General features: G+C 42.1%; 27 protein-coding genes across 40 annotated transcripts; 15 read left to right on the top strand and 12 right to left on the bottom strand.

Annotated features, from left to right (window-relative positions):
* Positions 1-6,214: 6,214 nt before the first annotated feature.
* On the top strand, positions 6,215-8,997 carry psmg2 (proteasome (prosome, macropain) assembly chaperone 2). The gene is made up of 7 exons (XM_067255467.1): positions 6,215-6,400; positions 6,516-6,687; positions 6,791-6,849; positions 7,069-7,187; positions 7,699-7,869; positions 8,131-8,251; positions 8,451-8,997. Exons 1-7 carry the CDS (start codon positions 6,344-6,346, stop codon positions 8,529-8,531), a joined length of 780 nt encoding a protein of 259 aa, XP_067111568.1. The 5' UTR covers positions 6,215-6,343; the 3' UTR covers positions 8,532-8,997.
* Positions 8,998-9,134: 137 nt separating this feature from the next.
* ptpn2b (protein tyrosine phosphatase non-receptor type 2b) lies at positions 9,135-18,067 on the bottom strand. Of its 2 annotated transcripts, XR_010878880.1 has the most exons (11): positions 17,886-18,067; positions 17,049-17,139; positions 16,667-16,767; positions 15,171-15,269; positions 14,137-14,274; positions 13,779-13,988; positions 12,668-12,826; positions 12,318-12,520; positions 12,106-12,219; positions 11,243-11,383; positions 9,135-10,184 (listed from the first exon to the last, which is right to left on the bottom strand). XR_010878880.1 is itself a non-coding variant. In XM_067255466.1 (10 exons), the coding sequence occupies exons 1-10, from the start codon at positions 17,940-17,942 to the stop codon at positions 10,163-10,165; spliced, it is 1,194 nt and encodes a 397-aa protein (XP_067111567.1). In that variant the 5' UTR covers positions 17,943-18,067; the 3' UTR covers positions 9,135-10,162. The 2 variants fall into 2 exon arrangements, 1 of the variants encoding a protein (XP_067111567.1); XM_067255466.1 differs by lacking the exon at positions 11,243-11,383.
* A 665-nt stretch (positions 18,068-18,732) lies between these two features.
* On the top strand, positions 18,733-23,498 carry seh1l (SEH1-like (S. cerevisiae)). Of its 2 annotated transcripts, none has more exons than XM_067255623.1 (9): positions 18,733-18,957; positions 19,127-19,177; positions 19,334-19,480; positions 19,720-19,931; positions 20,302-20,400; positions 20,549-20,689; positions 21,212-21,366; positions 21,664-21,814; positions 23,204-23,498. In XM_067255623.1, exons 1-9 carry the CDS (start codon positions 18,847-18,849, stop codon positions 23,367-23,369), a joined length of 1,233 nt encoding a protein of 410 aa, XP_067111724.1. In that variant the 5' UTR covers positions 18,733-18,846; the 3' UTR covers positions 23,370-23,498. The 2 variants fall into 2 exon arrangements, with proteins under 2 accessions (XP_067111724.1, XP_067111725.1); XM_067255624.1 differs by lacking the exon at positions 23,204-23,498 and adding an exon at positions 22,164-22,498.
* A 469-nt stretch (positions 23,499-23,967) lies between these two features.
* ldlrad4a (low density lipoprotein receptor class A domain containing 4a) lies at positions 23,968-68,973 on the top strand. 2 transcript variants are annotated; one of them, XM_067255368.1, is made up of 6 exons: positions 23,968-24,102; positions 38,840-39,089; positions 43,666-43,761; positions 64,498-64,652; positions 65,423-65,476; positions 65,719-68,973. In XM_067255368.1, the coding sequence occupies exons 2-6, from the start codon at positions 39,050-39,052 to the stop codon at positions 66,265-66,267; spliced, it is 894 nt and encodes a 297-aa protein (XP_067111469.1). In that variant the 5' UTR covers positions 23,968-24,102; positions 38,840-39,049; the 3' UTR covers positions 66,268-68,973. The 2 variants fall into 2 exon arrangements, with proteins under 2 accessions (XP_067111469.1, XP_067111471.1); XM_067255370.1 differs by lacking the exons at positions 23,968-24,102; positions 38,840-39,089; positions 43,666-43,761 and adding an exon at positions 49,741-50,076.
* A 928-nt stretch (positions 68,974-69,901) lies between these two features.
* ilf2 (interleukin enhancer binding factor 2) lies at positions 69,902-76,908 on the bottom strand. Its single transcript, XM_067255367.1, has 15 exons — positions 76,826-76,908; positions 76,223-76,282; positions 76,024-76,066; positions 75,677-75,781; positions 75,475-75,552; positions 75,275-75,377; positions 75,079-75,144; positions 74,794-74,910; positions 74,217-74,295; positions 73,957-74,044; positions 73,650-73,711; positions 73,416-73,530; positions 73,155-73,245; positions 72,391-72,546; positions 69,902-71,380 (listed from the first exon to the last, which is right to left on the bottom strand). The coding sequence occupies exons 1-14, from the start codon at positions 76,828-76,830 to the stop codon at positions 72,395-72,397; spliced, it is 1,164 nt and encodes a 387-aa protein (XP_067111468.1). The 5' UTR covers positions 76,831-76,908; the 3' UTR covers positions 69,902-71,380; positions 72,391-72,394.
* A 730-nt stretch (positions 76,909-77,638) lies between these two features.
* chtopa (chromatin target of PRMT1a) lies at positions 77,639-82,946 on the bottom strand. Of its 5 annotated transcripts, none has more exons than XM_067256112.1 (6): positions 82,654-82,946; positions 81,247-81,330; positions 79,983-80,133; positions 79,598-79,784; positions 78,735-78,866; positions 77,639-78,572 (listed from the first exon to the last, which is right to left on the bottom strand). In XM_067256112.1, exons 2-6 carry the CDS (start codon positions 81,309-81,311, stop codon positions 78,373-78,375), a joined length of 735 nt encoding a protein of 244 aa, XP_067112213.1. In that variant the 5' UTR covers positions 81,312-81,330; positions 82,654-82,946; the 3' UTR covers positions 77,639-78,372. The 5 variants fall into 5 exon arrangements, with proteins under 5 accessions (XP_067112213.1, XP_067112215.1, XP_067112214.1 ...); XM_067256114.1 differs by having other exon boundaries at positions 79,598-79,781; XM_067256113.1 differs by having other exon boundaries at positions 82,658-82,781.
* An 82-nt stretch (positions 82,947-83,028) lies between these two features.
* On the top strand, positions 83,029-85,255 carry snapin (SNAP associated protein). The gene is made up of 4 exons (XM_067255876.1): positions 83,029-83,163; positions 84,008-84,054; positions 84,189-84,307; positions 84,721-85,255. Exons 1-4 carry the CDS (start codon positions 83,048-83,050, stop codon positions 84,826-84,828), a joined length of 390 nt encoding a protein of 129 aa, XP_067111977.1. The 5' UTR covers positions 83,029-83,047; the 3' UTR covers positions 84,829-85,255.
* Positions 85,256-86,544: 1,289 nt separating this feature from the next.
* Positions 86,545-99,070, top strand: LOC136961902 (mothers against decapentaplegic homolog 4-like). 4 transcript variants are annotated; one of them, XM_067255392.1, is made up of 13 exons: positions 86,545-86,739; positions 87,742-87,820; positions 90,840-91,080; positions 91,506-91,680; positions 91,861-91,884; positions 92,025-92,240; positions 92,887-93,111; positions 93,597-93,701; positions 94,043-94,096; positions 94,216-94,399; positions 94,657-94,825; positions 95,613-95,751; positions 95,883-99,070. In XM_067255392.1, exons 1-13 carry the CDS (start codon positions 86,736-86,738, stop codon positions 96,092-96,094), a joined length of 1,827 nt encoding a protein of 608 aa, XP_067111493.1. In that variant the 5' UTR covers positions 86,545-86,735; the 3' UTR covers positions 96,095-99,070. The 4 variants fall into 4 exon arrangements, with proteins under 4 accessions (XP_067111493.1, XP_067111492.1, XP_067111494.1 ...); XM_067255391.1 differs by having other exon boundaries at positions 94,216-94,411; XM_067255394.1 differs by having other exon boundaries at positions 86,591-86,618; positions 94,216-94,411.
* A 1,115-nt stretch (positions 99,071-100,185) lies between these two features.
* Positions 100,186-105,952, top strand: LOC136962044 (synaptotagmin-11-like). The gene is made up of 5 exons (XM_067255644.1): positions 100,186-100,458; positions 102,223-102,941; positions 103,275-103,502; positions 104,027-104,147; positions 104,602-105,952. The coding sequence occupies exons 1-5, from the start codon at positions 100,425-100,427 to the stop codon at positions 104,910-104,912; spliced, it is 1,413 nt and encodes a 470-aa protein (XP_067111745.1). The 5' UTR covers positions 100,186-100,424; the 3' UTR covers positions 104,913-105,952.
* A 2,320-nt stretch (positions 105,953-108,272) lies between these two features.
* Positions 108,273-113,897, top strand: rit1 (Ras-like without CAAX 1). The gene is made up of 6 exons (XM_067255305.1): positions 108,273-108,400; positions 109,922-110,008; positions 110,824-110,880; positions 111,863-111,936; positions 112,436-112,627; positions 112,822-113,897. Exons 2-6 carry the CDS (start codon positions 109,927-109,929, stop codon positions 113,050-113,052), a joined length of 636 nt encoding a protein of 211 aa, XP_067111406.1. The 5' UTR covers positions 108,273-108,400; positions 109,922-109,926; the 3' UTR covers positions 113,053-113,897.
* A 482-nt stretch (positions 113,898-114,379) lies between these two features.
* pex11b (peroxisomal biogenesis factor 11 beta) lies at positions 114,380-117,151 on the top strand. Its single transcript, XM_067255953.1, has 4 exons — positions 114,380-114,682; positions 115,069-115,184; positions 115,326-115,527; positions 115,628-117,151. Exons 1-4 carry the CDS (start codon positions 114,627-114,629, stop codon positions 116,070-116,072), a joined length of 819 nt encoding a protein of 272 aa, XP_067112054.1. The 5' UTR covers positions 114,380-114,626; the 3' UTR covers positions 116,073-117,151.
* A 1,637-nt stretch (positions 117,152-118,788) lies between these two features.
* Positions 118,789-120,166, top strand: LOC136962165 (type-4 ice-structuring protein LS-12-like). Its single transcript, XM_067255842.1, has 4 exons — positions 118,789-118,856; positions 119,209-119,281; positions 119,424-119,556; positions 119,776-120,166. The coding sequence occupies exons 2-4, from the start codon at positions 119,230-119,232 to the stop codon at positions 119,987-119,989; spliced, it is 399 nt and encodes a 132-aa protein (XP_067111943.1). The 5' UTR covers positions 118,789-118,856; positions 119,209-119,229; the 3' UTR covers positions 119,990-120,166.
* Positions 120,167-122,519: 2,353 nt separating this feature from the next.
* lix1l (limb and CNS expressed 1 like) lies at positions 122,520-126,736 on the top strand. Its single transcript, XM_067255712.1, has 6 exons — positions 122,520-123,013; positions 124,179-124,342; positions 124,550-124,690; positions 124,896-124,991; positions 125,445-125,522; positions 126,187-126,736. The coding sequence occupies exons 1-6, from the start codon at positions 122,695-122,697 to the stop codon at positions 126,430-126,432; spliced, it is 1,044 nt and encodes a 347-aa protein (XP_067111813.1). The 5' UTR covers positions 122,520-122,694; the 3' UTR covers positions 126,433-126,736.
* Positions 126,737-128,492: 1,756 nt separating this feature from the next.
* On the top strand, positions 128,493-133,412 carry sf3b4 (splicing factor 3b, subunit 4). The gene is made up of 6 exons (XM_067255652.1): positions 128,493-128,541; positions 129,367-129,495; positions 130,122-130,664; positions 131,822-131,995; positions 132,503-132,664; positions 133,098-133,412. The coding sequence occupies exons 1-6, from the start codon at positions 128,508-128,510 to the stop codon at positions 133,268-133,270; spliced, it is 1,215 nt and encodes a 404-aa protein (XP_067111753.1). The 5' UTR covers positions 128,493-128,507; the 3' UTR covers positions 133,271-133,412.
* A 160-nt stretch (positions 133,413-133,572) lies between these two features.
* Positions 133,573-135,941, bottom strand: LOC136962049 (brain and acute leukemia cytoplasmic protein-like). 2 transcript variants are annotated; one of them, XM_067255654.1, is made up of 3 exons: positions 135,654-135,941; positions 135,001-135,125; positions 133,573-134,712 (listed from the first exon to the last, which is right to left on the bottom strand). In XM_067255654.1, the coding sequence occupies exons 1-3, from the start codon at positions 135,844-135,846 to the stop codon at positions 134,584-134,586; spliced, it is 447 nt and encodes a 148-aa protein (XP_067111755.1). In that variant the 5' UTR covers positions 135,847-135,941; the 3' UTR covers positions 133,573-134,583. The 2 variants fall into 2 exon arrangements, with proteins under 2 accessions (XP_067111755.1, XP_067111756.1); XM_067255655.1 differs by having other exon boundaries at positions 135,720-135,941.
* Positions 135,942-136,244: 303 nt separating this feature from the next.
* On the bottom strand, positions 136,245-142,308 carry LOC136962042 (V-type proton ATPase subunit C 1-A-like). The gene is made up of 13 exons (XM_067255641.1): positions 142,153-142,308; positions 141,320-141,481; positions 141,153-141,220; positions 140,568-140,653; positions 139,926-140,020; positions 139,582-139,673; positions 139,297-139,395; positions 139,025-139,093; positions 138,393-138,485; positions 137,842-137,935; positions 137,611-137,708; positions 137,313-137,436; positions 136,245-136,978 (listed from the first exon to the last, which is right to left on the bottom strand). Exons 2-13 carry the CDS (start codon positions 141,449-141,451, stop codon positions 136,883-136,885), a joined length of 1,146 nt encoding a protein of 381 aa, XP_067111742.1. The 5' UTR covers positions 141,452-141,481; positions 142,153-142,308; the 3' UTR covers positions 136,245-136,882.
* A 2,643-nt stretch (positions 142,309-144,951) lies between these two features.
* On the top strand, positions 144,952-152,959 carry LOC136962123 (antizyme inhibitor 1-like). Its single transcript, XM_067255778.1, has 12 exons — positions 144,952-145,109; positions 146,088-146,231; positions 146,667-146,864; positions 147,131-147,304; positions 147,417-147,589; positions 147,821-147,949; positions 149,238-149,319; positions 149,557-149,631; positions 149,756-149,921; positions 150,077-150,192; positions 150,681-150,898; positions 151,060-152,959. The coding sequence occupies exons 3-12, from the start codon at positions 146,763-146,765 to the stop codon at positions 151,133-151,135; spliced, it is 1,311 nt and encodes a 436-aa protein (XP_067111879.1). The 5' UTR covers positions 144,952-145,109; positions 146,088-146,231; positions 146,667-146,762; the 3' UTR covers positions 151,136-152,959.
* A 520-nt stretch (positions 152,960-153,479) lies between these two features.
* adnp2b (ADNP homeobox 2b) lies at positions 153,480-158,164 on the top strand. The gene is made up of 4 exons (XM_067256397.1): positions 153,480-153,605; positions 154,085-154,206; positions 154,326-154,418; positions 154,599-158,164. Exons 2-4 carry the CDS (start codon positions 154,096-154,098, stop codon positions 157,674-157,676), a joined length of 3,282 nt encoding a protein of 1,093 aa, XP_067112498.1. The 5' UTR covers positions 153,480-153,605; positions 154,085-154,095; the 3' UTR covers positions 157,677-158,164.
* A 200-nt stretch (positions 158,165-158,364) lies between these two features.
* ggcta (gamma-glutamylcyclotransferase a) lies at positions 158,365-159,909 on the bottom strand. The gene is made up of 4 exons (XM_067256398.1): positions 159,686-159,909; positions 159,329-159,474; positions 159,085-159,217; positions 158,365-158,873 (listed from the first exon to the last, which is right to left on the bottom strand). Exons 1-4 carry the CDS (start codon positions 159,794-159,796, stop codon positions 158,748-158,750), a joined length of 516 nt encoding a protein of 171 aa, XP_067112499.1. The 5' UTR covers positions 159,797-159,909; the 3' UTR covers positions 158,365-158,747.
* A 591-nt stretch (positions 159,910-160,500) lies between these two features.
* On the bottom strand, positions 160,501-162,832 carry snrpd1 (small nuclear ribonucleoprotein D1 polypeptide). The gene is made up of 4 exons (XM_067256064.1): positions 162,726-162,832; positions 162,201-162,277; positions 161,780-161,971; positions 160,501-160,728 (listed from the first exon to the last, which is right to left on the bottom strand). The coding sequence occupies exons 1-4, from the start codon at positions 162,737-162,739 to the stop codon at positions 160,652-160,654; spliced, it is 360 nt and encodes a 119-aa protein (XP_067112165.1). The 5' UTR covers positions 162,740-162,832; the 3' UTR covers positions 160,501-160,651.
* A 2,272-nt stretch (positions 162,833-165,104) lies between these two features.
* On the bottom strand, positions 165,105-180,069 carry LOC136962224 (ankyrin repeat and IBR domain-containing protein 1-like). 2 transcript variants are annotated; one of them, XM_067255915.1, is made up of 21 exons: positions 179,943-180,069; positions 177,894-178,305; positions 176,458-176,629; positions 176,207-176,338; positions 175,813-175,998; positions 174,521-174,638; positions 173,689-173,900; positions 173,507-173,595; positions 173,261-173,405; positions 172,875-173,029; positions 172,678-172,766; positions 172,116-172,246; positions 171,535-171,669; positions 171,117-171,203; positions 170,935-171,001; positions 170,689-170,834; positions 170,287-170,465; positions 169,385-169,436; positions 169,053-169,109; positions 168,774-168,897; positions 165,105-168,627 (listed from the first exon to the last, which is right to left on the bottom strand). In XM_067255915.1, exons 2-21 carry the CDS (start codon positions 178,079-178,081, stop codon positions 167,213-167,215), a joined length of 3,879 nt encoding a protein of 1,292 aa, XP_067112016.1. In that variant the 5' UTR covers positions 178,082-178,305; positions 179,943-180,069; the 3' UTR covers positions 165,105-167,212. The 2 variants fall into 2 exon arrangements, with proteins under 2 accessions (XP_067112016.1, XP_067112017.1); XM_067255916.1 differs by having other exon boundaries at positions 165,105-168,624.
* A 6,783-nt stretch (positions 180,070-186,852) lies between these two features.
* On the top strand, positions 186,853-198,588 carry fam83hb (family with sequence similarity 83 member Hb). Of its 2 annotated transcripts, none has more exons than XM_067256116.1 (8): positions 186,853-187,085; positions 191,078-191,239; positions 191,405-191,737; positions 192,563-192,727; positions 193,015-193,139; positions 193,259-193,822; positions 194,101-196,429; positions 196,948-198,588. In XM_067256116.1, the coding sequence occupies exons 2-8, from the start codon at positions 191,114-191,116 to the stop codon at positions 196,966-196,968; spliced, it is 3,663 nt and encodes a 1,220-aa protein (XP_067112217.1). In that variant the 5' UTR covers positions 186,853-187,085; positions 191,078-191,113; the 3' UTR covers positions 196,969-198,588. The 2 variants fall into 2 exon arrangements, with proteins under 2 accessions (XP_067112217.1, XP_067112218.1); XM_067256117.1 differs by lacking the exon at positions 186,853-187,085 and adding an exon at positions 187,935-187,989.
* A 4,495-nt stretch (positions 198,589-203,083) lies between these two features.
* Positions 203,084-213,456, bottom strand: grinaa (glutamate receptor, ionotropic, N-methyl D-aspartate-associated protein 1a (glutamate binding)). The gene is made up of 7 exons (XM_067256118.1): positions 213,330-213,456; positions 206,807-207,198; positions 206,568-206,683; positions 206,247-206,447; positions 205,971-206,099; positions 205,669-205,812; positions 203,084-204,893 (listed from the first exon to the last, which is right to left on the bottom strand). Exons 2-7 carry the CDS (start codon positions 207,171-207,173, stop codon positions 204,744-204,746), a joined length of 1,107 nt encoding a protein of 368 aa, XP_067112219.1. The 5' UTR covers positions 207,174-207,198; positions 213,330-213,456; the 3' UTR covers positions 203,084-204,743.
* Positions 213,457-213,701: 245 nt separating this feature from the next.
* On the bottom strand, positions 213,702-221,299 carry mapk15 (mitogen-activated protein kinase 15). The gene is made up of 15 exons (XM_067256027.1): positions 221,174-221,299; positions 220,843-220,936; positions 219,923-220,021; positions 219,641-219,670; positions 218,655-218,745; positions 217,844-217,974; positions 217,477-217,640; positions 217,061-217,200; positions 216,913-216,970; positions 216,537-216,674; positions 216,183-216,288; positions 215,116-215,473; positions 214,865-214,995; positions 214,550-214,702; positions 213,702-214,322 (listed from the first exon to the last, which is right to left on the bottom strand). Exons 2-15 carry the CDS (start codon positions 220,909-220,911, stop codon positions 214,128-214,130), a joined length of 1,863 nt encoding a protein of 620 aa, XP_067112128.1. The 5' UTR covers positions 220,912-220,936; positions 221,174-221,299; the 3' UTR covers positions 213,702-214,127.
* Positions 221,300-221,668: 369 nt separating this feature from the next.
* On the bottom strand, positions 221,669-225,859 carry vps28 (VPS28 subunit of ESCRT-I). Its single transcript, XM_067255706.1, has 10 exons — positions 225,814-225,859; positions 225,181-225,248; positions 225,008-225,036; positions 224,739-224,776; positions 224,549-224,638; positions 224,362-224,467; positions 223,649-223,750; positions 223,116-223,169; positions 222,933-223,024; positions 221,669-222,693 (listed from the first exon to the last, which is right to left on the bottom strand). Exons 2-10 carry the CDS (start codon positions 225,218-225,220, stop codon positions 222,573-222,575), a joined length of 672 nt encoding a protein of 223 aa, XP_067111807.1. The 5' UTR covers positions 225,221-225,248; positions 225,814-225,859; the 3' UTR covers positions 221,669-222,572.
* A 648-nt stretch (positions 225,860-226,507) lies between these two features.
* Positions 226,508-228,233, top strand: LOC136962467 (uncharacterized). Its single transcript, XM_067256253.1, has 3 exons — positions 226,508-226,618; positions 226,748-226,904; positions 227,064-228,233. Exons 1-3 carry the CDS (start codon positions 226,532-226,534, stop codon positions 228,038-228,040), a joined length of 1,221 nt encoding a protein of 406 aa, XP_067112354.1. The 5' UTR covers positions 226,508-226,531; the 3' UTR covers positions 228,041-228,233.
* cap2 (cyclase associated actin cytoskeleton regulatory protein 2) lies at positions 228,231-240,796 on the bottom strand. The gene is made up of 13 exons (XM_067256095.1): positions 240,632-240,796; positions 237,356-237,483; positions 237,064-237,161; positions 236,390-236,467; positions 234,671-234,814; positions 234,077-234,162; positions 233,535-233,640; positions 231,820-232,006; positions 231,290-231,465; positions 230,904-231,027; positions 230,571-230,653; positions 230,219-230,362; positions 228,231-230,136 (listed from the first exon to the last, which is right to left on the bottom strand). Exons 2-13 carry the CDS (start codon positions 237,471-237,473, stop codon positions 230,053-230,055), a joined length of 1,428 nt encoding a protein of 475 aa, XP_067112196.1. The 5' UTR covers positions 237,474-237,483; positions 240,632-240,796; the 3' UTR covers positions 228,231-230,052.
* Positions 240,797-241,298: the final 502 nt, after the last annotated feature.

The following is a 241,298-nucleotide window of genomic DNA, read 5'->3' as shown; positions in this document are numbered from 1 at the left end:
CAATCTTTCAGCTACAGCCACCATTTAAACTTTTAAATGTTGACAAAATCCTAAACTATATAAAACATTTTTTTAAACATTCCAACGCATTTTCTGCAGGAAATGCACTTTCTAGTTTCATTTTCAGTTTCATGAATGTTCATGCTTTAAATCCATATAACATTACAGCCCTTACAATTATAAACTGAGGGCCAGCAGTTGAAGGAAAAAATCTGTAACAAATATGTCTGCCTTGAGCTACAAGAGCAGATGTGTGAGGGATTAGTATATGTGCTATGGGCTTATACAAGGACTACTCTCTTAATAGCCTTATCAAGACACTGACCACCGGCTGCTATCTCATGCTGAATCAGCTAATCTTGCAGACCTTCCGAGCCAAGTTATGAGGTATTCATAATACATCAACATGAATTTGAGGGCATTCATTCAGAACCTTTTGTATACTGAAATGTTATACACTAAACACATATCACCCTGGAATAAAACGTGTATCACCACAGACATTGCTGCTGGTGGTGGTAAATTGAACAAAGCCGTACTTTTTGCAGAGGTCATGTGCACACAGAATCCTCAATGGATACATTTCCATAATTTGCAAAGATTTTTTTTAGGGTTATACAAGATTTGCTTAAAGAGGAAATCGTGATATTGTGCATGCAATAGCCAATAGCCAAATCATAATGCTCAATCATTCTTGTTCAAGAGACTAGGGTTAGGCGTCACTCTACAGATATACGGGGTCTTCAGGGACTGTGAAGGAAAGCCCCATGCTACCGCCAGACAAGGTTGCTTCTCGGTCTGACTACTGCTGTTGCATTAAGATTCCGCTTCAGTGTGCCTCGGTCTGTGACAATGAACATAGCTGCTTCCCTCCTCAGTTATGAGCTGTAGAACTTCAGATCAGGAGCCGAGAGGCTTTTGAGCGCTGGTGTTTTAAATCAGCCCTTTCCATGGCTTGACACGGGCTCCTATCATTAGCCATCAACAGCTTTCGTGCTGGATAATTAAACTTCAGTATGGTGGGGGCACAAGACAACACAGTAGAACTGGCTAAGCTAATAGTCCTGTGTGATTATGTGTTACCTAACCAAGCCACCTTGGCTGGCTTGCAGCCATGCAGACCACAGGGCTATTTTCAGAGATAACAGAATATGAACATGTACCTGATGTACGGTCGTGTGAGGGGGGCACCAGAGTTGAACATGGCATTGAGGTTAAGTGAGGCCGGGCTGGGGGGGTCATTGAGATGATACTTTCAGCTAGTGCTGAGCTGACCCAAGGTTTCAGTGCGTCACTAGCAGCAGACCTGACAAGGAAGCTTACTGGATTAACCAACATGATCTTGGTGTACTTTGTGTACTTTGTGTGCATGTCTGTGACAGAAAGAGTGAGCGTGTACATGTGTAAAGACATATGGAACTATTTAGAACCAGAACATAAAGAAGGTTTGTTAGCTTCACCATAAGAAAAACGATATCATAAAAAGAGTAATTTTGGCCTTTTCATGTCCGGTCACAATTTGTATTTGTGTAATTAATATGTTAGGGTAACAATGGTATCAGGAAAACTATACAATTCATAGTAGGCGTACCTAACTGCATGAATCTTTTAGATACCTTCAATGGAGGCATTCTCACATATTCCACTGTAAGCTACTGGGGCCCTCAGTTTTTATAATGAGACAATAATTGATGAGAGGGAAGACATCAATTTCATGGTTATTTACTACATTTGGCCAATGAAATAGGAAAGATTTGTGCGTAACACATTCGTACCATATACCTGTTATTCAGTAGTTGACCAAGCATCAAAGCTGTTTAAAAATTCGGACCTGTTGGTTTCTATAGAAAGTTCAATGTTGTGTTGTCATACAGTGTGTAAGTACTCCTTGTGTTCTCTAATAAAATAAAATAAATGAAATACCTTTTTGGGGTTTTGATCCAGCTTGGTGTCCTCTCCTTGCGTTTGGGTCCACCTCCTACACTACCACACTTGACAGAAGGCTCGGACCAATCATGTACCCAACAGAAAGGCATTTTTACATGAAGGTGGATGACTTCAGCAAATCTTTGTGGCACATTTTAGTCTCACCCGTATCAGGGCCCCCTGATACTGTTTCCACGCCCATACCTGGAAACAGTCACCATCCAACTTTAGTGGTTTGAGGAGATGACTCATGTCATTCCCCAATTTTAATGTTGTCTGGGGTGAGCTCTGCCAAGTCCTGCAGTCCCATCCTCATCTCCGGCCCTCATGTCTGGCCCTCATGTCTGGCCCCAGCCTCGACTCCAGTCCCACCCGCTGCCCTGGTCCTGGCCTCAGGTTTGGTCCCAGCCTCGATCCTGTCCTCGGCCCCAGCCTTGGGCTTGTAGTGATGGAAACCAATAAACACACACACAAACACACACAAACACACACAATCCACACAAATAATAAAAAGACAGGCAAAGACAGGCAAGAGTGTATCCACATTGACATTCAGATGTCATCAAAGAAGACAAGGTGCTGTCCAAGGTTCAGATTTGTCCTCATGTTAAAATCTTACTTTCTGCACCCTTAAGGGGTACTTTGCACATCACCACTTCCAAATAATTTAGGATTTCATTATTGTGGTCCGTGGAAATTTAAAATGTATTAGTCTATTTTACCAAAAAAAAACTATATAATACCCAGATGCATGCATTACATCTATCTTGGAACTTTGAACACATACTTTACAGTAAGTAACTAAACAATATTAACTTTTACTGCGATCCCATAAATAGTCAGAAATCAAGAAACAGCATTTCTCATAACAGTCCAGAATAATTTCCCAGTGCAAAATGTTGTGCAGCCACCACTACAACTGTACAGCGACTGTCCTGCATGTGAGCCCCTAAAACATGCTTGGTCATAGATCACTGAATGAGGTGTAACCGGAGTTGGTAAGCCATGATTGGCTTATAAGGTCTGGAAGCTCAAATGTATCTAGCTACCAGAGAGAGCCTGCTTAGAGACTGGTAAGTACAGGATTTGATGTCAGACTATGATGGGGGAAGAGAGATGGGGGTTAAGGGATAGAAGTGTAGAAGAGACAGGGGTGGTGGGTGGGTAAAAGAACAGGGAGATGAAAATAAAGGTGGAAGAAATGAAGACAAATTCAGATGGAGAGGTAAAGCAGGTTGGGGAGAAGTTGAGCGGAACAGAAGAGGGGATATGGAGAGGAGGTAGGGTCTGGGTAGAGCAATGAGTAAGACAGAGGGGTGATACTGGAGAGAGAGAGAGATGAAAGAGGGGGAAGGTGGAGGAGTGGAGGTGCAGTGCATAGCTTAAGCTCTGGGGCGCAGAGTGGTGTGCTCAGCGATTAAAAAAACACTGAGAAAGTCTCCAGCAGCTTTAGCTGTTGATCCCATGTCCATACACACATACACCTGTCACAAGAACCTGTATGACAGACCTGATTCCATACCACTTATTAGTTGACTCTGCTTGTGTTTCCACTTAATAACTCAACATTTCTTTTGAGAAATCCTCAACACACGATTGACTCAGGAATAATAAGGAAGTCACAATCAGTGGATAGCTGCAGAGCAGATGGAGGAGGAAATAGAGGTGATCATTTACAGGTCTCTCTACATCTGACCTTTCTCCAAATGTCATCCAAACCTTCAGTGCCCCCCACTTTACACATACACACATACAAAAATGCAGTACAAACACAAACGACACAAATGCATGCACACACACAACATATTTTAGAAAGTTATTCATTGCAGTGACATTTCTGAAAATCATTATGAACTATTGGTATTTTCAAAAGGTTGGAGCACATTTACAAAGAAAAGTTAGTTTTAGTTGGTTTTTTAATTTTCTTTATCAGCGAAATAGGTAGTCATATCACACATATTTCAACATCCCTCATAGATGTTAAACATTTAGTGCATGTATTATAAACTGCATACTGTACATAAAAGAGCGATACCACAGTTTTGTCACTCATACTTTCATAAGTATTCATAAGTACACACCTTGTTATTCTTTCATTCAATTTGATCATTCTTGGTCATTCAAATGAATCACACAGACGCTGGACAGTACTTATCGGAAGTGTATTTAATTGTGCCAAAACACTAGATTAAAACATGTCTAACCACATTTTTGTCAAATTCATTTGACAAAATGCATTAATTTCACTCATTCATTATTCATTGACTGTACCTTTCATCAGTTTATTTGAGTTGTGCTGCATGTGCAGCGCAGGTGTCGCGTGTTGGCAGGCCCGGCCTGCACCTGCTCTGATGTCACAATGCAGGCTGAGGCTGCCTGGCTGCTGATGGGACTGAGGCTGCCTGGTTGCTGAGGGGACTGAGGCTGCCTGGTTGCTGAGGGGAATGAGGCTGCCTGGCTGCTGATGGGACTGAGGCTGCCTGGCTGCTGAGGGGACTGAGGCTGCCTGGCTGCTGAGGGGACTGAGGCTGCCTGGCTGCTGATGGGACTGAGGCTGCCTGGTTGCTGAGGGGACTGAGGCTGCCTGGTTGCTGAGGGGACTGAGGCTGCCTGGCTGCTGAGGGGACTGAGGCTGCCTGGCTGCTGATGGGACTGAGGCTGCCTGGTTGCTGAGGGGACTGAGGCTGCCTGGTTGCTGATGGGACTGAGGCTGCCTGGCTGCTGATGGGACTGAGGCTGCCTGGCTGCTGAGGGGACTGAGGCTGCCTGGCTGCTGATGGGACTGAGGCTGCCTGGCTGCTGAGGGGACTGAGGCTGCCTGGCTGCTGATGGGACTGAGGCTGCCTGGCTGCTGATGGGACTGCACACTAGCTTTCATTAGCATCCCTTAGGACTGATTAACAGCCCATATTATAGACGCTTACTGGCACCAGCTCACCTGTTGGTTTCTGTCCTGCTGTCTGTATCAGTCATGCTGCATAGAGGTGAGATTAGTGACATTACTGCCACACAGTGGCTTATTTGGTAACAGGCTCTGGAAAGTCTGGACACAGAATATGGAGGTTGATGAGATGTGGTGATTAGAGATGGACTGGTCGTGTCAGATGAGCTGCAGGCACTGACAGAAAGCATCCAATTCCAGTATTGCAGGCTTCTAGTATTTCCCTCACACAATATAAAGTGTTAAAGCTGCAGTTTGAATTCAAACTCATAAACTCCGTTTATAGGGATTATTTTACAGTCTAACGGTAAGCATACAAATATATAAATACAAAACCAACTTGTCACACAGATGGCAATATGTGCATACTTTGACCAACAAATAGATTTCAGCCAGTGCTTGAGCTATTTCCACTTTGTTTTGTGTGTTTGTTAGCCATGCAGTTCTGAAGTGTTGGTGAATGAATACGTTACTGGGAACTTCAAGTACAAAAAGTCACAACATATTGGGGGTTCAAAGTTAATGTTTTCATTCTTCTGCATAGAATCATATATGGTAGATTCGATGTTCTTTCTTTTTTAAGAACAGATTTTCCAGTAGAGGAAGCTGATTTAATGATAGGCTATGTCAACTGGCTCTGACCCCTCAACTACCAATCCTATGGCAGGCACCTTCAGATAATGGGGGGGAAGCTGTGTCCTACTGTTTCATGCTTGTCTATGTTTCAGATCTGTCTGAAAATTTATAATTGAAAAATGGGATCAAGGAGGCGTAAAATGCTTTACCCCAGGTTCTTCATTTTTTCAGCAACAGGGTCCAAGTTTAAGGTGCAATCTTGTGACTAAGTTGTATATTGTGTGCTTACTACATGCATCAGTGCAGACATGGATTTTTATTGATAATATTATTACTATTTACAGTCATCTAATACTATATGGTTATGCTTGATGTATGCATATTATTTGTTCATACTTTCTCGTTTTGATTTTTTTCTCAATAATAATAAAAAATGCACTAGTACATTTCTAGGGTAACTGCAGTACGTACTAGAAAATATAAAGTATGCAGAGACGCAGGGGTGGAGGCCTTGGTTTAACAAGTAGGAGACTGGCGTAGTCCCTGGCTGTAATTAGAAAACCCCTTTCACGTAAAGGTTTTACCGTCTTTTCCGTGTACTTTTGAATATTAAATATTTATTTTGTGAAACATTATCTGGTTGTTTGTGTAAATAATGTTTTGGGTTATTTTAAGTAAGACTATGTTAGATAATTTCGTTCAGGCATCTAAAAGGAGGGCTATAAGTGACATACGCATTCAAAGAGACCGATAAGCTACCAAAAAAGCCCCACTGAACAGAGAGAAAACGAAAGTATAATACAGAATTTACAGACTACATTGAAAGTTAGCTGGCTTTAACTGACGTCCAAACACGTTAATATATTTGAACGTAACGTTATTGAAAATTAATCATTCAACATGTTCGTCGAAACAGAAGGCACACCGGCCTCATTCAAGGACTTTACACTAATTATGGTGAGTAGCTCAACTGTGACTAGAAGTGCAATTCATGATGTAGCAAAATGTGTTTGCAGTCTGTGAACTATGGTGTACCCTGATTATTTGATGACGGCATTTTCTACCCTAACAGCCAGCAATATCAGTTGGTAATGTGGGGCAACTTGCAGTGGACCTCATAATCTCCACGCTCAACATGTGCAGAGTGGGATACATTCACACCGACTGTCTCATTCCGATGGCTGGCAACAATCCGTATTCGACTTCTGCAGAAGACGCAAACGAACTGCGCACCAATGCAGAAGGTAGGATGTTTCTATATATCACATGAGGATGTTTCATTCAAAACTGAGTCAGTCCTTGAATTCCAGACAATTATCATTAACTGCACTGATTTATCTCCTAAAGTGTATGCGGTGCCCGAGTTGAAATTGGCGGTTCTACAGATCAGGACTCCAGTTATACAGGTGAATGTCAAAGGAGGGTCCAATTCAAGGTGTATTATACTTTGTGTTACACGGTTGAGACGAGCTGTCAGCGGGGAGCAGGGAGTTGGTGCTTTCCCACTGCCTTTTCGCCTCTTTTGGTTTTGGAGCTGGTTGGAGCTGTTTAATTAAATTGTTAAATTGGTCACTGAATGTTCTTCTCACATCCTTCTAAATGAACCCAACTTTTCCCTTTTTCAGACCAAGTCCAAGAATTTCCGTAAACTGATTGTGTGTTGGATAAAAGCAAGTGGCTTCAGTAAAACAGTGGTTCTGTCCAGCAGTCATGCCTATCAGAGGGACGACCAACAACTTCTTGGGTATTCAGTTCTACTCATGTACTTGGACCATGTGATGTTGGCCTTAAGAATTCATATCACAGATATGCGACGCCTGATACTTGATGGATTACCTGTTAGATAATCTTAGAGGCAGGATTGGTACGTTTTGCGGACCTAGCAATTTTGGCTTGAGTTAGAAAGGATTCAAACCAAAATATCCCATCCCCTCCTTGCAAAGCCATTCCCCCAAAACACATGAACTCACTGCCTGACCACTGCTGGGAGGTAGACAAGTAGCCTGTCCAATCATTGCATTCGGTTAAATGCCTTTTCATCATTAAGTTCAGTCCTTAATTTCAGCAAATGTGACAAAAGATGTGTCTCAACAACATTATTGACCCTGCCTTTAAATGAGGTTTTCCAGACTAATTAAACCTAATCCTTGGGCCAAACAATCTTGTCTGAGGCTAGTACTACTCTTGTCAGTGTAAATAAATAACCAATATAATGACCTATATCCAATCTAACATTCTCGTGTCCCCTATCAAAGCACCCCACTGAGGTACCTGGCCACACCTGCCCTGCAGGAAGTGATGAAGAGTGTGAAAGAGCTAGAATGGAGGGAGATGGAGAGAGTGTCTGCATTAATGGGTGTCCCTGACTCAGAGCAGATCCTCTACATTCCCGGAGGTGGCCCCACTAAAGGACTTTTCACCGACAGGTAGGCTGCAAGAAATGTTGACTGTATAAATAGACAAAAGTGTGGGTGTTTGTGATGCAGTTTACAAATCTGGTTGATTGATTAATCTTGGGGCTTCTTTAATTGACTTAAATATGAAAATGTTGGTTTGCCTTGGAGATTATTAAACCGGTGTACCCTTACACAGCTACAGTCAATCCATTCCAAATGCATTAATATCAAATCAAAGGAAAGATGGAAGTATTCGGGCAGTTCCATTAACCGTTGTTCCTACCCATCTAGTTGTGCAGAGGACATCCCTTTGGCGGTGTTGTTGATCTTCTGCTCTGAGGGAGACAACATCCCAGATGCCTTCAGCCTCCTCAACTATCTGAACGACTGGCTGCACCTGGTGGACAAGCCTGTAAGTGCCACTACTCACACAGCAGCCCTGAAACTTGAAGTAGCATCACTTTGCATTGACAATAAATACAATTTAAGAAAGCTGTAAGTCTCTGTTTAGCTTTTGGGAAAGTTAACTATGATTTCCATACAAGATCATTTTGTGCTATATGGCTACATGTCAAGTAATGTATTTTGTTTATGTGATTTCATTTGATTAGAATCAGTCTTCCCCGAAATGGATAATTCCCCCTTCCTGGAGACTTCTCTTTGGAAGTGGCATTCCCCCAGCACTCTTCTGATTCATCATTTAAAACGAACACGTTCTCCTACTCAGGCATGGAAATAGCCTCCTGCTGGAACTTAAGCTTCTGATGAACATTCCTTGTCTGATTTATGTGGATCCTACTTTGTAATTTATGAACTGAAAAATCCCCCAAAGACCTTTTGTAATTAAAAATAGTTAACTGTATTTTGGATTTGGTTTATTGCTTTCCAGTGGATATGTTGTTCAACGAAAGTATGACAAGTATAGGCCAAAGAAAATATGCATGTTGGTATGTACCTGAAAAATCTTTGTTAGTGTTTTAACAAACTGGTGTCAAGTGTGAATAAACACAGTGCCTTATTTTATGATTCCTTATGAAACCTATGATGCAGTAGAGGGGCTGACCTTTCAGCTACTCACACCTAACACCGTTTGACATGCAAACACAGTTTGGCCAGTTGCCACGCTTGATTCCGGACAGCAATTCTTTAACATCGTTAGCTAATACTATCATACTTCTTGTAACAAGTTCAAATTGAATTGTGGATGATCTGTGTGTGTAGCAAGAGTCATGAATCATTAGTACATGTAATCTCCATCTGCAAAAAGAATCCAGTGCAGCAAACTGGTCTAGCTTCTTGGAAAAGGAAAAAGTCAAGACCTCTTTTAATATTCAAATACAGCTCTATATCAAGACTAAAACAAAAGCTTAAGTGAAATGTTTTATTTATTGTCCAGATTTTAAATAGTCAAATTGTCTCTCAGAAGAGAATAATTTATCCTTTTGCCTTATCACTTCCTGAACAGTTCAGTCATAGTTTAAGCCATTTTTATTCTTAGATTACACTCTAGAGAACAGGAAATGTAAGACTTGACAATTAAATTCAAAGGAAACCCAGTATTGAAAGCAGGTCTTCTTTTTCTAACAAATGCAATGTATGATTTTATCAATCCAAAATATTTCATAAATCCAAAATATTTTTTCACGCATCATTAAAAAAAACATTATGTACATGAAAACACATGCCACTTAAGTCCTTGCACATGGTGCGAGCACTTTACTTTCATCCTCTCTCACAATAGGAAATTTCAAGTAATTTCTTATAAAAAATATAACATTTCATATTTTTTGGCCTCTGTTCTCTAAAAATACCTCCTACAAACATTACAAAATGGCAATGCATAGCCCCCATTTCAGATAAGTTGTTCAGCCTTCGTCAGTAAATTCAAAGCAAAATAGGGTGGCCCACAAAACAAGGTAAAAACAGAAGCATAGACATTCCTATCCCTGTCGATGGGTTATTGTGACCCGCTCCACTTGGCAGCGGCAGGTAATAGGCTGGTGTTCATTGTTCAAATGTTCTTCCTCCAAAGAATGTCGAAGCGTGTTCTGTAAACTGTACAGAAGGATGTGGGGTGGGACAAGATGGTGATGTGTGGGTTAGGTGGGGTTGTAGAGCAAGGTTGTTTTTTTTTGGTATGAGAGGCATAAGGCTCAAAGATGGTTGGGTGAATGTTGAAAATGGAGAGAAAGGTGAAAGATGGGTGAGGAAGGAAGGGAGAGAGGTGGGAAAAGCATGAGACAAAGAAAGGGTAGGGCGGAAAATCCCTGCTGAAGTCGTCTTTGCTGTCAGCACTCTGGTCTGTGGCTACTGGTGGAGTGAGTTAGGTATCACTGGTTCTTGACCTGTCATAAGAAGCAAAACACAAACTGAAAATGTAAACCCAGATACAAAAATACTATTGGATGAAAACAAACAACCAGCAGCATTGCCACAGCTGATTTAAAGTGACCAAAGGAACCATGCAACCAAATACGTTTTAACTTGGCAACTACAAATTGCCATACTCATGCCTAATATTTGAGGGTATGGTAAATCAACCATCATGGGTTTCCTTGGATCACTGTCATCAACTATTTTGGCGTAAGTTAAACACAGCATTAATAAACTGCTTGCCCATTACCCCTGCAATTTTTTACACGCAAGTGTGAGATCAGGAAATTAACCAAGAAATCTGCCCCTTTGGTCAGCAAAAGTTATCATTTGAGTTTGTAAAATTCACAGTTCTTGCATGTAGATACCAACTCCCCTGGAGATTGCCAGGTAGAGGACAAACAGCTTATTTAGAATAAGTAGCAGTTATGTTTCATTTAAGGTGTTAGTCAGATTGAGTCAATGTATCCTTTGGTTAAGACATGGTGAGATTATAACTTTTTTTTTCTTGTTTTAGTTTTTTACTGTAAATGAAGAATATTGGTCTACATTCAATAGATTAAAAAAACTAAAATCTTAGATTGCTAGTGCCGTTTCAGAACCGCAAAACATCTTGGAACTTAATTTTGATTCATAGAGAACTTGAAGGACAATCTGATTGTATTATGCCAAACTTATGTTTTTAAAACAATAAACTTGGCTGCATTGAGTTCTCATGTTTGAAATACATTAGGGTTACCTCATTTTATCAACTAGCACACTGGCATAAATATAGACCGGGACGGTCTCACCACTAGGGCTGCTGGGAAGCAAAAACAAGACTTTCATTCCATATTTTCAAGGAAGGGTTGCCACCTTAACAGGGCCTTAGACATGTAGACTGAACACAAACACTCCATGCTACACAGCAGCCCATTCCAACTTCGACCTTAACCATAGCCAACCCACACAAACCAGCAAAAAAACAAGAGAATCCATCAGCGCATGAACAACACACACACACACACACAGTTCTACGTGACCAACGTACACATCGGGCTCCTTTTTTAAAGCTGCGAATAAATGTTGCAGTTTGCTATTAATTCTTCTTTGTGTCGCTGTCCCAGAGGAGGACAAAGCTACAGCGACCCCACTGGCCAGCACTCGTCATGTACAGCAAATGCAGGCCAAACTGTTCAGGAGAACAATGACAACAGGTTCACAAAAAGAATAACCTCCACCAAGTTCTGTTACTGGAACACACATCACACAGACAAAACAAGAATACGCTTCTTGGAATTTCTCTTAAGAGCTGCTCTTCAAGGTGCAGTCATCAAAAGTGACAGATGTGAGTCTAGCGAACCACACAGTGAGTTGTTCATGATCCTGTATTATATACCCACTCAGTATATTACTCCTAGCCATGTCACTGCCCATCCCTCTTTGTCATTTGGGAGAACCGAGTCTGAACTTGACAATGTTAATGAGTAATTGTTTGTAAAAATTGATTTGTGGCATGCGCTATTGAGGCAAAGATCCAGCTTATTGTATTTTAGTCACATGACTACCATGTGGTAACAGTGGGTTCCCACACCATATGACATTTTCATGACTTCTGAAAATGAGCAGAAAATATTGCATTAACATACAGCTGCCTCCAAATAGGGCTGTACTGTAATAAGATAAACCCATGCTAAAATTAGGTATTGTTGCACAAATGGTCATGACTTTTTAAGATGTTAATATATTTGTTTTATTTCCATGACTATAAAAAAAATTGAAATTATTTTTAACTATTTGGAAATTAAACATCTAACATTATGATAACCATTCCAAAACTTCACAGAAAAAGTGAAGTGTATCAACATTTGGTATTTAGCATACTTTTTGGTTTGAAAAAATCATAACAGTCACCTTTTCCTCTTCTTTTCTGAATCTGTTATCCTGGACTTTGTTTGTGGGTTGGCTTGTTGGGGTGTCTTGGGTGTGGAGTTGAACATCCTCTCGTCTCTGTGTCTCTTGCGCGCACTGGGAAACAAAAGAACGGTGATATCATTTATTATCCTTCAGAATTCTTTTACAAATCAGTCTAACATTATTGGAGAAAAACATCTCGAGCAACTGACTTGGCTATGATCCCATCCACATCTTGTTCCTTGCAGGTGACCTCGGCGGTGGCCTTGTGGTCCACTTCAGAGTCCCCACCTTCTTCTTGGTGGGGCCCTTTGCTGCCGTTGTACCTGTCCGGACACACGGTCTGGGGGCTGGCAGGTGGCGGGGAGTCAGACAAAGGTTCCTGGTCCTCATTCGACAGCTCACGCCACCGTTTCTGAATGCGCCAACAGAAAAGGGAGCAAGAGGCAGATAATGGTTTCATTATCTGCCCGATTTCATTTTCTGTTGTCTTTTCTGTCTTGGTCTTACCTTCCGTAACTGGTCTCGACTATCCATATATTCTTGGTACAGAACGGCGTACCTGTGCAGAGGAGTCTCCCATAATGTACTTGGCTCCCTCGAGGACGGCCATGTAGGAGAAGCGCAGCTGGTCCGGGGTCTGGATGAGACCCATCCGATACTTCCTCATGTCCAGCAGGATGTTCTTGATGTCCACAGATGGGTCTTTCCTCTTCTCCATCTGAAGAGAAACTGCAGGTCAACGGTTCGGGAGTACAGGAAGTGAATCTTGCATACATTTCCCTTATTAAAATATCAACCAACACAAAAATCTGATACATCTCTGATACGTCTCTTAACCTCATTTACATGTCTTATTTACTTTAGGGCGTGGGTACTCATTAGGCAGACTGCAGTTCGGATCAGGACCCAGACGCAGTACAATTTGGACCAAAGCCAAAATCAACATTCTAATTTAGTCAAGATCTAAGCAGGTTTTCATTGGTACCTATATTTTGTTCCTACTAGATGTACTTTCTATCTTCAGTGTTCAATCCAAAGGTCCAATCAGGAGCTTTAATAACTGTAATCACCATGACAACTCACTCACTCAACGTTGGCCGCAACCTCTGTGGTTCACGCAGGTTGTGTGTGTCATTCGCTACAACGCAGGCTAATCGATTTGCTAACGGTACCCGTTTCTTCCTTAGCGAAAATCATAGCAGACTCTAAACCCGACAAAAAGCGAAAAGTTGATTCCGAAAATTGCAATGTGTTTAATCTGCAATGAGACGGTTGCCCTTGTCAAAAGTGGTAATGTGAAACGTCAGTATGAAACAAAGCATGGACACTTTGAACAAAATTACTCCCATAACTCTGAGGTAAGGGCCAGAAAAATAAACCATCATTGTTCCGGACCCTGGACTGAATGGAAATTTTGTTAGTGGACCTTTTGGGTTGAGTACCACTGCTTTAGGCTATTAAGTGAAAGTATCATGGGGATAAGACTACATTAGAAAGCTTGTTTGTTTTGTTTAAAGCTTCTGACACCAATCAATGGCACATTTTTACTGGCAAAGTGCGTTATGCCCCAGTCTTAACTTTGTGCTTCCGCAGAAAGAAATGATCACAAACTAAAAGTCTGGGTGAACCTTCACTGAAGTGGAACTCTGGTCCATAAGGGCAGGGCTTACCAGGACAAGACAAGTGTCCACCAGAGAGAAGGTTCCCGACCGGCCAATCCCAGCGCTGCAGTGTACGATAGCCGGCCCGTGGTCTTCCCCCAGGGAGCCCGACTCTCGCACCTTGAACAGGAAGTTGAGGAACGATGCTGGGGATTCCGGAACACCGAAATCGGGCCAGGTGGTATAATGAAAGTGATACAACTCCCTCTTCTCCCCCGTCTGAGAGAAATATTTTGTGGGGGGGGTTGCTGTGGGTTAGTACAAATTGGCACAAGAGTTCTAAAAGTCACTAACATCTAAATGGGGACAGGACTACCGCCAAATTTACCTTCAAAATACCCTTTTGTTCAATGATGGAAAGACTTACATCAGCATGCTCTAGCTCCAGCACTCTGGTGGTGTAGTAGGACTTGATGTCCTCAGAAACTAGCGTCACTAGGAAGCGCGTGTCTCTGTAAGACATTTTCCGCTCGTCCTGTGTCGGCCAGTACTGGGCACACTTTTCCTGGCAGTCATGAGAGATGAGAGTTTAAGTCGTTGGTTTTGTTCAGTCATTTTTTTTTTTTTTAAGACTTAGCAAGGTAACCAAATAACTTTTGATTCATATCTAGATATCAAAATGACAAAGCATTTGGTAGGATGGTTGAATTATAATCTCCCATGCCTACTCTAGGGCTTTTTGTACACCATAACCTTAGATAAAACAAGGTTGCGTCAATAATGACTGGAACAATAATGTATGACCAATGTATGACCATATGTAGGCAATATAACCCACTTGTGGACCAAAATACCAGCATGTCATATGTAAATGTAGGCAAGTCTTACTGTTTTTCTGTTGAAAAACATGAACACATGCCTACATATAGCAAGATGATCACAAAGTCCCTAAACAGGACAGATACATTTAAGAGTCTATTAGATTTCCATTGTCGACTGTCTTACCAGCAGCAATACATTTGGTAAAGGCAGTTCCTATATTAATAATTAGTGTAATATTTAATAACAAGCATCCACCACAGTAGAATCCTGAAAGTAAACAAAAACCCTGTGTATATTTACGGATGGTAACGATCTGTAAATAGCCAACCAAACCAAAAGATGCTAATCAATCTGAACCCTGATCACGCCCCCAAAACACAACTAGAAAACCAACCTTCTTTGCTGACAAATTAAGAGTATTCAGTTGTTAAGAGTGAGTCTTTCAAAACTCAAGCTTTTGTAATGTGAAAAAAGAAATGTGGTAAAAGAAAATTATACAAAATTGTGCGATTAAAAGATTGCTGACATGCGGACCTTTCTACCAGCATGTGTCACAGTACAGTATGTAGCAGCAAAAAGAAGGGCCCTTCCTTCCTGTGGTCACTGAGGTGACCTGAGGCAAAAGCTAGCTTAACTCACTGCTCCTTTTTCTATCACTCTGTTGAGCATGATGATGGCCTTGGTCCTCTGCTCCCAGATCATCAACCAGAAGTGTCCACAGGTGTTCCTTAGAGGCCCCTGGGGTAGACACACATGTAGACACACTTCATTTAACATTGTTTCCAAACAGAACTTTACAACATACACATCCAACTGCAACACACATAGATCATACGTAAAGCGATGTCATATACAGGATTACCACACTGTGTTTCCCATCAAATGACCTTCAATAAGAAGGTGGAAGTGTGCCTCTGGTAGGTCAGCATTATTTGCATACATTTGAGGGCAACACCCGTTTTTGGAGATGTGTAATATCAAGATCATATTGTTATTCCGTGCAGTCAGACATCAATTTGTACGTTACATCACTGGTGAGGAGTGAGCATAATCATGGCATCTTCAATCAACATTTTATTCTCTATTGTTCAAAATATTCCATACTGCCTGCTGCTAATCTAAACGTCCTCTGTCCTTGATGAGCTGCTGATGAGCGAGTCGCATTAACATGAACTGACCGAGAGCCAAGGGAGGGGAGAGTCCAGGTTGTTAATGGGATACTGCTGGTAGCTCGCTGATTTGGATGCAGCCGTCCACCAGACCTACTTTCGCAACAGCTAGCATAACGCTCTGTTTTGCAAGTGCAAATTATATTTCTAAAACTACAGTGACTGCCAGTTGAAGTTATTTTAAAACCTAAACATTTGGGGCTGAAGCACCAGAAGCCCCCCTCCCTCCTCCCTCCGCCCACGCCATAAACAAACATTGATTATGTATTATGCAGATTAGAGTAATAGGTGTAGACTCTTCTTGCTGGGTTTATCAGCCTCCTAATATCAACTAACCCCAAGTATTCACATGTGCCTTTCACTGTCAGGACATATTCTATGGCTGTTATTTGAAAAGCACACAAAACAACATCCAATGAGGTTGGAAGTCCCGCCAAGGATAGTAGAGTAAACATGTAATTTGAGGAGTTTACTCCCAAGATTCATAAAAATGCCAGGATGATCCTCATTAGGTGCTTAAATATTGGCCAATATAAGCATTTCTCCCTGTATCTCTACAAGAGTAAGAACCATCTGTCCCATCCACTGACTCAAGTGCTTATTATTTTGAAATTCTGCGCAAATTCCGGCACAAATCATGTCTTCATCTTAAAAACGGCTGTTCATGACACCAAATAGTTACTGTTTTAACCCAAGACATTCACAACAACAGTAGCATTCCATAGAAGAACACCAAGAAGGAAACTGGCTTCTCACATCTTGTAACAATAACACTAGGTTTCACACACCTGTGACGATGCATGTTAAAAGATTTGGCGCAAGAGGAACATACATTTTCCAGATGCAGTCATTAATTGCTGATTCAGAAGATGATTCACTGGTATAGTCAGAAAGGGAACAAATAAGGGTAGAACTAAATTGAGGCATCCATTGAAAATTGTAATAGTAAGACAAAAACAAATGTACCTGAGTTAAAATGTAACTTCTTTGGGCTTCTTCCATGAAAACTAAACTTGCATTGATGTAGTCATTGTCCGAGTTCTTCAGCTTGACACGACTGTGATCAACTAAGAGGAAAAGACAACAAAATCATAACTACCTGCCTTTTCCTTCATTCATAATGCATTTGGAGTACGAATCAGAATGGGTTTTTATTCGCCATGAAAGTTTGCACAGACAAGGAATTTACTTTGGCAGGAGAGCCTACCTAGGCAGCCATTTTCGGCGCCAACTAGAAAGTTACAGCATAACAATCATGCTGGCTGCTGATAAATGGTTTATCAGCAAAATGTATTCATCAGTCAAGTGTAAAGATGCTTGATGGGAATTGTAATTCCAAGTAACTTACACGGGCTGACATCTCTATATCTGTTTCTGTTCCGATTTTCTGGATATTTTGCAACTTTAAATGGACATTCGTGGGACTGATTCCGAATTTCCTGTGGACAAAAAGGGTGTTTGTTATAGGAGTACTTTGGATAAAAGCGTCTGCTAAATGCATCAATGTAAATGTACTTTACATTTAGCAAAAAAAACGACTATAGTCGTAATAAAAATACAAAATTGGATCTTGACAGTGATTTGATTTGAGTTGCTAAATAGCATCTAAACTGCATGCTCCACACGTTTTAGTGACTTCAAAACTAACTGTAGCCATGTACTTAACACTTCATATTTTAAATAGAATGCAGAAAATGGATAGGTTGAAATCATAATAAATGTTGGATACAGTGCCAAAAAAGATGAAAAAGGCTACACTGTTCATTGCGTCTTGTTTGCTGCTGATGTAAGATAACAAGAATAATGTTGATTATGTTGAAGGTGACCAACTAGTTATCCAACAAAGAAAATTAAGTGGCAATGAAGTGATGTCACTTCATCGTCGCATGCGCACGTTGTTTTACTAACTAGTTAAGCCTCGCGTTAGTAGCTCCAGTAGCCTAATAGGCTAGCTAAACAACTTATATACGCAACAGAAGTCATGTGTTTCACTAACTTCCAGGGAGATATAAAGCATACACACATCTAAAAGTAGCTATCTAGATAGCTAATGATTAGTGTTCGTGCTAAATAGCTAGCTGTCAGCTGCTGAGCAGGTAGTAACATAAAGTAGCTAGCTACTTGGACAGCTAACTTGCAAGCTATCTGGAGCTAGCTAGTTGGCTAGCCTACAGTAAACACTTACTATGTATAGATTCTGCCACCGGCCGTCTGAATCCATGTCTTCAAATTCCTGTTCCATGTTTAAGTAACAGTCCTAGTCAATTAATTAAAATTAAAATACAATTTCAGGTACTTATCTAACTCATCACTTTCTATAATAAGCCATTTGGAAAGTAGCCCGCTTACTGAACGTTTGCCTGTGTATTTGACGTCTCATATCAAACCAATGTGCGCTTGCGCTAAAGAAGGGTCCTTCGCTACCTGTGATATCAAATATTCCTACGTAAAACGAAAGTTAATTGAGTGTTGCTTTGTGAAATATTCTGGACAGATGTAAAACAATGTCTTGGTGAAAAAATGAATAGGCCATATTATTCATCTGTTCATCACTAAATGCAAATCTTTCATTCACCTTCTGGGGTTGTAATAAAGAGCCTCTATGATTCCTCTTGGACACTAATTTATAATGTAATCCCTCTCGGATGTCTCTGACATTCGTTCTGCATTATTTTTGTCTGTAATAAAGCGCTTTCTTTCTTTCACGAACAAAAATAAAATCCAGTGACACACTGTTTATTAAAATAAATCTGTGATTGTAAATGAACTTCTCTTATAATTGTTATAATTTAAATGAGTTTGCTTCTTGATTAAATTGATAATAACAACAATATTAACCAACTATATCAAATAATTATTTAGAAAGATTTATAAAATCCCTTAGGTAGTAGTGAAAGACTAGAGGGGATGGATACTAGGTTGAGTTAAGGTTTAAATGAAGAAAGAACTTCACCTAAAGCTGTAAAGCGGAACTGATGTTCCGGATTATGTTTCAACTAACGTTATTTGATGTGGGAACCATTTTAGAAAAATGGCGCCGATCATGGAGTGCTGAAGATTTTACTGAAACGTAAATTTACACATACTTTTGTACATCTGGTGACAAAAATTGTTCACTACCCTTTTAAAACATTTTCTATGCAACTATGTTTGTTGCGCGAAGTATTGCGGCGGACCATAAAGACCTTATCCACGATGTGTCTTATGATTTCCACGGCCGGAGAATGGCGACTTGTTCCAGTGACCAAAGTGTCAAGGTAGCATTGCAAGATAGCTAGCCAGAAATTACAGTTCGTTAACCAACTATCTTATTTTAACTAGATCATTTTACCTGTGTTTAGTCAAGAAACCTTGCTGGTCATTGGCAAATTGACAATAGCATGACAACATGTGTAACCCGTTTGAAAATCACATCCTTCATTTCAGGTTTGGGACAAAAGTGACAATGGTGAGTGGAACTGCACAGCCAGTTGGAAGGTAAGTTAAAGCAGGCGTCTTATAATCACACGTCTATATACTTTATTACCTTTGCATCACCTATACGTATGTTATCAGCTAAAACATGAAATGGGTAAATAATATATTATTAAAGTAAATGCATGTTAAATATTTGATAAATGTGTGTACGTTAAGACCCACAGCGGATCGGTTTGGCGCGTGACCTGGGCACACCCCGAGTTTGGACAAGTCTTGGCGTCCTGCTCATTTGATCGGACTGCGGCGGTATGGGAGGAGATAGTTGGCGAGTCGAACGATAAACAGCGCGGACTCAGCCATTGGGTAAGGATGGGTGGAGGCCACAAGTCACACACTTGACCTACCTTATTAGTGTAATCTAAAGGAAAACCAGAAACCATTTTCTGAAGAAATCTTCCATATATGAATGCAGTAATCTTCAGTGTAAAACGTTTTTACAACGTAAAAAGGTGTAGGCTAATGAACAATTTTAGCTGGATGCATTTTCAGTTGGGGAACATTAACACTGCCTGTTTCATCCTCCACATTTGGCCTGGTCCCAGATCAAGAGGACCACATTGGTGGACAGCCGAACATCAGTTACTGACGTGAAGTTTGCTCCGAAACACATGGGCCTCATGCTGACCACCTGCTCCGCGGACGGTGTCGTTAGAATATACGAGGCTCCTGATGTGATGAACTTGAGCCAGTGGTCCCTGCAGCATGAGATCTCATGCAAGCTCAGCTGCTCCTGTATTTCTTGGAACCCCTCCAGGTCTGGAACACCTCTCACGTCTATGTGGCCTCCTCACAGAATTATTCAAATGTATTATTAAAGTCAATACTGAATCCATATAATGATTGATTAAAAAGTAAATATATTGAAGGGTTCTTCACAAAGGAACTTACTTGATTTGGATCAAATGTATATTAGAAGATTGTAGATTTTAATACTCTCCGAATACACCAGTAGATGGCACAGTGCTCAACACAAAAGGTCTACTTTTTCCTATCCCTGTTTACAATTGACATGGGGAGTTCAAATACAAAAAGGACCAAACTGTAATTTTGAGTAGGGACATGAACAGCTTGTACTTTATGAATTTCTATGATTCATGTCACTGTTATTTTGTCTTTGCTTGCAGCTCTCGTGCTCATTCTCCCATGATAGCCGTGGGCAGTGATGATAGCAACACTGCCTACAGTGGTAAAGTTCAGATCTACGAATATGTAGAAAACACAAGGTGGGTGCTACAGTTTTTGTTTCTCGGATTGTAGGCTTGACACTGTGTTTCAATGACTGTCAAAGTAACATGCCGGTTATTAAAGAAAGCAAAAAAAATAATTGGAAACACGTATTCTGATTGGCTGCCATCCCACTCACTGTTTTAGGAAGTACGCCAAGGTGGAGACTCTGATGACAGTCACAGACCCCGTACATGACATCGCCTTTGCACCAAACCTGGGACGTTCTTTCCATGTGCTGGCCATAGCAACCAAAGATGTGCGCATCTTCAAGCTTATACCCATGCGGTATGTTTACGCTCATGCTGTAACATTAAGCTCTGCTCTGTTACAGTAATAGACAGTGTATTGGCCTGTAACAGATAGTATATTGGCCCCTTCTTGGATAGTGTTATCAATAGCAAAGATGGTATTTATCCTATGAGACGTGGGATTGAAGGGGAATGTCACATTTACATTTAGTAATTTAGCAGACGCTCTTATCCAGAGCGACTTACAGGGACATTCCCCCGAGGCAAGTAGGGTGAAGTGCCTTGCCCAAGGACACAACGTCATTTTGCACGGCCGGGAATCGAACCGGCAACTGGTTAATAGCCCGATTCCCTAACCGCTCAGCCATCTGACCCCATCAGATGTCACAATGGTTAGACCTTCTTTCTCAAGTACTGGAGAAGGTATAAGGTCTCTTCGGTGTTTACTAAATGATAGTCTCCTACAATACCTACAACAATCTAGACAAGTTGTAGATTCACAAGATTCAGGAAGAGAACTTAGTACAGCACTAAGGTTCTGTCTCTGGGTTCTCTACAGTAAGGAGTCTTCCTCTTCGGGCCCCACCAAGCTGGAGGTGCAGCTTCAGGCCCAGTTTGACGGCCACAACTCCCAGGTGTGGAGGGTGAGCTGGAACATCACCAGCACCCTGTTGGCCTCCTCAGGGGATGACGGATGTGTACGCCTTTGGAAAGGTATGAGTGCTGAATGGGAACCTAAAGACAACCCTCACCCATGGCCTACTCTTGAAAGTGCAATAAACTCTTAAACAGTATCAAGAATTTCCCTTCAACCTTTTCTTTCAAAAACAATTGGGGTCGAACTCGCATTAGCTAGATGCTTTTGTGCTTAAACAATATACTTCCTTTTAAGAATTGCTAACACGTCTAGATTGGTTGCAGAAATTCACTTTAGAACAAATTCGAAGCATTACCGTACAGCAAACAAAGTTGGACTTTGGAAGTATTGAGGTGCGTCTGTGTCCTTTCTAGCCAACTACATGGACAACTGGAAGTGCACCGGCATCCTGAGGGGGGACGGGAGTCCGGTCAATGGAGCCGCTGGTCAGGCAGGCACCCCTGGTGCAGCCGGCACACCTGGAGGTCCTGCTACCCAGAATGCCCTGCAAGCTGTTGCTGGGAGGTAGGTGTGACCGAGACTGGTACTGTGTGCTATTTGAAAACAGTTGAGAGAATATTAATGGATACAATCTTATTTGTGGTCATGAAGCTGGACTGGAATGTATTATTTGTTAAAACATAACCTCACCCACATCATTACTAATACTAGTTTCTGCAATTATCCGTGAAAAATATTCTGTTTAGCTTCTTTTTTGTGGATTAATACACCCCTCCCTGACATGTAGATGCAGTGTGTAATATGTAATGAAGAATAGTACTGCAAATGGTTTGTTGCAAGTATTTGCCTTTTGCTTGTCATTGTTGTTTTCTCACTAAACCTTGTGCTCTGCTTGTGTTGTCTCCTGTAACAGAAAGAAAGCCCAACTGATGCCTGGCTAGTGGAATGACATGCCCACTGTATTTTCTGCTTGTTGCATGGACACACACGCATACACACACACACACATACACAGAGGATTGAATGGAGGACATCTCTGATCAACCCCCTTAAAGACATTCAAGCACTTTGTAGTACTCATCAAGGAAGAGTGGATTTCCAGACCAGACAAATTATAGTCAGTACATTAGGTTTGATAGTAGGGACAGATCTGAAGAAGTGTCTCGAAGTAATGGGGGCGGGAGCTGATTTATACATCAGGACAGCCGTTTACACACCACAATGTTGTGAAAATACACTTATTTAGGGAAGAAAAAAAAAAAAAAAAGAGCCTGGTATGGACCTGTTTAGTCCTCAGACATTCATTTCTGAGGAGATAGAAAACTAATGATTTAAGACATCACAGTAAAAGGAAAAAGAAACAGTCAACTGTACAAAAAGTTGTTTGTTTCATTCAAAGCATCTTGAACTGCTCTTTAATAAATACGGATTTCGTTAGAAGTGGAGAATGAATGTGATTGTGAAAGTGTGTTCTGTTTAAATATACATTTGTAAACACAGAAAACAGTAATAGGAACATTCCACACTTGTGAAGAAAGTTATTTAGATCTTGGCCATGTTAAGGCAAGACAACTAAAAAAGTCTTAAGGTATTTGGATATTCTTGAAATATTCTGCCGAAGTCTTGGATTATATTTCTGTTTTTGTGAAAAATGTGTGGACCACAATTTAGAGAACAACAGCAAACATCTAAATGGGAAGAGAAATACACTGATAGCAGTGGTCTGTTTGTGTGTTTGTCGGCATTCCTCTTGATATGCATTGATGTTTGTGAATTCATGACTAACAATCTAATCAATTGACAGTTGAACTTAAGTACATTGAAATAGTAAAATAAATTTGCTTGATTGACAAAATGCTTGCCACAATTGATTTGTTGCATAGTTGTGCGTTTCGTCTGAATCCTGATTCACATTCACTTATACAACCATTTTTGGTTATTTTATTTTATCAGAGTTAACTTGGACTCATCCAGGACTGGATCAAAGCAGAGCTACCTCCCGCTGCCTTCATCTCTCATAGAGACAGCATGTGACTCTGACTCTACTAACATACAGATGCCTCACTTGCGAGTCAAGTATACAACAAACCCTGTTAACCAACAGCCAGAATACGACTAGGATCAGTACTAGCTAATAAAGACACAACAGTGTATGTACACATGACAGATAGGCCTTAGTTATTCAAATGTACCCTACCCCTCGCATTAAAACAATTGTTCACATTTGTGGGAAATCAGCAGTATGTTGCCCCAAATATACAACTGGCATGTGACCGCTATAAAGAACTAACTTCTACTTTAAATTACGGAAATACCCCGAGTGAGTGTGTCCCACCGACCCATCACTTCTCCTTTAAAGTCTTATAAAGTTGTGGGATAAAACAATCAGGGAAAATCATCTCCAGGAATTTTTTTTCCAGGCATCTCACACTGAAATCTGGACCTAGTGTGAACAATCAGGCTATATAAAGACCATAACGGACATGTGATGTAGGTATTTTTCGTGTTTGGAATATTTTATTGTTAAATAAATGTATATAATTGTGTAATTTTGTTTATCATTATTTTAATGATCACGAATATTTTTCCACACGTGTTACCTTAAAACTGCCGAGATGTGCTCTGATACTCCTACTCTGCAGATGTCGCTACAGCGTTTTCCAAATTATTCATATTGAGCTGAGGCAAACTAGACTACAGAGTTTATGCAGTGTCGAGTTCAGCTGAGCGATGAGTGAGGTGTCGTCTAGACGCACTTGACACCCTCTTCGCGGTCTGGAACGCAGTCTGGCTGCGACAATTTTTCACCGTGGGACCTGAGAAGGAGCGCTCCAAGAGAATTCTTCAAAAATGTAAGCGTTTTATCATCCGCGTAACTTGTTTTTATGTCTGTTATAATATGGTGGTCGACTGGAGATGAGGGGGTGCTGCAGTACTGCTGAAGACAACGAAAGTTGTTCCAGACTGAGACTCAGTGCAGTAAAAATGAAAACAGGCTCAAGTTCTTAAAGGGAACGTTTTCGAATAGCTTGACATCCTTTGTAAAATACGATCTTGTACTAATAACTTCAACTACAAAATTTTGCAAACAATTTCATTTGAATGTATTTCTTTCTTAATTGTTTTCGGTATAAGAAGTTAGCACTGGTAAATGCAGTTTACATACTTGCATGCATAACTTTTTCCAACTTCAGGTAGGCCATACTCCGCACGATGCGATGCGAAACGTTATTGCGTAGTTTAAACCAACATAACAAACAGCCCTTATTAAAAAACAAAAACAAACAAAAAACTGATATTTTGCATGTTTATCACACGATGCCTTATTTTTTTTACATAATGTTAATTGCATACAGTTACTTATCTGCGGTAGGTGTGCTGTCAATTGCAGGCAAAGCACACTTGGTAGGCTATTACAAACTGACATGGATGTCCACTTATGGATAATGGAGAATACATTGGTATCAGGATTGGGTGTGGCTACCCTATCATTTGTACTTATCATAACAACTGCTAAAAGCTAATAGCAAAACGAATTCCACTATAATAAAATCAAGCTTAGCTTTTAACGAAGTAGGCTATGACATGCCATAGACATCTTCAGTTGCTAATTATATGGAATAAACTCCGTACACTGGTTGCTAATTAATTAGCAGAGCAGTATTTCAAACATGAAACATTTTAAGGACCTAATGTTGCCTGTCTCCTAGAGATAATTCACAATGGTGTCAAGGGACTCGTAGAGTGGAGAGAAGATGATAGGGAGTGGAAGGTGGAAAAAGAAAGAATCAGACTCAAACTGGATTTACAAGGAAACAGGGAAAGGTGAACCAGAGTTGGGTGTCTGTCCTCAAACAACCCACTGTCTCAAGTCAACCAGACTGCAGTACATATGACATTATCAAAACCCTGAACTGTCTCTCTGATCCCTGAGGATGTCTGATGTGACAGCTGTAAACCGATGAGACGTTCCACAGAACAGTCCGTCCCCACCCCTCTGTTCACAACCCACCTCTCCAGTGACGTCCCTCCAGCATCACACATTGAACGAGTGTGCCCCCAAGTCCATCCATCAGCAGCAGTGTAGTTTCGGCCATACAGAGTACACACATTATTTATTGACTCACAATATACTGTCTTCTTATCCACCACTAATGTAATTTTATGTAATTTGGAGTATGCCCATGACTGACTGGACTTATAGTGCAGTCTCTCTTTAAATGAAGGCACTTATGGCAAGCCACAGACACAGGGCTGAGATGCAGACAAAACAGGAAACTGGTGACAAAGGACAGGGAACAAGCACTCCCGTGTGTTTTAGTTTACAAAAGAGACACATTTCAACCAAAACAAAAGAATCTTCCAGGGAGCTTTGCTCCACCCGGGTCGGCCGCTCAGGTCTATACCCGAGGGACCAAACTGAAACTTAACATCAACGACCTCTCTCTTTCTCTCTCAAGCCGTTCTTCTCGGGCTCGAGTCTCTATCCTCCTCTGAGCCCTGTCTACTCCGCTTTTGTGCAGTCGGCGGCCACTGATTCGCTAACGTGTCGCAGCCAGGCGCCATGCCTCCGCTCTTGCTGACCAGGTCACTCTCGCCAACAGTGTCACCGCATGTCCGTGGCATCTCTCTTGCTGTCTGTGACGCTGCTGTAAGTGACTGAGTCGCCACTATCCAAGTCGCTCCTCTGGCCAGCTGTTTCCCCGCTCTCGCCAACCTCGTCGTCGCTAACCGTGTCACTGCTCTTGCCCCCTCCCTCAGTTTTCCCCTCTAGGGCCGAATCCTCCGCTCAAGGGGTGTTGGTTAGGACCAGGGCCAACATGGCCTTCAGCCTGGAGGTAATTTCCTCCCATAACTGCTGCTGCCTTTTCAGTGCGACCCTTGTGGGCCTGTCGGTCCTTGTCTCAGATGTGGGTTGTTCCTGGGGTCTTCCTTTAGGTGGGCTCTTCCTGCAGGGCGATCATGCTTTGGGCCTGTCAAGATCATAGCTTCCTCCATAGTTTTTTTTCCCCTCCTGAATTGCATACGTCAGACAGTGGTCTCAGTTCCCCGCATTCTCCACCATATGTGGCAAAGCCACAGAGAAACACAGGGCTGAGACACTTGCAATTCAGGAGACTGGAGACAAAGGCCATTCCCCTCTGGCTTGAGTCTCTGGTTTACCGAACCGGCGGCTGGTTCGCCAAGTGGGAAGTGGAAAACTTAAAGGAGCCGCACACAACCTGGCCATGAGTCGGCTGGGGCCGCTGTCCCTGGTGCTGGGAGGGCCTCTGAGGCTGTCACACACTCTGCAGAGCAAATATTTAGTCAGTGAAAAGTGTCCTATGGGATTAAAATGAGAACCACAACAACAACATAGACTGGAGCTCCTACTGGGACTCACTTGATTCTGTCGTACATTTTACGTCAAAAGAATTCCCTCTTTCCAGGTTATTTTTTAGACCTGGGTAAATCAGAATCAGAATAAGGATCCTCTATCTATATTATAAGTGTAGTCTACCTCGCATAGACATGGGGATTGGACGTCAGAAGAGCCAGTGAGCCGGGCTGCAGTTGGGTTGACTCAGATGAAAGCCTCAGTGAGACTGCAGTCTGCCAGCCTGACAACCAGGGCCCATGCAGGCAGACAGAGAGAAGCAGGATTATTTCCAGACAGTTTTATTTTTAGCCACACCAGGCAGCCTTCCCAGTCTTCACAAAGAGCCTGTGAATGCTCCCAACAAAACCAGATCGGTCTAGAGAAGCTGCCTTTTGTATTAGAAAATCCTAAATCGACTTCCTTGGCTGGAAGGAAGACTGCACATTTTGTGTAGGCCTGAGACTGTTGGATAGGTTTTGGATAGTGTTGGATATGGGACTGTTTAAGGGTTTATTCACATCACTCATTTTATACCAGACACTTAACATGACATAACATGTCAGGTCACCTTGTTTTTCGATGTTAGTCTCCTGAATGTAGGACTTTCATATAAATGTTCATCGTCATCTGTACTTTAAGGGGCGTCGATGGTAGAATGATGCCTTTTTTCATATAACCTTCGGTAGGCAAGTATAATGCAGAAACGATGTTAAGGCCCACCTGTCTTTGCACCCATAGATGCAGGCAGGGTTCAATAGCCATGTGATTTGTGTGAAACCTCTTCAGACATTTTTCCTTTTTGACAAATGTAGTTCATGGAAATGATACATCAGGGGTGTAATTATTGATGGTCATGAACCTTGACACTCCTGCATTTGGTATTTTTATAGAAATATTGGAGTGTTACCTGTGTCTAACAGAAAATATTTCGTTAATTCATGCCAAGTTAGTAATCTAAATTATGTTTTATACCCATCTATATTTTTGCAATGTGATGCTTCATCTTGAAGTTAACATTTTTACATTTATTTGATGATTAGCTGCCATCAACACATTGACCTTCCTGCCATTTTGTGTCTGGGAGACAAACCCATTGGAATAATTAATTTCCATTAAGTTTGTCTGAAAAGGTACACACAAATCCTGCACACTAGTGCACGTGGTATGAGGTTCGACACCATTTCCATGGACCTTTTTTATTCTGTGAGCACCAGATGCAGAACTACAGCTTAGAATGATTACGTGTGTAGAGAAGCTTCAATACAGTATTTAGCTCGTATGCAGGCTCATTCCTTGAATTCACATGCAAACCAGATATTTGTGAGTGAAATTTAGACTCTGACCACACACAGACATTTTCGCACCGTACCTTCCATTTGCAAACAATTTGTATGGCATATGGTTAAAAAAAGACCATTGGTTAGTCTTCCCGTGTTCAATAAGTATGAGCTAATCCATTGCCATGTCAGTGGTGTTGTACCACTTAACTTTAACCATTGGTTAAAATCTCACATCAATACGGTTGTATCGTTTAGCTGCACCATCCAATCACCAACCAGCACATTTTAAAAAGTGGTGTCCAGAATCATAGCACCTGCTCTGTTAGCTATTGAATTACACAGCGCTGAGATACAGGAACTCCCCCACCAAGACTTAAGAGCTGCCATTACATACACATTAAAGTGCGATATGTCTGGTAACCAAACCAAGCCAGACAGATACAGTAACTGTATATTGTGAAATCTTTGGTGGGTTTGTCTGTCAATGTGTCTGTGAGAGCGAACTGATACATTATACAAATTCATAAGTTCCAGGCAATGCTGTAGACTTGGTTTTGAAATGAATGTGCAACTCCACCCTTAGATAGGTCTCGCAACTCACACACTGCATCGTTAGTGCTCTTCCTAACTGCATGACGATGGGTCCATATGAGGAAACTGCCCAAGTGAGAGTGGTAGAAAGAGAGACAATGTCAGTCAGTGGAACTTTGGTATTTAACAAGAGCAAACCAGGGAGCGGAGGGCACTTGTCGGCATTCCTCGGACATAGCAGGGAAGCCTTTTGACGCAGAGGAGAGAATGTCTGACGTGCATTGGCTGGCAGACAGCTCTGGCCATGCTGGTCAGCTGCTCTCAGGCATAGCACCCAGACACATGCCCCAGTTCAGTTATGGGTCTCACAAGTGAAAGGTTGTTGTTAGGCACTCCAGTCATCGCTGTAGTATTTCTAAATGGTAACTAAATATGAGATGTGAAGGTCCAAGGGCTGCTTTCCAAAATGTAGTAATGTCCGATCAACTGTGTAAAAAATCGTATTACAATTTTCGATTTAAAAAAAAACAACGCAAAAACTCTGCAAAGCACATATCTGGATGTAAATGGACATATTCTAGGGTACATGCGTTCATATAAATTGGCCAAAATGTGTTAACAATTTGATTTATAAGAAAATACATCTATAGGCCTACCTATTATTCACAACCATTTAGCATCACTATAATCAAAATCTGTTGCCCTGAGAGTTCCGTGTGTGTTTTTCAGATGTCTGCATTCCGTGATTCTGTCTGTATTTTTGGCATTGCAGAAATCAAAGGGCCCTAAGGAACCATTTGGTCTGGAGTACTCTGATTGTAATTCGGATTCTAAACTGTACATAACCCTGACTGAAATAAAAAAGCAGAAATAAATTGATAAAGAACACCCATTATGTAGAAAACACTTCTTTGTGTTCATTATTTCTTTCTTACAATTGGAATTTCTATAAAGACATTGGTGAACTATGCTGGAAGCCAATTACCAAATGAGGCTTAGTGTTAAGGTTAGCATATGTATCGTATTAGAATGTCAGACTGGACATTAGTTTGCTGTAGTATGTTGTGTAATGGTGCTGTTGATTGTAAGTAGTTGGTTGTTGAATGCTTGAACATATGGCTTGGACATGGGCTGCATGACGTTTCTCCACAGGAGAGCCCTGAGAGGACAGACAGATGGAACTGCTCAGGGCACAGGACAGAGAGAGAGAGACTCTTCTAGCCTATAGTCGTGTGGTTATACATGTTGTGTGTGTGTGTGTGTGTGTGTCAGCATTTCGGTCTGTGTCTTATCTATCCGTTTTGTCTTTCTATTTGTGGCTGTCTGTGGGTGCAGCTGGAAGCATGTGCGTGTATGTACAGACCTTTTTAGCTTGTCTGAAGTTCAGTGCCAAACAACAGCGCATGTCGAGACATCTGTGGACAAATTGCTTTAAATAGCAACGTTTAACTTCACACCACCTAAACGCAATACACACACTGAATGTGACCAACGCACACAGAACCTACTTTCCCTGTCGTGGTGCAACGACGACCATACATGTCCTCAAGCATTGTAGCAGACTCTGTTGGCATGCCTAGCATTGCCTTACAAGCCCTCATTCTTCAAACCGTACACTGTGTACAACTTTGGCTCGGTCTGGCCTGCCTGCCTGCCTGCCTGCCTGCCTGCCTGCCTGTCTGTCTGCCTGCCTTATTTCTTTGTGTATCTCCATCTGCTGTGGTCTGTGTCTTTATTTGTCAATAGATAGGGGTGGAGCATGCTCAGACAACCACTGTCTGTAACTCTGTAAATGCTTTCAGACACAATCATAAGACCTTAAGGGAATGATATTGATCATCTATAACCACTCTGGAATGATTAGTCTGGAATATACCAGTGGAGGGAGACATATATGGGATGTGGATGGTGCTTGCATTTGTCTTTGTCAACATTTTGACACTGATGTCACCGTGTGACACAAACGGATCCAATAAAGTACTATTATAACACATTGTGCAAAGTGTACAGTTTACAGGAGACACACCTACACACTGACAGCAATATAGCAACATGTTCACCAGGTTAACCTGTCTCTAGCTTATTGAGGCTTTTGCATCGTGTAGTATTAACAGCTAAATCCACTTCTGAGTATCAGCCCTCCCACCCAACCTATTCTGAGTCAGTATCGTGTGCACTGTGTGTGACCTCTTCACCACGCGATGTGCTGCAGTGCCGCAGTCAATGACCCGCTGTCTAGACGGTGTGAGTGCGAATGCCACCGGGAGAGGCTGCCCATTGATTGGCTGGGAAGCTGACACTTCAGTATCGCCCCGGGACACAAGGGGGAAGGATAGAGGAGGGGAGGTGAGCTTGTGATGGCGGAAAAAAAAAGAGTGGGGCAGGCATATGGAAAATCCTACGCATGTCAGTGCCTGGCTCTCATTGCAAACGCCTGTTCACCCACATCACCCTAAACACACAATTCATTTGTAAAGCTACGACGGATGGCCAGGGTGCACTATTTCAAAGCCTGTCTGTGTCTGTGCTACATTGTATGCTTATCCGAGTTCGGTGTATTTCTCTTTTCATCGTGAAAGAAAACCCAGCAAGAGGCGAAAAAGACTTCACGATCCACAATTAAAGCTCCACCCACACCCTTAGTTGAAAGGATTCAAATTAACATTAGTAATAATGGTAACAGATGTGTGTTTATTATTAACATATGAGGCATTCGGTTTCATATCTGACACTAAGAAGTGTCTTCTCAAGAGCAATTGTATGTTTGTAAAGGGTCTTCAGAGGTTTTAGATGCACCGTTGCCTGCAGTATGTACTTTATATCTTGTCATATCTCAATTATAATACTTCATTGAAATGTGTCTGGAAGAGTATAAGAAGATATGCCTCAAGATATTTTCATCCACAGCCTTGTTCTGTAAGTCACTGAATTTAAATTGAAGTTGAACCAAAATCAGGCACAAACATTGCACTCTATCTCAATGACACAGTGGGCATCTGGTGATCCTTTGGTTACCACCCCTGCTACCAATACCTTCACAATTTAGTGTACCTTTTATAATCTGCTTTCCTAAAGCATTCCCTGCTCTGGACTACTCCACCTTTCAAAACGCAGCAGGACTCTGTCCTGGGTGTGTGATGTGTAACAACATGGGTTACTATGTACATGGGTTACTGTGTCACTGGCCAGACGAGGCCTTGAGGAATGACGTTTGCTCCCCCAGTTTGACCCTAGTGTTCACTCACGAAAGGCCTGTTGTCCAAGGCATATTTTATGGCTACATGCTGTTTTGTGTTAGAAATTCCCTTTCCTATGCTATTCCAGTCACAGGTACTTCAACAAGGTACCTACATTTACCATTTGAATTATGCTTCTCTCTAGCAATTTGCCTTAATTACCAGAATTTTGGACAAATGTCTAAACTGGTTGTTACCCCAAACCTTTCTTGACATTGAATGTGTATGGGTCAGCCCTTGGGTCACAACATGATAGATTAATTAAAGTATTTTTGGACCTACCCTCTTAAAGGCCGGTTCATACAAGTTATTTTGGTTGTAGAAACGCTCAAGAAGCCTCCCTTTCAAACAATTTAACCAACTAGAAAATTATACCAACATTTTTTCTTGAATTTATTCTAGCAATTTCATCAGTGAAGCATGTAATTAAGTTTTACACTCTCGCCATTAATACTGTGTTTGAGATGGAAGGCCAAATCTTACCCTACCTGTGTCACCTCACGTCAGTCATGTTGATCCATCAGCCCCAGACAATTGTGGTGAGAATTTCCTTTGGGCACTGTGCATTAAACATTATGTTCAAGTGTCAATGCTAAGCTTTGATGGGTGAACCATTTGGCATGATCAAAGCAGAGGTAATCTATCAAATGATCCATCCATCCATTGATCCATCCATCTACCCACCCATCACCACTGCATTATGGAGGTCATTAGAAAAGAGGCAGTCTTGCCCAGATGGTGTATAATGCCACTCAAATCAGAAGTTTGGCCACAGCATGGGCAACACTCAAAAGGACTATTCTGCTCAGAGAAAGATTGGTAGCAGTGACATTTTAATCTATTTTATAAATGAAAAAAAATCGGTTAGATATATATAATGTAAGAAAGCAGTTTTTTCAGTTTAAAATTACTACGCTAATAGAACACCTAACCTTTAACAAATACACTCACCGGCCACTTTATTAGGTATGCCTGTTCAATTGCTTGTTAACACAAATAGCTAATCAGCCAATCACATGGCAGCAACTCAATACTTCTAGGCATGTAGACATGGTCAACACAACATGCTGAAGTTCAAACTGAGCATCAGAATGGGGAAGAAAGGGGATTTAAGTGACTTTGAATGTGGCATGGTTGTTGGTGCCAGACGGGCTGGTTTGAATATTTCAGAAACTGCTGATCTACTGGGATTTTCACGCTCAACCATCTCTTGGGTTTACAGAGAATGGTCCGAAAGAGAGAAAATATCCAGTGAGCGGCAGTTGTGTGGACGAAAATTCCTTGATGATGTCAGAGGTGAATAGGCAGACTGGTCCGAGATGATAGAAAGGCAACAGTAACTCAAATAACCACTTATTACAACCAAGGTATGCAGAATACCATCTCTGAATGCACAACACGTCGAACCTTGTCGCAGATGGGCTACAGCAGCAGAAGACCACACCGGGTGCCACTCCTGCCAGCTAAGAACAGGAAACTGAGGCTACAATTCGCACAGGCTCACCAAAATTGGACAATAGAAGATTGGAAAAACGTTGCCTGGTCTGATGAGTCTCGATTTCAGCTGCGACATTCAGATGGTAGGGTCAGAATTTGGCTTAAACAAAATGAAAGCATGGATCCATCCTGCCTTGTATCAATGGTTCGTGGTGGTGGTGTAATGGTGTGGGGGATATTGTCTTGGCACACTTGGCAACAGCCTACCTGAGAATTGTTGTTGACCATGTCCATTCCTTTATGACCACAGTGTACCCATCTTCTAGTGGCTCCTTCCAGAAGGATAATGCAACATGTCACAAAGCTCAAATCATCTCAAACTGTTTTCTTGAACATGACAATGAGTTCACTGTACTACAATTACCTCCACAGTCACCAGATCTCAATCCAATAGAGCACCTTTGGGATGTGGTGGAACGGGATATTCGCATCATGGATGTGCAGCCGACAAATCTGCAGCAACAGTGTGATGCTATCATGTCAATATGGAGCAACATCTCTGAGAAATGTTTCCAACACCTTGTTGAAAGTATGCCACGAAGAATTAAGGCAGTTCTGAAAGCAAAAGGGGGTCCAACCCGGTACTAACGAGGTGTACCTAATAAAGTGGCCAGTGAGTGTGTATCCTCAATGTTATTATGATGGAATGGTGCATAAAATTGAAAGAAACGACTGTTTTTGGCAAATAGTATGTGGACATCAATCAGTATATGGACAGCTGCGTGTTGAACCTCTCACTCCAAATGATGGGCATTCATATGGAGTTGGTTTCAAATGTGTTTCTATAACAGCATTCACTTTTCTTGGAAGGCTTTCTGATAGACGTTGAAACATTGATGAAGGATTTGATTCCATTCAGACACAAGCATTAGAGAAGTTGGGCACTGATGTTGGGTGATTAGACCTGGCTTACAGATGGCATTAGAATTGATCCCAAATGTGTTTGATGGTGTTAAGGTCAGGGATCTGTGCAGGCCAGTCAAGTTTTTCCACACCAAACTCAACAAAACGTTTCTGTATGGCCTTACCAAAATTGTTGACACAAAGTTTAAAGCACATAATTGTCTAGAATGACATTTTATGCTTGGGCATGAATATATCCACCAGTAGAACAAAGGCCTCTAGCCCAATAAAATGCAAAACAGGCCCCATTGTTAATTGGCTTGATGATGCCCCCAGGTTAGTAGGTTGAATCCTTGTGACCTTTTGCATGAGCCATCGATACTTTCAACCATGCCAATGGTCAAACTTGAATTCCTTCCCATCTCCTTTTCTATGGTATTTTGTCTCTTCATCTGCACCTCGCTCAGCCTGCCAACCCCTTATTTTCTGGTTCTCTTTTTAGGTTTTTGTTATTTCCAGTCTGGCACCCACATTAGCCAATCAGACTCCAACACTGGTGCAGTGGCTTTGACCCTTGCGCCTTCTGCTCTCACCCCTCCCCCGGGGATGAGTCCTCTACAGCCTTAGCCTGGCACATGCACTCAGTACACACACACAAATACTCACAAAACGTTCAGTCAGTTCAATTCATTATTTGATGTAGTCATAGATGAGTGAATAAATTAATAATGTTCTTGTTCGTGAACAAACTACAAAGAGTCAAACAAGATTTTACGAGATTGTAACGAATATGAGCTTTGTTTTCGGGTGAATATGGTAAGCACTATCTATAATGGTGAGAAATTAAATTCTTCAAATAAATTTAGATTAGAACTAATAATTCATTAACTTTTGCATTAAAATGGAAAGAAAGTTTTTTTTTTTTTTTTTTTTTTTTTTTTTTACACTGAAAATCAGTGATTGTAACATGACATTGGTTTTGTCTCAGGGATAATTGTCCTGAAAGGTACATTTCGACCCAATTTTTTTGCAGACTGACACTTTGTTGCTACACCCTCCTTTACAGGCCAGTGCTATGCAAAGCTCTTTATATGGTTGACTGGTTCACCATCATGCCGCTCCCAGCCTCTGAACTCTGTAGCTCTCTGTGGCTTCTCACACAAGTCTTCTTGTTTGAGTTTTAAGGGACAGCCTTTTTGTGACAGTCCCTGAGAGGTGTAATGCAGTTTCCACTTCTTGATTTTTGATCCAGTTGTGCTCACTGGGGAATCCCAAAATGGGATATTGTTTGTACCCAAACCCTTTACCTAATATATCCATTTGTATTGCCTCATCTCTAATTTATGTAGAATATTCAATTTTCTTTCAGATTCACAGCCTGATCAATTATTTTGTACGCCACTGTATGTATACATAATACATATAAAATAAAGCATGGTAGTAACACTATAACAATACATAAAAATACTGGCAACCACAGCTAACAGTATTGTACTGTAAACTTCACATTCTACAGTAGTGTATTGTAATGCATTTACAATCATTAACTGTTGAAATAATGTAGTGAAACTGTAAAACGTTACAGGACAATTCTTTACTGTAAAACAGGTTGGAAATGTGATTCCCCAAAGAGACACTCTGCTTGATATTCTGCCTGTTGGTTTTTGTCCAGTGTGAAATGGTGCCCAAGGTCTGTATGAGCAAAAGGGTTTCAGTCTATTATCAGAGCACCAGAAGAGAAACAACTATATATTTTTTATATTTCTATTAAACCCCTGTTTAGACTTGCGTCTTCCGCTCTGCCAGTCTGCCTGTCTTATCAGCCCATCTGTCTGTGTGCCCATCAATGATGTCAGCTTATCTGACATTCACTCTGCATGTCTGTCAGAGTACAGGATGTCTGAATGCCTTGGTTGTTCCTCTATGTCTGCAATGTTCCTCTGCGGTACATGATTTATCTTCCCGTGCCTAGCCAGCAATGTCCTAATAGAAAACTAACAGGGTGGGGCATAAGAAGAACTGGAAGTGGTGTGGTAAAGGAGAAGGAGAGGTAGGGAAAAGATAAGGAGAAAATTGGGTGAATGAAGGGAGTAAAAAATGTTTTGCATAATGGCATTATTTTGTGGGAGGAAGGGCGCATTTGAGTTTCTTTATTGTTGATTGATGTCTTACACAGGGATAGTTATCTGTCTCTGTGGGTTCCTTTATTTACATATTTATGTAAATGAAATAACAGAGAAGACCATTATTTGTGCCATGCTTTGCTGAGCCCATGAGATCTAATGACGTACCTCTGTCCCCCCCAGCCTTCACCTTTAAACACCTGTGTTTGTGTGTGTGTAAACGAGAGGGATTGATTGTCTGGGTGTGGGGTTGGAACAAAGCTCTGTGTGTGTGTGTGTGTGTGTTTGTGAGTGTGTGGAAATTAGATTCCTGCTGGGGCAAGTTTGAGGAGGATGACTGGATGGGGAGGGGGACAGGGTGGGATTTGTCTGCTCCCTAAAGCTTGTTAAATAATCCCTAAACCTGAAGGTGGGGCATAGCTATGTGTGTGTTTGAGCTATGTGTGTGTTTTGTATGTGTGTTTGTGTGTTCCACTGGCTTCTGGACACTTTGTGTGTCAGTATTCAGCCAGTAACTTGTCTAATGGTTGAGTAGGCCTCTGGCCAGCAGTGAGACAGGGCTGCCTTAGGACATAAAGTGTATATGTGTGAACATGCTTGTGTGTAAATCCATTTAAATGCAATGGTGTTGTTGGGTGGATATGGAGTTATATATCGTATACCCTCCTTTTCCTTCATGTTATCAGCACATACCAACTTCTTAAAGTCAGTCTCGTCAGCATTATCATAGACAAGAAATCGGATACAGCATGGTTAGCTCAGACGTCCTGGTTTGTCTCACAAAAGTTTACGTCTGGAATAGATTTCTAGTGACGACACAATACATCATCATACTTTAGAAAATGCTTTGCTGTGTTTGAGTCCTGTGTATGACAGAGAAACCGAGTGTGCAGTCGGTTGCATAACAAGTATCATTACATAAACTGTTTCAACCGGCAGTAAGCAAGCACTTTGGCAGGAGACAGATTTGGGTTAGCATTCAGGCTAGGAATTCCCAATCTTTGCTTGTTCCATGTTCTGTATTTGCTTAGAAGTCTCTTGTTCGGTGGAACACATCAAGAGAAACAGAAAAAAGCACATCCCCCTGCAAATGAACTGGGTATTTAGATAAACCTGAACCCAAATACATAGTCTCGATCTCTGCCTAGCGACAGTGCAGGGAATCCATAGCAACAGCAGATAACCTGTACAGTGTGTGTGTGTGTGTGTGTGGGGGGGGGGGGGGGGGTTGTATCTGCTGCAGTAGTTCTGTTTAAATCTGATAATGGTGCACTTATTTTAATGATCACGTGCTGCTGTTTTCATATTCTGAACACAGTGATGTCTTTAGCAGATGCACTTTGTGCATGTAGCTCTAGGGGGAAGTTGTAAGATCATTAATAATTATCAGTGTTACAGTGCCCTCCAGGTTTTTCAATGGGGACACACCTCTCACTATTTCTATATGGTGCTAGACCAAAATAATTTGTCTAAAGTGGGATTATTTTGTTTTGGAACAAAATATTGGCATATCCATGTGGATGCACACAGACACACACACAGACACACACTCACACACACACACACACACACACAGATGAACCTTTGGATGAGCTATGATGATAATGTTACACTTGTAGACAGCTTTGGTTTTGTGAGTGACCTTTAAGATGAGTATACAAAAGACTTTCAGGAAGCCAGTCATCAGTCGTAATGATAATGCTGATGGTAACAGTTCAAAGATGGTCTCCAGTCAGTGGCGTGCACACACATGCCTATTTGTCATTCTGTTAGGATGGCGAATCATCTTGGCTAATCTGCAATGTTCACTTCCTCTCTGCAACCATATTGGCTGATCTCCAGACAGATAGAGCAGACAGAATGCTGACTCAAGGAGGAAGTGACCCGTGGATGATGTCATTGAACATCCTGGGCACACTGTACTGTACAGTCTGTATTGAGTGCCGTAAAAAGATATATAAATAAAGGTATAATACTGTCAAAAAAGTCACACTAAAATATAAGTATAGATTGAAATGGAATGTTCAAATTGATAGCATAAATATTATACTTTGTGTGTAGCATAAATATTATACTGTATGTATGTGTGTGTATAATATGAATGGAAATGTATTGTATAAATGTAATATAAATGTATATGAATATAAAGGTTATGGCAATACTGTGTCATAAGAGCATTATGAATATTCTAAACAGATACAATTCTTAGAACTGTAAAGCAAATAGAGCTTTACAGTCAAAGCCATACTCTAAACAAAATGCCTTAAAAAAAACCCACTGTTGTTTCAAATCTTCAAAAAGTGCTAGAAAAAAAACTAAAATAATAATCTTTGATTCCGGGATGATTATCTAATCATCTAAGAAAAGTACCTTTGCAGTATTCTATTGGCATCGCAGTATTTTTGAGTACTGCCATAGATTCATTTGCTTGTATTTTGTGGAAGCCTCAAATCCAGGCTGTGTTTGAAGTATGTGTCGGTACCATGTTCTGAAGATGTCCAGTTGCATTTATTGTTAGACTTCAACGCGTTATCTTATAACGTGTCTTCACATTTTGATTAAACAACAAAAACAAAACAGTATTTTGAGTTTGTCTTGTAGAAAAGGCCCAGTTATCCCCTCTTTGGTATTCAGACTAGCTGAAATGTTACCTTTGGTCATATTATGATTATACATCATATCGAATTCATTTAGCATCTCTTATTCTATTCCATTTGCAGCTCCAAGTATAGATACATTGGAAGTATTAGTCCTGCTCCTTTCAACAAGTCCCTGTCAGGAGAAGCTCTACACCTGCACAACCCAAATCTTTAACAAAGTGGGTGGAGTTAAGATGGAATTGAGACAGCCGTCTCCCTGGAGACCATCCTCGTCCTCCCTCTGCTGGATTGGTTGAAGCTGCGACCATCAGGCATTGCTGCAGGAGCAGTATGCAGGCAGCTGACCATCCAGCCACCAACACTTTTACAGGTAAGGAGCCATCAGTCTTTATTTGTGCTTGATTGATTTTGTATCAATCATTTGTATTTGGAGTCAGGTGGCTTAGCGGTGAGGGAATCGGATTAGTAATCCGAAGGTTGCCAGTTCGATTCCCGGTCATGCAAACTGACGTTGTGTCCTTGGGCAAGGCACTTCACCCCACTTGCCTCGGGGGAATGTCCCTGTACTTACTGTAAGTCGCTCTGGATAAGAGCGTCTGCTAAATGACAAAAATGTAAATGTATGTTGCTGTGAAACCAATGACAATGATATATAGTAATATTTAGGACATATTACACTTGTAAAAGTTGTAGAATAATAAGACTAAGATCCAACACACATTCAGGTTATTTGTATTCTGTAGAACACAATGAAATAATCTATTTAGGATATCTTTGATTACAGAATTCCTAACTTCCTGTCTTCCAGAGCAAAATTTTCAATGTGTGGCTGATACAGTGATTATCTATTAAAGATCTGGCTAATCATGCCACACTGTACATAGCCCCGACTTCTCAAAGACAATATGCAACCAGTCAGATCAGTCAGGGAGTCAGATGGCTGAGCGGTGAGGGAGTCGGGCTAGTAATCTGAAGGTTGCCAGTTCGATTCCCAGCCGTGCAAAATGATGTTGTGTCCTTGGGCAAGGCACTTCACCCTACTTTCTTCGGGGGGAATATCCCTGTACTTACTGTAAGTCGCTCTGGATAAGAGCGTCTGCTAAATGACTAAATGTAACCAATCAATGCTAATTCAATCAATGCTATCAACATCTTGATTTGGATGCATGAAAATGCTTTTCTGATGTTTGGATTGGTCGGGGAGGAGAGCAGTACACACACAGTGGTTCCTTTGTGGAATGTTGTGTTCTGTACAATAATGTAATGCATAATGGATACTTCTTGGACTTGGAAGGCGGCACTGCAGGGCTGTAGGCTACATGATGTAGAGCTAAATGAGCCAAATGACCAGAGCATTGCACCCACAGCATGGGCAAATGGGGAACATTTCACAGTAAGGAATGCCCATAGATTCCCTTACCAGAAAAGCACATAGACAAGTAACATTTGTTAACATAAAAATACAATATTAAAACTAATGGATGTCCCAGAGGACATTGCCATGCCAAGGGCTGGAGGCCTGCCTGTGGTCATGGATACAGTGCCCCTCTGTCTGTGTCAAACTGGAGGATCCATCTCCTCTCCTCTGGAGGAGCCGGTGCAGCTTGGTGTGGTGACAGTCTCTCCCCTGACAGTCTCTCTCCTCCTTCAGATGAATCTGCAGGAGGTGGATGAGTGACACGCTTGGCTGCTCCAACCGAGAGCGTAGCGCTTATGGGACCCGCCTACGGGGCATGCAAGGATTAATTAACCAATACTTTTACTTTACTTTATTTTATTTGAAGTGTATTCATTATTCAGACTGATAAATGACACAAAGCAGTTGACGACTTTATACACACAATTATTGGCACTTTTGCATATCATTCAACTAGAACTTCTATAATATATATAATATAGGAAATGTATTGTAAATACAGTACATACATGAGGTAATAAACATTCTTGTTCACGTACCTCTATCTCTCCAATCCCCACCTTTTGTTTTGAGGGTAAAGGTAGCCACCTCCTCCATTGGTGCTCACACTGTGTCTGCCAACTTTCTCTTGCTCCTCTGTCTGAGGTCAGTGAACCTGGCATTGCACTGCTTAGGTGTTCTTTAGACACTAGTTGACCCCAGACAATGCACTGACTGACATTTTGTAATCCTTCGACGTGGTTCTAGCCGTAGGAATACAAACAGAATGTCTCGATAAATTTATATATTTTTTTATCCTGACTTCGCCAAACTCTTATCTTAGCCTCAGTGAACAATCCCTGTTTGTACCATTGGGCACCTGATTGGCTATAAGGACCATCCAAATTACTAAATTATTAAAGTATTTCACTTATGGTGGAGTTGGACCTACAACTTCCGGGTAAATTGCATGAGCAAGATACAAAATGTTCTTAATTCTGACTTTAACGTTTGTCATGTGACTGTAGTGTTTAGATGGAACTCTGGAGCCATTTGTTGGTTCCAACATCTCTGCCATGATATAGAAGACAAAATGCATTATATTAATTTTACATATGAATCCCGACTTAAAAGCAAACAGCCCCCTTTCCATAAAATGTGATTTTGGAACTATAGCTCTGCCAAATACAGACTGAGCATAGACTACACCCCAGTATGCAATTTTAATATCTGATGTTGAACTGAAACTTGGGAGAGTGGAAATTAGGACTCAGCCTTCCAAGCCCATTCCTGAGAGAGCTATGAGGTAGAAAAGATTGTTTAAACAACTGGTCAGACTTTCGAGCCAAGTTGAGCCAAGCTAAGCATGGCTGAGAATGTTCTAGAGTCTGATTCATTATGAAGGGAAATGAAACAGTGGAACATTCTCTTCCCATTTCCCAGGCATGTGATTTGGATAGCAGCTGGTCAGAGTGCATGATGGGAAATCTGTACCGGTCCAATGAAGTGGCTCTGCAGCACAGCCCTCACTCAGGATGTCCACCCTGTCAATCATACAGCTAGTGTGATAAAGGGGTCACGTCTTTTAGAGAAAACCCCAGATGATATAATCATCTTTAAAGGTCTGTAAGGTGACGAAAGGCACATTGTCACATTGCAAGGCTATAGACTTCTGTCATTAAGCAAATTCCTTGTCTGTGCAAACTTTCATGGCGAATAAATCCCTTTCTGATTCTGATTCTGATTCTGATTATTATTTTTGTTCGTAATTTGATTTGAGGTTTCATTGCGGTTTCCTTTCCTTGAAAAAGTTTGTTTTGTCTGTTTATTTTGGCATTTGTATTTGGAAAACTGCTAATCTTTGGAACATTTAGTCAGGTTCTATAAGTAAGTTATGGTAAGGGTTTGAGTTTTTAAAAGACTGAATGGTTGTACTGATAACAGTCAAGTGGCTTGTGAAGGTTAGAATATGCACCTAGCTGTTATGTCTGCTGTTACTGTGCACACTCATTGACCGCCACCTTAGATCAACCAAGATTGTATCCCGAATCTTGTCTCCTCTGTGCTGTTATCCTTCTGCATATCTGTGCAGATCTTCTGCAGATCCGCATCAACATGGAAATAATACACAACCCACTCTCTCTCTCTGAAAAAACATTGGAAATACCAAAAGATCCACTGCCCACTTTCCTTTCTGAAAGAAACAACAGTGCAAAAGAAACAGTGAAAGCAGTAGGATGGAGGCAGAAAATTATCAATACCTGCAAGGTTAACTAGCGGTTAACTTGAGCTGTCTGAGGTGGGTGAGGGGACAAGGAGCAGAGAGAGGAAAATGAGCACCGGTCTGGTTAGGCATTCTGCTGCACTTGTCATCCTCCCTCAGTTCAAATGAGTCAGGCGATCTGCCTAGGTGTCCATGGCCTGCACTTACAGTATTACCTCATTAGTGATGGAACGGTCTCTGTGTGTGCTTGTTTGTCTGTAGGAGTTGGTTGAAAGCATCAAGGTTTTTGTGGGGTGCATAAAATGTGTGAAATCAGGTACCCTTGTATGTCTAGCACATACTGTAGATTTATATGTGGAACATAAAAGACAGGGTTTGTCAATATTTTATCTCTTTGTCTTGGTCATTGGGTCCAAGACGAGAATTAACAGGCATGGTTTGTTATTTCCAGTGTTACTCACAGTGGAGGGAAGACGATGTTGTGGTATGTCAGTTTGTTTTATTCCCTTTCCTGTCCATTACTTATGTCTGAGAAGGGAATGGTATTATGGTTTTGGATGTCCTCACTCGCTGCTACTCACAAGCACCAATTATTGGGGGGAGCAACAGACAGAAGTGGGATGGGGTGTGGTAAGGAGGATGAGAGGGAATGAGAGATAAGACAGGAGTTATTAAGAGTAGTAGGCATGTAGATTCACATTTGTAGACACCGAACATTTCGAATACCTAGTCAGTGAGCATACAGTATAAAGAAATCTGGCAATTCCAACAGTCTGAGTCAGGGAAAGGGTTTAAAGATGTTGAGAGAAAGGGAGATGTGGAGGAGCAGATAGATAAAGAAAGAGGGTTGAGGGTGTGTCGAGACACAAGATGAAGAGAGTGGCAATGAAGATAGAAAGAAAAAAGACAGAAGGAGAGATGGAACAGGCTGTTCTGCTCATGAAACCCTCCCTTCTAACGTGTAAGGAGGCGTTCCTCACTGAGAAGACCGAAATCTCATCACCAAACACTGGCCAGCAGAGGTCAGAGACAGACGAGTGTTGCTCAGCTTGTAGCTAAACGCCCCGGTCTGGCGTAGCTGTAACAACGATGGCTGATGTTGGGGTTATTGTGTGAAAAATGTATATCCATACTGTGTGTGTTTTGCTTGTGTGGCTTTTCTTTGTTGGCAACAACAAATGGCAGAGATGACAGAGGAAGTTGAATCACTTTTCCCTTTCTTTGTATCTGTTCCCCACATTTTCCTATCTTTTTTCTCCCTATCTCAACTACCTCCCTCACACTCTCTTTCATTCTTCACCCTACCATCCCTGCCTGATTATGTAGAGTGCCAGTTCCACTGTACCAGCAGTGACTGTCTGCATAACGAGGAGAACTGCCCCCCTGTAACCACCCTGGGACCCCCACTGGACCCCTTGCAGAGTGAGTACATACATCCACCCGCTGTATTTGACATTTTTGCGTACGCATAGGAACATAACGGCTGCCGAGGTTAACGTGGAGAGCTGTTAAACCTGTGAGAAGTGTTCAACCAACTGAAGCACACACACTTTTTCCCTGTTGGCTTTTTGTTCCCCCCTTTCCTCTCTGTTTGAGACATGCTAGCAGAGTGATGTAATCAAGCATTTATCCATCGCTTTCCCCCTGCTTTCCCCCTGTGTTTATCTCTGTTGCTGAGGTGAGTGAGGCAAGAGGAAGAGGGTGAGACAGGGTCATGGCAGGTCAAAATGTACCATCTCTGTGAGAGCCCTGAGGACTGTGTGGATGTGCCCACCAGACGGGTGCTCTCTAGATTAGTGAAACAAGGCAAAAACCTCTTTCCTCAGGGGCCTTTCAGCCCCCTGATTAATATGCATGAGAAATTCTGTACATTGTCAGTGAATGCCGTTGACTATGTTCAACATGCATGATATTTGATGTTTGCTTAGACAGTAAAATTGTAATTATTATTTGAATTTGTTTATTTTGGATGTATCACATGGCTGTTTCACAACTGTTTTGCACAATAATACATTTTATATCCATCTTAAACAGCCTTTGGCCTGGTTAAACAAGTAATTATGACTTTTTGTTTGTATTGTGTTGGATAATTTTGAGAGGTACATTGAATATAAGGTAGACTTTCCATTAAGGGTTTGTACAGTTAATGGGCTACCAAATTTTGGTAGCAGTCGGAAAGGCAGACATCTAGGCAAAGCAAGATTCATCAGCCTCTGCAGTTTTTGTTGTGCCCAAGTTGGAAGAATCCTAAAGTGAACAGTTTTCTATTACCCTGTTTTATTGCTTGTATTTGCAAGCAGAGCGCTCGACCTCCCCCACCTGCAGTTCTCCTCTTTCTCTGTAGCTCTCATTTTGTCGTTGTTTCACCCACTCTTTCATTATCTCCCTGTGTTTTATATCTCTCTTTCCCTCTCTCGCTCTCTCTTTCTTTCCTTCCATCTCTCGTGCTCACTCCTTCATTGTTTTCCCATAACTGTGTTAATGTTGGACTGGAATCATTGGGTTTTTTTGGGGGTTGGGGGAGGGGGATACTACACCCTCTGTTCCTGTTCTTTGCTCTCAACAAGGGCCACTCTTCTGGAACTCACCAACCAGAGGCATTTCAAAAATTTAGCTGTCTAACTGCCACGATAATGATGTGAGTCAGATTCCTTTTTTCTGGAATAGTGATTTGCCTGATTTGCTACTGATTCGCGAGGGATATGGGAGGGTGTGGGGTTTGCAGAGAAATCTAATCTCATTTCCTCCTCGCCACCCAGACGGATCATGAATAGCGTCTAGACAAGATGCGTCTGAGAGCGTTGAGGGTCTCCCAGGACTGCCTCGGAGTCAGGGGGGGGCTTGCTCTCACACACGCGCACTCACTCACTCTCTCTCTCTTTCTCTCAAATCAAATGGCAAACAGAGTTGTGTGGAGGCTGCTGCAGTGCCTTCTTCCTCCCCCAATGCAGACAGACAAATGAGATCCAGACAGATGCCCTCTGTCTCAGCCTCTAGTTTCCGTCAGAGAGCGAGACCCAGACAACAACACAGAGGGGGTAGTTTGGGATGTAATGATTTCCTTGCAGTATCATGTTATTGACCTCTAGTGTTTGTAGTCCTAAGAAATCTCATAAACATCCATCTATGCTGTGTTAAATTCATAGTATACAGCATAAACTACTGCATTCAGTCCCATTTACTGGAGAAACAAAAAAGAAAGAAAATGTGACTTTACAGTTGCTTGTCAAAGACAATTGGCTTGCTAGCTAACCACCGGAATGCCAATAAGGTTAGGAAGAGGGTAAACACGAAATGCATTACAATTTCGGTTCTCGGCTAACTGTTTACCGCTAATGTTCATTGTTCATTGTAGACCGAATGGATGGTTAGGGATGGGTTTTGTGAGCTAAAGGTGCATTAGTCAAATGGCTCAATCCACTTTTTGTCCTAGTCCTGAAAACATTGTAAGACCAAAACTTGCGTCAACTATTTAATGTCATTAGTAAAAGGCCTATGAATGTCAAGGATTTCTTATTATAAATGGCAGAAACATCACCTTTTTACATTTCTTTTCATCAAGAGACAGTTGCAGACACTTGCTTTTAGCGACTCAATTTGGAGAGACTTTTCCATCTCCTGTGACAACGACCTTGTGACCTCTGAATCCTTTCTGTCTTTGACACAGTTCGGGCTGAGCTGTCAGGTTTTAACGTGGGGTTGTCTGTTAGTGGCTGTTCCAATGTCCGTTCAATAAAATCAGTATTTTTGTGTAGTTTTCAATGCTCGTCCTGCCGCCCCCACATGACTCTCGACCCTGTGCTGAACCTCATGCAGACACACAGTTGCACAGAGACAAACACCCACGTGTATGGCTTGCTGACTGTTCCAGACAGAACAGTCCATTGCGAGATCATTATTTTGCAGAATCTAACCCACCAAGCAATAAAATGCCACCTAAGGAGAGGTGCTCATGTCATGTGACAAAGGGTTTAAACGATGTTAATCTGTGCGTGTACAGTATGACAGAAAAACTTTAGTGTCTGTGTTTTCGTGTGTGTATATGCCTTCTATGCGGCCTTGGGTGTGTTTGTCAATATTAGACATCACTTAAAATTGCTCATCCTCATCTCATTCTACCTTGCAAAGTAATTTTCTGTGTGTGTGTGTGGGCCCGTGTGTGTGGTACAAATGAGGCTGTGGGGGCGAGTTCGGCAGGACAGAAGCATCTATCCCTCCCTCCCCTCCTCCCCTGTTCTGTCTCTCAGAAACAGATACAACAAATGAGAGAGCGAGAACACAGGCTGATGAAGGCACTTTTCTGAGACGCCGGTTGCACAGTTGCTTGTGCAACTGCTCTTTACAGTTTTACACTGTAAAGGAATCATCACACTCCACTGCTGTAAGAAATAAGCTTGTTGAATACGTTAATGGTCTGCTGAGTGTCTGTCTGCAGATCTTTTGTAATGTAATCTAATGTCATCTTTCACGAAGCGTAGTGTTTATGAGGATAGATGGAAGTAGAAAAGGTTGGGTTTTTTTATCCATACAAACGCTCAGATGCTCATGCACTCAACTTGGGCCATTATGTGTATAGGGTCGATAGTTGAATTCTCACCTTTGAAACAGCCATACTAGATGGGAAAGATATGTTTTATTTATAACTAAATAGACGTTCAGCTCCAAAGCCCATTGATTAAGAACCAATGCCTCTGTCAGTGTCTTAAGTTCTGCCATTTGCAGCATGGCCATCTAGTACCTGTCGGTCTAGAGATGGCTAATGGTTGCCAGGAGCAATGGTGCACCTAGCGACAAAGTCTGTGAGCAACTGAAAAAAACAGAACAAGACTGTGGGGATGTGTGTGTGGTGTGTGTGTGTCCTCCCCCGCACGGTTCATCACAGCTTTTTATAGGGCAGTTGGTATGTTTGTGAGTGCGTCTCCCTTCCCCCTGCCTATTCACCACAGCATTTTTCAGGGCAGTTCTGCTTACTGCATCCTGAGAGCAGGAAACTGCAGAGACGGCAGTGTCTGAGTGTACTTCAGCTGACCTGTCTGATGTTGTGCCCATGCGGCTCTCCTCACTCTCTACTCCTCTCTCTCCCCCCCCCCCCCATTTCCACACAATGAATGACTACAGTTACTATGCAGTGCATGCCCTACTGCATTAGAACTGCAGCTATATGCTTTGTTAGGCTGATACAGAGACGTCAAGGTCAAGGGTTCAATTCCCTTTGGGATGTCATACTCTGCCTTGATATATGCACACACTTTTTTAGACAGTTTTAGATGGCCTAGCTCATCTGTCTGCCAGGTTGCATAAACTGCGAAACTTTGTCATGTTTTGCACTCGCTTGGCATGGCAAGGACTCTTATTAACTACTTTTTATGTGCACTAATGCATGTTGTAACTTTTAGTTTGATCTTATTATTTTTAAATGTTGTATTTGCGTGTGTGTGTATGGTAACAGTCCAAGTTTAGCCCAGGGACCAATGAAGTACTTTGCATCACTTCTCTAATCTAAAGAGAATAGCCTACTTCACTTCTTCTATTATCTCCGGTAGCAACTATGTAGCTACATTGTCCCCCTCTGCAATGCAGCCATTTTCCTGTAAAAAAAGAAAAGAAAAAAAAGAACAACATTAATGTTTGGCTGTGGGGTTGTTCATTAACCCAAGATACTGACTAACTATTGACTGCTTCGCCTTACTGTCTGGTCTCTCCCACGCCCCTCCCTCCATCCCCTTACTGTCTGGTCTCTCCCACGCCCCTCCCTCCATCCCCTTACTGTCTGGTCTAGACATAGTGCTAGTGTGTGCATGATTGTGTGTGTGTCTTGGATGTGTGCTTACATGAGTGTAGCCGTTGCGTATGTTTCTGAAGTCGGCCTCCATAGTGATAAATCCTTTTCTTTACTAATCAGCTTGGCATCTAGTCTTTAGGAGGGGAAGCAAAGAGATTCTAGGTACAGCAGGTCGAGCTGGTTAAATCACAGTTCTTGTCCTCCTGTTTGACTACAAGTCCATATATATATATATACAGTGGAGGGAACAGAGCTGTGTAAAGATGACTGTCTGGTCGATTGTATCTCTCATGGTCACAACGTTAGTCCGCTTGTGCATGTTTGAGGAAGAAGCATGCTGTTTGTTATGAAAATGAGCTGTCTGGTCATAACAGACTCAACCCTCTGACTGAGAAACTTAGAGGGAGTATCTTGTCTCACTCAAATAACTGAATATCATATTGTAATTGAACACATGATAATTGTTTAAAAGGGTGACAATGGGGGGTGAAAACTTTGTGTTCCCCATGCCTGTGTCTGCATTAGCGCTCGTCATAATAGTGTTGCGTAACACCATCTAAGCACTAGGTGGCGACTGTTCAAAGTTTGACACTGGTCTTGGGTCAGTTTGGTGTTTCTCACATTTGTGGCACTGTCTATGATATAGGGAGCCAAGCTGGTTGTAGATCTGTGTACAATTCCTTTGAATAGTGACCTATATAAGGGTCAAATACATTGTTCATCATTATCCATTTAGAAAACAACTGATGGGCATTATTTGAATATGTTTATTTACCTAAATATTACACATTTACAAATATTATATATAAAAGCAACAAACTTGGATGTTTTAAAGCAGTTTTCTTGACATGTCTCTGTATATGGGACATACAGGTAAGGTGTATTTGGTATTCATTGGGGAATGTTGTCTGCCTGTAGTCTTGACCTACAGTCTGGGATTCCTTTCCTGTGTGTGCTAAATCATTTGACTGGAGTGGTGTGGGGGAGCTTGGGGGGGGATGCACAATCTGCATGTGTAAGTGAAGTTGAACAGAACATTGCATTTGGTAAACATCTCTAAAGGTTTTTAAGAAAAAAGATACAGTTTTTTGCTTTCCAGGGAAAGACGTGCTCTTTAAAATATATTTTAAAACAGCATTTGACTTTTGGGACCCATGTGTATTAAAAAACAACAACAAAAAACATTTACTTTTGTATAGCAAATGTGTCTTTATTTCCATTATTATTTGGACTCTCTTTTCTGTGGTTTCTTTCAAACTGCTTGTGTTCTTTGAGTATTTGTACAGGGTAAACAGTTTAGTTGTGAGATGGTTCACCACATCTGCTGGATATCCGCTAAACAGCGGGGTCAGCCCAAGGTTAGCTTCTTCAAATGCATGCCTTGATTGGTCGTGGCTGCCTTTAATGAGTGTGTGTAATTCTAAACGCCTGCGCTCACAGTGGCCAGACCAGCCCCTCTTTCACCGCCATTGTCACCACCAGTCTCTCCCTCACTACGAGTCTACTAGATTCCCTCTCCCCCACCCCCATGTCTAACTGCAACCGCTCCCCGTTTAGAAGTGATCGAGGAGGGGAGGGGGAGTAAAGCCTGCCCATATCGACTACACGTAACAGTGAACCATTCTTTTGAATGAATTCGAGGGGAGCACTGGAAAATCGTTAAGACGTCAAGATGCGGAGTATCTTCTTGCCATAGGTAACAACTGTAGCGGCAATATCGGCAAGGAACTAGAATGCCGTGAAAATGTGGAACGATAGAGGCCTGCTCTGACAGCGGGCTGCTGTACAAGTTGTCCTCCCGTAATAGGGCCGCTGCCGGCGGCTGTTCACCGGCGTCCCTTTACTCCTAAGCCCCATGCAAAACATAACGGTCCCGGGCAGCTCCATCAACTCAAACTCCAATGTCATTTGCTCCTGCAACTGCACCGGATCCCAGCCACAGGGGATGGATATATGTAAGTAATCGTAACCTTGTTTGGACAGTAAAATATTAGAACTGTCACAAATGTATCCCATTTGCGTATTTATTTCAACACCATTTAAGAGCCATGTAGCCTATTGCTTTGCGACATTGTAGCGTATTTTATAGCCTAGCTTAAACCTCATGTGAAGATTTATTTCTATAGACGTATTGCGATTTTTTTACATTTCATATCCTGTAATTTTGGTCAAGCATAGCAATGGTGCTTTGACTAAAACATAGGCGGCAGTGCTTTTGAGCTTATCGGTGCTAGAATAATTGGCGACACCAATTGTAATATAGTTTTCACTATTACTGTGTTGGTAAAATATATTTTGTTTTGTGTAGGGTGCAAACTTATAGCTTTCTTTCTGCTATGTTTCATGGTTAAAATCCTTCATAGGTTTTCCGTATAAAATTGCGGCTCTGCTGTGAAACGATTACGCAGACAATCGCCAAACTCCTGCAGTCTTAAGTTGGCATACTCCCATAATTAAAAAAAATACTTAAACGATTTATTAGAAGTATGCTACTGTACACAGCAGTATTGACATAAGAATATAGAGCATATATCTCCTGCTAGCAAGTCGTCTAAACGACGGAAATAGGTTACCAGTCTGGAACTGCCAGACTAATTCACCGTCAGTTCACCCTTCCCCCACATCGTCAGACCGTCTTGCCTAAGCAAGCGTCCAGACGGGGATATGGGCTGTCTGAATCACTAGCAGGACAAAGGGCCAGCAATAATGAGCATGGGAACTAATGGGTCTCTCACCGGGACTGTGTGTTTGTGCGTGTGTATAAAAGTGCGTGTGTTACTGTGCGCGTCAGGGACAAATGGCCAAATATGTTATCTTTTTAAATGGAGTCTAGGCTACGAGACACACTTTTGTTCGTCTATGGAATGAATGTGAAAGACGTGGTGCATAATGGATTTGAACTAGATTGACATATTTAACTTATTTAACAACGTTTTAACTTATTTAAATAATTCGAAGTATTAGTCTTTTCTTTTCAAAAGAATACTCCCCAGGAATACCCCCTTCAAACGTCTGATACAGTATTTGAAAAAGTTAGCCTGGAAAAAAAATTCTAGGCAAATATGTAGGCTAATTAGTCATAGGCTGGAACACAGAGGTAGAAATGTAACCCTGGTTAGTAAACATGTAAATATATTCCACAGCAGTGTGCATATGTAAGTAGCCAACATATGCTATGTTGCCTGAATTACAGAAATATATTACATTATATACATATTTTTTTATTCAAAGGTATCTTTATGCAGCATATGATGGCCAGACAGACATTTGCTTCATCTGAAAGGGACTCAAGCTGAGTCCTCAACTCACTGCAGTGAGGCCTGCGCATGGCCTAGCAGTGAGACACATTTAGTATGGCAATCATTGACACAGCATGAAAACCAGTCTAAGGGCAGCCCTGCCCTGCTCCTCAGTAAAATACATTGGTATGGGACACAGATTACAGTTTTCACTGATAGACTATTGGGCTACGCTACTTTCCTTCTCTATCTTGATTGTGCACTTCACAGCTGCAGTGAGCAAAAAGCAATAGTAACTGGCATGCTATATTTTCATGCCACCGGCATGTGTATTGGTTTCCTTTCTATAGGGAACTAGTGGGAATAACCAATAATTCCCAACTAAATGTACTTACATTTTATGTTTAACAATTATTTTGCCCAATGTTATGCTTTTTGCTTTAATTGTACTATAAATAACCGAAAACTGATTTCTCTGAAGTTCTTACATTTTTACGCATAAACAAATTTGTGTCAGTGTCAGTTAGTTGTTCCCATGACTTTATTTTGAGACAATGTTATATTAACGTGTATTCAATGCACATTCTGTTAGTTGGGAATTTTAAAATTTCCATTGGTGAGAAGGCGCTATATACTATAGGTCCTGTTTTTGCAGATGTGTCAGCCATTTGTATTTATCAGTTAATAAGCACAGTCATTACATAGCAGAAACATACATTAACAAATAAAACACTTCCAACTGGCATTATAGGTTGTAGCTTACAGTGTAATATCCTTGGCAAGAGGTGTTTAGGCTAGACTGTTGTAATTTCACATGGAGTCATAACGTGTTATGTGTCTTTATAATGGTAAAACTGAGAAAGACATTCATAATAAAGAGGCAGTGCTATCAGGAAGGATTAGTCCAATCAAAGAACAGAATTAGGGCCTCCCCCACAAATAACCCAGGTGCCAAGAAAAATATAGTTTGAAGTGTTTTAAAGTTTTACATTTTCTATTGAAGACAAAAGGAGTTTGAGGAGTATGAATTATTGCCTGCATGACATATTAAATATGTCACTGAAAACAAGTGAAATTTGAGGGTTAGGGTTATGTTGTTGTAGAATGCCAGGCAGTAACTTGGTTATAGTAAATTGCACAAGCGAAATACCATTTAACTTTTCCAGTAGTATTGGACACGTGACAAAATGTGTTTTGGCAGTTGCAGGTTGCATTTGCATTCAAGATCTTCTAGTCTACTAATCCATGAGTAACATTGCATACTCCTACATCTCCAGGACTCAGGATTTAGAAATGCTGATTCTAATCTGGCAGCACAAGTATGGTGTAGGATGTTGGTTGGGAAGCACACTAAAAAGCAGTACACAGTACGCAGGCCCAATACTTGTTTATTTTAGTAAGACGTGCTTATCTTATCTGCCAAAAGTCTTGTAGCTCGCAGCCATTTTCAGAGAAAACAGGAACATGCTATTAATAGCATTCTGCGGTAAGTGAAGGAGATATCTTAATATGGGGACGGTTCTCTACCGTTCAGGGGTTTGAGAATAGTTTTTACGTGCTTTTCCACGCAGACACACGCACACACTTTCTTACACACACTCACACATACACAGACACACACACACTCTCTTACACACACTCACACATAAAGCGCAAGTGAACGTAGATGCACACTCCACTCCCATACTGAGACTTGTTTGTGTGAGCCATCCATCTCCGCTGGGGTTGCAGCTAATTCCAACTGCAGAATGAGGAAACAGGATATGAGTCTGTTTTTTGGCTTGCCCCTGCAGCTTGGTTGTAACCAATACGTTTGGGGACAAAAACACACTAGTCTCCTCAATATCTGATCCCAGCATCAACTTGGCACTGTCTACCTATTCTCCACTGGCAGGCTTTGCGTTGCCACTTGGGTGTAGATTGAAGGAACATTACTATATGTATCCTTTCTAAACAACCGTGTTAACCAGAACTGACCACTTTCTGCACAATAATGTAAATACTAGACCAGGTTTTCTATACTATATGCTGCTAACTGCTAGTTATATTTCATAATCTAAATAATCAGGGAAAGAACAAACCATTGAAGAAGTTGTTCCTATAGAGTTATGTACTTTCTCTTTAAAGCAAGAGTGTATTTAGCTGTTTTCTCTATGTAGTATCTGCAGCAACGCCTCAACAACAAAGCTAAGGACTCCCACTGTCATAAACACATTTATTTATAAATCCATCTGTCACTTATTGCACATTGCTTATTTATATCTTATTTTCAATTGTATAGTATCGTAAAAAAAAAAAGTGGACTATTGTACATTATTTAAGATTCGTATATGTTTATCGTATGCACCTTCCTGCCACAGTAAATTCCTTGTTTGTGTGAACTTACATGGCAAATAAAGCTAGTTCTCTGATTCTAGTACAAATAGAACTAGAATATTAAAACATTCATAACCAAATTAAACTTCCTTATTGATTTCTTGAAATGGGCAGTGTATAGACTTGTGATTGTGTCTAAATAGACTATGGATTAACTCAATCTCAATAAGTAGTGTTTGCTTTTGTGAATTATGTGTGTTTTGACCATTCTAGCAAAGACAAATACTAGAACGGTAATATCTCACTTTTGCTCACTTGATAAGAGTTTGGTGCTAGAATAGAGACAAATATTTTAGTTAAATAGTGCTGTACTGTACTGTTGTTTATTCCACACGCAAATGCTTTCAAGTGCCCTCCTGTAAAAAAAATATATATATATCCAGTACCAGTCAAAAGTTTGGACACATTTTCCCATTATGTGTCCGAACTTTTGACTGGTACTGTATATGTCTGACAGAATTATCAGATAAATTACCAATTAAGGATCTTCTCCGGCTGTAATTTTTTACTCTTTATCTATAAATGGCTAAACCTCAATCTTTGGATTAATATGGCACTTTGTCCAAGGAAAATTCCAGTCACTGGTCCTTTCAGGAAAAGCACATTAGCCATACAAACTTTTAATAAATATACGAAAGTTTAAGCCTTCTAAAGTTGGAATGTACATTATTAGCATTATTTATGCATTAGCTAGCCAGCTTGTGTGAAAATTCGGCAAACGGTACATTTGAAACACGATGGCATATGCCTTTGTACCTGTCAAAATATACCATTTGGCTTTCCATTGCATCTCAGTGGGTTGAAACGCTGAAGAACATTATGCATGGCGTTTTGGTTCCTCTCAACTCCTACAGTATAATTGTCCAAGAACTGTATAATACTTATTAAGTGTAAGTATGGAAGGGTGTGAAATTTCACTGAAAAATAAATTGTTTTCACGGTCAAGTTATTCCCTTATCATGCTTCAGTATCCACCTAAGTTCTTTCCCCTCTCTCTTTCAAACCAGTTCTCCTCCCTACATCATCTCTCTACGCTCTCCCATCTTCAAACCAGTTCTCCCTACATCATCTCTCTACGCTCTCCCATCTTCAAACCAGTTCTCCTCCCTACATCATCTCTCCACGCTCTCCCATCTTCCATTGCCCCTCTCTATCTGTGATTGATTCTCCAGGTCTGGAGAACCCAGACAGGGGAAGGCCATCAAAGCTGAGGTTTTAACGGTCCCAGAACAGCCGTAATGTAGATCTTTTTAATACCCTAATGCATAGAGGGGCTGGCAGAGAGGAGGAGGAGGAGGAAGGGGGAGGTGTATGAGCTGACAACTAAGGTCAGCTGTCAAGCCTGTCTCTGGTATTGTATCCCTCTTTGGTGTTAGTGGTTTTACTCAATAGAAAGGACAGACAAATTCAAGAGAGGAGTGAAAACATGAGGAGGTGGGGAAAATAGGGTGAAGGCAGACAGATGATGGGTGACTGGGTCGAGGTTTTCACATACAGAGAGAATTTCATTTAGGGAAAGCAGGTGAAACCTAGTAACAGAAGTGGGTTTGATGTCTGGGTTTAGTAAATGTTCCAATCATCGCTCAGTATTACACTGAACACCCTTTACTGGCAGTATGATGTCAGTCAGGGATGTAAGATTTCCTACTTCATCCCCTAGTGTAGAATTGCCTACCCTACTGTGTCTACCCTAGTGTTTTCCAATGTCCCTTCCATTTAGAAATATGCTTGGGGGTCAAAGGACATGGAGCTGACAGAGATTGACCCCGGCATGATTGTGTGCGATTCCCCCCCCCCCCTGAAACAAGCAGCTGCGTCCCTTATATCTCTGCAGTCACCCAGCCTTGACATTGGCCATGGTCCTCTCTGTTTCCCCAACCCCCTTTTGTGGTGGGACCCTCATTCCTCTAGGGACCTGCTGTTTAGGGGTGGGTTATTATATTCAGTGTGTCTGCATTTCTCTTGAATGAATGGTGTCTGAGGTCTGGATGCCTTCTCAAATTTTGATTCCTCCTCCGTCTATCTTAAAGTCTATTTGTCTGAATGCTGCATTGTCTGACCTGTTGCTCGGCTAGACCTTGCAATACCAGACACAGTTTACTTCTGTATTGGGCGGTGGCATTTCTCTGTCTGGTTATCATGGCAGGCTCAACTCCACACTGAGAGGTAGATCAACTACTATTGCAGTTTTTCAGTTACTCCCTAGCAACTATTATAGCACCTTGAAGTCTTCAGAGTGATACATTACCATCACCATAACGTTTTCCTGCACAAATTAGCTACCAGAAAAATATAACTTTATGGTATCATGGATTGTTACCGCCTTGTTACCAGGTATGGATAATGACATGGTCTAAGTGGTTGTGCTAAAAGTTTTTACCATATTTTTTGGAAAATAAGACGCATTTTCTGTAAACCGCACCCCACCAGAATGGGAGCTTTGTGTTTGTAAATTTGAGTATAAACCGCACTGGACTATATGCCGCACTTTATACGGGAACAATGATACCAAGCAATGCACGAGTATAGCGGTGTTTTCTATTGCCCAGGAATGAAGTAATATTTACCTTTAGACGCGTGAATTCTAAATATTTTCGACGGTCCCCAAAGCGTAAGTTATTTTTCCGAAACGGTAGCTAGCTAGCTTTAGTTAGCTTCTGGGCTAAGTTAGCTGGCATAATACTCGTAGCAATGCTGCTACCATGCTAGTGTTACTTGTTAGCCTTCTCATTAGTACATTTTTAAGCCATACTAAAGCGTAGTTTTTGTCCATCGGAAAATATTCAGTTGGAATGTTCGAAATCGCATACATGCAACGTTACGCTGTGAGACCCGCATTCGAACAATCACATGTGATCGTTAAGGAGTAGAGTCGCACATATGCAAAAAGTGCCAATAGTTTGTAATGTGCAGCTGATCATACGCAAAACCTTTATTTCTTAAACCTAATTTTGATTGTTGGCTAAGGACTTTATAGAGTCGTGGCCTCCATCTTTCACTATGTTTCAGAGGTCAGAGTTCAAACAGCATTTTAGAGGTCAGAAAGAGTATTCTTAAATGTTGATGTTTTCAAGCCCATATGTAAAATGTGTGGAATTCTAGATGCCTCCAGATCTCTGCTCAGAATCTTGGAATGCTCAAACAAAACTCCTTGAACCCGCTGCTCTGCATTTAGATTCTTATTTCTCTGAGGGCTGGGTGGGGCTAGGAATAGGGCAATAAGGCTTCGATGCAGACGAGACTGTCGCACAGACGCCAGACACAACAACTCAGCGCGACCAGCCCCCTGGTCTCAGTAGCTGGGTAAACCTATCGCCAGGGGAGTGTCGTCAGACACACACCCACACGTACCGGCTACAATTATTGGGTTAGACTCATCACACATGCAGCACACTGCTCATTACCGTGGGCAGCTTGTCTCCCCCCCAGCCTTAACCCAAGTCAGGGGTCAAGGCCTTGTTCCTGCACCCCTGTTAGTCGCAGCTGAGGCTTTGTCTTCTCTCTGTGTCCATGCTCACCCCCCCCCCCCCCCCCCCCTCTCTTCCTTGTTCTCGTTTTACACCATAGTATTCCTTTGCAAATACACCCTATTTTGTTGCTAGCTTTTTGATGGGACAAGTGTAGCGAAGAGGATGGCTGACTGTCCATTTTGGATCACAGTGTTATAGAATTTCACACATTTCATGCTTTTTGACTCGGATGAGCACCATTCAGGTCAAGTCAATGCGTCCTGTGATATGCAGCAATAATGCTTTATACCATGCAATATCAAAGACCATATCACAGAGTATATTACAGTCATGTTTTGTAGACTGTAGGCACTGGCTCCTCCCCTGTCTACTATCCACCGCACAATGTGGGGGCTTTGGTGCTGACCCCCATTTATAACCCAGTCAGAGATCTGATTGTGTCCCCTTCCTAGCTCTCATAGCCCCCCCTCCGTCTACACCTTCACCCTCGACCCCCCCCCCCCCCCCCCCCCCCCCCAATCCTGTCTAGTACACACTCCCCCATCTTTCCTTTTCCCAGCTGCCCCCCAATCAGCATAGAGATGGTTCTATTGTCTAGAGATGAGGGCCACAGTGTCTGGTCTGGCTGGTCCATTCTATTCCTTTCCTTTTTTTCGTATCCTCTCCTCTCTCCTTTTCTCAGAGCAGTGCAGGAAGAAAATGTCATACAGATAAAAGATACAGCATATAGAGAGAGGAGTGTAGAGGGAGAGGTAGAGGTAGAGGTAAAGAGCAAATGATAGACAGAGCGCCAGACATGCAGGCAGAGAGAGACAAAGACAGATGGAGAGAGAGAGAGAGAAAGTGGAAATAGTTGTGGAAAGTACAAAACACCTATACTAAACACACACACACACACTCACAAACAGACTTTTGCTGTGAAAACTAGAGTGAGGGGCCATGTTTTTGGAAATGCATGTTTCTGAATTTTGCATTGTCCTGATGACGGAATATACAACATGTAGGAGGAGAGGAGAGTTAACCATAGCTGCATTAAGACCCTGCGGTTGAACTCGGTCAATGTAGGTCAGTGTTACAGGTTGGGTTCAACGTTCTCGCTATATCAACTGTCTAATAGATGTCTTTCAAAATTCTCTTTCTCCCTGTTAACGCATAAATAGCATAGTTTAAACATATAAACACTGACATCCGAAAGGTATGTGGAACATCTTTAACCCCGGTAGAGCAATCTCTCCAATTAGTCATATAACGATCTGTAAGAACCAATGCTAAATGTGTTATATTTTGTGACAATTCTAGTTCAAACCATTTCTTCACGAATAAAGACATCTTACATTGGTTTTATATTCAGTTTAGGGTTGAACACTTCTGTTTGTGTGCCAATAAGGGGGGCAGCGTCACTGCGTTCCATATGTTTAAAATCTGTTAATGATGCATCCCTTGCAGCATGAGTCAGTGATGAGTTGATCAGACTGACGCCCACAAAAATAGATGCAACTAGGATGGGTAAAATAACTTAAGACTTGTAGAGGAATATAATATAAATAATATAATATAATAAATATTTTTGAAATGTCATCCGGTAGGTCCATGAGGGGAAATAACAAATCATGCACAAATTGTATGTGTGCATTGTGTCACTTTGTCACACTAACCCAAATACTTGATATTGGCTAATCCTGAAGATGACACTACCACATACTGCCTTATCAGGTTTTTTTTGTTTAAATTGCAAATGATGGTCAAACTTATTAGCTAAGGCTAATTTAATACTTCTTCCTAATTAATCTTCCTCTCGTACATCCGGTTCTGTCACCAGTCAACACAACAACTCTGAAATATTTATATTTTAAAGTGATAAATGTGTTTTTATGTTATATAATGGCCAAACCATGACATCACATAGTCCTGACGCAAATAGAAGTTCTTACTTTGAAGTTTTATAACTACTGGTTGATTTGCTTCAATAATTCCACGCGGTGTTCAACTGCTGTCTAGATTATACCAACACATCTGATATTCATCCGGAACCTTTCTTTGTTAGTATATAATACATTTCTCTGAAATGGATATCTGCTGCTCGGTTTTGCAATCTGCTATGCCCAAACTCCAGCTCACAGCAAATAAGTGATGGCAAGTGAAGGTAAGGAGGAAGGGGAGATAGGACATCATCATGTCAAATTATTGGCTGGAGGAAAAGAAGGGCGACAAACAGTTAAAGGGAAAGGAAGGGGGATCATATTTGTGGCCAGGTAATAAAAGTGCTTGTATGTGCATGTGTACAGTATACGTGTGAATGTTTGTGTGTACGTGCAGGATTTGGCCTCAGCAGGTGGTGTCTAGTCTCAGTCTCAGTCTCAGCCTGGGAAACCTGACAGGCTGGCTGGCTGGATGATCCTCCTCAGCCCCTCCAACCATCCGGGCTCAGCGGTGGGCCTAGCCTTTAGCTGCCACAGCAAGCCAGCAGGAGCAGGCTAAATAATTTAAGAGAAGTGGGGTGTTATGGCACAGCAAACAGCGACGTCTAGACGTTTGTCTGGCGCCCCCGTATTGTGCCCAGCGACTCTGTAATACCTCCCCCTCTCCCCTTATCTGAGATTACAGAAGGGGGTCAGTAGCAAAGGGGGGAGAAGGGGGTTTAGTGAGTTTGGGACAGCACTGATGCCGAACATCGATTAACGCCGTGGCTCTGCCAACCCTGGTTGCGTTTCCAGTCTTTGGCTCCATGTGTCATCAGAAACTATGATCCTAGCTCTACCTGGATTGGCAAGTAGCCAATCACATCACACTTTGCTGCTGACCCAACCCTTACTGCACTGCTGTTTTTCAAGTATGATCCCAACAGTTATCATGACTGTGAGATCAGGCTAGGACAATGTTGCTCTGTTTGGTTGGGTTCGTTTCAAGCTCTCCACCACAGGCTCCCCATCTCCTTCATATTTTCTGTCGGAAATATGGAAGTTATGCTTTGATAGATTTTTTGTTACCTCTCGTCTCTTTTCTAAATGTGGGCGGTACATATAAGCACAAGCGCACACACACACACTGTGACTCATGCCATGTTGCTGGGGAGGGGGGAACTGTTCTAGAAAACAGGCAGATTAGTGTTTGCCAGTCGGTAGGTGGTCCTCTCCCTTGTCTGGCACAAGCCATGGTTGAGAAGAGCTCTGGCGTCTCAGTTGTCTACTGTGCCGTACCCACGTGGGCGGCCCGATTGTGCCCGCTCTCCTTTGTTCTGCCAGCCTGGTGAGGCGGCACTGATAACGCCGGGGGTTGGTGAGCTCCTCTCTCAGTACCCACAATGCCTTTGTCTTCCAATCAGAACGCCACCGTAGGAAGTCACTGTCGCTGTGCCACGTCGGTTAACCGGATTACGGCCTGTAATTTGTTGCCGCTCGCCGCTCGGCCCAGACTCTTTTGGTGTGAGGTGGACGCGGTTATTGTTATGTAAACCCACAGGGATGTGGGTGGCATTATGAGTTTGTGGGCCATGTCTGTGAAGATTTGTGGTATGTCTGTGTCTGAGGGGGATGAGCTATTTGGCTGTTTCTGTATAAGTGTTCATTTTCAAAAACATATCTGCCTAGCTACAATATTATTTACTGAGGAGAAAGAGGTATCACACAGTTATGTCTCACATCCTTTTAGACTTTTCAAATGTGATCCCAGATCGGCAGCTCCCATTGGTCTCTCACCACGACCACGATGCTTTGCGCTCATCAACCTGGAATCTGCTTTTGCCGAGAGAGCCGCCACTGTGTCATTGGGTTGTGTAGCCTTAAGGCAGGCTCTACAGACTGATGCTGGGGTTCAGTGTGTGTGCGTGTGTGTGTGTTGTTGTGTGGCCTAAAGGGGAGAGGAGGAAAGGCTAGGATGTTCTTTTTGGGACAGTGGAAGAAAGTAGGTTAGCCTCAAAAAGCAGCCAGTGCAGACATGATGAGTACCTCTGTATTAATGGGTGCTCAACAACTCCCTAAACACTCACTGTCTGAAAAATGTTATGTATGCTTCATCATAGTATAATCCCTGTAACGTTTTACGTGACATTGTTTTGCTCCACATATACCTTATTCAACACAGACTGCCACGGTTTGCCCTAGATATTTAGACATATTATTTAAATATTTAAACTAGATATTTAAAAATGTGTTTTTGTTTGTGCATAGTACAGTGTGTATTCATAGCAATCTATACTGTATTTAAGGAGGATTTGGGCTCTTTCTCTCTCCCACTCATGCGCGCACACACACACACACAAACAGATGGCTGCTGATTGGTCGTGTCTCCATTGCTGTACTTCCTGTCTCTCTCCTCAGATCGTGAGAGCACAGCTGTTTTTCTCTGTTATAAAACCATGCCACGCTGCAAAGCACGACAGGAAACAGGAAATGGCTTCATGAAATATGGATTTGGAGCTGAGCAAAGCCCAGCCTCACTTTTCTGTGCTCACATAAAAAAAGTTGGGGAGGCTTATGTAATTCCTCCCTCATTCTCTAAAGCACCTCAGTCCCACACACACTACAGTAAACCAAGTCCTAACTGTAACATGGAGGTGTATATTAAAGATGTAGATGGTGTATTTTAGGATTAACATCCTTGGGTCCATTTGCCATGGAAAAGATGGTGAGTATTGTGGTTCTCATCAATAATCTAAACCGGCAACGCTTTCCCTAAAGGCACGTCTCAAATCAGTCCCTTTCTAATCCAAGTTCTAAACTTTCGGAGAGGGATTCCTTAACATTTTTGCAGATAATGTATTAGGTGCTTAGTAATTTACAGGTTTTAAAACTGTTCTTGTCAGTTTGAATGAGGGAGCATATGTAACTAAGAGGATTGGCTTGTCTAATCGCTGACTGTCAACTTGTGGGGCTCACGGCATTAACTGCCTCTAGGTGCTGGACTTGTTAGTTCATTAGCAAAGTCCACTTAGCCAGACAACCACGACAGTTTTGTCATCCCCACATTCCTTACAAACAGGTGGAAGTGTTTTTACAATAAGTTACAGTTACCGTTAACGACAAGGCCTTAGAGAACAAGTCATAGGGTTGAGCAAAAACTGTACACACTTGCATATTGTACTAGCTTCTTTTGAGGTTTTGTGCATGTAAGAATGTAAGTTTCAAGTCTTCTTTCACAATGTAGCCTGGTTTTATTGTTCACGGGGAAACGTTACGTCGCTACCTCGCATAGTCTCCTCCTCCTCCACCTTTGATCTGCTGCCAGTGGATCTTCTGCTCTCCACTTCAAGTAGGGTGGAGCCTGGAATGCTATATTATTTCTGTCCTCCACCCCTTAGAAACCATGAACGGTTACAGCACATTATGAGTATGGAGCGTGTGTGTGTGTGTGTGTGTGTGCGCGCACTGTGGCTGGAGAGGGTTGGGGCCACCTGAGGTTTTCAGCTTGCCCCTGGCTTGGATTAGATCGTCATTGTGGCTTTGGTTGAGGTGTGTGCGAGTGTGTCAGTGTGCTCCAGACAGAGTCTGTTACAACATGTTCCCTCTCCCTCCCTCCCCCTCTCCCCCTGTCTGCTGGGTCTGCTCCAGTCTTTAATCCGGTTAGAGGAGGCAGATTGTTTGATTGGGAGGGTATGTAGTACCTTGTCGTGCAGTGAGATTGGTTACCTCCTTGTATGTGTCTGGTCTTGTCAAGTGTACGTGTGTGTTACAGGAAATGTTACAGGTTTTATTGGTGTGTATTTGTACGTCTGCCAGTCGGTGTAATATTGTGCATGTCTTTGTACAGTGTTGTGTGTCTGTATGTGTGTGTGTGTGTGTGTGTGTTTATGTGCTTAGCCTGGAACAGATGGGGTCCTTCCCTCCCCCTGTTCTCACCAGACGAAGCCTGGCAGTGTGCCATGGCTCACCATGCTGACTTAACCTCTTCTCAATACCACTGTGAGGTGGCACTCATCCACTGAGCACAGTTCTGGCACGATCAGTGCCACAGTGATGGCTCTGTCTGCTTATCAGGGCCAGGTGTCAGGTGAAAATGCTACTGGTTAGCCTTAACCCAGATCTTCCTGATAGCTCATCTGTCTTGACCTAAATTCCGAGGAACATTCAAGTCGTGCGTAATTGCAAACGGGGGTTCAGTGTTAAGCAGTGATCCTTTGACGTGAGGTTGATTGACCCTAGTGTCCAAAGGAGTCGCTCTCGGGGCTGTGATAAATGTCACACATGTAACAAACATTTAACACCTATTTCTACACCTGCTGTAGTCTGCCATGTTGGTTCAGTTCAAGTAAACTAGTTTAAAACAAAGTATTCAAGTTCAGTGGGTGAAGTCTTGAGTCGTGTCAAGGTTTCCCTCTTCGACAGACTATTTTCTTTGTTTGGTCCAACTGTTGCTCTCCTGATTAGCGAACGTATTTGATGGATTTATTTGTGATGGAAGCTAACAGTGGTGAACACGGGGTGTGTCACAAGCACATTCAGTGCAATAAAGCTTTAGGTCAGTGGACTAATGCAGTGTTAACACCGAGCGGTACTGTCTGGGTCAGCACTGCAGTGTATATGAGACCAGTCTGTGTCCAGACATGTCAGAAATGCTTTGTCCTGTCCATGGCCCCTCCATGACATACAAAGGACCTTTCTATTTGTGTGAGTGTGTGAGAGAATGTGTCTCCGCCAGTCTATGCATAAAACCCAGAAAGTCATAAGCATACCATGACCCTGGCACGGCCCAAGTGCCAAGTGTCTCCGGGGGCCAATAAAAAGCCAGCTTTGACACTGACCATCTGGTGCCACTGCCCCTAATGTGGCACAGTGCCCTGTCTGCTTTTCTGGCATGCTGGCAGTGGGCGTCACTGACAGACAAACAAAAAAAACCTTTATCCAGACAAGAAAAGTGAAATAGCTGATGAGCAACTATTCTAATGTGTATGGTGAACTTCAGGCTACCCTGCCATTTTGTCAGCTGGAATATGAGAATATATCTAGCCTGACCACTGAAGGAAATGAGATCCTCACCAAAACATGTTGGCTCCTCTGAGTAGACAAGGCCCCATTACGTAATTGCTACTGCATCCCTAGCTGGGCTATCTTTGACTGAATGATGGCTGACTCAGATTAAAGCCCCTCTCTGCTGCACCCTGGAGGTGAAGACAGTGTCATGGCCTGAACTGACGAAGCAAACCGATTTTCACTTTGTAGCTCAAAATGAATATTTACCCCTTCAAAAATGGAAGATGAAAGAAAGAAAAAAAAGTTTGAATTAACGTTTTGCGTTGATGAAAATGCTGAACGTTTTCACCTCAATCTCTCATTCTCTTCCTTTTTCTCTTTTACAGCTGAACTGGAGTTTGTTCAGATAATAATCATAATTGTGGTGATGACGGTGATGGTAGTCGTGATCATCTGCTTGCTGAATCACTACAGACTGTCTGCCCTGGCCTTCCTTACCAGACACAGCCAGGCACGCAGACGAGACCAGGCCACACAATTGGTGAGTCACACAAAATAGCTACTTTTGTTATATGACATACTATTTTTGTTTTATGGGTGTGACAGAACCTTTTAACCCCTTCCACCTTTCACCCTGTCTTAAAAAGCAGAGAGAGGGAGACATGGAGAGGGAGAGGAGAAAAGACTGACTCTAGCTTGCTTAAAAACTCATCTTTATTAATAAGCCCAGGGCCCAGTCATGCAACAGCAGGCACAGAGGAGTGGGGGAGGGAGAGTGACAGAGAAACAGAAAGAGGATGGGGGTGGAGTGGCGGCTGAGGCGAGAGAAAATTGACACCGGAAAAGCAGAGGATCTTTGTGTGTATTTTGGCACAGTTAGTTATGTCATACTTATAAAAATCTGCATGCATGAAACTATTGGGAATTATAGTATTTTGTAATCATTGGCCAGGAGTCCAAGAGTTTGACGTGCTATCATCTGCTATAAAAGCTAGTTGCTCCTATGCCCAGGCTTGTGCTTATGTCTGTCAGCCAATACGACGGAGGGAAGAGAAGGCTGCAGTGTAGTTTGAGACAGTGGGGGTAGAGCTTCCCCCAGCTGGGTGCTTTATGTCTGTCCTAGTCTGGCCTTGAGACACACACAAACACTCAGCTACACACAGATACTGCAGCAGTGTACTACACACACACACACGGCAGGGGCTCTCCTGTTAGTCAGCACTTTTAGCCAGACGTGGCCAAATGGAATTTTAACACTGTTTCTCTCCCACCGCCTCCTCTGTATTTTCCTCTATTCTTTCACTCCATCAGGACGGGTGTGTGTGGCCAACAGACAGCTTGGTGACACAGCAAGGAACAACGGAGGTGAGTGGGACATTGAACCACAGGATTATACATTCGGACTTAGAAAGTAGAATCCTTACAATCACCTTGTGCTGTGTGACCTTGACAGGCATGGCAATTCATCCATTTTCCACGTCGATCGCTCCAGTACAGAACTGAGAACAGATCAAGTTGTGAAAGTGTCCTCTGGAATGCACGCGACGCGCTGACTCGCACGTGGAGTATATTAACCGGACATGTCTGTCTCTCTGTTGTGTATGTAGGTCATGTATGGGCCACGGGGTCATCAGGAGAGGTTCAACCCGCCCTCCTTTATGCAGCGGGACCGTTTCTGCCGCTTCCAGCCCACTTATCCCTACCTGCAGCAGGACATCGATCTGCCCCCCACCATCTGCCTGTCGGATGGCGAGGAGCTGCCCCCCTATAAGGGACCCTGCACTCTGCAGCTGAGAGACCCAGAGCAGCAGCTGGAGCTGAGCCGCGCTTCAGTCAGAGCCCCGCCCAACCGGACCATCTTCGACAGCGACCTGATAGATGTTTATGTACACGGCGGTGGGCCCAGGCCCCCCAGCTGTAACTCGGGCGTCAGCGCCGCCAATTCCAGAATGGAGGGGCCCCCACCCACTTACAGTGAGGTGATGGGACAGTACCCAGGATCCTCTGCGTTTCAGAGCCAGTACAGCAATAATGGGCAGCAGCTGGGTGGAAACGGTGGGAGCACTACCCCCAGGACGGTGCACCAGAGCCGCATTGAAAGCACAACTTTGGGCTTCAGCAAGAGTAAAGACAGTCGGCAGGACAAACCAGTGTGAGAGGGAGGAGGGGTTGTTGGACCTTACCTACCTAAAGGGGGGAGAGGCCTGCTTCTCTGCGCTCTCCATTGTGCACAATTTGAACAAACTCAAATCTCGAGGAGCCGAGCTTACAACTGATCTTTTGTATTTGTATTTTTGCTATAGCTGTGAGCTTTGCTTGGACACTATGGCTTGATGACTTGTTTTATATGCTTTCTTTTTGTGTAAAATATGATTGTTGACATACAGTTTTGTTTACCACAGTCATAGGATAAAAGTTATGGCTTTTTTCACTCGTTCTTTTTGTTCTTTTCTGGATTTGAGATTGATTCTGTAGTCAGTCCAATCCAAATAATAGTAGTGCCATGATTCATGAAACCATTAATCCAGGGGATAAATAACAAGTTATTTAAAATCTGTTGCACTAACTTATCTCTGCAAAACAAACAATGCTTCTCGTAGTTTGTTTTGTCTGAAAAACTCCTAAGTTATCACTTAGTGTGACTGGGTATATTTGTTTGTTTTTGTCAAAATCAGTAGAGACCAAACTCTGATCCATATTTAAATATTCAGTCAAATAGGTTAATTGAATTTAAAGGTATAGCACCCCGAAATAAGATTAGGATCTGATATTCTGATTTTGGTCAACTGCCCCACTAATATACATACATTATATCCTCTTAAGCCCCTCATTGTCTCCGAGAGTGATAATCGAAATGGCGCCTTTAACTCATTGTATTACCATCCCCATAGTCCTATTGAGTAGCACTTTAAACTTCTGTCAGTTCACTGTTGTTATTGGGATCCAAGTGAAGGAGCAGTGATGGGAAGGGAAGTTCCACAGAGCCCTTTAGTTGAATGCACTTCCATAAACTTTCAATTAAAGAGCCGATATCTTGTAGTGACTTCAATGAAAATTGAAAGGACTTCCTCCTTCTGTCGAGAACCGCCTCATCCTTGACCCTTAATTTGTGACAATAGAATCATCAACTTACTATTGTATATACTATTGTACTGACCCTGAACTGTACAGCGATGTAATGTCTTTTTATGTTGCTCCAGCACATTTACAGTGTGCGGCAGATAAAAAGACTAGGCCAGCCCTACAGCTTGGCTAAAAGTGTGATGAAGTTATCTGGTCTTCATGATCATGGTCGTTTTGCTTGTGAGACTCGCTCATATGTTGAGGAAAATTACCTGATTGAGGGATTGAGTGTTAATTTAAATGACAGACATTCATATTCAAAACAAATTAAATTAGCCTAGACATTTCACTACAACATAAAATTCAAAGTTGAATCCTGATAGTAAGTTTTTTTTATTATTTGTTTTGAATGCTTTTGAGACCTGGTGATTGTTTTGGAGCCAAACTTGTAAGAACCACTAATTTGTGGGCTCCCTATAGATAGTCCTACTTAAAAACTTTATCAAAAAGGAGAGTATTTATTCTTATTTATTTGATGTTACACAATTTGAGGGGATTTTTTGGTTGGTTTCCATGTAAGGCAAAGCCACTTATTCAGTGCTAGCTGCAAACATTTGTCAAGAATTCCCAAGGCCAGATTCTGGATGCTAAAATATCCCCTCAACCCTTCCACAGTCAATGAAAATGGTAGTCGCTCAAATTATTCCATAGGACAGAACCCTGGTCTTAAGACATCTTTCATTGGTTGTGCTCTCTCGTCACTGAGCACAAGGTTTGTGTTGCTCTGTTATTCAGTATTGCTGCTGCTATGCGCTGCTTCTTCTTCTGCTGCTGCTGTCAATGTTAATACGTCAGCTTTTCCACTGGTATTCGTTCAAAAAAAAACCTTATTTAGAAACTAGAAGTTAGATGTTTGTGTTCTTTTGTATGTTTCTTTATTGCTTGGTTGCTTTTTTGCTCTTGTAGTTAACAGGAAACCTTTCTTTTTTATGTTTTTCAAGTCAGAGGGTTTGCATGTTACAATTATGTGAGCAAATGCGGTGCCTGATGGTGATGTATGAGCAGCCATAGGACCAGGACAGCTTTCACAGCCACTTGCACTCAAAGTCCCCACCTTCGTTGTGCCTCACTTCCAATGGTGCTTTTTTCAGTGGTCTGACTCTGTTTATTTGTACGGTGCTGTATATAACTTTAATATATTATGCACATATCCTACCCAATGGGTAGAAACCACAAAAGAACATTGTTAATACTGTAATATAATGTATAGATGATATTAAAAAGGAAATTTAACACGGTGGCAACCTTTTTTTGTGAATGCCTCCAAATTGTTGCATTGTCTTTTTGTAAAAACAGGAAATGCGAATTTGCAAAAATGCTACAGTTACAGTCGTTATATTTTTCCTATAAATGCAAATCTGTTGTGTTGAATTGAATATTAATATTATGGGCAGTCTCTACACAGGATACTTAGCTGCTGCTGTTACTCCCAGAAAATAAATATACCTGTAAATGCCAGCACTGTTTAACCTGTATTAACCACGCTTGACCAATTGCATAAAATAAGCCAAGAACTGTACCATGGTTTTGAAAACAAAATGAACACTTACAGGCAAATATAGCCTATCAACAAGAGAAGCCTATTGTTACCTACCTACTGCAGACTTTGATAAGACAAAAATTCTCTACTCTTCGGTGAACCAGATTTATTTAAAGTGAAACCATACAAAAGGGATTTACATTTCAAGAATTTAAGAGTGATATTTATCATTTTACATAACAATACGAACCTCTGTCAAACCCCATTGCCGTTGCTACACTAGAGGTGATTTCAAAAGCACCTATACTTTTTTTATTTCTCATCACTGTGGCTGATTCCTTAGAAGATAAAAAGAAAATTGTTCAGTTTTCTTTTATTCATCCATCGGTGAGGTTGTCCATTCCATCTGCTATCTTAACTACAAAATCTAGTTGGTTTTTTGTCCTGTGTGCTCCATGTTCCAATGAGAGGCTTGAGGATCTTGAGTGTCTCCAAACAAGAGTTTTCCAAACAGTGTCATGTTCTGCCTTTTTCATGATCCATATCCACAGGACTGCTTCCAACATGGACGACAATATTAAGCTTTATTTCACCAGAATATTCAAGTGGGTGTCACTGCTGTATACTTACTTTTGCCTTTTTATTGTTATCAAAGCAAATGTGATGTCATACGTTTTCAGCCTGAGGTCTTTTACTGCAATACTTTTACAAAAGTGAAAAACATTATTCAACAATAAAACTATGTTGCTGCAAGTGCTGTGGTAGTCTTTCATGAAAAGAACACGTGCATTTATATTGACTGTGGTCAAAATACATGAGTGCCGATTAAAATTTCAGAAAATAAATTGTTTGTTGGATTTGGTTTTCATTAAAGGCATTTTAACATCTTCCAGCATAAAATAAGCATTGCGCCAAGTCAAGGTCACTGGTATGAGCCTGTAGTCATTGTCACATTTAATTTATGCCTTTGAACGCTTGTTTTTGGAAATTCTTAGCATTTCCACACTTCTAAGTAATATGATTATGTAAACTATCTTTGGATGAGCGGACCATAATATTTTTTTCAATAAATCCATGTTTGATCAAAATAATTGTAATTTCAACACACTGGTAATGGTGATCATTATGAACACATTTCCATTATTCACACTATTATAGCACAATCAAGAGTTTACACTTAGGTTATAATCACAAATTAACGAGATATCGTTTATTTTAATTTCCGACAATCATATAATTTGTCTTGGGTTGCTGTCGGTTGCTCGCCACCATCACTTTGATTCATGTAAATGTTTCATGGTCATGCATTGTTTAAGTCTTAACTCATGTAAGACAGCGCACCTTTGTGGGAGCACAATTAAAATAATTAGTCCTAAAATTCAGCTTCCACCTTCTTAAGAAAACTGCTAGTTCTAAAATCAATCGTCTGGTAACGTGTAGGCAATATAAAGTTTTATCTACCGAATATTTTCAGATCCAAGATCAGCTCAAGAAAGGAGACAGTGACTGGTCTGCCACATCCTTTACTCTGGTGCACCCTACAGGCCTGTATTGGTTGACAGGTTATTACAAATAACCTGTCAACCTGAACCTGAATTCGAACCGTTTTCTGGTTGGGAACTATTTCATCATTCTCCATGATGAGCATCTGTAAGGCATAAAGAGATGCCTGTGGAATGGAATTTATTTGAGAACAGTTTATAAAGGTAAACTAAAATTTGAGCTGTTTTAAGCCATAACAGCATCTCTCTACAGGGAGTGTAACCATATCTACCACAACTAATTCTAAAGTACTTCATTCAGATTTGTGGAGCAAAGTGAAGAAATGACAATCAGATTTTTATTTCAGACTTGTACTATATTAAACCCAAACTTATTCAAGTCAACCTAAAATACTCAAGACAATTAAACAAGGCTTAAAGATGGGGAGGGGGGGGGGGGGGGTATTTTGTACTGAAACTCAAAAGATAAAAAGGGGAGTTGCTCAATGATATCCTGAACAACTGGCTAGGAGGGATATTCACCTTGAAGACTCAAAATGAAGAGCAGATCCATGGAATGAATGACAGATTAGAATTCATCAAAAATAAACTTGTGATGCTTTTGAATCTGTATCATATTGTAGCGAGTGTGGCTAGCATTTCCACTTGCAGAGTTGAAGGTCACGTTTGTGTCACTGGTAACGGCCAATGGGGAGTCTCCTCAGAACACACCACAGAGGAGGGTTTTGTAAAGCTCAAAGCAAACAGTGTGGACAGCTCAGGGTACAGACAATTTTCAAAAGCAACTTTTACGTTTTCTTATTGTACTGGGTTCAAATGTCTCAATCCCATTTGCAGTATTGTGTATGAAAATATAAAAAACAATCAACTCACTAAATAACAATAAAAATTGTTTCGGCATCTCAGTTGTTACAGGGTGAAATCCAAAACAAATAAAACACCATAAAGTGAGATATTGATACCCACCCCACCAGATGTGTTTTTAAATGTGTCCTTTGGATGTCCATTGACTAGTTATGGTCCTTGTCTGAACCTTTATCCCGGTAAGGACAGGTTGGTCTGCTTTGATGCCGACAACAAATGTTTAGTGGGTACAAATAGTCAGTTAAGATGTTTCCAAAAGACGTTTGAGGTCAACTATGGCCAGACATAGCACAGGACCATCTAAAAATAGAAAGGAGGGAAAAACAATCTGTTAGTTATTTCACAGTGTGAAATGGATTAAAGTGGATACCATGTCCTTCTCATTCAAACAGCACATCAAATACATAGTCAGCTGCCTTATGGTCATTGTAATATGCAAAATTCTGAGCAGTGGGACAGTTATCTAAGAGTTCACAACCCCTTCTACCTGAGTGTAATGCCGTTTACCAATGCCTGCAGGTGATAATCAGCAGCAGGAGAGTCTGGAAATACTTACCAATTGATCGAGGTCAACAATTTGGACAATTATATTTGATGAATCAGTGTTAAAACAAAAGGTTGGTCTGTATTAATCTCACTATAATGCCAGAAATGTCTGTTAAAAGTTTTTGGGGCACAATTATCTCAAGAGCCAAGAACTATATGAAGTTGAAAATTAGCCGGTGTACTGTTCAAGGACAATACTCCAAGTTGAAATGCTGTAGGTGTATTGCTCAGATGAATAGTTAGCAAAATTGTATAGGCCTATAAAGTGCACAGCTTTATATGACAAACTCAATAAAGACACCCAAACTCAAAGATTGCTTCAAGCGAAAAGTACAACAGGCACCACAACCCAGGCAAATTTGCAAAAGTGAGCAGGCCTAATTCTGGAATGTTTTTACAATTCAACTCACTACGGTTTAGGTCAAAATAGACTAAAGGGATTTGATTTCCATTGCTTTAATAGGCATCATAAAATGATGATTTACTTGGTGGACAACATTTCAACCAGCAACTTTTTTTGGACATACTGTCACAGAAGCCAATTTTCTTATCACTACTGCAGAGCCGATATGGCCAGTGCTGACATAACACTCTCACAGTTTTACACACAACTGCGTCAATTTAATATCTTATTAAATTGAGTGCATTATGAGTTTGCCCTGTCACGGACCATGACATAACTAAATAGTCTAGTCCAGTCCACGTACAGAAGGCACAAGCACAACCACCTGGAGGCTCCCTGGTGGGGCACAATCATGGGCTACCTCTTCACTCCTGGGTCTCCATGCTCTCATCCTCTGCATCTCCTCCCTCCTCCAGCGCCTCATCGTCCTCCTCCTTCCTCTCGGGGGGCTTCTCGTAGGCCTTCTCTGATGGCGTCACAATCACGCCATCCCAGGTGGACATCTCAGAGGCTAGATCTGGGAAGAAAGGAAGTGATGCTATTTAAGACTAGGGCATCTACCGGGGACATTGAGCCAGCAAAACAGCAACGTCTGCCAATTTTGGTCGTAGTGCTAAGTCACATGGCAAGTGTTTCACGGTTTGTCCAGGAATACTTTCACAAACTAATGTGCTTACTGCAGTGGCCTGCCCAATGCCCAGACCTCAAATCGACTGAGCATCAGTGGGTTGAGAATTAATCAATTCAGTGAAGAGATCCATTAGCAACTAACTTAATAACTGTGGAAAGCATTGGAGTCAACATGGGCCAGAGCCCTGTGGAAGGCTTTAGAGTCCATGCCCAGACAAACTGAGCAAAATTTACTCCAACTCAACATTAGGAAGATGTTTTTTTTTTTTTTAACACCTCCTTCCAAAACTGCCCTAACCTGCTTCACCTACTGGGTGGAAACAATTGCACAGGCTATTCAAAAAGCACCATGCAGAAAAAACGTTTTCATGAGGTCACATGAAAAAACTTGAATACCCAACGTGATAGCTTACTGCTCACTGTATGATGCATCTTTCAATTTCATTCATATGTTTTCCTACAGTGACGTGACGGTGTGTATGTAAATGAACTTACAACTTGCATCTCCCTCCAAGCCAAGGATTTTCCTGTAGCCTCCATGAGAAAGCACCCTCACCAATGTCTGAGCTGTAAAACACACCATATCCTGCAAAAACATCACACTTAAATTAGGTACACCTCTCTGAAAATAACTCAATCCAAGTATTGCTCTTTGGCAAAAATCACTAAATTACAGTCTCTCCCACAAGATTTGCATCATTGACGGGAAGTATATGGCATGAAAACATCCTTTCCACTGGCTTGGCGGCGTTATACCTGCTGTTCAAGGGTCATGACAGTGTGCACCCGGAAGTTTCCACTCTCACAGGGATCCGTTATACCAACGGAGCCTGGCAGGAACAGTCCAGCAGCAAGCATCTGTAGGCACCGTCTGCAAAACACGAATCGGTCCCATGGTGAGATCTCAAAAGACCATTTACCATAAAGAAGACACTATGGAGTCACAGTCCCGGGTTGAATCCAAGACTATTAAGGATTAAGGAGACCCACCTGTAAGCCACATTGAGCGATAGAGGTTGCCTGGATGGGTTGTTCATTACTGCTGAGTGACCCTGAGAGAAAAGAAAGGCAATCGCTTTCCTAAACTGGTTCATCTGACATTCTGCTTACAAAAACATTTGCACAAGCAGGCAATTGCCTATTGTCATACAAAGCAGAATATGTAGACCACTAAGGTTCCATTTAAAGTTTCCAGGAAGATTTGGTTTAAAGTGGCTTAGATTTAGTCAAGATAGAAATCATTCGGTTCAACAATATATTGAATATCGACCACATTAGTTTCTCTAATCAGACATACCAGTAGGTCCAAAATCCAAGGGGTGAGGGGTTCAAATCCAGGAAAACGCACCCGGAGATCCTTCAGCAAGCGAATCAGCACTTTTACACTATGGGAACACAGTGAAATATCCAGTAGTATTTAGACAAAAGGTTATAAATATATACATTTTGTGTTCAGCTCACTAAACCACTTTTTATAAATTACTTGGCAATCGCATCATAAATGTTTGACTCAACAAAAATCCATCAATGAAAAGGATAAAGTATCCAATATCTTACGTTGATTGGGAGGCATTCTCCTCAAACCAGCGGGCATGGCGGATGGCAGCCAAAGCACTCTGCAAGACCTTAATATCCACTGGGTAAAAAAAGACGACGCAAATACTTTTATCATCGTTGAGTATAAGTATCGTTGAACCATAAGTATGTAAAAATACATACTTATGGTTGCATGGGCACATTATTATTCTTTTTTAAATCAGTTCACATTCTACTCAAAACTAATTTATATATATTTTTTTGTATTCAAGCACTGGACCTCTATCACTCTTATTTAAAAAATAGACAAATTTACGAAAAACATTAATGTCATACTTTAATGCAGCAAAAATCCTTTATATCCTGTTGAGACACTACAATCCCATAGCCGGAATGAGAATTCTGCAGAACCTCAGCCATATTGGTTGAAATTGTTGTCATAACATTAGAGACTAGTGAAATTAAAAACATTTGAATGCCAACTCCAAAAAAAAATTTTCAGCAAAGACAAATGAAGGTTAAATATAAAGTCTAGAGAAGAAGACATGTAGTAATAGATGATACGATTGCGTTTGGTTGGCTGTGTGAGAATACATACAATGCAGTTCAGGGTCCAATTTGCGCAGATTGGGGGGAACAGTTGTGATGAGGATCTTCACTGTAGCATCAGCGGAGCTGATCTCAAAGCCTGTCTCATTGGTCAGCATGGAGAGGACTGAAATATATAAAGAAACAACAATAAAGAAACATTGTCAGCTTCCAATAAATCAACCATTTACTGATTTGTTAGCTTGTTTTTTTTTGTATTACTTTGGTATTTCAAGTACTTGGTACTTGAAACTTTTCTGTCAAAAGTGTAATATATGAATCCCGTCACTGTCACCTTCAGCGGGGTCCTGTGTGCGAAGGGTTTCCACCACTTTGTTCCCTAAGGCAGCAACTGCCTCCACTGCAGGAGAGAGCAAGGAAGTGAGAGGAGATTTGATTGTAAAATGGATCGTCTATGTTGAGATGAACTCAACATGCAAAATAAAAAGACACAATCCTTTTGTTTTGCACAGAATGAAAAAGTAACTCACATGTGGGAAGGATCTTAAGAATGACTACCAGATCAGCCACATTGTGCCCCGTCGTCATGGTACCTTTCTTATACGACCCAACTTGACGCACCTCTTCTATTTGCTGGGATGAGTGTCAGATGGAAATGAGAGGGTAAGAGGGTGAGAGATTCCATCTAGATGTAGTACTGTTTTCTAAGATAAGATATATATAAACTGACCACTTCAAAGTTGCCAGGGGCGACGATGAGATTGTCAATCACGTTGTTGATCTTGGTGACCAGGGATAGGATGGAAGACTGTCAGAAAAAAAAAAAAGAGTAACAGTGAAAAGAAATGACTTTCATCAAGAAAATATACACAATCATTATTTTAGATCAGAACAGAGCAAGCAATTCTATGTCATTCAAATGGGTGTGTTACCTGTTCTGCTGGTGTGGGGCTAAGGTCCTGGTTTCTCTTCAGTAGACATTCGCTGAAGGCAGTCTCATCAACTGCAGGCTTCACTCTGGGGAAAGCCATCTCACACTGAAAACAACAAGACAACCATTATGACACTACACATACAGTACATGGCTACTAGGAGTTCAGACCACAAAGAGGTGTCAATATATCATGGTCTCAATGCGAGAGCAGACAGACAGACACACACACACCCCCACACCAGTGACCTCCTGACAACCCAAATGAGACACAGCATGATGGAATCCTGATTTATGATAACAGAACAGACGCAAAAAGGGTAGACAATGAAATGAACGTAAACTTACCACATAGAAGTCAAAGGGGATGTGCGGGACAAAGGGTCGATACCTAAACCCAAGAGTAGATCAACATGACATTAACTCATAAAATAACACTTTCATATGCACCATCTTAAAAATGTCCAACACATCCACATTGTTAGGTTTGAATGTTTTATACTGTATTGCTTAGTCAGGGCATTGGGGTGGGGGTGGGGCTGCTTACCCTTGCACGAGTCCCCCGCGAGAGCCAAATCGGCCACCACGGCCCCTGCCCCGGTCGCCTCTGAAAATATAAATTTCACAATATTCACACCAGAATGCATCTTGGGAAATCTTCTTTTTTTTTTTACCGCTACCATAATAGAGCCAACGTATTACTGTAATGTTATTTCCTGTAGTAACGTCTGTGTAAGCTGTTACACTCCATTTGCTCGGTGGCATGCCCCGGTTCTAGCTAGACGGTGGCAGACTGCAGTGTGAGTTCATTCATTCCCTTTCTTCCAAGTAATAGGATAGCTAGCAACTGTAGAAGTACTGTAGCTAGCCGACCAGTTAGCTCGCTAGATGGTACAATAAACCGTGGAACTATTTTGTGGAAATAAACAATACATTTAAAATATTTTAAGTGGACACCGTCAAATTAGAATGGAAACTGTCTGCAACGCATGTCTAGCTAATTATACTGATGCTAGAGCGCAACCTGCAGGTAAGGTTTACTAGCCATTTTAGAGTTTAGCGAACCGGCCAGAAAATACAATAGCATAGGTTAATGCAGAATCCAGAATTCCCATATACATATGCACACACAAACAATGGCAACAATTACCTCATTGCGTAAGACGTTTTGATGTTTGAAGGTAGGAAATTGAAGAAGAAATCATCAGCGTCCAACGCCGGTCCGCCTGCTAAACTGGGCCTTTAGAAAATGATTAACACTTCCTGTTTCTTCTTTAGGTTTTGTTGGCGAATAGCATCCAACGTAAAGGTGCGTACACCGCCACCTACCGTGCAGGAGTGTGGCCATTCATACTCCACCTACATGAAATCCTCCTTCACAAAACTCCCCCAAACCCGCCCGTCCCGTCCAGAATCTCAGACACTTTCAATCAAGCAATGAAAGATAAATTATATATCCATTTAAATGTACTACTAAATACATTTTCTGTCCTCTCCAAAAACCGAGGGCTGCCACATGATCTAAACTGTGTTCAAACCTGTTTAACCTATTGGGTATATGTCAATGAAAAATTAATAGAGATCCCTTTTCATGGTTAATTTGATGCCTATTTAAGGATAAAATTATATTGCACCAATAACCACCTCAACAAAAAGGCAAGACTGTAGCAGGCAGGACAACTATCTAGCTATCCATCAACAGTAGGCTAATACAGTACCCATTAAATATGAATATTTTTTTAAATTAGCACTCAATTAGCAAATTTAAGAGAAATGACAATATAAAGTTTATTCTATTTTCTGTCACTATGGGAGCTTGAGGACAGGACATAACTAGTGATATGTACATCTAGCTTTAAACAGAAGTTGTCGTCATTCAATTACATGTACAAACATGTTTTACATTTTAAAAATTCAATTTCAAACTCAATTGGACAACAGTAAAAAGCATTCTCACCCCAATGTTATTTTTCCATTTAACCCTTTGTTGTGTAGCAATTACTATTAGAGACAAGTCGTATATCCATAAAAAGACGTAGTTGGGACAGTTCCAGAGACGTTAACAATCTCCACAAAACCATTGAAGAACAATCGACACAATGACAAGATACATGGTTTCGCTAGATTTGGCATTTGTGTAACTTTACAGGAGTTGCTCCCCAAACCGACTCAACAATAATCAAAAAGCACTTAAAAACCAATACAAATTTCAGTTAGACAGGTGAAAAATCAATTCGAACAAAACAGAGAACGTCAAAATAAATAAATACAGGGGAAGACAAAATATCCCCATTAAAAGCAAAGCTTCTTTAACCACTTTTGACATGGCATCACAAGATTCTCTATTCTGGTCCATTAACAAGCCTTTCTAGAGCAGGGAGTCCCTGTCAAATCGAGTCATTTTCACTTTGCACATAAAAAAAAGGGGACTGATGAACACTGTGCAGGTGAGTGCACCTTGCACGGACATTCATGGCATGATGTTGTTCACCTTCCGGGAAACAGCAGATTTCTTAGCTCTTAGGACGTGTGTGTGTCCATCTGAATAGTACAAAGGCTATTTCAAAATGCATGGGTGTCTGTACACTTTTCATTGCTGAGTAATTACGTGTCACCCTATTTTTACGTCTATTCTTTCCGTCTCATCATTGATCACTGAGTTTGTGTCTCTTCAGTGTAGGCCGGCAGAAGTCTCCATCACTCCATTCCTTCAGGATCAGCCTGGGCCATGTAGGCGTCTAGCTCGGCGTCGAGGTGGCCCTTCGTCTTGGACATGTAGGCGTCCAGCTGGTTGTCCAGCTGCTCGCGGGTCACGACTCCACGGCCGACTCCTCCCCTGCCCCTGCTGCGTCCACCTCTCCCGGGAAAGGCCCCACGCCCACGCAGCCCACCTCGACCTGATATGACAAGATGACATCTTGTGATCTACATATAATCAATTTCGTTTAATCTAGAGATGCAATACGAAGACTTGCGCAATACATGCAGACTGTTCACAACTTCCAAGATCCATTATCTCTGGATATTCTGTTAAAATTCACAACTTTAAGATCAACTACCTCTGGCTCCCACCCCTCTTCCAGCTCCGCGGCCCACGATGGCACCCCGGCCGGGGGCCCCTCCTCGCTGACGCATCCCCCTGCGGAGAGCCACCCGCCCAGGACCCCCACGGCCACGCATCTGAGCCATGCCTGTGGACCAGAAACATCATTATACATGGTTGGGATATGTCTGACACTTTTTGAAAACAGAAAATCTGTCCCCTACACAATTTCTTTTTTTGATTTAACGGTATATCGACAGTGTTAAAATAAAAGTAGTTGAACTACATAATTGCAAGTTAGAAATGTGCCCATCAAGTAAAGAGTCACATTTCTGTACACCCAATGTTGTGTGTACCAAATCTGTCCTGTGGCACTGAGCGTTAAAGCTGATGGCTGTTCCAACAAACTCGGTAGCCTAACAGGTGTTAATGCACTGTAGGTCAACACAGAGGTTCATGAAGGGTGGAACCAGTATTGTGAGCAGTTTTAAGCCTGAGTGGAGTGCTGGAATGACTGACGGCTCCACCTGGAATAACGGCTGAAACGAGAGCAAGCTCACAATAACAGCACCGTGTTCGGGTCGTAAAAGGTTGACGGTTTTGAGAGTTATTTTTCTCCCATTTCAACAGAGAACTTGTGTACTTTCCAAATAAATGTAATGGGAGTGTTTATAGCATACTGGAAACAGCAGTATCTGACAGTATCATAGTGAATAATCATGATAGTACATTTGATTTTTCTGGATGTACAGTGAACCCACGTTATTGCCCACATGACTGTTCTTAACATATCTCCCACCACTGAACACGTTTGCTAGTTATGCATCCCCCCCCTCCCCTTCCTATCAATACGAAGGGTTTAGAGACATCAACGCTCACCTCTGAGGGGAAATGCGCCCCTTCCAAGTACTCCTCTTCCACGGCCTCGTAGACCTCCTCTGGTCATCCCTCGTATCCCTCCGGCAGCAAACCCTCGTCCTCCAGCCGCCCCCCGCAGAAGAGCCCCAATGGGCCGGCCAAGCCTAGCCTGGATATTGCTCTTTCCCAGTCGCTGCTTCAAACTCTGCTTAAGTGTGTAAGTGGGTAAAATCAAGCGGTAGGTAACAAGGAGGTCGAAGTTTAGTGATTTTTTTTCCCCACTAACCACATTTTTCAGTAACGTTCATGACTTGGCCCGGCAATTATCGAGTTCACTCTCTGGGGAGTTTCCGTTTCACTGCGGCCTAAAAAAAAAAAAAAAATGCCAGCTTGCTCCCTTTCTCACCTGTTTGTGATGCAGAGCAGCCTGTACAGAAGGCCTGTTCTCCATCTGCTGGGCGAGGCGGCGGTTACGGGCGCTGGCCATGTGCTGTTGCTGCATTGTAGCTCGGACGTTGACTGCCGTCGGCTGCTTGTTCTTCAGCATGTTAGTGAAGCTTTTAAGGGGGGGATGGGGAAAGGGAACAGACACAGGGCAAGAGAGAGGGAAAGGCGGAAGAGAGATACGGGGGGTCCAAATCAAGTCAGTTCTCATTGCAAAGACGAAGCCACAGGAGGCATTGGCGTTTGTCATGTAGGCCCTGTCTCACTTTTTTTTTTATTTGACACTTTGCTCTTTGCACTCATTGTCAGATATGCCAATTTTGCCTGCCCAAGTGGTAGCCATTATAGACATTTTAAAGGAAAGTTGAAGTGCAGAATTGAACGTATGGAAAGAACAAGACAAGACATTAAGGAGGCAAGGAAGAGAACTGGAGAAAAAGTTGAAGGGAAAGAGGATGAGAAAGTGACTGCCACTTACAGGCCTCCTGCCGCCTTCATGTTGCCGGCAGCTTCCAACAGGGGAGGAGGCCATGGACTGGAGGGGTAGTTTGGCCACCCAGCCACTTACAGCCCAGACCGTGCCTTGTGGTATTACCACTTTACAAAAGGAAGTAGGGCGGGGTGAGAGGGGGTGGTCACGTCCAGGCTAGGACTGGGTACCCGTCTCACAGAGACGCTTCAGAGTAGTGAAGGGAAAAGGAAGCAAGCAAGACAGAAGGAGAGAAAGTAGACAAATGGCTGACCAGACAATCATTTCTGAGAGCAGTGTGAGACAGGGCAGAAGAGAAGGGGCACTTGAGTGCTGTGCCCGCCCACCGCTGTTAGGAATCTCTTCTCTGTAGCGCACAGCTAGCGCAATATGCACATGCAATGGGAGTGCTGAGGCATGTGTGGCCTGCGTCCCAGTTTGGGACAGTCGCCTTACATAGCATCATAGTTACCCACTCTCCTCGACTCAAAATGTGCGCTGCTCACACAAGAAGTCTATGGTTGACAAGCCTTCCATATTTTGACTACATTGGAAACATTGGTTCATCGACTTGGGTTGTTGTGTCGGTAAATGCAGCAGACATGTTGAGGGAGCAGCACACAGATTGGCTTCGGGGCAGTATCCATGTCTGTTCTAGTCCACAGTGGCCTCCTGTAGAGCACACTACAGCCGTCAAAACCACGGTTGTGCCCTCGCCTCTGGTCTGGTTACTTCTGTCAGATGCATGGCTCCTCACCGCTCATTCAGGGACACCTTGGTGGTGCTTTTCAGCACAACTTTTTGGGAAGAGGGCGCACTCATTTTGACTTCGCTGATAGACCTTTTGGAAAGAGAAATAAACCAGTAGTTGGTCAGAAGGGTGGTGTATTGGAGGCGGAGTTGCCATACAATAAAAACAATTAACATTAGTGATTTTAAAGATCAACAGCCAATGTTCTGAGGGTGAGGCTTCTGTATCCACCCACACTCGCGTTGCGCTATTAGCCTACACCTGTCATTACAATTCATTCCAAAAGGTTAAGGCGTGTTTTGGTGTAAAGTTCTGTCACACTTAACTATACAATACATTTCTGTATGGACCACAATGTACACTGGGGCATTAATTAAGGCAATTAGCAATGTGGGTGGTTTTTCATGATCCAGGCTAGGCCTCTTAAGTTCTACTGAAGGAAATATTAATACTAAAGTATACAATAACATGCAAAATGAATACAATTCAATGGTTCAAACTTTGAGGACCAGCTTGAGGATAGCCCTTTCCTGTTTCCACTTAGTAATATTACCATCTTGCACAAATGTTCTTTAGAATTTGGAGTTAAAACTTGACTAAACGGCACAAATCCGGGGTTGAAACTTAAGACTTCCCAATTAAATTTATTTAGAATAGTTAATAGAACATGTGGGGTTTTATGTTGCAAGAGCAATTCCAGACTCTATATGCAACAGAATTGTACCATGGCTCTGCGACGACTATTTAGTCTGGGAATCGATTTGGCTGCCAAAATGGAGGGCATACATCTATGCACGTACCACTTCCCGCATGAATGCTTCAGCAATTTAAGATGGTTTGCATTAGGATTTGCATCTGGAAGAAAATCTTCCAGGCTATCACTCTTTTCAACTAGCTAGCATTGTAAGTATAATCGGACATGCCAGTGTCCCAGAGCATTTTGCCTAACCCACACAGTAAATGTTTATTAATTAGAAAATCCCCCCTTCCCACAACTTTTCACCAGAAGGCTTTTTTTGTTTCAAATATAAAATGGGGAGGTAGCTGAGTTTAGTTACTTAAATGATAAGGTATGCGTACAGTAGCAATGACAGTATGCTAGGAAGTGAACGTGACGGAGGGTCGCTAGTCGTGCACTGTGCCGAAATTCTCATTGACTAGGAAACTGTTCTATTTCTGGTCGTCTTCACCTGCTTCTTGACGCCATGTATCGCATACTGCCAAAATCAGAGTCACGTGACTCATTGAAAATGTCGCTTAATTTGTGCAAGTGTGGATATTACAAAGCGTTTGCCTTAGTTAAATCAATGGCTCAAAACCGCCAATGTGATGGCAAGTAGAGTCAGCTTAGTCTAAAATAAAATAAATGCATCAATTCGACACAAAATTCGAACAAGAAAGCTCGATACTTACTTACTGATCGCTGCTTCTGTCGAAAACGGAGATAACGTTAGTGCGATTGCTAGCCAGACTTGTCCTAGCTTTTTACGTTTGATAGCTAGGCTAGTGATGGTAGCTACAGAAGCTAAGGTTGGTTTATTGTGATCCGAGCTTGTTTCTAATCTGAGTTCTCTTCGTTGCTTATGTGTTTCTTTCCGATATTAGTAATAAAATCGAATTCAAACTTTTAAGGAAATTTGTTTTTGCAAGCCTGCTCTCCCTCTCACTGTTCAGTACAAAATGGTGCTGGATAGCATGCTACTGGGGGATAAAGGAAAATGGAAGAAGGTACTTTATAGCTCAAGCACAACGTCATCCAGTTCACAGCACGTGACATTTTTTGTTACGCCTTTACTATGCGCCAAAGATGGCTGCACTAGCAGTGGTGGAGACTCCGTCCGGGAGGGATGCGATTGCAGAGGGACTACTCGACCTTTTGAAACCAGCTGTCCAGCAGCTTGACCTGCATGTACACTCTGTGAGGTGGGTAGACTATCAAGCTTATTTCCTTGAGTATGTCACTGACAATATACAACGCTTCTTTCTTACAACCAAATGACGAGGCTTCCGTGCAGCAGCCCCATAACAATAATAGCTTGTCTCGTGATGCCAAGCCTCCTGTCTTTGAAGCGGAAGAGACAGATCTGTTTATTTTGAAATGCTTCGACGAGTCTTTTTTTAACAGCTGGCTGATGTTTTATGTTGATTTACCTACCTATCTACCTTGTCGGATTTTCCTACCGTAGCGCAAAACTACATGGCTGTTTTTCCGTGCACACAGTGATCTGTCGCTCGTGAACGATTCGTTCATTTTGAACACATCTTGGGAGTAACTAGTAGTCTGACTGTAATTTGGTCATTTTCTCGTGGCCGCGCATTATGAAAGTTGCAGCATAGAATCAGCAGAAGAAACAGAAATTATCGTTCACCCTACGCCTGGGTCTGCGGGTGTGACATTTTTCACGTGACTTGCATAGGCTCAGTTCAGGAAAACAGAAATGATTCGTTCACCACTCGACTGTCCCTGCGGGTGTGAGTCTAGTATTAGTATAATTAAAATTGACAGATAATAGTCGAAGACCATTTGATTGGTTAGGGTTACTAGCCAATCCGCACAGTACAAAAGTACCAACAATTACCAGTAGGGTGCAGCATACACAATATAGTATCGGGTAAAATACATATTTGCCCTTCCTAATATAACTGAACACTGATTGAGACGATTTATGTTCGTTATGCAGGCTTTCTGTCTTACCTAGTAGCCTAATATCTAGGTAAACAAAGCTTGTTAATATATAACCTAAACTATGCTGCTTTTTTGTTTTAGGGAGAGCCAAGTGGAATTGCGAGAACACATTGACAATTTAGCCACAGGTAAGACATTTCTTTTTTTATGGTTTCCCATTTGAACAGAACAGTGCGCCTACATGACTTATATTAAGATGCAGTATTTAATATGATACAAATCATTGTTTATAAAGAAATGTGTTTCTGTTATTCCTTTTCAGAGCTATGCAGAATAAATGAACACCAGAAGGTGGCACTAGATCTTGACCCGTATGTCAAAAAGCTTTTAAATGCAAGACGTCGGGTGGTGTTGGTCAACAACATTCTTCAAAATGCTCAGGTTTTTTGTTTTGTTTTTTGTCACTTTTCAGTAATGTCCAATTTGATCCTGACACTTTCTTTAATAAAAATTGTTTGTGGTCACAGCAGTAAATACGTAGGGGTGCACATGGTCCATTAGAGTTTTCATTCTTTGTAACTCTGTCCAAACTAGGTGTGTACTCTTATCAAGATTCAGTTGATACAATTGGCATAGGACTTGCCCAACCCAATAAATCTAGTGGTGTTTTCTTTTGGTGTGTGTGGATATTGCTCTGTTCAACCTCTTACAGAGCTCTTACTAAGCTAAATACAAATCTAAATATATCCAAAATATTTACTGATGGTAGTCCCATGCAATGTTTCAGGCCTCCAAATCTGACACTTGTATGCTTGATTTCTTTCTCTCTTTTTCTCAATGGATTTGAACTGTAGGAGCGTCTACGAAGGCTTAATCACAATGTAGCAAAAGAAACAGCCCGCAGGAAGACCATGCTGGAGACTTCTGGAGTGTTTACGCCTCGTTCACCCAACAAACCATAACTAACTCTTGTTAACCTGAAATAAAGGTTAGGACACTGGCAGTTTTCCATGTCTGTTCACTTGCTGAAATGCATGTTATAATACAAACATATGGGGTAATTCGCTGGTTGTCACAGCTAGAAATCCGGCGAGCATTGCTACATAAAAAGTTGATGGAATTAAACATCAGACTGCGCTAGATAAATGCATTTAATATGATGCAATTAAGGTAAACGTAATCACGTTTTTGCTTCTCTTTTTGGATGTGTATGTCTTAGTTCAACTCGAGACTGCAGTTTCTATAGGCAAGAAAATCTAGTTGCAATGTTACTGATGACTAAGTTGTCCATCATCATTTGTAAGAAATAAATCCCTTTGTCATGTTTCTATCCAACTTTGTAAAACCCTTTCTGCATAGCCAAGTTTGTAAAGATCTGACAAATCTGTATTTACGTTTCCAATTATTAATATGTGTTTTTTCATATTTATCATTTAATTGTAGATTTTTGTACAAGCTTTTGCTTGCTTGAAACAATAAACAGCTGTTACTTTAAATTAATACAATGCGTATATGTACGGCATCAATTCAGGCTTAAAAAAGTGGCATAGTAAATAAGTTCTGGTAATTTATTCTGATGTGATGGACAGTTTGAACTGTTTCATGATCAAATGAGCTTCACTTTTATGATAAAATTGGTTTGTCGCAAAACTGTGAAGTTAGTACTAGATCTCTGATTGCCTCACATAAAAATGGCAGTTTTCCACCTTTAAACCTGAATTTTAAATGTATTTAATTGTTATATTTAATCATTCAATTAAAATCTCATTTTCTCACCAGGCTACACACAATACCCTGCATAGAAAAGAAAATGTAGAAGTGTTTGGAAATGTATGTAAATCAGAGCAGAGACTGGTCCACAGCAGAATTATCATACTATTCAACTTGGAACAGATTTGAAATGCTTATATTTAGATGTTTGGACAGTTGGACTGTCAGTTGGTCAGTACTGATGGGTCACAAACTTGTGTGCATGAATGTGCAAATGAATGCATGTAGCAATGTCCAGCCATTTGCGAAAACATGACAACTTAATTGTAGATGTGTTGAGCTATAAAATAAGTTGTAACTGCTTGTTATATTCATCCTCTGTGCAAATTGTCCTTCACCTGAGTATGATGTGCCTAATTGGATCAGTGGTAAAATGCAAGGTATGTCTGCCCCCAATGTCAATAATGAATGTTTTGTAATGAGAGAAGGAGATTGGGGAGTTGAAGGTGACCCTTTGGGTTTTAGCGGGAGGGGGAATGCAGAAAGGTATTTTAGAGGCCATGGGTCAAGAGAAGAGGAAGATGACTGATTAGACCAGTATAGTTTTGTATGAGAGTAAGTTACATCTTTCGGTGTATAAGAGTGTATACCTCCAAAGACGTACATGTTGAATAGTACCTTCTGGGGTCAAAGTGGGACTGACAGTAGTGCGTGCCTGTGGGGTGGTGGGGGGGAGGGGCGGTGGGTAGCCAGGCAGGCAGAAGGGCGGGGTGATCTCGGCGGCGCCACTTTAAAAAAACAGTCGCGCCGATATGTCAATCTAGACGCGACCCAGACAGACCTCAGCCCGGGGGCCCAGCCGTGAGAGCCTTGTCACGATTGGCTGAGAGCCTCCAGCCCTTTGAGACTGGAGGCCCTATTGGCTGGAGCTTGGCTAGACATTCACGCGCACGATGTCTACCCTCTTTTGTTATTGTACCGAGCGCAAGGAGAAGCTTCGGGGAGCAAGCAGGATGCACGAGCGGAGACACCAAGGCTGAGAGTAAGATAACGACAAGGATAGAAACAGATAGGCGTGAGGGGAGGAGGATTCGGAATCCAACCTACTTTAGTGTACCATTTTCACTCCTTCTCTTCTATCCCCCCAATACTCCGGCTAATGTGTAAGTATAGGCAGTTTATCAAATTCTACTGCTTTTCTCGTCACGCGAGCATTAGAGGCAAGCCAGATAAGTAAGGGGGAGGAGGATGTTTTCAAAATCCACAAACGTGAAAATATTTTGATTATTAGCTCGGCTATCGACATACAAATGTCGGAGGAGTCTGCCTTCTGTTGGCCTTATGTGTGCTTACTCTCATGTTGTATCGTTTTGTCCAGCAGTGACTTCACTGGCTCACTGTCTAGTCTGCTGTCGATGTTTTTCGTAAACGTAGTTAATTTAACACATTTCCCACCATATCGCATACTTCTACATGTAGATGCATGTCATTGGGGTGTTACACTGTAATGATGTATTTTCAAATAAGGCTATTATGTTATGTGTATTAGCCTATTTAATTCCTATCGGGATTTCTTAAACGTTCAGACGACAGTCTCAATGACGCGCTTTGGCCAAATATGGTATGGCAATGTTTGAGTCGTCCACGTCTCTTGCAAACTGAATACATGGCTTGCAAATGGTCCATATTCTGTCTTAATTATGCATGAAAATTATTTGGTAGAGAAAGCTTATAGTATTGCACTGTTAAGGGATTACAACGCAATTCCCTTGGTCCTTCGACTGCTCGTTAAGTTCAGCTGCATTGAGACGGGCGTTTTTGGGGGGCCTATATTGCTGTGCACTAAATTGTCAGCACTATATGAGCATGAAAATGTTAAATGAAGAATAAAGAATATTTAAAATCCTCAAATCAGAAAGATTTTGCAATTATAGAGCGTAATTAGTGGTAGTTACCCTACCCTAGACTACATAGTAGCCTATACTGTATAAAGCGTTTAGCCTATGTCTACTACATCAACCTTTTTTAAATTGTTTGATTCTGATGAACAGTTCCAAAACGTTACGATGACCTTAATATCTTTTTTACAGAATAATCATAGGTTGAAACTGAAAAGTTCTGTTATTTAGCAGAATTATTCATATTTATTCTTAATTTCTTATCAGGGACGGATTCAGACCTGGGGCACCATGCAGCTGAAATTTCTGGCCTATCACTGACATTGACTGATCAACTGACCACAAGGTATATTATCTCCACCCTTCAGTGAGGCCAATGCCCCTTCTGCCTGAAACACATAACTTGGGAGCCACTAGTCAAAAGTATTTCTTCTAAAGCTTGAGGTCATGCTCTGTGCTGTAAAATCTTTCTTCCAAGGTAGGCTATATATATTAAGATCAGGCACTGTGTTTGTCTAATTTTTTTGTGTTTACGCTACAAAAATGGGCCAAAAAGATCCTGGGCCTGGTGGCCATGATTCTGTCCTGGGAATGGGTAAAACAATTGGCTTGTTTTGAGTTATGGGTGGAGTAAATCTCTGGGTCAGTGGGTTCCATTCTCCACTGAGCAAAATGCCAGTCACCATATAATATACTGTAGTTATATGTTGTATATACCATATTTGTAGTATCCTTTGAGATAGTTGGATTGAATGTTGAAAAGAATCTTCTGAACGTTTAATATAGTTATCTCTGCTGCTTTGTAGCATTTATAATTTGTCCACTTTAGACAATAAGCGTTTGTATTTGTATGAATTTATTATTATTAGCTTTTACACTTACGTATTTATTCAGAATAATCACACCGAGACCTGCAACTCTTATGCAGGTGAGAAATTATTTATGAGACAATACATTTAAAATATACATAACAGATACAATAACTGATGGTATACTTAAAGCAAGTAGTAAAAGGTTTAATAAGTCAAAGAAATTAGTAAAGTAAATGTAAGAAACTTAAAATAGTTTAAAACACAAGCACATCTGTAAAAAAGGCCCCTTTAAAATTATTAGGAGGCACTAGAGCATCTAAACTTATAGAATCCTGGTCGTTATTCCAGTGGAATGAGAATGGAAACTGAATACCGATTCATTTAATGTTAAATATTTAAATAGTAGTATAAATTCATGCTTTTTAAATTTTATCTTTCTAATTATTGCAAGAATGGGTTTTTCCTGCATTAAAACCAGCACTTATGCTAACCTCACATCTAGATGCCTTCAGCGTCTGTTAGCAGAGTCTGAGCACAGCTTTTAAGTATTACACAAACATTTAATTAGATGGAGCTCTGGGCGTTTGTTGTAAGAAAATATGGAGCCGGGCCAGATGGAAGGCTTAAATTCATTTATTGATAGTGTGTGTTATCAGAATTGTAACCAGACCAGTTCACACACATATTGTACACCACTACCAGTACACAGACAATCAAACAGACTTTTAATTGCATCAATCTAGCATTACTTAACTAGTATTAATTATAATGTCAAAGTGTGTGAGTTATATTTAATACTGTTGCATTATTTAGAATGTAGAGCAAAAGCTTTGCATTTTCATATCTTGCCTTTCTTCTCTTGGTTTTAAGTGTATTAAAATCACTATGTGTGCTCCCCTTATCCATAGAGTCTGATGAAAGGCAGATTTACAAACATTAGACAGTTAACGTGATTTTAGCTTAGCCGTTAGAAAAAAAGCAGGGGAGTGTGGCCAGCTGAAAGGCTCAAGTTAATTTCTTGACAGTGTTGACAATGTATAATATAGCATCTTCATATACTCTGTACAATCTTTATGTACTCTATATAGTCCACACCAACTTAACATGGTAACTGCCTCATTTAGCATGTTGTGGTGGTCAAGCTTCCTGGTTGGAGCCAATGGTTGGAACTATTTTTGAACTAGGAGTAGTTAACAGGTCAACTGGACCAGTGGTTGATTTGAAGTACATTTCTGTAGTTGATCCTACATTTTCACTGTACAGAAAAAAAATCCATTAGCTTGGACTTCATCAAATGACAGATTCTAGGTCAAACAGGGTAGAAATGGTATACTGTGGAATTGGGCTGCATACTCTGATGCACCCTGTGGTCGGATCACAGTCTCTTTGTGTCCTGGACGTGCTCTGCTGAGTCTGCACTTTCAGTGTACACATTTTTTTCACAAGGTTATGAAGTTGAAGTTGTATGAAAGTAATAACAATAAAATCCCTAATAAGAAAAGCTACAATTTGCAGAAGCTTTCTGATAATCTTTGATAATAATAATAATAGCTAAATCAATAAGGTTCTTCCTACTGGAGGACTACAAATTAAGATAACAATCAACAATAAGCGAAGACAACCTTAAATATTGAACTTCACCTTTGTTGACTGAAAGTCAGTATGGATATAGAACAAACATATCTACATCTATGGCACTTAAAGAGTTAAGAGAATACATGATTTATTGTATAGAAAAGAAGTATGCAGTAGGAGTATTTATAGATCCAAAACCAAACATTTGATCATGATATACAGTATTATGCAATAAAATGGAAAGGTACAATATTTCATTAAAATGGAAAGATACAATATGCAATGCTGAATTAATTTTAAAACCCAGTAGGAGGAAGCAATATTTTGTAAAGGTCTGTAGGTATAAATCAATAGGTATGGATATAAACACAGGGCAGGGGGTCAGTATTAAGCCCCAAATAGTTTAACTACCCACTTCCTGAAGAACCTAAACATAACAGTAATCTCAGGATCATTAGATTTCACTATTTTCACCATGAGAAAACATAAGAGCGAAAAGAATGACACACCTGAATCAGGCCTAAAGGCTTCGGACTGGCCCGACTTGGAAACTGATGACACAAGTGAGGATGAACCCTCCAATGGCGCTCGCGGCCATCGCTACCTTAAGTACGGAGATAACTCTGACATCCACTGTAGACTGTATAACAAATGGGATTCACTAGGTTGGCTAACTTTTACTATTATCCCCTAAACTCCATCACTGAATGAAACATTAATGCCATCCACATACCATCTTGAAATATAAGGAGCAGACACAGTCTAAGCAGACAAATGCCACATTGGAACAGTGAACTGTTTTTTTCTTTTTTGTGTGGCACTATGGGTTTATTTATCTGCCAGGAGAGAGTTCCGCTTCTGAATGACTTGATCGACGAAACAGACGTTGGAAGCGGAACCAAATTTGTGAACTGATCCAGTATGTTGTTCATTAGCCTACTGATTTGAGTAATCAAACTGCCTTGGTTTTATCTGTAGCATCATGTCAGTGAACCCCCCCAGCAGCAACGACGCCTGCCTGAGCATCGTGCACAGCCTCATGTGCCACCGGCAGGGTGGGGAGAACGAGGGCTTCGCCAAGCGTGCCATCGAGAGCCTGGTCAAGAAGCTGAAAGAGAAGAAGGATGAGTTGGACTCGCTCATCACCGCCATCACCACCAACGGAGTGCACCCCAGCAAGTGTGTCACCATTCAGAGGACCCTGGATGGACGTCTACAGGTATGGAATGGGATGATTACACTCGGTCACAACAAGCGCGTTGCATGTTCTGTTGCAGGTATTTGTTTATTACAAAGTGGAAATGTTGAGTGTGGTGCAAGGAAAACCCTCTATAGATGAGCTGAATTGAAAAATCACTTTCAAGAATTACTCTAGAAGTGGCACTGCACAAGTTTATCAAGAAATGAATCGTGGACATTTTGTCTCTTTGTTATTTAATACAAAAATATTCTAGTGAATCTGTAGTGTTGCCTACGTACTCAAATAAATAAAAAATGTAATCGAACAAAATATGAAAAAATCCTCTTTATTAACAGTTCACAACTCACATGCAATACACACATACAAATCCTGTCTCTTTGCCAAGCTCTCTTCCAGCAATCTCCCTCACTCTTTCCTTCTCTTACTGTTTGTGTCTTTCTCAGGTCGCAGGGAGGAAAGGTTTCCCCCATGTTATTTATGCCCGACTATGGCGTTGGCCAGACCTCCACAAGAATGAGCTCAAGCATGTTAAGTTCTGTCAGTACGCCTTTGATCTCAAATATGATAATGTTTGTGTGAACCCCTACCACTATGAGCGAGTGGTTTCTCCCGGCATCGGTAAGTCAATGTATGAATAATTGCTGACTGATATATTTTTTGTAGTTGTGATCGTTTTTGTCGTAGTATCTTGCATGAACTTAGCTTGACTTCTAGTAACACAATTTATACACCAAAGGAGTTTCTCGAGGAATAAGTTACTGACATATTCTTGACCTTTTCTTCTTTTGTCCTATAAAGTTGGTCTGAGTCTCCAGAATACAGGTGAGTTTCCAACTAAACATTATTATGTTTCTCCATCACATACCAATTGTATTTAACAACTTTTTAACTAAAGCTTAGACTGAAATTATACTCTTTCTTTGATATTTTTCAAAAAAAGTATACTGTTCTCTCCCTTTCAGCACCTCCAGGCAGGCTGATTAAAGAGGAGTACATCCATGACTGTATTCAGATGGACCTCCCTCCAGGCATGTCCCCATCAGACCATCCAGGGCCACTGAAGCTGCCCCCTCCAGAGCACTATGGTCAGCCTCTACCACCACTGCAGCTGCCTCCTGAACCGTCGTGTGGCCCCCCATCTGTCACTCTATACCCTAACATGTCCCTCTCGCCAACAGGTAAGAGGCATGTCTGTCTGTCTGTCTCTCTCTCAAACGTGTGTGTGTGTGTGTGTATTTCATACTCACTGCCTGACAGGCTTGAGACGTCCATCTTGGGCAAGTGTTTGGCCTTGAGAACAACCACATTCAGCCTGTGAGTGACAGGCTGGTAGGACAATGACACCAACAGCTCGCCACGGCTCAGGCACTGCGGGAATCAAAATCAAAATAAATATTTTGGGGCTGATAATCGATAAAATATATAAAACAATCCTTGAATAATAGATTTTTTATTTTCTTCTTCCGTATTGCACTTTTCTGTCTCTTGAACCCTAATATAATATATATATGATCATAAATCTCAATAATATGTCTTCACTCTTTGCCTCCTTCCCTCTCTCTCTCTCTCTCTCTCTCTCTCTTCAATCCATCTATCTTCTGTACCTATCTATCTGGGGCGTTGGTTTGATTTCAAATGTATGTGGGAGAGCTTTTCATAATAACTTAGGTTTCGGCCATTAAATATGATTTACTTAATAAAACGTAGGGGGGGGATTGCCGTATCCAACAAGTGTATAATGAAAGCCTACGCCCCTGCTATCTAACCATCTATCCACCTACCTAACTACCTCACAACCTCTCCAACCATATATCCTCTTGGCAGTGTCTGGCTCGGGTTCCATGCTGTCCCTACAGGGAGGTCATGGGGAGGGTTTGTTGCAGATTGCCTCACCACAGCGGCAGGTCGTGACACCAATGACCTCTATGACTCCAACGCCGTCACCATCCACTCCTACACAAGGGGCAACTCAGCCACCTCTGCAACCTCCGCCCCAGCCGGGACAGAACGGCTACAATAGCTCCAAACACACACAGACTGCCTTCCACAGTAAGCACACACAACACCCACTGAAACACCCACAACACACATTGAAACATATAGCCCGCACAAATTATACTGGACCTGTTGAATGGACAGTTAGCTCTGATCCAGCTGTCCTGTTAGCTATGCACTCATTCAAATAAATCCATGAAGAGCAGGGTGCCATTTTGGAATTGTACTTGCATGTATTTACTTAATTACTTGAAAAAAAAAGTGAAACAAATACAAAGGACACATTTCAGTTTCAATACTGTGGAGCAGAGACATTCTAAATCACAAATTAAGCTTGAGTTGAACAATTCTACACAAAATTCTCACGACACAAAAACTTCCCCAAACAAAGCTACACAAGCCTGACTGCTGATCACAGGTCGCCTCTATGGGTTGCTTAAGCAACCGATCCAGAACACAAATATAATCCCAGGTTGTCTAAAATCCTTATGCTTATACACTTGTTTGTGCTTATCAACCTTTTTGCTTCTGAAATTCAGCAACTTGGACAGGCAACAGCACAGCCTCCTACACGCCGGTGGGGCCCCCGACACAAAATGGGCGTGGTCACCAACAACCTCCACTCCACCATCCAAATCACTTCTGTAAGTAACTGTAAATGTATAAAACATATTTACATACATTGTCTATAGAAATGTCTGTGAGTGTCTACAGTTTTTTAAAGATAGAGAACCTTATGAACAAACTCACCGGGGATCAGCCCAAATATTTATTTCAGTTTTGTTTACAGTAATATATACATTTTCATACAATCAAAGTCTGACTTTACAATATATGAAAACCTTTAAGGTTCTTTCGGCGTTTTTTCAGATAGTATAATCTTATAATATTTATAGCAATCACATCTGTGATACATGACTGCATGTTTGCACATTTCTTGCTAAGTCGGGCCTGCTCCTGTAACATTTCCTCACTGACGTTTCAGGGTCTCAGCATCATGGCTCTGCCTCGTTTCCTCCTCTGGTATCTAATCACCCAGGTAGGCGAAACATCACTGTGAGCACTTCACACACGCACGCACTGTATATACAGTGCATATGTACAGTGCATACGGACATACCTTACATAATGTATAGCACACCTTGTTCCACTTCTTAGGGCCGGAGTTTTGGTGCTCCATCTCCTACTTTGAGATGGACGTCCAGGTGGGAGAAATGTTCAAAGTCCCAGCCAGCTGTCCCGTGGTGACCGTCGATGGCTATGTGGACCCATCGGGAGGCGATCGGTTCTGTCTGGGCCAGCTGAGCAACGTTCACCGCACGGACGCCAGCGAGAGGGCCAGGTCTGAGCGAATGTGAATAAGAGATGCTCTTCAATTACATATGTAGATAGGCAATGTTTTATTGCCAGTAATGTTTCTACGCTTGTTCACATCATTTATTTGTGGGTCATTTTGATGTTAATACATTTCCCAATTTGATTTCATCTCCCCCCGGGGACATTAAATAATGGTAATCCCTTCCCAAAAACGACACTGTATTTACCTCATGAGAAATCGTTCTCTTTCCCTTTTCTTGATTTGTTGTCTCTCATTTTCAGGTTGCACATAGGTAAAGGAGTTCAGCTGGAATGTCGTGGAGAGGGAGACGTGTGGATGCGCTGTATGAGCGACCATGCTGTGTTCGTACAGAGTTACTACCTGGACAGAGAAGCAGGACGGGCACCGGGGGATGCGGTTCACAAGATCTACCCAGGAGCCTACATAAAGGTAGGGTGCAGCTTGGGTTGTTGTGTTGTTAAAAAGGGCACAGGCAAAACTTGCTGACAAGGAGCTAGACAAGAGAGAACACCTCAAAAGAAGTGACAAGAGCTGCGTGCGTGCATTCAGTGCATGACAGCACATGAATACAGATAGAATTTAAAAAGCAAAGAGACTACATAATTCCTTGAACAATTACAGCTCTCAGGCACCTGCACGAGTACCAAAGAACTGTGCCACCTTTTTAAAGCACTGTGCCCAGTGCCTACAGGCTACTATAGGTACCAGAATTTTTTTTTGAATACATAAACTTTTCAGCAAAATGGATGCAAACAATGTTATTATTATAATAATATTAAGGTCACCTTGACCTGACCTATTAGAACTCGTCCTCCACTCTACATACACACTTCTAAATTCAACCTAGTGCTTAATCTAGGGGAACAACCTCACCAATGCTACAGCGGTGAAATCCAAATTGAAATGGTGGATTGTGGGGCCAAAGTACTATTTAAATTGAAGCTTCAGCAAAATTACCAAATTTACTTCAAAATTACTTTCTTGTGAGTGTGTAACTTATGTTTTAAACAGTGTGATGAAATATCTCGGCTGTTTCCTCTTCACCTTCACTCACCTTGGCCTCCTGCCTGAATCCCTGCATACAACATCAAACCAACTGTCACCTCATTGCTGTAATCAAAATCAATTATCTGGACCTGTCAGAGGTCTTGTTACAGCTCTAGATGATTATTCTTTTTCTCCAGGATTATTCCATTCATGTCTTCTCCTCTTGTAGGTGTTTGACCTCAGGCAGTGTCACAGGCAGATGCAGCAGCAGGCAGCCACAGCCCAGGCAGCTGCAGCTGCTCAGGCTGCAGCCGTAGCTGGCAACATCCCTGGGCCAGGCAGCGTCGGGGGAATTGCGCCTGCAGTCAGTAAGTAAAGTAGAGAACAATGAATCAAATGTATAAATATGGCATTGAATCATGCTTTCACACCATATAAATATAGATACCTTGGGGAAGCTCTGTTTAGTTGTTAATGATTATGTCTCTCTCTTTCACAGGTCTTTCTGCGGCAGCAGGAATCGGTGTCGACGATCTCAGGAGGTTGTGTATCCTGCGGTTGAGCTTCGTCAAGGGCTGGGGGCCAGACTACCCGCGGCAAAGCATCAAGCACACTCCCTGCTGGGTGGAAGTCCACTTGCACCGTGCTCTGCAACTTCTGGATGAGGTGTTGCACACCATGCCTTTGGCTGACCCAGGGCCTGCCAACTGACTGCAAAAGAAAGATGAGGACTAGTCCTTAATGGGTTGGTTATATTACATGATAAACACACAACTATACGTATACACTCTCCCCATATCACTGAGACCTATAGGCAGTGAACTAGACCGATTACACTATTGCTTTTACAATCAAATAGATGCTACTGACTACTCACAAACTCTCTGACATGTCTGTGAAACCACTAACACACTAAATAACACGCCTGTTGGCATGCACATACAAAGGTTCTATTATTTGCAGACTTTCTATGACCTTTAAAGGAATTGTTTCACTCATACACAAAACACGACACTACAACGAGAACTGGATCAGTAAGTTCTACCCATGGAAAATCTGAATTTATATATTACCATAACTTATAATATATGTAATGAGTAAATGTCAGTTTGTCTTTCAAATATTTGAATGCACTGTAGACATCCAGGGATGTGTTACAGAAACCAAGTGTACCCTGTTAACACTTACAGATACACACAGGTACTGTCCAAACATCACAGGGACCCTCTGGAGCCTTTAGATATCCACTGCTCACACACACTTGCACCCTAGCATCTCAAGAACACAACGAGCCGGTCACGCCCAAACACAAAGACTCACACACATACAAAATTCGAAGTCAGAATGTCAAGGTAGATTCAATGTATGCTGTCTATCTAGACCAACGAAAAAGACATGGCAACTAAGGGTACAGAACCATCCTGATTCAGAATGTCTGAAAACACAATTCTGGTGGAAGCAGCACCTGATTGGACCTTGACAGCCAATGTTTTGGCATCTCTGTGTTTGTATTGTTGTTTTTCTGTGTGTGGATGTAAACGCAACTAGTCAGTCATTGTTAGCATTGTTAATCAGAGCGCCCAAATAACACCAGGCACTATTCTCAAGTTCATTTATTTTCTTACCAAAAGTCCAAATAATCTAAGCTTTAAAATAGTGATGTCTGTGTTTGTGATGAAGCAGTAATTGTATGTAACTGAACAGTTTGCCATATGGTGAAACTCACCAAAGCCAGATTACCTCATGATGACAGTGCAAACCCTCAGTTTAATGTATTTCAGCCAAAACCTCAAATCCTTAGCACTCTCTCCCCCGCTCCACACAGCCTCACATCAAGCTTTTGTTACGCCACCAAAAAATATATGAGTCTGGAAATGGATTCACTTGAAGAACTCCAAGGCTGGATCCAAACTGTAATACTGTGGTTATTCAGCTTTATCGGTTGAAAAATTAGAAATGAAGCAGCATTTGATTTTTGGTGTTTCATTAAAGCAACTTGCATTTCCAATCGTTTTTATCACAAGGAAAAGGTAGATGGCTCAAATGACATCTGTTGTTTGGCAGTTTTGACTGTCTTTACTTTGCCCCATAGGAAGGTTTTTAACTTAGTCAACTGGTGGTAAGCCAGAAATACTTTTGAACAAAGCCGACTCCACAGACTGAAACATGAGTGCTTGCTTATATTGACAGGTGAAGCATTCCATCTGGTACTCTTTTTCTACTTGTGCCTTTCTGTTCTTCAAATCCGGCTTGTTAGCATAGCTCCTCTCGCAGACTAGGGGGATTCTGTCCTTGTGCATGATAATTCTAAAGTTATGATTACATAATTATTCCTTGATTGCTATTCCAAGCTACATTGAATGTCTCTTCTCTCAAGGTCAAAAGGTCATCTCTCCTCATGTTTAGAAATCTTAGCTGTGTTACCATTTTTGTGGGTCCCAATATGTCATTTTTTTGACAATGTTAATGTATATCTAGTATTAAAGGTTGTTGACAGAAGAGAGGCAGAGTTGCAAGGTTTACAAAGTTGGCTCAGGTTTGAGATAAAGTAGTACATGGTAAATGAAGTAAGCCTTCATAGTAATTGTTGGCATTTAATTCAACAGCTTTAGTCATCAAACCGGCACCATATTTAGACTATCAGGAATGTGTGCCTTTAGTTTTAGTAAACATCAAATTAGGTCAGGGGTCTCCAACCCTATTCCTGAAAGCTATCTTCCTGTATGTTTTCACTACATCAAAAATCTAGCACACCTGATTTTGACAATTAGCTGGTTGATGTGTAGAATCTGGTTAGTTATAACTGTGGTTTGTGCAAAAACCTACAAGCATGAAGCTCTACAGGAACAGGGATGGAGACCACTGAACTAGACGATACACCTCACAATGGACTGTAAAGCTAACTACACTTTGTCTTCCTTTGTCTATAGATATACAGTCACTTCTTGATTGATCATACGGGTGACATTTACATTTGTTGTTCGGTTGTGAATGAGAGTGTGTTTGCTTAAAGAAAACTGGAAGTTGTCACAGAGCACCAAGTATATACATGCTGTTTAGTCTTTCCCCAGATTTATTTTTGAAGACTGACACCTAGTGGTGCTCTTGGGTACTGCTTATAGTCCTATTGATGGTGTTATTTAACACTCAATACTCGACAGTAATGACCACATCCCAAACATTAATGCTATTAATACCTGTGTGGTCTTATTGGCCTTACTAAGATGTTGTGATGGTGTCAAATATTAATTTAAAAACGTTATGCCCTTAGTCTTAAACTTAATCTGTGCATGCACTACACAAATATTAGATTTACCTCATTTCTTGTGAGCTTTATTCAGGGATGAAACATGGAATTATGTCTGCTGGGGATTTGAAAAAGCATCATTATGCATGGTGATCCCACTATGCCCACCTACATCTTCAAAATATTGTTCCCATGTTTCAGTTATTTTCTATGTTGTTATGTCATCAAATGAGTCCTGTCTCAAAAGGAATTGGACTTTCAGCATTGAATTTTTGGCAGAAAATATATACAAAATATGTTATTAAGTGTGAATCAATTTGGCTATTTTATGGCTATAGTTATTTCTATTATTGTTGTAATTATGGTTATTTTATTGTCGACGTGCTGCTCTTGTAACGTTGACTGTACACCAAAGTGGAATAAAAAATACAGCATTGTCATTTTTATAAAATCTTGTCCACATGTGTCCAGTATGTTTGTATTTGAAACTGATTATTTTTGATTGAGGTTGCCTGGGTAGGCTACAGTAACAGCATGTTTCTTAAATAATTGGATGACTGTCCACTGAATACAGATTCTCAAAGCAGATACATTTTTACCCATTTTTAAATGCTATAGGGTGCACAATAATTTAAACTAGTACTTTGATTTATTAGAACTCCTTAGGCAGCGACTGAATTGTAACTTGAACAAACCTGGAATCAGATTGAAATCAAATCTATGTTTACATTAATTGAGAAATAAAAGTACTTCTGAGGTCAATAAAGCAGTGAGTTATATATTCTGCAGGGATCAGTCTGCATTCTAGAGAAAAATAAATTAAAAAAACATATAAATTAAAATCATGAGTGACATAAAAAATTGTTAAGTTGTGAATGAATGTGTTTGCTTAAAGAACTGAAACGAAGAACTCCTTCAGCCAAATTCACTGTAGCTCTGAGATATCACAATGTGAGACAGTTTTACTCAAAATGTTTACTCTATATATAATATATATGATGTTCATAGGAATATATATATATATATAATACATTAACGAAGAAAGAAACCAATGTATATCAGTTAGGCCTATGCGATTCCTTAACTCTCATACTGACATAAACTAATATCTAATTTACATTAGAAATTGGGAAATGTAGGCTATGAGAGAACACACATCCTGTCCAACTATAACTAGCAGCCAAAACAGTCATAGTGTAGGCCTAGTGGCTAATTTGTGTAGGGTTTTTCTACTGTTTAGAGTATAAGGTTGGCCTATATGTGTCTGCGATTGAGAAAAACAAATTCCGTGTAAGCACTATGTCAATGATGCGTAGCTTAATAAACTGTACAAAATAAAGTAAAGCTCCTATAAGCACCGTATCTCGAGTTTACAAACTGGGGTGTTTTGTGGACATATGACAGCACTAGAGACAGCCGCGAGGGGCATTGTACCAGTGCTACCAAATTTGTCAAACATGGTGGCGCTATGCGCCTAAAGCGGTCTCCAGGGCCAATAGTAGTCAGCAGCAGCCGCATTCTGTGTCTAACGCTACAGAAGTGAACAGGGTACAGAATCATTCACTTGAGCTACAGACAGCAGTCGGAGGTGAGGAAAACGCACCCTTCAGAAACTGCTTAATCATTAGGCCCAGCATCATTTTGGACTGGTAAAGGGAGGTTATCGCCCAGTTGACTTGTGACCAGGAGAAGTGGAGAGACGAATATCATTCATGGAAATAAAATAGAACCCTCTGTTTCTTGGCACCCTTTTTTCAGTTTGACAGACGTCTGCGAGATTTTTGAAGCCTCAACATGGCTGAGGTAACCAATTTGAAACCAACATATGGTAAGTGCAGTAACATCTTACAATATGGATTTAGAAAAATCCGTCTCAAATTAATATAGCTTAATAGTCTACCAGGTTGGCTATTCCTCCTATTGGCCTATAGTACACCGCGGTCTATGGATCCGGATTCTGGAAAATGTTAATCTGCGACAGCCTTCGCCATATATTTAATTTATTATATCATATTCTATGTGTCATAAACATGTCATAGGCCTAATTATTGGTAGGCTATAAAGTATTTTACCAGGCGAGAGTAAAGTGTAGCTGCGATTGTGCATCTCTACTGTGATGCTTTAGCCTTTTCCCCATAATAGTTGGTTTATTATGGGAGATTTTACTCCGACAGCTTTGAACGAACATTGTCGTGATGTCTAAAAGCTATATTTGGAGTCAGATGTTTAACAATATCCAAAGACAATTTGTTAGACCGAGTCCCATCCCTTCAATAAACGCTGCGCGTGTGGGTTAGGAGTGGATGACGTTATGTCTTTTCCGAGGGCTTGGCATAAACTGCCCTGTATATTTTTGAAGAACATGAATGGTTTATAAGCACATTTGGGTGGGGACGTTTCTGTGTAATCGAGATTCATAAAAAATCACTCGAGTTGTTGGTCGCACACAGCCGCACACACAGTTATGGCAGAAATTAAGGCACTGAGTGCATTTGAGTTAAAGGGAGTGATGCTTGAAATGCAGTAACCCAATACGGGGATGTGGGTTTGTTGTACCGAAGGGAAAAACAGAAAAGTAACAGTGGGAAAGAAAAATAAACTGCTCTACTCTCATGACCATACAATTGAATTGATACCCACATGGGTGTGTACAGATGCAGTTTATCGCATCGTTTAACCACCAGGTCTTACAGGTTCTTTCTTCCAAGCCATATAAAGTACTCATATACTGTATACTGTACTCATGTATCTCAAGTCAGATGTCAGAATCAGATCCTTATAGGTGGACATGAAGTGACATAGGCTACTGTAATTGAGTGACGCTGTCCCCTAACCAAGGATAGTATCAGCTTACTTCTTCTAGTTGCTTAACATTTGAAGTACATCATGTTTGACTGATCTTAGATCCATGTCAGAGCAGCTGAAGCCATATCTATGAGATGTAGGCTGACGGTCTGTGACGTTTAACACTTGTAGTATTTCGATCCACCATTGACCATTTTGGATGCAAACCCATGGCGTGGGTAGCAGTACTGCCTTGGAGAAAGATTTTGTGATGGCACAGTAAATAACCAACTGGAAGGCATCGCATCAACTGTTCCTTAAATAAGGAAGTGACTGAATCAAACTGAATTGTAGTTGAAAATGACTTACTGTTTTGCAAAACAAGAGCACTGTCGTACTTGTTGGGTTATGATGGATCCCAGTTTCATTAAGGATATATTACTCGAAAATTGAGACACAATCTAATTACATTAAGTCGTGAAGATGTTGTCTACAGCAGATCTGAGAGAATAGGTTTTCTTGACGAGATACTGGAGGAACAATCCCAAAACCCGCTGTTAGTTATTAGGCAGAGAAAGACAGTTTCACAAGGTAAATAGCTTTGGGCTGTGAAATATCTTTCCTTGCTTTTACAGTTTTAGATTAAATTGAGTTGGCATTCAGAGGCTGAAAGGCTACTGCTATAAAAGGCTTCAAATGCATCAAAATGGACGGCCAGGTTCTTTTACTCATTGTAAGAGGATTTGACATGACAAATGCATCAACCGCCTTATTGACGATACCTAACCATACCTCTCCCTCTTTACAGAGGTGTCCCCAGTGCTGGCAGGCTTCCTTGGAGCAGGGGTGTTGGTGGTCTCCGTCACCGTGGCTGTATTCCTCTGGACCTGCTGTCAGCGGCGCTACCGTCGGATGACGGGCACCCACAAGTCAGGACACTGCGACCCACTCCTTGATCCACCCTACAAATTCATCCACATGCTTAAAGGCATCAGCATCTACCCTGAGACACTGAACAACAAGAAGATCGTCCGTGTGAGTCGGCGTGCAGGAACTTCGCTGAGCGAGGTGTCCAGAGGAGAGTTGAGTCACGGCAGAGAGCGAGGGAAAGGGAGAGGAGGGAGGGTTTTGCTGGTAGATGCTGACCCCAAGACAGGGCTTCTCAGAGGGTCCTCTCACCTGCAGATGAGCGACCTGACGAAGAGAGCTGGTCAGCCCAGGTCAGAGCGGGCTCTGCCCATCCGTGCTGATTACTGCTGTCTGGAGAGCAACTCTGGGGGGAACAGCAGCAGCAGTAGCTGTGATGCCAGTAAAACAGTCTCTCCCTACACGCCATACCTGGGTGAGATATCGCCACCCGCCTTACTGGGCACCCTGTGCCTAGCAGTAGATTATAACTTCCCTAAGAAGGCTCTGGTGGTGACTATCGTGGGTGCCAAGGGGCTACCTGCTGTGGATGAGCAGGCAGGCAGCTCTGATCCTTATGTGAAGATGACAATCCTGCCAGAGAAGAAGAACAGAGTCAAAGTAAGAGTCCTCCCAAGCATACTTTCACAATAAAAGCTTACACCTAACTGTTTAGTACATACATTTTGTCCATCCAAACATTACAAACAAACATCAACTTCCCTTTTGAAGTTCAAATAGAAAACTTAACATCAAACATGTCAGACCACAAAAACAAGAAATATGACAAGAGATAATGCATTTCGTTTTATGCGGAGGAAATATCTGTCCCACACAGATAAACGATCTTTCTGATTATGACATGGTTTTATGACACATAGTTGTATTTCAAACAGTAATCGAGGAAGACCATAATCTAAACATCCTATTGACGTGCTAAATCCTCCCTCACAGACACGTGTGTTGAGGAGGACCCTGGATCCGGTGTTTGATGAGACGTTTACCTTCTATGGAATATCCTACAGCTCCCTGCCCGAGCTCACTCTCCATTTCTTGGTGCTCAGCTTTGACCGGTTTGCCCGTGATGACGTCATTGGGGAGACGGCCGTGTCCCTCGCTGGGCTGGACCCCAGTACAGGACGCGTCCACATCACCCAGCCCATCAGGAAGCAGCATGTCCAGGTAAGGAGAAAGAGAGAGAGAGAGAGAGAGAGAGAGAGAGAGAGAGAGAGAGAGAGAGAGAAAGGGACTGTTGATTATTTTTTCTACAGGTAAACTCTTGCACTCTTGTGGGGGAGTTTCATGTTGTTCAATTGTAACTTGTTTAACTGCATGCTCTTATGGTTCTTCCCTGTTGCACTTATTTGGTTTTCCACAATGTATGCTTCATGTTTTGGCTGCTCGCAATGTTTGGGGCTATCTCGTTGTTATGATCAGTGACCTATGCTCTTTTGTAAAGCTCTCTCTTGGAAGTCGCTTTGGATAAAAGCGTCTGCTAAATGCATAAATGTAAATGTAAGGAAGGAGGCAAAGAGTGAAGGAATATTATTGAGATTTATGATCATATATGTATTATATTAGGGTTCAAGAGACAGAGAAGTGCAATACGGAAGAAGAAAATAAAACATCTATTATTCAAGGATTGTTTTATATATTCGATTGATTATCCGCCCCCAAATATTTATTTTGTATTATTATTCCTGCAGTGCCTGAGCCGTGGCGAGCTGTTGGTGTCATTGTCCTACCAGCCTGTCACTCACAGGCTGAATGTGGTCGTTCTTAAGGCCAAACACTTGCCCAAGATGGACGTCTCAGGCCTGTCAGGCAGTGAGTATGAAACATGACACATACACAGACTTCTGCTTGTAATTATGGATAGAAGTTGTCCGACATGTCCGACAAGAAGACCACGGTCACATGAATACTGCAGAACAGGGATCGATGTCAATATAGATATAATATAGTAAATATACTGACTATATTATGGGAGTCAGGTGGCTGAGCGGTTAGGGAATCGGGCTAGGAATCTGAAGGTTGCCAGTTCGATTCCTGGCCGTGCGACGTTGTGTCCTTGGGCAAGGCACTTCACCCTACTTGCCTCGGGGGGATGTCCCTGTATCTACTGTAAGTCGCTCTGGATAAGAGCGTCTGCTAAATGACTAAATGTAAATGTAAATGTAATATAGGAATATGAAGACAACAATATAACAATATGAACTTAACAATGGATAATTACATAAAGGTAATACGATGTCATAATAATATAATTCCGTCTCCTCAGATCCCTACGTGAAGGTGAACGTGTATTATGGCCGCAAGCGCATTGCCAAGAAAAAGACACAGGTAAAGAAGTGCACGCTCAATCCGGTCTTCAACGAGTCCTTCATGTACGACATGCCAGCTGAGCTACTGGGTGATGTCTCTGTGGAGTTCCTGGTGGTCGACTTTGACCGCACCACCAAGAACGAAGTGGTGGGCTGCCTGGTGTTGGGGGGCCAGAGCCCCATGCCCCCGGGTGTCATTCACTGGAGGGAGGTTTGTGACAATCCTCAGCGACAGATCGCCAAGTGGCACAACCTGGGCGAGTTTTAGAACTGCTCCATGTGTAACAATGTTTCATATCTCAGTTGCTGAAAGTCATGTGGTTTCTGTTCACTGTCAATCTCAAACCATTCTCCCCCCTCCTTGGGAAGAGGTGTCAATGGTGTGTTGAGGCGAGGCATTTGCAGTTCACACCAGAACAGTGCATCGTTGAAACCCTCCCATTTCCACATCTTGCCCCACACATCTCTATATTGGTGGATACAGTTCAATATATTACTTGCATGCCTGAACAGTATAACACTGTACCTTGGGGAAATGTGGTCACAGATTGAAATTCAGTTATGTCATTTGGTTTATTTGTCTTTTGATTAATTGGAGGGGAACAGTACCTTGAAACTACACAGAACTGATCTTATGAAGTCTGGGCTATGTTGCTTTGTATTGATATATGGCTGTTTAACAAGTGGAGGAACAACTTTCTTTTGCGAGACCGTTATAACTGTAAGAGGCTGCTTTTAATTGGTGTTATTATGTAAAGAGAACTTCCTTTTTAACTGGTTTGATATATTGCATACATCAACTGCAGGTCAGGCTATTTTCAAGTTTTATGTAGATCTGTCTATCCTCAATATTTTATGGCAGCACTGATATTAAAAAGCTAATGTAAGAGCTTTTCATGTGTTCAAAAATTATGATTGGCTTGACAAACTTTCCTCCCATTTAACAAAATGGAGACACTGTAAGCATTGCTCGGTATTAATCAAATTGTTTTTGTTCCAAAACATTTAATATCCTTTGCTAAGAGTACAATCTAAGGTGCCTCAGTAGCACTCCATCTCCTTGTTGTCTCCTGGCATACCCCTGCTTAGCAATCAAATCGGCTGAGATGAGATTGTACTTAAACTCACTCACTTTAGTACTGCTATTGTCATGACCACATAAGGTATTGGTCATTGTAACTTAAACAGTCCCAGTGTGAATGGACTATTCTGCTGTAGACCACTGGACATGCAACGCTGTAATGTGTTCTCTGCATGTCAGTACTCAATCACCCAGAAAGCCTAGCTGTGAGATATTGCAATGCCACTGATTATAACAAGTAATCATAAGTTTGGTTTTGAACTTCATTTTACATTTCACAAACTGTAATACATACGACAATACTTATATTTATTTTAACCATCATAGATGCCTTGATACAGTCTAAACTTGTGTCAGTGTCAGTTCCTGTTGTAGTGTCCTCTCTTGTCCTTGCACAAGTCCTCTGTCACATTTCGTTCTCTACATGGAGGTCCTTATTCTGTCAAGGGCTTTTTGAAGCTTATCTGAATAATAGAGATCAAAGAACCACTAGCTGTCATGGTTTACTTTCTCGTTGTTGTATGTATACAGAGTTTCCTACTATATGCTAGCTGCTCAGCACAAGTGCATGCAACTGCTCTTTAAGCTCAAAGCACTTGATTAAATGGTCTTGATAAAGCCATGCTAAAACTATGTCCCTACAAAGAGATACAATATACTAGTGAAGTGAATTTTTTTTAACATGTTTTTCAAATTGTGCTTGGTATTCAAAAGCTTGTTTGGTAAATGTTAATAACCACAGATGTATTCATGTACAGTAGCCTACCTGACTTAACAATGCAGGTTCAGTGGGAGTGTTGGGTATTGGGTATAGCAAGGGTTCGACCAAGGAGAGAATAATGTGTACTGTGCACTGATTCTTAAAGCTTTGCTAAGTGGTCATTTTATATTAGCTCTCTGAAAGGCCTGATGCTATACTGTTTGTTATTTGCTTTGGCTAATTTGATGAATGTGTTTATATTTGAGCTAAGCCTTGGATCATCTCATAATACTTTTTTCTTCTTTCATTTGGAAATATTGTATTGTATATAGGTTATAATTGTGCTTTTTATATCAAGTTGACATATTTATACAACATACTTATACTTATCATTTTACTGAGGTTAAACTGAAGTTTACCAAAGTTTCTCCCTTCATTCATATTTGTTTATTTTATTTTATTTATCTCTAATGAAGCCATCAGAAAGAAATGAACCTATGTTCTTGGTTTGCCTTCCTACATGAACTCATAAAATGTACAGAAACAGTTTCAATGTAATCTATAATATCTAACTTGTTCTCTCCCGGAGAGAACAAGTCTAGCCATACTAGCCTCAATTGAGTTTAGTAATGGCACAGATAAGTGGTGGGTGGTGGCTTACGTATGTGTGGTGTTTTCAGCATATGTCACTCTGAATTTAGTGATCACGTATCCTAATTTTGAGTGTGATCTCATAGTCTCACTATTTTAATTATTTGGAATAAAGCCTAGAGATTATTAAACGTTTTAGCTTTGTGAATTTAAACAACCACACACACAAACACTTATTTTTACCGCAGTTAAAATTGAAAGTTATGTTTTTGCTGAAATAATAAATATGAATTATTACACTTTAAACAAAACATACACAGATACTCTTTGTTGTGAAATCTCCTATATTCCACGTTAAAGTTAACGTGTCAGTCACTTTAGTCTTGGTTACCCAGGACCAATATAAAACCATATCCTGTTCCTGTTCCTTGTTTCTCTTAGTAAATAAAATGAACACTACAAATAATTGGAATGATGTGCCCACAATCACTGAATACCTTAAAAATGGTCAGAATCTATCTTTTATGTGTTATAAAGCCATTTTTCTTTTGGGGATTTTGATTTTAGAAATGTTTAATATAACATTGTGTAAACATTACAGTGTGTTCCCAAGTTCTAAAAGGCAGACACAGTACCTGTCCCTTTATGTAATAGTTGTTCCATTGAATGACATACTGTTGGGCTTCCGTAAATGTATTACATTTTTGGGGTGCATCTTATTTTTGCCATGGTATAGTTTTGTGTTACATCATCACTAATTTTCATATCCTCTCTTTTGCGGTTAGGTAACAAACCAAGGGGCTTTTTTTTTGTAAATGTCCAATATTAGTTATAATTGATCATTTGCCTTGGTTATAATTAAAGGATTGCAGGTTTTAGTGGATAAATGCAACCCAAGACAAGTAGCCTACTCTGACCAATCTGCATCATTCTATAAAATCTATGCTAAAAATATAACACTGATGTTAACTTGTATGTTCAATTTGTAAAAACATTGAAAGTACAAATAAAAAGCTCCTGGACTAATTTACTTCTCTTGTTATTTTTTACTATCTCAGAGCTTGGCTAAAGTTGTCATGATTTTTTTTGTCAATAATAAGCAAAGCTAATGATCATCATAAATCCTATTTTCAAATCCTATTTTACAAACCATAAAACAGATCGTTTCATTGCTGATCACAAATTGATTCTAAACTTAGTTAGGCCTGACATCTAAAGAAACGGGCAGAGGGACCCTGGGAAAAAATAGTCTGCAAGCCGAACATGGTATGCTGTTTACAGTTCTTAAGAATTTTATTATAAAAGAATAATCCTCAAAAACCTAACGCTTGCTGACCACGGTGTTGACTTGGACAATTATGAACAAAGTCGCTTTGTGATATAGGTAAGTCATTATTGCTTTTGAAACAGACATACATATGTTTATTTAGATTTGATTTTGGCCCCCCCTCCCCACCTCCGTAAATAACTTCGCTAAATTGTAATTTTCTGAAAATATGAGTATAAGTAACAAATGTCAATTGCGTGTTTCACCGCTATTCGTGTAGCGTGTTGGTCAAGTTAAACCAAAACAAAAGTGCACTAAAACTTGGATAAAAGTTGCTTTGTTGTGCTAAAGCATTTGGCTACTGACGTCGACCATGGCATATCCCATTGAAACTATGGAAATAGGCCTGCTAAACTGTGATCATATTTGTTAAAGCGGTTCGCAACTAATCGTGAGCAATGCCATGAAAATGTCATGGTGAGTTTTCGAAGTTTTAGTAACTTCAAGTTATGTTAATCTCGTTTGTTGTTTGACAAAAATGGCAACGCCTGAACATCGCTAAAAAGCACCAATAATAGGCTACCATGAGTTTTAACTGTAATGCTCAAAACAGTTCAACTCTGCTGACAACAGTGAAATAAAATTTCAGGACAGCAAAGGCTTAAAAGCTACAACAAAGTGGCTTGATTTTAAACATCAAGTAGCTGCAAATCCGAGGCCTGACCAATAGAGCCCGGACTCTATTATGTACAAAGACCGTAAAGAAGTGATGTTACTGGGAGAAGGAAAAGGAATTGCGGTGCAGCAACCTTGGGAATGTCCTGTTCAATTACAAGTATTACCGTATTTCTACAATATGCTATTGCTATTTATTTAACGACACAAAAATAGGCATACATTTAAATTATGGACAATGAAGACAAACACAAGTAGCTAGGTATTGTAATGGGCAACGTAAGGCGGATATGGAGATATATTTCAAATCTACCGTTAATACATATTTTACTTGTAAGCCAACCCCTCCCCCCAAATAAGAGCGTCTGCAAAAAAAAAAAAAAAAAAGACTAAATATAAATAATAATCAACAGGTGATATCGATGTTAAATATTTGAAACGCACTCTATAAACTACACAGTAAATGTATGCATTTGCATGCAAACTCTCAAGTTGACAATGCCCTATTATTAATGTCACAACATCAAGAAGTCACATGACATTGAGCGTCAACTCTATATGACTCAGTTCCTCTTTGTTTGTGAATGCTAACATAGATTACTCTTATAACTTAGAAGTCATATGACCGTCTGAGACATGCTCAAACAGAGTTTTTATTTAGAGACTGAGTAGACTGTAGCTCCAGTTCTGTCCTTGGATTCCAGTCCTCTCCCTGTCCTACTCAGTAAATGCTTAGCATAATTCCTAAACTACAGTATGATTACCAGGCATATCCAAGTCACTGAAAGCCCTCAGCCCTCTTGCTCTCGATAATCTACAATATTCATGTCACCTGTGCACAGAATGTGCCATGTTGAATGTTCTGTGTAAGAGGGTGTGCATAATGGATGTGTGTTTGTGTCTAGTCTAGTTTTGTTATGGTTTGTGTCCTCACGTGTACTTGCTTGTGTTTGTTCACATCAGTGTGAATGGAGTCGTCGAGAGGCTCCGGGGGCCTCTCCCGTGAGTACAAGCTGGTGATGCTGGGAGAGGGAGGAGTGGGCAAGAGCGGTAAGTAACATAATACTTTTATTCTAATCTTGAACCTCCACATTCCACTTGGTATATTCCTCTTCGCCCCTCTAGTCTTCCTGAGGTAAAGTGATTATGTGTAGGAATACTGGCAGAAGTTATGTTAAGTGCCTACTGGCAGACGAGCCATACATTGAAAATGGATGAAGTACAAGCTTGTAGGCATAACCGCTCTCAAGTTTATTGTGCCTTTTTCACACAGTTAGTCAGAAACACTCAGGCCCTGCCTTTATTTAACTCAAATGTGCAGTCTGAGTGGCTGTCGCCAGGAAGATTAACCAGCACCAAGCACCCTTACCTCTTGTTATGTTTGTTGCCATGGAGACTGGCCATTTCACTGGTAAACACATCATACTAAGATGATAGTCGACGGTGTTGTGTGTTTTATACTGTAGGCTATCATGCCTGCTGTTTTAATCAAATGTACCCTACAGAGATGTGTCTGTGTGTAAGACAGTTACAGTAAAAAGAGAGATTTATAGATAGAAAGAAAGAACTGTTAACAGGGTGAGTGTTGTATTAGTGTGTCTGTGTGTGTGTGTGATACATATAATCCTGCCTCTAATCCTGCCATTACTGCTGATTTAGGTGAATCCACATTCTCTGTTGTGTAATGTATGGTAAAGCAGTGAAGATATACAGTATATGGAACTACAAACCTATACAAAAAGACTCTCTCTCTCTCTCTCACTCTCACACACACACACACACACACACACACACACACACACACACACACACACACACACACACACACACACAAACTCATACATTGTCTCTGTCTCTCCCCTCAGCCATCATTATGCAGTTCATCAGCCATAGGTTCCCTGAGGATCATGATCCAACCATAGGTGAGACAGTCATTGAATTTTAAATGTCAAGTAGTGACCAAAATGTTATTACTGATATTTCACAGAAAACTGTGGAAATGTGCTGTATTTCTGTGTTGTATTGTGGTGGAACCGAAAAAAAGAAGATCAAATGTAGCTTATATATCCAAATGAAAAGTGTCACATTCTGTACTGCAGAGAGCATGGAAAAAAGAAAGAGAACTGAATAACTGTCTGAGGTAGTCAAGCTGGACTATCTCAAGGCAAGTCCATGACTTCTCCATAGGCCTTGATCTTCCTGGTTGGTATGTTATACACTGTTGACAACGCCCCTGGACGTGGCTGCAATAGAACCTTGATCCACTGCCCAGCTCACACTATGCGTCACCAACTTGATGCAACCTGATAGGAGATCCAGGTAGATCCTAACGTGAGAAGCCTCACTGTAGGAAGATAAAACACAACACAAGTGTTGTGTCGAGTCCAAAGGCTTCAGACCCAATTGAAACTTCACTGTTTACAGCCTTTACATAGAAGAACACCTGTCCTACAATAAAACATGGTAAAGGTTTTATTGTATAGAATAATATAGGTTTTGCTACATAGAAAGGAGTCCACCACCATCTCCTTGGTCTTGAATGTGTTCAGTTGGAGGTGGTTCCTCTTGCACCAAATGCCCAAAGTCCACAATTATGTGCCGGTACACCAAATAACAACAATGTATTCATTTAGCAGACATACAATTGGGGATTAGAACCAATTGTATGTCTGAATTGTGACCTCCTGATCTGCCGTCTGATGCTATACCACTGATCTATAACCATGTGCCCTTGTCTATACCACTGATCTATAACCATGTGCCCTTGTCCACCCTTGACCCAGTGATAATCATTCCAAATCATTAGGGTTGGTTGAAAAATTCTGAATATGAATTTCCCTGGTTGTGTTTCACTTTAGTAAAGAAACGCTCAATGAAACGCTAATGCTACCGTCCCTTTTTCAGAGGATGCCTACAAGACGCAGATCCGCATCGATGATGAGCCAGCTAACCTGGACATCCTGGACACTGCGGGACAGGTGATGCAGCTGTCCATCCATACGTCTCTCTCTCTCTTTTTCCCTCCCATGTATTTACCTCTACTTTATTGGCATTACTTCAGTCTAGAAGCTATTGCTGACTAGTTTCGGGTCAACTAAAAATGTCAATGGTTTCAAGTGACCATTTGAAGGTACGTATGACTCATGCGTACGCTCATAGGGTATATAGTTGAGCAGAAATCAGCAACTCCTTACAGAGAGGTGTCTGAAATAGCAATTACCCACTGATTTGGTGGATTTTCGCTTTTGTTCAGCGGGTTCCACATGCCAATCACCATGACCTATAACTGTGTTCAACCACAAGGAAAACAAAGGTCATGGATTTTCGCAAATACTTAGACAATGACATTTACATCCGTATACTCACAGGGTGTGCTTGTGTGTGAGTATAACATTAGCACTCTGGATAGTATCATGCTCTTATACACTACACCCTTTCTCTCCTATGTACACCTCCCCCCCCCCCCTCTCTCTCTAGGCGGAGTTTACGGCCATGCGGGATCAGTACATGCGGGCAGGCGAGGGATTCATCATCTCCTATTCCATTACCGACAGACGGAGCTTCCAGGAGGCCCGCCACTTCAAGCAGCTTATTGATCGTGTGCGCCGTACAGCAGAAACCCCTGTGGTGCTGGTGGGCAACAAGTCGGACCTGGCACACCTCCGACAGGTAAGGAAGTATAGAGAGGCCCCTCATTGCTTGGGCAATGCTTGGTATTAAAAGTGGTTTGAAAACTATCGAGAAGAGGGTGCCCCTTTTCTGCACGTGTCCTTTTTCGAGTCACACTTTTACAGAAATAAGGGGTGCAGTGCATTGAAAGGTAGTAGCAGTTATGGGAAACGTGTCATACTTTCACCCACTAGGTGTCAGTAGAGGAGGGCCGCGAGCTGGCCAGGGAGTTCCAGTGCCCCTTCTTTGAGACTTCGGCCGCGTATCGCTACTACATCGACGAGGTTTTTGCCGCGCTTGTCCGCCAGATACGGCAGCGTGAAGCGGAGTCTGTTCGAGGAAGTGAGAGGAAAACGAGGAGGAGCCATTCCTTCTGGAGCCGCATGCGCTCTACTTTCCACAAGAAGCAACACTCAGAGCACTAAGGGGGGTCACTATGGGATACGCAGCCATCCATTAGGCTGGTATCTTAAAGTTAATACTGTACCTCTTGTGAGGGGACCATTGACTCTTATATGAGTTAAAATTTGCAATGAGGAATTAACAGTAATAGTAAAGTGTAGATAATAGCATTCTGTAAACCCTATTGAAGCAAAAACATAGCAAATATATGTTCATTGTTTTAAAAATCGGTCTAGCTTTTATTGACAGTCTGTTACCATTTAGTAATGAATGAAACAGATTAACTTTCTTTTTTCTCACAACGCTGGAGAGGGCATCCTGAAATGAATTATTTGTATTTTTTTGCTGTTGATGAAAATATGTCAGAAAGTCTCCCATATGGTGAGGTTGAGGTCCCATGAGGTCAGGTTTGTGGAAACGTATTCAAAATTCTATAGGTTTGAGATGACCAGATGACTTATGTGAACTGATTTGCAGATGGCAAATGACAGTATATACTGTGTGTGCAACAATTACTAATAGCTGATTTATACCGACCGCAAGTACTCAAGGACGTACTTACGTCCTTCATCACGGCACGTTGATGTTCTGTGGAGGTCCTGTTTTGGGAATCTATCTCCTGCTTGATACTGAAAAGCCTACTAGCATTTATTTTTTTGAGGTGGTGGACTACTGCCCCGCATGGGAAAGGCATTCAATAGCATTGATGAGTATTATTATAAATTACATTCCATAACATGATACACTCATCAACTAGACACAACAATACAATCATCAACCACTGATCCACTGATTTCAATGTCATAATTGAATTTTTGAATTTTTATTTAGTTTGTGTAATAAATTATTTAGTTGTGCCATAACTCCATATATGATCTCTGTTATTTCACAACCTATGAAACTTTTGTTCAGATCCAAAGTAAAGTAAAGCTCTTATCTGTTGATCCAGAGTTAGACTAGCAACTGGCGGTGGACTGGCTGATATTTTAATAATAAATAAATGCAATTTAACAAGTTAGTATTTTGATAGACAACAACAGTGTTCATAGATTATTCTAGGGAGAAGCACGTTTTTTGTTCAAGGGCAAAAATGTGGGAGGCCGTGTCTGGAAACTATTGTGCCTCATATAAATTATTTTCGTAGAAGATATACATGCAATGCGGGCTATGCGCCAGAACTAATAATAATACTTCCAAGGACGAATCAGGTGGGGGGGGGGTTATTCTGGCGTCTGGGGTAGGTTGTTGGCCGTGACTGCACACACACTCCTGCACAGTAGGTGGCGGTGTACGGATGTGTAACTTGGATGCAATCCGCCAACAAAATCTAAAGAAGAAGACTAAGAAGTCTCGCTTTACCCTGCTAAGTAAGCTAGCCTACATTCCCCAGGTATAGCTAATAGTTAACATTAAGTGTCAGTCAAAGTTAACCTAATGGTTTCCGTGGTATCGAACATTTTAGCTGTCTCTCACATTTTTTACTGCACCGATATAACTGCACTATTTCTGGAATTCCAACTTGGTTAGCCTCATAAGGCAACGGCCTTTCTGGTACAGTAATCACGGTTGCAAGCGAAAGTTGCCGTTTTCTTGGAGGATGGATTCTTGGGTTCGGTTTAATGCTCAGAGCCAAGCAAAGGAGAGAGTTTTCAGGTAGTGTACATTTTAGAAGTCAAGTTTTAAAGTTGTGTAATTTGTTAGGAAGCTATTAGCTATAGCTATCTTGTTTCAGCCATAAGCAAATATTTGATATAATAGTAGCTATTGCAACAAGAAATGTACCAATACTGATAGCTATTGCGAACAAGAAATGTACCAATACTGTGCTGCTAGAAGGTCCTTATTTCCTTATCTCCAGCTGTTACTGGAATAAGTGTTCAAACGTTGTCAAAATACCTTTTTATATAGCTTGTAATCTAAATACTATCACCAACACAAATCAATGCATGTTGACATTTAAGGAAAACAGTGGGCTAACTTTAAATTAATTGTGGAATTTTATAGTTTGGCAATGATCTGACATGCATTTTGTCATACAGGGCTGCACAGTATGCTTGCACGTTGTTGGGCTATACCCTTCAGAAGGGTGGGAAAGGTTTGGAATTCCTGAACACCGTTAAACAGCTAGAAACCCAAATGAGTCTCATGAGAAAATGTAAGTGAAACATTAGAGTTGTCTCAGCGGAGTCTCCTTTTGCATCATGTCTAACTGACGTGTTTTGTATTGTGCTTCCCAATCTCTGTGACTTGTATCTAATTTCTGTCTTTGTCTTCATAAAAACACATGTTAACACAGTGATGCGTTTGGGGAACTCTGCAGAGGCCCTGGAAGCAGCAAAGCGAGCGGTACACCTCTCTGACAGTGTGTTGCGATTGTGCCTGACCGTAGCCCACCTTAACAGGGCAATGTACTTTGCCTGTGACAATGTCCTTTGGGCCGGTAAGACAGGCCTCTTGCCAGAACTGGACCAGAACAAGTGGAGCCAGAGGTCCTTTAGGTGATGTGAGCTTGATAAGCATGTTGCAGTCCTCACGTTTTGGTTTGTTTAATTTTCCTAAGTGTGCTCTCTCTCTTGTTCCCCTTTTCTTACTCTACAGGTACTACCTCTTTGCCCTCATCCTCAACCTTACCCGCGATGCCTATGAGATAAGCCTTCTCATGGAGCGTGAGGTGCGCTCTAACAGCACTTCAAAGTCCTGCACTTCCTCCTTTACCCCGTGTCCCCTCATGCCGGAAAACAGCGACATCCCCTCCCCCTCCGCCTCCCCTATTTCCCCAGCTTCTTTCTCTCGCCTCCCTTCTGCATTGATCCCGTTCCTCTCCAGACGCCTGCACCGACAATTCCACTTGCTTGTAACAGTGCTGCGCAGCAACCCGCCTCTGCTGCTGGACCTGTTGAAGAATGCCTGTGACATTTTTATCCCCCTGGACAGGCTGGGAATTTACCCTACTGGGCCAGGCTTTGTTGGGGCCTGTGGCCTTGCCTCTTCGATCATCTCCATACTCACTATTATCCACCCCTGGCTGAAGCTCAAGCCCTGAGGAAGGGGGATCTCAAGAGTACCAAATGCAGGTGGAGTTAGGTGGGGTCAAATGTGGCATTGTAGGAGAGGTTCTTGAGATGATAGCAGTTTACGGGTAGTTCTATCAAGCTTAGGACCTGAATCTTCCAATAATTAAGCTGCCCTCAAACTCTTGATTTGAACGGTAAGAAAGGTCTGTCATATAAAATATAGTTGTATTAAACTATTTACACATAGAAGGCTAGACTTGCAAACATCTTGATATCTGGACCTACAGTACCAGAGTTATCAAATTGGCGATATCTTAATTAATTGGAAAGGTTACATTTTACAAGGCCACAGTTTTATGTTGTGTTTTTGTGATGGCAATGTGTGATGTCAGGAATGTCGAGGGGACGATTTCAAATAGTTATAGAACATATAGCTGTGTTAACCACACATAGCATTTTGCCATGCTTTGATACCAACATTTAATAACTTTTTTTATTTTCTGATAATTGTGCGGGTAGAGCAGCCAACACAAGCCGTAACACCTAATGTTTGTGTTAAAAAGCTATGAGTTGGTCCCATGATACTCATTGTCTGCAACTGTTGTTTCCTAAGCTGCACTGATTTTACATTTAATTGGAATTGTGTTAGACTTGTACTACAAACTAAGTAATCCATGTTTGGAATGTCCACGTGATTCAGCCAGTTTGGAAAAGATCAGCGCGAAACAGCATTAGATGACATTGCAACAATTTTATCTAAATGGTAAGCGCAATCAGGTATGCAGAGGTATTTTCAGAAACAGAAAGCTTTCTTGTACAGGTCTAAAATTGTAAATATGTTACTGTATATGAATAGGCTAATGACAAATTAAAATGCATATATAACATTTTCTTTTCCTTTAATTTAACATTGGTGTGTTCTAGGGGAAAGTATTACATGCACACACAGAAGGAAAAAAATCCAGTTCTGAGAAAAGAGACAACCAATGATGTACTACTATTTTCAGTAGTAAATGATTATGACTGACTGACTTTGTCACATATCCCTTACAGGGAGGGGAGGGGGGTATTCATCCATGAAAGTGAAAATAAATCTGCTGTAACATTCTGTGCCTGTGCTGTTTACCTCACTTCGGAACACAATATGGCTGCATAGTCAAATACAACTTGGGTTACCCAATCACTATTGACTTTCATGTTGTGAAATGTTCCTCTAATAGGAATGTTGTCAGTTGGTAGTAGTGTAGACTGTCCAAGACCCACTTGACAGCCAGGTACTCCTCCACCGTCACTTCCTGCACTGTCCAGTGGATGTAGACTCCTTACAGTGATAACAGACATGTAGGCTCCTTACAGTGATAACAGACAAGTAGACTCCTTACAGTGAAAGCAGACATGTCAGGAGCCTCATCACCCCTGACACTTCTGTTTCCACTGTAAAGGGCAAGCTGGAGTCTGGCTGCTGTAACAGAGTCCATTCACAGACAGTTCTTCAGGTCTTGGATATGATTACCATCATGGGTAATCTCTGATCCTTGTAGCTAAGGACACATTTCAATAAATGCAAGAATGTAAAGTAAGTGTTTCAGTAATTCCAAAAAACAGGTACAGCCTTTTTAATGGGGAATACATAAAACAAAAAGGATGAATTTGATTAGATAAAACAGAAATTAATCCATGCTGTTTGCAACACAAGTTAAGACTTGAAAAAAAATCTTTCAACACGTAAAACTTGACCTAGCAACTAGATTGAGGAGCAATTTATACATATCTTAATCATATCTGACAATAAAAGACTTGAACTTGAACAATCAGTCTCTTAAAAAAACTAATGGTGTTTGCTTCCAATTATGACCTTTGAACTGTTCTATATCAGTGGTATGTGTGATTGATTAATTCAGCATTTTTTTTAAGATAAAGGGCACTATGTATCTATTTTCTATTGTTTCAGAGTGGGAATTCCATTTTCGCTACTTTTTGTATTTATCACTAACATAGTAGTGATTGTACTGTGAGTAGTGATTGTTCATGTCGCATACCTCATATTCTAGAGCCTTTTGCTTAATTTTGAATACAATATTGACTCTTCTTTGAGTTCTAAAAACAAGCAGCTCTATCCATCGAATGATCTAAACAGCTGTCATTCAAATATGATATTGTCAGGTGTTGCAGTTTAGATTATGATAATGTCAGCACAATAAGATCCTGATATAAAACAAATGCAACAATTCTATAAATAACTATAATATAAAAGTAAAATATACAAATAAAATACACACTTCGAGCATCAGGAGGGTATTACATTTTCGGTTTACTTGCAAATTAAGTTGTTTTATCAATATTCATTATTGGTTTACTTACCCATACTGTTGGTTATTGGTTTACCACTATGTCAGCTAAGTATACTACATTATCATGTAATTGATAGAAGAATTTATTGTAGTCACCTCTTCCTGTCCTTGTTAATGGCCTGTCTAAACTCATATTTAGTTGAAACAGGGAGGTTTTTACAGGATTGAATGTTCTGTGTTCTTTGTTTAATCAGAAACTTTGATAAGACACCCCTGATGGGTAATGAGTAATACCACGTAGGATAGGGATCCTTGGACTTTAGAGTGGATTGCCTTAGTGGCAGATTGAGCGACAAGGGTCAATCTAATGTGATACACTAGGATAAACAGCCAATGAGAAGGCAGTATGAGGCCAACTTAGCCAATAAGGCTAAATCTTTAATGTTCTTAGTATCTTCTGAGCAGCTATAAGAGCCACAGAAATTAAAAGTATACACGGGTCATAACATTCCTGCGAAACAGGTGAGTCTCTCTTTGTCTATCTCGTCTGTCTACCAAACTCAGGATCAATTTCATCTGTGCATTATCTGTAACTTAACTGAGAAATAATAGAATTGCTAGCTATTCCAAACTGCATTGTTAACTACAAAGATTAACTTCATAAGTTAGTAGTACAACAAATATACAAATATAATATTTACAAATTTAATGAATGATTTGACAATGTATTAACCCATTACAACATATAGTAAAATAGATTGGAACAGGACATTTTAAATCTGTTGCAATTGTGTCTTTAGATTACACTTTGTGACATACAAGAAAGCATATCCCTTTCCAATGCATATAATACATGTTACTTTTTTATTTAAAGGTTCACCATTCAAAATCAACCATGAAGTTCTCCCTTATTGCAGCCGTTCTTGTCGTACTTGCTTTTGCAAATGGTATGAGCATATTCTTGAAGTTGTTTTTCTATACTCTAAAATGCATTTATTTAATTGTCAAAGTTTTATTAACACCTCAAATATTGTTTATTGAGTGTTTGTATTGACTGATTTTAAACACAGATTTATTGATTCTCTTTAGGAAGTCAATCTGCTGAAGCCCCTGAACTGGACAAACTGAAGCAGTACTTTGAAGACATTACGAGCCAACTGGTCTCTGCTACCAAGGACTTGTCAGATAAGATCAATGCACAGGAAATGGCCGGCCAGGCACAGTAAGTAATACCTATCATTACATTAATGTATTACCTTTTGTATAGGTGTATGTATAGGTGGCCTTTTGTGACACAGGCTGAGAAGTAGTTGACCACAGCGAGCCACCATATGAAACAGCAGCCAATGTGATTGGAGCCATCCAGTTCGGGTTGTGTTCTGCCTGAACCAAGTCCTATGCATGACCAGTAAGCATGTACTGCTGTTTTTGTCTCTGAAAGGACCTTCCTACAAGAGGGGAGGACCCAGCTGGAACCTCTGGCAGCCCAGATCCAGGAGCAACTCAAGCCCCTCTCTGCCAACATCGAGGAACATCTGAAGCCCCTTGGTGAAAACCTGAAGGCCCAACTGAAGCCTATGGTCGACAACTTCCAGACTCAGATGGAAGACATGCTGCGTAAACTGATGGACCAGGCCAAGGCAATTGGAAACTAAACTAGGCTCCAGTAATTCCCTATTGTGGGTCAAATGTAGTCACCATCAACACTTTCAGTCTTGACCATCCACATGACGCCAAACATCAGACATTCACAGGCTGACCTATGTGTCCCATAACATCAGTTGTCGAAAGATTTTACTCAAAATTACCATTAAAATTGGGAAGTTGTTCCATATGGTCTATTTTTGTATTGTTTATATGACATATTACATACACGTTATACATTATATATATATACATGTAATTATTAGTACACATCTGTGTATATTGTTACAGTGTTTTGCAAGCATCAGTCTACATTTTAACACAGTTTTCAAAACGGTCTAACCCCAACCCTATGGAACTTTAGCAAAACATGATAATTGTTTACAAATTATTACAACCAGGGGGCTACGAGACAATGCTACAATATTTGAACTAGACAGGCCTTGTTGTATTTAACATTAATGAGGAAAAATATCCCCCCAAAAAATAGTCAACCAAGTTTTTTATAAGATGTCACATGTATAAAGGGTAGGAAAATATATATCTAGTCTATGACATTTGTGAGATTTAGGAGTCTGAGAAAACAATCATACACAGGAGTCTGCTTGGTGAAAACTGAATTGATACCCTATAATATAAATCACTTTTTCAGTAGCGTCACACCAATGTCTGGAATCTGGAATGTACCCAGAGACATTGAGGTCAGACATTCACTGATGATGTTGCCAAAACAAAACAACTTTGCCAGTGGTAGATCAGCTGTCACTATAGTTGATTCAGCTTTCAACAAAATAATATCCAGACAAAATAATACTAAATAAATGAGCTGTGTTGAGGCTGCTACAGTAGGTTATTGATTTGGTTGGTATACATTTGGGCAGCCGTATAAAGGGAGTGATCGATAATGTATGGTGGTATTGCATTTCCGTTTGGCACCTGTCTTGTTACAATTTATTCTGAATCTCCAGTCAAAATATCCAAAACTATCTTCTCCAATAATTGTTTTCTGTTCTCGAACCTGGGTCATAATAATAGCTTTTTCATAGAAGAATTTTTGCTGAAGGCCGAATAGTAAATACAATTTTAAAAACTCAAATGAGGAGCTTAGCATCCCATTTGTTTGCCTACATCAGAGACGGAATAGTTAGGCTTACCATTAAGCCAGGAGCACAGTGAGTCTCTCTCCTGCGCAAGCAGTAGAGAGAGACGAGCCAGAAATTCAACATGACGCTGACCATACCTCGGTTTTGTGAGCTTCAATGTGCCACTGAGCACTGAGCCTACCATAGAAACTATACGCCATCTTAATCAACAAATTTGATGCTTGGTGTACTTGAAAAAATATATAATGAGTTCTTCATGTCAGAGCCTAGGGAATGCCGTTTTTTTCAGCAGAAATAATATAAAATATATATTTAAAATCCCCTAAGGCGGAAATTCATGTAATTCTATTTATTAAAAAAATAGATTTTCATTCCATGTAGTAGTAGCCCATTGTTAAAAATAAAGATGGTCTATGTTTTTTTTGGCATTCACACGTTTGGTAAATTTGGGCCTATAGGCCTTCGTGCTAGTGGGGGTCTGACGTTACACTCAGGGGCGGATCTAGAGATTTTCATTCGGGTGGCAATGGGTGGCAGAAGGAAGCGGTTTGGTGGCCTCCTGGAGGCGAATCAAAATCCAAAGTAGGGGGGTACAGTACTCCCTATGGTAAATGATTAGGCTATAACATTGTGTAAATTAAACAGTAACATTAATATTATTTATTGAAATGTTCTGTAATGTACAAATAATATTTTCCATGGGAAGATTGAGGTTCATGTTGTTTAATTAATTGTAACTTGTTTCACTACATGTTCTTATGGTTCTTCCCTTTGGACTTTTTTTTCACAATGTATGCTTCATGTTTTGGCTACCCGCAATGTTTGGGGCTCTCTTGGAAGTCGCTTTGGATAAAAGCGTCTGCTAAATGCCTAAAAATAATAATAATAAGAAATAAGAAAAATTGGGGTGGCAGTATTTTTTATTGGGGTGGCAGCTGCCACCCCTTGCCACCCCTTAGATCAGTCACTGGTTACACTAAGGGTGCCACTGCACTTATTATTATTATTATTTACAAAGCATTACCTTTGTTAAATGCATAAAAGCATTACCATTATTAAATGAATAAATGTAAATTACCCCAAACACCAAATATTCAAAGGCTCTGATGGGATCAACTTTGTTTTCGTTACTGTGTTACACAATAACCAAGGCACTAAAAGCTGTTCCCTGCAAAGCTGTGGGATAGGTTACTTAATAGCAAGTAGCTTACTTAAATTAAAGGTAGAGCTATAATGAAAGGCGTTCAAATATTTCTTAATTAGGCTACCTTAAATTAGGCTGTTGTGAGACCTATAATTTTTTTATGTTGCTGCAATTGCTGAATTTTTTTTAACCTAATTTTTGAAAGCCCCGCAATGAAGTGCGCCCTCTAGCGTTTATATTGTGTACCAATCCCTTCTCAGATTTCTACGCCATAACGGGGTATGTGGAGGCCTCGTCACAAGCTATCATCCTATTGTTACTTCTTTTAAACCAGCATCTAAAAGCTATTCTGTACATTGGACCATGGTCTAACAAATCGAGCTTTGCTTATTTTGTTTAGAACTCCTTTTTATCATAGCCGACCGATTGGTTTCTAACGTTTTTTGGATTGATTATTTAGAGGGGAACAATGGAATCTATCCGTCCTCAGCGACTTCAACCAGGGATAGGATTTGGGGTTGGATCAACAGGGACTATGCGCTCTTCTCTCCGACCAGGGGTAACAATTCAACCCGTACCTCTACTGCCGTCTCCAGCCTCAATGTATGCTTCCTCCGGCCCGCCACCACCTCTTCAACTACACAGCTTCCATGGAACTATTGGTGCGGGACTTGGAGCCGGAGTGTCTGGTTTCGGGCTATGCAATCCAGGGAACCCTACAGTGTTGAAGGAGGCAGTGGAGGCTGTGGTTCGAAGTTTTGCGAAGCATACACAGGGCTATGGCAGAGGTAACCCTGACAAAATAAGTGACGTTTTGTTTGGTTTAGTTTTCTTGTTATTGTTGCTGTTATTGCACTGCAACTGGCAAAAAGACAGACAACCCCTTGGCAATAACCACCTTATAACTGTTCAAACTGACTTCAGCCAATTATCTTCTGTAGTGTAGTCTACTTTATTGGATTTGTGCACGCTGTGGATAAAGACGTCTGATAGGCCTAGATCAATAAAATGTAGGACAGTAGGCTATTGGAATAAAAATGTAATGTGTGATGGAGTAGGCTATAGTCGCATGTTGTAGGCTAGAAATGCATTGACATAAAGCACATAGCCTACTTTAGCCACAATCTCTCACATTTCTAGGCTAAATGATGAGCCCTTATCTCTCTATAAACCTATATTTATGTTTGCCATCTTTCGACAGAAAATTAGCCTACAGGTTGCCTATTAATGGTGGATTCACGTTTACATGGAGCCTACACGAATATTCAACTATTATTCCGAATATGACAACATTCACAATGTTAAGGAGTCACGTAGCCCAAACAGCAAAAATAGGAAATTCTGAAATAGGCCATAATCCGACATTTTTCGATGAAGACGTGGATATGCTGAAATTATTCGGGTTTTAGGAGCATTATTAGCCTACAGCGTATTCGTCATCTGCATCTCAATTGGGGGGTTTCCCGGAGTTTGCCAGACAAGCTTGTCTGTTATGGTCAGCTCTGTGCATTAGGTTACAAACCAACTAGGCTATTTAGGCTTAATTGGAGTAAGCATGGCTGGGATTATTAGTGGAAAATTCATTTTCGTAACACATGTAAACAGATGAGTAGGGCGTAGGTTTCATTATAGGCCCAGTCTACATGGGTGGGATATGTCCCACCCACTTTTTAAATAGGCTAGGGCTCATCTCCCCCCCCCCCCTTTTTGTTTATGAAGAAAATAATATTAAACAAAAGCTGTCCCACCCACATTTGAAAACAAACCTACGCGCCTGAGGAATACAGTTGTCTTTTTCGGAATAAGGGCAAAACCCGGAATATGTTGTGCAGTATAGGCTAACCTAGGCATAGCCTACCAAAGAACAGGGTTTTCAGTTTTCAGTACATGAGATAAATGTAAAGAAAGGTAAAAATCGAAAAATGTGCATCTAATAAAATGTCTCCCTTTCAGTTAACGTGGTGGAAGCCCTGCAAGAATTTTGGCAAATGAAACAGTCGAGAGGCGCTGACCTCAGGAATGGAGCGCTGGTAGTCTACGAGATGACGCCGTCGAACAACCCCCCCTATGTCTGTTATGTTAGTCTACCCGGAGGAAGTTGCTTTGGAAGCTTCCAGGTGAGATTGCTGTGAACAGGCTTTGTAATGTTGGCTGCGTTCGGGGAGTAGCTTAATCTGCGCTGCTACAATGTCCACACAACACCATAGCGTTGTACACAAGCTGCTCTAATGAAAATCTCCATAGTCTCATAGGTGCAAATGTAGGCTACATAGGTACTGTTTCATATGTGTTGACAAGTAACTAAATGTTTTAATTATTAACAGTTATGTCCAACCAAGGCCGAGGCAAGACGCAGCGCTGCCAAGATTGCTCTGATGAACTCTGTTTTCAATGAGCATCCCTCTCGACGGATAACAGACGAGTTCATTGAAAAAAGTGTTTGTGAGGCACTGGCTTCTTTCAATGTGAGTCATTTCTGAAATACAATTGAGTAATATCATAAGCGTCCTTAACTAGCTGGTATTACAGAATGAAATAATGAATTTCTCCCAATTTGTCTGATGCAGTTGCAAAGTGCAAAGTGCATTCGACGGTGGGGATTTTAAATGTCACTTCTTAAGGAAGTGATTATTCAGTTAATAGGTTCATATACCATATACATGTTACCAGGGAAACAGAGAAGAGGCAGACAACCCCAACACAGGAATTGGGGCATTTCGCTTCATGCTTGAGTCCAACAAAGGAAAGTCCATGCTCGAGTTTCAGGTAAATACGATTTAAATATTTTAAAATCCTCCTCAGTCTTGAACAAATTAGATACATCAAGCAAACAGTAAGTTTCTGAGCAGAAGGGATTTGGTGGTAAACAATAATTCATGTTTAAAGTACAAGTCTAAACAGACGTTTTACTTTACTATAATAAATATGTATATTCCCCAATGATAAATTATCACCACCTTTGCTCTAGAAAACCTTAAAATAAGTAAAACACAACAGTTTTGCAGACAAAATATTTGAATGGAAATAGCTGCTAGAGCTTCACTCAAATGCAGTGTGATTTTCTATCCTGGATGTCTTCACAGTTATGTAAACCACCAATTGTTTCCTTCACTTATTTCAATAAAATTTCAATTATAAGGCTGTTATAATTCATTTCTACTCATCAAACAGTTTGTTAAAAATGTTGCTGCAGTATGCTGTGCTGTATCTTTGTTCCAGGAACTGATGACAGTTTTCCAGTTGCTTCATTGGAATGGAAGCCTGAAGGCAATGAGAGAGAGACAATGTTCCCGTCAGGTAAGACCTAGCTTGACAAAGAACTCTTTCAGTTGACAGGCTTTGTGGGATTTTGTTAAATGGATTTACTGTTTATACACAATATATATTAGTTATAAAGTAGAAGTGCAAGGCGAGGTGTAGAAAGGGTTACCGTAACCCTAACCCTGCAAAAAATGGGGACTACAACAACTTCTGTTTAATTTACTGGCATTGCAATTTTACTGTATTTCCAGTAATAAACTGTTTCCCTTAAAATTCTCCTTCTACTGTAGATACAAACTAACCTAATAACCTTTTTGGTGTAAAAATCTAGTCACAAATCTACAAACCGCTCATTTTTCTCAATTACACCATTAAACACAAATAACACATGAGGATGCAGTATCATATTTCTAAGTAATATGGCCACACTATAAAATAAATGATTGGAAAAAATGTCCCTACCAATGTTCAAACCAAACTGAAGGCCTTGAACAAAACCAAAGGTAATTGTAAGGTCCCACAAAGCATTTGTAAAAATGCTTGTAATATGTCTTTAGTCTTTGGGTTCTGTAGACCATCAATATTCAAGATAGAATATTGAATAGATTGCTATTTCTTAAACCTCAAATTGATTTGTGTTTTATCCATCTATACAAACTGTCTTTACAAATCAAATAATTATTTTTATTTCTGTTCACAGGAAGTGCTGGCTCACTATTCCCACCGGGCACTAGATGATGACATGCGCACCCAAATGGCTGCGGATTGGGTGAATCGGGAGCAGGGAGTGGCTGGCACCATTGCCCAGGAGCTAGCTTCTACAGAACAAGAACTAGAAGAGGCCAGACTGGCAGGCCGAGAATTGCGTTTCCATAAGGAAAAGAAAGACATCCTTATGCTAGCAGTGGGTCAACTTGGCACTGCCACACTACCCTTAAACTGCTAAGTTAAAGCCAGATCCTAAAGCAGTTATTTACATAATTCAATCAATTCAATCATTACTTAGGCAAGATTACCATTGCTTCCATCATTATACCACCCAAGACAAAACAAGTACACCCAAACAGAAACAATTGGGAAGAATGGAGGGGGGGGGTTAAGATTTGTTGATACGTGGTGTCTATTCCCATATTTTGCCTTTACTGATGAATGTATTAGAAATATCAGTGTGCTGCCAAACACATGTTGTTAATGTGTCTGCATAGCAGCTTAATCCATTATTTTTTTAATTAAAAATCAATCCACATTTATCCGTACTGCCATTCTGAATGTATTTTATGCATAGCTGGACAATGCAGTCTTTCAGTGATTTGGCTAGATTTGATCAAAACATGCTATGAAATTGGCCAGGAGAGTTGCTTGACCTTTCAAATGTATGGACCAATGGTAATTTTGTTGGGAATCTTCCCTTCTTTTTGATCTCTCATCTTGTGCAAGAATTTTCCCTATGAATACATCAGAGACCAATTCTATGGTGTCTGGAAGGTCGAATCAAGTTAGTCAAATGTATTTAATCAAAGCTGTTTGAAACATTATTTGATCATTAACAAAGTTGAGCATTAATTGAAGCCATCACCAAAGGGATATATCACGTTTTTGAAGCCCTCTATCAAATTACAGAATACAGTATGTTCACAGTACAGATTTGGATCAATATAGTTATACAGTATATATATATAGTTAGTTATATAGCATTACAAATGTACCTGAACCTTTATATGTCTAAGTATTGCTTCAATGCCCTGACAGACTGATGCTGTTGTAATGTAATGGTGAGAAAAGTGAACAATTTAAGGTGTTTTGGATGCAATGTTTTCATTAACCATACTTTCCACTTGCAAGGGGGCAAATACTTACTGAAACTAATCAGATTTATTTTGTAAGCTTACTGTCAGAAAAATGCATCCATCTATACTTCTATGCACAAAAGTGCAAAACATTGCTCAATAATTACATTCTTGGAGACACCATATAATTGGTTTGGAACTACCAAAGTGATACATGAAAATGTTTCCATTTAAATATATTTTTACGAAGGAATACTTGTATGCTTATTTTACAGACAATAGCCACAACTCAATACATTTTATTGAAGCCATATAATTGTCTTTCCTTCCATTAAGTGTTTGCTATTTTCTGTCAGTGTGATAACCATGATAAGTATACAGGCTATTTTGAGTTTATTGTTAGTTCCAATATAATACAGTCTGTTTATATAGTTTTCCAGTCCAAAGTAGCATCATTTATCATCTTTTGTAAGTAGATTGTTTTATAAACTTGGAGGACATATCCAAGTTTCTGTGCTTAAAAAAAGCCTTCATTTAATCTTGTAAACAAACAAAAAAAAACACATCTGTATGACTTTTAACTTTTTAACTGAGCATGAATTTGAAATAGTTTATCTACTTATTTTATACAGAGTGGCATTTTTTATTACCGTTTTCAACTATTTGTACCTGAATTTATATACAGTTAATAAAAATGTTCTGAAACAACTTTCAATTTGATTTTAATGATTGCTTCTCAGAATCAGAATCAACTTAATTTGCCAAGTAAGTTTGCACAAACAAAGAATTTACTACGGCAGGAAGGTGCATATGGTAAACATACAAGAGTTTTAATTATAAAATGTAGAAAATAGAAAATGTAGAAAATGTACAACAGTATCTAAATAATTTTAACCACTACTATACGATGTAAAAAAAAAAGTAATATAGGCCTACAATACCAATAAAATAAGAAATAAAGAAGAGTGCAATGTGATTTATTCGAGATCAAGTGGTGTGTTTTGTAGGTTTAAGTCAGATGGATACACACAAGCATAGAAATAGCCTACACTCAGTGGTTTATCATAGGTAGTACCAATCTCATTCACAAACGAGGGGTCTGTTTCCCTGTCTCTGGCTTACTCACCAGCGCAGTAGGTGGCGGTAATGAACCAATAACGGTACTTGCCAGTCCTCAATAAACACCATAGAAGAAGGAAAAGAAAGCGGAAAAGCCTAACACGCGACGTTAAACATGGCGGCGGGGCCAATTTCGGAGCGGAATCAAGGTAGTCTATAATTAATAATAATTTGACATGTAACTCCGGTTAAATGTGTAGTTGATCAATGCATGTTGATATTAAATTGCAGCTGTAACACATCTAAGTTAGTGGTCTATTTTCGTGAAACTGACCTTACGTCTCCAATTCGTCGGACAAAGCAGCACACAGCTAGGCTAAGCTAACTGTTGGTTGCTAGCTGTTTTTAACGTTTAGCTAGCACTATGTTACGTTTGTGATGGCCACCGGTAGACCGCTGCTATCGTAGTAGTTAGGGTAGCTAGCTTATAACTTTATGAATGGGTTCCCCGAGAAAATATAATGTCAGTCTTAATTGTAAATCGATAGTAGGACTCCCGTTTTCGGGATTTCTTAGCGGGTTTAACAGTAATTCTTGCGTAAGTTATGGAATAGCATAGCTCTAACAGTAGGGTCGACAATCGAACGCAAACATTTTGTTGGGGGGGGGGGGGGGGGAATCAAAGCATATCGGCTGAATAAAAGATAGTGTATCCCTATACTATACCTTGTTACATTTGTATGTTAATTTATGCTCCTAATAAACCAATACCTTGACATGAGGTACTGTAGCTCTTGCTATAGTTCATAGTAGCCTAATTATAACCTGTTAAGTGACGTAGGCTATAGTAGTGACAGTATAAGTAAGGTCATGTCTGAGAAATGAGTAGCTGACCAAGGACATCATTCCACTAATGTGGGGATCATGGTGGAGAAGCGTCAAAGGGGGATAAGATTAAATTATGAATGTTGAATTCAATGTCACTAAAGCAGTCATATCGTTGTACAAATGTTATTAACCTGTTCTGTTTACAGATGCCACCGTGTATGTGGGTGGTCTGGATGAGAAAGTGTCCGAGCCACTTCTCTGGGAGCTCTTCCTTCAGGCCGGGCCAGTCGTAAACACACACATGCCTAAAGACAGAGTCACTGGACAACACCAGGGTGAGTTAGAAAAGGCACATGTTTGCTAATGTGTCTGTTAGTTGGATTATTCCGTCCCCAAAGCCAACTATTCGGCTATTCCAGGTAGAAAACAGATTATTGATGTCCCAAACAGTCCTATCCGATACCTAAAGCTTGCTTGTGCAACGGAAATGAAAGAACAGGGAGGAAGTTTTGAGGCTCCAAAATGATTCAGACCTGCTTCTGTTTCATAGAGCTAGGGCCTCATGAAGCAGTGTCTTGTGTAGTAGCAAGATAACTCTTAGTTAAGTAAGAGTTGGGAAAGCTAAAAGTTGATTGGTTTGGGAAGATATAAATAAAGTGCTATCGGAGCCAGTAACCAAAGTTTGCTTTCCAGTGAGAACAAAATGTTTCGTTGACATTTTTTGTGAATTAATTAGTAGTTAGCCTTTATGCCTAATGGATGCATTACATCCATGAACAAATAGGAAACATTTATATACCTAACTTACTGTATGCACCATACAACCAAGTTCCCAACTTGGTTTTTCCAGTTACAACCTAAGTGGTGAGCTTTAGAGCAGGCGCATCCAAGGCTGTATTTACATATATTCAATATTAAACTCAGTAATTGGAATTCAGCATGTTATTCTGTCACTCCCCAGGTTATGGGTTTGTGGAGTTCCTCAGTGAAGAAGATGCAGACTATGCCATCAAGATTATGAACATGATAAAGCTCTACGGCAAGCCCATCCGGGTAAACAAGGCTTCTGCACACAATAAAAACCTGGATGTGGGTGCAAACATCTTCATTGGCAACCTTGATCCTGAAATCGATGAGAAGCTCCTTTACGACACATTCAGCGCCTTTGGAGTTATCCTTCAGACGCCCAAGATCATGCGTGACCCAGACACGGGAAACTCAAAGGGTTACGCCTTCATCAACTTTGCCAGCTTTGATGCCTCTGATGCCGCTATTGAGGCCATGAATGGCCAGTATCTATGCAACAGGCCTATTACAGTTTCCTACGCTTTCAAGAAGGACTCTAAGGGAGAGCGTCACGGATCCGCTGCCGAGCGCCTGCTTGCTGCCCAGAACCCGCTCTCTCAGGCTGATCGGCCACATCAGCTGTTTGCGGACGCACCCCCGCCGCCTTCTGCCCCGACACCTGTCCTCACCACCCTGGGTACAGGGATGTCCATGCCTGGTAGGAATCTATTCAAATCACCACATGGTAACAAAGAAAGGCCGAAAGAGATGCAATTCATGTTGATGGGTTTAAGTATTCATGTATTACATGCATCATATTATATTGTTGTTGAACCTAAATTCACTTTCATGCAAGCTATACACGTTTTGTCCAACTATCATCTTGACATTTCAGGTTGGAATGATTATATATACATTTACATTTAGTCATTTAGCAGATGCTCTTATCCAGAGCGACTTACAGTAAGTACAGGGACATTCCCCCGAGGCAAGTAGGGTGAAGTGCCTTGCCCAAGGACACATCGTCAATTTGCACGTCCGGGAATCGAACTGGCAACCTTCAGATTACAAGCCCGATTCCCTAACCGCTCAGCCACCTGACTCCCTTTATATATTACACATAATGATGACAAGTGCACGGCTTGGGCAGGCGAAGACATGGGATTTTGTCTATGCCTGCCCAAGGCCTGCGCTTGTCATCATTAAGTGTAAAAATAATTCTAACCCGAATGTCTAGATCAGTGGTTCCCAACCCTGGTTGCCAGGCCACCGTGTCCTGCATGTTTGAGATGTTCCCCTGCTCCAACACACCTGATTCAAATGAATGGTCATAAGCAGGCTTCTGCAGAGCTGGATAACGACCCAATCATTTGAATCAGGTGTGTTGGAGCAGGGAAACATGCAGGACAGGGTGCCCCGAGGACCAGGGTTGGCCACCCCTGGACTAGTTAGAAATAGACCAAAGACTATTCAAGCCCTCTTAACTCCCATACATCCTGTGCTGACCTCCAGCAGAGTTTTGTTTTGCACTGCTGTCTTCTGGTTTACATTTTCTTAAATTGTCACCTGCCTGTGTATGAAACTAAAGTGTCTTGATACGGTGTTGGTCCCCCACTAGCCAGCAGAGTCCTACCATAGATTTCACAGCATGATGGAATCAATTGTATTATACAGTACACATGTACGAAAGCATCATTATTTTCTACTCATTTATTCAGGTTGTTTAGTTTGTCACTGATCTGTACATTTTATGGCAAATACACGTATTTAAAGTATGCATGTTTTTCTATGTGTACATACAAGATGATTATATTTACTTTGATCGTGAAGTGTTTGTCAGTTTGAAATATGATTACATTTGATGTCCCATTACAGGCATGCCTCCCCCAGGTGCCTTCCCTCCTGTACCCCCTCCTGGATCCATCCCCCCTGGGATGCCCCCTGGCATGCCCATGCCTCCTGCTCCAGGGACCCCTGGACCACAAGGGGGCAGTGGCGGTCCCCCACCAGGGCCACCTCCATTCCCACCAGCAGGCATGCATCCTCCAGGTAAAACTGCTATTACTGTAGTTGTTACTCACACTGGAACATCCCAAATAGATACCTGAGATACTTTGTTCCCTCGGCTGTTGCGTTTTTTTAACTGTAAGCTTAGATACTATTGCATACATACTTTAACAAAGCACTGATGGACTAGTGTCTTCTAACGCAGTGTTTCTCAACCTGGTCCTCAGGGAACCCTTGTCCTGCATGTTTTAGATGTTTCCCTGCTCCAACACACTTGATTCAAATAAATGGCTCGTTATCTAGCTCTTTAGAAGCCTGGTAACGAACATGCATTTGAATCAGGTGTGTTGGAGCCAAGTTGGAGCTAAAACATGCAGGACAGGGGTCCCTGAGGACCAGGGTTGAGAACCACTGCAGTTTGAGTGACTAAGTAATTAGTTAGCTATTTGTATTTTATAAAGGTAGACTATAAAAAATCTATATATAAAAAAATGAATTGATACTGATGCTTTCCATCACACTTAAATTGTATATTTCTATCTTCCTCAGGAATGCCCCAGATGTCAATGCACCCCCATGGACCCCCAGGTATGGTGCCGCCACCTCCTGGACCCCCGGGATCCAATCAGCACAGGGCACCACCACCCCCTGGCATGCCCCCACACCCACACATGGGCATGCCACCAAGAGGCCCCTTTGGTCATCCGATGGGTAAGTGTCCAATTTAAATTATTAAACCCAGTAGTGACTTCCCATATCCGCAAGTCTCTTGACTAGTTGGTCTGAAGGCAGTTGTTCATGAGTTTGAAGTCTAAGTTATGCAGGACGCTAACAAACTAAAGTACATTTGATGACATGAATAACAGCATTTGGTTATGGCTGACTGTGACCTGGAACAATTAGTAGTGTGTGTGTCCTTAATTTAATTGTAACAAGACACTTAAAATTATGGCCCCTGCAATATAGGAGAGAAAACAGTCACATGCTTATTTACAAAAATGGCTTGGATACACTGTCAGATCAAACTTACTTGACTGACCTGGCTATTTCCAGATGGCAATGGCCATCCAAGAGCTTGTTTGCCACCCTTATGGGGCCCAAATAAATCTATTTACAGTATTTAATCCCCCCGTCCACCTTCCAGGTCACCCCATGCATCCGGGTATGAGAGGACCCCCTCCTCCAATGCCTCCACCAGGTTACGGTGGTGGACCCCCACGTCCACCTCCCTTCAGCTACCAGAGAGGGCCTCCGATGCCGCCAAGGCCCCCAGGGGCTTTACCTCGGGGCCCAATGAGAGGGCCCATGCCTCCATAGACTGCAGAGGTTTCAAAAGAGAGGAGATTCGCTTTTTGTGTTTCTACAGATTACAATAGGTGAACAAAATGTTTTTTTTTTTTATATTTTGTCTTTGTACATATCTCCACCCAGTGAGAAATAAACATTTTAATACATATAACCTGCTGACTTCATACTTCTTTGGTTTAAATATCTGTGTGTATTTTTTTTTTTCCTTCAAAGTACAATAGCTACATAACTTCATACATTTAATAAAATCCTTAAATCACTTTCAACCATGTCAGAATGGGTTGACTTTAATTTCATTTATTTCTGATTGTTACTTTCATTACCATAAAACTATTTCAATATAACAAGATGGGGAATTAATACAAAGGACTGATGACATTTAATTTATCCAAGTTTAATTAAAAAACGAACATTTCACAAATACTGATCATGTCTTCGTGAATTGGAACTCAGTTAATTCAACTACAACATTAACTACAGTTTTTCTTGGAAATTCATGTATTTAATGAGACTTCCTTTCCATGTATCAAGAACATGGCCAAGCAGTTCATTCAATTAATGGCTTTCTTTAGTGCAGTAAGAAATTGACGATCAATAGGTACTTTCTAAAGTCTTTCCGTAAAGAATACTACCCTGGTTTAGATTGGTGTGTACTTGACAAAAGTCTGCCTTATGCATCCATCATACTTTAAAATTAGAAATTATACATACCGGATTAAAAATGTATATTTTTTAGATAATCTTCAACAAATGAAGCAGATGGTTACAACATATACATGCAACAATGTAAACACAAGTAACTAATGGAGAATGACAACTTATTTTCTCAAAATCTAAAATACATTGTTTTTATTTGAGCTTGATAACAAAAACCTATAGATCAAAGCCCAACAACCAACTAGTGTCTAACCAACACTGTATAGGCACATGCGGGTTCATAACTTGTCCTTGCAAAGCCCCTTGAAAAAATGGTCTTAGTCCTCAAATGTGAAACTTCAAGACACTCATATCTGGCACAGCACTTCAGGTTGAGCTTATGTATTTTTATACAAAAATGAATTCAGAGTAAAAGTTTACCATAGGTTTCTTCCATAGTTTGTCCATGCATTAACACACAGTGCACCAAACAGCATCCATGAGCTGCTTGAATAGAGACAATTGACATTTGGCATATCTGATATTTATCTCTGTAAGGCAGAGTGCAGTAATGAAGTGGATGTGGAGTCATAAGCACACACTCAGGAGCAGCTTGTTGACCCATCCTTTTTCAAACCATTCGTCATGGCATTGGTCATCCTTTTCTCCAAAGGGCCTAGTTGTTTTCACCTTCCATCACAGCTCTGGGCTGCTGTGATATTTTCCCTGCTACCGTCGTTCACAGGCTGGACATCCTTTGGGGGTGCACCACTTGTTTCGTTAGATGCTCTCATTCTCGAGTCCGTGCTCATTTGCTTTTTTTTTAAAGACACAGAAACGTAAAATTAGGACATTCATTAGGCAATACCAGTCACCCGAACAGTAGTAACAAAAGATTACAATGAGATATCACTGATGAGATATACTGAGATGTGATATTGATGATTAAATGAATACTGAGAAAACAATTGTAGGTGTTTTAAAGGAGACCTTTGCACCAACAATCCTGTATAAGTTGCTGTGAAGATTGCACATACAACTGATGAACAAATATCAAAAATCTAGTCAATATCATTGATCTTGTTTGCAGTGACAGGGCCTACTTCATGGCAGGGGCGGCGTGATCTCCTCTGGTGGATGGAACCAGTGCTGTTGAGGGGTAGTTTTCCACATTGGGTAGCTGTATTTACCATCCTCTTTTCCTTGTGACTGCCCTCCGTCCCCTTACCTGTGGGACAAGAAAAGGCACATAGAGAAGCACTGCTGACTGGATTTTAGGAATTGAAGCACACTGTCCGTTATTGTATCTGGAACAGTAAATCTGTAAGGAGCTGTCCATTCAGTGCCAACTTAATTACAACAAAACTGTAAAACAATCAAAAAAATGTTTAACATAATGCACTAACACCCCCATGACATGAAAGGCAGGGACATAAAGACACCATTGCTTAAGTGGCAAATTTTAATTCATTGTCATACCTCAACTGTATAGCCTCATATCGATTTTTCTTATTTCGAAGTGGTAAGTAATTTTTTATGTTGCAGTTCGCCCAATATGCATCCATTCACACACTTAATTACTGTAATTGATTAGAATAAATGCGTAATATCCGTAATAATAAGTGGATAAATATGTAGCTTATCAAATAGGCTACCTATGAAACTTAACCTACTCATTGTAAGCTACTGTCACAGTACAATGAGTAAGTAAAGACTGTTCTACCAAAAAAAAATGTATAGACTACAGCCAACCAACCTGCGTATTTTGCATTCTCTACTACCATTCGACTAGACATTTCTTCAGCGCTACAACAATTCTTACTGTTGACTCCGGGGACAGGGGTTTCTATGTCGGTGTTGGTAAGCCACGTAGATTCCGTTTCTCGGGTCCAGCTTTCATGATATCTCGGTTCGATTATAGTGTCCGCCCGACTTCCACCACAACCCATCAGAAAAGCATCCACAGCACAGTTTGCGGGTGTCAATTAAACTGACACAAGGTGCCTAATCCAATTCAACGCAGCATCTAGAGTCGCTTCCTTCTACCCAGCCTGGTGATGTGCTCTGGTCAATGCACGTACCACAGCGTCTGTCAACATGATTTATGTAACGTACTTGCGTCATCAAACGCCGGTAATATTCAAAATTGAACAAATGTGCTTTCGAATTGTCGACAAGTAGGTCTGTCTTGCTGTCCTGTCGAATAACCATCATTTGTGGGGATTTATATGTGGTATTTCCTGCTACTCCTGTACCAGTCTAAATTTAAAACAAACAAAAAACGAATACTATTCGTTGCAGCAGGTAGAACCATCAGAACCCTAGGCTGTATACACAGATATATTTTGAGTATATATTTGTTTTATTATAGGGACAATATTTTTGCATATTTTTCAGAAACTTAATAGACAATCATGACATAACATGGAACACAGTTCACCAAACAAATTGCTTCTGGAGAAAATGATCCAGTTTCAGTTTCACTAGCTGAGCCAAGTACTCTGCTTGCAAGTTAGGAAACATAAAGGTTTGTCACATCAGCTGTGTCTAAAAAAGAATATTCCACAAATGGAGCTAGAACCACAGATGCATTAAAAACCAAACCATAATTTTTACCAAACAAGTCATAAATAAATACTGTATATTTGCACTAATTTAGTTTCCCCGAGACATGCGTCTTAGAAATAAAAGTACATTCCATTGCACATTCCATGCAAGTTGTTTCATAAAGGAATGTTGCCACAGAGTGTATAAAACAGGAATACAATACTTACAAAAAAAAGTACAACTTAAAACAACTTTTGTTTATGATTAAAACTAAATGGGAAAATACGGTAAAAGTGACAGAGGGGAGGAATAAAAAAAAGCAAATAAGCAGAGCAGGTGTATAGATAAAGCTTTTGGATGGATGCTGGATCAAGTCACATTACAATAAAATACTGCAGTAAACTGAGGGTAGGATTAGGGGTGAACGTGTCAAGGTCCCTATTTGAAGTCGAACAGGTTGCAGTCAACCTTGTAGTAAACATAAGGATAATACTCCTGCTGGCTCAGGTTCAAGCCAGGGATGTCCATTGCGGCCTGAAAAAAAAAGAGCAGTCAACAGGCATATACAATATAAAAACATATACAACAACAACGAGGTTTATGAATTGTGTGTGATGGGAATGTAAAGAAATATTACAAAAAATCTACATAGACCACATGAATTCTCCAGGCTTTATGAAAGCTATGCCATTGCTGCAAAGCCTTTGATATCCTGCTACACGTTTAACAAATATTAACGTCCTATATCACATACACAGCAGCTAAATTGGAAAAGAAATGCTGTTTTTCTAGAATTTTAGTGCATCCCAGTTCTGCATTCATCTCTGTAATATGTGATGAGAAGGAGCGGGGTCTGATGTTGCATTACGTCTATGATGGCAGCGCTGCTGTCCAGATGTTTGTAGAGGTCAAACAGCACCTCCCTCAGTTTCTTCATATTCTTCTTGTTGGGCTGCAGCAGCATGGCCTGGAAGTTCACAGGCAGACCATACCTACAGAGGGCGGAGAAGAGACGGGCCCCAGGTCACTGATCCTGTTAGCGCATGCAAGATACTGTGTGTGTTGGACATTTGTACAACATATTAAAACTTTACATGGCAATAAGAGTAGGTGGGTGGATCAATCAATGACTTTATGGATGGATCGAAAACTCAAGGAGTGTTTACCTCAAGACAGACTCCACAAACACTCGCAGGGCTTTGATATGTATCCAGGCAATGAATGCTTCGCTGAAGTTTACTTTCAACCATCGCACCAGCGGCCCCTGAAAAAACAAAGATTACAAAAAAAAAATATTCTGTTGATCCATTTTGGGGTGGACAAAGACCATAGTCTTACTGTCTACGCTACAGCAGAATCCGCAAAATAATTACGAACACATTATATTAAGGACATACAAATTGCTTCTTCTTGTCAGTTGAAAGGCGGGTCATCTCCTCTTTGTCTGCCTTCATTTCCTGATCATTATACTGGAAGTCACGCACCGTAAACCTGCACACGACATTGGACAAAGAGGACTCATTAATTTGTCCAAACACACCAATGTTTCTATTCAGCACATAAACAAATAATAGATTTAAGTGGTTTTCAAGTGCTAACCAGAGCTAGTCAACAGCTCACTCATTGTAGATATTTAAAAAAATTGATGTAGGCTGTATCAATTTCTTTCTTTCCATGACATCCTGTCATTTGATCACAGGTCGATCATTCTTGTTTTGATTATCTGTTAAACCTAATGGAGACACCAAATGTCTCTTTGCAATATTTCTAAACATTTTATGTTCTCTTTCTATGCTGAATTCATAAAAAGTGCATAACTCTTTAACCCAAATGCAGAAGTAGCTGCCAACCACCTTCACCACCAGAGGTGGAACTTGTTTCTGGACTAAAGAGTCCAGTCCCTAGAAAACCATAATTAGCCCTAGACAGGAGCAGAAAAATGTCATACTTCATTTCCCTAGCCTTGTGTCTGAAGTCGTCAATGGCTTTCCTGAAGAGGGTGACACTGAAGAGACCACCGTCTTGATCCTCAAACAGCAGACTGTGAAGGCGACAGATTATGAGAACCGTCACAATATAGGTCACTTTCAGAAAACATTTTATGGTGAGTATACAGTATAAGTACATAGTATATAGTACAGAAAATGTCACACGTCAAAGACATAGGTCTATGAGGGTAGGAAGGTAATGGGAGGTTATAAAAATTTTGAAGCTCCAAGCCATACACAAAGTTGTTGTCCCTCCCCCCCATTGAGAGCATTTTATTTTATTCTATCAATACAGGTTGCTGAGTAACGATAACATTTAGAATGTTTTTCCATCCTGGGGCTTTGTTGCAATGTCTGGGACATGTGCCAGAGATTGAGAGAAGGTCAACCATTTAATTTTTATTTTCTATAGTGTTTTTATAATATGTTGTTTTAAAGAGTTCCAGAGTGTACTAAATGAAAGAGCACCAGCACAGTAGAACCGTCAGTGTGTAATTATATGGGAAGCTGTGAAGCAATGTTTGAGTTGCAAAGCAGTTTCAAAGAAAAGAACAATAATAATATTCAACATGAAAACCTACTCAGGACTTACTTAGTGGAGCGTGGCACCACCATTTCAGCAAGGCTCTCATATGTTTTATGCCAATCAGGATAGCTTGCCCTTGGGAGTAAAGTAAAATATTAAATGGAAGCATCAGCTCATCCACATTATGTTTTACAACTTTTTGCTTCTTATCGATACTTGGAAGAATGGAATTAGAAAAGATGTATTCAAAGATATACTAAACAACTTCATACTTTCTATTTAAAATGTACAATAGAGATAGTGACCAAGGAATAAAGTTGTAATTCTGATGCACGCACTTAGGGACAACCACCAGCATGGTAATCAGGTATTCTGAGTCAAGTACGAAATCCTCTTTCTTCACTATGTCTGCCAGACTTCTTGTTAACAGGCTCCCCCTTGTGAACAAAATATATTTAAAAGATCATCATTCATAATTTCACATCCACATTGCCATTTCTGCTACTTGCCCATCATGGTGATGGAAACATGTGAAGGGAAAAACAAAGAGGGTGTATTAAAAAATTGGGGAAAATTGTTAGAGAAACAAATGTAATGGAGAAAAAGGAAAAAGGATTACGTACGCATTTTTCCTTTCAAGGTTCTGTAAGTTGCCCTTCAAGTTGTTGTAGGCAGATGCCCTAGCCTTCAGGTCATTGTCAATTTGAGTGACTTGCTACAAAAAGTATGGGGTCACATAGTACAGGTGGTAGACTCTGTCAATATTATTAATCGTAATTATTTTCACCAAACACTGTGCACACTTGCTTATTTTCTTTTTTTACACATTAAATTCATGTTTTGAAGGGGGCTTATTAAACATTAATGACAATTTTTCACTGAATTACAATGTTTCCCCTGAATCTGATCACCCATTCAGTCAAGGCCCTTTAACAAGAAAGCAGACAGCTTTACCACCAAACTGTACCTTGGAGATGATCTCTGAGATGTTTTTCAGAGACTGCTTAATGGGATACTTGGCCATGTCCCATTGGAACCTGGTGACATAGGTCACCAAATCAACTGGTAAAGGAAATACATTATAAAACCATGAACACAAAAAAAGACATACATCTGTATGTAAAAGAAGTTGTCTTGCTGAAGTTTCATTAAATTAATAAGCTTAAGTGGGAACAAGCACTGCAAGCACCTTTTTACAGTCCATAGGTATTCAAATACAATTTCAGATGGTCCAGTCATACACATTGAAGTAGGAAAGGTCCGGACCAAAGATAGTTATTTGTCGGTGCTCTTGAACCTAAACCTGTAACCACCTACTATTGTTCATATTATGATTCGGGATCCATGGTTTTACATCACATACTTAACATTGGTCTTGTTTTGAATTTGTTTTCTGGGGGAATTAATGCATACTTGTCTATTCACTCATAGTAGGATAAGAGGATGTGCTGCATTTGGGAAACAGCGCAGGTGCAGTTGTTCATTATTGTTAAGTTTGGGGTCTTTTTTCCATATTGACAGAACAGTCATGATCAAACATATTGCTGCAGGGTACAGATTCCCTTCTGGGTCTGAAGTGCTAAGTGTGGTGTCGGTTAGTTGTTCTGACCTCCATTAGCCAGCAGGTTCTCCAAGACCTTGTCCCTGCTGTCCTCCAGCACGTCTGACATGTACTGGGCAACCTTTTTTACCACACTGAGGAACAAAACAATCAGGACCAGGAACAGTGAAGGAGTGGAGATATGCATACACACGACACAAATATGACTGTGTGTGTTTCTAAGAAAGGGGTAGTAGCATTGCTAAAGGATTGTGAACAAACTCCTTGTTCATAAAGGAGAGAGACAGACCTACATAAAGGAGAGAGACAGACCTACAAAAGTTGTACCATTTTGGATGGGAACACAGACAAGAGTTAGCAAAACCATCTCACACACACAAAAGCTGACTATTCAAGCTCGGATGTTTATTCAAATGGTTCGCTTTTTGTTTGGTTTCCTATGATTTACTATGGCTGCTACTTTGATTTATTCTATGTCATATTCTACGTACTATGGACACTACTTTCGGTTATACTACATCATAGTTGCATTTTGAAGGGGACCTGCTACACACAAGACCCAAATCAACTCTTTCACCCCGTGACCAGAAAAAATATGTAATTCACACAGAAACAATTTCTCTTTAAATGTACCTTTCGACAAAAGAATCCAACTTTGCCATCTCATCAGACAGGCCCACTAAAACATCTAGCGTTCCAACCTGTTTAGAAGGAGAACAAATATGTTTAAAAAGAGCTCCCATCACGCTAAAAACATATAATCATTCAAAATCCTTTAAGTGTCTTGTCAGCAGTTTCACCTTGAGATCGGGGATGCTGAACTTGCTGTTGGTGGACAGGTTGTTGGTGTGTGTGGTGGCCATCATTATCTTATCCCAGGTCTGCTGGCAAGTCTTCTCCCCAGGGGCGGAGATCAACCAAAACTCAGCCATGGCTATGGAAAAGATGGCAGTCCACGAGGCCTAAGAGAAAAACACGGATAAGTATAGAAGAGAAACAGAACTCCATAACTTCATAAACAATGGAGTATAGAATATATACTGTATTTGTATAGACTAACTGACAATTGTGAGGGCTCATTTACAGCCCACCTATAAATTGTGTAAAAAAAAAAAGGCTCATATAAACAGGAAAATAGGTTGTTACAGGTCTAGACTGTCTGGTCTTGAATTGATGTACCATCTCTATTGACCTATAATCTGTTTCCATGTTAAAAAATGATTCCGGGTTCTCGGCAAGCAGTTCAAATAACCAACCCTTCTTTAGAAATACTACGCTTCACTTCCCCAATGTTCGTGGTCACGAGCTGTAGGGTTTTGCCTATTAGTAATGCATTGGTCTTAATAAAGACGCTTTCTCATCAGAATGTCAACTGATTATATAGCCAAAAGCCAATAGATCACAGCCAAAAGCATCAACTAAAATACAGTCATCATCGAATACAAACATTAGATGTGTAATCGATCCATTCATTTATCACTTGCCCCATTAATGGCTAATGTTAAACACTGTCATAGACTTCAGGGTTATCTAGCTTGCTAGGCTAGCAATCAGATGCAAGTAAAAGCTAAACTAACAAAATGTGTATAGGTTGTCACGACGTTAAAATCATATAGTGCATTTACACACTTACCAATACGTTCAGATCAATAAGTATTGATCTACGTAATGTAATTATGTAAACGTTGTCAAAATATCTTCATCTATACATTGCGAGAACAATATCAGGGTTTTAATTCAGAGCTCCTTCTTGACAGCATCCCTTTCACAGTCAGCTGATTGCAAGACTACTGCGTCTTCCTTATTTTTCTTGTTTAGTTGCGGGTGGGGTGGCAACCATCGTAAGGTGCATTACTGCCACCTATGTTGGAGTGTGGACCAGAGTTTTCTAACCCCACAACTAAACAGAAAAAAATACATACCAATTACTAATATATCGAAAAGAAATGTCCAAAATAATTTACGTTTCTATAAAGCAAGTGCCTGAAGATTTGATCTTTGTTCCTGTAAACAAAATGTCAGCCTTCTGGAAACTGGCCATTCATTTCATGTTATACTCAGCCAAGAAAAGTCAGCTCTGTTGACAGTGATATTCATTTGAAATGTTATCTTAACAAAATGTCAGCCTTCTGGACACTGGCCATTCATTTGATACTATATCTGGACAACATGTCAGCCTTCTGGACACTGGCCATTAATTTGATATTATATCTGGGAAAAATGTTAGCCTTCTGGACACTGTCCATTCATTTGATGTTATACCTGGAGAAGGAAATTCAGTTCTTGATAGTTGATATTCATTTGAAAGTATATCTTAAAAAAAGGGGGGGGGGGGTTAACCCTAATATATTCATTTTACAATATTGTGCAATTTTGAGGAGGAATCCGCCATTGCTGTTATCAGCTATATTTTTATTGATTGGATTTGTTGTATTTTATTTTAGGGGGGTGCCATAGGGGCACACTTCCTTCAGACAATAAGGGTAATGGCATGCAACTGGCTGGGAGTTTTTTTCCATCAGGGCAAGAGAAAGCTAGAGCAGGTAGAGTCACATGGATTTAACTACAGTTCGTTTTTTGTTTGTTGGATCATTGGATTACAGTAAACCCACCAAAAAAAGCTGAATCCATTTGGACATTGAACTTTTGTTTGTCTGCGTAGACTTACAAATGTCTTTGATTCTGCATCAGTGGCCTTCATCGAAGTGGAAATTGACGAGTAGTACCCACACCTAAAGGTTTTCCAAGAAACTGTTTGCTTCTAGGAAACTAAAAAACAACAATAGACAAGTTCCAAAGAAACTAATGTGCAGATTTGAGGATATTTTAACATGGACAATAATTCCCAGGTGGGCTCAGTTCTTTCACTGGCATTCGGCTATAGCAATATCTGTCCCCAACTTGTAAATTATACATGAAGAGATGCATAGGCTATCAAATTCATCACACACAATTATCGAAGCCCATATATAACTATATTCAAATGATAATGAATTTCTGAAATTGCATTATCATTTGAATATAGTCCCCTATTGGCTTCCGTACTCAAAATCTGTTTATATCATTGATCATTAATGTTTTATCAAGTGGTTATAAAGAGGAACTTTGCTATTGTTGAAGCTGGCCCTGAAAAAACTAGGCTACTTTTCATTCTTAGTTCTAGAAATTATAATGAACACAAGCAATCGTAGGCCTACTACTCTTTATTATCCATCCCTTTTCACATAGGCCTGTAGGCCTACATTCAGGGCAACTTTTAAAAAGACACTTGAAAAAAGGTAAGCTATGCCTACTTATGAATACTGCTGTTCAACTTACTGTAGCCTGGTACTGTTCTTTTGCTTGTATTTATATAATAATACTATTTTTGTATCTCCCATTGATCACCGACTGTAGGCATATGCTTGGAATGTTTACATTTTACTCAAATTATCAACACACAACAGGTCAAAAGTAAACGTTTAAATAAACAACTGGGACATATGCTGCTGATCGAGGCAATTATGTTATCAAGTACAAAGTTTCTACACATAATTACAGCCAACAACAGCTAAAGCTTATACACCCCAGCTATTGTTTCTGTCTTTTGATAGTGGGGCGGTTGGGGAACCTGCTTGATGTTTGTCAGTGAAGAAATCATCTTAATGGTTTCATTCATTTTGAATGGTAAGCATGGTTCGTCTTGAGGAGTCAAAGGTTGTGCCGATGTTTCGTAATTTCCGTAGTAGACTATTTATGCATTAACCCTGGAGCTCGGGGTCAGTTGATCCACGGGAAGTACCTCTGGTTCTCGCTCCCCGGCCTGCTAACGAGGACCACAGCTGCACTTCGCCAGCTAATCAGGGTGAGCCGCGGAAGATTACCTTGGTGGTTCCCCTCTTTGAACAGGAATAGATAGCCCCAGTGAGATGGGGCCTGGCAGTGGAGCTTTCCCTCCACCGGGAAGTTTTTTTGCACTTTGGTTTTGTTTAATAAACACCCTACCTGGGTTAAACTGTCCCTGGTTGTGCTATTTTCTTCTGTCGTTATGAGCTCGAATTAATTAGGATAGGCAAACTCTTTAAATTGACTGAAATTGAATCCAACTTCAGCATTTGTGGAAAACAAACTAAAAGTTAATGGCATATCAAGCCATTTTAATTCCACGTTCAACTACTTCAGCTAGATTTTTAAACAGCTTGCTATAGTTTCCCCTTTAATGGCAATTAACGGGTTAACGGGTAGGCTGTTGTAACAAAACGAGCTAACTCAACAAATGTCGCCAGTGTAGACTAGCTCAAACCATTTTATTCGGAAATACATATTTGGTAGCCTATGTGATCGAACAACACCATTGGTTCAAGAGAAAAAGAGCACGCCCACGGGTCGTTGATTTGCGTATCTTGTTCATATCCCCATTTCCAGTAGCTCTCCTCCCACTTCGCCAGCACAAGAGAGAAAGAACAGCAGTCTATAACCAGTCCTCCCGTCATCTAAACATATGGCTAAAGCTGGTCTATTTCTTTCTTATATTGTTGTGCCCACTACTCTTTAAAAATTCCGCCGAAAAAGAGAAGACGATTTTCCAAAACATTCTGGCCGTTATCTCACGTAAGTACAAATCCTTCGATTGAATGTTCAATTCGTACAAGCTAGAGCTAGGTAGGTTAGCTGGTGTTCATAACGGCAACGCAACATGGCGGGCTCGGTTCTTTCACTGGCTTGCCTAACGTGTGACAGGCCGGTTACAGTGCGCCCATTTCTGTTCAGAAATGCCTGTATTTAGTGTGTTGTTAATTGTAAACGCGTCATGTCCATTACTACAAATACAATAATCAAGTTCTGTCATGAGAATTCAGACGAAATGTTTGCCGAGCTAACTAGCCTTGTACTTATGCTAGCAAATGTCAACAGCGCCACTGTTGTCAATGAATGATAAGAGTAAAGCAGCTTGTTCTTTGCTCCAATAACTAACTGGCTGTAACTACTAGTTTTTATATTTGAGAATGTGTTTTTTTGTTTTTTGGGGGGAATGTATGGTTATTGTTTTGGTTGTTATTGCCAAGCTGTCTATGGACACAGATGGCATTCTAAACTAAAGTTACTAGTAGAAGAAGGGAATTTGACAGGAAGAAGCCGTCGTCGTTTTCTCTAGCTATCTGTTTAACATCACAGCTGCGTAAGGTAGTTACAAGGTGAAATCGTTTCAGTTTTGCTATTAGCTAGGCATGAAACATAGCTGGTGTGTCTAACTACATTGTTTTGAAAGTGGAGTTACATGCTATGTTAATGTAAACTCTCAAAAATTAGCACTGCATGACGTCTTTTTAAGCTATTGTTAACCTTGCTTGAACACCAGCCACTTAGCTGTGAGTTTGAACTTTTTCTACCATTTAGTAGTACTGTATACCATGAAATTTGATTTGACCTGTCAGCCACCTAATCCTGTCTACACACAACCTGAACAGCTGCTACATGCACACCTTTTTGTATTAATTTCATTGTAATCACAGACTTCCTACATTATCACACTTCTCAATGTGTAGATGGTTATTTAAACTCTCCATCTAATGCGTTTCTTTCCCTCAGGGCTCCCCTGTCTCTGCACAGGAGTACAAACGCTATCCTGAAGGCCTAGGGGCGGCTCTCTACCGAGAGCACTTCGACTTCAACGCTGAGCCTCCTTGGGATCCTAGCTGATAGTGGGACAAGTCCATCTCCTGACTTGTCCATGTAAGTGCACAGGGTCATAAATGCTGTGGAAGTCGCTTTTGATCTGGCTCCCAGGAATCTCCTTGAAACCTGTCAGAATCGACAATGCCCTATATTTGATATAAGTGTTCTGTTTATAGTGAGGTCCGATGTCGATGTGTATGATTTTGTATGCATGTGGTTATTTCTCTGTTTCAGGGCCATTGGTTGAAGAAACTATAAATACAACCCTCAGGAGTATAGTAACAAAAAGGCCTAATGGTGACCAGTCAGCATACAATGTCGATAGTATAGTTGTGTGTATAGTTGAAACAAAAGTTGTTTGTAAACAATACCCTGAAGATGATGTGAAGTGTTTATACTTGTACAGAGATGGTATTATTTCCAATATATGTAAAATGCATAAATGTAAATGCAATATGGATTTTTTACTGACGTGTTTTTGTTACTTTCCAGTTTGTTGCATACCTTCAGGACCCCATAGGCTCAGTCGTGACCTAGATTTGGATTGACTCTTCTTTATGATCGTCGGATTTGCGGAATACGGATGAGATGAAAGGACTTGCAGACGAACCAACCTACATAATTGAACTCCTGGAGGAAGGAGTAACCCTTGACAATGTTATTGACGGACACATCTATGAGCAAGCACTGGTGAGCGGTACTCGTCTGTTAGTATTTCCTACGAATCGTTGTGTGTGTCCTAATCACTGTTTCACCTTACAGCTGAGATTGTAGAAGTATTCTATCTATAGATCTATCTCTGTTTCTCAATTGTTTCTAATTGATTTCCTGTTTGAGTGTCCTACCCTGCTAGAAAGTAGGCATGGATTCATTGGGATCAAAGTAACACTTCTGAAGAAAAGCTTCTTCCCTTTGAGAATCGCTGTCACTCAGACCCCTGCGTCTTGTCACCGCAGGAGGACAAGAGTGCGTTTGTGGTGGGTGACCTCGGTGTGCTAATGAAGCAGCACGTTCTCTGGCAGAGCAGCGTACCTCAGCTGAGGCCCTACTACCCTGTCAAGTGCAACAGCAGCCCCGCTGTCATAGAGATCCTGGCCTCTCTGGGCCTGGGCTTTGTTTGCACCAACAAGGTAAGATCACCCAACCCACATGTTTGTGTGAGTTAAAAACGTGTATTGGGGGGAGGAGGAGATTTTGTACTTACTTTGATTTATTTTTGTCCTTGTGTCCGGGTTCTCAAAGACGGAAGTCTCACTGGTGCTTGACCATGGCGTTCCACCCGAGAACATCATCATGTCTGGAGTTTGCAAACAGCTGACACACATCAAGCATGCTGCCAAGAATGGTATTAACCACCTGATGTGCGACAGTGAGACTGAACTCTGCAAGATAGCACGATCTCACCCCAGTGCCAAGTAGGTGTCCATCACAACACTTTTGATGGAAGTCTCCTTTAAATGCCCTAATTGAGCTTAAGAAATCGCAGAGATCTAACTCCTATGTCACCGTAGCCACCTCATAAAGCTTTGTGGATTCCTTCGTTAATATTCTCAGACTCCTGAGACAAGTGTGGAAACGGTTAGCGAGTAGATAAGACATCTTTGTTATTCGGAGGTCGTGTTTGATGGCTGTTTTCTGTGTCCCAGACTGCTGCTGCAGGTGACCACTGCTCCCCACGCCGCCGAGCACAGCATGGCGTTCGGCTGCTCCCTGAAGAGCTGTAAGCATCTGCTGGAGGCGGCCAAGGACCTGGGGGTCGAGGTCGTAGGAGTAACGTGAGTAACCTGGAGGCACAAAGTATACTGTGGTCAACTTGTGTAACGGTACCAAATCATTCTTAAAATGGGGTGCTTCAGTCAGACCTTGATTCAGATGAGGAATCTGTCGTACACCAAAATTGGCAACTAGCGGATGTATACGAATGGCAGGGTGTGTAGTTATTATATTGTATTAGTATATGCTGTTGATTAGCTTGTAACTGGCAAAGGCTGACACAGTGTTGGTGGTTGTGAAACATACAACATCTTAACAGAACTGAGCGTTGCCGATATGCAATTCCTCAGGTCTGTAGGCATTTGAGCCTGATGTCTGCAGCGTGGTGGATTTTTGGGTAGGTTGTGGAAGGAAGTTCCAGGGTCCGGTTTACATCCAAAACCTGCACACTACTATGTCTGCTGTCAAACCTTTCAATACTGTGCCAATACAAACGATCTGAACTGACAAGTCTGCTCTGCGCTGGAGCTATCAGGTTTGTTGCTGGCATTTGCATCGTAGACAGCAATTGGCTTTTGAATTTGTGACGTACCAAATCTATCTTGCCTGGGAAACCATTTTAATCTTGGGTTTGGAAAAGTGCTTAAGTAGAGACATGTGAGAACACTTCTCTAGTGACAAGCTTTGCACAGATGCAAGTCAGTATAATCAAGGTCAGACTTTTTAGGGGACTTAAACATAAGAACAACTTTTTAACAACTATTTTAAGTAGAGGGGCATGGTTAACCCTTGTGTTATCTTCGGGTCATTGTGACCCACCGTCGTATTGCGACAAATTTACCTCATACAAAAACAAAGTGAAGCATTTTCTTTTAACTGTCTGGCTGTCTCAGACCCCCCACATTGGAATGGTTAAAAGAAAATTATTTTTATTTGTTTTTGTATTGGGTAAAATTGGGTAAACACAACGATGGTTCGTTATGAACCTTTGGGTCATGTGACCCGAAGGCAGCACGAGGGTTAAGATAGTTATCCAGCAGTGTACATGACTATCAGTCAGTACAGTGGGAAGTGCATCAGAGTAGCTAGCATATGAAAGAAGACACCACGGTGTGAACACAGATGACCAGAGGATCAGGCATCTTGCACAAACATTTGACATCGGAAATTCAACAGCAGAGTCAATTTAGAAGAGAGAAATGACTAATCGTATCACTGTACATTTTTGGGGGGGTCAGATCGGACAACTTCATTTGATGTCGGATTTCTGTTGTCCCACACGAGCCTGGTTGAACCTTGAGTCTCTATTGACGTGATTTTGTTGAAGGCTTGACGTGTTTATCTCTTTAGGTTCCACATCCCCTCCTCCTGCAAAGACCTCCAGGCCTACGCCCACGCGCTGTCAGATGCCCGCTGTGTGTTCGACATGGGGGTAAGAAGTTTTACAAGGTTCCCATCAAGGCTTGATAAAGACGGAAAAAAATATTGTGGGAAACTTTCTGACACTTTCTGATGTGTTTAAAGGAGTGTAACCATAGGTCATTTCAGTCTAAAACTGACTGAAACTAAGATTACAGCTGTATAAATGGGCTTTATTGTCTTATTGTGTTCGAAGCTGCTTCCTCTGCACTTGGAGGTTTTAATGCAATGTGTGTGTTTTTCTGTTAAGACTGACTTGGGTTTCAACATGAAAATCCTGGATATTGGAGGTGGATTCACTGGCTCAGAGGCCCAGCTGAGACAGGTAACGTAATTACACTTCTATCATTGTTTACATCCAATTATTTGATTATCCATAGCCCTCTTTTATCAATTCAGCTGCTTCTCAGTTGTTGCCCACAGTGAGTGATGAAACTTGTCTGGTGTAGGTCAACAGTGCCATCAGGCCTCTGTTGGACGCCTACTTCCCTCCTCTGTCTGGGGTGGAAGTCCTAGCAGAAGCTGGCAGCTTTTACGTATCATCTGCCTTCACCCTTGCTGTCAGTGTGATTGGCAAGAAGGTTAAGGCCCAGGACTGGAACAGCCTTCCCATAGGTAAGGGTCAAGATTACCCAACTCTCTCTCCTCCCAGTCTGTAGATGTGTTCGTTTGAGGCAGGTTGCACTGAACATACAGGTTAACCAGTTGACTCCCAATGATGAGTTCAGTATGATGTCACCTTTTTCAATGCAACCTTTTGCTATTTCTAGTTGGACTGAGTCCCAACAGCAAGCCAGAGTTCCTGTACTACATGAACGAAGGCGTGTACGGGTCATTTGGCCACAAGCTACTGGGAAACATTGTCCCTGTACCATCTGTGCACAAGGTCAGTATGCCGCCAGGATGCAACCACTAGCTACTGTAATTTAATCCTCGCAGAACCAGCTCCCAGTCTGCATAGGATCTTCCTACATCTCCTGAACTCTGGGCTTCTAATGTCATACTAAAATGCCAGGAATCTGTGTAAAGTTGAAGTATGGATGTGTATGGCTCAGGACCCATTTAAATACTATTGAACGCATTTTTTGCATGTATTCACACATGGGTGAAATGAAAACTTATCATTTTCAGGCCTGCTGGGTTTTTTTGTGTGGAATGTGGTTTAGTTGGGAATCAAAACATATGGATGTGTTGGATTTCCTTGAAGCGCTTTCAGTCATGATGCAATATGCCCTTAACAAGCCCCCTCACCAACACATGGGCAGTACTGTTTTACTGCCCTCTCTGTTGGCCAGGCATGGACTCTTCATTGTGTGAACTGTATAGTGTACAGAACCAGCTCCTGATGACCTCATTAACACTCCTCTTACACAGAAGCCGCTGACTGCAGAGGAGCCGGTATTTCCAAGCAGCCTTTGGGGTCCGTCATGTGACCCTCTGGAGCAGGTGGTGGAGCGCTGTTTGCTGCCGGAGCTGGCTGTGGGGGAGTGGCTGGTCTTCAACAACATGGGTGCCAATAGCCTGGAGGACTTCAACACCTTCAACAGTGAAATCAGACCGCCTATCTACTACACCATCTCCATGGGGGACTGGTAAGGGAGGGTGTGGTGTCAAGTTGTGGGAGACTAGTGCAGCCCTCACCCTACTGTTTGTTCGTTTGTGGCAGCAAATATTCATAATTGCCAGTGTTGCTTGTGCTGTGGACTTAATTGATTCCGATATGCAGCAACGTTGCTTTTTGTTTTCCCTCCAGGTACGAGATGCAGGAGGCAGGATTGTCTCTGGACAGTGCTATGAAGAATTTCTCCCTTGTCCAGTACGGCATGTAACCCCCTCTTCATGTCTCACTCGCTCTCCTCGGGTTGAGACCCGCCTTTGCTCCCACTCTTTCTCACACAAGAGATCCCCTGACCACAGGGGGCCAGGGGCAAAATGTGGTCAACATTCCAACTGCCTTGGGGGAAAATGCAGTGTTCAACTTGTCAGGAAAATTAAAAAGACTTAAGATTTCCTGGAGACAGGAAGCAATTGGTGTTTTAATACCTCAATTAAATGTGTCTTGGTAAAAATTATATATTTTCCCTGCTCTCCCCCTTCCCAAGCGCCTCCCTCCTACTGAAAATACCTTTCAGCTATAAGACCAGCCCTATTTAAACGAGTACATTATGCAACAAAACGGATGACCGGAGATGGGACCCACACCTCTTTGGGTTTCCTAATCAAATACAGTTTACATAAATGTAAAAAATTATTTTAATTCTATTATGTATTGATTTACTGTTGACAGTCTTGTAAATCAATTATCTGTTCAACATGCTACATTTGTCAATGTAAGATGATTTTCAAGAAATTTGCTATTTAAAATCAGTATATGGTTAGGTTCTTTGACCCACCTCTCTGGCATAGTAACCGTAAGTAAAATTTATGTTGATTGTGACATGAAGACATTAACCCATTCTTTCTTGCGATTCACTAGTTTGGGTTTATTTATTGGATTTGTAGAACACTGTGGAGCATGTTTCTGCTCCAACCCCAGAAGTGTTTCCTTGGTACAGGCTGTAACTCAATTAGCAGTATTCCTTGATAAGATATCGATGTGTTTTAATGCTACTTAGATATGTGTGCTGTGATTGCCATTGTGACCTCCTGCTCTCACTTTTGAAAAGGCATGCAAAGGAATTGTTGAGGGTTTGTTTCAGTAAGCCATAGTCTCTTGTCTGAACTCCAAGTTGACCTAGGCATGGTGCCAGTGATCAGTGCAAGGAGGGAGGTCCAACTCATTAAGCCATGCTGGTGTAACTGGTGTGTTGCATCGCTCGTCAGGAGAGCTTCCTCCCTACCTGCCCATAATGAGGTGTGAACTTGGGTCCTCTGACTTGACGCAACAACCACCTCTATAAACACCGCTTTAACCAACTACGCCACTGAAAAGCTCTTTGATGGCGCAGGTGGGGAGTATACATCCTGAGTAGTGTGTTTAACCAATTTGAGTCAGTTACACTGGAACAAGCAAACCTAAACTCAGCTTAAGGACTCAATGTTTTGAGTGCCTAGGGTATACGGTCCAAAACTACAGCCTTCTACATACTTGTCACCCTGTTGCATAAACATGTGACTGCTGATTATATCAATAATTTGTCATGGTTTTGTTTGTTCTTCTAAAGTATAATAACAGAACAAGCATATATAATGGAACTGGGCCTTCTCCGATCCTGTTCCTCAGAGTTCTTCAAGTGGCTTGGTCTGCTGGTACATTAGCTTACACAGTATAAGCAGCTTCCTGCAGTGTTAGCGTCTGGCTCTAACAACAGGGAGTGGTGTTCATTTGCTAAGACTTAAACGGCAAATGTTTCATCTCACTGAAACACCCGGATTGTCTGTTTTATACTTTAGCAATTCCTCCCCATGTCTGTCTAAATTGTGAGTTGTGTGTGGGCAATAACATGGAGTCTTGTACATCTAAATGTCAAACTAAGATTATGGTGACCTGACTGTACTCCAGTTAAAAAAGAATCCTGCCCCCTGTTGAAAAAGTATGTATTGTAAATTACTTTCTGTCTAAGGCACTAATGGACCATTGCCTGTTTTTGACTGTAAATTGTACTTGTTAAGGTAATGAAAGTGAATAATTTAATACATCTCTTTGATTGAAACATTTCTGCCCTGTGTATTTAATTTTCATATATATATATGAACTAACCATTATTATGCAACTATCTTATCGCCATTGAAGAGGCAACATAGCTATGAGTGCATAATGTATTGTTATTCCCGCGTTACTGATTACATTCGCCAGGCTGATGCCAAATCTGCTGCTGACACAATTTTTGTAAGTGACACAGAATTTCCAATCCCTTTCCTGATGCTCCTTAAATTACATTAGATTTAGCAGGTCGAGAAACGATTTGAGTCATACAGCCCTAGGTGGCAGTACGGCAAATACGTGGATGCCGACTCCTGCCGTAAAACATCAGAGAAGAAGACAACCTCTCAACAGAGCCAATGGTACTGGTCTATGCAAATTTAACTGGCGTCACTTCCCAGGCAGCCATTTTTGTGTTGCAGGAGAGGAAAGAAAGATCGACACAGCATCATATTGTAGTAGTATGCATGATTATTGCTGTTAGCTGCTTGTATTGTAGCGGGTGCGTCCTCTGTAACGGTACTGGATTTGTGAGTACTAAGCATTGTCCACGTGGCTTGAAATCAGTCGCGTGATAGGTTATTGTCATTTGCGGAGTGGAAGCTGGTTAGAAGCAGCAAGCTATCCTGTCAAGCATCTTCCATTTGACATCGAAGGTAAGGATGCAAGTTTGTCAGTCATGGCCCATGGTAGTAATACAGAAACACCGCCACTATAGCATATCACAAAGGTTGAGAGACGAGTATTACACCGTTAATGAAAGCTATATATTAAGCCATTGTTTTATAAGAGGCGTCTTTGATAGGAGAGGCAAAGTTGGCTACGGTACAGCTTAATTAACCAGACTAGATTTCTAGTTAGCCTACTTGGAGCAGAAAGGAAACTATCTAGCTTTTTAATACTAGACGTCAAATGGCGCGTTTTAAGATGGAAAATGCAGTACCAGGAATACATTTTTCACCACAGGATGCAGGATATATATATATTGTATAGAACGAGTATGGGCCCAGATGCTTAACAAAATAAATAATATTAATTACAATTATAATTAAAATAATGATATTGTATGAATGACCAATGTGTTCCCTGGTTCATCATACCATTTAAATGGCTCTTTTGACGTCCTTTTCTTTAGATTGCTTTACAATGTACCAGATTCCTGTTGGAAGTTTGGATGTAATCCGAAAAACCAGGAGAAAGGTGAAGCACGTTCTGAGTGACATTGGACTGGAGGATTGTCAAAATCTTCTGGATACGGTAGGCTTATATTTAGTTGACAGTTTGAGTGGGGACAATATGTATGTTGTTTTTTTTTTTACAATATTCTATTGACAAAGTATTGTGAGCTTACTGCTTTGGTGTAATATCTGATACAGGAGCTGCAGAATTCTGACCCAGGTGATGATGTTTTTCTTGAGACGGAATGGACTGATTTAACGGAGGGCTTCAATGGCAGAGGGAGGAAAAAGGTAAACATCAAGTAGGAGTTAACCCTAAACCTACTGTTGGAAACTTGAAACCAAAAAAGTAGGATAGACATCCCACAAAACTACTCTTCAAACATGCATACACACAACTGACCAACAGTTCCCGCGTTTGTATACAGTTTCATCTAATTCACTTTCGCTTGTGCTCCTTCTCCTCTTCAGTGGGTGTATCGCACGGATACAATGTGCTGCAGCCTGTGCACATATCATACACGGAACTGGCGAAGCTTTAAATATCACGTACAACGTGAACATGACTACGAGAGGAAAATCTGTGCCCTGTCACCCTGTCCCTTATGCCCATTTGTAGGACACCCTAAAGTTGTCCGAAAGCATGGCCGGCTCTTCCATTCTATCTCACCAGCACCAAGTACAGAAATCAGTGCAGCCGCGGTACGGCTGATATCACAAAAGAAAGGAGAAAGGTACCGATGCCAGAAGTGTGCCTTTCGGAGCTCTGTCTTATACGCCATCAAGAAGCATGTCCTCCTTACACACCTCGGGAGTATATTGCGTCAATTCAGCAGTAAAACAGTGGACCCAGAACAACCACTCTCAAAAAGATACTACTGCAAGGACTGTCAGACATCTCTTGCAAACCTCGATCAAATGCTCCACCATGTCCTTGTCTCAACAGCCCATCAGTTGATAAACGTACACGTGAAACCCTTCATCATTGAAAACAGAAACTATAACACTGCCACATACCGCCCCCCAACAAAAAGCCAAGTCCTTGCTAAAACGGAACCGCTCCAGTTAATTAACAGTCTCCTGGTTGCGTCCTCGAACAACCAGCTTGTGTCCTCACCTGCGACAGGAGCTCCTAACAGTGTCTCTTTCATGTGTGTTCCTGGGACCAACCTTCCTCCACAGGCTTCAGCCCTAGTTCAGCTGGCCAGTGCCGAGGCTAAGGGCTTGATCAAGCGTGGGACTCCCATAACCTTCCAAAGTGCTTTACCCACAAGGACGGGACCAGCCACAATGCCTTTAGGTGGCATAGGCCCACCTACTGCCAGGCTTGCCATATCATCCAGCGGTGCTTCTAGGCAGGCACCACCCATGGGTGTCCCTGGGCGGCATCCACAGCAGCCATGGACACAAGTCCTCCAGCAGCCGCTCATGGTGACACAAAAACTCCCGCTCAACCAAACCACCCCACAAGGCACAATGCTGACTTCTCAGTCCCTTTTAAGTCACCTGATTCCCACCGGCAACAAAATAAATGGCATGCCGACATACACCTTAGCTCCATTAAAGATGGCGCAGTCTGGTTGCATGGAAACCCCTCAGAATACAGGCAGTCCTCTCCAACCAATAAAGCCAACAAGTAATTCCGTACCTCAAGCCAAGCGCTGGGTCGCGTGTCCCATCTGCAATGAACTCTTTCCATCCGATGTCTATGAAGTACATACAGAGGTTGTCCACAAGGCCACATCCAGAAATGAAAGCATGGCAGCAAAGGCACCATTCCTCCGGAAAATGCCGGACAAAACGGTCAAGTGTTTGATGTGCAAGGTCTTGGTGTCTGAAAAGGGGCTCCTTGAACACCTGCTGCACGGGCTGGACTGCATGTTCTGCTCTCAGAAGTTTAACTCGATCAAATCTTTCGTCGACCACTCCAAAGAGCACAATCCCTCGCAAAAAGCCTATTGTGAATACATAAGGCGTGAGTACAGACTCTACACGAACAGCTCAGGGAAACTTCTCTTTCCTTACTTTGATATAAACACTACTGCACCCAAGGAGATACTGGGAGACACAGAGCTCAACCTCGCCCTGGTGACCAAATCTCTCGACCTCATCTTCTTAAAGATGCTGCCTATCAGTAGTCATCCGGTGTGTTCCACGCCGATGAAAACGGTTCGCACACGCTGTTTGTTTTGTGACGAGAACTGCCAAACTCCAGACAAATACCAGGAACACTTGCGTCACAAGCACTTTGTAGATACTACTGTCCATGCCATTTTGAAGACTGCAGCATTCAAGTGCATTTACTGCAATGGGGTATACACAGGAAGAGTCACACAGAGGGCAATCGTTTTTCACTTGCGGCGTTGCCAGTGTGCACCCAAGGAACCGAAAAACACTGAAGAAAGTATGCCCCCCACCAGTGGACAACCAGTACTGCTGCCTACTGCTAACAAGCTGACAGTGGTGAAACCTTCCCCAAAGCTCCAAAACAATCAGGCGTCTGTGTTTTACTTTGCCCAGTTCCAACAAGGACCAGTCCTACAAGCACCGCTCCTTCAAGCAAATCTCCAACAAGCCCCGCTCCAACAAGCCCCGCTCCAACAAGCCCCGCTCCAACAAGCCCCACTCCAACAAGCCCCGCTCCAACAAGCCCCGCTCCAACAAGCGCCGCTCCAACAAGCCCCGCTCCAACAAGCCCCGCTCCAACAAGCGCCGCTCCAACAAGCGCCGCTCCAACAAGCGCCGCTCCAACAAGCGCCGCTCCAACAAGCGCCGCTCCAACAAGCGCCGCTCCAACAAGCGCCGCTCCAACAAGCGCCCCTCCAACAAGCGCCCCTCCAACAAGCGCCCCTCCAACAAGACCCTCTCCTGCAAACACTTCTCCCAAGTCCAATCCCTATGTCCAGCTGTGAGCCTGAACAATCTGAAGCAGAGAAGCTAAGCAAGCTAAGGCTGGAGATGGCATGGAAGGAAGCCATGGAGGCCAACAAGCGAGAGAGACAACAGAGGGCTGAGATACGCAAAAGACAGGAGCTAGAAAGGGAAATGGCACAAGCCACAGTACAGCCTGAGATTGAGATCGACCCCACGGTTCAGCTGGCACTTGATCCCAGCGGGCTGGAGCGTCAGGCCCCTGAAGAACGGAAAGACTTCCTTACCAGATACTTCCACAAAAGTCCATACTTGACCAAGAAGGAGTCTGATGAGCTGAGTAAAAGACTGCTGCTCACCAAGTCTGAGATATCCCTGCTCTTCGGCAACAAGCGGACCAAGTGCATAAGGACCATACACAAACACACTGCTGCTGTCTTCCTTGGCTTCAACATGGCAGAGTTGAACAAAGTCAGGCATAATCTTCTCATCCCAGAAGTGGTCTCAGCAGACCTGGATGACACTGAAGAACCAGAGAAATCAGAAGAAAAAGAGGAAACCGCCAATTCAAGTAAACAGTCTGAATCTGAGGAGATCGCAAATGAAGAAGAACCTGTGGAATCAGAGAGAACACAACTTTCAGAGGCTACAAATGAAATGGCTGAACCAGATAAATGAGGAAAGGATGTGTTTGCATGTACAGTACCAGTCAAAAGTTTGGACACACCTTCCCATTCAGTTGAATGGGATACCACGTGTCCACACTTTTGACTGGTACTGTATACTTTGTGTTCCTCAGCACCTTCGTCAACCTTCGTGTTTCTTCCTAGATCTGTGGCCATGGTGCACTAGGTTGTTGACAAGGTTCATAAACTCCATTTGATTTGGGACAGTTTGGGAATGTTTTTTTATAGTTGATTTGGGACTTCTGCTCAAAGGGTATCTAACTTGGCCAGTTTCCATTGTCAGTCATCCTACTGACATTTCAAATACCATGTTTGTACATGCTATAAAGGGTCTTTTTGTTGCGATGTTAACTATTTGCACAAAAAAAACTTTGTTTTGAGATCTAGATTGCCAATAAATGGTATCCATTGGGTCTTTGTTCCTTATATTGCTGTTTCAACACCCAGCTAACAATATAAACCTAGTCTATTCAAGTGTGATTTACTGTCTTCATTAATGCTTACAAGATGAACTTCTCGAGCAACTGTCGTGAAAACAGACTTTCCTTATAAAGGTAGTACTTCTCAGCATCAGGTGTTTGATTTATCACAGGTTGAAATTATATTCAAGTAAACAGTTGATTGACAGCAGATGGCTTTTAATTCTTTAATTTTGGCACAAATATTCCTCCATAGTTGACCAGGTGTTATGTGGGTGGGGAAAAGAAAATATGAACAATGGTAATCTGTAATTCCCGGCATTGTGTTTATTGTTTGCTCATGTTTTGCCACCAATATTAACTATTTAAAAAATGTAAAAACGATAGTACTGGTTTTTTATTTTATTTTTATTTTTACATAGTCTTTATAGAACATTGAAGATAAATACAAATTAATTTCACTATTAAAAGTTTTTAAAAAGTAAAGTATAAGTTAATTCTTTTTACCAACACACCTTTTAGATGGTCACAAAACAGTGCTGTGTTGCCCATCAAATTTGACCAATCCAGTCAGTACAAATAGTCAAAGCTTTCAGTCCATATAGCCTAGCTAATCCTGTGTTCCAGCTGCTTCTGAGCATCCTCTACTTCATGACTGTAGCGATCTGGTCCAGGATGGAGGGTCCGCTGTAGTTGTTGGTCTGCACAGCCTGCAGACGCTTCTGATAGTCGGAAGGAAGATTGTTTTGCTGGGCACCTAAACACACCACCTATACAACAAAGCGCAGCACAAATCTGTCAAGAGGTGTAAATGAAGATAGCTAATAAAAGTTTCAAAGCAATGGCTTTCTACAAAGAGTGTCTCAGAGAGATAGCACATTTTCCTTCAACTGATCATAATAGGTCCAGGAGTGCATGTACACTATCACGTTGGAGACTTGACTGCTCCCATATGACAGGAGTGATGTGTCTGTGTGCTACCTGTTTGTACTGTGGGGAAGGAGGGCAGGCATGGAAGTGGTTCATCTGATAGGTCCGACAGAACACCGGGCCACCATCCGTCTCCACAGTCACCTGAAGGGGGTAGTACATTCCCATGTCCACTCCCTCCTGCCTACGGGCGCACACACAGCGAGGCGTCATTATCTTTATTCTGGCCACGATCATTCTTAATCGACAATGTGAGTGTGTCTGAAAGGAGGTTGTTGTAATACATGTAACTCACTTGTCCAGGCTACCAAGGTGTTGGTTTTCCATTTTCCAAACCACCCCCCATACCTCCAGACCAGGGCTGGCCTCGATGGTAGCCACTCCACCATGCCACCGGTTGTCCACATGCTCCCCCCACAGCCCAAAGTTCAACACATGGTCCTACAGAAAGGAAACACTGTTCAATCTACTAGGCAAACTCAGAATCTTTGTTACTTATTTACAAATACAATAGCTGCTATGGTGCAAAAATGATTATCACTGAAAGGTTACACAACTGCCGGTTATACAGTTTTTTTTTAAAAGCTGGTTAAAAGGGAATGAGTGTTCAGTATGTTAATGAATTTGTTGACATAATCATTAAGCTACAAACCTTTAACCGACCCGTGTACTGAAATATCGCAGACGGGTTTGCCAATTGTAGTCTTTCTTTCAATAAATTGCTCCCAAACGCAAAATACATGAAGTGACCATTGTCAGACATGTTTTATGGAAAACACTACCATTAAAAGATCAAGGGTTTTGCCAACTAAATAAAGTAAATCACTTATCAACCCGTTTTCACTATTCCTGTCCAGTTAACCATCTTCTTTAGTTAATGTTATGGCAGATTGCAACAAACGTTTATGAGGTGCATCATCGCCACCTACTGTTCAGGAGTGTGACCGACTTCATCCTTCTAGCAATGTGGGTTGATATGCTTTTTTATAGACCTTTACTAGGGAAAGGGGGTGTAACGCTACACAGCTCACTATACGTATTACGATACTGGGTGTACGGTACAATACGTATCACTATAATTTTAACATTTTAAATGAAACCGAAATTCAATTAACAGATTTCCAAAACATTAAACATTTTCTATAATTTTCTTTGTTGTACATACGATTTAGTTAACTCAGTTCAAGCGATGTCTGAGACTGCAATGAATGCACACATGACGCAGGTGCAGAGTAGGTCGCATGCTGGTAGCTCAACCAATAGGATCAAACGGACATCATATTGTAAAAACATTGGCATAACTCTACGATACATATTGTAAAATGTTTGTATTGCGATATATTTTATCACTTTATGGAACAGGTTTATGGTCAGGTCCTCAATTCAGGAGTCTTCTGGAACAATGTCTCAGGTTCACGCTGCTTGCTTAGGCCCTTTCTCACAATTTTATGATTAGATTGCAATGAAGAGGCTTACTTTTTTATTTTATCCAAAGGAACATTTTAATGTACAAAATCAAAAAGACAAGAGTATGAATTCAAAGATTTCCTTTGACAAAACAAGAAAAAAAAAAAGTCCTGTACAATCAGTGGGAGATGATTGAGGCTGCATCGACAGATTATCTCCTGGGACCACCCCGGCCTCTGCCCCTTCCCCTGCCACGGCCCCGGCCCCGACCTCGCCCACGTCCAGCCACTACAGAGGAAAGACAAAACGAGAGTGGTCAGTGATTGCTTCAGCCAAGTTGCATACTGAAAACCTAACAAAAGCACTGTTCTTACAATGTTGCTGGGCCTGTCTACAGTCAAGCGTTACCATATCATGACCAACATTGAACTCCATCATTTCTCTCTGTGGGTAGCAGAACTGAAACTTTCTAAATTGCTCGAGCAGCTGTGTGATCATACTGGACTGCACAGACCCATGGAAGAATTACCTTTCATGGGAAATATCCCATGTAAACATCTCCAGTTTCAGCTCTTACCTGAAGCCACAGACCCCTGGCTACTAATGAAGATTTGCCTAGTTTACCTTGAAGGTGATTATGATCTTACAGCTGGATTTTGTACTTCGGACTGATGAAATAGCAGGTTACAGTGACTAGGTTGTTCAGACTTAAATTGACATTGCTCAGTAAATGTCCTCACTGGGCCAGATAAGATGTAAAGAAAACACCAATTAGATCAGACTGAATTCCTCAGGCTCATGGTCAGGAATCTCATTTAAAAATGAGATTTCCATCACCGATTAAAGAGGTAGATCGTCCAAATGCTGTATAATACATCAATGATAAAGACTGAGCACGTCCGAAGACAGATTGAATCAGACTAATTTGAGTCTTGATCATTTTCCACAAAATATCTTCCATGATAATGATACCTTTGAGATGTACTGTCGATGGTTATTTTTGAATGAGTTTTCCTCTAACTACAAAAACACTACATGGACAGCTAATTGTTTTGCAGATAAACGCATTGGTACATATTTCTACACAAAGACTTTAATATTTCATAAACCGTGCAACAGAACCTTACCAATACAATAGAAACCGCAATGGCGAACGAGAAGCACATTTTGACACCTTTCGTGTCTACGTACGCTGCTGCAAAACCTGAGGAGTAAGACAAACTAAAACTGCCTTCTGAACCAACCCTACCTAATACACCAAGCAGCTTCTGTTAAACGACTGCAACCTTTCATGGCTCTTTTTCTCTTCCCATCTGCCATTTCTCTGTGTTTAGCTCACCTGCTTCTCTCTTCTTGGACTTGACTTTGGGCTCTATGTCCACCAGCAGGGTGTCCAGCGGCAGGCTGTCTGGCAGGATAAAGTAGCGGATGTTGTTGCCGCGGATGCTGAGGGACTCCAGCTGGGTGGGCTCCCTGTTCTTCAGGGTCATCTTCACCGCCTTCAGGTGAGTGTTCATGCTCACATCCACACCTGAGGACAAACACACACCGTATAAAGACTGCTTCATAAATTATGTCCTTTTCATCACATTCAAGAGAGACAACAGACCATTGATAAGTTCCTTTCAAATTCACACACACACACACAAGTTATATCTATTTACAATGTTGCTTCCATCTCTCTGCACAATAGGTTCAGCTACAATGGAGACGAAACCAGAAGTCAGCATAGGCTAAGCTAACAAGGCAAGATTCCTTACCTGTAATAGTGCCATGGACTTGGGTGCCATTTTTGAGTTCGATGGTCACAGTCTCGTGACTGAGTTTCATCAAAAACCTGTGGTAGGCAAAGATTCGATTTGAACATGACTTAAGCTACAGACCCTTGAACAACAGCTAGCCAACAAATTCCAGATTGCTTACACGATGTTCGTAATAGTCGCTAGGTGGCTACTGCTGTTCCGGGTATCTTGCAACAAAGTGAACTGCAAGCCAGCTACTATAGCCTACTACACTGAGATAGATTCCTGCATATCAGGCATGTGTGGTACTGAAAACACACATTTATTGAATGCATGGAACATCGAAACGCAAGCAGGAAAATTCTTAAGTATGAAAAACTAGCTAGTTTCTTCTTCTATGGCTAACTTGTTTGCCGCTTCCCGCCTCGTACTCAAAACAATCAAGACAATATCTAAAATCTAAACCCATCTAGTGCCATCGTACATTTTTCCTCAGCATTCATCATAACATACGATAGAACGTTATTTCATGGTAACACTTACCGGACTAGTTTCATGTTAGTGATGGACTGTAGAGACAAATCCTCCACAAAATTCAGAAAAATTGCAGCGTACAAGTGAGAACACAGGCCGCTGTTGAATGAATTACGTTTAGGACGCAGAATTATGTCGTCATTGACAGCGACTTTACAACCTACTTCTTGTTCTCTGGGTTTTTACGTCAGTTGGCATCTATCATGTTGCAATACTGCCATCTGCTGGTTTATTTATATCCAGCACGATCCAGATTCTCCTTATTTACAATTATCCTTCCAGAAATTCAGATATCTCCGGCCTTGTCCGGCTATATACCATATTTCAGAGTACGTTTGATCCCCACTCCTGACAGTCCAGTTTTCTTCATTTTAATTAGCATGTCTTGCCTTTCCGTTTCATATTGCTTAGGCTACAATGAATTAATAGCGTACATGTTCTACAGTTTCCGATAATAAAATTGAACTCAAACCATTTGAATGCACTCCCATCATATGGAGTATACTGTTTAACTTGATGTGTCCTATTCTTAATCTAGACATCATTACTTGCTCTTTCTTATTAAGATACCCTCCTCAGCACCCACCCTATTTTGAATCACATGCAAATGTCGTCCCTTTACCAGTTAATCCCCATTGTTGACCAATATTCTTCCAATCAATGCTTTTCCCCTCTGATTTTGACAACTTAATGTTGACTTCCACTAGACCTTTTGTATCAGCCTGTATACCCTCTCCTTTCCTGCAATGCCTTTTTGACCTGGAGCCAGAGGCGTTGTTGGGGCACAGGCTCTACTGGGGCACAGGCCCCTATTCATATCCCTTTTTTCTTTCAAGCTTGCTGCGCACAATGCACTACTAGGCTATAGAAACTCCCCTTGCTTAACCCACTATACAAAAGTTCAGGGAGGCAAGTTTGATATCATCTTTGGCAGGGACATCATGCGTGCACGCACATTTTTTTCGCTATCATTTGAGCACAAATACAGTTTTTTGAGCTTCATGTAATATTGTTTTTATGTTTTAGTCAAAATACGATGAACGGTAGGCCTGTCATTTAGAAACGTTCTTTAGTTTTGTAATGTTGTCTTAGCCAACCTCAATTCTGACTTGTGTGCAGAGTCTGACACCTGGACTTCTGTGTGCGTGCTGCAGTGGCTATTTGGCGAGATCAGAAGAGCGCGCTAACATGGAATTCTGCAGGTATGGTTTTGTGTTTTCGGTTTAAATTATTTGATTTTACAAGCGTTGATTGGGATACAGCATTTATTTTTTCCAGGATTATCAATCTAAATTAATGCAACGACTAATTAAGTAAATTGTTAAAACTCAAACTTTAGATTTTACTGGGGCACAGCAGATTTATACTGGGGCACGTGCCCCAGTAAAAAGGGTCTAACGACGCCCCTGCCTGGAGCCCACATGAATGGGCTTTTTATGTTTTAAGTAATGTAGGCTACAAGACGATGTAGTCGGCTGTGTCCCTGCAATGTTTGCATGCTGTTCGCAGCAATAGGCCTACGCCCATGTACGCCTACTTACTTTTTTTAATGTGAGTAGAAAGCCAGCGCTTTGGATTGGTTAATACGGCAGAAATATACGCAATAAGTTGTCTTTGACTGTCAATGGACATCGACCAAACCATAAAGACGTCGTATTCAGTAGGCTAATTAAAATATTCTGACGAGCTAGCCAAACTCTCCCTAGTAAGAATATTGCGTGTTGCTAGACAACTGTTGTGTTTATCTGACTTGTAGGCTATGTACAAATGTTGTTTAAAGAAGACTGCAATAATACATGTTCTTTTTTTATTGAGAGTAAACTTTGCACTGATACTTTCACTTACAGTAGGCCTATGGTTCACACATCAAACATTGCCTCATTTTATTATGGACTGATCAGGAATGTATCAAGTATAGAGAAGAAGCGCAAGCAGGCCTAACATTAACATCTGTAGTTGTTTAAGGAACACACAAATTAACTGGAGTAGAAAATATGACAGTGTTGACACATGAAAAACAAATTGGAAAAAAACTAAACATGTAGCTGGCTACAGGATTCAACTGCTAAACTAATTATCCAGATTTAGACAGCGACCCAACTTCTGTTTCGCATATGAACGCGCATCCTAATGCGCCACATGTAGAGCTTCAAACACACACCCTGCTACTCTCCATTTGTGTTGATAACAGCACTGATGGCACTCTCTATCATCGGTTTGGCGGAATGTTCATCTCAATGCATCAACTCAATTCTTTTAGAACCATGTGCATTGCTCTATTGGACCACGCTACCCCTTTACCACCAAACATGGAACGGGTTTGGTACCAGTTCGCGCACATATGAACTGTTCGAAGGATCTCGACCAAAAATGAATGCATTTTTCATAACCCGAGAAATAAGATACTTTCCCTGACCTGAAGTTAGAACTGTCACATCAGTGGGCGTGTCATATTCTACATGTTGGAAAGAGGATGGAGAGGCAGTGGAGAAGACAGGTGAGAAATAATGGGGGTAAAGAGCGTGCAGTAATCTGCCGACGAAACCCAATGCTTGACGTTCGTCGTCTCCTGAGTTTCAGGAACAGCTAGAAGGTAGCATGAGAAGAAGGAAGCTTTATGTAGAACAAGTCGAAGAGTAGGATAAGGCTGGGTTCACTCAGACTTAAGGACAAATAATTAGCCCCTCAAAAATAAGAATTCGCCCATCGTTGATGACACATCATTGATTACAATGAATCCGCTCCAAACAGGTGAAAACGCGGGCTGGTTCGCTACATAGCACCAAGGTTCCAAGAATCCTGAACGGTGAAAAAGGGGGTCTCAAATGACAACCGTATCTGAAAGTGTAGCCCTGTACCCAAAAGTAGCATGGGAGTAAGGCCTGGTTTATTTTTTGCATAATAAAACCTGCTCCAGGTACACTTTCACAAAAGTAGAAAAATCATTAAATAAGAGGGCCAATTAAGACTAGTACCGTATATGTATATTGCAATGCATAGTGCAACATCTTCATTGACAGTTGATGCATTAAGGGGAGATTCAAAACCGTCCCATATGGCAGATGCTTACACTTCCATATCAACACAAAGCAGAGAATATCACACTCTTGTACTCACAGATCAGACATCAAATAGTATCACTCCAGAAACATCTGGGGCTTTTGATGATCAATGTTTTGACTGTGGTGAGAGAGCCACATTTGCCAAGAGCAGTAACTAACCCACTGAGAACCATGAGGACCGAATCACCAAAAAAGGTCAACAAGTCAGCACAATATTCAGATTCTGCAATGGACATGTTGGAACCAAACAAACAGAAAGCCTGGATGGAGTGTTGAAATGGTTGATTCCTCAATTAAGTCCTGGTCGGTCTTTGATTATGTTTCTTTAGTTTAGGAGCATCCGTTTTGCCAGATACGTTATTAAATATGTTATGCCAACCCCGGCTGTTGTGCTACAGGGTGTAAACGAGAGACGTTTGAATACAGTTAAGTATCAGTAGTACTTGGTTTGTACCTTCAATGTTGAACCTCTTAACATGGCAATAGACACTTAACATATGTGCAGTCATTGATCATTTCAACATTTGAGTGCCATTTGATAAATGTGGAGAAACATAAATATAAATAAATCAAAACTGTTCATAAATAATGATTCAAATAAAAGGCACTGACTAATAGCGCCGGCCTTTCTGGAAAATGAGATTTAATCTCCACAAAGTGAACCTGTAATATAGATGGAGTGGAATAAAAAAAAAACATAAAACATAAAATAGAAAAGGGCCCCTTATCTACCCCCAATTCCCGGATCACCACCACCAAGGTGACAACATACTATTGAGACAAATACTGTCTGTTTATCAGTAGTATCAATCAATCAATCAATCAATCAATCAATCCATATGAAGTCCAAATCAAGTAACCATTTCAAAACACCCTATCCCACTTAAAAATGCCCATGTCTCATGACCCGACAGCAGGACTGGCCCTTGGTGGTAATCCTTTCATTCATAATACCACTAACCACTCATAACAAACCCCCTTCAATTGGAGATATGTGGTTAGGCTACTACAGGGATCAAAGTGCACATTTCAGTTTAGCCTTTTTCTCTGCTGCAGGTCAGAATGCCTCAAAGTCAATAATGTCAATGTTTTTTAATTTTATTTTCATTAACAAGGAGCCTATACGGGAGACAGGAAGTCAAACATAAGAGGCGGCCAGAACAGAACAAACCAAAGTTGTTTTTGAAGCAGCTGGAAAGGCTCTTCCGTCGCACGGATCATGACATCATCAAAAGTGGACGCCCTCCATCGTCACTCTCCCTCTCTCTCTCTCTCCCCGTCTATATGCCCCTCTCACTTCCTCCGTCCGGTCTCTGCTAATCTTTACTGCTTTGTCTCTCGAAACAAATCGGTCTTTTGTGTGCTGTCACACCAGGCGCACTCACTCCACCTGCACCTCAGGTGGCGGCATCTGAGAGAGGGCTGCGGGCTGTTTCAGTGGAGCTCATGGTCCGCCTCCGCGGGAGCGTCGCCTGCGCAGAGAGAATGCGTGTCTGCTACATCTAGCAACAGGTCCACACACTCTTCCCCCTCCTCCGGCCTCTCCACACACCTCTCGCATTCCAGCTCCAGCGTGCTGGGTCTCAAAGCTTCAGGGCTCCCTGGACAGGGGGAGCTAGCCTGGCCTCTGCCTCCCTCTGGCTCACTGTCCTGGGGCTGCTGGACCTGCGGCGGGACCTCCATGCCATGGGTGGAGGAGGTCTGTGTGTCTGGCAGGTCCTCTGCCTGGTCTTGCGGGGAGAGTTCAGGGGAGTCTGTCTCCGTGGTGGGCGGGGTGTCAGAGGGGAGCAGATTCATGTCCTGGGGGCAGTTCTGGGGGTGGTACCAGGCCATGATGGTGTCCAGTAGCTGGGTGCTAGCCGTGGGGTCCAGAGGCTCCAGGCAATCGGGGTCGCTAGGGGTGAAGGCGCCCCCCGGGGGAACCACTGGAGACAGCAGGAGGTCTGGGAATGAGAGGCACAGCTGGACAGGGGGTTGGGAGAGGGGGGTCGGGTTCTGGTCTAGGCTGTAGGGCGCAGTGTGATCAGGGTTGGGGTTGCTTTCTGGTGCATATGGGGTTGTAAAGTCGGGGTTAGGGTTGTGTGTGAGTGCACAAGGTTTAGGATAGTCGGGGTTAGGATTGGGTTTGGCGTCGAGTGTGTACGGTGTGGTCCGTTCCAGATCAGGAGCGTACAGGCTGGAATGGCAGTGACTCTGGTTGTGGTTGCGGTCATAACTGTGGTCCGGGGTTCGAGCAGTCCCGGCGTTTCGGTCCTGCGTGTATGCCGTGATTAAGGTGCTAGGGTCCACGTGGTCGCGGTTGCGGTCGTAGCTGCGGTCGGCGGGGATGGGAAGGCGGTTGTAGAGGTGGTCGTGGGGCGAGTAGGGTTTGGCGTGCGTGTAGCCGTGTTCTAGGTGGTACGGCGTCGTGATGTTCCCCAACTTCATAAGGCTGTCTCCCAGCTCCAGCAGCTCACCGCATAGGGTGGGGGGAGGTGGGGGGACGGGGGGGAGGTGGTTGTGGGAAGGGGGGAGGGGAGGCGTGCTGTCTGTCCTAGAGGGGGGGCGGGGGGGCTCTGGGAGAGAGGAGAGGTGGGAACCCGACGCCCCCTCCGTCACAGCTGACCCCTCCCCCACCCTGGCACCGCCCACTCCTCTCTCCGGCATCCATTTCTCAGTCACCCTTCTCTCCGGCTCCAGCACAGAGTCCGGCTCCAGTCTGGCTCCTCGGTCCTCCCGTCCTCCCTCTGTCCCCCTGTCTCTCCGGGACTCCTGAAGGGAGAGCTGGATAGCCAGGAGGATGTTGGGGTCGTCTTCGTCCATCGAGCCCAGTGCTCGCCTCCTCCCTTCTGCAATCCTCTCCTGGCCTTCTGTCACAACACACACACGCACGCACGCACACATCGTTTATGTTATATGGGATGGGATCACACGTGTTTGAGATGAGAAACAACTGTATGAATCCTGAAGCACATTCTCGTCTACGTGTGTGTGACTCCTTGGCAGTGTGCTGTACCTATGCTGTCGCTCCTCCTGTTGGACTCTGGGGTGTTGCTGTTGCTTCGGAGGCTGTGCAGACTGAGCATGTCTCCCCTGCGTCTCTGCCGGTGTCTACGACGGTACTGGATGTCTGCATACTCCTGTACAGCAACGCAGACGTCACTGACCTGAACACCAACCCCAACCACCATATCCGCTCCGGAACAACTTATTGAGATTATTCACTCAGGCGATTGGATGTGAAAGATGCCTGGTGTGGGTGTTTGTGTGTGTGTGTGTGTGTGTGGGGGGGTACCTGTGTCTGTCTGTCTCTCTGTTCTTCTCCTCCAAGCACAGAGTGACTCCTTAGCATCTTAATATACACACACACACACACACACACACAGTAGATATCAGCTGCAGACATTGTAGGTGTAGGGCTAGACATGCTAGGCTTAACGCTTGCATACACTCAAACATCTTACCGCCACCAAGCTAATATGTATCCAGTATATTACTGAGGTTGTAATGTGTACTTGATGACTAAATGAGCATTACAACTGCAAGTGGGTAGCACATGTGTACCAGTGTGTTAGTGAGTTTATTAGAGCTAGAGCAATGATTTATACAATGTTTGTCTAATCTTACCTCAGGGGATGCAAATCCAAGGTACTCCCAATCCCAGGAACCAGCAGGGAAACTGTAACACACAAATTACTTACAGACACACTATGCATAGTGTACAATTTTCTCTAATAAATAAACTTAACCTGTAATAATAATTCCTGACCCATATGAACTAGTACTTTACAATGCTATTTATGTAACAGAAATACATATTTGAGAAATTGAATAATACTGAATCATTCACAACTGAGAATAACCTAAGCTAAGAATAACCTTTATTCTTACATGTACATATTGTACAAAGTGACTTGTGCTGGCAGTTGGGTCAGATGGAGTTTGATGGAGTGCAGTGTCCGGATGCAGCTGGTTATACAATCAATATTTTGTCAGGGTCTAGTATCGAGTCTCCTTACTTCCTGGTCAGGGTCTAGTATCGAGTCTCCTTACTTCCTGGTCAGGGTCTAGTATTGAGTCTCCTTACTTCCTGGTCAGGGTCTAGTATTGAGTCTCCTTACTTCCTGGTCAGGGTCTAGTATCGAGTCTCTTTACTTCCTGGTCAGGGTCTAGTATTGAGTCTCCTTACTTCCTGGTCAGGGTCTAGTGTTGAGTCTCCTTACTTCCTGGTCAGGGTCTAGTATCAAGTCTCCTTACTTCCTGGTCAGGGTCTAGTATTGAGTCTCCTTACTTCCTGGTCAGGGTCTAGTATTGAGTCTCTTTACTTCCTGGTCAGGGTCTAGTATCAAGTCTCCTTACTTCCTGGTCAGGGTCTAGTGTTGAGTCTCCTTACTTCCTGGTCAGGGTCTAGTATCAAGTCTCCTTACTTCCTGGTCAGGGTCTAGTATTGAGTCTCCTTACTTCCTGGTCAGGGTCTAGTATTGAGTCTCTTTACTTCCTGGTCAGGGTCTAGTATTGAGTCTCCTTACTTCCTGCGGGGCGCCTCAGGGGAGTCGTTGGGTGCCACACCCCTGGCAACAGACGCCAGGAACTCTGCCCTCTTCTGCTGCACTAGCTGCGCGGCACTGACGATCTTGTGGCAGGGCGTCCTCAAGTACGGCCTATTAACCTTCTGTGCCAAGTCCTCCACCACCATCTCCAGATCCGTCTGCACACATGGCACACACACACGACATGGAACACACTCCTGCATGGATACTTAAACTACTGCCGAGAGCAAGGAGAAATCTCTCACTTGAATGTCTGTTTACAAGAGAACATAAAGCATGGCCATCTTATGACCGCGTCTGATGGATTTGAGAGCTGACAATTATTGAGCCCATCCACAAGGCCGTAAACGCTTCAGGGTGTTTGTCCGCTTCGACACTCACCTGCATGAGCTCAAAAATCTCTTTCTGCGTGCAGCGCGGCTGGAGGAAGAAGCCGTAGGGGTAAGAGCACTTTAACACGCGCCGCGTTTTCAACAGCTCACACACGCCGTCCTCAATGAACCTGGTGTCTGGAGCAGCGCCCTCACCTGGATACACACACACACACACACACACACACACACACACACCTTAGGACATCTCATGTACCGTAAATGCATCGCAGAGAACAAATGTAATATCGCTCACGTCCGATGAAGGCCCGGCTGAGTTGCTCCATTTTCTCTTTGGCAGTTTTCAGTAGTTTCTGCTCCAGCTGAAACCGAGAGAAACCAAAACCATCAGCATGAACATGTGTGTCGCTACACTGCGCGCAGCGCGGATACGAGGCGGCTCGGGAAGCTGACGTTCGGAGCGCGTGTGTGCGTTACCCTGTAGCTGTGTTCGTGGTTCTTGTAGCGTGTGTAGTAGTGCATGAAGCGGTCCAACTCCTGAAAACTCTTGTGCTTCTTTTCAGCCTGGAACAAAAGAACACTCGATGCACAGTCTGCTTGGTGCCGGTGTACGAAACAAAAGAACACTCGATGCACAGTCTGCTTGGTGCCGGTGTACGAAACAAAAGAACACTCGATGCACAGTCTGCTCGGTGCCGGTGTAGGAAAGCGAGTGCGTGTGTTTGTCGGAATACATTTCAGATATCCTGTGAGGGTGTGTTGTGACAGGGGGGGAGGGTCAGAAACCCGTCAGCACCACACCGGCGCTTCAGAGCCAGGCCGTGCATGACTGGTCAGGACCATGGACAGGACCCTCCTATGGAGGAGAGTCTCCTCTGGTTGTGTGTGCGTGTACCTCCACGGTCATCTCCTTGGACTGCTCCTCCAGCTGCTGGATGACCTCGTAGCGCGTGCAGCGGTAGTAACCTCCGGTGGACGAGCTGTGCTTCTTCCACTCCTCCAGACAGATCCAGCAGAAGTCGTACTTACACTGGGGACAGAAGACCACGGCAAGCTAGTTACACTGGGGACAGAAGACCACGGCAAGCTAGTTACACTGGGGACAGAAGACCACGGCAAGCTAGTTACACTGGGGACAGAAGACCACGGCAAGCTAGTTACACTGGGGACAGAAGACCACGGCAAGCTAGTTACACTGGGGACAGAAGACCACGGCAAGCTAGTTACACTGGGGACAGAAGACCACGGCAAGCTAGTTACGGAGCCCTGGCTGAACTGAGGTCAAACGGAAACATTGAGTTAACAAGTAAACCAGTTAAATTCCCAGCACAGTCCCTTAAGGGGTTAGAATTCTCGAAACGGCAGCATGTATTATGTATTGTACACCGTTAAATATTCAGTATATACATCTCGACAGCTATTCAGACATTGTATCATTCTGTTAGAAGGTGCGTGTGAGCGTGTGTATCAGCACACCTTGGCACACTGCATGTGGTTGCAGCCCTCGTTCTTCTGAATGGGGGACTTGCAGTTGGCACAGGGTTTACAGTTTGTCAGCAGCCATAGGCAGTTGGCGGCATCCTCGTAGGCATCACTGACACCAGCTACTGTAAGGACACACACACACAAACACACACACAAACACACAGACATCAGTGTCTCCAAGGGCCCCACGTACGGAAAACCCCACGTGTAAACTGTCCCTGCGCTCCGCAGTGTGAGGTGCATGCAGCCTGCGCTCCGCAGCGTGAGGTGCATGCAGCCTGCGCTCCGCAGCGTGAGGTGCATGCAGCCTGCGCTCCGCAGCGTGAGGTGCATGCAGCCTGCGCTCCGCAGCGTGAGGTGCATGCAGCCTGCGCTCCGCAGCGTGAGGTGCATGCAGCCTGCGCTCCACAGCGTGAGGTGCATGCAGCCTGCGCTCCGCAGCGTGAGGTGCATGCAGCCTGCGCTCCGCAGCGTGAGGTGCATGCAGCCTGCGCTCCGCAGCGTGAGGTGCATGCAGCCTGCGCTCCGCAGTGTGAGGTGCATGCACACGTACGCTCCTCCGGCTTCATCTCCGACACCTTCTGGAGCCACATCCTCCACGTGTCACAGTCACACGGCTCGTGGGCCTCCCCAAGGCACTCCCTTTGCGGACGGAGGCGGTAGACGAGAGAGGGAAGGGTTAGAGAGAGCTGCAGGTAAACCAAACATACCTCTGAGTGTGTGTGTTTGTGTGTGTTTGTTTGTGTGTACCAGCAGAAGAGGTGTCCCTTGCCACAGTCGACGGCGGGGGAGGGCAGGAGGGGGAAGGCGTCGGAGGTGCCCGGCCCAGGCCTGGTCAACCGGACGGCGCGCTCACAGCGCACCGCCGGGCACCAGCGGATGGCAGGGTTGTTCTCCACAAACGCCTGGAGTAGCGGGGGAGGACAGGAGGAGAGAGAGAACACGAGAGAGACAGAAAGAGTTGAGGTGTTTATGGGTAGGGTGTGGGGCAGGGGTGGAGAGGGAGAGGGAAAGCAGATAGGTTATGGATGACGGTCGAACGGCATGAACATTGGTGATTAGTGGTTAGAATGCAAGTGTATCTTGAAGTAAGTATACATTCTGTGTGTCCTGGACATATGTGTGCGTGCTTGTACCTTGATGTCGAACTGCAAGTAGCGCTGGTCCATCTCTCGAGACACCACACTCTCAATGACCTGGACAGGCACAAGCTGGTAGCAGTCATACGCTGGACAGAAGATGTTGTGAGCTTCTCCCTCCTGGATCTTCACATTCAGGAAACTGACACACACACACGAAACTTAGTCCCTCATTAGCCTTTTTCACATTTGACATCTTCCCAGTGACCCTAGGACACACACCTGCGTTATACAGGCACTTACCCTTCCCAGCATGCTCGGCAGAACTCGTGGCCACAGGACATGTCCACAGGGTCCTCGAACACAGAGATGGCGCACAGGCAGATGCCACACTGCAGACACACACACACACATTAACTCTCACAAACAGGCTTCCAGGAGAAACCGTATGGATTCAAAAGGCTCCGTCATCACGATAGACCCACCTGCGCCAGCCCCTCGTCTCCTGGCGTGAGGCAGCTGTCAGTAGGGGAGGTGAGGGTGAGGGTGAGGGGGGAGCGCGGGGTGCGCGGGGAAGGTAGCGTGTCCCAGGCGTTGCAGCCGCTGGGCGGCGGGGCCGGCATGGACACCCCAGAGCGCTGACAGCAGTCCTCCGCATCTGACATCCAGGCTTCCAGAAGCTTCTCCCTGTCCCAGTCTGGAGACAGGAAGTGTGGTTAGGCCTCATCCCACGAGAGGGAGGGCTGCTATGCTGGATATCAGCGAAGTGCTCGTCTTCAGCACTCTACGGCCAAATCACAGCCGTGTTGATATACTGAATAACAGTTATTATGAAAGATGGAGTAACATTCAGAAGGAATGAGTAAGATAGGAGGATGTGAGTGATGGAATGAGTGAGTGACTGTTTACCATTTTGTTCTAAGACATTTGCCTCATTATTTCCCTTTGAATCAAATATTTTCTTTTTCGTATTACTCCAAAACGGCAATATCATTTAGTCGTGCAAATTCAATTCAAATGATCACGACAACGAGGGTGGCATGAAGATACAGATTCCAGCCTCCAACGTTTAGGTATGTAGTCATGCATTCTGCCACCAGGATGTTATCAGCTCTGTCTGATCTGATAACATGGTCCTTTGTGTCACCATCACATTCTCAGCGTTCCACCCCCCGGTAGCAAACATTTCAAATGCACCCCATGACGCAACATCTCACATCCTGCCAACCCTCACGTCAAACGAGGAACATTGGTACACCCAGATTGTATCTGACGGACATACTTTCCTGTTGTTAACACACACACACACACACACACCGTGAGCTCGAAGCAGGGCCTCAGCGGTGAAGAGGGGGGCCTGGAGCATGTCTGCCGTCTCCACTATCAACATGTCCTTTAGCTTCCTGAGGTCCTGCAGCTTCAGCCCCTCGTAGGGCTGCGGGGTCAGACAGACATACAGGCACTGAGTGAAGGAGGGGGTCAGTAGGGGGTTTGTCCCAGGAGGTGTTAGTCAGCTGTGTAGTAATAACCCTCTAGGTGAATGTGACTTGTATAAGGGCTAGTCCTAACCCTCTAGGTGAATGTGACTTGTATAAGGGCTAGTCCTAACCCTCTAGGTGAATGTGACTTGTATAAGGGCTAGTCCTAACCCTCTAGGTGAATGTGAGTTGTATAAGGGCTAGTCCTAACCCTCTAAGTGAATGTGAGTTGTATAAGGGCTAGTCCTAACCCTCTAGGTGAATGTGAGTTGTATAAGGGCTAGTCCTAACCCTCTAGGTGAATGTGAGTTGTATAAGGGCTAGTCCTAACCCTCTAGGTGAATGTGAGTTGTATAAGGGCTAGTCCTAACCCTCTAGGTGAATGTGAGTTGTATAAGGGCTAGTCCTAACCCTCTAGGTGAATGTGAGTTGTATAAGGGCTAGTCCTAACCCTCTAGGTGAATGTGACTTGTATAAGGGCTAGTCCTAACCCTCTAGGTGAATGTGAGTTGTATAAGGGCTAGTCCTAACCCTCTAGGTGAATGTGAGTTGTATAAGGGCTAGTCCTAACCCTCTAGGTGAATGTGAGTTGTATAAGGGCTAGTCCTAACCCTCTAGGTGAATGTGAGTTGTATAAGGGCTAGTCCTAACCCTCTAGGTGAATGTGAGTTGTATAAGGGCTAGTCCTAACCCTCTAGGTGAATGTGAGTTGTATAAGGGCTAGTCCTAACCCTCTAGGTGAATGTGACTTGTATAAGGGCTAGTCCTAACCCTCTAGGTGAATGTGAGTTGTATAAGGGCTAGTCCTAACCCTCTAGGTGAATGTGAGTTGTATAAGGGCTAGTCCTAACCCTCTAGGTGAATGTGAGTTGTATAAGGGCTAGTCCTAACCCTCTAGGTGAATGTGAGTTGTATAAGGGCTAGTCCTAACCCTCTAGGTGAATGTGAGTTGTATAAGGGCTAGTCCTAACCCTCTAGGTGAATGTGAGTTGTATAAGGGCTAGTCCTAACCCTCTAGGTGAATGTGAGTTGTATAAGGGCTAGTCTTAACCCTCTAGGGGAATGTGAGTTATGTTACAGTTGGCTCGAAGAATTTAGGTGAAAGTTGAACTTGTCAACTTGTGTGTTTACCTCCTTGCAGCGCAGTGTGTTGCAGTTGGAGCGCGTGCTGTTGCGGGTGAGCGTGTGCTGGGAGAACACCATCTGGGACTCCAGGCTGAGGGCCAGGTCTGTGTGGTGGCACCGCTCCGCATGGTCGCACGGGGTCAGCTTATCCTCGTCCTCCACAAACAGGCTGGCCTCCCCCTGCACCAGCAACTAGGAAGGGGGGGGGGGGGGGGAGAAAGAAGGCGGTGGGGGTGACGGATGTGGAGAGGGTGGGGGTGAGGATGTAGGGGGATAAAAGACAGGGAAGAAGGAGGGGATAGGAGGATGGGTACATGTATGGCAGGAGTGAACATGGTGGTGTTTCAGGTCAAGCCCAGGTCACACGGACTCTCGCCCTATCAAACACACACACACGCACCTCCACACAGCTCTTCATCCCTGCGGCGGCGGCGTAGTGCAGACAGGTGCTGCGGTGGTTGTCGGTGGCGTTCACATTGGCCTTCTCATACTGGCCTCTGTCCAGACGTGCTCCGGTCCAGCTCAAGATCATCTGAAGAGGCGCACACACACACACACACACACACAGAACAAATGACCCTTCTGAAAACCACTCGTTTTTCTCCACCCCGGGGGACCCAGATTGTTCCGTTCGTGCGTCTGTGTGAGCACCTGGAGGCAGTCGGCCCTGCGCTGCTCGTCTCTCTGCGGGCGGGCCAGCCTGGGGGACAGTGCCCCCTCTGGCAGCAGCAGGATCTGGGGGCCCTGGCACAGCACGTGGAGACACGTCTCATTGTGGACATTCCTCTTGTTGGGGTTCCCTTCTTTACTGAACAGGAATGACCTGAGGAGGGAGGGAGAGACACACAGACAGACAGAGAGACAGACAGGAGTGGAGAGAGCAATAAAAGAGATTATTAAAAACTCTAAACAACACTGTCAAACAAAGGGGCCATTATAAAGTTCATGTTTTAAAGTGCTGCAGCTGCACTCTTCAAAGAGAAAGAGGGAGGGAGAGAAAGAAAGAATGAGGGCATCAGAGAAAGAGAGCGCAGTGGAGGGGGAGAGAGAGAGGTCGTTCACTACCCTCTGCTCTAAGTCTAAAAGATAATGGATGGACACACGCCCTCACACCAAAAAAAATAAGCTTACACACACACAAATAAATCTAGCCCCTTCACAAACAGACTGCCACTGCAGTCCTGCATAAGTCATTAAACAGCTCCCATTTGTCTATCAAGGGCTCCATTTCCTAATTACATCCTACCACACATTTCCATCCCTCTCTTCATCCCTCCTGTTCACATCCTCCTCCATTCCCCTCGATTCTCTCGACCCTCCTCCTCATCCGGCATTATAATGCTCAATCCAGTAATTATAGCGTGCCGCACAGGGCAGCTTGAAAGTATGAAACCTCCATTTCATAGAGCATGTGTATGAGTGCATGAGTGCATGCGTGTGTGCTAAACAGTAGCAATTGTGTGACGCCATCCTTAAAAAGGGATTTGTGGTCTCTGGCAAGCTGAAAAAACGCACATCTGATGACCCTTTTCGTCCGTCTACCATAGGCTGCATCTGATCTGCATCTCCGTCCAATCTTGTTTCATCTCCCAAAACACCACAGAGAGGCCCCACCCCTTCCTCTGACAGTATGGCCTGGCAGGAAAGGCCTGAAATAGACCTATAATTAGCCGTCCTTTAATCTGCGCACGCACGCATACACACACACACACAATATGTTATTAATACTTTCCATACTTTTCTAAATACATCCTTCCAAGATAAAGGAGGAGTGGAGAGCTTGGGAGTCACATGACCAGCTGTATTTCCATGGACAGCCAAGGATTTCTCTCACGGCAAAGACAAGTATACAAAAATCGTCTTCTTACTTCAAGATTCCGTTATTTTCCTCTTTTCCTTCAATTCTCTTTTCCTTTCCTCCAGTTCTTCTCCCTCTCCGCTATATTTAATGCACTGTATCTTTCCTCATTCCTTGACGAATCCGAGGGTAAGACATTGACAGCGTGTGTCACAAGCTACTTGAGCAAAAATTCCACACAGTATGCAGGTGTGCGTGTCTGTTTGTGTGTGTGTGTGTGAGTGGGTACCTTAGCAGGCGGGTCATGGCATGTCTGCAAGCGTAATGCAGGGCTGTGTTGTGCTGGTAGGGTTCTCCGTAGGAGGCGTTGGGGTCCAGGCCATCCCTGAACTGCGGGTTCCCTTCGTACAGCTGCCAGGCCAAGGCCTCGTCACCGTTCACCAGCGCCTTGCGGAACTTGGTGGCCGTGTTCCCCATGGCAACCGCCAGAGGATGGCACTTGGTCCAACGCTGCAACTTCTACTGCTGCTGCAGCACCTCTCCTCCTACTCCTCCTCCTGGTCCTCCTCCTCCTCCTGCTGCTGCTCTTCCTTCTCCGCCTCCGGTTCCTCTTCCTTCTGCTTCTCCTCCTCCTCCTCCTCTCCCCTGCCTGATCCCACCTCTCAGAGTGACATGACCACTGCTATGGCAACACTTCTGCCCTGCAGGACAGATGGAGCAGGAGATGGAGACACAAAGGAAAGTGGTTAAAGAGTGACACAGTAAGAGAGCAGGGGGGAAACGAACGGGAGGGCAGGAAAAAATGGTCAAAGAAGAGGGTGAGAAATAGGAAGAAAAACAGGGCAGATAAAGAAGGAGATAGGGCGGGAGGGCGAGAGAGGGAGAGAAGGAGATAAGGGAAGCATTAATCAATCAAGTTATCTATCAATCAACCCAGTGCTGCAATGTTATCTTGGAGAAGGTAATCCATAGTTTACAAACCAGTCAATAGCCTTCCACATGACAGCAAGTTTTCTCCCATCATAACACTGTGTGTATGTACAACAGGATGTGTACATGCTGTATATGTAACCATGGAGGGCTAATCCTCTGAAACTAAACCAGTTTGCTTGCTTTTCCAAAAAGAGAAGCACGAGAATCACAGGAATGGCCACTGGCTCTTCTGGCTTCAGGGTAAAACCAATTTGGTTCCACATGTCTCAGTCACACAAAGACACATACAGTCTGTTCAAATGGCTGCTGGTGTCCGACAGAGTATAATTACAGTCTCCATTCTCAGGCCATCTGTGCATCTCAACAATGACCCTCTATGGTTCTGCTGTTGGCTATTTGTTGTATTGTAAAACCCCCTCGTCTATCCGTCTCTCGTCAGCTTGGATTTCACACACACACGGGTGCAGACGCCTAAATTCCACTGTTGATGGCCATCGTGGGTGTTTTTTTTACGTTTCATTTTATGCTCCAGTAAAGCCTATTCTAGACAGTGTGGCCACACGTGTAAGAGCTTGAGTGTGTGTATTTGTGGGGGTACTATAGTTTGTAGGTCACGCTGTCTGCTCTGCTCCCAGTTCCACGCTGGCTGGTTTACTTCCAGCTCACTTCACCCCCTTCTCTGTATCGGACTGTCTCAGAGGAGTTACGGAGAGACCGACAAGATTCAACCATTGACCCATCTCCCACGGTGTGTCAATGGTCACATGTATAGATTAGAGAATTAGTTAATGATTTAAATAGTTCATGTTACTAAGTACATAAAAACAATTGGCAAATTAAGGAACTGTTTAAGTCAACACCTTACTTCTATAAGCATTGGGAGGGAACCGCAAACATTAGCCTAGCTGTTATCCTCCTTGTAACTAGCAAGCTGCAAGTAGGATACAGCACACTGAGTACTTCTATTGCAAAAAATACTTCCAGGTGAGCTTTATGTGAAATGCTCAGCATTTATGGAGAGCACAAACAACGTATTGATTTCAGAATAGCTGGTCTGTGCCCCTGCCCCGTACACTTCGAGGTCCTTTGTTCGACGCTGTCAGTGTCATAGGAATGACAGGCGAACGTAGGCTACAATTCAGATATGATGCATTTGATTTAGAGAATTCAGAGAAGACTGACCAGTCACGCCGACCTAACCCCTTCTACTTTATACATCGACGGAATTGTGTACGGATTCATACTAGATACCTAGTTTGCTTTTTGGCTAGCACGCAGGAGCAAGCTCGCAACTGTGTCTCTCCCGTTTGCGACGCAAGCTAGCAACAGTAGCTAGCTAGTGGCATGCCAACAACACACAGTCAGTGACAGCGTCAACCAACCACAATATTTTGTATTTACTTACACGATCTATTCTCTTAGTCGCCAGTTGCACATCCAAAAGAAATACGAGAGAGGAGCGCCATTATCTGGTAATCTAACGAGCGGCCTCCCAGTTCCCCCACCATCATCCTCCTGGTTTACTTAGCCACAGACTGAACCCCAATGATGCTGAGCCTGGGGACTAGACTGATGCTTGTGTTTTTGTTGCTGCCAGCCCACAACGGCGTAGTGCGCATGTGCATGACCAAATGTCATTGGCCCGTTTGCGTCTGATTGGTCCATTTAAACGTACGTATTTAATTATGGGTGCGTCTCATTATCCATTATACTACTATCCTAAATGATGCCACAAAAAGATTTAGCATGTCCCATTGGATATAACAGAGACTATAAGAGATCATATCCATGAAGAGTCCTCTGTAATGTCTGCATTATGTGCATATCCATGATACAGAGCACTGTTGTATTGGCAGGTTGCGAACACATCCAGACAGCAATTAAATTAAGTGCAGCTCCAGAATCGGGCCATAGGTGTCAGCAACTTTTCGTTTGGTTTAATGTCGTGATGGGCATTCCGGCTCTTTGACTCAGCTCACTGAAAAGAGACTGCTCTTTTGGCTCCCAAACGGCTCTTTAAAAAATAAATGTTTTAAATATGACTTTGACTATGATAGGTGTGAAAACAGTTCGAATTAAATTATTAAATGAAATCGTACTCTACCTTAACCACAATGTCTTCAAAAATTCATTGATTTGTTATGGCTCTCCTCCGAGTTTTGACTACTCAGGTAGTCAGGTGGCTGAGCGAATAGGGAATCGGGCTAGTAATCAGAAGGTTCCTGTCAGTGTGGTCCCTTGGCCTTGTTGAAGAGGCCAACAGCGGAAGGGAAGAAACTGTTTTTGTGGCGTGAGGTATTGGTCCTGATAGACCGCAGCCTTCTGCCGGAGGGGAGTGACTGAAACAGGGAGTGTCCAGGGTGGGAGGAGTCGGCCACAATCTTCCTCGCTCGCCTCAGGGTCCTCGAGGTGTGCAGGTCCTCGAGGGTAGGCAGATTGCAGCCAATCACCTTCTCAGCAGTACGGATGATACGCTGCAGTCTGCTCTTGTCCTTGGCAGTGGCAGCAGCGTACCAGACAGTGATGGAGGAGGTGAGGATGGACTCAATGATGGCTGAGTAGAAGTGCACCATCATTGTTTTTGGCAGGTTGAACTTCTTCAGCTGCCGAAGGAAGTACATCCTCTGTTGTGCTTTCTTGATGAGGGATCTGATGTTCAGTTCCCACTTGAGGTCCTGGGAGAGGATAGCGCCCAGGAAGCGGAAGGACTCCACAGTGTTGACTGGGGAGTCACACAGGGTGATGGGGGTGAGTGGGGCTGTGTTCCTCCTGAAGTCCACAACCATCTCCACTGTCTTAAGAGCATTGAGCTCTAAGTTGTTCTGGCTGCACCAGGTCACCAGGTTGGCCGCTTCCCACCTATAATCAGACTCATCTCCACCAGAGATGAGCCCAATAAGGGTGGTGTCGTCCACAAACTTCAGGAGTTTGACGGACGGATGACTGGAGGTGCAACTGTTGGTGTACAGGGAGAAGAGCAGAGGAAAAAGGACGCAGCCCTGAGGTGATCCGGTGCTGATGGACCGGGAGTCAGAGACTTGTGTTCCCAGCTTAACGCACTGCTTCCTGTCAGACAGGAAGTCTGTGATCCACCTGCAGGTGGAATCAGGCACGTTCAGCTGGGAGAGCTTGTCCTGAAGCAGGGCGGGGATGATGGTGTTGAAGGCAGAGCTGAAGTCCACAAACAGGATCCTGGCCTAGGATGCTGGGGAGTCCAGGTGCTGTAGGGTGAAGTGGAGGGCCATGTTAACTGCATCGTCCACAGACCTGTTGGCTCTGTAGGCAAACTGCAGGGGGTCCAGTAGAGGGTCAGTGATGGATTTAAGGTGTGCCAGCACCAGGCGCTCGAAAGACTTCATTACCACAGAGGTCAGGGCGACGGGTCGCATAGCAATGACTGCATGTTTGCAAAGAGACCAGTTAGATGCAACCACTTAAGAACAGAGATAGTTCAGGTGTAATCGGTCAGTAAAAATGCATTTATAGCTGCAGTCTCTGAGTGCACTGACATGTTTCTTTGTATCCACTGTGGAGTCCTTCCGCTTCCTGGGCACCATCCTCTCCCAGGACCTCAAGTGGGAACTGAACATCAGCTCCCTCACCAAAAAAGCACAACAGAGGATGTACTTCCTACGGCAGCTGAAGAAATTCAACCTGCCAAAGACAATGATGGTGCACTTCTACACAGCCATCATTGAGTCCATCCTCACCTCTTCCATCACCATCTGGTACGCTGCTGCCACTGCCAAGGACAAGAGCAGACTGCAGCATTTCATCCGCACTGCTGAGAAGGTGATCGGCTGCAATCTGCCTACCCTCGAGGACCTGCACACCTCGAGGACCCTGAGGCGTGCAAGGAAGATTGTGGCCGACCCCTCCCACCCTGGTCACTCCCTGTTCCAGCTACTCCCCTCTGGCAGAAGGCTGCGGTCCATCAGGACCAAAACCTCACGCCATAAGAACAGTTTCTTTCCATCTGCTACTGGCCTCTTCAACAAGGCCAAGGACTCCCATTGACATTCATTCACTTATTTAACTATTATAAGTCCATCTAATGGAAATTCAGTATGCATAAGCCACTTTATCTCAGTAACCGATTGCACTGTGTTGAACATTCACACTGCTCATTCTATCCTTATTTTTATATATATTTTATTTTATATTTAAATTGTTGTATTCTTAGATTGTTTAGTTATTAGAAATAGTTAAACTTTTGTACTTTTACTTAATTTAAGATCTGTATATGTTTAGTGTTTTGCACCTCCCTGCCACAGTAAATTCCGTGTTTGTATAACATACATGGCGAATAAACCGAATTCTGATTCTGATTCTGATGCAGTGTGTGGGTTTTAAAATAGTAGTTTTTGACAATCAAGTGCCACCCCAAATAAAAGACTGGCCAGAGCTGGCCCCCCCAGAAATAATGTCCTGGCTACGCCCCTGACCCCATCACTAGTTTAATGCAAATTGTATCCACACTGAGCTGAGCGTTATGTTGACAAAACAGAGGTTTTTGGGGGTCTGCCAGCAACAGCCACATGATACCTAGGCATGAAGAGGAGTCTTTAGCAAGAGGAACCATGCCAAAAACACACCACTTGGAACCATTTGGGTTATCCACATCAGTATGGTCTCTGTCTTTTAGCCTACTGTAAATAGATGTAATTGATTTTAGTGTAGGTGTAGTGGCGTTCTGTTAACTTAAATCACAATTTTAAAGTCCATGAAAGGCCACTGATGCAGCATCAGCACACCTGTGTTGTGTACGCAGACAAAAGAAAGTTCATTTCAAGTTCATAAACATATTGAAACAGCTGAGTAGGCTTATCTATAATTACATGCGTGGCCCCCACATAACAAACAGCGCACATACACACTGTTTTATGTTATTGGTGAATGATCATCAGATAAATTCACCTAAAGAACAATGGCCAGAGCAGGGGCTTGATTTTAGATCATTGCTTTAATACTAGCGCTAAACACATCTGAGATCACCCTTCTGCCCACACCAGTCCACTGCTGTAAACCTTTTAGAAAAAAGCATAGCAATGACTGCATGTTTGCAAAGAGACCAGTTAGATGCAACCACTTAAGAACAGAGATAGTTCAGGTGTAATCGGTCAGTAAAAATGCATTTATAGCTGCAGTCTCTGAGTGCACTGACATGTTTCTTTGTACCTGCACAGCAGTGTGAAGCTGACCCCACATCCACGGGCCAGCATGTAACCTTATACTCAGGTGTGAAATTACAATGTGAGAAAGGCATTCTGGGAAAGCTCACAAGGGAATACTGTTATGCTGGAAGACTACGGAGCGAGATACAAATACTGGTCAAAGGTTTTGGAACACCCCAATTTTTTCAGTTTATATTTTAATTTTAGCAGTTCAAGTCTAAAATGGTACAAAAGTTAGCTGTACACTACCAAAGGTAAAACATAAGTAAATAAATATGTTTCAGTTACCAAAAACAGAGAAGTCATGTATATTTCAGTTAAACAACAAACATATTTTTCAATAATAAATGGGTTCACAATTTACAGCTGTTTTGAAGTAAATTAAGTAATTAAGTAAATTAAGCCTTGAAAGTCGATGGTAACAAGTGTGCCAACTTTTGTTGACTACTTATAAACCCTCTGTTGGTATGAAAACAGTGTTGAAGTGTTGGAGTAGTGTTGGAGTAGGTTGTGTTACTACACATCTTAAACAGTATTTGAACAGTAAGTAACATGTTGCTATCATAATGGCAAGAAAAAGAAAATTAACCAAGGAAGACAGATAGACCATTCTTACCCTAAAGAAAAGTCGCCTTTTGTTTATAGAAATGAACTTTGATAGTAAGAGTTCTGGCAGACCCCAAGCCACAACATAATCACAAGAAAAGTTTCCTGAGAGATTCTTGCATCAACTACATTTGTTTTGCAACAGGACAACAGCTTCAAACAGAGGTCGACAGATAGACCATTCTGTTATAGCTGTGAAGGCTTCGGGCTGCAGTGGCAGTAAATAAACAATCCCAAGCAAAGATGTATAAATAAGAAAAAGAGGCTTGCCTGGGTAATGATGCACTGCCATTGGACAACTGAAAACTGGAACAATTTCACCGACAGATGAATCCAAATTAAAGTCTTTGGTTCATCACGCAGGGTTTTTGTAGGCCATCAAGTAGGAGAAAGGACAGTTCTTCAGTGTGTGACCAACTTTCAAACATGGAATGATGGTCTGAAGCTCTTTTGCTGGATCCGGAGTTGGCAACTTGCACAGAGTAAGTTGCACCCTGACGAAATGGCCAGCACAGCATTTGGCAGCATCATACAAAACCCATTAAATTAGGTAATTTCAATCAAAATTGCTGTCATAACACTTTTAGACTGCTAGAGTACTCAAAGTTGCATTAAGGATCATCTCAATGATGAGGTTTCTTTGTTAGAATAATTCAACAACACTGACATATTTTCCTATTCATATTGTTGAACGACCCGAAAGATGCAAGATATCAAGGACAGACTAGTGATGTTCAGCAAAGGACTACTGGCCGAGCGAGGGATGACTGGCAATGATCTAAGATGGATGATTCTAATCTCAGCTTCACTCCTCACTTTCCACTCACTGATTGTTGGCGGACCACCAGCCAGGTTTACCCAGTGTTGATGTGTCCAGACTAGAGTGTAGCAGCTGCCCATCCTCAGGCCTGTGTGTTCTGTTGCTGGCAGGTGAGTCAGGGACCAATGGCGTGGCAGAGGAGGGGGAGCGAAATGAGCCAAGGGAAGAAGCGTTGGGTGTGGTTCGAAGCCTTGAGCACATTCCTCGGAGAGGCTGCACCCTCCTTGCAGTCTTATACATGTGTACACACACACACACACACACACACACAGCCTACAGCATGAGCACTGGCACACATGAACAATATATAGCAGGCCTAGAGTGTATGGAAATACTTTGAAAGAGCGTACTGCAGCACATTTATTAAACATGAATGTATGTCAGAAAGTGTGTTAGTGTGTGCGTTTGTGTGTGTGTGTGATAGGTTAGCCATGTAGGGTAATGAGCTACCTTGTTGGATATCCAAACCGCGAAACAAACCCTGAGTCCGTGGTGAACACACACATGCTTCCACGTAAGCAAATGTGTGTGTGTTAGCGTTTTCGATATCAGGCAGTGGAGAGGGGTGGGGCTGGTGTGTTAGACACGCCTCAGGACAAAGGACACTACATCAAACACACACACCCTAATACGGACTGTTCCACCTTTAGTCTTAGGGGCACACAAGAGGTCCATCATGAACAACATTATGTGGGCAATGCCTTGATTCCCCACTTTGATACAATATGTTATGCTTGAGTGACTAACGTACATGTGCACACATGTGCATGCTAATTAGGGTTGCAACCCGTCCTGGTTTTCCCGGGATTGTTCTATTTTTTGGCGACTGACCCGGAACATTTCTATTTAGTAGGTGAAGTTGTGACCCCACCTGTGTCTGTGAGAAATGTAGTAAAGGTGTGTAATTCCCATCCCTACGTGCACTGTACATTTACATTTAGTCATTTAGCAGACGCTCTTATCCAGAGCGACTTACAGTAAGTACAGGGACATTCCCCCCGAGGCAAGTATGGTGAAGTGCCTTGCCCAAGGACACACGCACTGTAAGTGGACTGTAAGCACTGCGGTGGACACATGGTTATTTACTATAAGCATAATCACACAATAAAGTGGTTTACATGCTTCTTTCTGAACTTGGGTGACCAATGAACCAATCCCATTGTCCACTTGATTGGGGAGTGAGCCACGGGTAGCAAGTCAAGTCTATACCACTGAATCAGTATGGAGCTTTAGTCATTTGGATCAATGAATACAAACTCTATTTAATTCAGACCTTTCCTATTCACTGTAGCTGAGGGGCACATGATAAGGTAATCGGCTGCAGTTTTTGTTTTTCCCTTCTGGGGTGAAACCTTGAGTCATTCACTCCCCGGCCGGGGGACATGAAGAGTGACCTTACTGTTTGGGCCCACAATAGTTTCAAATAACATTTAATTGTGACTTTTGGTTGGCTGGACAACCAAATGTCCTATGGCTATGGTTCTTATTCATATATGGTTTGAAATATTCACTAATTCCCTATTCATTATACATTTCTACATCATGCATTTCCTATGCTTAGTTCATGGGAGCACATCACATTCAAGCAAGTTTCAATAGATGTTCTCTGTCTTAGTTTTCAACAAATAGGGGAGGAGTTTAGAATGAGCCAAGGGACAGCCTGGCAAAGGGAGTTACTCAGCTCCTTCCTTGTTACTTCTCCAGGAGAGCGGGGACAAGAAATAAAGCCGCCAGAGCGAACGGCAGGTTAGGCTTGAAAGCCACTTTTCTTAGTTGCGGGACTGTGGAAAGGTTTAGGGTGGAGTCCCGCACGATGCAAGGAATGTGACACACCACGGAGTGTGGAATAGAAAACGCGGGTCAACAGTGGAGAAAGTATCGGGGAGGTATACGGCGGAAGACAACGGCACGAAAGAGAGACAAGACACTAATCCGCAAGTTGTTGAGGGTGAGAGAATGGAAAATTACACTCAAAGTAAAATCAACTCATAAACTTGGCAACGGAATACAAATATTAACTTCGTTGGTTGTTGTTGTAAGCTATAGAAATATTGTTATGTATAAGTGTTTGTGTTTTTTATATTAGAATATCATAGCTGTCCACTCTATTAAGACGCATGCTTCCCTTATAATTTACAGCAATTACTCTTCGTCGTCTGGTTTCATTTATGCCTGCCAGCCAATAGGATAGGATAGTTGGATAGGCCTTATTTTTTTTCGCAGTCCTCAATCTTTACGAAACTGACTAAATAGACCACAGAAAAAGTTGGAACCCAATAACACGAACGTTAAGAAGAACACCAATTAAGAATTTATTCTTCGTCTTTATCATAATTAGCAACGAATTCACAGTCTGTGGTATAGGATGTCCTGTCCTGTACCTGGGCTTGACTTTGGTCCATGCAGATCTAGATAATGAGAACTTTTAGATAATACGTTCCCTTGTTAAAGAGTCTTTGAGAGACGACTTTTAAAGATTGCCTTTTACATGTTGTTGTCTGTAAAACGATAGACGATAAAGTTCAAATGAAGCATGAAGCAACGTTTGTGGTTGGACAAAGGCAGTCCTGCCTTCATACTTTGTGTGTGAGTGCACATTCAACAACTCCATGCTTTCAGATCCTATCGATATGTGTGCTTTATATATCTTTCACTGTCTGTTTGCATGTGTAGTGTCTCACTGTGGGTGTGAATATGGGTGTGTGTTTTGTGTGTTTGAAAGAGACAGAAAGAGAGAGATTTGCATTACTATGAGTGCGTTGTCTCCTCAGAAAAAGGAACCACTGTTAGAGCTTGGATGAAAGACAACAGGTATCTATGGGAAGATAATAGATACCTATACCTAGACCCAGGTATCTATTCATCTTTTATGAAGTCTCACTGAAACTGAGAGTTCTGACCAAAATCTTTGCCACAGGCCCTTCTCTTGAAACCTGGGGTATTCTCCTCTGCCCCACTGTATTCCGACACATCCTAACAGTGTCATGCCACTGGAGAGTATACTTAATCTGTGAGTTTGTTTCATGAGCTGTGTTAGTGCATATGGGTGTAATAGAGTGTGTGCGTGAATGTGTACTGTTGTGTGCAGGAGAAGGAGAGTTTGTGGGACTGAGTGTCTCTTCAGTTACTGATTTACGTGTATAGACAGATAGAGAAGCTCCCTGTGTTTCTCTCATGCTCTCAGCATTCACACAGGAATGTTGAGAATGAGCCGTTTGCACTGTGAGTGAAGGATTGTTGGGCAACTGTGAACCCAAGCGTCAGTGGAAGTTTGTGTTTCTTCTGCTTTACCGACTGGCTTAATGTTTGAACTGGTTAAGTTTGTTGTCATGCCCATATCAAAACAGGCCAGCTCTTTTGTACACCAAACCATCCATTAAGTCATGACAAGTTCTGACATAGTTGCTGTAACAACAACTTGTTTGGTTGAAATATTTTGTTGTTGGGCAGATGAAGTGGAAGACATTGGCAGGGGGAGTGTCATCGCTGTCCTTCAAGTGATGGGCTAGCAGGTGGTCTAGAGCAGCTTGTCTCAATCCTGGTCCTCAGGACCTCCTGCCCTGCATGTTTTAGATGTCAGGCTTCTGCTGAGGTGGATAATGACCCGTTCAGATGAACCAGGTGTATTGGAAGAGGGAAACATGTAAAACATGCAAGGCAGGGGATCCAGAAGACTAGGATTGAGACAAGCTGGTGTAGAGATTTGACAGGTTTACTATACGTATGCTGTAATAGCTGCACTTATGTAGCATGTACATAGATGTACTGCACATTTTCAGTGTATTGTCAAATTCATATGAATGATGTGCTTCTCTTCACTTCATATTTATCTTGTTCTGTTATGTTCAACACTTTCAACTTCTTAGGGTCCTATTTAATGAAATAACAATTACAAATAATAATAGCTTAACAATTTTTATTGTTGATGGGAAAATGTAGCCTAATTCTAGCCATTAATTAAACAGAAAACAATCAGATGATAATTCCAAATGGCTGCCATTTATAGCCACTAGGCAGCAATGCTGGGAGTCATGGAACAGAATGTTAGCCACTGGTCTTCTCTAACCGATGACGATGACTCACATTGGGGTGCAGGATGTAGCATTTAGCCTCACAGGCTAGCTGGTGAGTCACCATGCTATTGAAAAATACTTCTGTCTTTGATGCAAGGGAAGGGTTAAAGCATGTTACCATAAACTATATTTACTAGGCGCTTCAGGTGTGCATGGATATTCACAAAACATATTATCACACATCTGATAAACATTTCACAATACTGCATACAAGTGAACACACACACACACACACAAACCACAGTTATATTTCAGACCAAACCACGTTTCCATGGCATTACACAAACAGGGACAAACACTTCCTGAATTTTTCACATACATTCAAACTAGACCAACCATGTTCCAGCAGTACTGTTCCACATGTTACCAAACGTAAAGTTATAAGAACACCTTCTACTTCACTCACACAGTTGACACATTCAACCTAGACCATTCTCAGTAGAGCAACTATCTACCTACTTTGTCAGATTCACTTCCAGGAAACAATTATTAGTACGTCAACGCTACAGACTGTAGCTCGGGGGTTGTTGGAGCCCATATCGATGTCACAATAGTTCATAATCCTGCTGTACTCATAAAATGGCGTTGATACGCAAACTCATTTCTATCTCATACTTCCATATTAGACTTTGGTACAAACCTGCAGCTTGACACGCCTCAAGCTTACCTAACAGAAACATGGCTTAACCTGTCTACACAGCTTTTTTCCCCTCACCCTCATCCTTCTCTCTAATTTTCCTCCTTTGTTTATCTACGCATTTTCCTCCCATCCACATAATGTCAGCACTCATGGCAGTTGGAGTCGTGGGTCATTCTCGGTGTTCAAATAATTGGATTTCCATTTTCTTTACTGTATGAATCCATCACAACTATTACATTGATTAGAGTACCTCTGTGATTTCACAGTTGAGCCAGCCAAACATTTTGAGAGATAATTCACATATACACATCTCCATGGAAGTGGCAGTCAACAGGTGTAAAGGGGCCACATGCTCATGTGCATTATAGTTTCTAAAAAGGAACACTGATGGATCAGATGTATGAAGAGAATGATTGTGATCCTTTTCTTTGGTGGCATTCATTAGTGTCAGGAACCATTGGTGTGTGCATTTAGACATGAAGATAGACAGGAGTTATGCATTCATGTAAACATATGGCAGTGTGAGAGAGGTGTAATTACCGTGAAAAATGGCTTTGACTCTATAAGAATAACAGCATTACGTAAAGAGACAGCGTGACAGTGTGTATACCAGTGTGACCTGTCAGTGTTCCGTTTTGCTGTGTCACCTCAGGGAGAGTATGAGAGTAATGTACTAGTGTTGATGAGATGTCTGGTTCTACAAGAGCATATTGATCTGGTTGTTCACACAGAAGACTTCTTAGGTCGAAGTGCTATAAACATCCATTAGTTGTAAACTGTAGATCCTGTATTCACTGTGCATCTGTTGTGGCTCTGTTGTGTTTCTAGGCTGTCTATAGTATGTTCCATACTAATGTTTTTTACTAGAAAAATACTGTTAGTGAGAATGGACCAGACAGCCTACTATGCACTATGCATCTAACAGTCATTTGCACTATATTCTTATTTTATTTTAGATCGTATTTTATATTTCCCATTGGATAGTATTATTTAAACTTTAAATTGTTCTACTTTTTCTATTTAAGTTTAGTATATGTTTATCGTATGCACCTTTCTGCCACAGTAAATTCCTTGTTTGTGTGAACTTATATGGCGAATAAAGCCCATTCTGATTCTGATGTGCAATGACTTGTAACCTGAATGTTGTCTAGGTGTGTTCCTTTTGTATTCCAATGTAACTCGACAGTTTTGTCATTCTAATCATACAAGGCCCCCTCTGATTCACAGGTTTGAAACCCGTACCTTCTCTCACCCCCTGACATCATGGCCCACCGCTCTCAGAGTTCCTCTGTGGGGGACAACCCCATGGATCCCAACTACCTGCCCCCCCATTACCGGGAGGAGTACCGCCTCGCCATCGACGCTCTGGTGGAGGATGACGATGTGCAGGTAGGTACAGGGATGGCTGACAGAAAGGCATCTAGTCTGCAGATGTACAGTATTATTGTATGTTTGCATGGGAAAACCGGAAACAATACATACAGAAAAATGCATGTCGACTTGATTATTTACTGAATGTCATGAGATATTTAGAGATTCGTTATTTCTTTTCAGGGCTACTATGAATTCCTTCAAAGCTCGGACGTGGTGAACTTTCTCGCGCAGCCGGAGATCGAGCATATCAAGTCCACAGTGAAGACCCCTAACCAGGGCCCGACTGTACCCCAGCTCCCCTATCACGACGGGGCGCTGGGAACAGACGGCTCGTCAGATACATACTGGCCAGTGCACTCTGACCTGGACGCCCCAGGTCTGGACCTTGGTTGGCCGATGCAGCAGCACAGCTTCGTAGGTCCTACGGAGGTGACCACGCTGGTTAACCCTTCGGAACCCAACATGCCCAGTATCAAAGAGCAAGCCAGGCGTCTTATTAAGAGTGCACAGCAGGTGGGTGGAAGGAATCGTAAATACACCTGTACCGCGTTCTGCTGTGTTCAGGGGTTCAAGCAACACTTCAATAGGCTGAGAGAAACAGACACATACGGGAGGGTGGTATTATAAAAGGGATGCAGATATACAGTATATGAAACCAAATATTTAGTAAAATAATTTTAGCGAATGTTACTGGGGGTAGGCTGTGGTTTTGTTAATCTCATTTCTGTCTGCCTCCACCTACATCTCAACCTTGCTCAACCTCAAACCCATTAAGAAAATAATTAAATGTCACCAGTTGTCAGACCTGTTTTGTGTGGTTGGCAGTGTCCCTGTCTGTACTACATTTCTGGAAAGTCTTCAGGTGTTTCCCGTGTATGCGTGTGTGTGCTTGTGCAGCTTGTGTGTTTGCACTTGGTGTGTGTGCATGGTCTTCTCCATGTGTGCAACCCTGTGTCTATACAGGATGGACTGTAATGTGTGTGTTTACTGTGTAACCATGGTGTTTTAACGTATTCAGGTTGCCAGACAGGTATGGTGATCTGTAGCACTATTGTTATTTTGTTCTGAGGATGATTAGGGACCATGTAACCATTTAGCTGCTACTGCAACTATTTTCTCAACCTGCAGTCCATACAAATCCATCTCTAATTCAATTATAATCTAACAATTGGAAATGTGTGTGGAAATTCTGTACTAATGCTCACTTATTTAAAACAAAGAGCACTTGTTTTTCTATAATAGACTTGAAGCAGAAAACAAAACTAGCCAAACAGGTCAACAATGACTGACTGAAGTGTGACATCCCTTACCTAATCAGCCTGTATCTGTTTCCTCCAGGTGATTGCTGTGGTGATGGACATGTTTACAGATGTAGACATCTTTTCTGACCTTTTGGAAGCAGCAGCACGTCATGTCCCTGTCTACATTCTATTAGATGAGCAAAATGCCCATCACTTTTTTGGGATGGTGACCAACTGCAAAATCAACCTGGACATGGTTCAAGTGAGAATTTCCATTCAATTCAACTGTCATGAGACCACGTAAAACTTTAATTGCTAGGTTATTAGACTTCTGTAATGATTATAGTTCCGTGGCTACTCTACCAGTAATAATGTCATTTTTACCCATGACAAGACGTCTTTCTGGTTAAACCCAAACCAGTTTTTCTAAATGTCATCAAAGGTTGCAAGACTTGTTTCATTCACCACCAGTAACCAGTAACTGACCTTGCTAATCAGCCCTGGTTGTTCCTGGCATCTACCAATGTAAAACTTGAGTTTCTTTTGCAGATGATGCGTGTGCGAACAGTATCAGGTGTCACATATTTCTGCAGGACAGGCAAGTCCTTTAAAGGGCAGGTGAAGGATCGCTTCCTGTTGGCTGACTGCAGGGCTGTGCTTAGTGGAAACTACAGGTGAGCAAAGAATGATTATATTTGACCTGAGATACAAATGCACACAACCATCAGCCCATGATTTCTACAAATGCCATAAATAATCTTAACACTATGCCTCTGTCATTTTTGTCTTGTAGTTTTATGTGGTCTTATGAAAAGCTCCATCGCTGCATTGCCCACCTCTTCCTGGGAGAGCTTGTCACAACATTTGATGAAGAGTTCCGTATCCTCTTTGCCCAATCACAGCCACTTTCTGCCGAACACGCCCTTGTGCCCCACTCATCCTCAGAGACTAGCAGCACCAGCAGTTACTATAGCAACCAGTTCGGTCTAAAAAGAACTCAATCCACAAGGAATCCCCATGGTTACCTGCGACAACCAGAACTAGCCATGTACCCCTTTGGTGATTCTGGCCGTAACTCTGCTCTTCCATTCCGAAGAGATGACATTTTTCGTCACACCATGGATCCCGGGGCAGGAATAACCATTGGGAAGTTTGCAGCATCGCAGCAGTTCCGGCAGCAGCAGACGTTCCTGGAGCAGGGCCGCTCCATGGTGTCCAGGCAGATGGAGATGAGTGCCAGTGCCTACAAGAGACACAGCTATGCAGAGGGCACCCAGGAAATCTACTCATCCTCCAGACAGTACATGAAGCAGAGAGTTTTGAACAACCTGGAGGAGACCGAGCAGCACCACCAAAGGTTGGGACCTTCTGTCGTTTATGGGTTTCATTTATTTTTAGTTGTCATACTCTACTGATGAGTACCTTATTGGGAATGTGATAATAATAGAGGATATAATGTATTAACAGTCAAATGTATCCAAAGTGACTAAAGTCATTTAAAACTTTTAACCTCTTGATCTGCAGTCAAATTTTCTACTACAGAACTATACCCATCTCTGATATGACTATACATAACTACAGTTGAAATCTTCCAACACACAATAAACAAAATCGTTCTCATTTTCCTTTTTGCAGAGAGCAAAGCAAGTCGAGCCGCTACCACCATGGCGGGGGGTCAGGTTTAGGTCCTGGCTCTGGCCACGAAAACTACGATAGACTCCGAGGTTCTGCCTCTCACCTTCCTATAGAGCAGTACTCTGACCCAGGATTCCCCTCAGACCTAGAGCCCCCTCCTCACGGGGACTACGCTAACATCTTTTCCTCTGAGGACCTGAGACACGACCCGGGAAACACACAACCCCCAGTTGCAGGGAGATATGGGGAAGGATCAACCCACAAAAGGCCCACTGTGGGCCAGCCGTATGCCTGCCAGAGCTCCCCCACCCAGCTCCACCCACCAGAGAAGCAGGTGTTCCCAACATCAGCAGATCCAGAGCGGAGCCACGACCCAGAAGCCAAGGATGGGCTTAGGAACTGGAGGATCCATTCCTACCTGAGCACCTGTGAGGATGGTGAAGAGGGCCTACCCCTGCCTATGGGAAGCGATGCATTTGAAGACCCCCAACAAACCCAGCAGCACACTGGCCAAGAGGACTCTGCACCCCGCTTTGGTATGAAGGAGCCTTCAAGCTTCTTGAAGTCCAGACCAGACCCTCTGAGGCCACGCTTTGGCAAGCCCATCCTGCCAGACAACAACACTGCTCCAACCACCACAGCAGCGGAGAGAGCGGCTGAGAGAGAAAAAGAGAGAGAGCGAGGGAGACCCCGGGAGGTGGGAGTAGATGTGGAGATGAACGAAGCTCCGGATAGCATACTCTCCAGACACGAGTCTTTCCGTACGCGCCTCAATCCACTCCTACAGCGAAGTTCTCGTCTGCGCTCCTCTCTAATCTTCTCTTCCTCCAAGATGGAGACACACAACAGTGGCCTTGGCCTCCAAGCAGCCACTGAGGAGGATGAGGAAAGCAACCCAATCCGCACTTCCTCCATTGTTGCACAAATCTTAGAAAAGAGGAGGTCTTTGTCCCGGGAACCATTTGATTGGAGGAAAAAAACAGAAGAGAAGGAGAAAGAAGATGACAAAACACGAGGGAATAAAGACAGTGCGATTCAAGAGGAACCCCCCAAAAGCATACAAGAGGTGCCTAAGAACCCTTTAAATGTGTGGGAGCCCCCAAAACCACTCACTACAGAGCCGCAAAATCCTGAGCCCTCATACATGAACATGAATGATCCAGCAAGTCGACTTCAGTACTTCCAAGAGCTGGCAGCCAAGAGAAAGGCCTCAAAGGTCGTGACAGAGTCAGGGTTAAATAATCCAGAACCTGCCTCCAAAAGCGACCTGTCTCACTCACAGCCTCCCAGGTTTACTCTTAAGGGCCCAGACCCTGTCCCCCCAAAAACGGACCTATCTGACACCACGGTGCCTAAAACTGCCATCACAGTCACTCCACCAGAGACAGAACCAGTGAAGCCAGATGTTGAAAGCAAACCGGTGGGGCTGATTCGTAAACTTTCATTCTCATCTACCAAACCACCCGTGATCACAGCCAAACCTTTCGTAGCCAGGCACAAGAGTCCTGAGAATACCCCAGCTCAGAAAGAAGAGTCAGACGCTCAGAAGGAGCCCTCCAGGACTCTGAAGCCCTTCCCCTCACCGAAGTTCTTCAAGAAAGACACGTTAAAGCCTTTAAAGACCTCCAGCTTGCGCCGTGTCTCCTGCGACGAGAAGGTCCTGACCACGGACGCCACCGATACGGAGAAGAGCGAGCAGAAGAAGATCCGCTCCCTCAGCTCCTCCAGCATGCCAAAGGCCGAGTCCAAGGAGGGGATTCAAAAGACCATAGGTTCTAATACCTCTCTCAACACGCTTGGGGTCGGAGGAGACGGGAAAGCAGATGGGAAACCGCTAGACTTCCTAAAGAAGCAGACGCAAAGACTGAAAGGATTTCTCGGGCCAAAAGATAAAAAAACCACCAGCATTGCTTCCGTTGGGGAGGACAAGAGTATGAGTACTGTTCAGGAGTCCTCCGAGGACTCTGGAAGACCTTTGAGCCCACCTGCTAAAGACGCCACCTCAACAACCAATCACAAAGCCACATCGAAAGTAGGCCCATCGCGCTACCAAACCACCGGCAGCTCTGTTTTGTTCAGCAGCAACCTGAGAGACGACACAAAAGTCATCCTGGAGCAGATCTCAGCCAACAGTCAGAAGAACCGTCTGGAGCGAGAGGAGGCGAGTGGTGGGGAGAAAGGGAGTGAAGAGGAGAAGAAGTTGGAAAGACAGCCCTCAATAAAGAAGAACCGGTTCCTGAGACCTCAGTCTAACCCCCAGGAGAGAGAGGGACTGTTGCAAAGGATTGAGAGCATGAGGAAGGAGAAGAAGGTCTACAGCCGCTTTGAGGTACTATTTCGCAGCAAGGAAGAGGTTTGCAGGCTAGGCGAAGTAGAGGGAGGAGATTGGTGGTGCAGGGAAGAGTAAAGAGAAGGGTAAAAACCCATTAAGACCAACATCAAACAGCAGACTATTTTAAGACATCTCACAGTAAACTGTATAGGTGCACTTTAAGGTTTTAAGTAATGTTAATGTCAGAAAGTTCAAAAACAATAATACACGAGTGCTTAAAACATTTGCTTCTACTATTTATTTGATTGTTTTCTTTAAAAGTTCACTGCAAGAATTCATATTGAACCAATCATTTAAGTAATAAATTATACTGTGTTTTTAGTGAGTCATTTGGCTTTTATTGTGTGGGTGTTTTTTCTAGTGTTCATTGATTTATTTGGTGTCACCCCATAGGATGATATATTTTAGAACTGCTTACTAAATATAGTATGGGAGGTGGAGGACAGATAAGGAGGATTGGGAGGGGGAGTCAGATCCTGTTTCACTCACTGGCATTCCTGTTGTTCTGTTAACAGATGGGGAATAACCTAGGATAACTAAAGATGGAGGAGACCTTTGTGGAGAAGCTGTGTGTGTGTGAGAACCTGACAATTCCACATGTGCCAAACACATATGCAGCAGAACACAACTCAAGCACATCTGGGCCTCAGCCTTCCTGGATTAACGTATGCAGAGTATTAATGATTGAAAAGACAAACTATAAAAAGTAACCTGAGAAAACCAAAACATGATTCCAAGTTTGGACTGTTCCCATAGGCGTGCCAAACTAAACTCCATCCTTGTCACTTTTACCATTTATGGTATCAAGCAGGAACGGTAGGCAAACTCACAGTCATACATTTATGGGAGGAAAAGAGTGAATGAGTGCACGTCCTTCTGAACACACTCCCACCCAGGCAACATGCCTGTACAACAATGCACATGCCCAGTCTGTTGTGTTTGTTGAACTAAATTGGAAAGTGATGTTGAAACTGTCTATGGAATCATACTGAGCCTTAACAAAATCATAAGGTGTACTTATTCCTTCTTTAAGCCAAAGACAGAAGAATGAAGTAGAGAGAGACAGAGTTCAGGAGAGATTTTAGTTTTTTACATTCTAATTTTATGAAGACTTTGAAAGCATTCAAAGGAATACTTCAGGCACACAGACACACTGTAGTAGTCTTTTAAAACTATGACTTTGACACGAAACAGACGCCAGATTAGTGTTTCTTTATACCTAGTTTAATGAGCCCACAGTGAACTTTAGCCTGTTAAGAGTGGTATCTACTGTGTTGTTAAGGCGTGGCCCCACTCCTTATGGTAGACAATCTAAACAAGTGATCAGGGAGGGGCGAGGCAGCCTGGGGCAGGAGAGGTGATTGCAGGTAAAATTGACCATATCTCTGTACAGAATTGACCTTATCTAGAAACAAAAATAACTTGTATTTATTATAAATGTAACAGTCTGATAATAGTAGATCTAAAATCAGTAGCAAAGAAAGGATACATCTGTTCAAACACTTTAAAATATGCACACACCCTTTTTTCCCTCTGGGCAATAACCAGTCATTACAATTATGGTAGAGGGAGGATGGCTATTTTCACAGTATTAGATCAAGGTCATAATGACTGGTGTAAGTTGTTAAACTCCTGCACCTTTAGTGGGACTGCTAACCTGTTTATCTTTGTCAACCATAACTAAGCCAAATAGATGTACTTTTTTTTGTCAGAACATTAGCCTGGATCCCAAACTGTTTCCACAATAAACGGTACATTGGTGCTCTTAGTTGGCGAATATTGTTGGGTACAGCAAAAACAAAACTATGCTTTCGTTTTTACAATTTGTTGTGGATTATTCTTCATATGGATATTAGTGTACATATTGTTTTTACATTATACCAAGGGCTGTTAATAACAGATGATCACCTGAGCTTTGCTCTTAAAGTGCCTTGTGTTTTTCTACATGGGGTTGTTCATAAGAAAACTGGAATCAAGATGATTTTGCACAGGGAAATTCTGTTTTCTTTTAAAAAACTGCTAATGAATGATGTCTTATGATGTCCTGCTTGTCTTTCATAAAATCTTTATGAAAGTAATGGTGACTACGAAATGCACTTGGGTGTTGTGTTGTCAACATTGTCCTTTGTTATAATAATAAAAAAAACTAGAAGGCAGTAGATTTTCCAGTCTGAAAAGTTGTTTTAGATATCGTACAAGTTTACATATTCAATAATGTTATGTAAAGATAAACAATCATGTTCTTCACAAAATCAAACCGAGGTGCATGGAATCACTTTTTCAGGAAGCCAGTAAGTAGTGTCTGCTACAAAGAGACAAAGACTTCCAATGCTTTTCTGAAACATGCTCATCTAAATTTGTATATTGCTTGAAATCTTTCACGCTAGAAATGATCCCATAAAACATAACATATTTGATGATTAAATGACGGTATCTCTAAAGTGTACCAAAAGAGGAAGAAGATATGTGTGATTTAAAACATACGCAGTCTTCCTTACTCTGCCTCTGGCTACGTTTGTTTTGTAAGCTCCTCCAGCTCCTCCTCTAGATGGCGTAGTTGAAGCAACTTTAGATGCTCTACAAACAAAATCAAGAAAAAGTGTCAGAAATCACACAGACACAGAAACTTAATTCCCAGACATTACGCAGAGATACATTGTAAATAGGACCATACCAGCCGTCAGCAGATGAGACTGGGTGTTTTCTACAGTCTCTATTTCAGTTGGCAGTCTCTCGGTGGTCTGTACAGGGTTATCATTGAAGAGAAGAAATCCATTCAAAACAAAGCTACACCAGGGACAGGCGCTCAGGTATTCAGCAGTGAGGATGCTTGGTAAGTCAACAAGTTGGTAAGAAGTAGTTTAGATGTAGCCTATTCTATTCAAGGAACACTCATGGGTGAGGAATGAGAGAGGGGCTGACGTATAACGTTTAAGTGGTCATCACAGCTAAAGAGTAAATCAACAGACAAACTCACAAAGACTGAGTGTAGACTCTTGTGCTGTTCTATCAGCTGCTGAAGTTGGTTTTCAAACCTCATCCTTCAAGAAATATCAAAAAGTTCTTTAGGTCAAAGTAATCTGAACCGTAGGTAAGTTTCCTAAAATGGCCTTAAAACTAAAGTTCATGACTGCGTATTGGCATGTAAATAACACTCAAATGTGATCTGTTTCCCCTTTATCCCTTGTGTTATCTTCGGGTCATTCTGACCCATCAGTCATTGTGACCCACCGTCGTATTGCGACAAATTTACCTCATACAAAAACAAAGTGAAGCATTTTCTTTTAAATGTCGGGCTGTCTCAGACCCCCCACATTGGAATGGTTAAAAGAAAATTATTTTTATTTGTTTTTGTATTGGGTAAAATTGGGTAAACACAACAATGGTTCGTTATGAACCTTTGGGTCATGTGACCCGAAGGCAGCACGAGGGTTATAGAAGTACTCATGTGCATTAGGTATTCTACCGTTGTTTCCTGCATTTAAGCTTGGCTTCCTGGATCTGACACCTGTACTGCTCCACCAGGCCCTCACTCTTCCTGTTCAGCTGTAAATGTCTAGACACACACACACACACTCAGGACATAATAATAATAAATTGTATTTAAAGGCGCTTTTCTCGACACTCAAGGACACCTGTACAGGGTACAAAATACATTTAAAAACAGCTAAATAAAGAATACAACAACATTAAAAACAACAGAAAAAGGCAGAGTAATTGACATTAAATGGAATATGCAGTTTAAAAGAGATAGGTTTTGAGTTCCAATTTGAAATGGGGGAATTAATCAATATTTCTGAGTTGGGGTGGTAGTGAATCCAGACGGGGAGCAGAGCGGCTGAATGCCCTACTCCCCATGGTATGGAGGAAGAGGATCTGAGGGAGCGGGAGGTAGTGCGACCGTGGAGGAGATAAGACACATAGGTTGTGGATGGCTTTGAATGTAAACAGGAGGATTTTGAATTGTAGGATTTTGACATGTCTGTCCTAAAGGCATGCTTTGGTTGTTGTGAAGCACTTTTTGCCCTGTTGCCTGAAATCCACATCCTGATAGCAACCAATTCATCTAAAGATTTGACAGTAAGATTAAATCAATCCCGATATATGCGGGCATAGCAGGACTGTAATAAACACAACCAATTATTTTGACCATTGGACAGGCTACTTGTCTGTCTACCTGCCTACCTCCTGACAGTAGTCAGGCAGTTTGTGCATGTGTTTTGGGGGAGTGGCTTTGAAGGGAGGGGGTCAAATATTTTGGTTTGAATACTTTCAAAACCAAGACAAAATTGCTGGGTTTGCAAAACTTACCTTACCTGCCTTTAAAAGTTATGAAGACATATTGGCTTAATTAAATTGCTTAAACCACTGTACGTGTACACGTACCAGTAACCACAGATCTAAGTTTTTTTTTGCATCTTATGAACCCCACTAAACAGCCTGCTTTGAGGTATGCTGCCATCTAGTGTTGAGATACAAAACTGTATTTGTCTTCCACCTCGTCGCCTACACAGTATCCCTACTGGACCAGTTATCTCAGCTGCAGGTGCTCACCTGTTGGTGTCCTGCTCAATCTCCTCACACTGGAACTGCAGGACCCTGCATGACTCTGGGAAAAATACAGAATATTATCATTAACTATGCAACAAATGCTCTAGTTTATGCTGTAGTTTGGTCAATGGGGAAATAGATCTACCATCTGTCTCTTTATGGATTCCCTCCAGTTGGTAAGCCTTTGTCTGCACTGTAATAAGTGGAAAATATGAGAGAACGACTGTCATGTCTTGGCTTACAGTAGGTAACTGAGCTGATGTTATTCATAGTCATTGCATGTAATTTGTATAATACCTACTTTCTTCAAAAACAGTTCAGTGTGGTTTAACATCATGTTAAGTAGAACTTAATAAGTTAAACTTATTAATAATTCTGTTATTAGCCTACTCTATTTGAATGCATATTTGTTAATAGTATTCCCGGTTGTAATATATATATATATATATATATATATATATATATATATATATATATTACCGGTGTCCAGCTCCAGTTGCAGGGAATCGTTGGTTGACTGGGCCTCCTTTAACTCATCCTCCAGAACCCTATTTCCTTTGAGAGACGCAAACACACCCGTGCATGGCATTTCACATGAAAATAGAATACTAACTAGTTGATTAGGCTACTTGATGACAATTCTAGCTAGCTATGTCTCATCATCATACTATAATGCCAGGAATCTCTGCGTGCTATGTGTTTTTGTGGCACGATTATCTCGAGAATATTTAAATTTGGAATGGAATAAAGAGTACAAATTGAAGACATGTTCTAACAAGTTGTTTCAAAATCTTACCTTGTTGCAGCATTCTGAGTTTGGTCATTAGCTGCTCAACTTTAGGTTTTCCATTAGCACCTGTGTGGAGTCAGAAAACCAATTAGATTCAAGTTGTAAGGAGCAGTATGATGTGTTTTTTTTTCTCCAAGTGGCAAGATAAATGTAAATATACTACCTTCAATCATGGGAGGTTTCATAATATCCTCAATATTAAAGGACGAACCTGTTAAAACATTTAAATGAATAACAGAATATGTGCTAACGTAATGTATTGCATACAGTCAATGTTGTCAAATATACTACCTTCAATCATGGGAGGTTTCATAATATCCTCAATATTAAAGGACGAACCTGTTAAAACATTTAAATGAATAACAGAATATGTGCTAACGTAATGTGTTGCATACAGTCAGTAGTTAGGCCTACTGTATCTTGGCTAGAACTTGGCTACTGTACAATAGCTAGTGCTACAGAAGTAGGATAACTACCGTAAGTAGACTAACGTTTGAAAAGATAGCTACCTCGTCCTTATGTCTTACCTGCCGAAAAACTCATATTTAGACAGGTTTGACAGTTAACCTAATTTAGGTTGAGAGTTAATAGCTGCTAGTACTAACGGACTCTTATTAATGGCGCCAAAACGGTCTCACGCACATACATTACATAACGTCCAGTAGTAAGCATTTTCCATAGAAACCAAATATAAACTATCACCGTGTCCTAACTGGATGCGACGGGACGCGAGCGACGCGACTAAAAGCAGTTCATTTGCCTTGTTTTCTGTTGGAATGTCCTGTTTCTATTTATTTTTTAATCGCTCGCGTTGAAAGCTCTGTAGCGCTTGAAGTCATATAGTAACTTGGTTAGTGTACATGACGTAACATAAGTGAATTTGACGGATTCAGTGTGGACAGAGAGCGACCGATGCGACGCGACAGTCGGACGCTCGCATCCAGTTAGGACACAGTGTAACGGAACTCCATCTTTGACACTTGGTCAAACACTTGCCCTAGATTAGAAGGTAAGGGACGCCGTTTAACCAGCTTTGTCTGTGCGAAAAGTAAATAACTTTAAACGAGAATTTGAGTTGAAGGCATTCTTCCAAAGACCACAGATATAACCTATAAATGAATATCGGCCTCCACTTAATGATCATTCCAGATTGTTTAACAGGTGTGTCATGTAGGCTTATGGTGGGCCTTAAGACAACGCTGAACTCATAGGCTATTGATGGTAATCCATTTTCCCCTGAGAAATAAAAGGTGAACATGTGGCAAAAGACAATTTTCAGTTGTATTAATTTTAATGAAAAGCAAACAGTGTAGAGGAAATCAATTCCAGTTCAATTTAATGCAAATATACAGTGCAAACAGACCTACAAGCCCAACATTACTCTATACATGTGAAACCACTGAGGCATTTTATATACACATACACATTTAGTTAGATACAAACACAAAACTTAAATTATGATTAATTAAACAGCTCTGCAACACAATATACTACCTCAAATCAGCATTTTGTCTATCAGGAAACAACTAATGCTCTGTGTGCATTTAACACACAGCATGCAGAAGATGGACAGGGGTCATGCAATGGTGGTTGAAATAACGTTTTTAATAATTTAGACTTTGCACATCAATATCACTTTTCAAAGAGGTTTCAGGAGTGTTATTTAACCATTTGTTTCTCCCATCAACTTTTCCATTCTCAATATTTACACTTTCTTTGGGCACTGTGTTTGAGGGAGCCACACAAAAATCATTCACAACAGTCCTCTTCAGAAGAAGAATGTCAAATTTCCTTCCGAACTCACCTTAAAAGCAGCAACTCTACAGCAACTTCCATAAACAGCTCAATAAGAAAGTATGCTACTGTGTCCTTCAAGCCTGTTGTTCACCAACTTCACAAAAAAAAGCAGCTATTTATATCTATTACAACTCTGTAAAAAAGTAATAATAAATTCCAATACTTCCACATTTCACATTACTTATTATGGGAAAAACACAACACTAAAGTTTACTTTACAGAAAGACAGAAACCAAACAGGAGGTGAAAGAAAAAAAGACACTAAATGAAACATTCTACCTTTAGCTTAGGCCTATCAATCACAAAGCTCTGCTTCGTTCAAAAAAGGAAGAAGGGGATGAAAACCAAACGAAGCAAGGATCTAAACAGAAGGAATATATACTGTGTGTGTATATATATATATATATACGTATATATACGTATATATATGCATATATGTTTTCATACATCCAACCTTTGTTTCCTTCATGGTCATTTGAGTGTTAAGTGTTGCCGTAATGTCAGAGCACTGTTTCCATCAAGCATCACAGCGGTACATACTCCAGCATGCCTAGAGATTGGGTTATTGAACTTGCCATATACAATACTACACTAAACCTTTTACAGCTATGTAGGAAGCAGGCTAGGAAAGATGTCCTTGTGGTGTTCTACAGAATTCTTAGCTGGGTTTTAGAGTCGCCATGCAGTTACATGTGCCAGATCAAGTAGGGAGAGAGAAACACGTACACAGGGGTCAGGAGAGGTTTACGGTTTTCAGATGAAAAGTAAAAGATGTTTGAAATGACTGTAGACAGTCATCTCTCCCGGTAAAACAAGTTAAAAGTTAGCAGTCCCTCTGTCGAGCAGAGGGGAAAAGGGCATGTACAAATAAAAAAATGGGCTTAAGTTCTTTCACAGCAATAAACAACCTTCACGGGATATGAAACCAATGCATTACAACGTGCCCCTTGTGGCTGGATTTGGTGAAAGACCGGCAGCGCAGAAGAAGCCTCTGCCATCCTAATCTGTTCACGTTCAGGGCGATGAAAGTAGGAGGGTGAGAGGGAATGTCAAGAAGTGGAGAAACAACACAAGATGACTGACAGAGGGGGGGGGGGGGGGGGGGCATCATTTCCATACACAAGAGAGGTATTTTTTTGCGCGTTGCCTCTCCTGTCCCACAGAGGAGGGTTCTCATTCGCGGGAGCGCCCCACGATGGCTAAAATGTAGAGGAATATGTTGATGATGTCGGTGTAGAGGTTGAGGGCAGCAAATATGTACTCCTCTGGACTCAAGGCAAGCTTCTTGTTTCCCAGGAGGAGCTGGGTGTCCACAGCCAGGAACTGGAAACAGAATGAGTCATTAAAGTAAATGGGTACAGAGTATATGCGCTTAGTATACAAGTCAAATCCAAGTGTGGATTCTTCCATTACAGTTAGATGTTACACTAGACTGGAAACCATCACATAAACCGTGCCAAAACAAGCACTACTTATGGCTAGGCTTACATCTACGATGCTTCATTTCACTTGCTTCCTTATTTCATCGACTATTCTGACTAACCCCCCAAATCCAGCTTTGTTGTATAGGCTTCAGATGTCTTACCACTCCCTGACCCAGTTACAGGACCGCTCTTATTCAAACTGAGTGGAATTTAGGAGGGTTTGAAAAGGCACAAAAGGCTGTCTTCAGGAGTCTAGACTCACATAAGTCACCTCACTAATGGCTTTTCCACCGCATGGTACTGGCTCAATTCGACTATACTCGCTTTTGGTACATGTACCTCTGTTTTCCACTGCAGATAGCAGCCCCAAAATATACCGGGTCGTAATAGCGATGCCACATGAAAAAGACATTAGCCCAGTTTTCTTGGTGCCAAGTGTCACGCAAACTGACGCTCAGAGGAGTTTGGCCACTGTACAATCAGATGCCCAGACAGCTTGGACAATCTGACTGCAGTAACCTTATATGGCGAGTTTCAGAGTCTTTCAGCTTCTCAGTATACCCCATCTACAATCCTTGTTTTATACCCAATGGAAACATCTGATTTCCCTCACCTAAGGAATACAACTACTGGCAAGAATTTGTGGGGTTATCAGAAAGAGCGGGTAGACTTACGCAGGTGAACAGCAGAGCTCCTAGCGAGGCATAGACGATATGGAGTATCCTGTGGCGGATGAAGATGCAGAGGATGGAGAACAGCAGCAGGACGATGAGGCAGACAAACAGCACGCCCCTGCAGGAAGTGAAGTCGTACTTGCTCTGCAGAGCGGTTGGAAGAATAAAAAATAAAAAAAGGAGGGGGAAGAGAAGATAAACATAGATTCAAAGTTCGCTACATCCCCAATTTTCCTGACAGAGGAAAACAGAGGAAGCCGGTGACGGAGGTGAGGGAACCGTGTGTGTGTGTGCATTCCAACCTGTAGTGAGAAGAGGACCACGGTGAAGCAGACTACAGATGTAATCCCAACAGCCATGATCACAGTCTCGGTGTCGTAGAAGCTGGCGATCATCCCCACCATGTAGGACAGACTCAGGGTCAGAATGGACTGGAGGGAAGGAGAAACACGGTAAGAGACTGAATACATGTGCATTCCTCTAAGCATTTCACCACCCTTTTGACAGTTTCTGTCCATGATGTCGTGGCATGCCCACGAGCAAAGAGTGATGGAGAGTTATGGGGAAGTGGGTCGTACCAATGCCACCAGGTTCCAGGGGTGCTTGCGACGGAAGTCTCCGCAGCAGCTGAGCACAATCAGAGACACAAAGAAGATGGCGTAGGACACGTAGTACGTCCAGGGGTTACGGCGCACAAACATCTTGGCGTCATCCACGAAGGTGAAGACGGCCACAAAGGAGGTGGTCACCATCAACTGCACAGTCAAGACCATGAACACCTGGGGGGATACAGTAGGGAAGTTGTTCATCATTTCATAATCGCTCATTGTGTTTCAAAAAACTGTGAATAACTGCAAAACTTTGCATGGAAATCCTTTTCAGTTACAGTGTCCACTCACCTTCCTGATGAAGGCCTGGCGAATGGTCTTGTCCTCGAAGCCTGAGTTGGTGAACTCCTCGTTGTCATAGTAGGAGGGTGGCACATCGCCATGGTAATCTGGGCTGTCCATGGATACTGAAACAGATGAAGGACATCCAAGTGTCAGTTCATAGGTCACCTAGTCCACAACAGATCATTAGTCTAGAGTCTTCACTCCCAACAAGTAACGTTCACACGGCAAAAAACATTTCCACTTACTGTTTGGGTCTGCGGCAAAGCCGGGCTGTGGTTGCCCCTGCTGGTAGGGTCCCTGAGGGTATCCAGCCTGGGGATAGGGGCCCTGAGGGTATCCGGCCTGGGGGTAGGGGCCCTGAGGGTATCCGGCCTGGGGGTAGGGGCCCTGAGGGTATCCGGCCTGGGGGTAGGGGCCCGGCACAAACCCTGGGCCTACCTGGGTGAATCCAGGCTGGCCGAAGCCTACAGCCTGGGGGTAAGGGGCCTGGCCGGGGGCCTGGGTGTAGTTAGGGGGGGGCATGCCGAAGCCAGCCTGGGGCGGCCCATAGACACTGTTGTGGAGGGGGTTGTTTTCTCCCATGATGGGGAAGGCGCTCTTGTCCTGGGACATGGTCTGGCCGGATCCTGAGATCACACTATTGCAGAGAAACAGAGGGAGAAAGAAAATGAGTGTGTGTCAAATGTCAGGCAGTGTTTCCTCTATGTTGATCTTGCCGTAGCGGCCCGCCACGACTAAGTTTCTGCCGCCACGGTATCAGAAATAGGGCTGTACAAAATTCTGTCTATCAGCAGTGATTGTTAGAGTGCATGTCGGAGAATAGCACGGACACGCGCTTCACACCGCAGTTGAGATTGCGTGTGTGCGTCTTTGAGAACTGTAAGTCGTATAACTTATGTTGTCAGTTCATTTAAGCCTGTTATTGTATTAGTCTATAGTTCTTGCTAATTTAAATTCTGCTACTAATTGGGACAGACTTGCCCCCACTGCAAAAAAAATCCTAGAGGAAACACTGTCAGGACTATGATACTTACCAGCCTAATATTCCAGTGTAGTTAAAATTATGACATTACATTTAACTACTGTATAAAGTGCATTTAGTTTCATTTACATGGGAAATTGTATTGTAGACTATGGTAAATCTCAGTTCTCAGTTACGATGGTGAAATGTTAAGCTTGTCAAAATAACGAGTTCCTTTCGATACATTTCTCAAAAAGTAAACTGTAGATGTTAAAAACAAAAAGATCTACACAATGGTAGCATGCTGGGTCTCACTAGAAGGTATGAGACACGATCCTGCCTAGGTTCCTGGAAACTCTGTTAAACCTAAAAGCTTTCCTGCACCAAAGCTGAGGGTTGTCATGGATGCAGGTGGTGGTGCCTCTCTCTCTGCCCATCTTTCTCTCTGTGTCTCTCTCTCTGCTGGCCACATTGAATAACCGTAAGAATGATGTAACATGCTGTCCCACTTCTACCTCCAGACAATCCCTGTGTGCTGTGACCCTGTCAGTGTCCATTACAGGAAAATGCATAGGGCCTGGTTACTGGCTATGATTTAGGACTAAGTCGATTCTTCAAGAAACTCGATTAATTCAATTTCTAAACATCTTTGATGCAAATTAGTTGCATCAAAGCTATGTTTAATCCATATAACTATACAGTTAAAAGTTTTTCTCATAAAAATAACCACAGAAAATAAAATGCTGCTGTCAATTAGTGAAAGCCTGAGCTTCATCCATGTTACGGCTGGGCAATATGGACCAAAAGTAATATTTCTATATTTTTTGGCTGAATACCGATATATCTTGAAATTGTATATGTGGTTTAAATGCTCAGTTGTAAGCCAACTACATGTGAGATTGCCTTATAAATCAAACAGTTTATGACGTTGATCTAAAAATAATGTGCAAAAATTCTTCCTGTTTGAGAACAGTTGTGCAAACATCAAAATGTAAATAAAGAATGTGTTTTATATATATATATATATATATATATATATATATATCCTTTCCTGCAAAAAAGATATGTTTTGTTATTTGCAAAGCTGTGTAAGTTAAAACATATATATATATATATATATATATATATATATATATATACCTATACATGTTCTCCTTTAATGTTTGACAAACTATATAAGTGGAAATAACAATTGACGTCAACATGATATAAACTGGACTACTTGCTCTGAGAAAGTAGTTTATTTATTTACTGATCTGAACACTAAATGACATTTAATCGTTCCTTGTGTGTAGCTCTGTAGTCTAGTTCTCTTGTTGTGTAGGAACACTAGTACAATGTTACCACTGAAAACCCTCTCAGAAGGTGTGCTGGCAGCTGGGACACAAAGATACTTCTTTGCCAGATGGCTCAGTCCTGGAAAGAAAACGTAATGAATGATCCTTCCACCACTTGAGAGTATCTGTATCACTCTACAGAGGCCGACTATGTTGTAAGTGCGTAGTGTGTCACTTTTGTCAGCCGGTCGGATCTATTTTGTCTGACTTTGTATTGACAGCTGAGCAAATCATATCTTTGATCCATTGATTTCAGCAGCCCATTTTATATTAAGCCAGCTTGTTCAACTGTTGCAACCGGGACCATATATTTAGAAATGTGGTAAGCTACTTCCTCCATTATATGTCGTCACTTGGCACTTTCCTTTTCATAGGCCTTATGACATAGGGCACAACTCAAGTAAATGAAGCTTGTAAAAAGGTTGGTTTTAGGGCAGAAGTCTTTCCAGTCTGGCTTCCAACAGTACGACCTCCAGGAGGTTTAATCTTCAAACTGTTGTTTAAGTCACTTTTGTAGGCTAAATGGAAAAATAGGTTTGCAGTGCTTCCAGCACTTGTTGCAACATGTGCTGCACTCTCTACATATCACATTGCACTGTTGCTCATCCAACTTTTCAAACCCGAACCATCTCCAAACAATACATCCATAATTTCTCTCAGCCTACCTCCGTCTCTGTCAAACAATGACCGAGAAGCACACACACACGCTGCACAAATACACCAAATCAAATTAGGACAGCTTAAGATACCAGACCAGAGGGGAGGAGTTTGCCTGGGTTTAGATAATATGTGACATCATAACCTCAGAGAAAACCATGTGATAAGCCTGACCATATCAAGAGTCGAACCATGTGACCCAATTATATTTTAAGAATCTGCTGAGTCATTTTCTCAGTCACCTCCTTCCAAATCAGTCCCAATTCATTAAATGTACACTTCCATATCTGCAACATGATTATTTTAGCAGAGTTTGAACTGACTAAAAATGTACAAAAATAATGTGAGATTAAGTTCTCACACTGAAGGTCCGTTCCATAAATCCAGAGATAACCACTTTCAACTATGGCTACAGACAGCCAACAGTCATTGATTACAACAACAGAACACCACAAGGTTGAACAGTAAATATAGAATTAGCCTGTGTCTTGCTAAACGCAACTAGGGGAATAACTTAACCTGGAGGCCCTAACCTCTGTGACACATCATAAAGATCTATGAGTCAGTTCTGGAAATTTAGAATATTTTACTGAGTAAAGTTTCCATGCTGGATTTCATTACCAGAAGTAGCCTAGGTCTTTTATTTAACGTTTGGAAAATCTGGTCTGTGAAAATACTAGGCTGTATTCTATGCAATATACTGAATGTCAAATATATTACCCACACAGAGCTACACATGAATATAAAAACTCCAAAAGAGAAATAATTAATCTCTTAATAGGTTTCAAAGAACACACAGATATGAAACCAACAACAAAAAAGTCTAGACTACACAATCTAGTACCCAGACCAAATGGTGAAATGTAGTCACAACAAACATCGAGTTCAGGTCCAGTTTTGCCAGAAATTAGACACATCACCAAGCCTACAGTCTTCTATTATTAAACAAAATATAAACAAGCAAACAGAAAAATTCTATATTGGAGCAAAAAAAAAAAGTGAACTATGCTCACACCTTTAACTTTCGGCTTGAAACCAAGTCAGGCAACATTAAGACATTTAACATTTAGGCCGAATCCCAATACTCTGTCTTATCCCTAGCCCTCGAAACTGAGGGGTAAGGGCTACATAGCCCTATGAAATGACACACCACTTGGTTACAGTTACGTATATCGATGTCTCCAAAGCAAGTAGTGTTATGCACTGATATCAAACGAAATTCGCTGCTAATGGAGTTTAGTTAAAACTGTAGACATGCATGGAGTCCATTCAAGGCTAATCAGAGAAATGTGGGACTGTTGTGCAAAACTAAGGGCTAGGGGTAAGGGGTAGGGGTAAGACAGAGTATTGGGATTCAGCCTTAGGCCTAGCTTCTACACACTGAGACGCAACTTGTACCATTTACAATAAAATACAAAATACAATACAAAACCATTATACCCCGCCAACATTTGTGCACTTATCTCTAGACCCACCTGACATTTAAATCCACGAGTCACCTTTCAACAGAAAGTTACAACACAGTAGGAATGCTGGCCAGCTAGCAGCCCTGTCAGGTTTTGTAAGGGGTTGAGACGAGGAGAGTTTCGCAATCCTCTTAGGAGAGACACAGAGCCTAGTGTGGATGGAGATACTCTGCTACCAGTGGCTTCAGCTCACATCTCATTGTGGGAATTAGTAGAGGGCCAGGGATTGGTGACACACTGTCTATCACTACCTATTGACTGTAGGCCACATAGCTGGTTTTGTATATATACAAACCAGTATGTAGAACACACTGTGTGCATGACTGAACAACATAGGACCACAAACTGTGGCAAAGGCAACTGAGGGCTTAGTTGTGGAAGTAAATTAAGCTGCTGGTTGCACTACTATGGAGCAGGACAGAAGACAAATGACAATGGAATACGGAAGCCACGATTGTTATTATAGGTCTTGGTTGTTGGCTATAGCGAACAGATATGATAGAGAATTCTTATCGCAAAAGGATATTGCCTTCACTGAGGATAGAACTAAAACTGTGATCCACAAAAATGGCTAAGAATACTGCTGCGGATGGGCACAGTACTCAGCCTTTCTGTCTCATGCAGCACAGTCCAACAGGATGTTTTCATAATGACATGCGGTGTCAGCAGCAACTCTAGCCATATAAACTGCGGACAGCTCACCTAGAGGCTGAGCACCAATGCACAAACACCACAATCCTGTTTCATAAACATTCAACTTGGAAGGAGAAACTCTTTAAAAACAAACAAATTCATTTCAACACACTTGTATCTGTAAATGTACCTTCCCAACAACCCTGGTTTCATGACAAAACTCATAAGTACACACTACTAATCGAAAGAAAAAAATATATAATACAAAGAAGAGGTATGCTTAGCTCTTTCCAGACTGAGATCATAACAGACGTATTAACCTGAAGTGAGCCCAACATTTCTTTACATGGCTTCCTATAGAGATTGTGTAATACATGGATCAGCTTCAAATCCACATAGAAATTAGAGAGGGGCACTCAAATGTAATTATCTTATTTATTTTTAAAGAAAGTATAGTCCACTTTAAAAAGCGTCATGTACATTGACCAAACGTCATGTACAGAAGCATTAGGCTACGTTTAAGAGAACAGATATGGATCCGTTTTCACCATCACAAACGGCATCATCCGGGAACATAAAACAATATTGTACTCTAAAGTAGTAAGTATGATACGCCTTCTGACAGGCAAAATATTTTACCTTGTTCAGCAAAAATGAAGTTGCTCGTAACATATTTGAGAATGAATGTAAAAGGCACAATATTATGCATACGCGATTGATGTCCGCCAAAGAATCAGTAGGCTCTAGCGTACATTCTACCTCTGAAACAGACTTGCTTATCCCCATCACACCAGGTAGGCCCTAATGCTGAGTAGGCCATCTGCGCGACAACAAAGCAGCATTCCTCACTCATCTAGAAGTGTTGCTGTTTTGCATGATAACAATGATCCACCTTAACATGCAACAGCTTGAAATTATCATTTTATATTTGACTACGACACCTGTCAACCAAATTGCTCTTTGGGAAAACATTTCAGTATGTGTTCACTGCCAAAATATACTAATAAATGAAACTAGTTAAGTTTTGTAGATAGTGCTAGTCTACTGGTGTAGTTTCAGCTTATATTACAAATAATTTCAACATTAAACACTACCGTTTAGCTAAACAAAAATATCCGCTTTCCAGTTAAACATGCTAATCGCACCTGTTCTGAAACAAAGTGATGGATGCAATAGGCCAACATGTGTGCTATTTAAACGATTTGACTACATAACCTACTTATTCAAGCGATTCATTCAATTTGTAACCATTCGCATAAACACTATTAATTCGTCGCGAACTCTAGAAATGTGTAGCCAGAGGGTTGTTGAACGAATGTTTTAATGGTCGCTGTCTTTCGAGTGGATCCTAGGCTAGGCTACGCTGAATGTCACTACTAGTACTGGCTAGCTAGCTAGTATGCGAATCTTCAAAGCTAGCATACAAACGACTTGCCAGCGATTACGTTTTGGAAACATTGGAGAGGAGTAACAAAATGTTATCTGTCAACTGTTTCTTCTGTGTCTAGAGAATGAATAGTAATTTGTCTCACCGTTTGATAAATATGGTCAGGTCTATGTCGATTTTAAACCGTAGCCCCGGCCATACTACTGTAGTATGTGAATGCAACCGCTAGCTACAGTAGCTTACTAACACAAATCATGTCAACATTAGAGCTAGCTCTATGTATATATTAAAAAAATATATATACATACATACATCTAGCAAGCTTACCGCTGTATTTGACTTCTCTTTACGCCAAGAAACTCGATTGTATTATTAACTGAAAGAAAATATTCCTTCTTGATTTGGAATTCGCTTTCGATATGACCACTGCTGATACACGCTCAACCGCGTCTCAGTGGAGCAAGTTACAAGGGTTACAGAGAATGGTGACGTCATTTCAGATAACGGTCATGTGATATTCGGGAAACACCGGTTTTCCACCGACTTGTGTCTCAATTATTTGTAAATCCATTCAGAGAAAACCGTACAAAATGTTGAGTACACCAACAACCTTTGTTTGGATTAGTGTACGGTCATGAATAAAGAAACTTTTCCACATATTCTGTATTATGTTTATTATTAAACTGACGGCGTTTGTCTCAAAATATTAGGAACGTTAAGGCTTCTTGCCCTCAATAAGTATTTGCATGCTTATTGCACTGTTTTGTAAATAGTTTAACTGCTTATATACTTCTATGTTGTACTTACTTCACCCTGTAATTATATAATTATATAACTGTAGTTATTATGAGCTATCATACTCTTTATAGAAAATGTACATATTCTACAATGGACTTGTTCTTGTGTCCAAATCACAGGCTAACATTTTAAATATGAAATCATGAAGACCTACTCATACTCTTCCAAGTTCATTCTCTTCCCTTCCATAGTCTACTGGGGCCCATCAAGTGCTGCACAAGCTGATTGGCTCTGATAGCATCCACTCCATTCCTACTGCATTGATGTTTTAGTGTGTGTGTCCATTCCACAGCAGGGCACCGGTGGGCATGTTGGGTCTAGAGCAGGTTAGTGGTGGCTGGGTCGTGTTCGGAGTAGGTTGTCCAGCTCTGTCTTGTTTATGGTTCCATAGGCCTGAGAGTAGCTGCCCAGTTTAGCCCGGGGATCTCCTGCAGCTGCTATGTTTGAGTGTCCCTGGAAGACCTTCTTACTGAACCGAGGTGGGGGCCGTGCTTCGCGGGTTTGAGACTGTGAGCGCTGGTTCTAAACAAAAACACAAAATACATTTTGTAGTCACATTTGGTGTAACAAACTTACAAAGACTAAGAATCAGGGGCAAAACAAATTTTCCTTGACAGGAATTCCAGTGATGAGAATCGATGACAACGTGATCAACTGGTATCTACGGAGATCTTGCTTTCAGGCATGCAGGCTCCATTCTAAAATGGAGGGAAGTGTGTGAAAGGTTTGCATAATGACTAGGGACTCACCAGACGAGCAGAAGTGATACATATCCCAGAAGACACAGAGGGCTCATCTCTGCGGACCAGAGGGTTGTTCTGAGGATTTGACTGGGCTAGTGAGAAGGAGTGGGTACGAGCCACAGGTGCAGAGCGGCCACGGTGCAGAATCTGCTCCATAGACTTAGAAACCAAAATGAAACTTCATCAGGAACGTTTCAGATTACACTCTAACTGAACAGTATGTTCTGCAGCAGACAGCCCAGCCTTTCATTGGTGTTCAAGGTCACCAAAAACGAGTGCAGAGGGATTTTGGAATGAATGACTATACCCTATGGTACTTACAACGGTGGCGTTCGTGCCCTCTGTTGAAGATACTGTTACATTTTCACTGCTAGTCTGCCGCACCAGTTTTCTTCCAGCCGCTCCAGATCGGTGATAGTGAGGTGGCCCACAAGGACTTCTCACAAAACCATCTGAACAACCAAAGACATAGGAGGAGGAAATTAGATAAGCACGTCTGTCTGACTAATTATTATTTATATTTTTTGCAAACATGCATTCATTTGTGTGGGTATGTGTGGATTTCTACTCACTGGGAGCATGTGTGATCGGGTTATAGGTGGTCTTGCCCGTGATGGGGCTGGATGCAGGGCTGGCCCCCTCCTCAGCTGACTGGTTGGGTGCATGTGTCAGGGTGGGTTTGGACATGGTTGTCTTCATAGCCAGTTGGTCTGCCACACCATGGGGCAGTTTGCTGCCATTGTCCCCGCCTCCAACTCCATTCACTAAGACTGGATCCTTTGCACAATTGTCCTCCCTGTTGGGCATGTCCTTGCCGTTGTCTCCTCTATCACAATCAAGACCCGACCCAGAATCTGTTCCAGAGCTGGTTTTCTCCCTCTGCCGTGACTGGGCTGGCATCCTTCTGCTGGTCCTCTTTTCCAGAATCATCTTTTCAAAGGACAAAACATGAAGGTAAGTGAATTTAGATTAGTAAAACATTTATAGATTCTGTATGTTAGAACGGAAAACTGTATGACTGTCCCTAGAGAATTTAGACCGCCCTTGGATAATTCACGACTTCCTTTAAATAAGCCATGTCTGCCTTTATGTGAAACAGGCTGACCTGGGAGAGATCCTTGAGAGAAAGATTGTTGTAGAGAAAACATAGTATCCATCTAAATGGAAAGTTATGGAACAAATGTTCATACCCTGAACTCTGCTCCAGGCTTTGGAGGCCTGGTTATGACTGATAACCAAGTAATAAGAAACTTATGGGCTCTATCCCATAACCAAATTAGGACATTAGATAACTGCACCCTTGAATTAAATGTCAGGCCGGCCCCCTTGGCATATAAAATATTGACAAGAAACAGAGAGGAAAATTGACATGTAACAACAGGTCATCTTGCAAAAACACATATATATTTAGAAAGGGGCAGGCTTTTTATGAGTATAAAGCAAGCTTGTGCTGATGCAACTGTTGGGATTTTCATGCGCGAAATACCCAGTGACTGTGTATAACCTGTATTGAAAAGAATAAAGCCACTTGTATTTGATTCAACTAAGACTGAGCATCCTCGTCGATCATCTGAGAAACCAGATCTAACATGTACAATCTTGCTATATACCAGTAAGGACTATGACTCTGCAATTTTACCTCATAGAGTTTGTTGCGGTACTGAACCACTGACAACTGGACATCATCGTCAACCGGCAGGATCACATCATAGTCCAGACTGGGCTCCTTAGCTGGGTTATGGAACCTTCAGGAACCGGAGAGGACCACAAGAACAGGAAGCCAACATGATAGATATTCGCTACTAACAGGCCACACCATTGTTTCGGATATTACAGTGGACAAAGACGATGCAAATAAACAGTAGTCTAATCGAAAACAGGAATCAAATACAAACAATAATACTTCAGCTAGACAGAAATCACAGACTTACACATTGACAGAACCATTCGAAGTTGGTTCGAACACTAGAACAGGAGAGAATTCCCAGAATACCTGGAGACATAGGGGTGCTGGAGGGCCTGGGCAGCTGTCAGCCTCTTGTCAGGGTTAAAAACCAGAAGGCGGCACAGCAGGTCCAGGCCATCAGGAGGCACCGAGGGCTGCAGCAGGTCCCCTAAAGGCACCTGGGGCCTGGGGGAGAAACAACAAAGAAGGGAGAGACTGGTGACCCCAACTATGCTTGAGCAAGAAGGGACAGGGTGTTCTCTGAAAAGTCCCACGCTAGAGGTGTGTAATGCATCTTACTCATCAAAGATTGATCATTATTATCCGACTGTCTTCCGCTTGTCTTATTGTCATGGGAGCGATCGCCGCTCCCATGACAATAAGACAAGCGGAAGACAGTAAGATACTGTGAGGCGGGACTCACCTCAGAAGCATTCGCTGAATCACAGAAGCACCGTATTCAGATTTGATGGATATTATATCTGAAAAATAAAATGTGCGCAGACTGAGTTTGATATTGAAATCCCCCGACAGCTTCAGATGTCTTTGGGGATGCATGATTTTGTCCTCACCCTCTGGGCTGGGATGAGGTATGACACTCATTATCCTCTCAATCTGGTTGATGGTGGAGGTTCCTGGGAATAGAGGCTTACCCAGCAGCATCTCTCCCAGAATGCAACCTATGCTCCACATGTCTACACCCTTGGTGTACCTGTAATGTACATATATCATGTTTTACATAATATGCTAGTATATTTAATATTAAATATGATATATAATATTATGTACCATACTTTTTTACTGTACTTTTTTTTTGACATTGTACTTCACACTGTTCATATGCTGTACGTCTGACAGTTTACAGAAATAAATGCAATGCTATGTAATGAATATCAGATGGACCAAATGTATTATCTAGCTTCCAGTTTGTATTATTATTATTTTTTACATTTCAGTTCAGTGACAGAGTATCGTAAATGATCAGAACCTTGTAGAGCCCAGTAGGATCTCAGGAGCTCTGTACCACCGCGTCGCCACATATTCTGTCAGTGCTGGGTTCCCAGCATCCTCTTGGATCTGGTAGAGTGATCGGGCCAGGCCAAAGTCACACAGCTTGACAAAACAGTCTGTGTCCAGCAGAATGTTGGATGGCTGATGGAAAGGACAGCGAGAGTCAAACAATGAGAGAGAGAGAGGGGGGGGGGGGGGAGAGAGAGAGCATATCAAACATTCAGAGAAAAGATCTCTATTCTCTTATTTTATTTAAGGACAAAGTAACAAACAACAGTCCGATATAATTATATCAAATAATTCCTCCTCAATACTACAGGAATAAACAGTAATTTTTCAGTCACCTTCTGGTCCCTGTGGATGACGTTGCCTGAGTGTAGGTATTTGGTGGCTTTGAGGAGCTGATAGAGAATGTAGCGCTTGTGAATGTCTTTCAGCAGGTTCCCTTTCTTTATAACAGCATGCAGGTCCGTATCTGCAATGGGAAGGATGCGTCAACACTTAACGTAAACACCACTCTGCATCATTGCAGATAGTATATCGACATTATATCGAACCGTGCTCCGCAATGTGCAGATGAATAACAAACTGGACGGCACTTATCCAATCACTTCTGCCATCCCAAGTGCCAGCCCTCACAATCAGCCGATGACAAAGGCAGGATGGCACGTGCCAGGGATACAGAAGGAGGACACCCCGAGGGTGCGGCCAAACTGCTCTACAGTGTGAGCGCTTAGGACCGCAGAGTGCTAGTCTGTACATTCAGCAGGCTGGTCAGCTGCCAAGGGCAGTGCTTCCATCCCCTCCAGCGGGTAGTTAAAACTGCTGAATATCCTTGTCCCTTGTTTTGCAGCTTGCATTCCTCCCTGTCATTTGCGCATGTAAAGGCTGACATTGAATTTGACCGCCCGGTTGGGGTGACGATGAGTATCAAAATCCCAAAACAGGGCTGTGACTGTGACATATGAGCACAGCTCTAGGGATGGCTGTGGCTGTGTACTTCACAGGGCTGTGTTTCAGTGTGTTTGTGTTGTGGTACTGTGTTTACCGTACAAAGTGATGCTATGGACTACATGTGTGCTACGCATGTTTTTGTATTGTGGAATATGTAAAACCTCGATGGTAATTCAAAATCACTGTAAAGAAATATCTCACCCATATGTTCAAAGACCAGGTAAATGTCTTTGTCATTGTGAGCTCTGATGACGTTTAGCAATTTGACAATGTTGGGATGATCCCCAAATTCCTGCAAACAGAGATAAGGTTTAGCGGAAAGTAAATAAATGAGGTAACACACATGCACATACGCAGAGTTTACCCTAACAAAGACATCGATGTTTAGAATACAACAGGGAGAACTACGGACATGGGTTAAAGAACAGCCAGGTGTTTGTGTATGAGATGACTGATTAAAGATTCTGGCACACAATTTCCCCGGAGAGGGAGGGAAGGAAGGAAGGAAGGAAGGAAGGAAGGAAGGAGGGAGGGAGGGAGGGAGATGGAGGAAGAAATGGAGAAAGAGGGTAAAGGGAAAATGAGAGGCTGATATATAATATTTGCATGTCCTCCAAGTCATCAAACAGCTCACAGTTGTCTCACAGTTGAGTGCAACTGCGCACCAAAAGAGTCTAGTCTCTCAAACACCGAATTTCAAAATGCATTCAAAACCAATAATAATCCACACTCCAAAGCCATTAAACAGGTTTGCCTTGCTAAACATGAGCACCACCAGCTTTAGATATGGGTCAGTCCAGTATGAATACAAAACGGAAGTTTGTAAGTAACAAAATAAGGTAACAATCATCCCATCAGTGTGTGTACTTACTAGCCTACAACACGAAGAACAGCTGTGTTCTTATCTTACATTATATTATGCAAACAATTCCCAGAATCCTCAGCTAAGTACCATAGTACTGAGAACAGGGCAATTTAAGATTAAACATTTATTTATTGATCTATTTTTACAGCCAGTGTATTCCATGCATGTACAGTATGGTGGCAAATTTATGTTTGTGCTGTTTGTTCAATTTGGTCTGAACTGAGGGCTACTATGTGGCTCTTATGTGGCTGACTAATCCAAGGACATTTCCTAAAATAAAACACTCCACCAGAGCACTCCACCTTCTCCAGATTATTTTTACCTGAAGAAACATGATTTCTCTGAATGTCCTCTGTGGAGAAAAACAATAAAGAGAGTTAGTCGAGTCACAAGTAGAATGAACTACAACAACACTCATGTTACAGTCAGCAAACTACTGTAGTTATGTCAGCTGCTCAGAATCCTAGTATGGAACTCCCTGATTAGAACAATACAGATGGACAGGCCTCCTTAGTGATAAACGAGGGGTCTTACCCCCGTGAGAATCACCCAACTGTCTATAAGCAGAAAGTTGAATCAACCGAGCTCTACTGTATGTACAAACCTGGGCATCAGTCCTGTTCCTGAATGCATCAAATATCTTCTTCACAGCCACCACCTCCCCTGTCTGTCTGTTCAAAGCCTTCCAAACAATCCCATACGCCTTGACGGAGAAAAGATGAAGGAAGAAACGCTTGTTTTAAATTCTCGTTAGTTGTGATTGATTGTGGAACTATAGCTGATTGTGGAACTATAGCTGCTATCTCCTGAGGAAGATGTGCATCTCATGCGACTATGATGTGATGCTTCGTAGAATGAATTGCATTCTTCAGCTGTTCAGTCAAATGTGGGACCAATATCCACTGACTTCTGCGGGTAACCGCTAGCCAGCTTCAGCCTGCTACCCATAGCTGTTGAGTGGGTTATGACAGCTGCTGGTTATATTGCAGACTCCAGAGAAGGTTTGGTATCTCATTCAAAACATATTCCTTACAGAAAATATTTAGGCTGGAATAACCCCGATAACATTTTATATAATGTTTAACAAATGTTGGCCAATAACCGGTATTAATTTAAACAGGCCTATTACTGTATCTTTTCTTCAGATTAATGGTGTTGATTAGGGAATCACTGGGGAAGGACCGGTTGCTCCACCTGATGATGAGCAAACCATTAATGTGCTGACAATTCCAACTATTCTGGGAGAATACTGACACCCATCTGAGGGACAAGGTTGACCTGTTCCTGATCCAGTGAGAAAGATATTTAAATGAAGGCTGTAAAACTGACATTTAGCAACACGTGACAACATGGACGTAGGCTACTGTGGGTGTAAATGTACGGGGGACCATTTTTTCTATTTCATCCATGTTGGATACAAACTGTACATCTAAACTTAATATTGTAACAGCTATCAATATGTGAGTAATGTATGAACATAATAGTAAGTAACACTAAGACTCAAAAGTTTAATAATCCACTTACCCCTTTTCCAAGTCTCCTTTTTATTTCATATTTCAAAGAAACATGATCCTCCACTTCAGAGACATTCATCTTTCGCCTTTGCTTTGCAACCAAGCTGCCAAGCAAAATTGGGAGATAGCTAATTTGCTGCAGCAATTAACTATGTACTGTAGATCTGAACAAATATTTATGTTCTCAAAACTGTTGTTTCATAGCAACGCTGTTGACTACTCAACTTCTTTCAGCTTGGTACACATGTACGTCCTCCAACAAAACAAGGTCTAAAGCCATTTCATTATCATACATGAGATAAACAACTCACAAAAATGGTTACGTAGCCTCAATAGTTTACCTTTTTGTTTAGCATTAGCAACAGTACTGTACTGTGTATCTAGCTGACTTCTGAGCGCTCGTTGTTTTTATCAATCACAGTGCTGAGGAATGAATAATTACTGATAAACTTCTTATCCACACATTGCACCCTCAGAAATTGAGCAACACCAACATGTGTAATTTGAAAGCAACGAAATAACTGAGATAACCATTACATTCCAGCTGCGTGTTTAGATATCCGCGACTCTTAGCAGCTGGAGACAAACCAGCATATCTGCTCATTTTTTGTGATCGTTTGTTGTCCTGGAGACGCATCTATGCAGCCTTACCCGTTCTTAAAGGAACCACCGTCTAATTTTACCCTCACCTGGTTACAAATAAATACAGTATTTAGTCCAGGGTATCACTTCATATCAGAATGTAACAATTGCAAAAGGCACAACAGTTAACCCTTGAGGGCTAAGATTGATCATATTGTGTGTGCATTAAATTAAAGCCATGTTTGGAGGTAGAATTGTTTTTAAAAGGTGTTTCTTTTATTCATGCTTTATTCACTTTATTTTATGTACAATGATACATCTTAATAAATGTGCTCTTCCCTAATCCTAACTAAGGGGTTAAAAACCTTTACTATGGTCCTTGGAGAAACTAATCCCCATTATCAAATACATTTAAACCCCAAAACACCCTCTAAAGTAAAAATGACTTAGACATGTTCTCAAATAGTGCTAATATAAAATGTATTGAGGGGGCAACAAGGGAAAAAAAATACAGACATAGAAAATAATAAAATGTATTTCACCTACAGGAAAAAAAAGGGGATTAGGGTGTTACACCTGAGTGCACTTAAACCAACAGTGGAGGTCAGGGGAGAGTCTGAAATAACAGATTCATGTTTATCTAACTAATCACCCTAAACTTTTAATAATTTATTGCGGATTATACGTTTTCAATTTGCAGTCATGTTCACAGATTTATCACACAACATGGCATTTCACCCCCAACAAGATATAACATGCTTCACAAAAGACAGTGGATTAAAAAAATCAATCATATAAAGGCTTTAGCTGTGTCAGCCTTTCAAACACACCCATCTCCAATAATATTTCTGAAAGACTTAACTGTCTTCTGCGCAACTAGCTAACAAAAGTCAGCCAGGCTTTTTGATGTCAAAATAACAGAAGTAAAGAATTTGGTCAAGCACACAGGCTGGGGAGCCTTGTTATAGGGCTGTGACAAGCTGGAACAACACTGTACAGGATGACCCCGTTGAGCAAGGCCACAACATCAAGTGCTGCTCTGATTCGAAGCTAGGATAGGGTCTGCACCAGAGAAGTTGGACAAGTCTAAAAAGTGGAGGGGATATAATATATGCTGTCAAAGTCAGAACGGTCCCAATGGATGATTGGAACTGTAGTTTAGGAGGAGTGTAGAAAGCGGTTAAAGGCGTTGTAGGCCGACTCTAGGTCAAACAGCATCTGGCGCACCTGAGAGTCATCTAGCTCATCAGAGGCAGACATGCTGCTGAGGGTCGTCAACCTAGGGAGAAAGATCACAAACATGTGATCACAGGATTGACAGCCACACATTGATTGACAGACCATTTGTTCAAATCTACATAACCATACAATGTGCTTCTTGCATGCTGTATGTAGAAATGTGTCAATAAAATGTTAAATTAGGTGGTGTAGTAACACTAGCACAAAGAAATGTTGTATATAAAAAGCTTTATGCAGCAGTTTCATAGCTTAAATATTATGAATGAATCTCTTTCTTACCAAAGGCTGACTTTGTCCTTGGCCTCAGAGTCAGGTGGCATGTTGCTCATTCTATTCATGGTCTCCATAAGTTCTCTTAAGTCAGGCTGGATCTGATGAACAAAACAAACAAACCCAAACAATCAATCCACCAATCAAACATGATCAAGTGTAGAAGGGATGATTAAGGACAGGAAAATGTACCTCATCCATGGCCCGGATCTCTAGTCTCAGCTTGTCCATAACAGTAATGAAGAGCTAAAGGAAGGAGAGGGGGAAATAACAATATTGTTACACAATATGACAGACTTTTCTACTGTCCAGATTGTACATGCACTCATAACCTTGATCCTAACATGTCTGTTCTCGGGGGAGGATCAGTATATGACTGCTCTTGCCTGTGAAGCATTTACAGGCAGTTTAAGGTTTCCTCAAACAAATGTTTGTTTTATGGATAGTACTGGGAGCCATAACAGCCATCCACATTTTTCAGTCAGTTTTAGTAGGTCTTCGTTGTTACATGGATGGTCCTATTGGACAAATGCAGAAGTGGCAAAGCCAATCTGTTCCACCCTATGGAAGTTCCTTTTTAGAGACCAGTGCATTCAAAGTCAAAAAGAACTTAAAGTGCTGCAATGACCCTGACATTTTGCTGACTAGAAGCCAAAACCAAGCACTTAAAATTTGAAACCCTTAAGTGGAGGTTTTAATATGTCATGCATGCTGGAGAGACGTACAGATACTATATCTGCAATGCAGCGATTGAGGTTGCCCTTGTCATCCTTGATGGTAATTGGTCGGTCCTCCTTGATTCTCTCCATAGCCAGCGGGCAGTCAAGCTGCCAAACAACAGAGTGGGTGGTAATAATGTTAGTGTGTGTTAGTGAATACACAACATACTATACATTCCTCTTTAATACATGTTTTCATATAGGAGTACTGCAAATAGAAGGCACTGTTCAGTCATTTTAACACATTAAATGCTATACATTAGGTATATAACAGTATGCAGTATTTTATCAAAGCATTCGGTGTGCCTCCTACGAACCGTAGGAGGCAGACATATCTTTTCTGTTTAATACGGTCTTCTTACAATTGTCATCAAGTTTTGGAAATTATAGGAAAATTACAGGCATATCATAATACCACAGTTTGTGTGTGTTGAACCAACACACACAAACTGCGGTATTATGATATGCCTGTAATTTTCCTATAATTTCCAAAACTTGATGACAATTGTAAGAAGACCGTATTAAACAGAAAAGTTATGTCTGCAAGCATTTATTTGCCACTGTCAGCAACACATCTAACATGATGTCTAATTCACGCCGTCATCACCGGGCACAACCCTTGCAGCGTCGAGCTCGAGCAAGGACAGTCCACTCGTTAGCCAAAACACAACGATCTCTCGCTGCTGCCTTTCAACGACAACATCAGAAAAACAACTCACTCTGTACTTCCTGCAGAAGTCATCAATGGACCCCACATCCGACCCCTGAACCTGTTTGAAGGCGGCCTTGTACTGGACCAGCAGTCTCGAGCAAGCAGCCGTGTACCTGAGTAAGACACCCCAATCAGTCTCCAAGTCCACACAGAACCATCCAGACACTCTGAGATGCTGTAAGGTAGGAACTCACTCATTGGGAGTGACACAGTCTTTGATGTAGGCCTTCTCCAGAGCTTGGAGGGTCTTGACGACAGCAAACAGCTCGGCCATGTTGTCAAACCTCCATAAAAAGATGATGATAGTAAGGCTTCATGTAATGACCGCAGGTAACAAGAAAGCTGGGACACTTTTAGCCTTGTCAAGATAGAAAGGGCACTTACTTTTCTCTTTCTCTTGCATTTTTATACAATTTTACTTCCTAGGAATAGATTTTAAACATGCGTTACAACAGGCGTGATTTGGCTTCCCAATAGAAGAAAGATAAAAACCATCTCAAACCACAACTGCAATACCACACAAGTATTAACTCAGCATTTCTAATTGACAACATTGTATTTTGTTAGACATAACAATCTCAACCCAGTAATGTTATTTGGATATTACATGGCTAGAACTACAATAATACAAGACGACGAGTGGGGAGACTTACCTCATACAACTCTGGTTTATTGACAGGGGCTACAAAACAAACGGCATACAAAGAGTTAGAACTATCAGGACTATGAGTAAAGGAAATGTAATACATAACATAATAATCTGATAACAGTACAAGATGACAGGGACACCCTTTTTTTAAAAACTTTCTAAGGTTACAGTGCCTACCTCCTCCAATCCCTCCTGTAACTGCTATTCCATGGAACATGGTGGCAGCCGATGTCTCATGAGATGATCTGTAGTTAACAACAAAGTTATTGATATTAAATTTACATTATTTTAGGCGAATTTATATCCAAAGCAAAGTACAATTACAGCATACAATAGTACAGCAGATAATTCAGGAATAATGTAGGCTAATCATTGGGTCAATCTGACACCATTTCCATTTAATCGAAAGTGACACAGCAGGCTAATGATAACCACAATCAAAATTATAGTTGCTGAAGGCTGGAAGGACCTAATTTACCAATAAAACTAATATCAGTCAGAAATCTACACGTTAATACTTAACAGGTAACCGTTAATTTAGATGAGCACAAACTATTGCGATAATATGTAGCTTTCCATAAGTACCTAGCATATAAATAAGCCACAACATTAGCTTTCAGCTAAACTAGCCTCCTCCATTTCCTTTGTGAATTGTTTTAGCCGATACAAACACGCGTACTTATATACTGTAAACAACATGTATAAAAATACGTGTGAAATACAGTTAGTACCGCGTGTTGTGTTTCGTGTGTTATTACACGGACATTTCAAACACAGATCAACATTTATTGTTAATAATTTGAGACTCACCCCTTGGCCAAATGTAGTGACGTCAACCTAAACAACTAGCGAAATGAAGGACCCCAACCGAAAATACATTAGGTTGCCCATTTGCCTTACTATAAATTACTACATTTAAGAGTGCTATCTTAACGATTTTTATTTCCATTACATTTTATTTTATTCATATATTTTGCGCACAAAACATATGGTTTGAAAAAAGGTTGCGTGTAGTTGACTGACGCTCATTTACAGAAGGACATTCTGGCAACTCTGAGTCTGAGCGCGCGATATTTAAATAGAACAAGGACATCAACAGCGTCTCTGCAATCTGCCATAAAATCAAAATAAGAACAGCATCTCTACAACAAGGTACGCAAGTAGCTTCACAATAGCGTATTTATTAACTGACATTACACTTAAATGTAAGCACGTCTTTTTTCTATAATCAAAGTAGTAGCTAGATTTGTCGAGTAGACCTCGGTCAATCTCCACCTGCCTGGACTATACTTTTCGGTTCGCTCCGAAATCAGCACTTTGTAGTACAATACTATCTTGTTATAAATGCGGATATGCTAGCTAGAAGTGCATCCTGTGGACTATTTAGCCATATTTTGACTTTCCTGGTAAACAAATGTTGTAATAATCAAGATGTCCTTATTCTCCCTAATAAAAAGACAGCTAGGATTCATATGCAAAGCTCCCACTGTCTACCAGCCACCCAGCCAGCCAGGCCTGCTCTGCCACGATGAAAACATCCAAATTAGCACTGCAGACGTCAGAGCAGTGTGGGGTCTGGTTTGACACCGTGGATCTAAAAGTAAAAGCTAAAAAGGTAGAATTTGTTGAATCGTGCTGACTGCTATGTAATCGTTGTGATGGCCTTCTCTTCCTAATTAGTGTGAAATCAAAATCAGATTTCATGTATAGATTATAAAAACATTCTCTGCATCTCATGTTTCAGAAAAAAATGGTCCGTCCCATCTCCAAACAGCTCAATCCCCTAGCAAGAAATGGAGGATACACATTGGGAGTAGCGTTAAACTTCACTCAGACTAAGATCCAGATGCCTAACACTAAACAGAGTTCCATAACTGCATTTTTAGCTCCAGCACACAGTGGTAAGTCTTTCTACACAGATGGAAACAAGCACTTGGTTAATTAACTCAGACCCATGTTTTAATATTATTGCTGTCAACAACAACTGTGATGTGATATGATTCAGGCATTCAATTATTACTTTGATCACTGATGTTTTCTCCTATGACCTGGCCCAACAGTTGTCAACCAGGCACATGCAGAACCCAACGTGGAGCCCGCTTACACTTCATCATCTACCTCGACAGGAAGAAGCACCACATCAACCAATCAAAGGAGCTCAGGGACCAAACATAAACAAGAGATTGGCCCACAGCTGTCTGAGGAGCACAGGGTGGATGTAGGCTGTGAGTGGAGCAGAAAGAAAATGGGGGAGACGGAGGCTACACCATGGCCAGAGGTCATCACCCCCCCTGTAGACATGTACCATGCTTCTGAAGAGGAGAAAGAAGACAAAGGCACGGAGGAACCAAAAAGAAAGATGGACATCTATAAACACTCATCCCAAATGGAGAACGTCTCCCTGGGGGAGCCGTGTAGTGGGAATCTATGGAGCACCTGCAGCAGCCCACAGTACAGTCAGCATCGCGCTGAGCCGGATCAGATGGATTGCGTAACACATGAGTCAGAGGATCGGGATGTTCGGACTCGAGCGAGGCATGAATGCACAGGAAGTGTGATGTGTGAGAGCCTGCTGAGTGAGGTGGGATTTGGACTGGGCGCTAGAGGGAGAACCTCCACACAGAGGACACCCGTCTCGACCCCCTGGATGTCACAGGATGGAGGCAGTCAAGAGAACCACCCTCTGTCGACTTTGGCTGCACGTCCAATGACAAGAGCTCCCCTCAGCCCACTTGGAAACGCTCTCCTCAGCCCTCAGAACAGGTGGATAGAAGCAAATCCACAGAAGGCTGTTCTGCATGGGCCTCTGAGTGACACGGAGATGTTGTTCACGCAGGACTCTGAAGGCTTCAGAGTGATAGCACATCGAGGTCCCAGTGTGCAATCCAGGAGCTGTCCAAAGGATCACACTAACGTAGCAGCTGGTAGTAAAGACAGAGGACTGCCTACCTGTGTTGCACTAGATCAGGAAAATGAGTTTTTTTTTACCCAAGACTCTGAGGGAAATGCAGTCATCAAACATTGTGATTTTGTATAATATGTGTGTCCAGGATCTCTCCTTAAACAGATGGTAAAGATATATTATAGATTGTATTTATCTGTTAAATATCTGCTTTGTACATATACTAGTCTGTTTTCAAATCATTACTACAGATTTTGTTTTTCCTAAATGTGCTGCTTGTTAACCAGGTAGTTGAATACACTAGCAGCAGACACTGAGACAAGTATTGGACAATTTTTATTTATTTAGAAAAACGTATAGTCACATTTATATTGTATTCATTTATGTTGACTTAAACGTTGTGAAAGCACTAATGGTGAACTAATTTTCTATGCTGGTGTCTCTACGCATCTTTGCCCGATGCAAAGCCCAGTACGCAATAAAGTTGGTGTAATAATAATGGATGGGCACAAACTGTCAATTTCTATTATGTTTTAGCATAAAGGTATACAGTGCTGGTAATCTAATGATCATGTACTGTTGACATCAAAAGTATAAAGACCCTTCTATGCACAATTACCCCACCTGACACAAAATATTCTTACGGTTGTAAAAGCTGCATTTTGAAAGACTATATATACTTTTGATTAGAAGGCACATTGATTTATACTGAATTCCTCTACTAACAGACCTCTGAACAATTAGTTGCTTTATAAGAGCTGCTTGAACACAGTAAAATCTGGCCAGGCTTAAACCTCACTGAGTTTTAACTAGAATGTACAACACCATCAACATAGATAATCAGCTTTTCAGCATAATTGATCTTACATAATAAGGCAAACACAAACAATTCTACGGCTTCTGTCATACTATAACATACTGTATACTTTTTACTCATAGCATCTAGGCCTCAATTTAATACGCCAGCCAATGAAGTATCTGCACTGTTCTATATCCTGTTTTAACCCCTTCAGCTGTCATGATTACTCCTGCCATACCTTCACCCTCTCTGCCGCTGATCAACTGAAAAACACCCCAAACATCAAATATAAAGAAGCACAAACCAAGAAACAGTGAAATACTGACCATCTTTAGGTGAAAAGAATCCCTTTTAGGTCTGAGACATACTGTACTTCACTATTTCAAATTGGACACAGGTGTAAATAGGAAGTACGTACTGTATGTAGCCATTACCATACTTATATAAATGCCTTTATTGCTATGGCACACAAATGTAAGACAAATGAGGTGTTCTTCAGTGGTGAAGGCGCTACATGGGACAACAATTTATAAAGTGGAATTCCGACGTGTTAGATTCCGGGTGTAGTGGCATACACCCTGTAATTGGACGACATATTTTGTGGGTGTCTGGTTGAGCACTCAGTGGAGTGATTTGAGGATTGTGGGTAATTGTGTTTCGTGATGTGTTCTGCATGAACGATTTGTTCACTTTTAACAAATCTCTAATATGACTCGGGAGTAACGAGTCGTCTCAGAGAGTGATTCGTTCATCTTCTCGTGGCCGTGCATCGTGAAAGATGAATAGGCTCAGTAGAGGAAACAGAAATGATTCATTCGCCACTCTACAGGGTCTTCAGGTATGAGTCTTTAGTTCATTTTTCATGTGACTGACATTTCTGATTGGTTTAAAATGAATCGGTTTTCAGCATATTATATGAAAATGCTATTATTTTGAGCCATGTTCGAGAACAGACATTTTTTTGGGGGAAAGATAGTTTTCGATTTATTGACTAGAGTTAATTAAATTGTCGGAACTGACCGGAAATTTAATTGTTATTTTTGTATGCTTTTAATTTGTAGAGTTATGGTTACAGACTATCTCTCTACCTCCCTACACTCATATGACAAAGTCTTATATATTGGTTTTTGTTATTGTAAATTACTTTGGCCAAGATAATCGAATTGTGAAAATCAAATACCGTGACAACCTTAATCTCAATGCTAAACTACAACCAATTTTTTATTAGCTTAGTGCAGTTGTTTCTGCTTGCTACATCAGGTTACCATCATCTCCGTGCATTGAACCCATTCCCTTATCCACAAAAGCACAAGGGATGATGATGATGATGTTGGGGATGAAGCAGCGATCAGCCAGCGATCTCTGTGGGTTCCGTCACCAGTTTAGAACCATCCCAGACGGTCTTGAACTGCTCAGGGACTGGGAACTCTCTCTGTGGAACATGCAGAACGATAGAGAGGGTCAGCAAACACACACACACACACACACACAGAAAGGCACGGACACACACTTACGAAGTCATCATCACCCTGAGGTACCAGGATATTCATCTCAGAGCTCTTGGCACTGACTATCTCACAGTCTAGGGCCTCCTTGCTCAGGTAGACATGGCAGCCCTCTGTCTTGTTGATGGAGATGGTGGGAACCTTCCCTAGTACCTGGATAAGCAACAGAAGCAACACAACCAAAACTCTCTAAAAACAATACACAATGAGGTGGTACTAAGAAATTATTTGTAATAATGATCATGGCATGTGTCCTCACAATTATGTACATTTCTTCATATTATAGTTGGAGTTCAGGATGCACACACAAGACCTGAGCTTTAATGTGAGTTGAGTTTCCTCAGTGAAAGTCTTTACTTACCTGCAACTTAATGTCCTTGGAATTGATGATCTCTACAATACCAACCACGTTGTCAAACACCAGGCCCAGCTTCTGACAGTTGTCTGTGAGAAGTCATCCTCATAATCATCAGGGTCATAGTCTTATAGGTAACATGAATACATTACATTTACATTTATTTGGCATTTACTCGTTTTGCCAACCATACAAATTGTGCATTTTGAAAGTAGAGCAGAATATCAAAGATCAAATAAGTACACAGGTGAATACAGTGAATAGGCAGTCGTACAATGCTAGACAGCATCTTAGCGAGTGCATTGTGTGGTAGTTAATGAATAGTAGACCGGGACTCACCAACAATGATGGAATTGATCTTGCCCCTGATCTGCAGGGTGGAGTTGCTGCAGCTGTAGATATAGGCAACCTGGCACAGCTCTGTGTCCTCGATGATCAGGTCATGATTCTGCTCAAAGTTCTCCTGCAGTGATAACCAACAACAACCAGGAGGTAGTGAGTCAACGTTCGTCATGGGTTGACCTTAGACTCCAAAGGCACATGCCACATAAGTTTACTTAACCGATGCCTTTTGTTTATTTACGCCTGTGAGTTTTTGCAGTTTGAATGCATAGACAAAGAAAGACCATGCCTTAAAGTCCTCTCAAATCTGGCACCTACATGGGCAAACTGTTATCAGTAATGAACTGGTTTCTGTGTGTCGAACCAGCGGTAGAGACACGCACCACGCGCCATTTCTTTCCCTCCAGCTCCAGCAGAGGGGGTCTTTTCTGGGGGGGGGCTCTGCCAGAGAAGCCCCCGGGGGCCCTGTTCCTGGAGGTGGTGGAGGGGTGGACCCCTCCCTGGGATCGCAGGCCAGGGTTCTTGTGAGTCTTCTGGTTGTCCGAAATATGTTTCAGGCCTGGCAGAGAGTGAGTGCGTGAGAGAAGATAGAGCTCTTTTTAATCTATACTCTTGTCAACCCACAGTTTTCTTACATTACATTTACATTTAGACATTTAGCAGACGCTCTTATCCAGAGCGACTTACAGTAAGTACAGGGACATTCCCCCGAGGAAAGTAGGGTGAAGTGCCTTGCCCAAGGACACAACTTTATTTTGCACAGCCTGGAATCGAACCAGCAACCTTCTGATTACTAGCCCGAATCCCTAACCGCTCAGCCACCTAACTCCTAACTTCCTCTTAATCTATTCTCCTCATGCCCCTTGTTAGTTCTTTCACAAGATGGCTCATCAAACTCCTATAGGTGACCTACCACTGGTGATGTCCTCCCCCTGGTTCAGCTGGGCGAACAGGGCTGCATGCTGGCTGGCCGTGCGATCAGGCTGGGGAGTCTCATCCATGGAGCCTGGGGGAGGTCCGGGGGGAGGGGGTGGTGGTGGTGGAGGGGGGCAGGGGTAGCCAGGGACGGGCGTGCAAAGTGTGGAAGTAGCAATGGGACCCTGTGAAGAGGGAGTTACATGGGATGAATCAGCCAGCGTTGGGACCTGGGTACGTCGATGATGGGAGAGCTTGCCTTGGGACAGGTCTAGAGTTCACCACATTCTAACCTTTAAAATAGGTGGAAAAATACAATTTTAACCAAGTCCAGGGTTGAGTATAGACCGTTTTTGGAACCTAACCTGACTTCTACTCAGTAGCGTACAGGAATTTATTGACAGATTTAAGGAATACTGATGGATGACGTAAGGACACCTGTGACATGCCCATCATTTTGGCACGGGATGTCCAACAGGTTCAGAAGCGTGTGATGGTCAGGCATCCACACACTTTTGGCCATATAGAGTTCATTGACTCATAGACACACACACACACACACAGACATACACACACACACCTCTCAGTCTGTCTTCCAAATCCACAACAGCCAGCCCAGCTGCCAGAGTCTGTCACACAGTCCATCAAAACTTAAACAACGTCAGCAACTGCTGGCCGAGTGCACACACACACGCAGGGGTGCTGAGGGTCATGAAAAGTTCATCTCTCACGTTCAGTTCCTGTAGGGTACAGCTCAGGAAGTTCACTCATGACCTGTAGTTCTACGTGTTGCACATTTAGTATGCTGTAACTACAAAACCCTCCTGTTCCCCTACAGTAGCCATTTAAGCATAGAGAATGTATAAGATCCCAATTATTTTGTGCGTTTTTGACTTGTGTGTGTTGTGTACGTGTGTTCCTGAGTTAACACGCGTGTGCCTGTGTGTGTGTGTGGGGGGGTTGTGTGTGTGAATGTGTGTGAATGAGCGTGTCACTAACCCTTTTGGACAGCAGGCGTCAGCTTTAGGGAAACTAAGCCGGCTAGTTTAAGTTACATCGCGGTGTGTTAGGGAACAGGTGTGTCTGGCTCGACGCACACTGGCCTTTTTGTTGGTTTTCTTCAGTGAAGAAAGAAAACCGTCATTCAACTAAAGACTAAGTGCCACCTGTTGATACAGCACACTTATTCCCCCCACTTACCCCCCTGCTCTGGCTGACGGCAGGCTCCACAGCTGACACACAGACACACACGCACATGCTTGCGCGTCAGATACAAAAAAACACACGCGCACACACAGTTTCACGTTGAGTTTGGTCACAAAAACTCATACTTTCTTTCCCAAGGATGCCCTGGTGTTTATAGAAAGGACACTTTTTTGAAATGAGTCATTCGCTAATGGAGGAACAAGAGGGAACACAAACACTGGTGGACAGCGAACAAGGCAGGAGGGGACATGACACGATGTTCTTTGTTGTTGCCAGCAGCCATGACTCTTCCCTAGATCACAAGCTATCTCCGGACAGATCTAGTCCCAGGCCTAAGTTGTTACTACAGAGCTAACATCTTACGTAAGCACTCATACATAGTAAAAGTGGGTGGGATAGAGAAGAGAGGGGGGGGTACAATTGCTCAATTGAAACCCAGTGTCCACCCAGGTTCCAACCCTCCCCCGGCAACGACATCTGTGTGTGTGTGTGTGTGTGGGTACTCACTGTGTTGCTCCAGACAAGACCAGTGGTGTGGTGATGTCTGATGTAGTTCTGCAGCTCTGTCCAGATTGACAGGTAGGAACGTACCCACTCCACATGCTGTTTGTCTCTGGAAACAAAACACACACGTATAAAAGTAGACCGATAACAGAAGACAAAGTAATTAAACAGGATACAGTCTGTCAAGAGCGAGAAATAAAGAGAGAGAGGAGCATTAAGAACAGTCCTTTTTAGGATGGGTACTTCCAGGAGTCCAGATCAGAGACTGACCTTCAGGGGGACTACAGGGCTGTGTTTATATGGAGCTGAGGAGGAGCACCAGGAACACAGTGATACGTGAAGGGAGTCAGGTGGCTGAGCGGTGAGGGAATCGGGCTAGTAATCCGAAGGTTGCCAGTTCGATTCCCGGTCATGCAAACTGACGTTGTGTCCTTGGGCAAGGCATTTCACCCTACTTGCCTCGGGGGAATGTCCCTGTACTTACTGTAAGTTGCTCTGGATAAGAGCGTCTGCTAAATGACTAAATGTAAATGTAAGATACGTACGAGTCTTTGTAGTCCTTAAGGACTCTGTTGGTGTAGAAGATGGCAGCATCGTTCATCTCCTTCACGTAGGGACCGGGCTTCTGAGTCTGAGGCACAGCAACAGACAGACAGAAAGATGTGGTTCAGAATGCAGAAATATGTACATGTCGATTGAAATTCATGGAGATATAGACATAACCACAAAGAGATGTGCTTCTCAGCCATTTTTGTCACCTCCTATTTACTAAACATCCCTTTTTGGTGCAAAAGTGTTACTTTAAGATACAGTGTGAAAACACAAAAACAGGTGCGGCTCCCGTAGTTTTGTAACGCAAAGACCAGGTACCGGAGAGGCCGGCCACGCTGACTTCAAACAGATTTGACGCAAATCATTTGAGAAGAATGTGTAGCCTGTAAAATTGTGTACCACAAAGCTGGCATCAAGTCCAGCTCATTCATTAAGCATTTCAAGTAGTAAGGCTTTCACCTTTGGGGTACTTTTGGTGTTATACCAGCAACATTCAAGGGAAGCAGGAAGTGTGTTAGTACTATATTTGTGAGAATGTCTATCGGTATATTGTGTGTGTGTGTTTACATGTATGTGTGTTCCCTCACCACGGCGACCCAGCCCAGCGCTGGGATGCTCTCACTGACAGCCGACAAGTGGTTAAAGAGGCTGCTGCCACGGTTACGCTCCCGAAAGCTCTGGATCAGATGGATCTGCTCCGATATGGGTTTCAACAGGTCCGAGAGGTCTGTCTGGGGGGTGGGGGGGTGGAGGAGAGGGAAACAGAGGAGGGGAGATTGGGGGTTTGGTTCGACCTAGGTGAAAACATTATTGGTAACAGTCAACAGAAACTATAACTCCAGGCTCCCAGCTCCAGCCTCCCTCCCCTCAGCAGCATTCCAGAGTCCCACTGGCCATGTAAGGCACTGAGCTCTACCCATGTTTACAGTTTACCTTCACTCAGCCTCCACACAACCAGGAACAAGAACACTTTGTTTCCCAGGTGTTAAGCTAGCAGCTAAAGATCTTATTTTGACCTGCATCTATGAGGCCTTTGCTGTGTACAGTGCACATTTGTAGATAGGTAACCTAATTTGAGTCGTTTCTGTGTGTTATAATATAATATGATGGGGAGGTCACATGGATTTTGTTCTACTACTGCGGCAACTGCTACACTGTACAATACTGTGGTTTGTACTACAGTAATATAAGAATATCCATTGTGTACTTGTAAACATTCATGTTCAAACTGAATTACCGAACTGCTGAATTCAGCGATTCCAGTGTTGGTGTAGATGCGCGCGGAAATCAGATGCACATGAATTCCATAACGCAGTACAGACAGGCCTTTCACTGCACCAGCGGCTGGTTCATAGGGCATTCCCACAGTCTGCCACTGGAACTCATGGTCCCATTGAAATCAATCTGAGACAGTGAGGTAGGTATTTGAGGAAAAATATTGACAATTGCGAATTTGAATATTGAATAATAATACTATCCTGAGACAAATACAATGTACGAGTGAGTCATGTCGTCAGTTTGCCTATGCCAATCCTGCTCTTATTGTCGTGTCTCCATTTCTATGTTTGCATCTTAACTGTGTGTGTGAGAGACTTGGCATCAAGCAACATACACACACACACCCCCCACACACCCACACAGGAGCTCAAATATAGAACATGGCCATAAAAAGACACAGAGGACAGGCCAAGAGAAAAGCCAGAGGTTTATAAGAGTCCCTCTGCTGACCAGGTTCTCCACAAGGCCTCTCTACATAGAGGGCGGAGCTCAGGCCATCAATGGTCTTTTTAGACGGCGAGTCAGTGTGAAAGAACCCCCAGCTTCAAGCTGATGGGCCTGGGAGGAATACAGGATCAGGAGTGGGAGACTGTTTACATGTGGACGATCCACAGGGATCGCTGGCTGGGACACGCGTTCAATTCACTTATAAATGTCCTAAAAGAAAAAGTGTATGATAAATGACTTATATCAATAAAAAATAAAGTAAGCAGCATCCCAGAGAGAACCAAACATCAATGGGATGATTTCATGTTTATAACATGAATATGCCCCTGAATGAATACATTTGGGAAGGTGTTGCCTTGATGTTTTGCCATGCTCATCCACGGTGTAACTCACGAGTAAGTCATCCACTCATCCACTGAGACAGATTTATTAGGAATGAATTACACGCTGAAGGATGACAAACCTAGTTGAAACATCTACAGGACATTCTCCAAACTGATTTAATCCATCCCGTGTTGAGAACGGCGGACTGGCATTGATGAAAGCTAGACAAAGGAAGTAGGAATGTTACTTAGTTGTACCTGTGCAGGCTCTTGGTGTGTGGCGGTCATTTTGAGGAAAGTCCTTTGGATCTGCAGGGCATTGTTCACCATCTCTGCCTGTCAATTGCAAAGGTCAGGGGTAAAAAGGTCAAAGCTCTGATACATTATCAAGTTCAAGTCATAAGCTTGTTTGTTCACAGCAGATACTGCTAAGTGACATAAAATACATGTTGGTTAATGCCAGATGAAACTACTGAATGCGCTGTCTCTTTAACACTCCTCTCTACACAGAGCAGGCAAACTGTTTCTGGATGAGGACCCAAAAGGCATGTTTAGCATCGGGGAATAGACCTCCTCTTAAGGAGTAGGGAAACCCAGCGAAGATTTGCCCCTAAAAGGAGTTTTCCCAACTTACAGAACTCACCCAAACACCTCCTCACTCAGTCCGATGGGAGTGTGAGGCACAAAGAACTGTTTTCTTTGGAGGTAGAGACACAAGAAGGCAAACAGAGTTGTTTTTGTGTGTTTGAGTAATTTCCCACCCATTGCTCAGGGTTCACTGGTCTTTTTTGACAATATAACCATCAAGCTTTTGTAGCCAAGAATTGGCCTCATGAGCACCATTCTGGAAAGCCTTCTACTCTCGCTGGGGCAGAGCGAGGGCCCCGAAAGCTTCGACTAGGAAGCACACACGTACACAGAGGGGTACTCACGTGTTTCTCCACATCTGCTCCTATCGCACGGCTGTTCCTCAGGTACTCTGACACTGGGCCCCGCAGCAGACAGTCATAGGCGTCCACGTACTGGGACACTGCAGAGAAGAACATGTTTTGAAATGTGTTTCGTTTGGTATGATACCTACCACAGCCATGTAGAACTTATGACAGTCAAGGGCAGAGCTTTCCACCTCCAAAGGTAGAACTTGCCACAGCCAAAGGTACTGTAGATTAAAATCTGGGTCCAAAATGATAACAGACTTGAATTAATTCACAAATGCAGATTTACCTCCACTGATGCCATTGACACAAGCCCCGTTGTCCATACCATTGGACGCCTGCATCTTAAGGGACACCTGCTCCAGGCGAATCACAGTCTGCTCCAGACGTTCCACGAGCGTTTCCATGTCGACAAGTCTGTAGCGGGAAAGTGAGAGGTAGCAAACCGGCCCATGACAGCTCCAGGACCGCAAAACAGTAAACCATGGATTAACATACCCTAACTATTAACTGTGGACAATTTAATATAGTTCCAGAATTTCCCAGAATCCTCTCGTGCACAAAATATTTGGATGTTCTGTGAATTTGTATGTATGTATGTATTTACATTTAGCAGACACTCTTATCCAGAGCGACTTACAGTAAGTACAGGGACATTCCCCGAGGCAAGTAGGGTGAAGTGCAAGGACACAACGTCATTTTGGCACAGCCGGGAAACGAACTGGCAACCTTCAGATTACTAGCCCAATTCCCTAACCGCTCAGCCACCTGACTCCTGTATGTATTTATGTATGTATGTTTGTATGTACTGAGTGAAGTTTCTCCAGCTGTTTGGGCTCCCAGCCCCAGAGACACGCTTTCAGCAAGAAGCTTCTCGATCAGGAATGGAACACAGACGGGTGGAATAATTTCAAAAGTGCATAAGAATTAAGTAAATTGGTCCCCTTGTCCCCACAACCAATCAGGATGGTACAAACGGGGATTGTGTGAAAAGAAGGAAGTCATTCTGTAGAGATGGACACAACCTAAATTCACAAAACTGACATGGAAGTTCACCACCCTGAAGATTGAAGGTTTTTTGGAAACGCTCAACATCTCCCACGTGTTGCTACATCAAGAACCTTGTGTGAGGATTTAGCAGTGGCTGTCAGTGCATCTTAGTCAGATGTCTCAAGAACACCTGGTGCAAAGCCAAGTTCAATGACCTCAGCTGGAGTATGGAGGTACAGAGGCAGTAAAGTCTAGTAGCTCATGAGTGTCCTCACAATATATCTCCTATATAATCATTCTATACAACTTTTATTGATTTGAAACTATAGATAGATATGCAAAACCACCATTCATTGTATATATCCCGTTTTCATTTGTATCTCCATAGACAACATAAGCAGGTCAGGTGGGGCTTATTACTCTGTCATCCGTTCCCTTCTCTCACCCCTGCAATCAATCCCAGAGAACACACTTTCACATGAAAAAACTAAAGTGAGGAAGAATTGTGAAGCGTGATGTAGTGGGGGTCGACAAGCAGGGATTGGTAGTGATTATGTGGAGGTTGGAGGGTTCCAAGTTATCTGTAGTGTATTTCCTAGACAGGGAAACACGGTCAGGAGAGGTGTGCAGACTGGTTATGGTCTTGTAACACCTTTATAGAGTATTATCTTGCCAGTAAGAAATGCCAACCATGTGAGAGGGGTATTTCCGATGGTCAGTTTAACCAGTCCAGGATTGGGGGTAGTGTGGGTTGGCATGGTTTTGTGTTGGGCCAGGACACCCATAACCACACACAAACATCAATTCATGTTGTGTATCATGGTTGAAAACCTAAATCGGTTGGCTGTTAGAACCATTTTTTAAATGAAACTTGAATCACAATTCGTTCGATGAATTCATTATATTGTTTTTATTTGTCCACACACAACTTTTCTCTCATTCTGTCATTCATCGGTGTCTCTCACTCCCTTCTTACGTTGCGTAAGAAATCGCTGATGAAAAGGCCGGAAAAAAAAGGCTGTTGGTAGGAGAAATCGACACAAATGCACCTAAGGAAAAGAAAGGAATGCTTGAATTGTCATTCATCTGCCAGCTGCATTACACAAGAGTGGGAGCATGGTTTCACCCTACGTGTGTGATAAGTGATAGACTTTTGGGAGATCATGGACCCTAACCCAAAACCTGCCTCTACCGGCACTGAAGTACGCAGGTGAATCACTGACTCAGTCAACGGGTCATAGGTCCCGCAACAGCTATGGTCTCCTGCTGTATGTACCAAAGCCAGGGGAAATAGGACACCCCTATCGGTGAGTTCTTCTTGGTACACAAGTTCCCACAGCAATATGAGACAAAGTAATGGAATGTTGGCAATAATATACAAGTTATTGTTGAATCTGAAAAAGAAACAGTGGGAGTCAACAGCCCTGTGGGTGCAAAACAAAGGCTGTATACCAAGATCTGGACTCCTTAGCAGAAACTGTAGCCTAGTTCTGTTACCATAGTCACACAGACACATTGCAGCTGAAACACCCCCCCAATCGTCAGCTGTGAAAGCAGACATTTTACAGAGAGCAGAATGACCGTAGCCACGTGCTCGATCTCATCTCCTGAACCCTGTGACCAGGTATCTGATCTGGGCTATATTGAGCTAGAACTGCAAAACTGTATCTGTTCTACTGGCTCCCAGCTGGTCCATAGGATGGACATATGTCTGGGGGCTCCACAAGTCTTGCTGTAATACACTGTTGTAAGACTTGAATCCCTTTCAAAAGCATCAGTCAACAGTGTTTCAGGATAATGGATTTATTGATAGGTTTTATACGATTTAAGTGAACATATACGGGCCCAAAATGGCATCACGAGCAGTGGTCTCTGTAAGCTGTAGGTCTATTTAAGTCACAGGCCTCACCTCCTGTAATATTCCAATGAGAACAGGTTTATAGCTTGTTCCGTTTCAGTGGAATTTTTGCCACTGGATTCCAGTAATATTGCATCAATTATAAATACCATGGTAATAAATATAGGCCGAGGTCGTCAAACAAAAGTGCGTTTAAGCATTTAAAGTGGTTATTCTCTGATAAACATCACACCATATCTTGTTTGCATGACTCATCTATATTGTTGACATGACATGTCTTGTGTATTGAACAGGGTCTTTCCCTCTGACAAGGATGCTCGTATAGTTATCGACAGCATGATGAAAAACACAACAAAAACCAGATGGCACACGGTTTTAATGTCTATAGCCTAGTAAGTTAACGGAATTGTCGTTTTCTGGTAGTCTGCATACGTTGCTAATAGCCTAAACGCAGTGATAAAAATATAAGTCACCCAAACCGCAAACAAAGCGTACGAATAGGGCAAGTTTTTTGACGTTTTTCCGTCCTCGTGTTTCCTTTAATTTAGCCAAAACAATGAACTGGACAAGTGCGCACATTTCTATCCTCCAAGCTACCCGGCCGGCGGCCGCACAGTACACCGATCACCGCCGCACACCTTGTCCCTCGATCCAGTCGTCAAAAACACACAGAGACATTCGTTAGGAAACATAAACAGATCACATAACATAAATTACCTTTAAATGTAGGCCCCTAGTGAATCTTCACGTTGTGCTTTCGAAGATTTTCTAATATCCCGGGAAAGATATCGGTGCCTTCCGTCTGCTGCGTCTTACGCAGCCTTCCTGTCAGTCAATGCGCAAAGGACCCTAAACTTCCGGGACTTCCAAATTAAGAAATATCTAGGAAGCTCTCACTGGAGTGGTCAAATCCCCACTAAGTGACAGTAGGTTCCAATCTCTAGGTCTCCAAAAACGGCACCCCCACCCCAGACACTGATTCTAAATATAGAACGTCTGGTTGACGTTGTTGCATAGGCAGCTTAGTCTCAGTCCAGGCAGGCCCATGGCAATGAAATTAGTAATAGTCCTGCACATACTAGTTCTGCATTTGTGAAAGGAATTGTAAAATAAATACATTTCCATCCATTATAAACATTATCTTCTACAAGGGATGTTCATCATTCAATGTAAAGTTTAGACAGGACCTTTGATGTCCGTCCATCAATCCTTCTCTCCCTCCCTCCTTACAACCATCCATTCCATGCCTCTCCTTCATAAATCCATCCCAGAAGCTCTCCTTACATCCGAGCAGCTATGATTTCTGGCCTGCATATTTTTGCGCTGTCATGCTACTCCAGATATATGAGCCAGCATACTGTTACAGTGCGGAAATAGATTCTGC

The sequence above is a fragment of the Osmerus mordax genome, chromosome 18 (genome assembly GCF_038355195.1).
Source record: "Osmerus mordax isolate fOsmMor3 chromosome 18, fOsmMor3.pri, whole genome shotgun sequence".
Lineage (NCBI taxonomy): Eukaryota > Metazoa > Chordata > Actinopteri > Osmeriformes > Osmeridae > Osmerus > Osmerus mordax.
This window is presented reverse-complemented; position numbering and strand designations above follow the sequence as displayed.

Bases quoted from the DNA above. Each gene is read 5' to 3' on its own strand.
- psmg2 (XM_067255467.1), top strand. From the start codon at position 6,344: ATGTTCGTCGAAACAGAAGGCACACCGGCCTCATTCAAGGACTTTACA. The intron at 6,850-7,068 runs GTGAATGTCAAA...TCCCTTTTTCAG, and splicing joins TCAGGACTCCAGTTATACAG to ACCAAGTCCAAGAATTTCCG. The intron at 7,870-8,130 runs GTAGGCTGCAAG...CTACCCATCTAG, and splicing joins AAAGGACTTTTCACCGACAG to TTGTGCAGAGGACATCCCTT.
- ptpn2b (XM_067255466.1), bottom strand. From the start codon at position 17,942: ATGGAACAGGAATTTGAAGACATGGATTCAGACGGCCGGTGGCAGAAT. The intron at 15,270-16,666 runs GTACATTTGTTT...TGTCTACCCCAG, and splicing joins GAAGTTACATTTTAACTCAG to GGGCCTCTAAGGAACACCTG. The intron at 12,827-13,778 runs GTAAGCCCTGCC...GTTTCTCTTCAG, and splicing joins TGGACACTTGTCTTGTCCTG to ATGGAGAAGAGGAAAGACCC.
- seh1l (XM_067255623.1), top strand. From the start codon at position 18,847: ATGTTTGTTGCGCGAAGTATTGCGGCGGACCATAAAGACCTTATCCAC. The intron at 19,178-19,333 runs GTAAGTTAAAGC...GTGTACGTTAAG, and splicing joins ACTGCACAGCCAGTTGGAAG to ACCCACAGCGGATCGGTTTG. The intron at 20,401-20,548 runs GTGGGTGCTACA...TCACTGTTTTAG, and splicing joins GAATATGTAGAAAACACAAG to GAAGTACGCCAAGGTGGAGA.
- ldlrad4a (XM_067255368.1), top strand. From the start codon at position 39,050: ATGCAGGCAGCTGACCATCCAGCCACCAACACTTTTACAG. The intron at 43,762-64,497 runs GTGAGTACATAC...TCTCTTTTACAG, and splicing joins CCCACTGGACCCCTTGCAGA to CTGAACTGGAGTTTGTTCAG. The intron at 64,653-65,422 runs GTGAGTCACACA...TCACTCCATCAG, and splicing joins GAGACCAGGCCACACAATTG to GACGGGTGTGTGTGGCCAAC.
- ilf2 (XM_067255367.1), bottom strand. The intron at 74,045-74,216 runs GTAAGATATTGG...GTGTTCCCATAG, and splicing joins GAGAATGCCTCCCAATCAAC to TGTAAAAGTGCTGATTCGCT. The intron at 73,246-73,415 runs GTATAACGCCGC...ATGTTTTTGCAG, and splicing joins TCATGACCCTTGAACAGCAG to GATATGGTGTGTTTTACAGC.
- chtopa (XM_067256109.1), bottom strand. From the start codon at position 80,270: ATGACAAACGCCAATGCCTCCTGTGGCTTCGTCTTTGCAATGAGAACT. The intron at 79,785-79,982 runs GTGAGAAAGGGA...TACACACTTAAG, and splicing joins CTGCTCTGCATCACAAACAG to CAGAGTTTGAAGCAGCGACT. The intron at 78,573-78,734 runs GTAGTTGATCTT...TTGTCATATCAG, and splicing joins AAGAGGGGTGGGAGCCAGAG to GTCGAGGTGGGCTGCGTGGG.
- snapin (XM_067255876.1), top strand. From the start codon at position 83,048: ATGGCTGCACTAGCAGTGGTGGAGACTCCGTCCGGGAGGGATGCGATT. The intron at 83,164-84,007 runs GTGGGTAGACTA...TTTTTGTTTTAG, and splicing joins CTGCATGTACACTCTGTGAG to GGAGAGCCAAGTGGAATTGC. The intron at 84,308-84,720 runs GTTTTTTGTTTT...TTTGAACTGTAG, and splicing joins ACATTCTTCAAAATGCTCAG to GAGCGTCTACGAAGGCTTAA.
- LOC136961902 (XM_067255391.1), top strand. The intron at 91,681-91,860 runs GTAAGTCAATGT...TGTCCTATAAAG, and splicing joins AGTGGTTTCTCCCGGCATCG to TTGGTCTGAGTCTCCAGAAT. The intron at 95,752-95,882 runs GTAAGTAAAGTA...TCTCTTTCACAG, and splicing joins GGGAATTGCGCCTGCAGTCA to GTCTTTCTGCGGCAGCAGGA.
- LOC136962044 (XM_067255644.1), top strand. From the start codon at position 100,425: ATGGCTGAGGTAACCAATTTGAAACCAACATATG. The intron at 100,459-102,222 runs GTAAGTGCAGTA...CCCTCTTTACAG, and splicing joins CAATTTGAAACCAACATATG to AGGTGTCCCCAGTGCTGGCA. The intron at 102,942-103,274 runs GTAAGAGTCCTC...CCTCCCTCACAG, and splicing joins AGAAGAAGAACAGAGTCAAA to ACACGTGTGTTGAGGAGGAC.
- rit1 (XM_067255305.1), top strand. From the start codon at position 109,927: ATGGAGTCGTCGAGAGGCTCCGGGGGCCTCTCCCGTGAGTACAAGCTG. The intron at 110,881-111,862 runs GTGAGACAGTCA...TCCCTTTTTCAG, and splicing joins GGATCATGATCCAACCATAG to AGGATGCCTACAAGACGCAG. The intron at 112,628-112,821 runs GTAAGGAAGTAT...TTCACCCACTAG, and splicing joins ACCTGGCACACCTCCGACAG to GTGTCAGTAGAGGAGGGCCG.
- pex11b (XM_067255953.1), top strand. From the start codon at position 114,627: ATGGATTCTTGGGTTCGGTTTAATGCTCAGAGCCAAGCAAAGGAGAGA. The intron at 114,683-115,068 runs GTAGTGTACATT...TTTGTCATACAG, and splicing joins GCAAAGGAGAGAGTTTTCAG to GGCTGCACAGTATGCTTGCA. The intron at 115,185-115,325 runs GTAAGTGAAACA...ATGTTAACACAG, and splicing joins AATGAGTCTCATGAGAAAAT to TGATGCGTTTGGGGAACTCT.
- LOC136962165 (XM_067255842.1), top strand. From the start codon at position 119,230: ATGAAGTTCTCCCTTATTGCAGCCGTTCTTGTCGTACTTGCTTTTGCA. The intron at 119,282-119,423 runs GTATGAGCATAT...GATTCTCTTTAG, and splicing joins CGTACTTGCTTTTGCAAATG to GAAGTCAATCTGCTGAAGCC. The intron at 119,557-119,775 runs GTAAGTAATACC...TGTCTCTGAAAG, and splicing joins GAAATGGCCGGCCAGGCACA to GACCTTCCTACAAGAGGGGA.
- lix1l (XM_067255712.1), top strand. From the start codon at position 122,695: ATGGAATCTATCCGTCCTCAGCGACTTCAACCAGGGATAGGATTTGGG. The intron at 124,343-124,549 runs GTGAGATTGCTG...AATTATTAACAG, and splicing joins GTTGCTTTGGAAGCTTCCAG to TTATGTCCAACCAAGGCCGA. The intron at 125,523-126,186 runs GTAAGACCTAGC...TTCTGTTCACAG, and splicing joins AGAGACAATGTTCCCGTCAG to GAAGTGCTGGCTCACTATTC.
- sf3b4 (XM_067255652.1), top strand. From the start codon at position 128,508: ATGGCGGCGGGGCCAATTTCGGAGCGGAATCAAG. The intron at 129,496-130,121 runs GTGAGTTAGAAA...GTCACTCCCCAG, and splicing joins AGTCACTGGACAACACCAGG to GTTATGGGTTTGTGGAGTTC. The intron at 132,665-133,097 runs GTAAGTGTCCAA...TCCACCTTCCAG, and splicing joins CCCCTTTGGTCATCCGATGG to GTCACCCCATGCATCCGGGT.
- LOC136962049 (XM_067255654.1), bottom strand. From the start codon at position 135,846: ATGGGTTGTGGTGGAAGTCGGGCGGACACTATAATCGAACCGAGATAT. The intron at 135,126-135,653 runs GTTGGTTGGCTG...CTTGTCCCACAG, and splicing joins AGAGAATGCAAAATACGCAG to GTAAGGGGACGGAGGGCAGT. The intron at 134,713-135,000 runs GTAGGCCCTGTC...TTAAAAAAAAAG, and splicing joins CACGCCGCCCCTGCCATGAA to CAAATGAGCACGGACTCGAG.
- LOC136962042 (XM_067255641.1), bottom strand. From the start codon at position 141,451: ATGGCTGAGTTTTGGTTGATCTCCGCCCCTGGGGAGAAGACTTGCCAG. The intron at 141,221-141,319 runs GTGAAACTGCTG...CCTTCTAAACAG, and splicing joins TCAGCATCCCCGATCTCAAG to GTTGGAACGCTAGATGTTTT. The intron at 139,094-139,296 runs GTGCGTGCATCA...TTTACTCCCAAG, and splicing joins ATGCTGGTGGTTGTCCCTAA to GGCAAGCTATCCTGATTGGC.
- LOC136962123 (XM_067255778.1), top strand. From the start codon at position 146,763: ATGAAAGGACTTGCAGACGAACCAACCTACATAATTGAACTCCTGGAG. The intron at 146,865-147,130 runs GTGAGCGGTACT...TTGTCACCGCAG, and splicing joins ACATCTATGAGCAAGCACTG to GAGGACAAGAGTGCGTTTGT. The intron at 149,320-149,556 runs GTAAGAAGTTTT...TTTTCTGTTAAG, and splicing joins GCTGTGTGTTCGACATGGGG to ACTGACTTGGGTTTCAACAT.
- adnp2b (XM_067256397.1), top strand. From the start codon at position 154,096: ATGTACCAGATTCCTGTTGGAAGTTTGGATGTAATCCGAAAAACCAGG. The intron at 154,207-154,325 runs GTAGGCTTATAT...TATCTGATACAG, and splicing joins GTCAAAATCTTCTGGATACG to GAGCTGCAGAATTCTGACCC. The intron at 154,419-154,598 runs GTAAACATCAAG...TCTCCTCTTCAG, and splicing joins ATGGCAGAGGGAGGAAAAAG to TGGGTGTATCGCACGGATAC.
- ggcta (XM_067256398.1), bottom strand. From the start codon at position 159,796: ATGTCTGACAATGGTCACTTCATGTATTTTGCGTTTGGGAGCAATTTA. The intron at 159,475-159,685 runs GTTTGTAGCTTA...TCCTTTCTGTAG, and splicing joins AGTACACGGGTCGGTTAAAG to GACCATGTGTTGAACTTTGG. The intron at 158,874-159,084 runs GTAGCACACAGA...TTTGTTGTATAG, and splicing joins CTTCCCCACAGTACAAACAG to GTGGTGTGTTTAGGTGCCCA.
- snrpd1 (XM_067256064.1), bottom strand. The intron at 161,972-162,200 runs GTAAGGAATCTT...GTTTGTCCTCAG, and splicing joins AGTCCATGGCACTATTACAG to GTGTGGATGTGAGCATGAAC. The intron at 160,729-161,779 runs GTGAGCTAAACA...TTTCCTCTGTAG, and splicing joins GTCCAAGAAGAGAGAAGCAG to TGGCTGGACGTGGGCGAGGT.
- LOC136962224 (XM_067255915.1), bottom strand. From the start codon at position 178,081: ATGGGGAACACGGCCACCAAGTTCCGCAAGGCGCTGGTGAACGGTGAC. The intron at 173,596-173,688 runs GTGGGTCTATCG...GTGTGTCTGCAG, and splicing joins GAGACGAGGGGCTGGCGCAG to TGTGGCATCTGCCTGTGCGC. The intron at 171,204-171,534 runs GTACACGCACAC...CTTTTGTTCCAG, and splicing joins CCAAGGAGATGACCGTGGAG to GCTGAAAAGAAGCACAAGAG.
- fam83hb (XM_067256116.1), top strand. From the start codon at position 191,114: ATGGCCCACCGCTCTCAGAGTTCCTCTGTGGGGGACAACCCCATGGAT. The intron at 192,728-193,014 runs GTGAGAATTTCC...TTTCTTTTGCAG, and splicing joins TCAACCTGGACATGGTTCAA to ATGATGCGTGTGCGAACAGT. The intron at 196,430-196,947 runs GTACTATTTCGC...TTCTGTTAACAG, and splicing joins AGGTCTACAGCCGCTTTGAG to ATGGGGAATAACCTAGGATA.
- grinaa (XM_067256118.1), bottom strand. From the start codon at position 207,173: ATGTCCCAGGACAAGAGCGCCTTCCCCATCATGGGAGAAAACAACCCC. The intron at 206,684-206,806 runs GTAAGTGGAAAT...CATCTGTTTCAG, and splicing joins CTTTGCCGCAGACCCAAACA to TATCCATGGACAGCCCAGAT. The intron at 206,100-206,246 runs GTACGACCCACT...CCTTCCCTCCAG, and splicing joins CCTGGAACCTGGTGGCATTG to TCCATTCTGACCCTGAGTCT.
- mapk15 (XM_067256027.1), bottom strand. From the start codon at position 220,911: ATGAATGTCTCTGAAGTGGAGGATCATGTTTCTTTGAAATATGAAATA. The intron at 216,675-216,912 runs GTGAGTCCCGCC...TTTCTCCCCCAG, and splicing joins ATTCAGCGAATGCTTCTGAG to GCCCCAGGTGCCTTTAGGGG. The intron at 215,474-216,182 runs GTAAAATTGCAG...TCCTTTGAAAAG, and splicing joins ACCGCAACAAACTCTATGAG to ATGATTCTGGAAAAGAGGAC.
- vps28 (XM_067255706.1), bottom strand. From the start codon at position 225,220: ATGTTCCATGGAATAGCAGTTACAGGAGGGATTGGAGGAG. The intron at 224,639-224,738 runs GTAAGTGCCCTT...CTTTTTATGGAG, and splicing joins AATGCAAGAGAAAGAGAAAA to GTTTGACAACATGGCCGAGC. The intron at 223,751-224,361 runs GTGAGTTGTTTT...GTTGTTTGGCAG, and splicing joins ACTTCTGCAGGAAGTACAGA to CTTGACTGCCCGCTGGCTAT.
- LOC136962467 (XM_067256253.1), top strand. From the start codon at position 226,532: ATGAAAACATCCAAATTAGCACTGCAGACGTCAGAGCAGTGTGGGGTC. The intron at 226,619-226,747 runs GTAGAATTTGTT...CTCATGTTTCAG, and splicing joins TAAAAGTAAAAGCTAAAAAG to AAAAAAATGGTCCGTCCCAT. The intron at 226,905-227,063 runs GTAAGTCTTTCT...CTGGCCCAACAG, and splicing joins TTTAGCTCCAGCACACAGTG to TTGTCAACCAGGCACATGCA.
- cap2 (XM_067256095.1), bottom strand. From the start codon at position 237,473: ATGGAAACGCTCGTGGAACGTCTGGAGCAGACTGTGATTCGCCTGGAG. The intron at 233,641-234,076 runs GTACGTATCTTA...TTTTGTTTCCAG, and splicing joins CTTAAGGACTACAAAGACTC to AGACAAACAGCATGTGGAGT. The intron at 232,007-233,534 runs GTGAGTACCCAC...CCCTCTTCACAG, and splicing joins GTCTTGTCTGGAGCAACACA to GGTCCCATTGCTACTTCCAC.